General features: G+C 37.7%; 7 protein-coding genes and 2 pseudogenes across 13 annotated transcripts in view; 4 read left to right on the top strand and 5 right to left on the bottom strand.

Annotated features, from left to right (window-relative positions):
* Positions 1-86,992, bottom strand: part of LOC127428120 (ras-specific guanine nucleotide-releasing factor 2-like) — a 119,011-nt gene extending 32,019 nt beyond the window's left edge. Inside the window, exons 1-19 of one of the 3 annotated variants that reach the window (XM_051676220.1) lie at positions 86,412-86,992; positions 45,258-45,364; positions 41,548-41,695; positions 39,103-39,192; positions 38,217-38,470; positions 36,411-36,490; positions 35,874-36,067; positions 34,367-34,476; positions 32,056-32,174; positions 26,569-26,729; positions 21,122-21,188; positions 19,753-19,889; positions 19,017-19,099; positions 16,401-16,649; positions 15,092-15,184; positions 9,963-10,369; positions 4,752-4,895; positions 2,208-2,297; positions 1,330-1,436 (exon numbers count right to left, since the gene is read on the bottom strand). In XM_051676220.1, coding sequence (XP_051532180.1) covers positions 1,330-1,436; positions 2,208-2,297; positions 4,752-4,895; positions 9,963-10,369; positions 15,092-15,184; positions 16,401-16,649; positions 19,017-19,099; positions 19,753-19,889; positions 21,122-21,188; positions 26,569-26,729; positions 32,056-32,174; positions 34,367-34,476; positions 35,874-36,067; positions 36,411-36,490; positions 38,217-38,470; positions 39,103-39,192; positions 41,548-41,695; positions 45,258-45,364; positions 86,412-86,687 — 2,916 coding nt within the window. In that variant the 5' untranslated portion in view covers positions 86,688-86,992. The remainder of the gene's footprint in view (positions 1-1,329; positions 1,437-2,207; positions 2,298-4,751; positions 4,896-9,962; positions 10,370-15,091; positions 15,185-16,400; positions 16,650-19,016; positions 19,100-19,752; positions 19,890-21,121; positions 21,189-26,568; positions 26,730-32,055; positions 32,175-34,366; positions 34,477-35,873; positions 36,068-36,410; positions 36,491-38,216; positions 38,471-39,102; positions 39,193-41,547; positions 41,696-45,257; positions 45,365-86,411) is intronic. The other 2 variants (XM_051676229.1, XM_051676235.1) reach the window with 2 other exon arrangements.
* Positions 86,993-100,238: 13,246 nt separating this feature from the next.
* On the bottom strand, positions 100,239-175,945 carry LOC127420702 (DNA mismatch repair protein Msh3-like; annotated as a pseudogene).
* Positions 175,946-177,624: 1,679 nt separating this feature from the next.
* Positions 177,625-194,761, bottom strand: LOC127425792 (ubiquitin-associated domain-containing protein 1). Its single transcript, XM_051672044.1, has 10 exons — positions 194,265-194,761; positions 192,432-192,552; positions 191,809-191,882; positions 191,595-191,702; positions 191,384-191,486; positions 190,716-190,824; positions 187,918-188,191; positions 185,402-185,488; positions 184,581-184,719; positions 177,625-180,843 (listed from the first exon to the last, which is right to left on the bottom strand). Exons 1-10 carry the CDS (start codon positions 194,400-194,402, stop codon positions 180,728-180,730), a joined length of 1,269 nt encoding a protein of 422 aa, XP_051528004.1. The 5' UTR covers positions 194,403-194,761; the 3' UTR covers positions 177,625-180,727.
* Positions 194,762-199,195: 4,434 nt separating this feature from the next.
* On the top strand, positions 199,196-205,750 carry entr1 (endosome associated trafficking regulator 1). Of its 2 annotated transcripts, none has more exons than XM_051677504.1 (8): positions 199,196-199,508; positions 199,638-199,732; positions 200,826-201,218; positions 203,402-203,475; positions 203,676-203,787; positions 203,966-204,028; positions 204,731-204,885; positions 205,043-205,750. In XM_051677504.1, exons 1-8 carry the CDS (start codon positions 199,469-199,471, stop codon positions 205,125-205,127), a joined length of 1,017 nt encoding a protein of 338 aa, XP_051533464.1. In that variant the 5' UTR covers positions 199,196-199,468; the 3' UTR covers positions 205,128-205,750. The 2 variants fall into 2 exon arrangements, with proteins under 2 accessions (XP_051533464.1, XP_051533473.1); XM_051677513.1 differs by having other exon boundaries at positions 199,201-199,508; positions 204,746-204,885; positions 205,043-205,737.
* A 1,588-nt stretch (positions 205,751-207,338) lies between these two features.
* Positions 207,339-224,570, top strand: LOC127420695 (snRNA-activating protein complex subunit 4-like; annotated as a pseudogene).
* A 1,103-nt stretch (positions 224,571-225,673) lies between these two features.
* Positions 225,674-232,208, top strand: card9 (caspase recruitment domain family, member 9). Of its 3 annotated transcripts, none has more exons than XM_051662340.1 (12): positions 225,675-226,001; positions 226,151-226,288; positions 226,398-226,723; positions 228,299-228,478; positions 229,346-229,477; positions 229,645-229,770; positions 229,978-230,166; positions 230,381-230,416; positions 230,538-230,586; positions 230,722-230,765; positions 231,541-231,626; positions 231,747-232,208. In XM_051662340.1, the coding sequence occupies exons 1-12, from the start codon at positions 225,800-225,802 to the stop codon at positions 231,769-231,771; spliced, it is 1,533 nt and encodes a 510-aa protein (XP_051518300.1). In that variant the 5' UTR covers positions 225,675-225,799; the 3' UTR covers positions 231,772-232,208. The 3 variants fall into 3 exon arrangements, with proteins under 3 accessions (XP_051518308.1, XP_051518300.1, XP_051518294.1); XM_051662334.1 differs by having other exon boundaries at positions 225,676-226,001; positions 231,775-232,208; XM_051662348.1 differs by lacking the exon at positions 228,299-228,478 and having other exon boundaries at positions 225,674-226,001; positions 231,775-232,208.
* Positions 232,209-233,809: 1,601 nt separating this feature from the next.
* ccdc180 (coiled-coil domain containing 180) lies at positions 233,810-254,483 on the top strand. The gene is made up of 37 exons (XM_051666170.1): positions 233,810-233,869; positions 234,063-234,193; positions 234,288-234,376; positions 235,848-235,957; positions 236,120-236,248; positions 236,352-236,462; positions 236,550-236,645; positions 236,729-236,892; positions 236,979-237,098; positions 237,199-237,278; positions 237,393-237,481; positions 237,578-237,697; positions 237,890-238,063; positions 238,821-238,936; positions 239,087-239,213; positions 239,308-239,362; positions 240,104-240,228; positions 240,303-240,490; positions 243,044-243,219; positions 243,332-243,512; positions 243,799-243,945; positions 244,048-244,192; positions 244,331-244,447; positions 244,553-244,651; positions 245,776-245,862; positions 246,000-246,187; positions 247,612-247,679; positions 247,854-247,953; positions 248,259-248,339; positions 248,427-248,496; positions 248,582-248,726; positions 249,625-249,785; positions 251,141-251,278; positions 251,358-251,469; positions 251,553-251,658; positions 253,502-253,643; positions 253,955-254,483. Exons 1-37 carry the CDS (start codon positions 233,810-233,812, stop codon positions 254,087-254,089), a joined length of 4,482 nt encoding a protein of 1,493 aa, XP_051522130.1. The 3' UTR covers positions 254,090-254,483.
* Positions 254,484-255,007: 524 nt separating this feature from the next.
* On the bottom strand, positions 255,008-261,479 carry LOC127422556 (protein O-mannosyl-transferase 1-like). The gene is made up of 17 exons (XM_051666183.1): positions 261,299-261,479; positions 261,173-261,223; positions 260,947-261,093; positions 260,719-260,824; positions 260,528-260,587; positions 260,240-260,246; positions 259,565-259,651; positions 259,325-259,480; positions 258,996-259,127; positions 258,866-258,960; positions 258,570-258,662; positions 257,744-257,837; positions 257,556-257,648; positions 257,291-257,411; positions 257,123-257,220; positions 256,903-257,011; positions 255,008-255,780 (listed from the first exon to the last, which is right to left on the bottom strand). The coding sequence occupies exons 1-17, from the start codon at positions 261,420-261,422 to the stop codon at positions 255,539-255,541; spliced, it is 1,815 nt and encodes a 604-aa protein (XP_051522143.1). The 5' UTR covers positions 261,423-261,479; the 3' UTR covers positions 255,008-255,538.
* A 3,909-nt stretch (positions 261,480-265,388) lies between these two features.
* On the bottom strand, positions 265,389-281,220 carry LOC127422538 (trichohyalin-like). Of its 2 annotated transcripts, none has more exons than XM_051666148.1 (12): positions 281,078-281,220; positions 275,631-275,766; positions 275,293-275,389; positions 275,070-275,155; positions 274,757-274,928; positions 274,477-274,656; positions 274,241-274,363; positions 274,051-274,163; positions 273,930-273,957; positions 273,742-273,844; positions 273,552-273,663; positions 265,389-273,402 (listed from the first exon to the last, which is right to left on the bottom strand). In XM_051666148.1, the coding sequence occupies exons 2-12, from the start codon at positions 275,763-275,765 to the stop codon at positions 267,058-267,060; spliced, it is 7,494 nt and encodes a 2,497-aa protein (XP_051522108.1). In that variant the 5' UTR covers position 275,766; positions 281,078-281,220; the 3' UTR covers positions 265,389-267,057. The 2 variants fall into 2 exon arrangements, with proteins under 2 accessions (XP_051522108.1, XP_051522115.1); XM_051666155.1 differs by lacking the exon at positions 281,078-281,220 and adding an exon at positions 276,714-276,731.
* Between the last annotated feature and the right edge of the window lie 7,138 nt (positions 281,221-288,358).

The raw sequence follows: 288,358 nt of genomic DNA, 5'->3' as shown, positions 1-288,358 counted from the left end.
GGCAGCTTACATTTAGCAGCAGGTAAGTAAGATTCGTTCACTCTTGGATAATACTGTGCAGGATTAGCGTTTCTTACGAAGCAGATACCGAATATTCAGTTGACTGAAGCTTTACATGTCATGGACCATGCATCATGCTGCTGGTTTTATGGGCTTTATCAGGAGCTTAAGCTTCAATCATCACATCTTTCAAATCAACATATTTCAACCCCATCCAAGGCTGGGCATGGCGCCTTCCTCTCCAAAGCACACATCAAGATGCTTCCAAAAGCCATGCCTATTCACCCCACTGTTCATTTCGGCATCATTGGCAAATTTTACTTCACTGTCCGCTCACAAATGAGTGTAGAAGTAGTCTGCACATTTAATTCTTCGGAAGGCTTATGCCAGATCATTCCAATATTTTAAGCTCCCGTCCATATGCACTCACTCCGATTCTCTGCTCCTCTATTCCCGTGCCACTCTCAGCTCCACTCTGAATGTTTAAACAAATTCTCACAAACTGGACATTTCCTCTCCAGTGAAAAAACCATAGCCCCTCTACGTCTCTCAATTTCCGGTATCGTGCTCTATTTCCCCCAGATGCAAGCTTCCCCACCTCTCTATAAATTAGACAGATCATTAGTTCGCATTCCCCTCCTCCCGCCAGTTTCAGTTTCCATCTGCAATCTCCTGTCCCTTTGGGTCACCTTATTTTGCCATGTGCATCATTCATCAAGTCCGCTCCATCTCTCGCCTCCTCACACTAGCCCCTTCCGTCAATAACAATGTATCTATTTATGACTGCTGCCGATCAGACCTCAAATTTTGGTCCCCATTGCTAAATCACTGGAACTGAATTTCCCTTTTCCATAACAGAAACCTTGAAACCTCAGACGGTATGTCCTTTTTCACGGACGTGTGCCCTCCGAAGGTCTTGAGGCTACTGTATAGGAACATGGTTCGCAGGGAAATGGCCAGACTAACAGGTCCTCCTCCAGGCTCCTTAGCCCCTACTGAGACATTTGACATTGCAGAGCATCAACTGAACTCTCAGCCGAGCACATTCCCGGGTTTGTCAGTTCAATCGCTACTCTCTATCTCATTTCAGGAGTTCCATCTACTATGTCCCTCCGCCAGTATACTTCCCGTCCACTGCCCAAACCTGTGTTTGCTGTGTTTAAATGAAGTTTACATGAGTTTGAGTGCACATGAGTCAACAAAATCACACTTTTAAAAGGTGTTTTCATACAGGTATTTAAAAAAATATTAACACACAATGTGTCATGCTGTGGGACAGTCATATAAGATCATGAGAAGCTACAGAAGAACTTATGCTGATGGACAAACCTGTGAATGTTTGGAGACCCAGTGGCGCAAGACGTTCAGAACTCTGTTGGTAGCCGCCCGGCGTATAATGAACTCTTTGTCACACGTCCGCTCAGAATTGTTAAAAACTGGAAAGGAAAATACTCTCTGTAATGGTAATAAAAATTTAACTGTAATTTCCTTGCTGTCATTTATGTAATATCCAGACCTGTAGCAGCCCACCTGTCAAACTGTTTAATCATAACACATATGGATTACATGTGATCAACAGCTTATTTACATTTCATTCCATTGTTACATTTATGTGTCTGGCATATGATTCCCTATCAAAGTGACTTTGTTGATATATTGTGATTGTGTTGCTTATTTAAGCAGGTAGCTGAGGATAAAAGCCATGTACTGAGATTAAATCTCAAATGCCATTAATAACAATTTATTAATACTATTACAAACACAGCCCCAATATAGTTGCAGTGCTGGATTCGCATACCAAGATAGGTTGTATGTTAAGATTAAACCACCAAGTGGCAAAATAGAAAACAGTATAAATACAACTCTGATGATATTTAGAAGGAGTAGAGAAGGTTAGTTAATGCAAGTAAAAGGATTAGGATTTTTTTTTACTGTTTATTCTATGTAAATCTTGTCAAATTAAGACTAATTCAATGTGCCACTGATAATCCTGTTATTCTGATTATGATCAAAGATTTTCTACTTTGTTCCATCAATGAGGGGTGAGAATGGAGAAGTTTATAGACCTGGATTACCAGGACAGAGATGCCTTAATTCAGCTGCAGCAATTTGTGGACACTAGAAGGAGCTGGGCCACACTAATCTGAAGTAAAGGGCAGATCATAACATGTTGCTTCTCTAGGGTTCTGCTCAGAGGTGCAGTTTACCTGGAGGGCTGTTGTGCCCAGCTGCTGCCGTGGCTATAGCAAATGCAGAAGCTGGAGAAACGGAACAACGTGAGTTCTCAGCTGACTGGACTAGAAAAGAAAACACAGAGAAGAGATTTTATAAAAAAAAAAGGGGTAATTTTATATTAAATGACTGGCTTAGTTGAACAGTATGCAGGGTCCAAAATAACATTTTACTGCACATGCTAATTGCAAGTGAATTAAGAAAATTTGCCAGCCATAAACATCTTTTACTGGCATTGAAACAAAAAATATTTTGCATTATTTAAAAAACATAAACATACATTGGTCCTTAACACTTTGCTTAGCTTTGCGTATTTAGCAGTTTTTCCTTGCATATTTGAGACAAACAGTGTGACTCGTGGCATCATATAGTACAAGATAGCCTCCTCTTGATAAAACCAACCTAGTCTCATAGAATCGACATTACTATAAATACATTTTTGGAAACACTTTTTCATGCCGAATTCTACAATTCGTCGCAGTTTCCTGGTGAAATAAAACTGCACTAGGCAAAAAATGTGTAGACACATCATGATTTTGTTCATGACCTGTAGACACATCATGACCTGTAAACTTATGATTATGAACTTATTTTCCACTAATGTAAAAATGGTTAGTAAATGCACAAGTCATGACAGATGTTTTTTTTTTTTTTTTTTTTTTTTTTGTAAATGTTTGTATGTCTTTGACTTGAATTGTGCATGTAGCTTACATCAGCGAGGGTCAGATTATTATTCTTCTAGTTCAAATTTAACCATGTAGCCTGTTATGTTGCAGCTGGTTATTAAGTTAGCGGCCAATGGAGAGTAACTATTTTATTTACTCGCCAAAGCCAATTTTTACTTGCAATATAATTATCGCAAAACCAGACCTTTTTTGAGACCATACTGTATGGAAACTGCTTTTTGTGGAAATTTCAACTGAGAGAGTATGTAAGTTTATACACTGTATATTTATGACAAAATCACTATAACTGAACTGTTTACATTGAACCAAAGACACCTAATACAAACAGTTTGGTTGGAACAACTTCTGTGCCAATCAGAGCCAATTATGTGCCAGAGGATCCCCTGTTTCAACTCTCCCCTATATATGGCTTTCATTTAATATCATCAAAGCACAATATTTGACTGTTTTAGTTCCAAGATAAATTGGATAGAATGACTGTGACTGTGGCCATTTAGTAATAGAACTGAACTTTATTGAGGACTGCCCTGGGCAGGTTTTGCTTGAGCAGGTTGCGTGTGGAAGAGGCATGCAGGAATGCAGTGTTGGATGCTGACCTGAGAAGAGCTCTCTCCTCTAATATACTCTGAAAGAAACATGAAAACTGATCTAAGACCAGAATAGAGCTCAAATACTGTAGCTATCTATGCTCCAACTATATACTAAATTATGGTCTATTACTGTGGAGCACCTAGACTGATGATGAAAATATGCATGCCCTGAGATAAACCAACCATTTTGATATTTACATTAACAATAAGGTTGTATTTATCCTCCTGGAACCCATTAATTAAGTTTTGGACATTAAGTTGCTACATTATGAAAGACATTACAGAATGATTTATTTATATAACATTTACTTCCTGAATAATTTATTTAAACACAGGCAAACATGGTTGTTCCCAACCTTATACAGTACATAGTGTCTATTTTTTATTTTTTATTTACATTAACATGCTTTGGGAAAATAAGTTATACAAAAATAAAAATAAAAATTTGAAATAATGAGTAGAGATACAAATATATGTAATTTTTTGCCTATACCGATTTTACCAAAAAAAACCTATAGGCCAGTACCGATGCCGATATTTTGCCACTTATTTTGTAATCAGATCACTGTTGTACTTACAAATTATGCTATAAAAATGTACAAAGAGGTACAAAACCTGTTTTACTGTTCTATATATATATAATATTTTATTTTTTTACTCTGTAGTGTGAAAACAAAAACACATGTCTCTTCTAGAAGTGTATGTATGAAATCAATGTCTTTTTTTTGTAAAAGAAAATCATACTCCGTTTTAAAAACTCCCTAAAGTATTCCTGAGATTCTTTTTTACAAGAAACCTTAAGAAAACTGATGATGAAACTTGTGATGTCAGACATTTTTAAAAATGGACAAACCACTAAACATTTGGTATTTCTGAGAAGCCCAGGATTCCTCTTTAAATGTAAGTACCAGTGGTACCAGGAGATTAAAACTCCTAAAAAGTATATATACTTTTCAGAGGCTTAGGAAAGTCAGACCAGGCCACATGACTATACAGTTGTTCTCAAAAGAGGCCTGTACCGCCAAGGGAGCCAAACTGTAAAAAATCTTTAACATAAAAATAGTCAACCAAACAAATATTCTTCATGTGGTAACATCTTAATTAACTAGTTTAATTCAAGTCAAAAACATTATAAAATATCGTGACTAAATCAACTTGTATACATTAGATCAATGAGAAAAAGATCCTTAAAGTAACAATTGCACCTTAACACTTTTTACAGTGAACATGCACACACACTTACCTCCAGTCTGTCTGTAGCGGAGGTGGCGTGGAGTGGAGGGGGAGCGACAGGGAGAGATATCTCCTGGTTCACTGCCCTGAGGCGACTCTGGGATAGACTTGTCCAAAGACACAGACTCCAACACAGCTGAGGGGAGAGTCAGACCTGTCATTGAAATGGATCATAGCACTTCTCATTTATATTCATTCAACTAGGAGCTTCCTCAAAAATGAATAGTTTAATAGGTTTACAAGCAAACAATGCTGTTGTTGTTTAGAGGAATAAAAAACAAAGACATTTTGACATTTTCTGAAGAAAATGTTAGTGGTGCTTTCCTGTGCAAAACTTGACACAACGATGCCAGAGTGTTGTATGCGATTCCTCAGATGTTCTGAGTTGTTGTTAGTGTGGTACTATGTGGTTGCTGAGGTGTTCTTAATGATTTGACCTGACCCATGTCAAACGCACTCAGCTACCAGTCTTTTTGAAAAAAGTAATTCAAAAGTCCAAATGGGAAGTCCAATCTTTTAGAAAAAGTAACCGTAAACCTCTCCTCAACAAGTCAGACAATTTGAGATATCAGAAACAGTGAGGGACAAATTTTCAGTTTAATACTAGTAAAACTAATATTGCATTTGCCTTAACAAGGACAATCAATATTTACAAATTCAGTAAATTTGCCAAGTTTTTATATTTATTTTATTTTTTTATCCCCTTTTCTCCAAATTTGGAATGCCCAATTCCCACTAATTAGTAGGTCCTTGTGGTGGCGCGGTTACTCACCTCAATCTGGGTGGCAGAGGACAAGTCTCAGTTGCCTCCGCTTCTGAGAGTGTCAATTCACGCATCTTATCACGTGGCTCATTGTGCATGACACCACAGAGACTCACAGCATGTGGAGGCTCATGCTACTCTATGCGATCCGCGCACAACTTACCATGCGCCCTATTGAGAGCGAGAACCACTAATCGTGACCATGAGGAGGTTCCCCCGTGTGAATCTACCCTCCCTAGCAACCGGACCAATTTGGTTGCTTAGGAGACCTGGCTGGAGTCACTCAGCACACCCTGACTCCAGGGTTGGTAGTCAGCGTCAGTACTCACTGAGCTATAAATAATGTACATTTGTTTGCTTTTGGTCTCATACTATTTGGCTATCAAAGTACCATTTGTTTCCTGTGGGTATGGAAGTAATCTCTTTCTTGCGATCAGAATAATTCTTCGGTTATTAAAAAAAATAAAAGAGACACATTTTGTGAGCTGTGATATGGAGGCAGACCAGCAGAGAGCCTCTCTGATGGTGTAATGTAGCTCCTCTGATGCTATGTAAAAGCTCATTATTAGTGCTAATGGTTTACAATAAGACCAACTTCAGAATGTGGCTGATTTTATAGGGGAGAAAGAAAAACAATACAAGCCCATTATTGTAATGTTGAGCACAAATTAAATCAAAGAAGCATCTGTAACTGCTGTGATAGGCTTTGTGTTTTGAGAGACATAAGTAGAGTGAACCTCTCTCTCCAAGCTAAAACAAACATAAGGAGCAAACAGCATCAGTAGTTTGCTCAGAACACATTTTAGAGGAAAAATTTAACTGAGTTTGAATCTGCAAATGCACTAATGTGATTTGAAAGCTACAATAAATAGCATGATTTAAAATAACTTTATACAGTAGATTTAGATTTTCAAAAAAAGTTCTGTTTGTGAACTAACAACGAACAATCTTTTTTATTGCATTTATTAATCTTTAATGTTAATGATCATTTATAAACTTACAGGTTTTTATTGCTAGCTCATATTTTTTAATAATGCATTACATAGTGTAAATATATAACACTTTTAATGTTAAAAATGTATTAGTATATATGCTGAAATGAACACAACCAAGATTAATAACTGCTGTAAAAGTATAGTTCATTGTAGTTCATTCTTATGTTAACAAATAGAGCCTTATTGTCTGTTCCTTCCTCACATAAAGAAACTGTATGCATTTTTGGAATATAATGCATAAGTTGTATGGACTATTTTTATTGTACTTATATGGTGATGTTTTGTTATTGTTGGAGCTTGACGGCCCATTGTTACAATACACTTGCTTTGTATGGAAAAGAGCTGTGTAGAGATTCTTCAAAATATCTAATTTAGTGTTTTTCGTAAAGAAAGTCATATGGGCGAACAAAATATGGGTGATAATTTTCATTATTTGGTTGTCCCCCTTTAACTAAAATCAGTCATCTACATTAAAGAGACCCTTTCAGAAAGCACAAATCGATTCTTTAAATGTTTTTTATATAAATAATGAAAGCGCTCTGTCATTTGGTTCAGTTTCAAACATGCTTGCTTCTCATTCCGAGCTAGGAGCTGCCTCACTGCCAGTATAGTAGAGGGACATAATGGAGAGCAAGATGGGTGTTTTGCCAATTAGCTTAACAAGTCCTCTATTATGCATTAAGGAGACACACAGAGTGAGCATGTTTGCACTTTATTTGTGGGTTTTATATGGAGTCATGCTGGTCGGACATATAGCCTTAGAAAGAAAATAAAACATTTGTTTTGGCCATTAAAGAAGTTAATCTCGACAGCATCTGTGAGCAGTTGTCCACAGTAAAAACAAGAAAAAACAAATGCTTTAATGCTTACAATGAACTTTTGTTCCCTATCTGTCACTCACTCGACGTTGTGTCAATGTAGTGACACTAGGGGTCACTCTTGGGAGCCCTAAACACCTCTGCTTTTTGAAAAAAGGCCAATGGGAATTGGCGAGTGGAATTGGTGAGCAGGCCTGTAGGTTTACGTCGTCTCTGACGGCTAAGGCCTGTGGTGCCGCTGGACAAGCCGCCTCCGCCCTGCACGCCATGGATCTCCTGCAGGTACACCAAGCCAAGGCGCTAAAAGAGCTGCACGAGGGTAGTTCTGACCTGGGATTGACGCAGGAACTGCGCTCGGCAACTGACCTCGCTCTCCAGGCGACGAAGGTCATGGCGCAGTCTCTCAGGCAGGCGATGTCCACCCTGGTGGTCCAGGAGCACCACCTTTGGCTCAACCTGGTCGAGATGAGAGAGGCTGACAAGGCACCCTTCCTTGATGCCCCCATTTCCCAGGCTGGCCTGTTCGGCGACACCGTCGAGGACTTTGCCCAGCAGTTCTCGGCGGTGAGGCAGCAGACGGAGGCTATCCAACACATCCTGCCCTGGCGCAGCTCAAGACCCCGCACCCCATCTGCTCATCACCAAGGGCGTCCTCCTGCAACAACAGCACCAGCTCTGCCGCAGCCCGCCCCCATGGCCCAGCCCCGGCATGGATCCCACCGCAGGAAGCAGACGCCACCCGTCTCACGGCCAGCCACCAAGAACCCAAGGAAGGCTTCGACGCGCCCCTGAGATGGGCGACCCAGGGACGAGGAGACCCACCTCTATGGAGCTGGTAGTCAGACCACTCCATCCCCTGGTGGAGGGCCGGGAGGACAATCTTTTGTTTCATTTTTTGCTGCACGCCCAAGAGGCTGCGGTACCCAAAACTTCAACTATAGAGTGGTTTTCTTGTTCCCTGGGTCACATGTCAGGTGTGCACGGCTGTCGTCACAACCGCCGTCCACCATCCCATTCCAGCAGGATCGGCTCTCCAGCGGCGGACCCCCCACTCCTGCGTGCCCAGCTGTGGCACAAACATGCCCACACCGGGTTGGTTCCAGTGGACTACGGGGACGATATTCCTCCTCCCCCCTCCTCGACCAATCTTATGGTGGGCATCAGGAGCCAGGAAAGTGCTTCGATGTCTCTGGACTCAGCACGGCCACGGGGTTCGAGCCCCCTCAACATGGCGCCTCGGGCTCTGCCCCACCGTGAGGCCCCACCCGCTGGTACATCCGACGTGATTGTCCTCTTGGTCCCCCTCGCCCGGAGTTTGGACGCATGGCTCGTGCTTTCCAACTCATCACGATGGCTGACCCGGACCGTCCGACTCGGCTACATGATTCAGTTCGCCAGGCGCCCGCCCAGGTTCAGCAGCTTCCGCTTCACCTCGGTGAAGGGCGAGAATGACGCTACCTTGCGTGCGGAGATCGCTACCCTTCTACAGAACCCGTTCTTCGGGCCCTTGGATGCATTAATGAGTCAGCTCACATCGCCGCCGATGGGCTAGATGCCGGGCCGAATTCCCCTCATGCCTGCCATGGGCCTGGAAAGATAGTCCACCAAGGACGCCGCTGCCCCTCGCGCCGTGAACCCTGGAGGGGAGCGTGAGCGGCTGACGGACCCAGCTCATGCCTGGGCCATTCTATGGACACTACCGCGCCCTTCACGGAACCCCGTCTCTCCGCGAGGATGCCAGATTCCCCCTTTATTATGAACACTATTCCCCCTTGGACACTTTATTACCCCCCCTTTATGGACTTGTTATTTTTATTATTATTTCCAATAAATGCCTCTCCTAGGCTTGACGCCACACCCACTATGTCTGTGTCTTGCTCACCCTGCCACACAACCTACACTGTGAATGTTTGAATGATGTATTCAATATGTACAAGAACAATACAATAATTTGTGTGTTATTAGTTAAAACAGATTGCGTTTGTTCATTATTGTAACTTAGATGAAGATCAAACCAGATTTTAAGATAAATTTATATATAAATGCAGGTAATTCCAAAGGGTTCACATACTTTTTCTTGCCACTGTATATGTTAGTTTTTCACGTTTCAGTTCAACACACAAAAATATTGTATGGCTTCAGAAGACTTGGAACAAAGTGCACAAGTCATCTTGATTATTTTTAAGCTGCTTTTATGGAATCTTTATGAACTTTTAGGAACTTGACAGTCCCTGGTCACTGTATGCTTACTGTACGGGAAAAAAGAAATTGGACATTCATTAAAATTTCTCCTTTTGTGTTTAATGGAAAAAAAAGAGACTCATCTGGATTTGCAACAACATAAGGATAAATAAATGATGAAAGAATTTTCATTTTTGGCTGAACTCTCCCTTTATTATGTTATTATGATGAAGTGGTTTTCAACGTAATTTGTGAGCACCTACAAAAATCCTATAATTACTTTACCAGCCACATCTGGCACCTGATGAAATTATGCTTTAAAAATGCAAGCTAGCTAATGAAGAACACCATCATAAACATCCATGTTGGCTAAGTTGATGGTTAAGTTTAGACCTACTTCTAACATCACACCATATGTTTCTCCCACTTTTTAGGGAGAGGAAATCTATGTTTTTTCTGCTCACCTCTTCTGATGCTGCGCCGTAGTTTTCCACAGAGGGCATCGATTCGGGGCACCTCGGCATTCTCATCCTGAGCTCCAGGGCTCTGCTCGGGGGATGATGGACTCTGTCCACGGCTGAGATCCAATGGGGGCTTGTTGTTATTGGAGGGTGGGGGTGAAATGGTGGGGTTGTTGGAGGTTGGACTGCTGGCTGCAGATGACGAGGTAGTGGACAGATCCAGGATGCCCACTCTAGAGCCGACAGGAGAGTTGAGGGATAGTTTCCTTGTGCGAACTGGAGAAGAGGTACGAGAGGGGATGGAGAGAGGTGGTGGAGATGAGAACTTGCGGCACAGTCTGGGAGATTTGTCGTTCACGTGATCCCCGCTGCGGTTGTTCTGGTTGGTGGCGAAGAAGAGCTCCAGGGACCTGAGATATGGTAACCAGAGACAGGCATAAAAAAGAGCAACACTGGCATATATCTTACATTCTGTCCTCCATACTTGCATACTCCAAGTAAACTCAACATTTTAGGGTGTTGGATGCATTCTATGCATGGAAACAATAGAGAATTTGATTGTTGTGACATGGAGTGGCATGCCTCATCTGCAGGTTTCAGAGCTTCAGCAAAACAGTAACATTTCTGCAATATCACATTAGCAAGAGTCCTGCTGTATTGAACACCAGCACGATTGCAATTGAGATATTTATTTTATACAACAGTTCTATAAACCTATAGTTAATATTGAGTAACTTGTGTTTCACACATAATATAGCCAGGTAGTTTGTTTATTTTTTCTCCGCCAATTAAAATAGTTCCAGAAAGCCAAAGCAGGGTCACAGCCAAGTTGCAAGAAACCCTTTAAGATGACAACTCTCACAATAAATTTAAGGTGTTATGATGGAAATGAAAAGTTGATAGGTTTAGTCTTGGCGGACTAGATCTGATTATGCTGCTGCTGCAGAGCAAGTACAAAGACTTGCGACTGCTAAAACATACACAGGCATGCTCTGTTAAGCATGTAGGACATGCTGCTGCACAATTAGATATACCAGGGGTTTTCAACAGGGGTGGTACCGCCTCCCAGGGGGTGTTCAAAGGATGCCAGGGGGCGCTGAGAGCAAATTAGTATATAGGAGGGCATTAGGTTACAAATGGGGGGCGTTTATCAGTCATCATCAAGGGTGTAGATTTGGCTTGAATATTGGGGGGTTGCAGCATGAAGCATCTACATGTTTCCATTGATCATGGTATAAATATTGGGGGGGGGGGGGTTACCTCCCCCATCCCCCTGGAAACAATGCCCCTGGTCATAATAATCAAATCTATTGTCAAGTTCCTCTTTGCATAAAAATGTTTATCAAGAATTGGAGTATATCAGTTGGTTCTCAATTATACAGGTTGGTATGCATTTGTACCGTAGTTCATCTGATTTTTTATTTTAGTGACACATCTGAAGTATCTGGTTTAGCAGCATCAAATACACAGGCGGAGGCACAACTTTGGCTAATGCACCTGTATGGTTCTGTAGATGGATACGGCTCGATGGACAGAGCAGTGCGAGCGCAAAACTCTTAAAGCTCGAGCTCTTAAACTAGCAGCTTTGCGAGAATCAGTAAGAAGTGGAAACCATTTGAATTCAGCACAGAATTTTACATAACCACCCTTGAATTTACTATAGTAACACTAATTGTACTTTAGGCAGAAATAGATTGACAATAAATATTACTTTAGCTCTATTAAATTTGTCATTGTCACGAACTGCCTCATGTTTTTCCCCTTCACCTTCAGTTCACTTCAGAGTCTGTTCTCCCATGCCCATGGACTACACTTTCCAGCATGCACCTGTTGATAACTCTCACCTGCCCTCCACCTTCATTAGCTGTTCCCCGTTCCCTCTTCAGTCATCTGTTTGTATATATACCCTCTAGTTTCAGTCACATATTGTCAGTTCTTACGTTCCTATGATCGTTGTTACATGTGTTTATGGTACCACAGATGACTGTTATGTTTTGTAACCTTCATTTTATTCTATGTATTCTCGGCTTCTTTGGTTGTGGATTAAAGGATTGCTGCATTTAGATCCATTGCTCTCTCTCGCCTCATCACAACAAAACATGACAGAAGAACTGACCCAACAAATGAATCTAGCAGCTGTCCAAATACTCCTCCTCACCCAAGGGGACCGTCCATTGGAGGATCATGTCCGTGAGTTCCTTGAGCTGGCTAATCTGGTGCACTATGATGACCGCACTCTGATGTCGTTCTTCAGAGTCGGTCTGAATGAAGCATTAAGGGCACGGATGCCCCAGCCTGATACTCACTGGACACTATGTGAGTATATGGAATTGGCTCTTAAATTTTGTGGCTCACTTTTCACTGTAGGGGAAGAGAAAGAGGGGATTAATTCTCCCCCAACAGAGAATGCCCCCCGGGGGGCCGTCACCTCCATGGCTCCTTGCTCCTGGCCCTCCACGGCTCCTTGCTCCTGGCCTCTCATGACTAATAAGCCAACGCCCACGCCTGCCATGGCCAAACAAGCCTCGTCCGCCCCAGAGCCAGCTCTAGCCCTAGAGGAATTTTCAGGGGGGGCCCACTAGGGTTCCAGTGGTCTCCGAGCCCCCATCAACAGAGACCACTCTCTCCCCAGCCTTGGTGGTCCTGGAGCCTTCCCTCATTGAGCCTCCCATGGCTCCACCCTTCGAGCCTCCCACAGCTATGCTCACGACCATCTGGAAGTGGAAGAGGAGAAGGACTCCTACTCCCCTGTCACTGCCCATGCTCACGACCACGGAGGTCGTTCCCCTGTCACTGCCCATGCTCACGGCCACGCAGGTCGCACCCCAGTCACTGCCAGTGCTCTCAGCCACGGAGGCCAGTTCCCAGTCATTGCCAGCTCTCTTCAAGCCTTCCATGGCTCTGCTCCTCGAGCCTCCTTTGGCTTTGCCTGCCTTTGTCGAGCCTCCCACGGCTCCGCCTTCCATGGCCCCACCCTCGTCGAGCCTCTCACGGCTCCACCTTCCATGGCCCCGCCCTCGTCAAGCCTCCCACGGCTCCGCCTTCCATGGCCCCGCCCTCGTCGAGCCTCCCTCAGCCCCGCCCGCCCTCGTTAAGCGAAATCACCTTAGCCTCCTGTCCCTGCCCTGAGGCCACCTCCAAGGCCTCCTGACCCTGTCCCTGCCCTGTGGCTGCCTCCTGACCTTGTCCCGGCCCTTTGGCCACCTCCCAGGCCTCCTGATATTCCGCAAACTTCCCCTTGGTACCTTGAGCATCCTCCGGATCCTTCCTTTTCAGTTTGTCCCTACTTGCCTTCCCATCCATATTTGGGCACCAGGAGTCACCCCTTTGGGGGGGGGGGCGGTGGGGGTTCTGTCAGGAACTGCCTCATGTTTTTCCCCTTCACCTTCAGTTCACTTCAGTGTCTGTTTAGGTTTCCCCTGTGCTCACAGGCTACACTTCCCAGCATGCACCTGTTGATAACCCTCACCTGCCCTCCATCTTCCTCAGCTGTTCCCCGTTCCCTCATCTGTTTGTGTGTGTATATTCCAATCTAGTTTCAGTTTATTGTCAGTTCTTATGTTGCTATGATCATTGTTACATGTGTATGTTATCACAGATGACTTATGTTTGGTAACCTTCATCGTATTCTATGTATTCTCGTCATGTTTGGTTGTGGATTAAAAGATTGCTGCATTTAGATCCATTGCTCTCTCACCTTATCACTACAAAACGTGATAGTCATAGGCTAAATTAGGGGAGTGAGGGAATATAATACATTTTTGTTACAACTTCTAAATATTTATATTTTGTATTTATTGTTTTACATGTGTTTAGAGTTGGTCTACTGTTTATAATGACAAATGCCATAGTTTGTTTTATAGAAATCATGTTACGTCTAACCACGGTAGTGAAGATCCATGCTTCCATGTGTTTACTATGGTCTAGTTACAAATACCACTGTTAAAACTATAAAAATAATTAATGAATAAATTAACATTTTCAAAAAGGCAAATGTAAAAATATTAACAATATCATTTTTATTATTAGTTTCTGTCTTCACATTTTCATTTTATAGGCCCCAGATATAGCCCTCCATCTGCTTGAATTCAAGAAATGCAAGGTTTGGTCTCACATTCGTGATGCGTAAATCTGCTGAATTTATTAACAAAACTTTAAAATTATGCAATGCATCGAAGTTGCATTGAGCAAATTAAGCAAATAACACAAATATTGAGTTCTATTTATTTTTTGGTTCAACAAAGTCTCCGCTTTCAAATTGTGTCACATAATTAAATGTTAAACAAAGAAAGAGTGTGCAAGTTGATGTGCCAACACATTACATGTCGAAGGACCAATCGACTGGCATGCGAGCTGACTGGCTTAACATACTGAATTTTAAAGGACCTATTAGCTTAGGCCATAAGGCGGTTGCACACCGGACAACAAGCGTTATGCCGCGTCATGGCTAGGACACGGCACAGGTATCTAACATAGGGCACATCGACTTCAAGAATGAAGAAGGCTAGAGTAAATAATATATGTCCTTTGATAATGATTTGTGTTGAATTTAATGGAAAATATGCAAGTTGATCTCTTTGGCACAGCCAAAGACGTTTGGCAGTCAGACGTGTGCAATCCCCTATAGAGTATGCAAGCTGACTGAGTAACAGATTAAATGCTCAAAGGACCTATCAGCTTGCGCCATATAGTGTTTAATAACTGGACTTAGAATAATTTATTATTGTAAGGCTATTGTCACTTAACTTAAGGGGTTTCTTTCAACCAGCCGCAGTCCTATAGTGTCGCCAAGCAACACACATGCACAGGCTGTTCCATATACGGATTTTGTTATACTGTAAGAAATATTAGCACTCTTGGAACTCCACTTGTTTAATCAAATTAGTGGACTGGAACTAGCTGTTGTAAAAAAATAAACATTGCAAAATGTGGACTCTTGCAGTGATGATGGCAAAGGAAAACTGTATGCAAAGGCAGAAATTTTGAGAATCTGTGACTTGATAAAATCACATATTTGTAACTCCCAAAATAGAAAGTAAAGCAACAAACAGAGTGGAAAATTAGAAGATCAGAAGCAGAGAAATGGACAGAGAGGGAAGTGAATGAGTAACAGAGAGAGATGTGTGTGTTACTTTGACTGATCCAGTGCCATCTTCCTGATCTTCAGGCTGTAGTCAGGACAGATGGATGTAATGGACAAGCGGTCGAATGAGTGATACTTGACCCTGTGTGACAGCAAAGCACAGCGTGGGGAGATGAGGGATACCACAACACATTAAACGTCACATCACTCACGATGACATCATCTGGTCGTAAACATTCTCACACATGGTGCACAAGCCGTATTGTGTTCGTCTGTTCTTATTGTGGTTGCATGAGGATATAAAAAATGTTATGACTTTTAGGAGAAATGGCTGCACATTTTAAAGCTTTCAGTGCTGAGCAATTTGAAGCTTTCTGAGCTTCCTTTTCAGCCCCGGTTACAAAGATTACACCAATTCACTGGCAAAACAACTGCTTTTGGAAAAGAAAATGTTTCCAGTTAAAGGTCATTAAATCTATGAGCACAAAGACATGTAGAGGTTCAATGCCCCTACTCCCTTACGCTGACTCTCAAAAATGTTTTTTTTTTTTTGTGTTGTGGTGTCTTACACAAATGTAATATTCAAACACAGTGAATATAGACCAATGTAACAATTGAATGCAAACATAATCTTTCAAATCGTATTAATTACAATCACAAATATAAATATATTTAATATAGAAAATTATTTAAATATATTCATGTTCCATAAATACAACCAGGCATGGAGGCATCATGATGCAAAAGTTTTGAATTATCAATTATCCAATAATAGGATGTAGGGCTGGGTATTGTCAACCACCTCACAATACAACATGTTATGTGATACATGTTACAATTCCTTATATCGCGATGCATTACAATATCATAATTGGGTCGCAGTTAAAACGGTGCCAAAGGCATGAGAGACTCAGGATGTTTCCTTGAGAAAATACATACAGTAAATAGGCAGATTTAGTTTCAATCTCTCTCACACCTCAAAAAAGTGTTTCTGACCACACTGAGTAACACAATCTCAGAGTTTGCGCTTATTTAGACGACCTGGTTCTTCATGATTTAACTGTTGTACATGATATGACGCAAATAGAAGAAAAGAAGTATTGATACAGGGATCTAAGTTCTCAATTCAATATTGTGAGAACAAGTAATATATCGATATATGATATAAAACTTACTTATGGTGGAAAAAGTTACATAATGCATCTGTAAGATTTGCATGTCATGTACCTGTAGCAATAATGATAAACAGTTTCTTAGTGAAGAAAACCCTCCACATTTGCAGCACATTGTAAATGTGATTTCTGTGTATTTCTTTTACTAGGCAGGTTGACTTTTAACACATTTGAAAGCTTTATTACCTGACTGGAATGGAAGTAAAAGGCTTCTTGTAGATGTCAGCCAGTTTCTCCATGACCACGGAGGCGGTAGTGAAGATCCTGTAGGTGTGCAAGAAGGTGTTGAGGAAGTCTATGGAGAGGAAGCGCAGGTCGGTCAGCCTCTCCAGCAGTCTCTCCACGCTGGCATAGCGGATCTGAGGAACCTTGCAGGAGTTGAGCGTCTTGCTGAAGCAAATGTCAACATCATCTTTATGGAGACGCACATCAGATCTAATGAGAAGCACAACCAAAGCAGCTTTACGGCCTGTAGCCTATGCTGTAAATGTATGCAAATGGTAAATGGAGATATTATGACGCACTAGTGGAGGTGCACTGATATAATTTTTCTGCAGCTGATACTGATAGTGATGATGATGATGATGTAAAGGCCTATAACAAGCACTTTCACTCATAAGTACCACTATAAAAAAAATGGTGTAATGGTCACAACTATATAATTACTTTTTGAAAAACATTATTTTAGTCACTTATCTTTCCTAATGGAGCTTGTATTTCTTGTATTACCAATTTGAATTGGTATTATAGCTCAGCAACAACAAGGCTTGGTTTATTGCAAAGATCTTAAAAGAAATACTCTGGGTTAAGTACCAGTTAAGCTCAATCGACCACATTTGTGGTATAATATTGATTACCACAAACATTTATTTTGACTTGCCCCTCCTTTTCATTTAAAAAAAGCAAAAAGTGAGGCACTTACAATGGAAGTGAATGAGAGCCAATCAGTAAACATTCAAATACTCATTGTTTCAAAAGTATAGCCACAAGACATAAACAATATGCATGTTAACAGGATTTAGTGTGATAAAATCACTTAATAACCTTTTCTATGTAAAGTCATAGCCAATTTTACAACTTCGTTGCCATGAGGATATAATGTCAACAAACCCTAAAACCCTAAAACAACTGTAAAAATGAAGATTTAAACAACTTAACAGCTCAAATAATACATGAGTTTTAACAGAAGAATGAATGAAAGTGCATTTATAAAATGTTAAGCATCACATTTCTGTTTTAAACCCTCCAAAAATGGGCCCCATTCACTTCCATTGTAAGTGCTTCACTGTAACCTCAATTTTTGCTTTTTTCAAAGAAAAGGAGGGATGAGTCGAAATATTTTTGGGGGTAACCAACATTCCGCCACAAATGCTGTCGATTGAGCTTAACTTGTATTGAACCCGGAATAGCCCCATAATTTCTACTCTATTGCCAGCGATCTCAGTTTCCTGTCCTCAATCACATAGAAACTTGCACACGTTATCTGTGCTGGTACATGGTGCAAGCATATTTTCCAACAGGGAGGGAAATTAGTCCCGGTTGCTTGCTCATACTGTTGTGCTCTCTCTGTCACTGTGATATTTAGCACGGACACATGTATCTGCACATGTGCACATTGCTAGATCCAGTGCTGAGGGCTTGAGCACATGTTGACTGCTCTTCAAAAACATGCCGCTATTAAGATGCTGTTCTGGGCTAGCTAAAACTTGCTTTGAATCATTTAGCAATTTCTGAAACAAAAGGACAAAGCTAATCATTTAAAATATATATATATATATATATATATATATATATATATATATATATGTGTGTGTGTGTGTGTGTGTGTGTGTGTGTGTGTGTGTGTGTGTGTGTGTGTGTGTGTGTGTGTGATTATAATAAAATCCATCAAACCTTTGGTCAGTTGAAACTTTTGGTCGTTTTTAGTTATTTGTATTTTTATAAGTAGAACTGTATATGCCCAAAATGAGTTTTAGCACCTAGTTAAAGTGCATATGTAATTACAAAGATACTTGACAATGGTATGTGAAAGGTGACAATGAAGGTATTACTGACACACATACAGTAACATGCATTACTCATTCGTCTGTTAACTTTACTACAACAAATAAATAAGGATGTGTCTAATTTCCACTCCTTAGTTCCTTGTGTCATGAATCAGTAAATAGTGAACACAAATTTGGGCACCGGCAAGGGCCTTGATCCACAAAACATTGGGACACTTGAAGGCTCAATTACCTACATCATGATTATGAGGTTGCACAGAATGGAACTGTTTTTTAAGCAACAATATTGCTATATAACAGACCATAACTGATATTAAGGTCCAGACAGATTCTGAAGGCATTTTCTGCACAAATGTTGGGAAAAGATATGCAGAATTCCACAGAACGCATCTGGTTATGCTAAAATGTGTTAACTGAACCGTGAGTACTAACATTTAACAGGTACTTGAAAGCATAATCAAATTAGCCAAAATATTTAAAAAATAAACATCTGTCCAAATTTGACAATTACAGACTTTCCAATTCTGTGGAAATTTTTGGTGATTTCTGTTGAATTCTGTGGCCACAGAACCAAGGCCCTAAAAATGACTTCCTAGGTAGTGCACTTACTACTGAACTAGGGAGCAGATTGAGACACAATCTATTATGGTATTCTAGGGACAAGTGCTAAACATGATTCACAGCCATGTATATAAAAATTTATATATATAAATCACATCTCAAATAAACACTATGCCAAACACGTCACAAACCAAACAGCCTCCCATCACTCAGAGTAATCACAGTCCTAACTTACTTGATCATGTGCGGCACTGTGACTTTGGAGTTCTCCTCGAAAACGCTGGTCATCAGGCCGTTACAACGGATGTTATCAATGCACTACATGCCAAAAATCAGAAAATCGAGAGAACGGAGGGATCAAAACAAGAAACAGATAACAGGAAACAACATATTGTAATTAGCCCTGGTCAATAAACCAGGAATGTAATTTCTCTATCTATATAAGGAGATTCGAGGACAAAGAGAAGTCTCTAGTTCATTAAAATGATCCCCTCCAGAGATAAGTCTTAACCTTGTGGCTCTTGGATATGTTCTGAACTTTCTGTGAGGTGGTTAGTTATTATGTTTTTGTGCTTCTGGAGGACATTTTCATTTGTATTGTTTTTGAAGGCTTTTAGGGGATTTGCACAGCTGAGAGCAAGCAGGTAAATCAACAGCAATTCCAGAATGCATGTGGTTTGTGAAAAAGTTCATACTAGCACTCATCAGCTGGCAGTAAGTTTAAATATTCATTACACATATTCAATTGCACAAACAATAGAAGACCTAAATATTCAATTTTCATTTAGAAGCTTTTTTTATGCCTATAATCAATGAGAAAGGGTAGAGAGACAAGATGGTCTGCTTCCACATGAACACTGCAGCTCCAGTCAGCGTGGACACACAATGTGTTGCATTTTGCCTAGTTAGGACACAGGTGTGAGTGCAGAGAAAGAGCTGATTAAAGTGGTGAAATGTTACTTCTATCTCACCTGGCTGATGTCGCTGGTCCAGGCTGCTTTCTCCTGACGTGACGGTGCCAATAAAACTACAGTGAAGGCAGGAGCGTCTGAGGGCTCCACCACAATCTTGAAGTCCAGGTGACCAAACACCTGCCCTGAATTCTTACCTAAAAAACAGAAAGGCTCAGGTAACAAAAGAGCATCTCTCTGCTTCTACTCTGCCCAGTTTAATGCCAATTAAATACCATTAACAGGTAACTCATGTTACAGATAAAAAAATTTAAAAACTTTTTTCTGGACATTTTTTCTGATTGGGAGGGAATTTGCACAATTATGCAGAATAGATCTAAATATAGTAGGGTAAAAGTTTTAAACAGATCTGAAAGTACACAACATATTGGTAGCTGAAAGCATTTTAAAATTAGCCAAACTTTTAATAAACAAACACACAAGGGGCAAGAAAAGTGTAGAACTTTGTGAATGACGGGTGTTCAAATTGTGTGGAAATCAGAATATGATCCAGCTGAATATGGAAATATGATACAGCTGAAACAAATTTAGAATGGTTCGAAATTAAAAACAATCTATTAGTTTGAATATTGTTTTTTCGCATGTTGATATAAAAATTGGTGACACTTTACAATAAGGTTCCATTTGTTAACATTTGTTAACTATGTTAGTTAACATGAACTAACAATGAACAATTATTTATTATTTAACAATTAATTATATTTATTAATCTTATTTAATGTTAATTTAGACATATAGTAATACAGTTTTAAAATCAAAAGTTGTACATGTTAACATTAGTTAATGCACTACGAACTAACATGAACTAACAATGAACAATTGCATTTGTATTAACTAACATAAATGAATATATTCTGTAAAAAATATATTTTGTTCATTGATAGTTCATGATAGCTAATGCCTTTACTAATGTTAACGAATGAAACCTTATTGTAAAGTGTTACCAAATCATTAGTAGAGTGAAATCCTAATTGCATTGACAATCCCTTGGGATCTCTTCAGATAACCTAAATGGCAATAAACCAAAATGAACTAAAGAGATCTTTTTTTAGAAGCATAATAATGGTGATGTTTACTAAATGAGCTCTTGGGGACCATATTCAGAGAGGGATATTATGATGCAGCTTTGAATTAGCACATGGGTCACTTTCTGTACCATCAAGTGGGTAATCGATCCATGACAATGATCATCTTTGCCCATTTGACATTTAAACAGCAAGCAGATTGGACTCTTTTTTCAGACATGTTTATAACAGTTAATTAACCTGCACAAAATGAGTGATGGCTAATACATAACTAATGATTAATGCCCTCACACTTCTGTGTTCATTAGCTGTAAGTACTGGAAAATGTGTGTGAAAAATCTCACCATCTTCATCTCTGGCATCGGGTTCCTCAATGAGAGTGCACTCAATCAGGGACAGCACACCACCTTGCTGCCAGAGTCAAATCATTAGGATCAGATGTTAACCACAAAGACTTGGTTTCCTCATATTGATGGTTTGTTAAAATGGTGGGCTTGTGATAAATCTTAAAGGGGTCATATCATGAGGAATCAAATTCTTACATTTTTTATTTTTTTGAAATGAAAATGTTTTAACTGAAACATTCTAATACTCATTTTCTTATAGGTAAGGCAAGGCAAGTTTATTGATATAGCACATTTCATACACAGTGGCAATTCAAAGTGCTTTACATATACATTTTAACAGGTATTAAGAGCACGACTTCAGAGAATTTAAAAAGCAGAGAACATGAAATGATCCAAATCATTATTGAATTTCTTTTCTTTTCATTTTAGACTCAAAGGCAGATCTCAGTGTACCCTTGATCAACCAATGCCTACACTGTGTATATAAAACAAGAAAATAAAATAAAAATAAATATCTAATCTGAACTAGAAGAATCTGCTATCTATCTTTTTCTAAACATGGGGCACCCCTGTCTGAGTGGAGACACCAAGAGAGACAAGGTTTTCCCATTCAAAGCCTGCAGACTATTATTTGCTCCATCCTTCTGCGGATGTCTCCAATGTCACTCAAAACTTACCCAAATCTAAAAAGAATATTAATTGAAACTGAGCTGCAAAAACATATCTGTGAAATCCATGGATTTCAGACATTAATGCTTAACGTCCACATTTATACAATATATCAATAATACCTATAAGAAGAATAACTTGGTCTGCCCAGTTACCGTTAAGTAAGAAGAAGGGCTGTTATTTTAAATTGTTAATTTTAATCGTTTTAAAAAATATATTGCATAATGTGCTGACTGATTAATCGAATTAATCGCAATTAAACAAATATATCAATAATCACTGAAAAAGGCCCCCCAAATAGAGAATAATTCTATACATAATATAAATATAATAATTCAGATAATTTAAATACATAATAATACATAATAATTAGGGTTGTCAATTTAACGCATTACTTCAGTGAGATTCATTACAGAAAAAATAACACATTAAAAACATTGATGCAATTACTCATATTCCTACCAACAGAGCAACTTAAGCTTGAAGTACCACCTGTTTTCTCCAACTGTATAGGCAACACACAGCTTATACAGAGAACAACCCGCACTCATCGACAGCAGACAAGACAAGATAAGAACATGTTCTTGCACTCAAACGCAGCTTAATGGAGTGCAAATCCGAATGCAGGGATCTCAAGTCGTGTTATTCTAAGTTTAGGTAACAACGTTTAACTTGACACAGCCACCTAAAAATGGTATGTTTATGACGCAACCCAACCAAAGTGAGACGCTCCAAAAGCGTTTGTCTGACGCAGGTGTACATTGATGCATCCTTGGAAAAGCCCTTATAATAAGTCTACCTCAGACAGATTGACGAATTCAATTCCAAGATGGATTGCTGTGAACTGTAGGCCAATAATAGGCTTATGTTCAATAATATGGAAATATATTGGAATCTAAAGCCAATTTTTGTTTTGTCTTATCAATGCTTTACTCATCTGCCACAATGACATTATTGTTAATTGAGGGGCTTTCTCAGGAAATATTAACATATGTGATTAATTCGATTAATTAACTGACATAGCATGTAATTAATTTGATTAAAATTTTTAACAATTGACAGCCCTAATAATAATACATAAGCCTACTCTAGACAGAAATCCATTTTGCAATTGAGTTTGTCAGTCTCTCACAGGACGCAGTCTGTCTCTCACGGATAATTTTGGTGCGTCTCACTTTGGTTGCATCGTGTCTTACTGGTTTTCAGCATCTTGCTACCTAAAGGCCGTGTTTTTAGGATGCTGAGTTCACTTAAAGTTTCAAACTTTGAAAAAAAAGATCCCTACATTCTGTTAGGCATGGTCCAGCTGTATTTGAGTGCAATAGCGCGTCATCTGTTAAAGGCTGAACTGCACTAAATTAACGTGTTAAATTGACAGCCCTAGTAATAAACAGACATTAGAATAGATACTATTATTCCTACAGACCAGGGCCTCGTTTCCCAAAAGCATCGTAAGCCTAAGTTGATCGTAGAATCCAACTTATGATTCATCTTTGTTTTGCATCCCGTTTCCAAAAAGTATTGTAACTTCAGTAGTACTTGAAAATGCTTGTAGATTTATGAGTGCTCTGGAGTATCTAAGGACATAGACTTATGCAGACACCTGCAGGACATTCACAAAATTACACTTCATATAATTTAAATACCACTTTAGGCTGAGACTTTAATGTTTGTGTTTTATTTATTTGTATTTAAACAGACAAGTCTAATAATAATAATGAAATGCATAAAATAGACAGTCTAAATGGATGAATAGATTAATTAGTAAACAAATAAAGTTATTTGTGTGGACCAGTTGGACAAGTTGATAACAAAGTGGTGTCATGATGTTATACAGAAACTGTATAAATTAATATTAGAGAGAGAAGAAAAAATTCATTAATTTGCTGCTGTGCATGAAAATCGTCTGTATACGTACACTGGCGGCCAAAAGTTTGGAATAATGTACAGATTTTTCTCTTATGGAAAGAAATTGTTACTTTTATTCACCAAAGTGGCATTCAGCTGATCATAATATATAGTCAGGGCATCAATAACGTGAAAAATTACTATTACAATTTGAAAAAAAACTTAAACTACTTCAAAGAGTTCTCATCAAAAAATCCTCCACGTGCAGCAATGACAGCTCACAATGACACACTCTTTTCCAATTATCTGTTGTCCAATGTCTGTGTTTCTTTGTCTACTCTAACCTTTTCTTTTTGTTTTTCTATTTCAAAAGTTGCTTTTTCTTTGCAATTCTTCCCATAAGGCCTGCACCACTGAGTCTTCTCTTTACTGTTGTACATGAAACTGGTGTTGAGCGGGTAGAATTCAATGAAGCTGTCAGCTGAGGACATGTGAGGCATCTATTTTCAAACTAGAGACTCTGATGTGCTTATCCTCTTGTTTAGTTGTACATCTGGCCTTCCACATCTCTTTCTGTCCTTGTTAGAGTCAGTTGTCCTTTGTCTTTGAAGACTGTAGTGTACACCTTTGTATGAAATCTTCAGTTTTTTGGCAATTTCAAGCATTGTATAGCCTTCATTCCTCAAAACAATGATTGACTGTCGAGTTTCTAGAGAAAGCTGTTTCTTTTTTTGTTGTTGCCATTTTTGATCTAATATTGACCTTAAAACATGCCAGTCTATTGCATACTGTGGCAACTCAAAATCAAACACAAAGATGATGTTAAGCTTCATTTAATGAACCAAATAGCTTTCAACTGTGTTTGATATAATGGCAAGTGATTTTCTAGTACCAAATTAGCAATTTATCATGATTACTCAAGGATAAGGTGTTGGAGTGATGGCTGCTGGAAATGGCGCCTGTCTAGATTTGATCAAAAATTACTTTTTTCAAATAGTGATGGTGCTGTTTTTTACATCAGTAATGTCCTGACTATACTTTGTGATCAGTTGAATGCCACTTTGCTGAATTAAAGTACCAATTTCCTTCCGAAACAGCAAAATCTGTACATTATTCCGAATCTTTGGCCGCCAGTGTATATTTGCTCATCATCCCACATTTACATTTATTCATTTGGCAGGTGCTTTAATCCTCGTCTCCTCTTCCTCTCTGACACCTGAAGGCTCTCTCGCCAGCTCTACAAGTTGTGTAGAACCACACCTGCAGCACTGCTGTCAACGTTATCCCTTTTGGGGGTAAAGAGCAGACCTCCATAAAGCACATCTTCCAAATGTCTTCTTATTTTGTGCGCCGTGATAACAGGGAATATTCAATGAATGCTTGTAATTAGCAGGATCATACATATACATCTTCACTAATCCTGGAAGCTTTTATATCGAGAGGAATGTGAAAATGAAATATTACAAGTGCACACCTGATTATGGAAGCAGATTGTGTAAAAGAAAAGATTGTTCTGCACAAAATTATTGGAAACAATATGTAAATATGCAGTTAATTATGTTGAATATTAAAAAAATTTTAGCAAGATAAATTACAAATGATTTTAAAGTTACGCACAAATAGAATGAAGTTACAATGACGAACAGCACTTTACGGTCACATTTGAGCACTGTCACACAGACAGCGACTCTCTTAAGTATAGGGTGGCCAGACATCCCATATTCCTGGGACAGTCCCGTATTCAAGCCGACTTATTCTGAAAAAATTGTGTTTTGAACTGTTAGTGAACTGATTGAAGAGTCAGTTTGAAAGAGCACACAGATGAAATTGTGGCTGGAAAAATGTCAAGGAAGCGTGCATGTACATTTAATGAAGATCTTCAAAAAGATTTACATTTCTAAAAAAGGAGTCACAGACAGAGCCTAGTAAAGTGAGGTGTGAGATTTGTGGAGCTCGCTTTTCCATCACCCATGGCCGCACCGACATCGTGCAGCATGTTCATACAAAAAAGCATGTGAATGCTGCTAAAAGTAAGTGTGCCACACCAAGTGTTACTGATTTTTTTGTGAAGCAAAGTTCTGAATCTGACAAGGTGCATGCAAGTGAAGAACTTTTTGCTTATCATTCTGTTGTGCACGGCCATAGTAGCACTTAAAGCACGTACTCGCACTTTCATGTTACATGCAGAAACGCACATAAAAAATAAAGAACATTCGTAAAATTGCTCGTAGAAAACGCTCTAAACTGCCAAGATCAGTCTTTATTGGGAATGCAGCCCAGAACAACAAACAATAAGAGTAACAAGTGGAAAATATTAAACACAAATATGATTTTTTTTTTTTTTTTGCCAATTTTTTGGCACAAAAAAACACTTTTACTTACTTTATAATTTTTAATTAAACCATAACCTTATATTTTTAATTAAATAATAAAAGGTATGATTTGACCCCTTTAGCAACATAAAAAGAAATTTCAAAAGTGTTTCACAAAAGCCTCTTGTGCTTAATTATGTTTCTCCTTGGGCTTGGTAATCACTGCACATTCTGTTAATATGGTGCTAATATGTAATCTTGATTAACTTTTTGGTTTTTACCATTAACAGAAAATAATCTAATTCAAAATTCAATGCAAAGTGTATTTTAAATCATATACAGTATGTGTCTTTATGAAGTTGTTCAGCTCAAGAATTTAGTGCCTGAGATTCCATTACCACAAATGGACCTCATACAGTGTGATATGCAAAAGGCTGCACAAGGGCTGTGGGGACTGAAAGACATTTGTGCCGAAGTTCTTTAGGAGTCACTGGTGTGTAGTAAATGTCATTTTGTCTTTGGTTGATTTGTTGTCGTACACTGTGTGTGTGTGTGTGTGTGTGTGTGTGTGTGTGTGTGTGTGTGTGTGTGAGTGTGTGTGAGTGTGTCACTTACTTTGAGCAGGTGAAGTTTGCCTCCCGAGCTGCGAGTGCAAATAAGGAAGTGCTTGGTGAAGAGGAAGCACTGCCTCTCTCCTTCCTTTTTGAGAGAGAGAGAGCCGAGCCGAACCTTACTGAGCTTCCCTCTTTCCACTGAGGGCAACTGGATCAAAGAGCCTGAGAGGAAAAGAGAGAGAAGGAGAGAGTTAATGAGAAAGACAAGGTATTCTCTGTTGAGAGACAATGGAGGCACAGAACACCAACACAAATGATAAACGAAGATCAAAGACACTGCTTTATCACTGAACAAAACCCTACAAGAAGAAAGGTAGATTTACAATTGGGAGATACAAAGATGGAGAATTTATAAGCCATAGTACAGCAAAAGGAAATCCTCTGGTAACTTAAAGACAACATTGAATTTAATCATACATTTCTCCACCTATGAAATTAATCTTCTTTTCTGATATTTTTAACAAATCAATGCAGGAGGGTATAAATAATTGTAACCAATAATATCATTGCCTAACATGTGGATGTGGTTTAATGTTGCAATCAAATACAAATAATGTATTCTCTCCCTTCATAATTTTTTGCTGAATATTCTGTTTCAACAGTGTTGGCGAATCTACTTCTGTAGCTTCCCAAGCTGCAAGCTACTCATAACATAAAGTAAAAAAGTATTTAGCTACACTATAAGTTACTTACAGAAAGTATCTAACTACACTGAAGCTATTTAAAGAATTTTTTTTTTTAAATATTTTGCAGTTCTGATTGCAGAATTAAATAATATAACTTAATAGTTATACAGGTACATTTAATTAGGGTGACATTAACAAATTAGGCAAATTAGGGTGACGATATTAAATCTAAAACAAATTAAACAAATTAGGGTGACAATATTAAATTAACAAGCTAATTTAGACTTAAAGATGCTGTAAGCGATTTTAGCCGTTCTAACTTCCATGAGACTGAGCTGTTGATTTAGCCATGCCCCCTCTTTCCAAAACACAGCACCAATACTGTTGAAACCAGAGGTGGAAAGTAACAAATTACAACTGCTCTCGTTACAGTACTTGAGTACATTTTTCACATTTTTCTACTTTTTTTAAGTATAAATAAATAATAGTGCTTTTACTTTTACTTGAGTTGATTAAAAATGAAGTATTCATCACAATTACAAATTACAAAAAAAACAAAAACATAATATTTCAGAATTCTTGGGAAGAAGAAAGTTATAAGCACTAAATCTAAATATAAACTAAAACACGTCGTGTGTGGCACAACGGAAGCCCGCAGGGCACAGCATCATGAGCACAGCAGCTTGCATAAACTGCCGCCGGTGTCCTCTCTTCTCTAGCTTCTCCAAGACTTTCTGCCCTGTCACTATACAAGAACTGTAATACTGTGATTTTCTGCATAGTTCATTTTATTCTGGAAAGGAGTCGTTCATTCAGATAAGAGGGAACAGTCTGAACAGGTTTAACCACTGATCAAACTTCACTTGTTTTTTTTTAAGGCAGGCAATGTTTTAACTGTGTCAAACATTAACACAATGTAGTTTGACATATATGTGGGGATATCTTGTTTACTTGCTACTATATGTCTAAAACAAACTTTTAAATACCTTAGAAAGATACAATGGCAATAGTGTCAGAAACAGACAGGCTCTCGCTTCTATCAATCCGCATCAGTTCGGTATTGTACTCCAGCATTAAATTCCGTAAACGTTCGCTCCTCTTGTTCAAAATAAACTGTCTTAGCAGGTAACACTCTCACTCACGGTGCTGTACTGTACTTCTCTGCCCTGTCTCACCTGCTAGAGGCCAAAAGTGCGCAAGGGATTGATGTTATATAAAGAAGGTATGAGAAATCATAAAACATATTGAACAAAATGCTACCATTTACTTAATAATAATATCTCAATATGTTAAATAACCATAATGTTAATTAATACTTAACTGTAATACCATAATACATATACAGAACAACCACTTTTAGTGTTTGAATCAATCATATCTCACACTAAACACTGTGTGAAATGTTTATTTTTGCCTTATTTATTCAGTTGGCATGTAGGAGCTGATAACAGTTTGCTTAATTATCTAATTTCATATCTGGATAATTGCTGCAGTATCATAGAGGATAAATTTCCTCTTTTATGATATTGCATTATATTAGTTTTGTACAGTATGTTAACTTATTAGCCAAAATACTTGGGCATACATGAATAGGAATAAACCTGAAATAGGAGTGTGTCTCAGTCACAATGCACATGATGTTGTTTAGAGATGATTTAGAGACATTTAGAATGTTACAAATGGATATTTCTATTTAAATAAATGTTGTATTCTTAAAACATTCTGTTTGTCCAAGAATCCTCTGGCAGCAATGCAGGTCTTTGGCATTTAGAAGCTGCTAGTTTAGGACCAGTGAGGAGTCTGTTTCTCAAACTAGAGACTGTGATTTACTTGTCTTTTTGTTGTGCATCTTGCAGTCCACTTCCCTCTCTATCCTGGTTAGAGATTCTTTTTTCAAACATTAATGCATGTAATAGCCTTCATCTCTCTAAAACAACAGACTGTAGGAGTAAATAGAATTTCAGGAGAAATGTGTTTCTTTTTGCCTACTTTTAAAACAAAATTTTGACTTGTAAGTATAAAGCAACTAGTAAGAACTCAATATCTCAGCAAATGAGGAAAAAACCCACTGTATTGTGATTTCCACATGGTAGCGCAACCATTTTCATTTGTTCTAATAATAAGAACATTTTCTTAAGTACCAAATTAACACTTTAGAATGCTTTTTTAAGGAATAGGTGACACAGTATATGTTTGCCATTATGGGCAAAGAAATTTAATAAATACCATTTAAAACAATTATTTCAAACCGTAATAATAATTAGCAATTAATGCTTTTGACAGTATTTTTGATCAATTTAATGCATCCTTGGTGAAAGGAAGCATCAATTTCTTTCAAGAACAAAAATGTCTTTGTGTTCTAAAAATGGAAGCGTGTATACAATATATAATATAATTTTCATAAAGTAACTTGTAACGTAATTCCTTGAGTAGTTTTTCGGCAAACTACTTATTTACTCTTACTTGAGTCATGATATTTCTCAGTAATCCTACTTGTACTCAAGTAAATTATTTCTTCAGTAGCAGTACTTTTACTTAAGTAAAAAAAAATCAGTACTCTTTCCACCACTGGTTGAAACAGACAAAGCATGGTCCCACGGTTGTCAAAACACAACAGTAACAAATAGCGCCCTCAACTGACAAATTATAAATCAGAATATGGCATTAAGCCTCAATAATTTTCTGCAATGACAACACTAATGTGCAAAATTATTGACAGGCAGAAAGCGTCAGAGATAATAGCCCGCGGACACGTTTTTATTTGCTGTTTACAAAGTCTAGAGCTATCTCAGAGATCAGTGAGATATCTCAGGACACTTATTTAAGTGATATCTTTCAGGGAGTAAGAAAATTTATACAAGGCACGGCAGACTCTCAGTACATTATAGTAGAAGGAAAAAAACAATGCCGTTTATCAAGCGCTGAAACTTTGCTTGGTGCAGTGCAATCTGGAATAATGCTAAACATTGTAACAGTCACATCTTTGCAACCTGAACTTGTTCAGAATGTTAAATATTTGTGACACAGTGGGGGCCTGGGTTGCTCAGAGAGTATTGACGCTGACTATCACCCCTGGAGTCATGAGTTCGAATCCAGGGAGTGCTGAGTGACTCCAGCCAGGTCTCCTAAGCAACCAGATTGGCCCATTTGCTAGGGAGGATAGAATCACATGGGGTAACCTCCTCGTGGTCACAATTAGTGGTTCTCGCCCTCATTGGGGTATGTGGCAAGTTGCATGGATCGCGGAGAGTAGCATGAGTCTACTGTGCTGTGAGTCTCTGTGGTGTCATGCACAGCGAGCCACGTGATAAGATGTGTGGACTGACTGTCTCAGAAGCGGAGGCAACTGAGACTTGTCCTCCGCCACCCAGATTGAGGTGAGTAACCGTGCCACCACGAGGACCTACTAAGTAGTGGGAATTGGGGAGAATAACAGGATAAAAAAATATATATATACATTTGTGACACCTGTGCTAAAAACAATCTAGACACAGCGCAACGAATGAAACAGAACGCAGGTGTTTCGACATGCATATTTGAAACATTGAAGAAATAGTAATACACAGTGCAGTAGTCAAGGATGTTCATCCAGTGCGTTTACATAGAAAAACAATAGAAAATAGAGCAGACACACGCAAAAACACTTTCAGTGTGAACAGCTCTTAACTCATCTTTTTGCGCTTATCTGTGTGAGTGAAAGCACTTGAGCGAAGCAAGTTCCGAAGACCTGTATATTTTTTCATAAATTACAAACCCAAAGTCTTACTGACCCAAACCCAGCGGCTTTGTGAACCACTCTGAGACAGCAGACAACGACGTATCGGCGCATGTACTCAGAACAACATGTCACACCTCAAGCGTTTTATTGTGGAGCTTTCCTACCCGGTGTGGGGGGGCCCCTGACATCCGTGGCCCCACGCAATTGCATGACACATATTAAACCACTGGAGACATATGGAATACTTTTATGCTGCTATTATGTGATTTTTGGAACTTGAAAGGTCTGGCTACCATTCACTAGCATTGTGTGGACCTACAGAGCTGAGATATTCTTCTAAAAATCTTTTTTCTTTTCTGCAGAAGAAAGAAAGTCATACACATCTGGGATGGCATAAGGGTAAGTAAATGAGAGAATTTTAATTTTTGGGTGAACTATCCCTTTAAGCAGTAACGTATAAAAAGTGGTGCCATAGGGTGTTGTTAGTCAGCGGAGTACCTGCAACTCCTTCAGCCATGACTATATTCACAATATAAACAATCCCTTGAGTGCTTTATTGCTGTAATAAAATGGTTACTATATAATAAAAATATTAAGAAACATTTTTTATTAAAATGGTATTTTATCATGCATGAATTGCCATCCTTATTCTAGAAGAGAATGTGCCTGACATAACAGAATATTGCTATGCAACAAAAATAATGATTTGCTATGGGAGCTGCGTAGTGATATGGTTAGAACACTGTACTGACCAATCAGCATTAGGATTGGAACTACCCATTTAATAATTGGAAATGTGTCATATTACAGAAGTTAAATACATTGTTAATGCCTTTTTATGTTGTCTTTAAGCATAATGACTATAATAATGATTTATTCTCATTCAATGCACATCTGCTCATTATACCATGTTTTCCTCCTCTCTGTTACATGGCTATATTCTAATACATTACAAATCACCCAAACTTAAACCTTTAAATGCTGTTTTGAGCCTGGAGGCAATGCCATCTGATTCTAAAGCAATATATTATTCAGAACCCGAGAGAATCAATACAAAGCTGTATAGTAGCTGTCACTCACACTCTTGCTCTGCTAAAAACAGCGTGTCAGGCAGGTGACAGCTCGGGGCGCTAACAGGACTCACCTTGTCTCACAAACGTCTGGCTGGTGTCAAGGAGGATGTCACAGCCCTCCACAATCATGCGCTCAATCGCCAGGTTCTTACGGATGTTTTCTGTGTCACTCACTTCATCGTGCATCACCCTGGAACAGCGCAAACATGACACTTATGTCTAAATAAAAATGTGAGAAAATGTACCTCCATAATTCTTGCCACTTTGATTAACACTTTGCCAAAACTGTAAATTAACTTGGTATAAAAACCACAATAAAGTGTACATTTAAAGAATACATTTTTCCCTTGATGATGGCAAGCGGTCCAGGCCCTGAAGCAGCAAAGCAGTCCTAAATCATGATGCTCCCTCCACAGTACTTCACCGACGAGATGATGTTTTCATGTTGGTCTGTGGTGCCCTTTTATGCAATATGTAGTGCTGCAAGTTTTTCCAAACAATTCAACCTTACTTTCATCAGTCCACAAAACATTTTCCCAGTAGCATTGTGGAGTGTCAAGGTGGTCTTTGGCAAACTTCAGGGGCGCAGCAATGTTTTTGTTGGAAAGCAGCGGCTTCCTTCGTAGTGTCCTGCCATTGACACCATGCCTGTTTAATGTTTTCTGTATAGTAGACTCATGAACAGAGATGTTAACCAGTTCCAGTGATTCCTTCAAGTGTTTAGCTGTCAATCTAGGTTTATTTTTATACTTCATTGAGCATTCTGCGGGGTGCCCATTGAGTCATCTTGGCTTGACGGCCACTTCTAGGGAGAGTATACACAGTACTAAATCGTTTCCATTTATAGACAATTTGTCTAACTGTGGACAGATGAATATCTAAGCATTTCAAGAGATCTTAGCCTTCTGATATTTTTTTTTTTTTTTTTTTTTTGCGAGGCATGATCCACATCAGCAGATGCTTCTTGTGAATAGCAAACTCAAAAAGTTGAGTACTTTTTTAAAAGTCAAAGTAGCTCTAACCCACACCTCCAATCTCGTTTCATTAATTGGATGCCAGGTTTGCCAACTCCTGCCTCTAATTAGCTTTTGTTGACGTCATTAGCCTAGGGGTTCACATATTTTTTCCAACCTACACTGTGAATGTTTGACTGATGTATTCAATATGTACAAGAACAATACAATAATTTGTGTGTTATTAATTCAAACAGATTGTGTTTGTTCATTATTGTAACTTATTCAGATTTGAAGACAAATTTATACATAAAAGCAGTTAATTCCAGGGGGCCTGGGTAGCTCAGTGGTAAAAAAAAAAAACGTTGGCTATCACCCCTGGAGTTCGCTAGTTAGAATCCCAGGGCATGCTGAGTGACTCCAGCCAGGTCTCCTAAGCAACCAAATTGGCCCGGTTGCTAAGGAGGGTAGAGTCACATGGGGTAACCTCCTCGTGTTCGCTATAATGTGGTTTGTTCTCGGTGGGGCGCATGGTGAGTTGAGCGTGGTTGTCGCGGTGGATGGCGTGAAGCCTCCACACACACTATGTCTCCGTAGCAACGCGCTCAACAAGCCACATGATAAGATGTGCGGGTTGACGGTCTCAGATGTGGAGGCAACTGGTATTCGTCCTCCGCCACCCGGAATGAGGCGAATCACTACGTGACCACGAGGACTTAAAAAGCACATTGGGAATTGGGCATTCCAAATTGGAAGAAAAAGCAGTTCATCCAAAGGGTTCACAAATTTTTTCTTGCCACAGTATTACAAAATTGTATTCATTTTACCTGAAAAGTACGGCACTAACTAAACTTTTAGCAGGTGGAAAAACTTTTTCCATGGGCAGACAGACAGAAGTGAGAAGGGGTGGCATAGGGAGCTGCTTGGAAATAAGTTACCCACTAGGACTCTGAATGACCCTCTAAATGAATGGAGAACAGCCACACCTGAGAATCCTTACATCTAAACAGAAACTGTGTATTAACCTGTTTAAACTTTTAAAGCTGCAGTGTGTCATTTCTGCACCACTACTGGCACAAAATGGAATTGGAAAATATTGACTGTTTAAAAAAAGGTTTCTTCCCGCCTGACATTATCCAGTCAAACAGGTAGTCCCAAACTTACGTCATTGGTCTAGTCAGTGTTGCAATTTTGAAAGCATGGCAGAGCCATAGTGTTTACACTTTTTGGGGTAATCAACAAACTAATGGCTTGCTTATAGTTGTCTCTGCACAGTAACAGGAGAAATAAGAGGATAGGGAATAGGGATATTTTAACATAGAAATAGCACACAGCAGCTTTACTTCTGTTGCATTTAAAACTACTACTGCCAAAAAATCAAGCCACCTTTTCACTTAAGAATCAGTGTGGTGTCCTCAGTGTGACTCACCTGGAGAGTTCCTCAAGTTTGGACTTGGCAAATTCTAGACTTTTCCTTTCCACATGCTCATGAGGTGTATGAGCCAGTAGTTCATGGAGGGTGATAATATAGCGAGGAATCTGTCAATCAATCCAATAAAGAGAGGAACAGGGTTAAAAATGAAACTGTAAAAAGAGAGTGAGGGTTATCAACACGCCCAAATGGAATCTGCGCCCACAGAACTCAGCAGAAAGTGCTGCAGATTAATTTACAAAGTTCTACTAGAGACAGTATAGGATGAGATGGGTAGTGAACACTCATGTGTATACTCATGAATGTGAGGAATCGTAACACTGAATAAGGCAGCTGTAAGAATGGAAGTCCCGCCTTACAGTTAAAAGAGACTATCGCCTTTTTTATAGAGACATCGCATCGTCACTTTACTCGATATCATGCAAGTGCATTAGCTGAACCAACCTGAAAAATACCAGATTTTTTGCATAATCTGAGCTAAAGAAGCACAATTTCTGATACCATTGTTGTCCAGTGTTATTTGATCATAATCTTGACCAACCTTTTTGGAGGTTTCAGTCTTTTCCCATTCAAGGAGATTGTAGCAGTACGTGTATCCATAGAAAATAGCTGCCCAGTGGCGTTATGAACATGACTGCTGAATGACCTGACTTGCCTTAAAGGGACTTATCTACACATCTCCCACTCCTTGCATGCTTGTTTATTAAATATTTTGCGATTCATTTTTTTATTGTTTTATTTTGCGATTTGTTTATTAAATATCTTTGGGGCATTTGTTAATGCTTTCAGCTACAAATAAGAGTGTACTATATATATATATATATATATATATATATATATATATATATATATATATATATATATATATATAATTTTTTTTTTTTTTTTTTTTTTTTTTTTAAAGAACGCCTAAGATGGTTTTCTGGTTTTAGCTGGATTAAGTTGGTCTACTGCAGGTGGTCTCCTAGCCTGGCCAAGCTGGCCCTTAACTGGTCAAATTGGTCTCCCTGTCTGGCCCCAACAAACAGACCAGACTGTGAGACCAGCTAATAGTAGAAACCATCTTAGGCTGGTTTAAGCAGTTTTTTTTTTTTTCAGCAGAATAGTTTTCTCTGCCCTGTTTAACAAATTTTACGATGTCTAAATACATTCAGCAGAATTCTACAAATGTTATCCCTATAATCAGTACAGAATACATTTAAAAATCTGCAGATTTTGTCTAGCCCTGGATTTTAGGAAACTCAAATAAGAGAGAGCCTTGAATATTTGAGAAATTGAGATACATCAGGTTCCTACAAGTGATGAATTAGGCTCTTCATGAGTACTGATTAATGAAACAGTTCACTCAAATGGTTTATGGAAAAAAATTACCTTACTTGTTTGAGCATTCTAATAACTGTGCTTGTTGCAGAATCACAAGCCATCAATTCCCAAAAGGCTATTCAAATTAATTAATTCACTTCAATGATGAGGCTGGAATTAAAATAATTAATAAGAGACACACCTGAAACATGGGGTATGTGAGGAAGGTTTCCAGCATCCTCCCCTCACAGGCAGCATTGGATTCATACTGCTTCAGGAGTTTGTCAAAGTCCCGGTTCTGTTTGCAGTTGGCCAGAACCTGAAGACTGTACTGATGGTTCCTCACAAACTCCTGATAGATGTTCAGCATTGGCAGCAAGATATCAAAGAGATCAGCTAAAAAGGAGAAAAAACAAAGTAATTGTCATTAACAATGTCTTTTATTCACAGTGTTGCTTAAGAACGCTTATCTGGGGTTTAAGGTTCAGATGTTGGCAGGGTTTTTTGTCTGCACCCCATTGTTGCAGAAGTGTGCTTGTCTGTTTACAGGGTGATAGGACAAAGACAGACATCACTGACAGTGTTTGATTGAGACGCTGTGCGTCAGCGGAAATGGCTTGTCCTTGATGTTAGTGTCACCCTGCAATGAGCTGTCTTTGTTGGTAGGGAGTTCTGAATAGCTTTTTCCTGAGTGCACTAATAGCTTTTTGAGAGAAAAAACTTAATGGCGATAACATACCTAGAACCAGTGTGGGCCAGTTCGCTATCCTCGCCTTCAGGCCTTGATGGAATATTTCATGTAGAAACATGATTGTTTCACTGAGGACAAAAAAGAAAATATCAATACAACGGTGCATTCTAAGGAGCCATTCACACAGGATGCATTCTTGACATGCCGTCTTGAAAGCAAAGACATTTACAGTGTGTGACGTAAAACAGTGAGATGCAATGGGCAAAAACATCCATCAAACGCATGTGTACTTAGACCAACAATCAAAAACGTGCTAGGTAAAGTCTAGGTAAAAACAAATTTGATGTCGGCTTGACAAAGCCGTGTCTACAATAGTTTTAAATGGTTGAAGTTAAATGATTATAAAGGCCTTACTTACGGTAAGACAGACAAAAAGTCAGAGAGACAGACAAACAGATCTGTTCTGGCTGGTTGCTAGGGTGTTTTGGTTGATTGATAGGCATTGCTAGGGTGTTCTATCTAGTTGTTAGAGTGTTGCTTGATGTAAGTCTTTTTTATTATTATTGTCTGTTACACTGTAAATCGTAATGCTCAAAATAATTAATCATTTTGAATAAGGAAAAATTCAATCATAAAAATTAGTTCAAATAAATTAACCTTGATGAGTATTAAGACCTTTCTTTTGAGTTCACAAAACTGACACCTTTTAAGTAACCTGAATTGTTTTATTGGATTGAGTTTAATGAACTTGTCTATTTAAATTTACATGAACTTAAATTTTTACTGAAACTGGGCAGGGGATTTCTATTTCCCAGCATGCTTTGCTTGACACTCGACAGAGAGCGTAAATGTTAAAATTAAGTGTTATATAATGTGTCTTTGTGCAAGATGAATGTAAAGGGGAGACTTCTTAGTGTTCAGTGTTTTGTTGTGTTATTCAGTAGAGTTTCTGTTATGTTAATGTTTTGGGGTTTTACCATTATGGTGAATATTGGAGCTTGAGCTTAGGTTGAGGACAGGTCCAATTTAAAATTGTTCTACAGTAAATTGTTTTACTTGTTGAGTAATTGCTATACTAATCAAAACATAGCATTTCCAATTAACATGCATTCAGCATACTAATATTTAAATTGAGATTACATGGTAATTATAAGTTCAGCTAAAGAGTTAAATTTAATATTAAGTGCCATTCAAATGTGATAGCTTACTCAATATTTCAAGTTAAGAGTGATTAACATGCATGTGTAGCTCAAAATCAGAAATTTCTATTAACTTAAACTTGGGAGTTTATTAACTTAAAAAACTGGATGTAACTGATTGCATCAAATTTCTGCAAACTTATTAGTTCTTCAAACTTCTTAGGGTTTACAGTGTACAGGAAAACCATAAGTCCAGTCAGTTAGAAAAGACATAGCAACCCGAGTCAGACCTGTCTGAAGATCTGTGCTAAGTTTGGTGGATGAAGCTGGAAATTAAGCTCTATGAGGAGTTACAATTAAAAATTGTGGCCTTGGCTTAGGGATTTTGAAAAACCTTTAAATCAAGCCTGTAGAATAAAAGTATGTTGGATTGACAAAGAAATACAGTATGTGGAACACAAGAACTCATTCTGTGTGAACAGCACCTAAAAGATGTGTTAAAATATCACACAAATAATCGAAATAATTGTGTTGGAGAAGCAGGCAAACAGAACAGTCTAAACAGACTCCCGACTGCACACAAACTGTCAAAACACTGCAGTAATTATGCAACAACACTGACCCTGGTTGAGCCAGGTTAGATGTTCATTTTAATTTATTTTTTGAGAGCATTCAGTGCATACAACAAAACAAACTTACAGGTCATCAAACACACCTGTTAAGGAAGATGCTGCTGACATCATCATGGTTTATGGGTGGTTTCTTTGAGCTGGCGGCCATTCTAAGGGGCCTCAGGAAGCAGTTGACCAGGATGGAAAGCTGATGGACGTACTCTGTCTCAGCCTCCACCATGTTGAAGACAATCTGGTTCCTCTTCCTCATGCTCTCAGCGTGAGGAGAACAGATGTAGTCCTGCACAATAATCTTCCACTTTCTTCTACACAGCCAGCCTCGCATGAAACTCTGGACCTAGAAAGAGAAAGTATATGTTGTACACTTTTGAAAAATGTTTTATCAGGTAACCTAAAATATGTGCTTCATGTGGTAACATCTACATTAACTGGTTTTGTTAAACAATGCTACTAAATCAGACTAAATCAACCTGACAAATTAGGTTACACCAGTGATAGTCATTTATATGGGTTACATCAAGTAGGAATAGATCCTTGAGGTAACAAATGTCCTTAGTTAATGTGATGAACTAAACCTGTGTTTACTCTGCTTAGGCACCGGTGTGAACTTGAGAGGCATTGACTGCATACATCTACTAAAATTTCCATGAAAACCAGTTGGGTGAAAGTAATTGCAAACAATGGCTGATAAAAGTTAGATTAGTTCTGATCATTTGTTTGCAAATGTCAATTTATTTGAGATTTTGTTATTTAATTCAAAATACTTTTAGGGGCCACTGTAACCTATGTAAATACAAGCATTGGTCCAGAGTATCTTAAATTACTGTTTGATGACAGAATGATAAAAAGATGCAGAAAGGTGGAAACAAAATGATGACAAACCCCTCAATCTGAACCTCAGATCTTCATTTCTTTCATTTCTCATATGACAAAATATCTTGGTCCTGGTAGTGAGGTTCCATTATTTACCTTTTTGATTTTCTTGATATCAGGGTCCTCTTCCTCCTGGTACACATGGTAGGGACGCATTCTTTCCTTAGTTTTGTTCAAGGCTATAATCTTAAAGGGAGAGCAAGATACAACACCAAAAGTCATTACTGAGCACTACCACCTGCAAAGCACTTGCAAAGGGAAATTGGTGGAGGTGACTGTCCAAATTATTGGACTGCAAATGCTTCCAGTGATTGTATGTGATAAATCAGATAATGCTGGAGTATTTAGTGTTCATCTCCCACAGTGTATAATCAGTGTGTCATAAATGTGGGTCATTGAGATGCTGTGTGGGTGCTGGCACATCAGATAACCATCTTAGCTTCCTCTCCACGGACAATTTCCTTCCTTCATTCAAAAGCCTTCATCAAAAAACTTTGTCACCAAGTCTTTTATCAGCCATTTACTTTGGATGCAAATAAGAGGGTAAATGCCCCATAGCGTATCTAGCAGTGCGGTCTGCAGGCACAAGCCAAACACTTCAGATAGCTAACATGGTATTGTATGCTCTAGACGATATGCTATGTTGATTTTTGTCCTTTTTTCTTTCTGTGTGAAGTGTAAGAATTAACATAAAACATTTAAAGGAATATTCCTGGTTCAATACAAGTTAAGCTCAATCAACAGCATTTGTAGCATAATACTGATTACCACAAAATAAACTTAAAAAAAAAACAAAAAAAAACAAAAAGATGATCTGACTGTAAAAATTATGATTTAAACAACTTTACAGCTCAAATGATACACAAGTTTAACAGCAGAATTAATGCAAGTGCTTTTATAAAATGATAACCTTCACATTTCTTTGTGTAAACCCTCTAAAAATTGGCCACATTCACTTTCATTTGCCCCATTCACTTACATTGTAAGTGCCTCACTGAAACCCAGATTTTTGCTTTTTTTTTTAAAGAAAAAGGAGGGACAAGTCGAAAATAATTTTTGTGGTAATCAACATTATGCCACAAATGCTGTTGATTGAGCTTAACTTGTAATGAGCCCAAAACATTCCATTAATCCAATCAAAGTGGCTTCATCACTACTTATGATGCCTCATTTTGGATCAAGTACTGTAGATGGTGGTGATGTTGACTATTTTTGGTCCTCCTGCCCTTCTCAAATTGTATAACATACATACTTAATTAGCATGGTTTTAAATATTCTATTAAGTATATAACATCAAATAAAACTAATACTTATGTTTTGTTTTCATAATAAAATGAAATACAACTAAAAACACTGTGTACACATGCTGCATTTACACAGAATTCACAGTATTTGTGAATATATTGGCTTTATGAATATACTATAATGCCAGGGAGTGAGCTAGTGGTTGTTGATGAAATTTGTGATTTTCCATCCCATAAAATATTCACAATGCACAAGAAGCTTGAAATGAGATGTTTTGCTTTAAAATAACAAAGCTTTACAATTATCACTTACAAAGTTTATCATTTATTCATAAAAGAGTACTACTAATATAATTGTGACACTCCATGAGGGCATATTAAGATATTATTTTTCTTACTCACCAAACCTATATCTATGAAAATAAATAATAATGCAAGGAAAAGCACACAATGAGTGTCTTTAAAAATTGGCTCTGAATTTGTATTAGGTTGAGACTGACAGACAAATAGACAGACAGAGATAGATGCTGTAAGGTTGGTTGATGGCTGTCCATCCGTGTGTCTATCTGTCCATCCATCCATCTATCTATCTATCTATCTATCTATCTATCTATCTGTCTGTCTGTCTGTCTGTCTGTCTGTCTGTCTAGATAGATAGATAGATAGATAGATAGATGGATGGATGGACAGATAGACACACGGATGGACAGATGGACAGAGAGACAGACAGATGATGAATGTATGGATGGACACACGGACGGACGGACGGACGGATGGACAGACAGACAGGCAGACGGACGGACAGATGGATGGATGGTTGGATAGATGGATGGATAGATAGATAGCAGGGCATTGATTTACACTATGAATCATGTGATCACATGCCGCTGACCCTGCAATGTCAATAATGGGGCATAATTCTTGTCCCCATGGCGACTGGGCCAATGGCGAGAATAATTTCCTGGTAAAACAACAAAGGAACAGATAGGTACAAAGCCTGGGAGATGTTCTAGGACACACAGGCAGCGAATATGTTGCTGGTAACCTTAATTACAAATAGAAATACTACAATCTACCACAAAGCAATACAGTTAAACTCCATATTAGGATTGTTTATCTCTGTGCAAGTTACAAATGCTTTTAGTACACAGGATCATTCAGTAAAGGCAAACACCTGCATTTGTGATTACAGTTAATGGAATCTAGAATGATTCACTGATTCATAAAACTGGGCTGCCATGTATATATACTGATGTTGGAAAAAAAACACATTCAATTTTACAGCTCGAACATGTACCTCAGATTTAAGCCTCTCAATCTCTGTGTCTTGGTCTTCCAGTTGTGTGCGGAGCTGATTGGCTGCAACCTTCTCTGTCTCCACAATCTGCACCAGGTGGATATACTTCTGCATGAGAACCTCACGCTCGATTATGATGTCAGAATAGCTGGATGAAAACAATAGAGTTAGGGGCCTTTCAGACAGAACACATTCTTGCACTAAAAAAGCTAGATGCAGTGCAAAGAATATAACAGAAGTCAGGTGTCTCTCATTTTTTAAAGGTTGACTTTTTCAAGTTAACGTCAAGTTAACCAAATTGCAATTTATCACTGGATGCTTTTTTTAAATAATTTTTTTTTCATTTTACCAAAATTTTTAAAGGTGCTCTAAGCAGTTTTTTTAATGGAATGCAACAGAAAATGTCTCTTTTACTTCTCACCTGTGTCTGTGACAGTGCTAGTCTAAATATAAAAAGTAAAAAATAGCCATAGGCTAGACAAATTCAAAATCAGAGGATGCTGAGGTGCTTTTGACACTCAGTCATTTTGCACATCATTGTACCAAGCTGGGAGCGTGGTAGTTGAAGCAGATCATTCAAGTTAAATGGTGAAATCAGCTTCATAAGCAGTTGTCAGTTGTTATTTTATCATGTAACACTATTTTGCTACTTCTACTTTTGACAAAATAATGTGCTGTGGTTCTCCTGCTCCATCTTGGTCTCAACAGTAAAACAGTATCTTTATAGGGTACAGTTTGAAAACAGGGAATGTGTCTAATTCAAGTATATCTGTCTGCCTCCTGCAAGACAACAAAAAACATCTACTATAGGACACGCCCACTCCAAGTAATGCCCCCTTGGATCATAAAGCGATTCTAAAAGAACTAATAAAATCCTATGCAATCACTGTATGATTCATGTTGTCTTAACTATGTAAATATAACAAAGAATAACTTTAAAATATGTCATATACTGTATATTATTAAACAGAAGATATAAATGGTGAGATTAAACATTTCTCTTCTCAGTTTTCTCCAGTAAGCTCATAAGCTAACCGGTTAGCCCATTAGCTTAGCATACCGCTAGTTTCTTCTCCTCTTCATTTCAATTACATTTCTTCTCACTGTCGCCACCTAGTGATACAGCAGTGTGATGGTATTCAATAGAACTTTTAAGTTGCTGTATATATAATCATTTTACAAACTTTAAATGTTTTGATCTTTGTGGTTAGGGTTAGAGGTTTGTATAGATGAAGCTGTAGGGTTGCTGTGGTACTCCAAAAAACACAACAAATGCAGTGTATGAATGTGACATCTAGGGCTGTCAATTTAAAATTTGAATATTCGTTGAATTTAAGAAAAAAAAAGCTTACAGTAGGTGGAGGTCTTTGGCCATTGCATCTTGCTCTCTTATAAGCATTTCTCAGATTAAGCAATGAGCTTTCAAACACTTTGTCTGGAGATCCTCGTGTTCGGTTCCATTCTATTGTGTTCCATCTGTTTGAACAAGCCCTGGCCTGGGCTCAAAGTCTGAGCCACTTCACCACCGAGTTCAGCCGAATACCACTGCTATCTGGGAATATTGCTACCCTACATACAACTGTAATGAATAAAAAATGATGTGGTATTTCGCTGTTATTATGAGGCTTGAGTCTGGGGTAGTATACTGTGGCATCAGTGCAAGTGTAACACCATGTAAACTGTAAAATGCTCTATTTTAGCAGCCAGGAATGTTCTTTGCAATAACATAACACAGTGCTGTATGGTTTATGTAGTCAGTGCGCCCTCTTGTGGACTACGGAAACAACGTCAATTTAAAAATCAGCTGACTTTAAAATTTAATTACAATTTTGAAAATATTTAAGGTCAAAATTTAGTTTCTCTGCCCAACTGACAGCCCTAGTGACATCCAACTGTTGCAAAACGTAAGCATTTAGCTGGATATTTGAAGGGGGGCGTAACTTGTAGTGGCTGTGTAGTGAGCGTGTCTTGTAGTAGCCTTGCAGGATGCAGGTGGACCCTTTTCAATTCAGTAGCTAAGTCTAGCGGACGTCCCAGAATGATAACATTGTTTACAGCACTTTTATGGTAACAATTCCACTTAAGTTTTACATTTTATTGGGTTTAAATTTTCTACAGTGCAATCTTGACTCTAAGCAGGAGTGAATGTACTTATCTCACATAACAATACCTATTCATGCTGAACACTGTGTCGAACATTGTCTCTTCATATTGTCCATGTTCTATTTCCAATTACATGTAAGTGAACAATGTCGGCCTGTTTGACTGTAGCCCTGTGTGGCCTGTCCAGATGTTCACACGCACATCTGCTCACGAGTAACAAAATAATCCTGTAGATCTCCCTAGTGACGCAATATGAATCTACACTGAAGCCTGAGTATAAATCTGTATAACCAGTATAAATCTCTGAAGTGCCTTAAATCCCAAATGGTTTGGGTGTGCAGAGAATGTGCATGTGTGTATGTCTCTGTGTGTAAGTTGTTAACAACAACAAACCATTGTCATAACATCATAAAATCATCTTTCACTTTTTGACTTATTTTTCTAACCAAAGTATCAAAACCAAAATGTCATTATTTTTGTGAAAGTTAAGCTGATCAGATATAAAATGGCATTTGCTTTATTGTAAACAGTGGCTAAATGCTGGAATATTGATGGGCTGCCCTTATAAAACTACTGGTGGTACTATGGTACAGTACGTTGATAGTATCATATGGTTATATCATGATACTTTGATGTAGATCATGGTACTGAATGATTGCCATATACTGTATACTGTATATAGGTTACCATGGTATTTACAGTGCATTTTACTACAAGCTACTTCAAAGAATACTTTAGCACCATGGTTCTTTTTTGTAAGTGTGTTTTCAAAATAGTCTTTCAGTTGGGAAGCAACCAAGTTGAGAAATTAACACCAGCCATTAATAACAACAATGCACTGCTGTTGAAGTACACATTTGATTACATCTTATGGAACAGATGAAAGAAAATCTGGCATTTTAAGCTCAGTTAAGATCAGCTAAGCTAAACTAAGTTAAGGTAGGTTAAGTTATTTGTAAGAGGACTCAGATGTGAAAACACTGAATGAAACAAAGATGTGAAAATACTTTGTACATTTTTTTTTATTTCACATATAAAGTGAGTTATTTAATATACAGTATATGAAATTAAAAACTATAAATGGCTGGTAGAAAATCTGAATGAATGGTAAAATTCAACTTTCACCGGCCTCTGTGACTGGTTGTCAAAAAAAAAAAAAAAAAAGTTAATTCCCCACCCTGGAAGCAATAGTGTTTCCACTGTCTAAAATCTCAGCTTAATATTCAGGCTTGTTTAAGGCAGATCTGTCAGACAACAAATAAAACAGTGTATACTTTCTTTGGATAATTGTCTCTTGGAGACGTATAAAACATGACTGCTAAGTTTTATCTTAGGCTGGATGTTTAAGCACCGGGGTGAGAGGAGAAACTGTGCTGTCAACCTCAGTGCAGTTTATCTGTTGCTGTGCTGCTTTGCAGTGACAGGGATAAATGCACAATGCGCTTGACTTAACACGCTCTGATGTGTCTCTCTCTTATTATGATGATTTTATTCGTTCAACCTGAGAGTAAATCTTCTTTAGCACTGCTAAATTTTAACTTTCTGACTGAACAGGACAAAAAAAGTAAAAAAAATACAAACACTGCCACACACACACACAAGAATACCTGGCCTGTTGGATAGCCTCCACCCATTCATCACATTCCGTCTCCTCCTCCGTCCGCAGTTCCAGAGGCTTTTGTCCATCATGGCCGAAGACGATGAGAAAATATTGCTGCAGATGCAGATACAACATGAGAAGTTACCAGACCTGTAAACCTGTCCATGTGTTAATAGTAAAAATATTTTAATAATTATGTTAAAACAACATCTTTGTTTCCATCCATTTAACTGCTGAATAAAACAGCTTAAACCAGCATATAATGGTTTGCTGGTTTTAGAAGGGTTATGGGCAATTGTCAACTGGTTTTTCTGGAAGATACCAGCTGAACACCAGCTAGACGATCTGAAGATCAGCTTGGCCAGGCTGGGAGACCCACTAGACCAGCTTATAGTAAACTAACTCCTGTAAGACCAGCATCTTACCAACATTTCATCTCAATTTTATGCATTTTCAAAGTTCTTCCTTTTTTACCAATTATTATCAGTAATTAAATTATATGGTGTTGAAAAAGTGCCATCTTGTAACTTATTACTGCAGGTTGTAACTTTGGCATCACTTTGATTTTAATTATACCTTTAAGGCAGTAATTAAACTTAAGTTTGCAATAGCAGTGGGTTAATTATTGTGATTTTTATTTACTTTTTGCAGGGTATAGAACTTCAAAATGTAGTCTTAAATATGAAAAAAGTTGCTGCTGAATATGATGAGTACACAGCCTGAAGCACAACAACACAAGTAACACGAGGCCTGCTTTTACATTTTCATAGAAACATCAAACTTACTGGCAGCACACAGACACTGACAATTTCTGTGAAATAAAACAGGGAAAGGGTTATGAGAGGCTGAGCACTATGTGGTTTGAGGCCATCTGCAAGGCAAATAAACAAAGGCATCTGCTTAACAGCAGGTGTGAGAGGAGTTGAATCAGCTATTGTCATAATGACCTGAGGGAACAGGGATGGTGTGAAGTTGTTCCCTTTTAGTTGGTTCACTTGGTACAACACATTGACTAGGATATTGCACCAAAAGTTGGTGTGGTTGAACATCAAGTCAACAGTTTAGCACACCAGTTTGACAAAAACAGTTTGAGATGAGCAGCCCAACACCAAGCACTAAAATGCCAAAATCTCGCCCCTGTCATATGGCATGTGGGTTTGTAATCTACAAAAGGGATACTTATGCCCAGTGTGTCTCGGCATAGTCAATGTGCACATTGTCGACTGCTTCGTCGATCCACTCTCGGTGTGTGATTTTTGTTGATAAAACACTCTGTGAAGTCATAAATAGGCATGACCCCCTCCTTTCTCCCTAAGTGGCGCACATGCACAGTATCACAGTGGGTGTTACAGACAGTGCAGACGGGCTACCGTTTTCAGTTTGCCGGCAGACCCCAGAGCTTTGGGGGGTTTTGATGTCGACTGGTGTAAAAGACACTGCCCATGTTCTAAAAGAGGAAATTTCTTCTCCTCTCATCAAGCATGCAATTCACCTGTCCCAAAGAATGACATAGGATTGCGTCCTATTATTGATATATCGGAGCATGTGTGGCAGTGTGCCAGTCTCCTTTTTCACTATGAACTGCTACATTTATGATCGTGCACCTGCTCTTTATGAATTAATAAATTTTGTGCTAAATGCAGTGTATATTCCTAAAGTCATGCCTGCTTCCTACAGATCCCTGCCTTTTGAGTTTACAACCTTTTCACCCCCAACGGTGATCGCATGCTTTGTGTCCTGTGCGTACTTTACACACTTATATGTCAGGACTGAGCCGTTTCATTTGTGTGATCAACTGCGTTGTCTAAACAACGCCTTTCTCACTGGATTGTAGAAGCTATTTCTTTGGCATACAGAAGCAGATGTGTGGAGTTGCCCGAGGGAGTGCACGTACACTCAACTCGTGGCATGGCTACCTCATGGGCACTATTTAAAAGGTTTTTGGAAGAAGACATTTGTGTGGCGGCCAGTTGGGCTTCACCGCACACTTTTGTGTGCCATTATTGTTTGGACATCTCGGTGGCTCATTCTGTCCTTTCAGGTGGGAACTAAGTGCTAATATGCTTTTTGTTTCAGCCTTTATGAGGCTCAAAAATAGGTCCCATATTCAATGTATTGTACTGAGTGAACTGACTGAATGGGAACATAAATGTATGCATTTAACTATTGTTCCCAGAAGGAGGGAAGCAAGGTACAGCACATCACAGCCCCCACTCACCATTGCTACGATGAAGAGCCTATTTAAATGATGGGAATCATGTAGGCAATAGTATTTATATACCTGCTGGGTGGGCAAGACTACCCAGCGTCAACTGCATTTTAGGCGTGAATAGAGGTTTCTTTGGTGTGTATATGAGAGCACAATATCCCATAGTCAATGTGTTGTACCTCGTTTCCATCCTTCTCAGAACAGCAGTTGTAAAATGCATAACTTTATGTTAGCATGTGTGCTCTCAAAGCCTTAATGACCTTCATTTGAGGGTGTAGAGTGTAGGGTGTTCAAGGTGTAGAACATCATATACAACAATTAGCATTTTATTTCAGAGTCATTGTATTTACATAATTTCCATTCCAAACAACTTATTCAATTTACTCTTGCGTAGTCAGACCTTTGACTAACAACATAAGGTCTGGTCCAGATTGCGGTTTATTTTGGCCAAGAACCTCCCATTTAGACAGTAAGAAACCATCTGACTGACATGTAAAGCACTCTGAAATATGTTCACAGCTAAATATTAACTTTTAACTTCACACGGTGCCCTAGGTGAGATCAGACATGAGTGTCCCCCACCCCACTCAAATCAGAATGCACAACACGTCGAACCTTGAGGCGGATGGGCTACAACAGCAGAAGACCACGTCTGCCACTTTATTAGGACCATAGATTTCCTAATAAAGTGTTAAGTGTATATTATTAAATTCTACTATAAATTAAATGACTTCTATACATGGGCTCAAATGAATCATTGAACCAATTATTTGAATTGATTCACTCAAATAAACTTTCCAATGCTACATACAGTGGCTGCGCCCAGAAGCTGGAAAATGCTGCCTTCAGAGACTGTATATGGAAGTACGTAGGATGAAAATAAGGTGCCTTTCAAACTTAAGCCATTAACTGATTAGGCAGCAAGGCAGCTGCCTTTGCTTTCAGATGGAGCCATTATGTGGATTGGTGAACTGAATGTTTTAAACAGTTCACTAACATGAACCGCCTGAATGAACCGATTCACCTAACTGTTTTTGGGTTTCATTTCCCATGAGAGAAACAGGGACAGGAAGGTTCAGGTGAGCGTGCTTGATTACTGCCTCGCTTTGGTTGGCAGTGGCTCCAGCGTGCACAATACAAAAAAGCAATGTAGTGTTTTATCATGTTACACCATTATTCAAAAGTAGCTTGTTACTGGAAAAGCTACACTATTGTGAAAGTAGTTTAACTACTCTCACACCTCTGTAATTAAGTTAGTAGCTCGGCTCCTTGGGACGCCCTAGAGAATGCTGCCGACCTAGGCAACTGCCCATATTGCCTATGCCAAGATCTGCCAGTGAATGATGATGAAACTTGCTGTGTAAAACACAGTAAGTTATCTTCTCTGTTGATTGCTGCATGCTGAACAAACCAATGCTAGCACTTCCATACTGTTTATACATCATCCTAGCCTTAGACAACAGAACACTATGTGGTCTGAAGCCGGAGATATCAAGTAAGAACATCCTACATCTAACTCTGAATACAATGCAGCATGTAGACTTTTGGTGCAGACTTGAACTTCGATTTCTTTAATTAGTTGAGAGAAAAGCTCCATTGGTCTTATATCTTAAACTGGTATTTGTGTTATGCCTGGACTTGTGCGATATTTAAAGAAGACTTTGAATTATCTTTTTAACTCATGATAGGGTTAAGAGCCAACTCAGATCAGCTCAGAATGAAACTAAAGACATCAGCTCTGTGGGACAGCTCCAATATTTTTTGTCATAGGCAATTATAAATAATAACATCCTAGTAAAAAGTTACTAGCTACTTGTCTATGTAGGTGAATTAACTATTATTGCAACCATTGAGGACTGGTTAAAGACTTAAAGACTATTACATAACATAAAGACTGGTGCTGCTTCAAAGCCATAATTAATTAAATATCAGCTTCATCAAGCTTGCAGGGAGCCAAACTTTTCTTTGTGCATTATTAACCACAGCTTGGCATTTATTTTATTTTTTTAAACAAGATCATCTCATACCATGAGTTTGGGGCTTTTTCAAGCAGTCAGAAGGATCTGAGGGTGGGCCTGCAATTACAAAAAAGCACTGCAGTGATGGTATCAGATGGTAATACTATGGCACTTTGATATATGCCATGGCATTGAATGATTACCATATACTGAATGGTACTTAATTATTCATATACTATGGTATTTACATGGTACTCCAAGGTACTTAAAAAAAATACCATACTTTCACGGTACATCCAAAAAACACATGGTTTTGCCATGTCCATGTCCAAAACACCATGATATTGCCATGTCCAAAAAACTAAAGTAGTACACTGGTATCTTTGTTTCTTTTTTGTTAGTTGAGCAGACCATTAGCTCTGGTCCTGACTAACAGTAGGAAATAATGAATTGGATTTTTAATAGCATTTTTCAAGCATTATTCAACTGATACAATCACAGCAACACAGCACAGACTGTCTAAATGCATGAAAGCTGATAATTTCCTAGAGTTTTTCCATCCTTTGGTTCCTGGATTAGCATACACTTAGTATACTGTGGGGAATAGATTCAAGCTATAATTAAGCATTGAGTTTATCTAATTTCGTGAGGCATCGTTATGCACATCAGTGCAGTCTACTAATTCAAAGGTTGAAGTGTCAGAAAACAGAACATATTGCATGTCTTTGTGCATTTGATGTTTACATAGTATCTGCAGCCAACACTAACAAAATTAGCTACTTCAGCTGGTCATGCAACAGTAAACACAACTAGCTCCGGTCATTGCTCTTTGAGTCATGCCTGAATTTACAAGGAGACAAAATACAGCACAAATATATTAGTCAGTTCACCGCAGCCATGTATATGCCTCAAACATAAATAACTGCTTTGTGTTCCAGCTTGTTTACAGGAGTGCATATGTGTATATGCACACATTTACAGTCAGATACTGCAACTGCAGTTGATGTCAAGTTCAAGGGATTAAGCGTTCAGCGTTTTCTAGAATTGACAGGCATGAGAGGCCTTATGTAACCCTCCCTAGATCTATTTACAGTCTCCCAGGCTGGCTGCCTCTCTGGACCCCTCCCTGGGCTTTAATGTAGCATGTAAACAGAGTAAAAAATCAGCATCAGGAATTCTGATGAACTCAGAATACAAACACAAAACCATCTCCTTGTCTTTCTGTGCTTTGTAGGCTACCAAAATAACTTGTAGAATTTACAGTACTTACAAGAATAAAAGAAAAGAAGCAACTCACTGGGTTGCTTGAAAATAATTAGGCCTATTACAGTATGTGTTTGAGGAAATTGTTGTTGTTTCTGAACATTAAGGCATAGTTCGCCCCAAAATGAAAACTCTGCCATCATTTACTCACCAAACCCATATGACTTTTTTCTTATGTGGAACACATAAGGATATGTAAGCCTGAGAATGTTAATCACCATTTAATTTTATTGCCTTTTCTTTTCATACAGTGGGAGTGAATGTTGACTAAGGCTAATATTTACATTCTGACTAAAATCACCTACCTTACATGAACTTAAAATGTATCCTATTTAACTTGCTCTTCCTCTCAAACGACATTCTGATCCAGCTGACATCACTAAAGCTGCGCAGATAATGTTAACAAATAGCCAAATAGCCCATTAGGCATTATTTTAGCAAATTTGCATTCAGGTCTGGCTCCATTCTGGTAATAAGATACCCACTTTTCACACTCCAATCAATTCCTACCCCATATTTTTTTCTTTTTTCTTTTTTCTCATTGAATATCTTGTTTCACTCTGTAAATCTGTTGTGAACAGAGTTTCACGAATATCCAAATACACCTACTGTATATCGAAGGTAAGTCTCTAGACACAGCATCTTGGAAATCTACAACCAGTCATTGGTGCATCAGTTTAAAATGCAAAATGTGTTAATTGCTGTCTAAAGGAAAAATGAAGCCTCTTAGCAATGCACCAATGAGGCTTTGTGCTGGATTAGTGACAACAGATACACTTAAATTCCAGGATAGGGGATAGAAAAGACAAAACAGGTACACAGACATTTGAGATAATACAAAGCACAACATTACAAGTTAGAAAAATGTCCTGCAACAATCTTTTACACCTTCCATTGCAATGCTCCTGTGCATACAAATGATAAGAAGTGAGTGATTTGCTAATACTTCTATATTTACTAGATTTTGTTGCTCTGAGCAGGCTCTGTAGACTGTATCACCTCCAAATACTGTGTAAAAGTGCAATACTGCATAAAAGCCTTATTAAAATGTCAGCTGTGATCCACATCAGCCCCTAATATCAAAGTCACCTCTGATGTCAAGATCTTTGACAATTACAGATATATATAATATATAATTAATTATATATAATACAAATGATATATTTTATCATTCATAATTTCTTATGTTTATTAATCATTCGACCGCAACCCTGCACTGTAAAAAAAATCTTGTTGTTTCAAATTAAATTTAAGTCAACTTAAGAGGGAAAATTGTTTAAACAGAACATAAAGTTGACTTAAATCAATATAACTTGTAAAATGAGCTTAACGTCTTTTTAAGTAAACTTGACTTAGTTTATTGTAATTCAATTAAAATTGAATATAGAGGTTCAGTTACTAATATTGTCATTTAATGTTACTGATAAAAACTCAAAGTAGTAAGGGCTATCCCATTGTCAGAGGTAAAATAAACTGCCATTTGATTATTGATGGCCAATTGATTTCCAGAGACCAATGTCTGATCCCTAAATTATATTCAGATTGAAGTTTGTCAAGAAGACATGCATGGGCCTCAACACTTTACATGCAAATCACAATGATGGTGACAATCATCAAACACATCGAGTAAAAAGATGAGCTTTGAATTACTGGATAATACTGGATGGATAATCATTTCATGTTTTTATATTTACAATTTAATGTTCAAAACATTAATTCCATTCCATTATTTCAGCAGTTCTGAGACTTGTGGCAACATTTTTACAAATTGATATTAAGTGGTTCATTACACAGTGTAACAATTATGGAAAGGAGGAAGCTGGGGCCGGCTTGACAGAACACGTAGACATTTATTGTTGCACTTTTCAGTCGCACACAATAACACACTTCACACTACGCTATGCTTTTCAGCTTCACTACACATAAACACTGTTGGCTTTTCAGCTCAACACTCTACACATAAACAGCTTCAACAGCCGTTATCTCTTCTCCTTAAGTACTCCCGCTGCCCCTCGCTGGAACGCGAGACTGGTGTGGCAAGCAGGTGAAAGTCACTCGCCACTTATCTTCCTGGCCTCGCTCTGCCCAGACAACGCTCAGCTCCGCCCTGCTCACCACACACATATTGTGGCACTTCCTAGGTGAAATGTGCACTGTGTGGCACTTAAAGAGAGTTACATTGTCTCCCAAACAGAGGAGGTTTTTAAGGTTAATGCTCTGTTGAGTTTTTAATCAACAAAACCTACCTACCTACCTCCTTACCCTAAATCTTAAACCTAAATCAAACTGATAGTGTTATAAAAGCTAATGTGACAGGAATAACGCACTTGCTGAAGCAACCATGTCATTTTGTGGTGCTTTTATTACATTTTTGGCTCATGTGTCGACTTGCATGCTCTCCAGAACTTGTACCCTAGACAAGTTTTTAAATGTACTGTAGTTGATTACACAATGCAAGCATTAAAATGTATCGTTCTAGTCATGTGCTTAAGTAAAAGTGCTTTGATGTCATAGATAGCATTGTGTGAGAAACAGGGTGAAAAGTAAGTGTTTATGAATGGATAATCTGCCATTTTAATGGTGATTTGTGTAAAAGTGTATGGAAGTCATTGTTGTTATAGTGCCTCTTGTTATAATTTAACCAGGAAACTGCCACGATACTTACAATGAGCCATGTAAAAAATAATGGAACAAAAATGTTTGTGTTATTCTATAAGATTAGGTTGTGTGGTTTATTGCCACTTAAGATACAGTTTCTCTGCCAACTTATAGATAAGTCAGATAGCATTCTGCAGAATTCTAATGCCAAAACCTTGCAAAAGAGGGGAAAAAAAAGCTAAGTACTGTAAATATAACCAAATGAAAAAATAAAGATGAGAAATAGCACACACTGATGCTGACCTAGTAAACTAAATTATCAATGGTCTGCCCCTTTAAATGCATGAACTCATTTCATCCCGGCTGAAAATGGACCCTGCCTTACACTGTGACCCTTCACTCACAACGAGTTATGTCTGTCTTTTCCCCTGTAATGATCTGACTGAAATACTTCCTAACCCATTTCTTCACACAAATCATACATTTGAGCAATGTATTCACACGGCCATGCCCCAAAGCTCTGAATTATAAGAAGAGCGTCTATTCTGGGCTGAGCAGTTATATGAAAGTGAAAGCGGTACACGGACTCACACACACAGATACACACACACACACACACACACACACGCACACTCACAACTCTTATTTTACTCAGTAACAGGCCTCACAGCAGGGCACTGAACTATGCAACCGCATCATCCACACTGCCCAAGGTCATCACAAACCATTGCAAAGGGGCTAGGAGGGAAGGTTCAGCCTATCATATCTCATCGGTCTGTCAGTTTTCTTCCTCGGAAGTAGAAAAAAATCAGATGGCTTTCCATAAAAAAAAAAAAAAAAAACTTTAGTCTGTTAGCGAATAAACATTTGAATAGGTCCACTGGAAACCATTGCTTCTATTCAAAATCTTCACAATCACTGTTGCTCTCCATCTAGCTGTTTTTGAACACAAGAACGCATCCTGTGTGAACGGACCCTAACACCTCTAAATCTAGTCACTGAACCTTCCCCCAATAAATGAATTCATCACTGCATGTATCCACAATAGTAATTTGCTCTGAAAATCTGCCAAGCCTACAGAAGGGGAAGCAGAGAGGGTGGGTGAGTGAGAGAGAAAGAACCTCTTGCATAACATTTCTTAACAAGTGCCAAGCATATTTTTATACTGTCACTTCACCTAACAAATCCCGTTTCCATGACAACCCAGAGCTCTGTGTAGTGCATTGCTCAATAATGCTTTTTTGCACTGCATTTATTATTACCACTTTATTGGTTTACCTCCTCACCGATCTTCATTTAACTCTGTCCTCTGTCCATTTCGTAGACAGGAGGTCAGTTATAAAAAATAAAAATGCAACACTTGCCCTTCCGCAATTATATTTGCTGTGATCTCAGCACGGTAAATGTCAATACATATTTGTTTAGAAACCCTCTATCCGTGGCACGTGTCCGTTTTTCTCATGTGTTTTCTTATTGGGGGAAGGGAGAAGGGAAGGTGTTGGTAGCTTTGCTGTTGGACGTTTAGGAAAAGCGTTGATGTTCGCTGCCTGGGAGAAATTGATCATGCTTTCTTTTCTCACTCCTGCTGGATGCTTACTGATACTGTTTACAATCATGCAATTTAGCTGTGTGGCATGGCTACTGCTATCTTTACTTCTACAGCCAGATACAGAACAAAGCAATATTTGTTGTTGTCACAATGCACCTTAATGGTTTGTGTATTAAGGAAGGATGCCTGTAGCAACTCATAACGTAGAATAATTGCACATAATGTAATGAGTTAAATGTAATAAATGTTAATAATGGAATAATTTTTTCTAAAAAGTAATAAGATTGTGAGCACATAATGTAATAATGTTTTTATGCTAAATGTAATAGGTTATTACATAATGAGAAATGTATTACATAATGAAATTACCAAAAACAAAACATTTAAAAATGTTTTACTAATTTTGCCATTTTTTAATAATTTTCAAAACAAAATAATTATATTATTTTTAAGGTATAAAAAACCTTTGGTATTCCTTCACAGCAGTCCTTAAATCTAGTCTTAAACTACTTGCAAATTACACGGAATTGAAATATTCATGCATTTATTATTATTATTATTATTATTATTATCATACATTACTACTGATATATATATATATATATATATACTAAACACATACTACTAATAATTGTACAACCCCAATTCTAAAAAAGTTGTGACAGTATGAAAAATGCTAATAAAAACAAAAAGGAGTGATTTATAAATTATATTCACCCTTTGCTATATTGAAAGCACTACAACTACACATTATATGATGTTTTATCTTGTGAATTTCATTGTTTTTTTTTGTTTGTTTTTTTTTATGTACAGTAATTTCAAATCAGATGATTGCAACACACACCAAAAAGGTTGAGGCAGGGTCAATTTAAGACTAATAACAATTTGATATAGGGCGGTGTGAAACAAGAGATGTTAAACAGGTTAGTCAATCATGTCATAGTATATAGAGAGCCTCCAAAAACAGCCTAGTCCTTCAAGAGCAAGGTTCATTCAAGACTTGTGAATTTGCCAACAGATGCTTCAGCAAATAATCCAGCACTTTGAGAACAATGTTCCCCAAAGACAAATTGGAAGGATTTGGGGCATTTCGCCCTCTACAGTGCACAATATAGTTAAAAGATTCAAGGAATCTGGTCAAATCTCAACGCGTAAAGGGTAAGACGAAAACCATTTCTGAATGCGTGTGATCTCTGATCCCTCAGACGTCACTGTCTTAAAAAACATAATTCATCTGTAATGGATATTGTGAACATGGGCTTGGGATTACTTGAGTAAACCTTTGTTAGTCAACACCACTCACCGCTGCATCCAAAGATGCAAGTTAAGACTTTACTATGCAAAGCATACATCAACACGGTCCAGAAGCGCTGCCGACTTCTCTGGTCTCAGTCTCTCATCTTTGACGGATAGTAAAACAATGTAACTGTGTTTTTTGGTCCGAAGAGTCCACATTTCAAAAAGTTTTTGAAAAACACAGCTGTCGTGTTATCCGGGCCAAAGAGGAAAAGGACCATCCAAGCTGTTTTAGCGTCAGGTCCAAAAGCCAGTGTCTGTATGGGCCAGGGGTGTGTCAGTGCCCATGGCATGGGTAACTCGCACATCTGTGAGAACACCATGAATGCAGACAGATATGTAAAAATTTTGGAGCAACATATACTGTCATCCAGCACTGTCTTTTCCAGGGACGTCCCTGCATTTTCCAGCAGGACAACTTCAAACCACATACTGCCCGGATTACAGGTGCATGGCTGTGTCAGCAGAAAGTGCGGGTGCTAGATTGGCCTGCCTGCAGTCCTGATCATCTCCAATTGAGAATGTGTGGCGCATTATGAAGCACACCATATGGCAATGAAGACCCCATACAACTGTGCAGCTTAAGACCTGCATAATGGATGAATGGGGGAAAAGTCCACTTTCAAACTTAAACTTGTGTCTTTAGTGCCCAAATGCTTAATAAGTGTTATTAGAAGAAATGGTGTTGTTTCACAGTAGAAAACACTCGACTATCCCAACTTTTTTGGAGTGTGTTGCAATCATCTGATTTGAAATTACTGTACATAAATAAACAAACAATGAAATTCACAAGGTAAAACATCATATCATGTGTAGTTGTAGTGCTTTCAATATAGCAAATGGTGATTTGTACTATATTTGAAGGAAATGTAAGTGGTGCTAGCCTTGATGCTAGAGTATTGTAGGTGGTTGCCAGGGTATGATATGTGGTTACTAATGGTTTTCTGAGTGGATTTTAGTGGGTTATATACTATGACATGATTGCCTCACCTGTTTAATATCTCCTGTTTCACATCGCCTTGTTATTTCAACTCGTCAAATTGTTATTAGTCTTAAATTGCCAACTTTTTTGGAGCATGTTGCAATCAACTGATTTGAAATTACTGTACATAAAAAAAAATAAAAATAGAAAAAATGAAATTCACAAGATAAAACATCATATAATGTGTAGTTGTAGTGCTTTTATTTATAAATCACTCCTTTTTGTTTTTATTAGCATTTTTCATACTGTCACAACTTTTTTAGAATTGGGGTTGTACAATTATTAGTAGTATGTGTTTAGTATATATATATATATATATATATATATATATATATATATATATATCAGTAGTAATGTATGATAATAATAATAATAATAAATGCATGAATATTTCAATTCCGTTCCAAATCACATATCATAATCTAGCATTTTTCATACTGTCCCAACTTTTTCGGAATTGGGGTTGTAATAATAATCCTAAATATATTCATGTTTGTATTGCCAAAGACACTTGTAATCCTCAGTTTGAAGAAGATATTTTTCAATTTGATTACTAAAGGTATAAATACTGATAAATGACAAATAGTGTGAGGTACCTATACTGTGTACAAAGCATAGCAGGGGCATGTAATTAAAGTTCTCTACATTTCCTCCAAAGCAAATGTCTGGACAATCATATCTCACACGGTTTCAGTAGCCAATATGGCGTGTACAGTATGGCTATGAAATGATAAGCTTTCAGCATTTTTTTAATGGTTGTTTTAAATGAGCCAGTTAGCAGAAAGAGTACTTTGCAAAAAAAAAAAAAAAAAAGAAAAAAGAAAGAAAGAAAACTTTTTTTAAATCCTAACTAGTCAAAGCAACTAGAAGAGCAACTAGTCTCTTCAAAAGAAGTAAAGAGAAGAAAATTAATATTTTCACAAAGGGCTCTTCCACAAGGCTGTTAGCGAAGGGTACATTCATGACTGCAGTTCAGGCATGAAACTAGACTGGCGCAAGCTAATAGGTTCTTTTAACTTGTTTTTTGTTAGCCAGTTGGCTCGCTCATATATGATATGTTAACCTAATTGGCTTGGCATGCAATCGGGTAGCCAATTAACTTGTGTACTCTCACTTTGTCTACACTTAAATTGCTACGTTTTTCAGATAAGCCAGTTTGACTGCAGCATGCCTCAAGTGTTTTTTTATTTTTTTTTATTTTTTTTCCGAAAATGCTATTTGCTCAGGTCTTTTCTTCTATTAGCTCACACAATAAGGTTAGCTTTCGGCCATGGCACGCAGAAGCACATTTATAACAAGGCAAGCCTTACCCACAACTGGCACTGACACACATTGCTATCTTAAGTCATTAGTTTAAATAAATCCAGACATACAGCTATCCTGGTCAAGATACACATTATGAGTCCAGTCATTAGTTGTTTAAGCCATTCGACCAAGCTGACCCAGCCACACATTGAGATTGAGTTCATTAGCGCTACACCATTTGGCCAAGCTGACCCAGAAACACTTAGCTAGCATACACTCGGTGCACATGGCTCTTCAGTGAAGCATCAGTACACAAGTCTTGGCGGTAGATCTGCTTGGTTGGGAGGTTGTGTTTTGTGTTATGCGTTTGTACAGTTTCCCTGATTTGTTAGGGGATTGTATGTAGTGGTTGACCAATATGGGATTTTTAATGGTCGATGCTGATATCCAGAGAGCAGGGTGGCTGATAGGCCGATACAATGCAGATTAGACTTGCCATGGTATCGTAATTTTCACACGTTCAAACCGACTAACACCGGTATTACTACTGGTTGGACGCTAAGTGGTACTATGGGGTAATTTTCGTTAATCAATAGCCTACACAATAACACAAGGCAGCTTGTTTTCAAACTTTTAACTGTATTTTTTATTTATTTGAACTAAAAATTCAAATGAAACTGAGCAATTAAAATGTGTGTTGTTTGATGGCTTTTCAACAGTTGAAGGGCAACATCTCTTTGGCAATGAACCTACTTCATCCATGCATTCTCTCCATCATGGGCTACTAGTCTGGTATTTCGTTGTCCGAGCAAATACATTTTATTACCTTTCATCCCAGGACCCAGTTTAGCTGCTTTGGAAGGGTAATGACTTTGTGTGTGAATAAATTCATTTTGTTCCCTCCTAGGGCTAGGTGATATGCAAGAAATATGTTTTAATATGTTAGTGATTTTGCATTGAAAATTAAATTCATTTATTTAAAAAATGAAAAACTTCAACCAAAGACATTTCTAAATTCAAATTGCACTTCAAACGAAATGAAAAAAAAAATCATATATAACAACCTTTCCATTTACTGTCACGCAACTATCCGTCTATGACAACAGGTGGAAAATTACTAATACAAACTAAGATCTAAAAACAATTATAAATGTAAACATAATAATTATAATGATAACAATAATCACTGAAATATAAGTCATGGTTCGAGGTGAACGTGTTTTGTATTAATTTATGATTTAATCACAGATGTATAGGCTATATATAAAGTGACCCTGCAGAGATGTGCTCACAATGAACTGCTCTGTGGAAATAAAGCGAACTGAGCTCAGAGCACCTCCTGAGCTGAGATGGCCTGAGGTGATTTGCAGCATTCTCACAGACGATACTATTCTTGCTTAAAAATTCAGAAGATAGAAACAAAGAAACAGTGAGAACCTTTTACATTCGTGTGTTCCACGAGACTGCACGCCTCCGAACAAACAGCACGTCAGACATGTGCATACTGTAGATGGCTTTTCTGTTCTTAAAAATATAATAAAGTGTGTTTCTTCAAGCGCGTGTCTGTGTGTCTAACAGCATTTCTTGTGTCTTTCCGAATCCAAGAAGTCTTACAGTTACCCACCATGCACATTATATTCACTATCTGCAATTAAACGTCTTCTGTCAGTGCGCATACTTTGCTGCCTGTGTAATTTGATACGTTGGTAAAGAACACCTGGCTTTCATTGCATTATTTAGGTTAATTTATCATGTGTCTTAAACTCTTCATTAGACAACTATTCTTTATTTAAGGCTATTCTATTCGTTAGGCTATTGTATTGATATTGGAAGTTCCATTTATAATGTTTCCACCAGTATAAATTTCACACCGGTGTTGTCCCCAAGTAAAACCGGTAACAACGTACACCGTGGCAACCCTAATGCCGATATATCATACATTTATGTAATATATAATAAATGTATTTATTATTTTTTTATTTATTTCCTAGACCACTGAACTACTACACATTTCAGAAGCCTAACAGCACTAAAACAATTTACAAAAGAATTATAAAATGACTGCATCTTAATGATCATCAACCTGACTCGGAGTCTTTTGTAGTCCGTCAGCATCTGTAAATCCACTCTGTTTGTTCATCTGTATTCGCAATCACACAAGCCATTCAATATATCTGCTTTCCAGACCTGTATTGTTTGCCGCTGTTTTTACTTTGGATTAAAATCAAGTAACATGCCAAATTTGTGACAGTAAATTGGCATACAGTAATGTGACAGGACAAGTTAACATGGCGCATATGAAGTTTTTTCCCCGTCTAAATTTACCTTAATTAATCAGCATGTTACGAGCTTTTCATAATAAACAAACTGATTTTTGTTCTAATTTTGTGAAAATGAATCAAAGATGTCATCATCTATGGCATGGATGGCAAATAAAGACAACCTGAAATTACTAGTTATCCTAGTAAAGTTCTCTGCTGTTGAGAACGTTTCCATTATTTCATAGTCAGCCTATTTATACCTACAGCATATATATCTATATATAGCAAACAGTATTTTATGCTGCACTGTTATGTAAAGTGTTTGTTTGTGTTAGTAGATTGGCACTTTAAGTAATATATAAAAATGGTACATTCAGACATAAATGTTATACATTTTCTTTCAGAGGACACCCCTGAACCCCCATAGTGTAGTGTTTAATCTATCAAAAGGCCTCCTATGTCCCATACATACTAGGTATGTATTCTGAATGTAAAAAATATATTCAAGCACAAAAACTGGACTGCTGCTTAAAAACGAACTGTTGATCTTACTTTTCAATATTCATATCCATTTGCCCTCGACTGATGAACTCTATGAAATATTTTAATCTTTATAATGATACCTCAGACCCCAACACTTTGGCTGCTCTGGGCATTCCCCCCACACAGTTTTGAACAGACTATTGTGAATGTTTAGGATTTTTTTTTTTTTTTTTACAAAGTGCTATTGCTGCCAACGTGAACTTATAATAAGTATTTAAAATAAATATATATAGTTCAGTTCGGCATGTGAGTCAATCGTGTTCAACAAGGAGAGATGGGTGAAATGCACTTAAAGAGGCCCTATTGTGCTTTTTGGAATTTTAACTTTCCTTTAGTGTGTAACATAGCTCTTTGTGCATGTAAAAGGTCTGCTAAGTTACAAAGCACAAAGTCCATGCAAAAGGGAGTTATTCTCTCCCACAGACAAACACTGCTCAAGAACTACACAAAATGGCTGGTTTGTAGTCCATCCATTTCTTCCGTAAAGTATCTATGTCACTATGTAACACATCTGCATAATGCTCGCCTAAGGGCTACTTTGGCCTGCCCTTAAACAAACTTAGTTATAGCCGAGGCCAGGATGAGTTGGGTTAGTGCTGTCGCCATGTTGAGAAGATGCTGTTTTCTTCACTGCGAAAGCAAAACCTCTTTGTTTGGACTTCCAAAGGCAGACGAACTGAAGTATCAGTGGTTAAAATGTATTTTTACCACTATTCCTCAGCAGTACAACCACAGCCAATGCGGATTCAAAGTCAGTTACTCCTGATAGATGGTGCAGTTCCCACTTTGTTGGGACAATCAAATCAAATCAAATCACATTTATTGTCACACAGCCATATACACAAGTGCAATGGTGTGTGAAATTCTTGGGTGCAGTTCCGATCAATACAGCAGTCGTGACAGTGATGAGACATATACCAATTTACAATAACATCAAATTAACACAACACAATTTAAAGTCTAATATACACATAATTACACACAACAATATACAAATAATAACATACACTGTACAGTATACAATACGCACAATATAGATACACATTATTCAATAAAAATAAAAAAGTATATATAGTAGTATATATAGAATGTACAGTAGGTTGTATTGTACTGTATTGACATTCAGGCTGTCGGTTGATAGTAAGTTGTTAAGAGAGAACATAATATAATAATAATAATATAATTTATGACAGTCCGGTGTGAGATATAGAGTAAGAGTAATAAAGTGCAGTGCTGATGTATTTTGATCGTGGGAGATCAAGAGTTCAAAAGTCTGATTGCTTGGGGGAAGAAGCTATCATGGAGTCGGCTGGTGCGGGTCCTGATGCTGCGATATCGCCTGCCGGATGGTAGCAGTGAGAACAGCCCATGGCTCGGGTGGCTGGAGACTCTGATGATCCTCCGAGTTTTTTTCACACACTGCCTGGTATATATTTCCTGGAGGGAGTGAAGCTCACCTCCGATGATGTGACTGGCAGTTCGCACCACACTTTGCAGTGCTTTGCAGTTGTGGGCGGTGCTATTGCCGTACCAGGCGGAGATGCAGCCAGTCAGGATGCTCTCCACAGTGCAGGTGTAGAACCGTGTGAGGATGTGGCGGTTCATTCCAAACTTCCTCAGCCGTCTCAGGAAGAAGAGGTGCTGATGAGCCTTCTTCACAACGACTTCAGTGTGGATGGACCATGTGAGTTCCTCAGTGATGTGGACACTGAGGAACTTGAAGCTGCTGACCCTCTCCACCGGTGCTCCATTGATGGTGATGGGACTGTGTTCCCTGTCTTTTCTTCTGAAGTCCACCACAAGCTCCTTTGTCTTACTGACATTGAGGAAGAGGTTGTGCTCCGACACCAGTGTGTCAGAGTGTGCACCTCCTCTCTGTAGGCTGTTTCATCATTGTCAGTGATCAGACCTACCACCGTCGTGTCATCAGCAGACTTAATGATGGCATTGGAGCTATGTGTTGCCACACAGTCATGTGTGTACAGGGAATACAGGAGTGGGCTGAGAACACAGCCCTGTGGGGCTCCAGTGTTGAGGGTTAGTGATGAGGAGATGTTGCTGCCTATTCTAACCACCTGCCGTCTGCTTGACAGGAAGCCCAGGATCCAGCTGCACAGCGAGCTGTTTAAGCCCAGAGCCCGGAGTTTCTCATCAAGCTTGGAGGGCACTATGGTGTTGAATGCTGAGCTGTAGTCTACAAACAGCATTCTCATATAAGTGTTCCTTTTTTCCAGGTGGGAGAGAGCAGTGTGTAGTGTAGATGCAATGGCATCATCAGTGGAGCGGTTGTTGCGGTAAGCAAACTGCAATGGGTCAAGAGGGAGAGGCAGCACAGAGCAGATGTAATCTCTGATTAGTCTCTCAAAGCATTTGCTGATGATGGGGGTCAGAGCAACAGGACGCCAGTCATTTAAGCAAGTTATTTTTGATTGCTTTGGAACAGGCACAATGGTGGCTGTTTTAAAGCATGTGGAGACTACAGACAAAGAGAGGGAAAAGTTGAAAATGTCTGTAAAAACATCAGCCAGCTGGTTCGCGCAAGCTCTGATGACGCAGCCCGGAATGCCGTCTGGGCCTGCGGCTTTGCAGATATTCACCCGTCGGTGAACTAACCACTGTAGCTTCGGCCGCGAGAGCTCTCTCCGCGAGGGTGGTGTTATTTCCCTCAAAATGAGCATAAAAAGTATTTAGCTCATCCGGGAGAGAGGCAGCGGTGTTCATGGCGGAGTATTTATTCCCTTTAAAGTCCGTGATGATGTTAATTCCCTGCCACATGCTTCTAGAGTTGGTGGTGTTAAACTGTCCTTCAATCTTGTAATTGTGAACAAATGCAGCTGGTGGTTCAGGATCACATTGGATTATTTGTGGATTTATTTGCTACCGAGAGTTACAATGCGGAGTTTTGTGTTGTAGCTACGCTGTAAACCCAGTGCACAGCTGTTGGCCTCTGCTAACCTGCTAACTAATGTTATTGTGTTGAAATAGTTTTGCTAATCAGCTGCGGGCCCACTTTTACCTTCAATTGTGTAGAATTATGCAGATTGTTTGTCATTATTATTATCATGACAAGTGATCAAGTGTGGAGATGGATTTATTTTTACAAACGGTAATTTTACGTCTGCAATCCACGGTAGTGCTCGGATAACTTGCTATGTAATGTTATTGTTTTGGTAAGGGTTTACTATTCAGCTATGGGCCGGCTTTCACCTAAAACTGCATAACAAAATGGTCGATCACAAGAGTCTTATATAATTATATAATTAAAAGCTGTAATGTTACGGTCGCTATCTATGGTAGTCCGTGGCTAACTTGCTCACTAACTCTCTAATACACCTGATAATGTCCAACCGGGAGTAAGCCTCTGTTCTTCTTTCAAATCTCGGCTGAAAAAAGTTTGGCTACACCCATTCCAGCAAAAGATGACTAACTTTGATGCACTACATGTCATTTACTTGAAGCTTTGTTAGGTTCACAATAATCAACAGTGTACTAATAAGAAAGCTACAAAATTAAAACTAACCACTGTGAAACGTCCTGCTCAAGTCGTGCTTGTGAAGGTAGTTTGGGTCGATCAGCTTGTTCTTCCAAACTTTCATTATTTCATTCATTATCGGACTCAGGCTAGAGCTGGTATGGCAAAAACCAACACCACTGTTACCATAGTTACAGTAGTGTTTACAGCTGCTCAGGAAGACTCGGGATCTGAAACTCGGTTATGGTAAGGGGCGTTATATTTCCGACACACGTTCTACGGGTTGACCAATCACAACAGACTAAGCCAGCTGACCAATCAGAGCAGACTGGGCTTTTCAGAAAGGGGGGCTTTAAAGACACAGGAGGTCAATCAGAGCATTTCAGCCAGAGTATGAAGAGAGGGGAAAGCAATGTACAGTATGAGAAACATAATGTGTTTTTTGAACATTAAATCATGTGTCTATTCTAGTAGACCCCCACAATAAAATTATGAACCTGTAAATTAGCATAATATGGGCTCTTTAAGACAAGTTAATAGGTATTCTCAAAACATTATCTCCAATTTATGAATGTGTAAAAATGACTGAAGACGAACAGTAAAAATGACATGAATTGTGGATGGAAATGTTGTGCTTTGATGCACAGTGTAAGATATTAAGGCTTTTCTTAAACTTTTTCTTTATTAAGTCCAGTTATTGAAACCCATTATTTTTAGGCTAGTATTGTTGTCCTTTTTTGTTTTGCTTGATAAAAAGTCATGCTCAGCAGATGTGCTTTGTTGTCATTTGTGGGGAAAAGCTTATGATGCCTTAACACTCTGCAGTGCTGAAGTCTCTTAGTACAATTTTATAAAGGATAATTAGACTTGTTGACTGCTTTCGGTTCAATGCAATTAATTAAAAGACGTTCATTTGGCGCTATCTGCAGGCGCAAAGGCATAACTTGAAGAAACTGTCAGTGAACGAATCAATGAACAAATCTGAACAAATCTTTATGGTGAACAGAATCAAGAGAATAGAGTCACCGAAATGAATTAAATCACCACCACTGAGATCAGACGCGTCTATTGCGGCTCTGAAATGTGATCAGTTTAAATAAGTCTGTGTTGCACACCGGTCTATTATTGTAGTAACACGATGGCACGTAACAGAAAAACAAACTGCAATTGGTCGTTTGCATGTCTCAGATGCTTTACTAGCAAGCAGGTGATTCTCGGTACCCTCGCGACCTTAAGAAACAAATTGGCCAAATGAAAAATTTTATCAGCTGATGCAGATAATTAAAAATGTCCAAATATCGGCCAATTTATCGGCTTTGGTGATATATCAGTTGACCACTAACTGTATGTATGACTAATTGTGCAGCAACATGTCCTACATGCAGCATATTTTGGCTAATTGTGCAGCAGCAACAGCATGCCCACCTCAGTATGCCAAGGTGCATGGATAGAACAAAGTTCAAATGAAGAGGATAAATCCAGCAACTCTTACAGAAGGGAGAACATTTATTTAAATAAAACAGACGCGTTTCGGCACACAGGCCTTCATCGGGGTTAACAAGGTGTATGTTCTTTTAGCAGTAGCAAGTCTTCGTAGCATAGCATATCTAGTATTTTTCAGCCTTTTGACAATATTCAATATAAATCTTGATATTCTGTATTTGCTCTGAAATGGCTAAAAAGGGATGTTTTTTTTTAATCAGAGAAACCATCATTTCAACCAAACAGCCATTGTAGACAAGTAGGAGAGACTGGGGCAGTTAAACAGGAGTCAGCTGTAACACTGCTATTTAATCCAATCAAGAACAAACTACAGTAATGCCACTGCATATGCACATCCAAAAAAAGTCCCCTTTTTCATGCTGGAGATCAGCAACCTCTTCACAACAATGCACATTTTATACCCAAAAGTGTGTTTTTGGGGTACAAAAGAAAATGTAAAAATCTACAGAACATTTTTGGATTGTGTTATCAGTTTTCATGCATATGAAAGATAAATAGTCTTGTTTTGATCACTGCCTATGTGGCTATCAGTTAGCATGATTGACACATGTGAAGTGTGTGGCTAGCATATCTAATTTTATCATGGCAGACAAACTGTGTTACAACTGACCCATTCATGTGTTAAAGTCTGCCATAACAAAATTGATTAAAGAGATTTTATAAATACAGTAGTTCATTTTAGTTATAGTGAGTGTATATAATTGCTATATATATATATATATATCTTTATTTTCACAGTTTGCCATTTTATTGAATCTCTAAACTGAAATAATCCTTCCATTTTATGTTGTTTTCATATGTTGGCCAATGCAGTTCACTCCTATTATCAGCTGTTATTTAATCTCATTTGCCAGCCCAAGCATATAAAATGAAACAAATTAAAGTATAGTTTTTCATGAAAATCATGCACAAAAAATCATACACAAAATGAAGATATGTCTGGGTCAAGATAGGCTATGTCTGTTTGATAGACATCACTTTAAAATCAGCTGTTGATGTCTGTGTAATGCAATTATTTAAACAGCACTTAAAATGCTGTTCGAAAGAGAACATTGGTTCTTCTTGTAAAAAAAAATATTGTTCAATATAAGAGTCCTCTACAGTCTGCTAAAGGTTTAATGAAACTAGATTAGAACTGACTCCATATTATGTAACAACTGACCCTGCGGTCAGGTCAATTGTAGCATTTCCCTAGCTTCCTTTTATTTACAATATCTTCAGGTATTTATATGGTGAAAATATTTGATTGGTATGAGTACTTAAAAGGCAAATGTACCTCTTTTGTGCCAAAATGCATACATGCAGTACTTTTAATAAAGCAGTTTAATAAATGAAAAAATTTAAAAGGGGACATAAGTAAATATTTTATTTTATTTTTTTATTTATTTATTTTTTTTGCGATGATGCAAGCAATCATTAAATCTAAGTTATAAATCGATTCATTAAAATTCAACCGTATCACGGAAATGAATCAAACTTACAAACTCTAACTCTTACTTATCAACCCTAATTTGTGCTAGTGAAGTTAAAATCAGAAATGCTTTAAAAACTTCAGTTTTAACACTCATACTTGCAAGTTGAGAGACGAGAAAAGATCACACACTCCTTAAGTAATCATCCTCTTAATATTTATGATGCAGTTTTATTGTAAACAAATTGATTGCAAATATATTGTGAATATTTAATATAACCTTCAGTCCTACACTCAACTGCTCATTTAACCAGGCAATCATTTCACCAAAAATATAAAATACACCACCAATGATCCAACTGCTGTCTCACTGAAACATCCATTACTGTAGTCTGACATTGCCATGATACTGGTGAGGTAGAGATGTGTCTCTGTCTCATTCCTTTACCAAAATGTTGTTTATTATTGCTATTGCACTTCAATTATCAATTGTTCTGTACTGTGTATTGTATTTTGTTACTTCTGTTCATTTGTGTACTTTGTTTTGCACAACCAAAACACTTGCATGCACCATAGCTGCAAGTGTTTTGGCAATACAAATGGACAGCTATTGCCATGCCAATAAAGCACATTAAACTTAAACTGAAAGAGAGTGAAAAAACAAAATGTGTGTACAGTATTTCTATAAAAAGCGAATTTGTTAGATACCTAAACTATGTAATGTACAAGACACATCAATTTGTTTAAAACAAGGTTAACATTAAGAAAGAAGTAGCAGTTCTCATTCATTGTTGAAGAAATTTCAAACTAAACGTTTTACGTAAAAACTATAAAGTATTACCAGTACACACCTGAGATCCCAAACTAACCATGTCCTATTTTCTGTTTTTTTTTAACTGTGGTGGCCCAGGGGTGCATAACAAAACAAAATTAGCAAAGCAAATAAAATCTAAAAACTAAGGCTGTGAGAAATAACGCATTAACGCATGCAATTAATTAAAAAAGTTTAACGCGTTACTTTTTCTTAATCGCAATTAACGCATTTACCATTAATACAGCATAAACACTAGTGTGAAGGGTGGAACCTTTGTAATGTGTCCGCCCGGAGTCATTACACTGACGCACACACCACAAACACACCCCCAACAGCGCCAAAGCCCCTATACCAAGTTAAGCCTACAAGCTTAGCATAAAATAACGTGGCGGTCCCATATCATTCTATGGTGGTACTGTCATAACACGCTTGTTGACCGTTACACTCTCTCTCCTATGATAGTAATAGAAATCAAGTATTTTCTCAGTCTATGTAAGGCACATTTTAATTACCACAGAAGCACGTCAAGTCTTAACTATCACTAAAATGCAGAAGGTTTTTGTTTGCAAGCGCTTTTCATGGTGAGTTCAAAGCGGCGTTGATGTTGACACCCTGTCGCGAATCATAAACGCGGCTTTATGACTGCTGTAGGAAAGAAGATAGTCACAGTCTGTCGGCAAATTAATATTGTGGAGGATGAGAGTTTAATAGATTTAATGCCCATTGCAATGAAAATGCAACCTATGTGGAGACTAGTTCTTTCAATTAGTCAAACTTCCACTCAGACTTTGGGAAACATTTAATATTCCTTGAATTGGTGATATTTTAGTGCATTTCTATCTTTATACTGTGAAAGGCTTTGTTTGGAAAATGTTAATAAAGCATTATATTGCTACATATTGTTTTGTTTTCTTTCCTAAGATGGAAATAAATGCATTTTGACAAGAAAATAAGTATATATAGTCTCAAATTTCAGCACTTTCAAAATCTGTGATTAATCACGATAAACGACAAAAAATTATGCGATTAATCGCTTACAGCATTACTAAAAACACAACGAAATAAAGACACAACACAACAAAATTAAGCCACAAAACAATGAAATTAAGCCACAACACTTAATTTTGTTGTGCTGTGGCTAGGGTTGCACGGTTTACCGGTACTAACGAAGTACCGCGATACCCAAAATATTAAAACGGTACGATATCATCTTGTTTCTAATTTCAGTACCATAGTACAGTATGCTGTCATTAGCAAAATGATATGAGAAGTGACAAATTTGAGATGAAATCAATGACAATTTGAAAAAAAAATAAAAAATCTCTGGCCAAGTGTGATCATTAAACAGCAAAAGGTTGTGATTTAATTAAATAATATGCAGACATATGCGCTGCACGCTACAGAATGAACAAGAGGTGCCGCTCTGCTCTGTCATATGATTCCCACACACATACGCACGCGCACGCATGCGCACACACTCACACAAACGCAACACACACTGCTGGTGCTAAATTTTCATGCAGTGTGTTTAGAGAATAAACGGTTAACATTTAAATGAACTCTTCGGGTTTCAGCTTGAGAGCATTAATGGACTTGATATAACTAACCCGTAAAAACAGGAAGAACTCAAAGTTCTGTCAAAATAAAAGTCCCGCTAACATGAACGCTCTATTAAAATGTATGCGTGAAATTGAAGACAGAAATATATAACTACTGTATAAAAATGTAATATTCAAAAAGTAGCAATAATACTCATAATAACAATTATGTAATATTAAATGGTTGTATTAATATTATTATTATTATTATTATTATTATTATTATTATTATCTGTAAGCAATTTCACGAACGCAAGCAGTCTTGTGGAACAGGTAATCAGATTTTTTTTCATTAATGTTTTCATTAATGCTGTGAAGCTCTGTTGTGCAGCATTCTATTAGACCAAAAATAAAATTGCCATTTTTTGTAAAAAAAAAATTTTTTTTAAAAATAAATAAATAAATATGATATTTGTTTTGATTAAGACTGTATGTATCAATTTGATGAAACACCGTTTGATCATAACATTTAATTAAAACAATTAACATGGAAAACACATGATTTGTATCTGTGAGACTTCCTGCAGTTCTTTTAATCGAGTCATTTTCTGTGTAATTTCATAAAAAATCTGGGGCTTTTTATTTATTGATTATAGTATTATTTATTGATTTCATTGTGCTGCGGCTTTTCTATTATTGTGTGGCTTCATTTTGTTGTGTTGTAGCTTTTGTTTTTTTGTTTGTGCACCCCTGGGCCACCGTATTCAGCAGACAAAGGACAGTACCTAAGTGCCAAGAAATCATCATATATTAAAGTATAAGCTCACAGTGTTCTTAATTGAAATAAATGCACATTTCTAAAGTAGACATACAACAGAAAAAAGCTACGATTAATTTTTGTGTACTATAGTAGAGAAGCAATATTTGGTAGCACTATGCATGTTGGCAGAAACTGGTTACCTTCGAACCATGTGAGATGGATGGTACATGTGAGATTGGCCTACATGTTTGTGTGTTTTTTGAGAAATGCTGTTCTGTACTAGGTTCTCCTAAAAACTCACATTAGATCAGATTAACATAGCGAAATCTACCCACAAATACAGAGCACATTTTCAGGCATGTAGCAGCAATCTAATCACTAAACACTCATGTTCAAAGCTTCTTCAGAAAAATTCTCAGAAGTAATTCACTTCACTCATCCACTATGATTTATTTTTCATTTGACTGATTTTTTGTTTTGTTCTCAATAGTGATTTTTAAAAATATTGCAGGTGAAATAATTTCCCTAGAGGTGAGTTCCAAAGTAGAATTGCAAAAATAATAAAGCAAAGCGTTAGATTCATAGTTTCACCCCAAACTCCAAATGTTGCTGGTTGGGATGCTTAAACAAACAGGGCAATGTTTTGATAGTGCCACAGAGCCAGTGTTTTCACTTTTCAGGGAAATCAGCCTATGAATGGCATACTTATAGTTGTATCTGCATATTTTGCTGGGAAATAAGAAAATATTTTAACATTAAAAAAATTACACACGTCAACTATATGGTAATTATTAATGTTGAAAAAATATTGCATTTAATACCAAATGAAAAGTAGTAATGTAATGTGAGATTGATAAATATTACACACAGCACTTTGTAATGATGCCCACATAAAACATGAGCAGTGGCAGCCTTACATTTCTCCAAAGATTGTTGTTAGAGAGAGAGAAAAAACTGAATTACAAACGAAACACAATAACACAAAACAACATTCTTCACATACTGGCACAACATTTCTTGCGGGACCCTGTCATTTCAACTGCTCCCAATCTGGAGATTACAGCTGACAGCATTTATGAAAGCTGAACTGCTGGTGAAAACATTTCCCCTATCTCTCCTTTTTATCTGCTTGAAAAAAAAAACATCTTGGGTTGGAAGGATTCCATATAGAATTTTTGGTAATGAGGAGCTCTGTGCTGAAATAACTTTCACTGAGAAACTGCTGTAGTTTAATGATGAACCAATCAGCGTAATTGGAAAAGATGCACATTTTGTCTGATCTTCTTCTTCTGGTGGTAGTGGTATTGATAATCCTCTAGGCACCATGGTGGTGGAATTGTCGCAGGGCATGATGAATTTAATACATTAAAAGTGTATGAATCTGAGATCATCTGCTTTTTTGTGAAGATGAAAGAGCTTACACAAGAAGCCAAGGAAGAAAAGGGACTGACATGGCCCTGGAAATAGTCTCTTAATATCAATAATTAACAGCAGGGATTCAATAATAGCAGCTGCCACACTACAGATATAATTAAATGTGGGTGCAAATTAAAATAAACACTGTTCTGTTTATTGTCACCTGTCTCATGCAGGAGGAATTACATGTAGTTTGTTTTCTTACTCTTACTTTGGAGAGCAACAACAATTAGGCTCCTCCCTCCCTGAAACTTTCTTGACTTCAGATGACCACCTTAGTATCTAAAGTAAACATATCCTTTTGTGCAATAAACATGAGGGTGAGTAAATGGTGATAGAATTGTACTTTTCAGTCTGATTTTTGCAAAGTCGGCCTAACAGATCTAGATAATGTTAATCTGACCACAAATGGCCTCAGCATTGTGCTCAGCTCTGAAAAAAAGTGCTCCACTACACAAAAGAGTGCTGTAGCTCAATTATAACTGTGCATATTAATGGACTGACAGTTTGCTCAGTTAGAATTCCATAACATCTAATACAAGGATACTTGGTATAATCCACCTGTCCATGTGCTGTGTAACAGAACCTGCATTGTATACTGTATTTAGCAGGGGCATCATGGCTATCATGTTGCATCAAAATGAAAGCTTCAGCACAAGTTGTGCGATTTCCAGTGGCCGGTGGCAATGGCATGGTGACATAACTCCCACTCGAGGTGAGTGAGACGGAATAAGACGGCCAGCAGCAAAACTTTGTTTTTAATAACTCAATCAGGGGAACAATTGGGTATTCTAATATCATCATGATATTATTTTCATGGCTCAGCATATACAGTATTAGTAGGTCAATATTAGGTGGGTGTTTTGCCATTTAGTTAGTTTCGTTAATCTGTGTTGTGAAGCATTGTATTAATGGTTTAAGTAGAATACCGCTTGGCCAAAAAGGAGATATTGTGCTGCCACATTTAACTCAGTTACTTGTCAGAAATAATATTAAGATTCTTATACTGTCAACTGTTGTAACTATGATGTAGTAATTACATTGTAATAACAAGAGTCTGGACAAAATATGTTGTAGACCACCCTTAAAGAAATATTGCAGGTGAAATACAACTTAGGAGTCATAAAATGCATAAGAGGCATGCTGTGTGGTAATTTCAACTTGTCAACAAAAACAGTACAATGGAAATCTCTGGGGTGAACGCACCACAGAGTTTAATAAAAAATTGCATGAATTAAAGATAAATAAATAAATAATACATTATTTTTGTCTGTAAAGTTTCCTAAATCATCCTTTTGATGTAGAACTATTTTTCTAGATATGCTCTTACTGTTACAAGCATAATCTGATGAAGTTTGCTCTATTTATTGGTGCTTTAGGGATAGTGTTGTCATACCCCCTCTTGGTATCCTTGCATGGACAACATTCACCTGTTAAAAGTTACCAGGTTTAACAGCTTTATGTACATTTTTATGGCATATAGTTTGCATACAAAGGTTTGATTGTATTTGAAACGTTTATTGGCTGTGCCGTACAATTGCACCTTTAACTTCCAAATGTAAGAGCATAATTGTATTCACATTTTTCCTTTCTTTTTACAAATGTTGGGCAAGTTAACATCATTTTCTGGAATAAATGACAGCATCTCACAGAAGTTGTCAATAGAGCCTGAGTTTAAAAAACAAATCCTTTAATGTATATAGTGTAAATGGCTGAGGAGACAGGTATCATATGGCACATGCTGTGTCCTTCCTTGCAAATTATGAAGCACCAAATCAAAGTATTAACCCTCTTAATAACCCTAATAGAAACACCCACTTGTTTTTATTTCAACATTTTCCATAGAAATTATGATCTCTGCCCTATTATCTCAGTTGTGCTTATTTTATCAGTTCATGCTGTAAAAATATTATTGTGCACTATCTGGGCCCGAAAAGAGACAATAAAAGGTTATGACATAAAGTGTAATGCAGTAGAAAAAGCCAGATGATGTTTTTAACTTTTTTCCACATCCATTCACCTGATGAGGGGCTGAGTTTTATGTGGGATTTCCCTAACTGGAAAAACAAACTTATGTCAGGCCTCTATTAATGAACATGCAACAAACTTTGATTTAGCATGTTTAGGGTGTGTACTCCATTCTTCTTAACAATAATTACAATTAATGCATATTTGTGAATTACTGCATGAACTTTATTGTATTAAATCACACAGGCTTTTCTACACAGGACATCAAAACTAGGTATTAGCAGTGTACAATAATCTACAAGCACATGACAGCAAGTACGTTCAATCATTTAGACTGGTATCAGTTTAAGAACTTTTCCTTTTACCTTTTCCTTTAACTTCATCTTGCCAGAGACATTATAAGGAAAGGAGATGGACCAATATCCTAAGATGAATGGGAGGATTAGTAATACTAAATATGGCAACTGAAGTCTCGTTGAGTAAATCGTCTTTTTGACAGAGGCATTGCAATGTTCAGTATGGCGGCTTTAGAAATGGAAGTCCCATCCAGAGACTATTAGCAGAGACGGGCCACTTCTATTAAAATTAATGGGAGAAATTGGAACGCCCAACAGTCAATGGATGTAGAAAAGAAGTCCTGCCTTACAGGTTAAAGAACCAATCACCTTTTAGATACAGACATCGCCTGTCAATCAACTAGAGAACATGCATGCACATAGCTATATTTAGCTTTTTTTTTAAGCATAATCTAAGGTAAAGAAGCACGATTTATGATTCAAGAGTTGTCAGATTTTACTGGTGATTTGAAATATGTTCTTTGAACGTAATCTCGACCAGCCGTTTTGGAGATTTCGGTCTTTCCCCATAAAGTAAATAGGAGCTGCACTTGTATGCCGCTTGTTAAAGCGTTCCAAAAATGGCCGCCATTGGACTGACTTGCTAGAAAGACTTTGGTCCCATGACTCCCATCTTACAGTTAATAGAGCAAAATGCATGTTTAAATGATTAGTTCACCCAAAAATGAAAATTCAGTCATTGTTTACTCACCCCTGTGTTCTTATAACCCTATATGACTTTCTTTCTTTTTCTTAACACAAAGGAAAATGTTGTGCTCAGTGATGTCATACAATGGCAGTTTATAGTGACTACCTCATCAAGCTTCAAAAGAATGCAAAAGTATAATTCAGATTCAGAAGTCTAATAAATTATTCCACAAGACTCATGATTGTTATGAAAACATATGATAAGGTTTGGTGACAAACAAACCAAAATCGAAAGTATTATTTAGTGAAAATATTCACTGACCGTTGATCTCTTGTGATCGTTCATGATATGGCACGAGGGCAACAGTTCAAGCAGCCCCCTCGCAACACTGGGGCGTTCAAGCAAAAACTTGTTTTTTTCATCTAAAAACAGGTCCTCCACAGCAATAGCAACAACAGAACACAATACAGCTGCACACAAAACAGAGAACAGGACTTACTAATCATGTCTAAAGAGTTTGTAGTAAAAGAATTGATGCATTTCTATACCCATCCTTATTTTTTTAACGGAGCACTCGGAAATCAAACAGAATCATAGAGGAGGCTACAGGCAGCCACAGTCACCAGCAAACGACATGCAATAAAAGTTATATTTTCTATGTTTTTTGTCCTAAAGAGCAGTGACAAGTGAAGGTGTGTTCTATTGATCGCTTGTTTTATTAACCCTACACCAGAACACAAACCCCAACCCTAAACCATCATTGTTCATCATTATTTATGTGAACATTCTTGGTTTCCATGGGACCAGAACCTTTGAATATGAGATTGCTCGCACAATGTGCTATCAGTAGCACCACAGAAAAGGTAAACACATTTGACATTGCAAAAATGTCTGATGGAGGATGGTGCTTGTTAGTAATTAAGTAGAATGGGGCTGATTTCAAGGTACATCAACATTCAGAAGCAACATGTTGATTTACTGTGTGATCATTTTGAAAAATACTGTTTTGTGTTATTTGAGCTAAAGAAGCACAAGTTTATCATACCATTGTCGTCAGATTTCATTCTGGATAAAATATGTTATTTGAACATAATCTTGACCAAAATTTTTGGAGATTTCAGTCTCTCTTGGACCTGACTTACCTAAAAGGGTATTGCTACTCTACCTGAACTGGAAAGGCAAGAAAACCTGCACATCCTTTTAATTTCCCCATGTAAGGATTATCTATAGATTGCAGTCTCTAAGTCCTTATGCCAGTCCTGTGCACAGTAAACATAACACTCTAGTCTCAGTTAAGTAAATATAATCACAGACATTGCCGTAACTCGTAGGTACGAGGAATACAATGCCAAAAAATTAGTGCCGTCAGTCGATTAATCGCATATTTTTTGTAGTTAATCGCGATTAATCGCAGATTTTAAAAGTGCTGAAATTTGACACTATATATACTTCTTTTCTTGTCAAAATTTTTTTATTTCCATCTTAGGAAAGAAAACAAAACAATATGTAGCAATATAATGCTTTATTAACATTTTCCAAACAAAGCCTTCCACAATATAAAGACAATGCACTTAAATATCAAGTAACAGTAAACATTTTCCAAAGTCTAATTGGGAGGTTGACTAATTGAAAGAACCGTCCCCACATAGGTTGTATATTCATTGCAATGGGCATTAAATCCCTTAAACTGTCATCCTCCACAATATTAATTTGCCGGTAGACTGTGGCTATCCGCTTTGTTACAGCAATTGTGAAGCTGCGTTTATGATTCGGGTCAGAGGGTCAATGCCAGCGTCATACGCTGCTTTGAACTCACCATGAAAAGCACTTGCAAACAAAAACGTCTCATTCTGCATTTTGGTGATAGTTAAGATTTGGTGTGCTTCTGTGGTAATTAAGACGTGCCTTACATAGGCTGAAAATATATGATTTCTATCACAAGTCCTATCTGAGCTTGTTTTGTACATCCAATAGTGTTAAGAGCTCCTTTCTCCATCATATTATCACTGACAGGGAAGCGCTGTCAGAGATTCTTTTATTTATTGAGATAACCACGGCTCTATCATAGGAGAGAGCATAACGGTCAAATTTAGCGTGTTAAGACAGTTCTGCCCATAGAATGTCTATGGGACCACCGTGTTTTGCTATTTTATGCTAAGCTTGTAGGCGCTGTTGTGTGTGTGTGTGTGTGTTTGTGGTGTGTGCGTCAGTGTAATGACTCCGGGCGGACACATTACAATGGTTCTGCCCTTCACACCAGTGTTTATGTTGTATTTTTTATATATTTTTTTATCCCCTTTTCTCCCAATTTGGAATGCCCAATTCTCACTACTTAGTAGGTCCTCGTTGTGGCGCGGTTACTCACCTCAATCCGGGTGGCGGAGGACAAGTCTTAGTTGCCTCCGCTTCTGAGACCGTCAATCCACGCATCTTATCACGTGACTCGTTGTGCATGACACCGCAGAGACTCACAGCATGTGGAGGCTCATGCTACTCTCCGCGATCCACGCACAACTTACCACTCGCCCCACTGAAAGCGAGAATCACTAATTGTGACCACAAGGAGGTAACCCCATGTGACTCTACCCTCCCTAGCAACCGGGCCAATTTGGTTGCTTAGGACACCTGGCTGGAGTCACTCAGCACACCCTGGATTCGAACTCGCGACTCCAGGGGTGGTAGTCAGCGTCTTTACTAGTGTTAATGTTGTATTAACGGTAAATGTGTTAATCGCGATTAAGAAAAATGAACATTAATCGCATGCGTTAACGCATTAATTCTGACAGCTCTAAAAAAAATTTTAAAAAAAAACGTATTGTCAAGTAGGTTTTCTAGACCCTTGTTCCATTAAGTCAATATACTGTAGTATCGTTTTACTAAGCACTTTATATACAAACACTTCCAACATAACACAATGTGTCTAACTGTACGGTGTACATTAATAACAGAAATTGGCCACACTCACAGTGTACACCAATCAATAATGAATGAGATGTCACTGCTGTTAGAGATTCAAGCTTAGTGGCATCTACCTTTCTCAGCATCATTCTTAATAGGACTAGCAGTACAATAATATCGATAACCTGTAGGAAAACAGCAATTGTGAAAATCAATAGGTGTCCTAAATCCTTAAGGATGGCTTCAAGATATTAAGGGAGGAATTCGCTGAGAATGACCAATGGAAATTACAATATAATTACAATATAATTATGGACATGGCTGGACAATTATTTCTATAACAAAGAACATATGTAGTTAACAGTACCATTGCTGACAACTGATCACTTTAATTCTTGGCTAAAAGTACTATGACAATTCAAGCATGAATTTGCAACAAAGCAAAAATCCTTAACTATTCTGAAACTTGCAGTATTACTTTGTCATGCTTTCTTCAGTCTCTATCTTGAAGTTATTACCAGAGTCTCTTCTGGAGATTACACACTCCCCCCACAGATAGAGCATCTTTCCCCCTCATTCATCAAATTGACAGCTCATCAGATATGTTGGATATGAATTAACTAACCATCTCCATAAAGAATGACTTTACTAAGAGACCACTTCCCAACATTGATACGTCAGTGGACAATGTCATATACAGTATATACTGTACAACAGGATATATGTCGGGAAATACTGTGTAATTATGGTGCCACCACCACATGATCAAAGATCACTTCAAAGACCTCATTATACTATAATCCTTGTTAAGTGTAAGAAGTTGGTCCTTTGACTTTATCTACTGTTGTCCAATTTTCACCCCTTTTTATATGTTTGAAGAAATGTGAGAGGTGAATTTACAAAACAGGTGCAGCATTTTTGCATGTGGTATTTCAGTGCAAAAACCTGCATTTTAATCACAAACCATCCGCTAACCATCCAGTTAAAACAGGCACAAAAAGTGCTGGAATAGCACTGTACTGTATTTAAATTAAGTCAGTCTTTTCAGTGCAAACATGCCTCCTTTCTATATAAATTAGGCTTATTATGGAATGTGCCGTATTCACAAAAATCAGAGCTATATGCCAGATTTCGGGTTTGTGTGTGGCCAAACTCTCGCACAGGTGTCCTGCCTTGTTTTTCACACCTGTTGCGTGCATTGCGTGGCGTTTGCCTCATGATGTACGCTGAGGTTTTGTTTAGTGTGAGAATGCATGGCATCGATTTGTTTGGTGTTGCTACGCATTCTCTCGTCTTGTTAGTCAGTTGGCATGGGTGTATATTGCCTCATTGTCTTGGCGATGTGCGCTCATGCCATTCGGGTGTTTTGTTGTCTTGTGAAAGCATGTGGCTTTGTTTTGTTTCTGTACCGTCGCATGTCTCTCTGTCTCACGTCATACCCCGCCTCCTTGTTTGCCCATTATTCCTTTATTAGTCACACCTGCCCTGTCTTGTTAACCTGTTGATTTATCTCCCTATTTTAGTCTCCTCGTGTTTTCTGTCCAGTGCCAGTTCGTCTTCTTTCCAGTTTCGTGTGTTTCCAGGCGGTCTGTTTGTTGGTCGGTTCACGTTGGTCCTGTTTATGATTCTCTCCACTCGGTCCGGTTGATCCTGTTTCCCTCATCCCTACCTCTGGCCCATCCTGGATTACGGGGTAGTTTATGTTTGTTTTTCCCCCTTGTGGGAGTTTGTGTTGGTTTTTGCCTTTGTTTTTTTGTATTAATAAATTACTTCATTTTTAAACTCTGCACTTGGGTCCTGAGCCTCATCATTCTCTGCATCCTTGACAAACATGTATTAGCCTACATGAAAACACATAAAAAGTACCATGGCATTACCATGTTTTTTTGGACATGTACCATAAACTGGACACACTATGCTAATACAATGGCAGGCTATATGAATATAATAATCATATGGCGAAGTACCATGGTATTTTTTATTAATTACCTTGAAGCACCATGTAAATACAACAGTATATGAATATGGTAATCATATAACATTTTACCATGGTAGCAACATGGTATTCTTTGAAGGGCTTTGAAGCACCATGCAAATACAGAATGGTACATAAATATGGTAATTGATTGCATATCAAAGTACCATGGTATTACCATCTGATACCATCAGAAATCACATTGCCCAGATGTGCTCTCTCTCTCTCTCTCTCTCTCACACACACACACACACACACACACACACACACACACACATACAAGAAATTTGGCCTCTGATGATATATCCTGTAATTCTGTGTCTGGCTGCTGTATTTCTGTGTTGTGTAGATGAATATATAGATGAATAGTATACTGTATGTACGCAGAGTTTTTATACAGAAATGTGCAAATGAAATTATGTTTAAATGGGTATTGGTTTGGAGAGGTAGTTGTCTAAATCTGAAAAATGAAATGTGAAAATTCAGATTTTTCATATTGAACACATGTTTGTAGTGGTAGTAGTATAAGTATAAAAGAAATAAAATGTAAAAAATAGTGACTTTAAATATAAAAAACATGAGTTTGTATAAGTAGCATGTCTAAATATGAATTTACATGTTTTTATTTATTTATTTATTTTACGTACACATACTGTATTGCACTAAACTGTAATATACTGTACCAAGGCTTTGATAAACATCATGTGAATAAGTCTTTTAGGTCTTTGTCTATGACAGTATGTTCCGTGCATCTGTGGTTGAAAAGAATATGAAGTAGCTTAAATGTAGCAAGCTACTTTTGGCATGTAGCTTGTAGCGTAACTTGCTACTTTCTCTGAAGTGTAGCTTTTTGCTTTGCTTAACTAATTTTTCTGTTGAGTAGTTTGTAGCTTAGCTTGCCCAACACTGCATTTCCGGTGGCTGCAGATTAGACCTGCACAACATTCAGAAGGAGTTTTGGACCATTCTTCACAGAACTGCTTTAGCTCAGCCATATTCTTAGGATGTTTGGTGTGAACGGCTCTATTGAGGTCATTCCTATTGGCATATCTATTGGGTTATGGTCTTGGCTCTGTGCCAATCCAAAAGGTGGATTTTCTTTTTTGTAGCCATTCTGTAGTGGATTTACTTCTGTGTTTAGGGTCATTGTCCTGCTGCATCACTCAACTTCTACTGAGCTTCAGCTGGCGCACAACCACCCTGACATTATCCTGTAGGATATCTTGATAAACTTGGGAATTCATTTTTCCTTCAATGATGGCAAGCGGTCCAGGCCCTGAAGCAGCAAAGCAGCCCCAAATCATGATGCTCCCTCCACCGTACTTCACTGTTGGGATGATATTTTATGTTGGTATGCGATGCCCTTTTTACGCCATACGTTGTCTTGAGTATTCTTCCCAAACAATTCAACCTTAGTTTCATCAGTCCACAAAACATTTTTCCAGTAGCGTTGTGTCCTGCCATGGACGCCATGCCCGTTTAATGTTTTCTGTATAGTAGATTCATGTACAGAGATTTTAACCATTTCCAATGATTCCTTCAAATCTACAGCTGCCACTCTTAGGTTTTTACCTCATTGAGCATTCTGCAGTGTGCCCTTTGAGTCATCTTTACTGTACTAAATCATCTCTATTTATAGAAAATTTGTCTAACTGTGGACAGATGAATGTCTTAACTTTTCGAGATAATTTTGTAACGCTTTCCAGCTTTATGCAAAGCAACAATACTTGATCGTAGTTCTTTTGAGATCCCTTTCTTGCGAGGCATGGTCCATGTCAGCAGATGCTTCTTGTGAATAGCAAACTCAAAATGTTTGAGTGCTTTTTATAAATCAAAGTAGCTCTAACCCACACCTCCAATCTCGTTTCATTAATCGGATGCCAGGTTTGCTAACTCCTGACTCTAATTAGCTTTTGTTTACGTCATCAGACTAGGGGTTCACAGAATATTTCCAACCTACACTGTGAATGTTTGAATGATGTATTCAATATGTACAAGAACAACACAATAATTTGTGTGTTATTTGTTAAAACAGATTGTGTTTGTTCATTTTTGTAACTTTGATGAAGTTCAAACCAGATTTTAAGACAAGTGTATACATAAATGCAGGTAATTCCAAAGGGTTCACATATTTTTCTTGCTACTGTATGGGCACGTGTGAGCAGTTTCTGAGTGAAATGCCCCCAGAGGGGTGGCAAAAGCGAGTTGTGAGAGAGTTGTTTTGGCTTTAAATTATATAATACAGTGAAAAGTACATATTTTATTTACTCTACACACTAACCCAAATCCCAACCCTAAACCTAACCATCAGTGGAGTAAAAATGTAATGTTAGCGGGAAAATGGAATCTCAGTATCGCGGTTGTCACTGATTTTGAAAAAGCAATTACGTCTCCGCGTCTGAGACCGTCAACACGTGCATCTTATCACGTGGCTTGTTGAGCGCATTGCCATGGAGACATAGCGCGTGGAGGCTTCACGCCATCCACCGCGGCATCCACGCTCAACTCACCATGCGCCCCACCGAGAACGAACCACATTATAGCGACCACGAGGAGGTTACCCCATGTGACTCACCCTCCCTAGCAACCGGGCCAATTTGGTTGCTTAGGAGACCTGGCTGGAGTCACTCAGTATGCTTCGAATTAGCGAACTAGTGAACTCCAGGGGTGATACCCAGGCCCCCACTTTCTGGTTTTAACGTGGAAAGAGAACCAACACTACAACACGCTACGGGTCATGCTACAAGAGAAGGTAAACACTGTTGAACCAATGCAAAAATGTCTGATGAAAGATGCCGCTTGTCAGTAATTCGGCATAATGGGGATGATGTCAGGGCACTGGAACATTTGGACGCAACATGCCAACTTCCCGCAATTAATTCTTAGTGACTTCATGCAGTATTCATCCAAAACTTTTAACAAAACAAAAATCTACTTTTCTCATAAGATACATATGCAGCAATAGTTTTGTTGTTATTGTGAGACCATTAGTTATTTTTATAGAAATAAAAAGATGATGACAATAGTTTTGAATAAAAGTCAAACAGAACATGGCCATATAGTAATACCCACTTTGTGAGGTTCAAAGAGTGCTTTACTACTCCATACGCGTTCAGTGTTGATGTCATTAACTTTGATAAAGGCAGTTAACATAAAAGGTCTTGGAACAACAAAAGATGAAAACATGATGTTGTCTGATTGTTCCACAATCTTTATAAGTTTAATGGCTGCCATTCACCGTATTTTTAGAAACTGCTATATTCTCAGAAATCTGCCATTATAAAACTTGCGTTATACTTCGTAAACAACACACAAATGAAATCAGTCAGGCACAGGAAGGTTTTTCTTAACAGTAATGTGGAGCCATTAGTGTTGGCTTTACAGTTGGCTGTGTTTCAAATAAGCAGCTGGAAATCTCCACCAAACACATTTCTGTAAAATGTTATATTTTGTCCAGCAAAAAAAAAGTCATTTCTGTTTATTAATATTGGGAAAAATCTTTTATGATAATTGTACACTATCAGTTATGGTATCACATTTTTATTTGTAAACGTCTGTGGCTGAGTTACATTTTCCATTCCTCTGGGTTTTTTCCACTAAGGAGTTTCAGTATCCCTATTGACTGATTCCACACCTGTCTGTGCTCTTTATACACTAGCCCACATTTATTCCTTTGTGTCTTTAGTTGTCTGAGGGAGAGAGTGTGCATACACATATGCAGCTGTGTGGGAGTCTGTGGGTGTGTGATTGAGAGTGGGTTTCTTGCTGCTGTGCAACTGTGTTCTCAAACTGGAGAGAGTCGATACAGGCCACAAATACTGTATGTACTGAATAAACTATATCCACTTTCTGATGAGCACTACATATACAGTATATGCAGCTTAAAAGCCATGCATTTCGGTTTGAGCGGACATGCACACACAGAGCTGTGCCCAACTGCAAATTCTTCAGAATTCTTTTTGTGTCATATATTAATATAAAACAGGGATTTTCAGTACAGCTGGTTTGTCGCAAATAAATCTTAAAGGAATAGTTCACCCAAAAATGAAAATTTGCTTATAATTTACTCACCCTCAGGCCATCCAAGATGTGTCTGAGTTTCTTTCTTCATCAAAACAGAATTTAAGATTTTTAGGATTTCATTTCAGGCCTCCTCCTCTAAACAATGCAAGTGAATGTCCTCCATTTTTTGACGGTCCAAAATGCATATTTCGGGTGCATTAAAATAATCCACACGACTCCAGTCAACAAATAAAGTTCTTCTGAACCCAAACGATTGATTATTTTTAAGAAACAAAACAATACTTATATACTTTTTAACTACAAATGTTTGTTTCCATACCATCTCTGTGATGCGCGCTTATGAGAAGGATGACGTAGGCTTGTTGGTAAGGTCACGTGTCACATGGAGGAGGAGGTAAATAACCATCCTTTATTTCGTGAGCAATGCCGTTGCATTATCTACTTGTGCTTTTTCTTTAGCAGAAATGTATAGGCTATATGACTGTCAGGAATTCAAGCCACAAAAGTTGTAGTTAATGAAACCAAGTGCGAGAGCGTTTACTGAGATTCACAGGATTTACATAGTGAGATCAATGGTACAGGTGATTTCACACAGAAGAGAAGCTTCACAAACTGAAGCGAGTGAATTGAGTGCAGGTGCGGTGAATTAGAAATCAAGTGATGAGGAGCGGAGCACTGAGGGAGGTACAGAGCCCGAGGGAGGCGTGACAATGTCTAAATTTTCACACATACCTGAGTTCGCTGGAAAAACAGCACGGGCACAGCCGATGAATTCAGATATCAACGTTTCTTTCAATGGTCTGAAATCCTCAGGGGTAAAATGTTCACTGCACACCCTTCAATATTTGAGAGAATGTAGGTGTGTACTGATATCCAGGTTCAGCACGATAAGCCAGAGCTTCAATCGCTCATGATCATGTATAGGCAATCGATGAAAAGTTAATATTTTTCCCGCCGTGAATTTTCTTTGGGGTTTCTGAAGGTTGAAGCATCCAGGATGCACATGGCAAATGACCATTTTGAACAATACACTTATACAAATACAAATCTACAGCAAAGACAATTAAACTTTTGTACAGCGCTGCTCCTCTTGTAAACAATGACGCGCTTCCTGCCTCCTCCTCCACGTGACCTTAACAACGAGCTTACGTCATCCCTCTCATGAGCGCACAGAGATGGTATGGAAGCGAACATTTGTAGTTAAAAAGTATATAAGTATTGTTTTGTTTCTAAAAATAATCAATCGTTTGGGTTCAGAAGAACTTTATTTGTCGACTGGAGTCGTGTGGATTATTTTGATGCACCCTAAATATGCATTTTGGACCGTCACAAAATGGAGGACATTCACTTGCATTGTTTAGAGGAGGAGACCAGAAATGAAATCCTAAAAATCGTAAATTCTGTTTTGATGAAGAAAGAAACTCAGATACATCTTGGATGGCCTGAGGGTGAGTAAATTATCAGCAAATTTTCATTTTTGGGTGAACTCTTCCTTTAATGAGATTTTAAGAAGACATTGGGTATTCTAGGATGAATCCAAGTGCACAACACAACAGGCACAAACAAATGTTTTCCAAAGAGTATTATAATAATATTGAATATATGAAATGTATATTAATTTTATATAAGATATACATTTAAAAAAATGGGTGGATTATACAATTTTGGTAATTTACATTTTAGGAATGGCTTGTGATGCTTCTCAAGTTAAAAACAGTATTTTTGTCAATATATGTAATTACCTTCTAGCCAGAGGTTAAAACAACAACAACAACAACAAAACAATAAGGCAAAAGACTGCACCTGTTGAATGGAGAGCCTTTAAAGATGTCTCTATCTGACATCAATGGCTACGCACAACATCTTTTTCATATGACATCACCAGACAACTTACAGTATAGGGAGGATACATGTGACACTTTCTGCATTGTATAAAAGAGCTTTCATCAAAATGTCTTTTTTGAACAAACTCCATTCAGAATACAAATATTAGCCACTTCACATACTAATGAGAGCATAAGACAGTACAGATATTATACATGTAGGTGTCCTCTGGATGTGCTAGTCTATTTGTCAAGTTCTATTCAAAGGCGGACTTGGGGTATCCAAAGCAACAGGTATTAATATACATCCAAAGTTCAAATCTGAACGCGGAAATGTGTGGTTTGGTTTGTAATTGGTGATTACATATTTTCTATATGTGTGTGTATTGTCGATGGCACCTGAAATAGACAATTTTATAATCTATTCTCTATTTGAAATTTTGCGCTGGAGGTGATATTTGCATCCAAATCTATTTTACGCATGCTGTGGCATCAATATGCAAAAACACAGTAAGCAGGAAGCTTATTCACTTTCACTATATATATATATATATATATATATATATATATATATATATATATATATATATATATATATATATATATATATATATATATAACCTTTTTTTTTTAATGATGTAAACACATAAGAAATGTAATATGTGAACTCACTAGCTTGTCAAGCGTCTCTTTGCCAACGGTGGACACCTTGAGGGCAGGGATTCTTTCACACGTGCATCCTTCCAGAAGATAAATCCCTGATGGTCGAGCACTCTGGTCGGTGTCGAAGTAGAACAAAAGATTCTGATAAAGTGCAAAAAACTTCTCATGCCATTTACTGTTTTCTGTGGTCTTCTTGCACAAATACCCTCGCTTGGTGCCCTCTTTACGCGCGATAACGGAGAGAAACAGAGCGTGTCCCTCATTGTACCGAACACTCTTCTGCATTTTCCGTCTAGGTTTAATGTGAATTCACTTGTTTGTCACCATATCCCATGTGATTTAAACTTTCCACGTTGGATGTTCGGAGAAATAAGGAGCGCCAGAGGAGGATGCGCGCGGGAAAGTTGCCGAGCACAAGCGCGCTGCTTACACGCGACTCATCCAAACGAGTTCGGAGCCCAATCCATACTGGCCAGAACAAAAGTTTTCAGCCCTTACGAATAACACTGCCTGTAAACGCGTTCAGTTCACACAGCACAGCAAAATAAGCAATAGTAGTGTGGACAGACGGGAAGAGAGATGTAATCGGCTTTGGCAACCTCTTAAAGAGACAGCTCCCCTCTCTCTCACCCCATTGGGTGGTAGCTATCCAAGCTCAGACAGAGCAACACGCAGATATTAATAATGGGGCGGTGCGACGCGCACTACAGTATCAATCAGTCATCCTTGGAAGTTGAAGTAATCGCTAAGCCTCGTTTTTCACTGACCAAGTATTACTATAAGGGTTCCTGGCAACTTATTACATGTTATTACATATTAATTAATATAGTAATAACAATACAAGTAATGCTACAAAATAATCACACATTAAGCACGTGGGGCTCATTAGTGTTAGCCTACCCTGCTTATGTAATTAAAAAGTAATAGAACAAGACTTTAAAGAGTGACCAAGTTCCTTTTGAATTAAAATGCTTTTAGTGTCATCATGAAACCCCCCAAGTTCAGCACCAGTCATTCACAACTCGCATTTAAAAGGATAGTTCACACAAAAATAAAATTTATTTTATCATTTACTCACCCTCATGCCATCCCAGATGTGTGTGACTTTCTTTCTTCTGCAGAACACAAACGAAGATTTTTAGAAGAATATTTCAGCTCTGTAGGTCCTGACAATGCAAGTGAATGGTGACCAGAAATCTGATGGTCCAAAAAGCACACAAATGCAGCATAAAAGTAACCCATAAGACTTCGGTGGTTAAATCCATGTCTTCAGAAGCGATATGATAGGTCTGGGTGAGAAACAGATCAATATTTAAGTCCTTTTTTACTATAAATCTCCACTTTCACTTTCAGGCACCCCATGTTACTTTCGAATGTGAGAGTGAAAGTGGAGATTTATAGTAAAAAAGGACTTAAATATTGATCTGTTTCTCACCCACACCTATCATATCACTTTTGAAGACATGGATGTAACCACTGGAGTCTTATGTATTACATTTATGCAGCTTTTTGGACCTTCAAAGTTCTTGCCACTATTACCTTTCATTGAAAGGACCAACAGAGCTGAAATATTCTTCTAAAAATCTTTGTTTGTGTTTAGCAGAAATCAAACACATCTAGGTTGGCATGAGAATGAGTAAATGATGAGAGAATTTTCATCTTTGGGTAAAATATCTCTTTAAAAAATGGCATGACTTTGGCATAAAAAGGTGGACGGGTAGTGGGTGGGAAGAGGAAGAGGACGGGAGGGGATCAAGCACAACAATATACTCATGATAGAGATGCCTGAACATCAAAATGTGAAAGGAAACAAAAGAGTTTTGGGGCACTTTGCTGCTATATCAGTCATGGGACAAAAGTGTGAATGTGTGAAGAGTGAAGATGATAAAACAGTTTGCAAATTAATGATTCAAATTTTTGTTCAAATTTTGAGAATGAAATGAAAGCAGGCATTGCAACCTAAAACAGGACTGCTTAGAGACCTAATATATATTCATAGATATAATTTATTTTTTCAAGCAATATTTCTGGTTTAATACAAGTTAAACTCTATTGGACAGTGTTTGTGGCATAATGTTGATTTCCACAAAAAATGACATAGACTCATCCCTCTTTTCTAAAGAATAAAAAAATAGCATTCAGTAAGGGACATAAATGAGTAAATGGGGTCCAATCCACAAAACTTTAACTACACACTGTTTAAAAAGTACAGCCGCAAAAGCATAATGTGTTAACATGACTCTAATGTGATAAAATCACTTGCTAATCTTGTCTGTGTAAAGTTATCCAGTATTTCAACTTTGTTGTCTGACGACAGAACGCTGGTAAACCCTTTAGGCCTAAATCCCGGTAACTTTCACACCAAAAAGAGAGTTGACATGACTTTGAGATTAGGTTGTCATCATTGTCTTCTGTTTTTGAACAAACCGTTGTGTTGTTCTTTTCATGATCATATGTACGGTGAAGATGTGATGGAATATGTGTATTTCTAAACTCGTTCATGTTTGGAGTGTGAGTATTCACCTTATTTTTCAGCGAAACTAGGATGCCACCATTATCAGCCTTGAATGTGGACCCCTTCCGGTATAAGCCACTTCCAGCTATCTTAGCGATGCAAAAATACTACATTATGCTGCTTTATATTACAGACTGGCAATAAATGTTGACATATTATTATCATTAATTATGATTTTCATAAACTCATTGGTTTTGAGCGCATATAGTTTTACCGTTTATCGCATTTTGCCATCGTTTAATCACACACTGTTGCACTGGCAGAATGAAAGAAATCAGGCATTGACAGGACAGGACAGTCATTTGTGCCATCTGACATGCTTCCACAAACTTTACACAACCAGCAGAGAGAAGAAAGATGCCAGGAAAATGCTGCTTCAACTTTCTTTGCACCAAAACTGCATCTTGTTTCATTTTGGCAAAATAATAAATGCATTTTACTCTCCGTTCTTGTCAGAGAGCATTCTCTCTTTCTTAGCAGTGTATAGTAAACAGACACGCAGATCACACATTCAGCATGGCTTTTGAAACATCACCTTTGGAAATAAATAAATAAAGGCATCATTGGAGGTTATGCAGGTACATATAAATGGAGGTTTACATGGAGACAAGAAACACTGCATCATCACTATCTCGGTAAAGAAAGAAGCAGATTTTATTGCCGTCTCTTCAATACAACAATACAGCAACAAGTGAATGATTTACTTACTCTTTTACTTTTTACTTGTTAACTATATTAAAATGAATTTAAGTGGTCAAGATGGCTACGACAACTGCTTTGATGGTATTTATTAAGTAGAAAATATTTTATAATATTTTAGCAGTAATATAATCATTTTGAATATTCAGTTTGAACAAGTTTACTTCAAATTGAAATTTAACTTTTGAGATACAATGTTTAGCATATCTAAAATTCACAACTTTAAATGACATTTAAAAGTAATGCATTATAATTTCAACCCAAAACAATGCAGGATAACTTCAAACCAATGCAAATGTGAATAAGGAAGAAAGACACAAGAGGGTTTCATGTTCTCGGTTTAATGAAGACTGATGATCGATCACCTCAGGCTTCACATTTGGCGGACAATGAGACAACAGAGGAAACTTGAATCAGAACTGACAACAAAGAATAAAGAGAATGAGACAACAATTTAGAAAACTATTCTAGATTTCCACATTTAATCACTACATTACAACACTAACAATCTCAGAAATACCCAGCATTTTGTTCTTTTGGACAAATCGTATATTCTGGTCAAAGCACTCGTAAAGCACCTTCATATGAGTGTCTAAATAAAGACAACATATTTAAACGTGTGGCACTACTGTCTGAAGTTCAAGTTAAAACACCTAAGGAAATTCATGATATTCAAAGCATCAGTTCCTGTTTGTGTGAGGTTTATTTGCAGCTTCTGCTTTTTCTGGGGACTACACTTTCTCCAATTCAGTATGTTTCCTTGTTGGTGATATTCCAGGCATCAGATAACAGTCTCACCATTTCCTATGGTTTTAAAAAGAGACAGGAAACAATGTATCATGTAGTTACTTGCTTTAAAAAAAAAAGTCTTCACATGCTAACCCAGCATTTTTAGTAAGCTTATACCTATTATGATTTTTTTATATTTTCTAAAAATGTGGCCAGATCTATCAAGGCACTTGCAGTTTCAGTGGCAAGATTATAATTGAAAAAAGAAAGTGCTTTAGTAAACCAAGATCATAGTGTAAACTGCATATAGCACAATTAGACCCTTCATAACATTCATGCGTGTTAAACTGTTGGGGGGAAGTTCATGCAACAGGACAAGCAGGCTTCTACATGAAAATGATCCATGCAAAGCAGTTGACACTTGACACTCTACATGTTTTTTACAGTTCTGAAATTAATTATTGCTTCTCAGCAATGATCTTTGTTGATTTTGCAGCAATTTAATGGTGACAACAGGTGCTACATCCATATCAAGATGGATCAAAACAGACATATACTCAATATGCCTCATACCAGTATGGACTATGTATGACTAACATGGTGAAAATTAATTAAAATTTCAAGTTAATTAATTATATTTCTTAGAGCTTTCAAACTGAGAATGTTTTTTACACTGACTTCTACTTTTATCATCAAAAAGAACATCTAAAACCTCTACAAAATATATATTAAACTGTACCTCTAACCCAATAACACTGTTCAAAATCAGATTTCAGACACATCTTTCATTAAAAAGCTAAAAATTTGTTGTAAAGGAAGCTCCTCCACAATCCATAATAACTACAGAGTTTTTTATCATTGTGTAACCGATCAGCCCACGTACCTCTGGCTGTTCACGAGAGCCTTCAACTCTTTGGATTTGAGAGCAGCGGTCCTGAGGATGGACTCTCAGATTTCAGCCAGACGCACTACATTTAGCCTTTAACTCCTAGCTGTTGTGTCTGATGTCAGAATAGTCAGAAATGTGATGAACTCCAGGTGCACCTCCTCCTCTGGAAGAGACAGCAACAACATTAAGAAAACCCTCTGTGCAAAATCACATTGATCATCGGAGTACTGATTATGACATAAGAAAGGACATTTAAAAAGTGAACCTGTGAACACAAGTATTTGATAATCTTGTTAATGATGGTAACAACTAAGTACCCTGATTGTCCTATACATTTCTGTAGTCAACAGCATAAAATAAATCAAAGACTTTGTGTTTTTTAACTTGCATTTAATATAAACATGTGGGAGTTTAACATGACACGCTTTTGCATGTGTCCATAGTTTCATACATTAAAGGAAAGCTTACATACATCTTTATATATATATACACTGTATATATATATTGCTTGCGTTTTCATCTAGTTCAGCAGAAAATGCATCGATTCATTTTTCAAATTTCTGTGTACTCCATTAGATGTTTTTTATTTAGATCAGCAAAAAAGTGCTCACATTGTGTGAACACTGTGAATTTTTTTTCTTTTCTCCCCAATTTGGAATGCCCAGTTCCCAATGCGCTCTAAGTCCTCGTGGTGACATAATGACTCGCCTCCATCCGGGTGGCGGAAGACGAATCTCAGTTGCCTCCGCGTCTGACACCGTCAATCCGCACATCTTATCACGTGGCTTGTTGAGCGCGTTACCGCGGAGACGTAGCGCTTGTGGAGGCTCATGCTATTCTCATGCCACTCACCCCACCGAGAGCGAGAACCACACATTATAGTGACCACGAGGAGGTTGCCCCATGTGACTCTACCCTCCCTAGCAACTGGGCCAATTTGGTTGCTTAGGAGACCTGGCTGGAGTCACTCAGCACACCCTGGATTCGAATGAAAATTAAGTTAAAATTAGTGCTGTCGATTAAAATATTTCCTAACGATTAATCACATATTTGTTTATGGTTACAGATTTTGATAGTGCTTAATTTGGCTATTTATAATTATTTTCCGGTCAACATGCATTTAGTTCTTTCTTAGAAAAGAAAACAATATGTAACAATAATGTTTTATTAACATTTTCCAACCAAATTATTCCACAGTATAAAGATAGAAATGCTCTAAAATAGCACCAATTCAAGTTACAAGAAAAGTTTTCAAAGTCTATGTGGGAGTTTGACTAATTGAAAGAACTAGTCTCCTCATTGAGTATTCATTGCAGTGGGCATTAAATCTCTTAAACCCTCATTCTCCACAATATTTATCATGACTATTTACTTTGCTGCAGCAAAAGTGAAGTCACATTCACATGATTTGTGCCGTTTTGAACCCCACATGATAAACGCTGCAGAAAATGTCTCGTTTTGCTCTGAGCACTGGCACTGTGCATATAAATGATACTTCATACCAATTGCCCGATAAGACGGAAGCGTAAGACGGTGCAGGGGAAATGCTGATGCTTCACTCCAGCAGGTCATGTGAATGCAGCTTTTCACAGGTCCCATTTGGGTTTTTTTTGTACAAAAAATACAACTTAAGTTCCTTTCTCCATCACTTAATCATTGTGTTTCTGGTATGTACATCAGTGTAATGACCCCAGACACACTGCAAAAGTTCTGGCATTTTCCAACCAATGTTCAGAAATTACACTTAGCTAAAAAAATTGTCAGAATCTAACGTGAAAATTGGTAAATTTGTTAACTGCATTAAAGAAAAATTAACACAAACATTTTTAATTAATCGCATGCGTTAATGTGTTAATTTTGACAGTTCTAGCCTTTGGCTTGCTCCTTTGCAGCTTTTGGCTTGCTCATGTGTGCCTAAAGTCAAAAAATTTTAAGGCATGCTTTTCAATTGCTTTATTCATTTAAACCACAAAATGAGGACTTTAAGACACTTCAGCATTTTCTGTTACAGTATAATTTTCTGTAAAGCTGCTTTGAAATTATGTGTGTTGTGAAATGCGCTATACAAATAAAAATGACTTGACTTGACTAGTGAAAATGTATCCTAATATCTGTGTTTAACAAAAGAACTTAATACAAGTTCCTGAGTTAACATGCAAGCCACTGAATACGAGCTTCTCATAGCGCTCATGCAAACACAACGGACATCAAGATTTTAACTGGAAAAATGACTTACATTTTGTGTTTTTTCACACCAAAACCTATCGCATGTCATCATAAGTCTTGGAATATGATGCACAGACTACTTTAAAGATACATTTAGGTGTTTTATTAAAGCCTTAAAGTGAGTCACTATCCACTGCCATTGTATTGAAAAGACGGACTACGACATTCATTAAAACATCTCATTTTGTGCTCCGCATAAGTAAGTATTGCGGCTCTGGAAAGACATGAGGGTTAGTAAATTATGATAGGACTTTAATTTTTTTGGTGAACTATCCCTTTAAACATGGATATTACGATCATATAAATGAAATGACAGCAAGGTCCATTCATTTATATCGAATCAGAGATTTGTGTGTCATGGAGTGACAGTACCCACATCATTACTAAGCTGTTTTTAAACACTATAATGCAGTAACCATATAATATGAAATGCACAAACAGTCCAATATCTCAGCAATTCTGTCACAATCTAAATTCAATCTCCTTTATCAGTATGAGGACAAGAATGTACAGGGTGAGAATTAACAGTCCTCAATGAAACAAGGAGAAAATAAATTGATCAAAACCAAGCACTGGAATCTGAATTTGGATTTGATTTAAGGATAAAACGAAAAGCAGGTTGGGAAAACCACATAGCAAAGTACAATGATAAACGAGACCACTCATCATGCAACAGGATTACTACCAGGCACCCTAGGCAGTTAAGTAACCACAACTACCAGGCTGAGTTCTTTACAGTCAGTGTTACAAGGGTTTAAAGTTTGAAAACCTTCCAGTAACCTTCTTCTTGCTTGGAATACTTTAAATCTTTCTCAAAAATGTTCACTTAGGGTTCACCCATTTTTGTAATCATATTTGCTACTTAACACAACAAGAGTAAACATGATCTGTTTACTGAAGATATATAAATATTACGCAATGTACTACAATTGATTACCATAAAGATCAATTTCACACATAAAAGCATCTCTCATATTGCATGTTGACCGAATAAACAATTTGTAATCTTTTGCTTTTTTAAACCAATATCTGTAAGAAAAGCTTTTAAACAAATATCACAGTATATTGACCAACTCTTGCACTTTAAGTGAAAGTTTGTTATTTTATGACCTGAATCAATATAAAGCTGTACAGAAAAACACCATGAAGCACATCAGAAACACAAATAAAGAACATTTGTGCAAACAGTCACTAAAAGGAGAATGAGCTGTAAATAATTCTCAAAACTTTGAAAGATAAAGCAGCTAGTAGATGAAATCTGTTGTCTATCACATCAAATATTGGACCTACAGAACAAACAGCTTTTTGATGCAAAAGTTGTTGCAATATTACATTTATATTGCAATTTCAAAAATTTGAACAGGCTCTTAGTATAGTTAACATTTTGCCATTGACATGTTTTCATTCATTTTGGGAAATTGGGAGGGTTCAGAAAACTGTTCAGACTGTCAAAACCCTTAAAGCAAGCAAGCATGGTTAGACAGTTCTGAGGTTTCATAAGTTTGGTTCTGAGATTCAATTCAAATTTCAAGCCTTTTTTGCAAATATTTAAATTAGGGCTGTCGATGGATTATAATACACAAATGACAGTGTGTTTCACTGGCTGAGCTTCGATGACAACTACAATCCGAATAACCAAATTACATCCCATTTAGATTAGATTCATACATACAGTATATTTAAGTTAATAATGTCTTTCTTCATTATTTACTGATTAAGATGGTACTGAATTAATTTCACAACTGAATTAACACATTCACTTTAACGGCCATAATTTAAATGTGATTCTTATTGAAATGTAAAAGTCTGATTTCATTAAGATATTTATGAATAATAATATCCTCCTGAGACCCCACGTCCACATGTGTTGACATTATGTTTTGGCTTCGCTATAGGCTATGCATAATTTAATTTCATTTAAATCGACTGATCTCAGTTCAGGAGAATCTAGGCTGTCATTAAAGGATTAAACTTTCGACGCACCGAGCCATGTGACAAAACAACATGGCACCGATCTCAGCTGAATTTTTCTTTGGGAGTAATGGCAACAAAACTACATCTGGTAAGAAACATCATTAAGATTTTATATTGAAACCTGTTTGATTTAAAAGATTAAAGTCTGTAGTTTCATCTGAAACCATTTTTAAAATGTAATCGATTTATCACAAAATGGCATGCTGTTAAACACAATGACCACCTACATGGTCTATAGGCTCATTTTCCTTAAAATATCCTATATTAAATGTGCATTATCACATTGAGAATCAAATCAATGGATGCATCCAAATGTTGGAAAATGTTGATTTCAAAGGCTTTATACGGAGTTAGGATGAAAATAAGGTGCATTTCAAACTGTTCTGAGACCAGAGCAGACAGACAGCACAATGGAGGTTGTCATTCACTAATTAGAGAGCAAGTGAGCATCCTATAGCTTTCCAGTGCAGCCAAGTGCATTTACACCTAACATCCAACCAAAAGTTCAGTTTCAGGCTGCAGATGATGTTTGGACCCCTCAACATATTTGGCAGGCATGGGACAATGGTAATCAGTACATAGATTCAGAATATTTCATGCAAGATTTGATTTTAACTTGGTTGGTTAAATTGGTGATTGGATGATACTGGGCATTCCTTTGAATCAGAATTATTTATGCTAATTTCTAATATAATGTCTGTTACTTCTCAAAAACTTTTCAAATGAATAACCAACACTCCTGGAAACATAATAAACAATTTGATTTAAAAAATCTGACTTTATATAGCTTGGTATTATTAGTCCCACTGTCCACATATGTGGACATCAACTTATTTTTTTTATGTTTCTTAGGGGCTACTAGTTACAAATTAAAAGGGGGAATGGAAAATGCACACAGCAGTCTTGTTCAGGTCTCAGGAGGATAATCATATGTTGGAAATGGTGTGGATTGACTACCAGAAGCCCCATGATGGTGTGCCATACTCCTTGACCACTCAAGCAGTATAAGGTCAACCAAATGAAACATGAATGAATAAGTGATGCATGAAATCCCGGATGACTCAGATGAAACACAATAGTAAGAAACTGAGCTTAGAGGCAATCAAACTGGCATATTCCAAGGTGATGTTTTCCTCACTCCTCACTGTTGTTCTGTGTGGCACTGATGAAATCGACTCCCTGATCCACACAGTAATGACTTCTAGTAATGACTCACATGACATCAAGTTAATAAATGTGCACAGGTTATTATCAAACATGGCAAGACCAGTAATACTGATGGATTGAACAGAGAGGAGCGATACATCAAGGATGCAGGTGTCACAAAGTAGTAAAAGTAACAGTAGGACAATTAGAATTTGATGGCCCCTGATACATGAAAAAATCATTATGCCACTCCCTTGTATGACCATGGTCATCATCCCCACATTTATATCACTACAGCTGTTGTTGTATCATTATATTTTGTTATGTTATATCCCATTATCCTCATATACCTGAATGAGCAAGGAAATTCAAAACATTTATGCTATCAAAGTCCATTTCAGTGCTCCTAAAACAAAAGATCCAATGTGAAAAGCTGCCTGTTTTCTATTATTTGCAAATACTTTTCTTTCCTTTTCTGTGTGTTTCTTTTATGTTTCAGTTCACTGAACATGTTTCTGATGACCTACGAGTAGCCTACTAGATTGCTGCAAAAAAAAAAAATTGTATCAATATATACTGAAAAAAAAACAAAAAAAAAAACATACAATTTTAAAGAGTTTATGGGGCTACCACCCCTGGAGTCGTGAGTTCAAATCCAGGGTGTGCTGAGTGACTCCAGCCAGGTCTCCTAAGCCAGTGGTTCCCAAACCTGTTCCTGGAGGCCCCCCAACACTACACATTTTGGATATCTCCCTAATCAAACACACCTGATTAAACTCATCAGCTCGTTAGTGGAGACTCCAAAACCTGAACTGGGTGTGTCAGAAAAGGGAGATATACAAAATGTGCCATGTTGGGGGCCCTCCAGGAACAGGGTTGGGAACCACTGTCCTAAGCAACCAAATTGGCCCGGATGCTAGGGAGGGTAGAGTCACATGGGGTTCTCGCTCTCAAAGGGGCGCGTGGCAAGTTGTGCGTGGATCACGGAGAATAGCATAAGCCTCCACATGCTGCGAGTCTCCACAGTGTCATGCACAATGAGCCACGTGATAAGATGTGCGGAGTGACGGTCTCAGAAGCGGAGGCAACTGAGACTTGTCCTCCGCCACCCGGACTGAGGTGAGTAACCACGCCACCACTAGGACCTACTAAGTAATGGGAATTTGGCATGCCAAATTGGGGAGAAAAGGGGGTTAACATTTTTTAAAAAAGTTTATGGGGGACAACATAATTTAGCTATAAATATATACAGGTGCATCTCAATAAATTAGAATGTCGTGGAAAAGTTCATTTATTTCAGTAATTCAACTCAAATTGTGAAACTCGTGTATTAAATAAATTCAATGCACACAGACTGAAGTAGTTTAAGTCTTTGGTTCTATTAATTGTGATGATTTTGGCTCACAATTAACAAAAACCCACCAATTCACTATCTCAAAAAATTAGAATATGGTGACATGCCAATCAGCTAATCAACTCAAAACACCTGCAAAGGTTTCCTGAGCCTTCAAAATGGTCTCTCAGTTTGGTTCACTAGGCTACACAATCATGGGGAAGACTGCTGATCTGACAGTTGTCCAGAAGACAATCACTGACACCCTTCACAAGGAGGGTAAGCCACAAACATTCATTGCCAAAGAAGCTGGCTGTTCACAGAGTGCTGTATCCAAGCATGTTAACAGAAAGTTGAGTGGAAGGAAAAAGTGTGGAAGAAAAAGATGCACAACGAACCGAGAGAACTGCAGCCTTATGAGGATTGTCAAGCAAAATCGATTCAAGAATTTGGGTGAACTTCACAAGGAATGGACTGAGGCTGGGGTCAAGGCATCAAGAGCCACCACACACAGACGTGTCAAGGAATTTGGCTACAGTTGTCGTATTCCTCTTGTTAAGCCACTCCTGAACCACAGACAACGTCAGAGGCGTCTTACCTGGGCTAAGGAGTAGAAGAACTGGACTGTTGCCCAGTGGTCCAAAATCCTCTTTTCAGATGAGAGCAAGTTTTGTATTTCATTTGGAAACCAAGGTCCTAGAGTCTGGAGGAAGGGTGGAGAAGCTCATAGCCCAGGTTGCTTGAAGTCCAGTGTTAAGTTTCCACAGTCTGTGACGATTTGGGGTGCAATGTCATCTGCTGGTGTTGGTCCATTGTGTTTTTTGAAAACCAAAGTCACTGCACTCGTTTACCAAGAAATTTTGGAGCACTTCATGCTTCCTTCTGCTGAAAGATGCTGATTTCATTTTCCAGCAGGATTTGGCACCTGCCCACACTGCCAAAAGCACCAAAAGTTGGTTAAATGACCATGGTGTTGGTGTGCTTGACTGGCCAGCAAACTCACCAGACCTGAACCCCATAGAGAATCTATGGGGTATTGTCAAGAGGAAAATGAGAAACAAGAGACCAAAAAATGCAGATGAGCTAAAGGCCACTGTCAAAAAAACCTGGGCTTCCATACCACCTCAGCAGTGCCACAAACTGATCACCTCCATGCCACGCCGAATTGAGGCAGTAATTAAAGCAATAGGAGCCCCTACCAAGTATTGAGTACATATACAGTAAATGAACATACTTTCCAGAAGGCCAACAATTCACTAAAAATATTTTTTTTTATTGGTCTTATGATGTATTCTAATTTTTTGAGATAGTGAATTGGTGGGTTTTTGTTAAACGTGAGCCAAAATCATCACAATTAAAAGAACCAAAGACTTAAACTACTTCAGTCTGTGTGCATTGAATTTATTTAATACATGAGTTTCACAATTTGAGTTGAATTACTGAAATAAATGAACTTTTCCACGACATTCTAATTTATTGAGATGCACCTGTATATATATATATATATGTTTACAGCTTTGTGAAATCAATTTTAAAAAATGATCACTGGATGGGATATCTTATGAATAGGTGGCACATAAAGAACTGTCCCATTACGAAGTACGATGTCAAGATTATGGTACCAAACCTTGTGCAACATGACATCATTAAGACAAGCGTATAGTGCCTTCAAAACTAGTCAGACCCTTAAGCAGTTCTTTCATTTTACAGAAATCTGAATCCTACTTTGAAGTTAACTCTCTGTAGAACAAACAGAGTTCTGTGTTGAAATTGATTGGTCTATTGAATGTCATGTGATATCCTTCAATGTTAGAATGAATCCCTAAAAATAAAACATGCAGCATGAAAGTGTTAAATCCATTTGCTCCAGAAGATCTTGGTTGACACAGAAGAAAAAAAATTGCCTTAACGAAGACAGAGTTACTTTAAAATCTGCCCTTACTCATGAATAATTTAAATAACTTCCATACTGTCTAGTATGGTGCTGCTAGTATCATGCTGTGGGGCAGCTTTTACAAAGCAGGGACCGGGCATTTGGTTACAAAACAGTGCAAAATAAAAGGAAATACTGCCAAACAACCTACTGATGACTGCTAAAACTCTGAAACCTTATGTGACCTGACACCCAATGAAGAAGATTATGACATCTGTGATTGTAAGGAAATCACATTGTGATAACCATCACAGCTGAAGAAGCCCTTTTACTTGGAAATGTTCTTGAAATATCCTTTGTCCCAAAAAGTGAGACTACACTTAAAAATTCATAGATGTCTTTGTATTAGATAAAATATCAAACTAAGTGGCATTTACATTGAATAAAGATAGTACAAGTGCATTTTTTTGTAAGCAAAGCAATTCATCAAAAGTTTGTTACAGTAAGTTTCAAATGATAAATGACTAGATATATTTTTCAAAATGAAGACAAAATGTATGGCTGTCAAACTTGTCCATAGTCCATGTGCTGAACTACACATGTGGTTAGTCTGCCAGGACACTTTTGTGAACTTGAGGGAAACTGAATTCATACATCCACTCAAAATCACCTTGACACTAGTTTGTTGAAAGTCATTTAAAAAAAAAAAAAAAAAAACGGTTCAGCAAAGTAAAATTGGTTCCGAGAAAAGGTCTCCTCATTTGTTTGTAGATGCCACTTGGTATTATATATATTGTTATACAGTATAATGCAATTACAGATATACATATGTGTGACTTTGTGTGTGAATTGTCAAATCAAAAGGCGATGCAGGTAGCTGATGCACAGTGGGTTGGTGGAGATACTCTCTGGCTCACTGAGCAGGAAAGCCATGTGATAGTTCACCACATGCTGCGGGTACAGCTGCTCCAGCTCACATAAGGGAGGGTAGTGGGTCACAAATACTGTCAGACACTTCACCTGCAGAAACACACTGAGAAGAGTAAGTAAGCAGACAAGAAAAGCATTCAATCTAGCTTCACTTATCTGAATCAAACCTAAAAGTGAAGGGTTTCATTTCTGCGCCTCTAGTGTCACCAAATGGAGTTGCAAAAAAGAAAAGAAAAAAAAAGACCATTTTCAAATGGATTTCCCAAAAACTCTCCCCGTCTTTCCCCAAAACTCACACCACTGGTTGAGCCAATGTAACCATGTCAGGCAGTCAGGACACTCAAACAAACAGCAATGTTTTGATAGAACCACAGAGGCACTACATAACACAATCCACAAATGGCTTGATTGTTTCTGCTAATAAAGCTGGAATACAAGAAAGTATTTTAACATTGCAATCTGTTTTGAGGGATAACGGTGTATAGATCTGGTTAGTCAGCATCCAGTCTCCATATTACTGCGTGACAAGAGTGAGACAGCCTTGAGCCAGGTGCACAAACCACGCAAACAGCAGACGCCCCCTCACTCACCATTTAATACATTTATTAACATTATCAGTGGCCCGGCAGACTGTGTGTGCATAGTGGTATTGCAGATTTCATTCAAGAGGGGGATGTGTTCGTTTCTTCATGTGTTCGTTTCTTCATTTATTGATGTGTTTGTGTTTTCAGCGGGCTCTGGGGAGGCATTGAGCTGGAGTGTGAATATGAAGCGTAAGGAGGGGATTGAAACAAGAGCGATGAAGCAGAACAAGAGACATGAAGCTGCTCGTGACATTACATTTTTAGTTTTGATGACAAAAGTCTCATTTTGGCAGGTCAGAAGATTACACTCAGGTCACCAGATAAAAAACATTTAGGTGCCATTCACACCAAACATGCACTTGAGTTAAAAAAGAAAAAAAGCTAAACTTGACATGCGTTTAAAAAATGTGGCCCTGAAAAAACAAAAATTATAAATAACAACAGCGAGATGCAGTGCAGCAGTCAAAAACGTTTTGTTGTCTGACATGTCTGACCCATGTCTGACACTGTGTCCTAACCAGGCACAGTGCTCTAAGTTTCCTAAGTCATTTTCCTGTCTATACTGAAAGTGAAAATGCTGCGCGACATGAGATTTGAGATTTCACTGTGGATGGGTCTACCCAGCATGATGAAAACATCACTTGTAAACTAATTAGGACAAAAATTCACATTTACAAGCAGGGTTTCAAATGAACTTTTTGGCTCACGGCCACTGTGGCTAGTAGTTTTCAAGGTCACTAGCCTAGAAGTGATAAAGGTAACTGGAGACTGTAATGGCATGCATTTGTTTAGACATTTTATTTGAACACGAATGATATGAGTATAGCAGGACAGAAGTGTCATGATTTAAGTCACCTCTAGAATATCTGAAGGCAAACATGGCCAGCAAGAACAGGAGTAGGATAGAACAGGAGGAACATTTGTCAATAATGGAAGTTTTAACCTCTTCATTCTAAATTGCACTTGCCTATATATAAGTTTACCATTGTTTTACCATTGTTTAATAGTGGTTTTGTAATGATAAGGCCATTACCACAGGTAAGACCATGGATGGCTCCACATTACTGTGGTTAGGTAAATGTTAATAGTTTTTTCAATATAGTATTTGTTACGAAAAAACGAATAGCCTAAACACATTTAGAAACCATTAACTACAACTTTCACAGTTTTTTTTTATTTTTTTTATAAAATTCAAAAAACAAGAACTGAAAATGTTGTACTTAAGGCACTTTACACTTAAATCAGGCAATGCAGTCACTGACTGGTTGTTCATATTTTTATTTTAAAAAAAGTACATTTTTGATGTTTAGAACTTTTTATTTAAATATATAGTTACAGTAGAAGCAATTACTGTATTGCATTTATGCCTTCTGTGTAAACACCTTTTGCAAGAATCATATAAAATGTATCTCTGATTTGTTATATCTAATCTGGAGATCAAATGATCTCATTAAGATTTGTAAATGGAACCGTTAAAGAGTCAGAATCGGAACCGGAATCATTAAATTCTTTTAGATTCTCATCCCTAGACACGTGTGAAGCTGGGACTAGGTAACTTTTTTTTTTTTTTACACAACCTTTTACACTGAGAAAGAGGGAGAGAGTTCTTCAAGGCCAGGTGTTGTACAACACCAAAAGGAAATAGCCTTTGCCTGACATTTTACAACTTAAGCCCACCTCCTCACTTCATCGATTCTCAAGATATGTCAACTTACATCCTCTCTAAATATTGAGGAACAATTCTGTCTACTTCTCACATAAGCTCGGAGAGCTTTGCTATGGCAACCAGTGCTGCTCCACTTCCTCTTGCCCACAGAAGAAAGTTCTGCATCAAGGCTGTTCACAATGCAGCATTCAAGGGTGTTACACAACAAATGTGTTTACATTCTTAAATACAGAGCAGGTGAGCGAATGCGCAGGATGAGCCTTGTTGCCATGGCAATGTGCAGACACTCTGCAAGATGCTGCCAGGACATATGTATGTACTGTAAAGGCAAACGGGCATGGGCAAAAAGCTGTTCTAGTGTGAAGGGGGAAATTTCAATGTGAAGCGCATGCTTGAACAAATATTGAAGCATTTTATTTTTGAACCTCCGCAGTGCCACAACTCCAGCTGTACAGCAAGAGTGTAAAATCTTCATGGTATTCTCAGTGGATTCCAGTTTACATACAACCCCAATTCCGAAAAAGTTGGGACAGTATGAAAAAAGCTAATAAAAATTATACTTGTAAATTATATTCACCCTTTGCTATATTGAAAGCACTACAACTACACATTATATGATGTTTTACCTTGTGAATATCATTGTTTAAAAAAATAAAAATAAATATAATTATGTACAGCAATTTCAAATCAGTTGATTGCAACACGCTCCAAAAAAGTTGAGAGAGCAGCAATTTAAGACTAATAACAATTTGATGAGTTGAAATAGGGCGGTGTGAAACAGGAGATGTTAAACAGGTGAGGCAATCGTGTCATAGTATATAGGGAGCCTCCAAAAACAGCCTAGTCCTTCAAGAGCAAGGATCGTTCAAGACTTGTGAATTTGCCAACAGATGCTTCAGCAAATAATCTAGCACTTTGAGAACAATGTTCCCCAAAGACAAATTGGAAGGATTTTGGGCATTTCGCCCTCTACAGTGCACAATATAGTTAAAAGATTCAAGGAATCTGGTCAAATCTCAACGCATAATGGGCAAGACGAAAACCATTTCTGAATGTGCCTCAGACGTCACTGTCTTAAAAAACATCAATTATCTGTAATGGATATCATGAACATGGGCTTGGGATAACTTTAATAAACTTTGTTAGTCAACACCACTCGCAGCTGCATCCACAGATGCAAGTTAAGACTTTACTATGCAAAGCAGAAGCCCTACATCAACACTGCCGACTTCTCTGGTCTCAGTCTCATCTTAGATGGAAAGTAGAACAGTGTAACTGTGTTTTTTGGTCCGAAGAGTACACATTTCAAAAAGTTTTTGAAAAACACAGTCGTCGCGTTATCCGGGCCAGTCGACCACGTTACCTTTCTGACGAGAGCGAATACAAACGCATTTGACGCATTTGCCCTACAACTTACTTGTGATACTCTTTTAGTACAGTCAATAGCAGGTGCATGAGTCAGTGACGCACACAGCCGAGGACTATGTGTGCGGGTCAACAAAAACTAGGCGGCGGCAGTCAAGCCGCGTGGCTGTGCTGATGACGCAATTTGCGTCACACATACTGTGTGTGGAGCGATCCGCAACACGGACCCCCAAAGTATACTTTGGCCTTTAGGGTGATCAGTGTCCCATTTGGTTAAGCTAGACCCTGTTGACTAATTCTCTTTGTGCATGTACAGTTACAGTGCAGGTATACATGCATTTCTTTGTATTAAGTTTGTTTAATGACTGACCTAAAATCAGTTATGATCTTTCTTTGAGCTGTGCTATTGTTTGATCTAAAATTTAATCAATTCAATTAAAATGATTAACAACAGTCGAAACAACAATATTTAAATAGCAAATCTGAGTTAAGTCTACTTGCATCTAGTTAACTTAAAATAAATAGTTAAGTTCAGTCTATATGAACACCAAGTTAATTCAACTTAATTATATACGTTTTGGAGATCCCATTACTCAAATCAACTGAGGGAACGAGTTTACTCAATCGAATGAGTAGAGACAACTTGTGGTTTTCAATGTTGTGGCAGCGGGGGCATGGTCAAGCATCTCTCCGGAGAGAGAGAAAGCGGTAAGGGCGCTCACACCAGAGTTAAATTATGTCTAACACCTGTCTCTAATTTCAGTGAGCACGGCATAAATAGAGCCACACAGCACTTAGTCGAGAGAGAGACTGGACACGACAGAGCTGAGCCAGAGCAAAGATTTTTAGTAATGAAAGTTTATTTGTGAAGCAGTATGTGATAGTTGTTTAACTTAGTGCTTAAAGGAAAACTGTAAAAAAAAGTTGTGTTGCGAAGAGGGAAAAATAAATCCTCACCTTAACAAGGAAAGCTGCTTCTCGCCTCCTCTTTTACAAATGTATTATACATCAACAGTTTTGAAACAAACAATTAATTGACAAACATGTTGTTTATTTCTAACAAAGTACACGTTTAATGTCAAAATTTGTACTATTTCTGCTTGCAATTAATTAAATGCATAAATATTATATATGCCTGTTGGCACATTCCCTATACAGGCTGATAATTAGCTGATGATTAGTGCTTCTTGTCAAAGTGCTTCTTATTTGACAGATTAAGTAAGCAGACCCTGCTATAAGGACAAGTTCCCAATGATAAAAACGTCAATTGAAAATTGCTGGGGAGAAGAAGAGCAGAGGAGAGAGAGGTCAATATGAGGAGAAGAATAAAGCAGGACTCAACAATAATGATTTTTCTGCTGGTTCAGTCAGGCCAGTAGTTACATTTTAACTTACCCTGCCTTTTTCTGATTAACAGTTTTTATTGATTCATACAATTGACAAATCGAATCAGATTCTGACACAGAATCAACATTTAACCCCCATTATTCCCTTTCCCCCTCCCAATCCCCACCCTGACCCTCAACAAATATCCCTGTGGTCACACTTCAATATACACACACACACACACACACACACAAAGAAAAATAGATTAAAAAACACAAATAAATAAATAAAAATAATCACACACATTTAAAACAACACTTCTCTCTCCACTGCCCCTCCCCGAGAGCCCTCCAAGGAGGCCAAGTAGCTGCCCCATTTTTTATTAAATGAATCCAACTTGCCCAGCCCTCTACATGACATTTCCTCAAATGCCACCACCCTCCCCATCTCTGTGCACCACTCCTGAAATGAGGGCGCTCCAGCCGACTTCCATCCCCTAAGAACAATCTGTCTGCCAATCATAACACTGGCTAGGACCCAATGTTTTGTATATTTATCCCCTATATTAATGACCGCCTCATCGCCTAAAATACAGAGTCTGGGACAAAATGAAATTTGAGCGCCACTTACCCTGCCTTTGAATAATACGAAATTTCATTTTTTAACAACAGATTTTTCTATTTGTCATTTGTGTCTTTTAAAAAAGAATTACAATAAAATGTATGTTTCAAATTAGCAATAAATGCAGGAAACCTTACTGTTATAATGTGACTCAGTAACAGCTATAAACTTCATCAACACTTTTCCTAGAAAATGACTGTATGCCATCACCTTAATGATTTGTTTTAGGGATGCACTGATACCACTTTTTTTCTCCTGATACCATTTCTGATACCCAAACTCTAGGAATGGGCCAACCAATACCGATCCGATACCACAGTTCTTTTTTCTTGATAAGATTGAAATATTGATACATCACTGTGTGAAACTGATTGGGAGTACTCTTTTAAATGTAAAAAAAAAAAAAAAAAAAAAAGCCTTAAACTACAAATTTCATTATAAAATAATTAAAATAAAATAAAAAGAAATTACACAGAAAATGTGTAGATTATGATGAAAAACTCTATTGTTAACTAGTCTACTACATAATGCAGCAGCAAAATTAACAGTAATTCCAGTGCAAAGTTTCAATGGAAAAGAAGCAAATCAATAATTATAAAAATAATAATAAAAAGGTATTATTATTTTGGTTACAACACTGAATAATAGAAGTTTATTTTACAATAGTCTGGCTTTTATTTTAGGAAAACTCAAGGAAAACCTTTGAGTTTCTGTGTAAAGTTGACAGTAATTTTATAAAGCTTTTATTGTTATTTTATGTTATTTTTGGAGCTTGACAATAACAACCATGACTAAAACGCAGCATCGGATTTGGATTGGTCTTGTCTGTCCGATACCCAATCTGTTTAAAAAGGTCAGTATAAGAGCCGATTCTGATCCAGGTATCAGATCGGTGCATGCATCCCAATTTTGTTACTAATTATGAACCCAATCTAACTTATGCTTCCAAGACTATACAAGTCACTCGCACAGTTTCAACAAAACTATATCAGCCAACTAAATAACATTACCTTGGTGACAAATTTAAATCATCGGAACATGCAGCAACAACATTCAATACATCATGGAAAACCAAATGTTTAGGTTTGCAAGATATAAGAACACATGATCAACAAAAGAACACATGATCAACAAAAGAACATTCATTGGAACACAATTCATTGGACTTCCATCAACTCGCCCGAAACTCTCACACTATCCTTATTGTTGAGCCCTGGTGAAGTACAAAGAAATTATTTGAATATTCTTTATCACAGCTGTGGCAAACAACCCACATGTGCCAGTAAATACAGTAAATAACAGAAGTCCGTATCAGTTATACATAAGACATGTGGTGGGAGAAAGACTGTAAAAAGAAAGACAGTAATAGATCTTGCACCTGAGCTTATATCATAGAGACTTGCAACACTGTGCAATACCCAATAAAGTCAAACCTCTGGAAACCCAAACACCAGTGCAGCATCTAAAGTGAAGTTTACCTCCAATATGAACATCTACAGCCAATAACTAACTAATTAGCACTTTTAAGCTGTAAATTATATTATTGCCAATTCACTGGCTTCTCATTAAACTTGGCAGCAAAATGTGGTGTGTTGATGATGGTGGTGTGAAGTGGCATGCATTGCATTAAAGAAAAAAATAATCTGTTGTAATTTGCTAAATTAAGTTAATTATGTGGTTAAAAAAAAGATCATACCAAATGTAATATAAACAGTAAATAAACATATTTGATATGACATTCTAATTTGAAGCTTTCCCGAACACTCACCCAGTTTACCACCGTTCAGACAAACAAGGTCCTGAACAAAACTCACGCGTTGGCTCATTTCTTAAAGAAATACAGTAGTTCACACAAAAAGGAAAATTTGCTCATCATTTACTCACTCTCAGGCCATCCCAGATGTGTATGAGTTTTCTTTTTTGAAAGAATATCTCAGCCCTGTAGGTCCATACAATGCAAGTGAATGGGTATCAACACCTTTAAAGCTCCATCAGACTCCAGTGGTTTAATCCATGTCTTCTGAAGTGATCCAATCGATTTTGGGTGAGAAAAGACCAAAATGTAACTACTTTTTCACTTTACATCTTGACATTGCAGTCTCGAAGCACAATCATGATTTCAAGCTGGATTACACTTCAGAGCTGAGATATTCTTCTAAAAACCTTCATTTGTGTTCTGCAGAAAAAAGAAAGTCATACACATCTGGGATGGCATGAGGGTGAATAAATGATGAGAGAATTTTCATTTCTGGGTGAACTATTCATTTAAGCCAATGTTGCCATGTTGGGATGCTCAAACAGCAGACAAAAAGCAGTCAGTGTTTACACTTCTCAGGGAAATCAACCGACGAATATTACACATTAAGCTGGGATAGGAGAAAGTATTTAATATCAAACAAATTACACAGCAGCTTTAAACAAGTGTCTCACAGGAGACATACAGTACTCTAGATGTGCTGCATCTCCTTGGATGTACTGCTATAAGATATTTTTTTCTGTATGTCTCGGAGGGGACTATGCTCCCTGGAGTCCCTTGATCCTTTGCTTTGGAATACAAACCATTAATGCTCCCCAGTAACTTTCTATGACTCTGTCGAAGTTCTCTGTCAGAATGGGACCTACTAGGCCAATAAAATATTGAATGCAGTATTTTCAAAAGCTGCCAGGTGTAGCCAACTGACAGAGAACTGTATTTAAAACTGTGGATGCTCACACATTCAAATAAGGCATTGTAACCGGTAATTTCTACTGCTGATTCCGGTCTAAAGCCTTATTCAGATAGGATTACCTTCCCGGACACGACCTTAAACATGAGCATATACAATCTGGAATTATTAGAAGAAACTGATGAGAATATCTGGTAAAATATAATAGAACTGGTGACACTATTGAGCCTGTAATCATATATTACACTCTTCAATCAAAAATATGGAAAATCCTCACATTATGTAATTTTATTTGTCCCTCTGGAAAATATATTGTGAAAAGCGGGGATGCAGTGTCCAAACAACATACAAGCCCCAACACAATTTTCCCCATTCACTCTGCTCAAATCACAAAATTACTTACTTGTGTACCTTCTCATTTTTTCTAACAAATAACTGCTAGTTTCTTTCTCTTTTACATAGGTAAATAAACATTCAACAGCTTAAAATGCTTGAGAAATACACAACAGACAAGGTTATAAAAAGATGTCTTACATTTTCTGGTGTCTACTAATTACTTTCCACTTCAGACACTTGGAGAACTTAAAGACCAAAGATAGTAAAGGGCTCACAGGCTGGACAGTGCAGATTTGTTGGCTTTTTTTCAGCATGTCAATTCGCACGGGATTAGTATAACAAGAGGTAATTTTTACCAAGCGTTTTATAGTAGGTAAAAGACGCTGTAATCTTTACCGGTGCGGGATCACGCAGTCCGTAAAAAGTCCGGCAAAATTACTGACATGACCGATTCTCACAGGATAAATATCACAGAGAAGCTCTAGTAATTATTACATTAGCCCTTGATCCAATATAAAACTAATCCCATCCGTAAAGAGCTTAAGACACTTTCTCCTTCAGCTGTCCCCACAGACTGTAATTCTAACACAATGTCACTGACGTGATTGTAATCCTGCGAGTCAAAGATGTCTTTACCCTGTCAAACTTGCAAGTTAGCATTACACACAGAAGCTGCAAAGTAAATCTTGAATACCAAAGAACTACAATTGAAAAACTTCCATTTACTGTCTTGTTAACTCTCTCACAATTCATGACCTTCCATTGTAACAGCAGATTTGAGTGAAAAGAGAAATCAGAGGCATTTGCCAGATGCCAAAAAATTCAGACAAAAACATAAATGTTTTTTTACACTGTACAAGATTTTAGAGCAATTGCTTGCAGTTATGGCATTTTGTACCTTTTAAAGGAATATTCCAGTTCAATACAAGTTAAAACAAATTGACAGCATTTGTAGAAATATACTGATTACCACAAAAAAATATTTTTAAATTAAAAAAGCAAAAATCAAGGTTACAGTGAGGCACTTACAATGGAAGTGAATGGGGCCAATTATTGCAGGGTTTAAACATAGAAATGTGAAGCTTATAATTTTATAAAAGCACTTACATTAATTCTTCTGTTAAAACTCATGTATGTATTATTTGAGCTGTAAAGTTGTTTGAATATTCCTTTTTACGGTCGTTTTAGGGTTTACGGCATAACGTCATCGTGGCAACGAAGTTGAAAAATGTGATACTTTACATAGAAATGTTAGTAAGTGATTTTATCACACTAAAATTATGTTAACACATAGATTGTTTACGTCTTGTGGCTATACTATTGAAACAGTGAGTATTTTAATGTTTACGGATTAGCCCCATTTACTTCCATTGTAAGTGCCTCACTGTAACCCAGATTTCTGCCTTTTAAAGAAAAGGAGGGATAAGTCAAAATTAATTTTTGTGATAATCAACTTTATGCCACAAATGCTGTCGATGGAGCTCAACTTGTATTGAACCTGGAATATTCCTTAAATGATCACTTTCCATAATCTTAAACAGAAAAAAAAAAAAAAAATGGACATTTTTACAACATAATAATTGTATTAATATAAATAAAACTGAATAAATGAAAAATATATCAGTGGTTGCCTGCACGTTTAAGTAAGCTCTATAAATAGGGTTGCTTGGCTTGCCCCACTGCATCAATCCCAGGTGACGGTGATCTGGGATCCGGAGCGGGGTCCACTAATTAGTGACCTTGACTAAAAAGAAGTCATAATATGACATGAAAACATGTGACAATCATTAGGTATATTTGCCCCAAGCAAAGACTCTCAATCTTTCCATCTTACTTACATCTCTGATGAAGGACTCCAGGGTAGCATAGGCGATGGCGATGCCATCATATGTGCTGGTGCTTCGACCGAGTTCATCTAGGATAACCAGTGAACAGGAGGTGGTATGTGCCAAAATATCTGATGCTTCCACAAGCTCTTCCATAAAGGTGCTCCTGCCCCTTGAGATGTTGTCAGATGCATCCTGCCAGAACCAGAACCTGTTACATAAGTTAATGTAAGCCTGAGATTGAAGTACATTTTCCAGGTTCAATACCAGTTAAGCTCTATTGGCAGCATTAGTTGCATAATGTTGATTACCACAGAAAATTATTTTGACTTGAACTTTTGTACTTTTTTGATTTTGTTACAGTAATTCCCATACTAATGGAGTTTATGGGGCCAGGCAAAACATACTTTATATAGACACTGTTTAAAAAATTATATCCTCATGTTAACATGTAACTAGTGTGATAAGATCACCTAACCTTGTCTGTGCAAAGTTTTATCCAATATTCCAACTCCTGTCATCAGGTAAAGCTGGTTAATCTTCAAAGGTGCGGAAAGTGGGGTGCTGAGGGTGCTGAAGCACCCCCTAGTGACCAAGACTTGAAAATAGTATCAACGAGATTTCATATATTTCATTGTATTTATGCAGTATATAGCACAATTTTCACTTTCAGTATATCTGTCATTTATGTTAAAAATCACGTACTGTTTCAGAGAGATTTGTCATGCTTGTGGGCAGGGCTCTGCCGGAATAAAGAGAGCCGTTGTGATGGATACTAGTAAACTTTTTATTTTCCATTTTTTCCGTTTATTTGCACAAAAGCAAAAAAAAAAAAAAAAGGAAGAAGTCGTCGTCATTAACAATGAAACAGTAATTTGACAATAAATTACGACTAAATTGTGTTATTGTAGTGCAATATTTATAGTTTATATGAATAAAAACAAATGCATCCTCAATCTTAAGCTTTTTTCTTCAGAAAAGTATTGTGCTTTACTCGTGTACTCATCCTTTGAAATTATAATTTAAAAAAAGTACAGGTTGGAACTTTATCGTGTTTCATCGCCATGTGGATGATGCTAAAACCTCAGCTGAGCAACGGGCTGTCTTCCCTAACTTCATCTTCTGGTGTTTGTTTATGTTTAACGTGAATCGCTTGTGTTGTTGTATTCCTCAATTATTATTCCCTGTACAATCGCTGTATGCAAATGTAACTGAAACACTTTGCACACAATGGGTCAGCGGTGCTCGGCGATTCTGCAAGCTTCATATCGTATGTATTTAAACTTATTGGAGCTCGTTTTTACTTGGTTACGAAGTAAAATGATCCAGCAAAGACTCGCACATGTTGGATTAATGCACATACACAATCCCACCTCGGATATTGGAAATTTCATGAAGACCTTTATTAGCAACACCTGAGCGTCAAGTAACAGGTAGGACATTTCTTAATAGCATAATATTTTAGCATATGGGTTCATTTTAATAGCTATTTTGTCTGAATAATTATATTGTGTTTTATAGTTATTTCTCATTCACACTGACACGACAACAGTTTTGAACATGGTAGAATAACTAATGCTGGTGAAAACGTTCCATATACATTTTGTGTGTGTGTGTGTGTGAGTGTGGTGATAGACATGATCCCCATGGAGACACGTGGTTCTCTGATGCCCTCGTTGCGCGTGCATGTGTATATCTTCTGCCTAAACTGCAGCACCCTTTGCCAAAAACGTGTTCCCGCGCCTATGTTAAACGTAGTAACTTATGCATGATATATACAGTACAAGGATACCAGAATAACACATAATCAGAAGCTCATCCACCTCGAAAAGTAGTCCCACCTCAAAGAGGACAATTTGGACAACATCACAGTTGAGATAATATACTTTTTTTAAACTAAATATATCTTTATAAGGGTTTTAACAAAATTAAAAGCTTGACATTTCTACTTTCAAACCCCCCAGAATGTTGGCCCCATATACTTCCATTATATGTGCATTATTGTAAACACTATTGCTTTAAAAAAAAAATAAAAAAATAAGTCAAAATTATTTTCTGTTTTAATTGACATTATACCACAAAGGGTTTCAATACAGCTTCAGTTGAATTGACCCCAGAACATTACTTTAAACCACATCAAAACATATGTTGTGTCAATTGCAAAGTTGGATTGGCTGTCTTCACTGCCACCAGTTAAGCCACTCATTACACAGACTACAGCCCAATTCAAATGAATTATGACCACACTTCAGTTGCAGATGATTATGAATGAGATCTATAACTACTTTTATAATACATTTCCTGAGCATGTGGAGACCGCCCAGTATTTAAGTACCAAAATATGGTGGGTGGCTGATCACATTTGTTAAAGCTTTAAGAACTTTAAGATAAAATATGAAGTGCCACACAAAATTCTCATGTCTTGGGCAAATTTAGAGCCTCATTATTTTATAAGATGCTGACAGTTCAGGAAAACCCAAATGCTGTTGAAAAATCACCATATAGAGATAAATCTCTAGGGTATGTTTTTGCTGCAGAACTCTTGCTCTTATACCAGTGCAGTTTAAACTGTGCTGTTTGGATTTATTTATTTTTTCTTTTCCTAGGATTGCACAAAGAAAATTATCTCTAATGGGTTCCTGTCTTGCTGTATGCCATTGTAATTGACCTGAATTAATGTGTCAGCCTTTAGGTCATGTACAAAGATCTACCAATCACTGAATTATCTTTTGTTAATAGCAATGTGATAGGGACCAAGGCAGTCACAAGGACAATCACACGATGAAACAGCACTCACCTCTAACAATAACAGAGGCCGGAGTTTTCTTACGCTGCAGCAGCAGCACCACCATCCTTGTTCCTTGTTCTCCAAACACAACAAAATCTGTCTACTAGTCTAGTGCCTCTAGTGGCGGAAGGCCTTTATAGATTGTATCTACATATAAATATACTGTATATATACACTGATGAGCCAAAACATTATGACCACCTGCCTAATATGGTGTTGGTCCTCCTTGTGCCGCCAAAACAACGCCGACCCTTGAAGGTGTTCTTTGGTATCTGGCACCAAGACATTAGCAGCAGATCCTTCAAATCCTGTAAATTGCGAGGTGGAGCCACCATGGATCGGACTTGTTGGTCCAGCACATCCCACAGATGCTCAATTGGATTGAGATCTGGGGAATTTGGAGGCCAGGGCAACATCTTGAACTCTTCATTATGTTCCTCAAACCATTCCCAAACAATGTGTGCAGGGTGGCAGGGCGCATTATCCTGCTGAAAGAGGCCACTGTCATCAGGGAATACCATTGCCATGAAGGGGTATACCTGGTCTGCAACAATGTTTAGATAAGTGGCACGTGTCAAATTGACGTCCACATGAATGGCTGGACCCAGGGTTTCCCAGCAGAACATTGCGCAGAGCATCACACTCCCTCCACCGGCTTGTCATCTTCCCACATTGCATCCTGGTGCCTTCACTTCCCCAGGTAAATGGCGCAGATGTACACGGCCATCCACGTGATGTAAAAGAAAACGGGACTCATCGGACCAGACGACCCTCTTCCACTGCTCCAAGGTCAAGTTCCAACGCTCGTGTGCTCATTGTAGGCACTTTTGACAGGGGTCATCATGGGCACTCTGACTGGTCTGTGGCTATGCAGCCCCATAGCAGCAGGATGCGATGCACTGTGTGTTGTGACACATTCCTCCCGTAACCCTCATTACAATTTTCTCTGACTTGTGCCACAGTAGACCTTCTGTCGGTTCGGACCAGACGGGATAGCCTTCGTTGGCCTCATGTATTGATGGGCCTTGGGCACCCAACACCCTGTCGACTGTTTGTGGTTTGTCCCTCCTTGGACCACTGTCAGTAGGTTATTGCCACTGCTGACCTCAAGCACCCCACAAGCCTTGCCATTTCAGAGATGCTCTGAACAAGTCTTCTGGCCATAACAATTTGTCCCTTGTCAAAGTCGCTCAGGTCTTTACTCTTGCCCATTTCTCCTGCATTCAACATGTTGACTACAAGAACTGATTGTTCGCTTACCATCTAATCTACCCAGACCTTGACATGTGGCCTTGTTAGGAGATGATCAAAGTTATTCACTTCACCTGTGAGTGGAAATAATGTTTTGGCTCATCAGCGTATTTACTGCAATACCACTTACCACTTCTGGAAATTGGAACATACTATTTTGTGTTTTGAATAAAATTAAACCACACCACACCGTTCTTATACAAAGTCCCTTTAAATAAATAAATAAGAATGAGAGATAAAATGAGAGTTAAAAAAATACTAATGAATACAATAAACAGGACGGATAAACATTTGTACAATTAAACAGTAAATATTCCTAACATAGCAAAATTTAGTTTTTAAGGTATGTGCTTCCTTAATGGTTTTGCCCACTTGCTAAAAACAGAAAAACTAAAATAGCAAACCCCAAATAAATAATTAGAAATGGTGAATCAAATAAAAAAGTCCTTTGGAAGACAGTTACAATTACATGATGGAGACCGACTTATAGGCTCTCCATCACAAACTAATCTTTCATTTTTATAAAAATCACTACCACTAACCTGATAAGAGCTTTCGTCATATTTTTTAAATGTATGCAGAACACCACTGACACGAGCTGGACTAAAATTGCAGTCCATGGCCATACTTGAGAGAGTAACCACAGATGGTACTGTATCTGTAGTCAGCTTTGATGAGCGTCTCAGCAATGAAATGCCACTTTCATTCCCTTATTTGTTGCTTTCCCATCTCTAAATGTTTTCTTACAAACATTTTGACACAACTACATCAGTTTCTGTTCATTTTTTCTTCATCGTTTTTGTCAAACGTTAGATTTGTTAGATTTCACCTGGGTAATAGAGCCTAGGCTGTGCAACCACATTTCCATTTTTAGGGTTTCTGAGTCAAGTGTAATTAGAATTTTTATCAGACACTTTCATGGCTGTTGCAATCATGGTGTTTTCTATGGCAACCAGAATATTAAAACAAACTGACATCTTTATGCTTCTATACTATAATTATGTTCCAGTGACTGTTATGCTTCACCCATTCAAGATTCAAGTCTTTCTTGAAGAATAATTCACGACTGATCACCTAACAATACGATGTTTGCATTTTAATCATTCTGGTGGCCTAATGCTAGGCTAATACTAAACTTAAGTTATAAACACAATAAAGGTCAGAAAGCACTATGACACTCCATCATGATCACATGGGAATTTGCCATGTTGCTTCCAGTACCCTGACATCAACCCCATCATGCAGTTACTGACAAGCTCCATCTCCCATCAGACATTTTTGCATCAGTTCACGTTTACCATCTTCAGTGGCGCGACCGGAAGCTCGTCGTGTCAGCAGCATGGGAAACCCGAGTTCTCGTCCTGCCTTGAAACCAGCAAGCAACTGTTCAAATAATAAGTTATGACCACGATTCAGAGGTTGCCTTTTCCCTCCAAGATTACAATTTTACTCCACTGACGGTAAGGTTTAGGGTTGGGTGCAGAATTAATAAAAATGTTACCATGGTTTGTTCAAATACTCGATTCTAATTGGTTTTAATCACCTTTCGATATTAATGCACTGTTTGTAACACTAGCAACATAACATTACAGAGCAAGCAGAGTGAGCTATAGCAACTGAAAACATTTCCTAACCACTTTCATCAGCACAGCTAATATAATGGAATTCAGCTTGTTTTGCACGGAGGGTGAGAGAAGGAAATCAGGACCTATTAAATGTGTCTTTCGCTGTCCGGCAAGGCGATGCAAGATGATTTAAAATGTAATGTTTGCCAGATGGTTTGAGTATTTCTGTAACCGCTGATCTCCTGGGATTTTCACACACAACAGTCTAGAATTTACTCCAAATGGTGGCAAAAACTAAAAACATCCAGTGAGCGGCAGTTCTGCAGACGGAAATGCCTTGTTGATGAGAGAGGTCAACAGAGAATGGCCAGACTGGTTCGAACTGACAAAGTTTAGGGTAACCATTTTTTTTTTTTTTGCCATTTTTTCTTGTATCCCATCTTATAGTAATAACTCAATCAACAATAAGTACACCATTTCTATATTGATTTCACATAAAACTGTATCCAAACATTCCTCTATTTGTTTAAGTGTCCCATCCAGCCCAACACGGCAACATTTGCTAGACCAATAGTGTGAGGGGTGTGACTATCTGTTTGTATAACCAATGAAGGACGGGGGAAGTTTCCAGGAATCTGTTTTAAAACAGTGATTTTTTTGCAATTAGGTTAGGTGATAGGTGGTAGTGGTGCAAAAATTACACACTTCAGCTTTAAGAAATAGCATTTTATTTCCATCCCTATGGCTTTAGAGTATCTAATAAATATTCATTACATGAAAAGCAGAAACTGCATTAAGGTTTTATTCAATATCAGCTTTGTTGTGCTGAATTTAAATCTAAACTTTGCAGAGCACTTATGGGCTCAGAATGATATTACCAGCAGATGAACTTTTAAAAAGGGGCTTTTGTGAAACTCCGCTGAGGATGTGAACTCTTCTCCAACATTCTAGATTACAATTACGCACCTGCAATAACCAATCAATATTTCCGCTTGAGCAGAGTGCAGTTTATAGGCCACTAGGGTTGCTCCGATACCAACATTTTGGCTTCGGTACGATACCAGCCCTGGTACCTCGGTATCGATACTAACTCGGCAACAAATATATATATATATATTTTAAACTCAGATTTTTGATGAAATTACATAGAAAATTACTTGATTAAAAGAACTGCAAAATATCTTTATAGATACAAATTATTCTTTTTCTTTTTTCTTTTTCTGGATTCCATGTTAAATGTTTTAATTAAATGTTATGATCAAATTGTGTTTAATCAAATACATACTGTACAGCTTTAATCAAATGAAAATATAATCATTTTCAACAATATAGAGCCAATAATAATATTTCAATAATAATAATAATAATAATAATAATAATAATATATACATATATATATAATTTCTGGTCAAAACAAAAAGATGCACAACAGAGCTTTACAGTATTAATAAAAACATTAAATGAAAACAATCTGATTACCTGAGGCAAAAGGCTGCCATGGCTGAATCACAACATGCTGATATTCAGCACACTTGCTTTTGTGATATTGCTTACAGATAATAATATTAATAATATAACCATTTCATATTATATTATTATTATTATGAGTATTATTGCAACTACTTTCAATATTACACTTTTATACAGTAGTAATATTTTTCTGTCGTAATATGTATTCAATTTTATGCATCCGGTTGAATAGAGCTCTTATTTCAGCGGGACTTTTATTTTGAAAGACCTTCAAAGTTCTTCCTGTTTGTGAAGGGTTCGTTATATATCAAACTTCCCACGACTCGTGAGCTGAAATCTCCGAGCTGCAATGGTGAAAAGGGTAATTTGAGAGTTCACTGCCGATTATACACTAAACACACTGCTCTGCGGCTCTATAGATGGATACTATTGGACACGCTGCATGAAAAATCAAGCATTAGTAGTGTGTGCTGCGTTTGTGTGTGTGTGAAGGAGATGACCAAGCAGGACGGCACCTCTCATTTGTTCTGTATATTATTTAATTAAATGACATTCTTCTGCTGTTTAATGATCACACTTGGCCATATTGAGACTTTTATTATTATTTTCAAATGGTCTTTGATTTCATCTCAAAACTCTCACATTACATTTTGCTAATGGCAGCATACTTTAATATGGTACCGAAATTAACAACAAGATGATATCGTACCGTTTAAAAAATTTTAGTATTGCGATATTTCATTAATACCGGTATACCAAGCAAACCCTATAGGCCACTGAACCTTTCAGGCTTAATTGGGTTCTGTCTGAACCTGATCTTGACCTGTTAATTGGAACAAACCAACACAACTCTGGGGAGTGAAGGCAATTATCTTCTGATGTGAACAGTGCCAGTAATATGTTTATTAACAAGGCAGCACTTCATTGTTAGCTGTATGTTCAGACTTAGACTGACAGACAGTGTCAAAATATATACAACACTAACACTACATCATATCCCCTCCTGCTGGTTTTTCTCACAGCTATGTTTAATTAACTTTAGGTGTAGACTGAAACATTTTCACAGCAAAACAGTAATTATCTCAGTTAACATACTCAAATATTTAATACAGACTACTGTGCATACATCAAAAAACCCGTCCACTTCTATAAGTTGCTGTTGACTGTTAAGAATGTTTACAAAATACCACCAATACCAATTACTAAAAATACCAAAACACCAATTAATTAATTGCAGGGTTCCCACACTTTTGCAACAATTTCTGACTTTTCCATGATCTTTCCAGTCATTTGTGACTAATGGATAAGGATTTGTAAAAAGAATTTTTCAATTACACTGACTACATCACTACTTACATGGAAAGCGGCTTATTGCGAGAAAGCGGCGTATTGCTGAAAGCAGCTTACATGCACTATATAAGAGGCATACTTTTTACTCTCGTATTCATGCTGCTCAGTCAGAAGGCAGCTTTCTCCACAACAACATAAGTTCCCCGCAACGCTTGTGTAAATAACAAACATGGGATCCGTGGAAGACTTTGCTATTATATTGCCACAAGGTTCATTAAATGAGTCACAAATTGGTGTAAACCAAACGGTGTGAAGAAGGCCGTTTTTTTACGGGACACTGGCGTTAAGGGGATCTGCCAATATCCCTTTGTCAAATCCAGTGTTGAATAAAAGCGAGCTGCGCTCAATCGATCAAGCAGTTTGTCAATACAAGGCATTGGATAAGCATCAAATTTCAACACACATTTACTTTCCTATAATCCACACAGAACCGGACCGAGCCATCACTCTTAGATACCAGAACCATCGGGCTGGCCCAATCACGGTGGGATTCTTCTATTACCCCCATATCTAGCATGGCCTTTAATTCTTCCCGTACTACCTGTTTCTTGTGTTCGGGTAAGCGGTAGGGATGACTACGTACCACTGCCCTGAGGGTTGTCTCGATGTGGTGATTTATGAGATCAGTGTAGCCAGGGAGAGGTGAGAACACATCAGAGAAATTATTTTCCAACCTGGCAACCTCCGTACGTTGCGACGGCAAGTGGTGGTCTCCACAAGTGACCGGGGTGAAGTGATTGGCTTTTAGATTCACCTCCGGTCCAAATCCTACCGTCACCAACAACACGGGTACTGCCTCTCTCCATGGTTTTAGGAGGTTGAGGTGGTAAATCTGACGTGCCCCACCCCTATCCGTACACACCACTTCATAGTCGACTTCCCCAACTCGCCGTGTGACCTCAAAGGGTCCTTGCCACTTCGCAAGTAATTTCAAGCTCGATGTGGGCAGCAATACAAGGACCTTATCTCCCGGTGCAAATTCCCATAGCCGAGCTCCCGTTATACAGCCGGGACTGACATTCTTGTGTCTGCAGCAAATTCTCCTGTGACAGACGCCACAAGGTGTGGAGTTTTGCTCTCAGGTCAAGAACGTATTGAATTTCGTTTTTACTCTGTGAAGGTCCCTCCTCCCAATTTTCTTTCATGACATCTAACACGCTACTGGGCTTACGCCCATACAACAATTCAAATGGGGAAAATCCTGTGGAGGCTTGCAGGACCTCTCGTACTGCAAATAACAGGGGTTCGAGCCACTTATGCCAATTCCGCGCATCTTTGTGCACAAACTTACGAGTCATATTTTTTAAGGTCTGATTAAATCATTTGACCAAGCCGTCTGTTTGTGGGTGGTACGCACTTGTCCAAATCGATTTAATACCCAATAATTCATACAGCTCATGTAGTGAATGTGACATAAAAGTAGTGCCCTGATCAGTGAGGATTTCTATCAAAATCCCCACTCTGGAGATAATTTTTAAGAGTACCTCCGCATCACTACGTGCTGAGATGTTGTGCAGTGACACTGCTTCCGGACATCGCGTTGCATAATCCACCAGGACTGATGCCCGCATGCTGTCCATTCTAATGGCCCGACGAGGTCCACACTAATTTGTTCAAAAGGAACCCCAATCAACGGGAGTGGCCAGTGGATTCACCAGCTGATATTCACGCCATGCCGCACACCACCAGCGACATCCCCGTGAATGCCTGGCCAATAGAAACGGGCCATGAGATGGCTTCGTTTTTTTCCCCTGTCCCAAATGACCTGCCATCGGATTATGATGAGCCGCCTGGAATAACATTTCCCAACGGCTCTTTGGTATCAACAACTGGGTTGTATTTTCATTTGTCTGAGTGTCCTGTGTCACTCTATACAACCAAACTTTTATATGTGAGCACAATTCCCGGCTCAAGACGTTGACCATCAATCACTATCACTTGGTCAAATGCGTGCCTCAGGGTTTCATCTCGTGACTGCTCTAGAGGGAAATCCCCTACCAGGAATTCCCTAAGGGTGGGGGGAGGATGACATCTCCCCTTCCCCAGCGTCATCCTGACGTGGAGCAGCCACAGACGGCCCAGACCACGCATCTCCATCCAGCGCTTCGTACATCCCACATGATTCACTTTCTCACAGGACCCATCCACACACAACCCCTTCAGTAATGATCGAAAAGCCCGCCAATTAGTTCCCAAAATTAGTATATGGGTGAGGCGAGGACTAACTATCACCTCAATATTATGCTTTTGTCCCCAGAACATTACTGTGACCGTCACTACAGGATAATCATGAATATCCCCGTGCACACACCTCACCCTCACCTGATTATTTGCCTCCAATGCCCCGGTTTGAACCAAGCATTGATGAATAGAGGTTTGATTACAACCTGAATCCACCAAGGCTTGGTATGTACCACCCCTTAATACTCACAGGTATTTGGTACATCCCTGCTTGGTCGGAGGCGGTCTGTGGTGTGTCGGGAATCCGTGGTGTGTCAAGGCCCCCACCTCCATTACCGATCACTGCTCTCGGACATGACCCAGCTCCCCGCAACTCCAACAGACCGGTCCAAACCTCCCGCCCACACTTGTGGCAGCAGACTCCTTCACCTGGGATGAAGAGAGGGGAGAGACGGGTTTTGTTGGAGCAGAGAACCCCCATGTCTGGGGAGCCAATCTTGGGGGAATGTTCCCCCGTTTTTGGGGAAACGGAACAGGACGTAAGGAAGGAGGGGTGGGGGAGAGAACAGGGGAGGAGACATTAGTGGGAGAAAGGGCGTGGGACACGCCGGCCCCCGGATACGCTGCCAGATGGTCTTCTGCCAACTGGACTACTTCGTCCAAGGATGCCAGTCGGTGGCAGTGTATGTGGTTTTCCCACTGTACTCCCAGAAATGTTGAATTCTTTCCATTGTGTTGACTTGTTGTTGGGTTCCATCATATGACACAAGTTACTGGTCTGTTCACGCACATGCACACTCTTCAAACACCCAACAGAATGCTGCTTGTGTGTTTACATGACCACATATGCCGCGTTTCTCTGAGAGAAGCCCAGGTGTGTTAATCTGCTTTCTCTTAATCCCTTAAGCGGCGTAAGGAAATCAGCGTTCTCGTTTACATGACGTTTCAGAATACCACTTTCTGCAAAAACCATGGAATAATTTTAAGTGCATGTAAATGTGTCACTGATTCACTAATGAATCATGCAGACTGATTCAATGAGGTGAACTGCCTCAAAAGAACAATTCACTCACAGACTGATTCAGTGAGGTGAACTGACTCAAAAGAACGATTCATTTACAAACTTATTTAATCAGGTGAACTGATGCAAAAGAACGATTCACTCACAGGCTTATTTAATGAAGTGAACTGACTCAACAATTCACTCACAAGTTCAACATTATATGGCTTAGGTGCAAGTTATACTCTAAACAAGCTCTTCACAAGAACAGTATCTAGCCAATAAAATTTTATAGCAGAAAACTAGAACAATTTATATTCAGTATAGACATTTCAATTACTTTTTCAAGCATGGAAAACACAATAAAAAAAATTCATGACTGGCCTTATGTGAAATAGACCTGCAGAAAACTGGATAGATCACAGGCAGTTTCCTTGCCCGGTAAAAAGTGCAAAGGAAGGCACAAGTCACATCTGATTCTAATTAGTGAACTGCTGTGGATGTGTAGTTGTTGATAGTCTAATGACTAGCACCATCAGCAGAAATCAGCTAACCCCTAACAACAGTAAACAAAGTTAATATATCTAAATGAAAGACAAGTTCACTGAGATTTCTAAGAAATAATGCAAGACATGTTTTGTGAACATACAAAAAAAAAAAAAATATATATATATATATATATATATATATATATATATATATATATATATATATATATATATATATATATATATATATAGAATGTGTGAGGTACAAATAGTGGCAATAAAACATGGTATAAATGTATGAAACAGTGAACCTGTAGAAGACCAAAGGTAACAGGCAGGCCATTTTTACATCCAAAGGACACATTACGGGAATACAGTAGATTTCAGCTGCCATTCACCAGAAATACCAAGGATTTGTCTTACAAATATAAGCTTGGGGGGGAGGGGTTTGGGGGGTCCGCTAAATCAAGTATTTTACAAAAGAGGAAATGTTTTACTATAAGAAAAGTAAAGCTAAAGAAACAAATTAAAATATTAAGTAAAAAATAAAATAATTCAGAGAATTTTTACAAAATATAAACATTCATTTTTTGCACCCAATATACTGTATATTAGGTGTATTTAACTACTATGTGCTTAAGCATTTTATTCAATGTACTTATTATGTACATGTGTTGTTGCACTGTACTTACATTTAAGGTACCTGCATTTAATTACGTCTGTAATTACACTGTTAACCTTAACCCCTAATCCTAAATTTAACCCTACCCCAACCCTTACCCCTAACCTAAACTCTAACCTTACTTCTAAACCAAACTGTACCTCAACCTCAGCAGCAGCAAATGTGAATCTTGTGAGAATTTTACAGAACAGCATGCAGTTACACAATAAGCACATTGTATTGTATGTATTTTAATGTTAGTACATAGTATTTAAAGAAACTTAATATATAGTGGGACCCATTTTTTAAAAATATATTGTTTAAATAAATCCATTACAGCAAGTGTCAGCAATTTAAAAAATAACATTAAAATTAGCTTCCTAATTACAGTGCTTCTTAGTCAGCACTGTTTTCATATTCTTGGCTTTGAAGAAAATTTAAGTGTTGTGTGCTATGTATTTTTGTTTTCTCTAAATTTTAATCTCAAATCTTCCATTGACTTGCACTGTTAGGATGTTTGCCATTCAAAATATGAACCAACCGTATTGGCATCATTGTAATATTTGGTACAGTGGTCTTCTTTCTCACATTTATTTGCATTCTGGATTGTGATAGTCATTTCTTTCTTGCATTTATCAATTTCTATCTACCTTTACAATGCAAATACAGAGTCACGTAATGCATTTATTCCCCATACACAGCTGACAGAAAACTAGTGCTGAGTGTCATGACAATGGCAAAGCAGTTCTGATGGTGTATTTCATTTACACAGAACCAAAGCCTAAAACCTAAGCTTACCTAAAATTTTAACGTAATTATTTTGCTGCCTTTTAATTACTGGTATTTCCTTCTAGAAATTCAAAAGCAGTATAACATTGTTTCTCAAAAATCTACCACATGTGGCATACAATCTGAATAGGTTTGAGTCACTCTCCTACCACTTTAATCGCTCATTACCGAGGCTCTGTGAAAAAACTGGTGGGCATGGTTTCACCCTGTTGAATTCAGGACCATTCGAACACCTGAAGTCTGCTTAGCTCCTGAGGTGTTGTCATGGTCACTAAAGTCCTGCTTTCAACTATCATGCATAACTTACCTCTCTAATGGCCAGAAAACAAAGGAACAATAGATCAGTAATTTTTCCATAGGTTGGCAAAACAAGCTTAATTTGCCCTTTCCGCCTCCAACTTAATGGTCATTACATTGGGAGAAAAAGCTTTGAGGCATTCAGCTCTAGCCTGTTGAAATTATATGGTTATAGTGCCCCTTAGTGGTTTAGAGCTGCTTATGACCCATTCGCATGATTATCATGGCGGTACACAGCCTATTCTGAATAGAGACCCACTATAGCTACTTTCTGTTAGTAGCTTGTAACTTATAACTTTTACAAAAGCGTAGCTTGACTGTAGCCTAGCACCGAGAAGCAAAAAAATCTGAATTGCATTTGGCAGGTGGAAGTTACCTCACATATATACCATCTACAATGCCCACTGATGCCTCTCTGGCAGGAACAAAGATCCCAGCTGTGCCATGATGGTCACCAGGCCGAATGAAAGAGCTCTTGCCACCCATGTTAGGCCCAGTGATGATCATGGCTCGCTTTCCATCCCCCTGAAGTCAGGAGAGATAATAAGATGAATATTTCTGTGACATTGTGAGAAGATTCTCAGGGAGGTGAAGGATATATAGCCACTAGTGTTCTAGCTGATTGCTTGAGTGTCACTGCTAAAGAGGGATGGAGCAAAAAGATCACACCTGTCTCAATCATCTAGACAGAAAACATTGAGAGTTCTGAAAGAAACACAACTGAGTCTGTACAAAAAGGTAGAAGTGGCAACAATTAAATTATTATTAAATATAAAAAAGGTTGGAGAGTCACATGGCGCCATGCAAGGTTCAGATGTGTGAACGGCGAGCTCTGCGCACTTTGCTAATTGTAATACTTTTTGTGTCATAAACCAGTGAGATTTGATACACACTTGTTCTTAACTATTCTAGGAAGAAAATATGTCAAATAATTCAAAATCATTAAAAGACACTTACGTGCTCAAGCTGAAGCCCCTGAGCAGCAAGGAAATTCGGTGTCAATTGTTGAACCTGTCGGCAATGCTGACGAAGGTCATTGCTGACTTGGAGGATCTTGCTGTAATACGTCGATCGATCACTGCCATGGAGACGAAATTCACCGAGATGGTAACAAGAGTGCTGGTTGTCGAGAAACGGATCGATTATCTGGAGTCATCGGAGAAGGAATTAGCTGCTAACCCGTTAGCGACCAAGGCAGACTTGGAGCGCGTCTGGGAAAAGTTGGATGACTTGGAGAATCGTAACCAGCGAAACATCCAAATTGTTGGAATTCCCGAGGACGAAGAAGGCCGAGATATGGTGAAATTCCTAGACGGGCTCTTCCCAAGTCTGCTCGACATAACAGGCCATAAGCTGGAATTCGAGCGAGCTCACAGAGTTCTGGCTCGGAGATCCATGGAGGGAGACAAGCCCCGATCAATTCTGACTAAATTTCTGAGATCATCCGATAAAGATCTCGTGTTACACGAGGCGAGGAGTAAAGGAAGGCTTTCTTGGAAGAACCACAGCATTTTCTTGTTCCCAGACTTTGCAAATTCGACAAGAGAGAAATGTGATCGATTCAAGGAATGCAAGAAACTCTTACATCAACGGAAGGTTGCTTTTGCACTGATGTTCCCGACCAAATTGAGAATAGACACTGATGATGGCCGCAAAATATTTACATGCCCACAGCAAGCCATGTCCTTCATAAAGTCAATGGAATAAGTCATTGTGTGATATTCTTGATGTAGCCAAGTGAGCCTGACTCACTGAACATTCACTTGACCGTCTGAGGAAGCTGAGCACCTTTTTTTGTTTCTTTTTGTGCTGATTCCGCCTAACGGCTGGAGTTTGTTTTGTGGAATAACACTCCTTCGGGACAGTTTGTGGATGAATTTGCACCGTATTTGTGCTTATGCCTCTGTAGAGGGGTTCTAGTTGGAAGGACACGGGAGCCGGTTTCACAGTCCACGTGAGCCAACTTTTAATGCAGTTGACTTCAGCTTCACAACAAAGTATTGGCTTTTCAGCTTCATAACAAAGTATTGGCTTTCAGTTTCACAACAAAGTATTGGCTTTTCAGATTCAGAACATAGTATTTAGAACACACACAGCGTCTCTGGTCTCTCTCCCAGTATGTCGCTCAGGTGGCCTTTTAAAGCTCGTCTCCATCATCCCTGAAACGAGACACAGGTGTTTAATATCAGTTTTGTGGCCCTTACCACTTCCTCTCACCCCAGTGACAGACACACGACCATGTCCTGCTCCACAGCCTCCTATTGGCTGGAGTTTGTTTTGTGGAATATTTCTTGCAAGACATTGGAGTGATTAGGTTATTTGTTGCACTCATGTAACAGCCAAATGGGCCGGCTCACTGAACATTCGTTTGACTGCCCGAGGATACTGAACAGCATTTTTTTTTTTGTGCCGGTTCTGCCTAGCGGCTGGAGCTTGTTTTGTGGAGGAACACACCTTCGGGACAGTAATGTTGATGAATCTACATGTTCTTTGTGTTTATTCTGCCTACTGGCTGGAGTTTGTTTTATAGATTATTTTCTGTTGCGTAATTCTGTCTCACAAAATTTGTATAGAAGCACCGGACTTGAGCAATCTGATGGAAAAGTTGTTGCGGGGGCTCTTTTTTCTAATATGTCAAAATGTCAAATGTTAATATGAGCGGATTGTCTCTCTCCACGTGGAATGTGAATGGATTGGGGCACCCCATAAAAAGAAGGAAGGTTATTTCTTTTCTTAAACGTAAATATGATATAGTGTTTCTGCAAGAAACGCATCTTTCCCCGCAGGAAGCTGAAAAATGTGGAAAGATATGGGGTGGGCATGTTTTCTTTAGTGCTGGCTCAAGTAAGAGCAGGGGAGTCATTACATTGATAAGTAAGCATCTACAGTTCAAATGTCTCAAACAGATTAAAGATAAATTAGGAAGAGTCACCATTGTTTTAGCAGAAATTCAGGGGCAAAGTTTGATTTTGGCTAAAATTTACGCACCTAACGTTGATGATTAGGACTTTTTTATAGATCTTGAAGTGATGTTGCAAGCCGCTGGCACCCCTCATGATATAATATTGGGAGGAGACTTTAATCTATTGATGGACTCAGTCCTTGATCATAGTGTAGCAAAAGTGTTCAAGCCCCCTAGAGCAACAGTGACGCCTCACAGGATGTGTAAAAATCTTAGTCTTACAGATATTTGGAGACTTTTGAACCCATCTGGAAGGGACTATACATTTTTTTTCATTAGTCCATAAGATTTATTCTAGAATAGAAAGTCCCTCATTTCATCTGTTGTTGAGTGCTCAACTGGAAACATCTTAGTCTCAGATCATGCCATAGTAAGTTTAGAGGTGTTGCCACATACAGAGAAAAATCATATAGTTGGCGCTTTAATGTATCCCTTTTGCAAAATCCTGAATTTCAACAAATGTTAAAGGCCGAAATCAGTGTTTATATGGAGACCAACTGGTCCTCAGTATCCTCTGTGGGCGTGGCTTGGGAGGCAATTAAGGTGGTTCATAGGGGTTGGATCATACAGTATGCCTCATTCATCAAAAAATTCAAAGCACAAGAACTCGTGGAGTTGGAAGGGAATATTAAAAGTGCAGAGGCAGAGCTGAAGCGCCGAATGTCATCGGATGGCCTCAGAGAATTGACCCAATTGAAATACAGATATAACACTATTTTGTCGCAGAAGGTGGAGTTTTGGCTATTCAGGGCAAGACAGTCATACCTTGAGTCGGGGAACAAAGCAGGAAAACTTCTGGCTAGATATATAAACCAGAAAGAGTATTTTTCTACCATTCCCTCAGTGAAATCTGCTGGTGGTGATATTTTTACCTCGGTCATTGATATTAATAATGCTTTTAAAGAATTCTATCTTGATCTCTATAGTTCCACGTATTCGTCTATTGATAAATATATTAGCAAACTTTGTGGAACCATTAGAACTCTCTAAACTGACGACTGAGCAAAAAAATGATCTTGATTCTGAGATAACCTTGGAGGAGCTTAGCGAGGTAATTAAGGCCCTGCCTACAGGCAAGGCTCCGGGGCCAGACGGCTTTGCCGCTGAATTTTTTAGATTTTATGCTACAGAACTGGCTTCATTTTTGCTAGAAGTTTATATGGAATTATTAAAGAATGGAAACTTTCCGCCAACCATGGCATAATCCCGGATCATTCTGATTCTTAAAAAGGACAAAGATCCAAGTGAGTGTAAGAGTTACCATCCAATTTCCCTGATCCAGCTAGACGTAAAAATATTGTAAAAAATGTTGGCTAACCGAATAAGTTATGACATCTCTTATACATATAGATCAGGTGGGGTTCATTCGGGGCCACAGCTCTTCTGATAACATCAAGCGTCTCATCAATATCATGTGGTCAGTGGCGAATGATCAGACTCCGGTGCCATCTCACTTGAAAAAGGCATTTGATATGGTAGAATGGGATTATCTTTTTAAGATTTTGGAAAAATACGGGTTCGGGAATACTTTTATTGGTTGGATAAAGTTACTTTATAGACACCCGGTAGCGGCAGTACTAACAAATGGATTAATTTGAGATTATTTTACTCTAGATGGGGGCACCCGGCAAGGTTGCCCTCTTTCCCCATTATTGTTCTGTCTTGCCCTGGAACCATTAGCAGCCGTGATGAGAAAGGAGGATTATTTTCCAGGGGTGGGGGCGGGAGGTATGGCGCATAAGCTTTTGCTTTACACAGATGATATTTTATTATTTGTCTCCGACATCACTAGATCTATGCCTTGCCTCGACAGAATTATTAATTCCTTTTCTAAGTTCTCAGGATACAGAGTTAATTGGTTTAAACCCGAAGCTTTGGCTCTGACAGCATACTGCCCTGTAATGACTTTTCAGCCAGGCGCCTTTCAGTGGCCCAAACAGGGCATTAAGTATTTGGGTATTTTATTCCCAGCAAATTTGTGTGATTTAGTTAGAGTAAATTTTGACGCTTTAATAAAAAGGTTTTCGAGCAATGTGGGCAGGTGGGCTTCATTACATTTATTCAACACATTTTCTTCTCATTGTCCTGCTGCATCACTCAACTTCTACTGAGCTTCTTGGGAAATAATTTTTGCCTTGATGATGGCAAGCTGTCCAGGCCCTGAAGCAGCCCCAAATCATGATGCTCCCGCCACCGTACTTCACCGTTGGGATGATGTTTTTATGTTGGTATGCGGTGCCCTTTTTATGCCATACGTAGTGCTGCATGTTCTTCCCAAACAATTCAACCTTAGTTTTATCAGTCAACAAAACATTTTCCCAGTAGTGTTGTGGAGTGTCAAGGTGGTCTTTGGCAAACTTCAGGCACACTTCTAAGTTTTTGTTGGAAAGCAGCAGCTTCCTTCGTGGTGTCCTGCCATTGACACCATGTCTGTTTAATGTTTTCCTTATAGCAGACTCATGAACAGAGATGTTAACCAGTTCCAATGATTCCTTCAAGTCTTTAGCTATCACTCTAGGGTTCTTTTTTACCTCAATGAGCATTCTGCGGTGTGCCCTTTGAGTCATCTTGGCTTGACGGACACTTCTAGGGAGAGTAGCCACAGTACTAATTCATCTTCATTTATAGACAGTTTGTCTAATTGTGGACAGATGAATATCTAAGCTCTTCAAGATAACTTTGTAACCCTTTCCAGAAACAATTCTTGATCGTAGTTCTTATGAGATCTCTTTTTTTGCGAGGAACTACACTGTGAATGTTTGAATGATGTATTCAATGTGTACAAGAACAACACAATAATTTGTGTGTTACTAGTTAAAACAGATTGTGTTAGTTCATTATTGTAACTAATGAACAAATTGTGTTTGTTCATTATTGCACTATTGTTACTGATGAAGATCAATCCAGATTTTAAGACAAATTTACACATAAATGCAGGTAATTCCAAAGGGTTCACATACTTTTTCTTGCCACTGTAGTTGCAAGCAGAAATTAGAAGAAACCAGTAGCTATAAGAAGATGAAATGGACTTAGTGACTTCTGTGATCATAACTAAAAAAATAAATCCAAAGTGCCAGGTTTTGCTTTGCTTTCTCTATATACTCTTTACCTGAAAAATCTCAAGAATTTTGTGTGGTTTACTTTGGTCTATAATATTGCAGCTCAACATTGACACCAGTTCAATGTTCATTGTCCATTGATTCAAGAGAAATTGCTGGATTTGCTATGATAAATACCATCTTCATTACATCTTTAAGAGTCAAAAACCGCGAACAGTTATCGCTTTCTCGCAGTCTTCGTCCAGACATGGAGAAGACATCTGATTGGACAATGCAATAATTGTTTTCTTTGTAAAAAGGATCTCACATTAAAGAATTTTCAGGATTCAATTCAAATTAAGCTCAATCGACAGAATTTGTGGCATAATGTTGATTACCACAAAAAATTTGACTCTCTCCTTTTCTTTAAAAAAAAGCATAAATCAAGGTTATAGTGAGGCACTTACAATGGAAGTGAATGGGGCCAATTATTGCAGGGTTTAAAAGACAGAAATAATAGCTTATAATGTTATAAAAGCACTTAGATTAATTCTTCTGTTAAAACTCATGTATTATTTCAGCTGTATAGATGTTTAAATCGTAGTTTTTACAGTCTTTTTAAGGTTTGTTGACATAACATCATCATGTTGTAAAATTAGCTAAAACTCTACACAGAAAAGTTTAGTAAGTGATTTGATCACAATAAAATCATGTTAACACACATATTGTTTGTCTTTTGGCTAAACTTTTAAAACAGTGAGTATTTTAATGTTTACAGAGTGGCCCCATTCACTTCCATTGTAAGTGCCCCACCTTAACCCAGATTTTAGCTGTATTTAAAAAATATTATGCCACAAATGCTGTCTATTGGGCTTAACTTGTATTGAACCCAGAATATTCCTTTAAACCCAGTTTATGAAGTTGCATTGACAGTCTTACATTTTAATTTCTATTGCCACAAAAACTCAACATCAATTTATTGTGCAAATATATAAAAGCCGAAAAAATTTGTTGTGAAAAATCTCAGATCCACTGGATGAGTGGTTAATGAGAATTTGATTTTAAAGGTTTTACCTAAAAAAAAAATGTTTTTATTTAAAAATATTTAAAGTTTATTTTAGGATTATTTAAGCTGGGCTGACGCTTTGAATATAGACCAGAGGGAAAGCAATATTAGTCCAGCTCATAATTACTTCAAATTTCAGGAATTTTTTTTGTTTATATGGCTTTTGTAGATCTCTTTGTGATCAATCAAAAATATATTTTCATATATGACAGAAACAAAATGGCAGTACAATGTCTGCTTAAAAGTTTTAGATTAATGTCTCAAGTGAAACAACAAATGTAAAAAAATAATTGGGGGAAAAGAGTAAAGAAAAAAGACCAGCAAGACAGCTTCATTATTATAGACTGACTCACACTTTTGAATGGAAGCCCAATGATTGGGTGGGTGAGAAGAGAGCGAGGTGACAAATGTATTAAAAAACATATGTTAATCGGGAAGACGGAGTGGGTGGCCGGTACAAAAGGTTTGTCTGCTAGTTCAATAGCATTTTCTAATAGGTGAAATAGACGGAAAAAGTTTAATCTGCAGGAAACAAAAACAGCACTGCCTTTGGCATGATCACAGATTCCCACAGCATTCTTTTCACTGCCGAAAATGAAACTCAGAATGACGATCGAGTTTTACATAATCTCTAATATCTAAAGCCCCCAATGGTATAATATGAAAAGGAGTTGTTAATAAGACATGTTAAAAGTGCAGATATTAAAATAGCTCATGGGCCACACAGAATCTGCATGTGTAGAACTCCGCAGAAAGTTCTGCAAAATAGGAATACCTGTCAATCACAAAGTTCTACACTTCCCCCATCTCATGTGTGTTTATTTAGTCAATATTTTGTCTAAATTGATAATGTCTTCGGCAACCAATAAGAGTTTAGTACTTTCAGCTCCATAACAGATTTTGCCATGTTTTAATAAATTCTGTAGATTTCCCCCAAGAATTCTCATGGGTTCTCATTGCGTCTCGTGACCAAATTTGCGTCATAACATTTGATCATGAAATGTGATAAAAACCAATGCGATATGACGATGAGGTATGATGACATAAAAAAAAATTTGGTTCATTGTGTTCCATGGAAAAAAGAAAGTCATGCAGGTTTGAAGAGACATTAGCGTGAGTAAACAATGACAGCTTTTTCATTTTTGCATGAACTGTTGCTTTAAGGCTGCTCTCACATGTAAGTGAGTGTCATTGGGCACATACTGATCCTGATTTCCCATCAACAAGGTGATGACCAGATGCTTGCCTCCCATAATAAATATCTGACTCTTGAACCTCAGGTCTATGATCAGGACATGCAAAAAGATGTATTAAACACCAAAAGAGTGCAGTATACAAACAGGGTAGCCATGTTTAAAACGATGAATTTCCAAGACATTTACAGACATTTGTTCCTGTTCAAAACCATTTTATAGAGTGGTGGATTTTTTATTGCAAATAACATTCCTTGGAATTAATAGATTTAAATAATTATACTTATTACTGTATAAATGTCTCCAAAAAGGCAAAAACATATTATGAAATTTGAATATGGATCAACAGAGGAAGTATCCATATATTTTAGTGGTAACACTTTAAAAAAAAACAATTATATGTTAACATAAGCAAATGCTTTTTTTATAATAATTTATTAAAGGAATATTTCAGGTTCAATACAAGTTAAGCTCAATCGACATCATTTGTGTAATGTTGATTGCCACAGAATATTATTTTGACTTGCCACTCTTTTTCTTTAATTCAAGCAAAAATGGAGGTTACAGGGAGGCACTTAAAATTAAATTGAATGTGGCAAATTTTTGGAGGGTTTAAAAGGCAGAAATGTGAAGCTTATAATTTTATAAAAGCACTTACATTAATACTTCTTTTAAAACTAATTTATTATTTGAGCTGTAAAGTTGTTTAAAGGGATAGTTCACCCAAGAATGAAAATTCAGTCACTGTTAAAACCCTATATGACATTCTTTCTTTTTCTTAACACAAAGGGAGAAATTGTGAAACATGTTGTTCTTAGTGATGTCATACATTGGCAGTTTTTAGTGACCATCTCTTCAAGCTTCAAAAGTATATATCAAAAGTTTAATAAATTATTCCATGAGACTCGTGATTGTTATGAAAACATACGATAAGGTTTGGTGAGAAACAAACCAAAATCGAATGTATTAGTGAAAATATTCACTGACCGTTGATCTCCTGTGCACATTCATGATAGGGCTCGATAGCAACAGTTCATGCAGCCCCCTTGCGACATTGGGGTATTCACACGAAAACTCTTTTTGTTCATCTAAAAACAGGTCTGCCACAGTGATAGCGACAACAAAACACAAAAGAGCTGCACACAAAACAGAACTTACTAAACATGTCTGAAGAGTTTGTAGTTGAAGAATTTATGCATTTCTAAGCCCAGCCATATTTTTTGAAAGTTTTTGGACGGGTGTCAGTTCACAGTGTATAGAGTTGCCCATGTGACGCCTAAAATTGAAAACAAGCAATCGATGTAATGTACCGTGGCTCGTCACTGCTGGTTAGGACAAAAACTCTGATTAATATAGAAAAGATACCTTTATTGTGTGTCAGTTGCCGTCAAGTTAGGACATGGTGTGACAATGTTTCTGTTTGATTTCTGAGTGCTCCGTTCCCAAAAATAAGGATGAGTATAGAAATGCATCAATTCTTCGACTACAAACTCTTCAGATATGTTTAGTAAGTTCTGTTTTGTGTGCAGCTGTATTGTGTTCTGTTGCTGCTATCACTGTGGCAGACCTGTTTTTAGATAAACAAAATGAGTTTTCGCTTGAACGCCCCAATGTCGCGAGGGGGCTGCATGAACTGTTACTATCGAGCCCTATCATGAATGCACACAGGAGATCAATGGTCAGTGAATATTTTCACTAAATAATACTTTAGATTTCGGTTTGTTTCTCACCAAACCTTATCGTATGCTTTCATAACAATCATGAGTCTCATTTAATAATTTATTAGACTTTTGTGTTCATTTGCTTGAAGAGATGGTCAATATAAACTGCCATTGTATGACATTACTGAGAACAACATGTTTCACAATTACTCCCTTTGTGTTAAGAAAAAGAAAGAAAGTCATATAGGGTTTTAACAACATAGTGGTGAGTAAACAATGACTACATTTTGGTCATGGCAATGAAGCTGTAAATTTGGCTATAACTTTATGCAGAAAAGGTTAGTAAGTGAGACAGTCAATGTCTTGTGACTATAATTTTGAAATAGTGAAAATTTTAATGTTTAAAATGGGGATATTAAAAGTGCAGAGGCAGAGCTGAAAGTGTAGTTTTGGTTATTCAGGGCAAGACAGTCATACTTTGAGTTGGGGGACAAAGCAGGGAAGCTTTTGGCTAGATATATAAAGCAGAGAGAGTCTTTTTGTACCATTCCCTCAGTGAAATCTGCTGGTGGTGAAATATTTACCTCAGATATTAATAATGCCTTTAAAGAGTTCTATATTGATCTTTATAGTTCCACGTCTTCGTCTACTGATGAAGATATTAGGAACTTTGTGGAACCATTAGATCTTCCTAAACTGATGACTGAGCAAAAAAACTCACTTGATTCTGAGATAACCTTGGAGGAGCTTGACAAGGTAATTAAATCCCTACCTACTGGCAAGGCTACGGGGCCAGATGGTTTTGCCTCAGAAGTTTTTAGATCCTATGCTACAGAAATGGCTCCACTTTGGTTAGAAGTTTATACTGAATCATTAAAGAATGGAAAGATTCCTCCAACCATGACACAAGCCCGGATCAGTCTGATTCTTAAAAAGGACAAAGATCCAAGCGAGTGTTAAAGTTACCGTCCAATCTCCCTGATCCAACTAGATGAAAAAATGTTGTCAAAAATGTTAGCTAACCGATTAAGTAAAGTTATGACATCTCTTATACATATAGATCAGGTGGGGTTTATTCGAGGCCGTAGCTCTTCTGATAACATTAGGCGTCTCCTCAATATTATGTGGTCAGTAGTGAATGATCAGTCTCTGGTCACTGCCATCTCACTTGACGCTGAAAAGGCGTTTGATATGGTAGAATGGGATTATCTTTTTAAGATTTTGGAAATGTATGGGTTAGGGAGTACATTTATTAGTTGGATTAAGTTACTTTATAGACACCCTCTAGCAGCGGTACAAACAAATGAATTAATTTCAGATTATTTTACTCTGGATAGGGGCACTCGGCAGGGTTGCCCTCTTTCCCCATTATTGTTCTGTCTTGCCCTGGAACCATTAGCAGCCGCAATAAGAAAGGAGGATGATTTTCCAGGGGTGATTGCGGGAGGTGTGGCGCATAAGCTTCTGCTTTATGCAGATGATATTTTATTATTCGTCTCTGACCCTGCTAGATCTATGCCTTGTCTCCACAGAATTATTAATTCCTTTTCCAAGTTCTCAGGATACAAAGTCAATTGGTCTAAATCCGAAGCTTTGGCTTTGACAGCATACCGTACAGTAACGGCCTTCCAGTCAGGTGCCTTCCAGTAGCCCAAACAGGGCATTAAATATTTGGGAATTTTATTCCCAACAAATTTGTCTGATTTAGTTAGAGTTAATTTTTATCCCTTAATAAAAAGGTTTTCGAATGATGTGGACAGGTGGGCTTCATTACATTTATCTATGACTGGGAAGGTTAATGTTATTAAAATGAATTGTATTCCAAAATTCAACTACCTGCTACAATCTCTCCCTATAGATGTCCCCCTCTCTTATTTCAAGCAATTTGATAGCATAGCAAAGTCCTTCATTTGGAATGGTAAGCATGCCAGGTTAAATTTCAATAAGTTACATAGGCCGATTGACAAAGGTGGGCTAGGCATACCCAAGATTTTCTTTTATTATTATGCATTCAGTCTCAGACATTTGGCTCATTGGTCGCTTCCACCTGAGAGAGCCCCTCCCTGGTTTCTTATTGAACAAGAAGTTCTTGCCCCTATTTTGCCATTGCAAAGCCTTTCATTCAAATTAACCGGAGAAGTTAAGTCACACCCCGTTATTTCGCATTTGCACGTGGTTTGGACTACAGTGTCCAGAGTGTTTAATTCGGACATTTATTTAAATGTTGCCTCAAGCATATGGCTGAACCCTAAATTACATATTAATAATTCCCCTTTCTGTTGGTCAGAGTGGATTGGGAGGGGGGTTGCTACACTTGGTGACCTATATGAGAGTGGAGTATTGAGACCTTTTGATAATTTGGTTCAACATTTTAAGATTCCTAGATCCCAGTTCTTTAGGTTTTTACAGCTGCGCCACCTGCTCTGTACTGTTTTTGGGAGTGGTGTACACCCGCTAAAGCGGCAGATACTTTGGAAATGGTGATTACTGCTTATGGGAAAGGTCATGAAGCTTCTGTGTATTACTCCCTGTTAATTCAGAGTCTGGGGAATGGAGCTTCGTCTTCCCTCAAGAGGTTATGGAAGAAAGATTTAAACTTGGTATTGGAGGAGGGAGAGTGGGCTAGGATCCTAAAAAGCATCAGGTCTGCATCTAGAGATGCAAGGATCCATCTGATGCAATTTAAGATTTTGCATCGGTTCTACTGGACCCCCTCTAGATTGTATAGGCTTGGTCTTAAAGACTCACCCACCTGCTGGCGATGCCAGTCAGAAGACAGGGACACAACCCATGTTTTTTAGGGTTGTATTAAGATTCAGGAATTTTGGTTGAGGATCCAGCATTTTGTGTGTGACGTACTGGACACTCAGTTTTCATTTTGCCCCAGACTTTGTATTTTGGGTGATGGAGTGGTCCTGAATATAGGAGATAAATATATGAAAAGCTTGGTCCTAACCAGCGTGATGATTGGCAGACAGCACATCCTTAGGGGTTGGAAGTCAACTGATGCACCCTCATTTCGTGAGTGGTGCACCGAGTTGGGTAAAGTGGCAGCTTTCGAGGAGAAGACTTTAAGATGGCTGGGGAACCTGTCGAGTTATGGCAGAAAATGGGGCAGTTATTTGTCTCAGTTGGAGAGGTCCTAGTGTGGGGCAGTGGAGGGAGACAATTTTTATTTTATGTTTTTTAATTTCATTTATTTCCCTATATGTTGAACTTTGTCTTTTTTTTTTTATGTACTTATGTATTTCTATTTGTGTGTCTGTTTATATGTGGGTATTTATTTATTTTATATTTGTGTGTGTGTGTGGGGGGGGGGGTTATAAAGGGTTATAAGTTGATTCCTAATGTATAATTTTGTGGTTAAATTTATTTTTGTCTGTCTTGGAATCAATAAACAATATTAATAACAAAAAAACTAAAAAATTTAAATGGGGGTTGGCCCCATTCACTTCCATTGTAAGTGCCATACTGTTACAGAGATTATTCTTTTTTTAAGTCAAAATAAATTTTTGGGGTAATCAATATTATGCCACAAATGCTGTCGATTGAGCTTAATTTGTAGTGAACATTTCAGAATGTTCCTTTTATCTTGGTTCATGTTAATTTATGAAAATATTGTTCTTTGTGTTCATGCAAGTTCATAATTCATTTACTAATGTTAACGTATGCAATTTTTAATTTTAAAATTTTTGAAATTAACATTAACCAAGATTAATAAGTGCTGCAAAGGTATTGCTCATTGTTAGTTTATGTTAAGTAATGTAATTAACAAATGTCAACGAAATACAACCCTTTTATTACATTTCCATCACTTTCCCAGGCCTGGAAGTCACATTATTTTAACATTCCGAAGGTTTTTACATGACCGTGGGAACCTTGTATTCACATCAACAAGCTATCACAAAAATAAAACAAATAATTCAACACAAGAAAGTGTTGCAAACAGCGCTTTGAAATAACACCTTACATAAAAAGAGTTGGTATCAGCTCAACACACTTTTAAAAAGTCCAGAGGGAGAGGAGAAGCTCTGGTACTCTGCAGAACAGGCGGGAGGGGGAGGCGGTAAGGAGCAGAGGGGGAGTAGTTGGCGGAAACCTCTGCTTTCAAAGTCAAATCCACTCCTCCACACAGACTGTCAGAGGGATATGGAGTGGGCTTTGTACTGCATGGGGGTGGGATTCATCCTACTGTTGGACTTAATTCGGGCCAGGAAGAGACAGAGATGTGGGGGCTCCAGGGTCCCCTTACTCTCGGTTCTTCTATTAAAGCTTATGAAAGACGCTTTATGTGCATCTCACAAAACACACAAGAGAAATCGAGCCTCTTTGTAGATGACTGGTAATGATTAATTTAACTGCATTTTAACATGTCAAACTAGATTTTTTATAACAGGGAAAAGTCCCCACAATCGCTCACAGAACTACATATATCTAGTGGCCGATCAATATATCGCAGAGGCCGATAAATCGACCGATATTCTGACATTTTTTAATTATTGCATCGGCCGATAAATGTTCCCGTTTGGCCGATTTTTTTCTTGAGGGTGCCGAAAATCGCCTGCTTGCATGTGAAGCGACTGAGACATGTAAACGACCAGTCAAAGTTCATTTTGTTGTTACGTGCCATCGTGTTACTACAATAATAGACCGGTGTGCAACACAGTCTTATTTAAATAGTCCGCATATCAGAGCCGCGGCAGATGCGTTTGAGCTCATAATGTTAAAGTGCTCGCCTGTTTCATTCTCCCTCTCTCTCCTCAACAGTTCCCTGTAACTTTAAATGTCTTGTCTAATGATAAAAAGGCAAATATCAATAAAACTAATATCATATACCATCTGCAAATATGCGCATATCTCTTTTAAACAGATGTAATAAACCAACCTCACACAACTTCAGCAGATCCAGCATCCTGTGGAGCGCTCATAAATCTTCTTCTGAAGCACATATTCTAACAGTCTCTCCTCAACAGTTCCCTGTAACTTTTCTAATGATAAAAGGCAAATATCAATAAAACTTGTATTATATACCATTTGCAAATATGTGGATGTCTTGTTTAAACTCATTCACGTACCTCACGAAAATCCAGCATTTTCTTCCTGTCGAGCGCTCATCTAATATCTTCCTCTGAAGCGCATACTCTATCAGCCAGAATCAAAACTTCAGGATCAGAATCAAAAGTTCCTCTCATTCACAAATCATGACGGTCACTCCGTGACATTCCAAGCAGGCGATCCGGGTGGTTTAAAACTGTCAGGAGATTGAGGCTCGTGCTGGATCCGCAACTGCAACTTCAAGGCTGTGTCCGAAACCAGGAAAATGCTGCCTCCGGTGGCTGTATACAGAGGTAGGATGAAAATAAGGTGCTTTTCAAACTGTTCGGAGACCAGTTTCCTTAAGAGTTCTATTCATTCAAAACAGATGTCAGTTAAGACATTAACTGATTAGGCAGCAAGGTAGCAAGATAGCTGGCTATGTTCTCGGATGCAGCCCAAGGTAAAAGCGCTTCACATGTGCTATAAGTAAATGTCTTCTTCACTATGCACTGTATGTACAACTGGTTTGATTCAATATTTTTTTGAGTAAACGCGATTGCTAACATGCCATCCATGGTTGCTGGACTACTGTGTGTACTGTTATTTCCTTCTTCCTATTATATTAACAATTTCTTCATGTACAAATAAATTACTGAAATTTGATGACTAAACAGAAATCAGAAGAAACTGCTATCTACCATTTAAAATATAATATATTTTTTTTGTTTTGTGTAAAACTTATAAGAGTTTTTTTATTATTATTTTTTAGCAATTTTATGATTATTATTTACTATATTAAATTGTGTGATATATCGGCATTGTATCAGCCTATCGGCCACCCTGCTCTCTGGATATCGGCATCGGCCATTAAAAAACCCATATCGGTCGACCACTACATACATCTATTTCTAAAGGTCCAAAAAAAAATAGAAGTATGCCTTGTTTCTGTGGCCTGCTTAACTTGCTTAATGTGAACTGGGTAATTTATGAGAGAATACACATGCTCGTGCATATGATTATCTTTGAAATATGAGAGATGACAGGAATTCAGTGTAGAATATGGTAATAAAAAGCCAACTTCATTACCATACCTGCAGTAATTATTTTCATTAGCAACCTTGGCCAATGAGAAGAGGCAGTCCATGGTTGCTAGGTGACACACTGCTTTGTTCAGGATGTAGTAATGGTCCCCAAATAGCCTACATGGCAAAAAAAGAAAAGAAGACAAGAATGCTATTGAGGAAGAGAGAAAAAGAGTGCTTTCAAGTCAGAAAGTGACAAAACACATGTTTTTATATGATTAAATAAAGCACTTGCTGTCAAATCAGAACCAAAGCTTCCTGATTTCAAAGTCTCTTGATATAAAAACACAAAGCATTTTCCAGCCAATCAAAAAAGGGTGCTACAAAAGGACATTTGTAGGTTTATGTATCAGCTACATACTGAAGGAAGTTGATCCACTCATGACTGCAGCCAATATCCAGCTGCTCTCTTAACTGCAGCAGGCGCCGATGTTTCTCCACAATGAATGGAGTGTTATAGCGTCACACAACCTTAGTGCTGGAGATGAAAAGTAAATCTTTAAAAGGTTAATGCACAAATTGCACAAAATTGGATTTAGATGACAAGGAACCATGAGAGGGAAATGTGTGGGGGGAGGGCCACTAGGTAAAAGCTCTTTTACAGGTGTGCTCAGTAATTTTATTCTCATCAAAAAGGTTTCACCCCTAAAGAAATGCACAGTACTTTGGAAAACCTTTAAAATCGTTACTTAACGTATAAAAAAATTTCACTTAAAATCAGTCAATCACTCAAGATGAAGAATGCATTTATAAAAATACCTAAATAAATGCAGTTTTTGATAGAGCTGAGCTGTCTCATGTTAAGAAAACGTAACCACTCAAATACTTCTTCATCTTGGCAACTCCCCCTATTTGAACACTAATAGAATAAATTAATCATGCTTGACTGAGAACAGTGCATTTCTACAATGGCATCAGTAACCAAAAACTATTGTGTTGAATGCTGCTTCAAGGTCTGAGTCCAAGACGACTGGCATTTCGGTCAAAAAAATGACTGAATCCACCCTTAAAGGGATAGTTCACCCAAAAATTTAAATTCTCTCATAATTTACTCACCCTCATGCCATCCCAGATTTGTATGACTTTCTTTCTTCTGCAGAACACAAATGAAGATTCTTAGAAGAATATTTCAGCTCTGTAGGTCTTTACAATCAAAGTGAATGGGGTCCAAAACTTTGAAGCTCAAAAAAGCACATAAAGGCAGCATAAAAGTAATCCATATGACTCCAGTGGTTCAATCTATGTCTTAAGAAGCGATATGATAGATGTGGGTTAAGTCCTTTTTTACTATAAATCTCCACTTTAATTTCAGAATGTGAAAGTGAAAGTGGAGATTTACAGTAAAAAAAGGATTGAAATATTGATCTGTTTCTCACCCAAAGTGACTGAAAAACTTCAGAAGACAAAGGCATGCCCAATTATTAGGCAAATTATATTCCTCAGGATTAATTTAATTGTTGAACAAACACAATGCTCTCAGTCAATCCAAAATGTTATTGAAAAGCCCGTTTTGACTTTCTCAGGGGAATATATAAGTGCACAATTATTAGGCAACTATTAGTGTGCACAATTATTAGATAACTAAATTACAAAAATAATTTCTCCCAACTCAATTGTTTATTCCTAATTTTTAGAGTAGGTGCAACAAATAAGTAACACAAAATGACAATTAAATAACATTTTTGGCCTTTCAAAAATATTCAATGACCAATACAGCCACCCTTCTTTTCAATAACTGCCATGGACCTTCCATCCATGGAGTCTGTCAGTTTCTTGATCTGTTCACGATCAACTTTCGCTGAAGCAGCAACCACAGCCTCCCAAATGCTGTTCAAAGAGGTGTATTGTCTTCCCTCACTGTAAATCTCACGTTTGAGAAGGGCCCACAAGTTCTCAGTAGGATTTAAGTCAGGTGAGGAAGGGGGCCAAGTCATTATTTGGGCATCTTTGAGGCCCTTGCTGGCTAGCCAAGCAGTGGAGTACTTGGATACATGTGATGGAGCATTGTCCTTCATAAAGATCATGGCCTTCTTGAATGCTGAGGACTTCTTCCTGTACCACTGCTTGAAGAAAGTACTTTCCAGAAACTGGCAGTAGGTTTGAGAGTTAAGTTTCAGTCCATCTTCAACTCGAAAAGGTCAAACTACCTCTTCCTTAATGATAGCAACCCATACCAGAAATCTAGGGGTAACCATTGATAACAAACTACATTTCACAGACCACATCTCAAAGACCGCAAAATGATGTAGATTTACACTCTACAATATCAGGAAGATAAGAACATGCCACATAACTTCTTGTTCAGTCACTTGTCATAACTAGACTGAACTACTGTAACGCTCTCATTGCAGGCCTCCCTGCATGTGCAATTAGACCCCTGCAAATGATCCAGAATGCAGCAGCACGTCTGGTCTTTAATGAACCAAAAAGAGCGCATGTTACACCACTCTTGTCTCTCTTCACTGGCTGCCGGTTGATGCATGTATCAAATTCAAGGCTCTGATGCTGGCATACAGAACAGTCACTGGGTCTGCTCCAGCATACCTAAAATCATTTCTGCAGAGCTACGCGCCCACTAGTAGCCTGCGGTCGGCTAAGGAACGTCGCCTTGTTGTACCAACACAAAGAGGCACCAAAACACATTCCCGAACTTTCGGCTTCATTATACCACGTTGGTGGAATGACCTTCCCAACTCCATCCGTGAAGCTGACTCACTTTCTGTCTTCCAAAAATGGCTAAAAACACATCTTTTCCATGAGCACTTAACAGTCAAAAAAAAATAAAAAAAAATTGAATGCTATTCTGATGCTAGTGAAACTTTGTAATATGGCACTTTTCGTACCACTGTCTCCTTAAGATGATTCACTTTTGTTTTCCTCTTTTGTAAGTCGCTTTGGATAAAAGCGTCTGCCACATGAATAAATGTAAATACCAGTACCCCTCCTCCACCTTGCTTGCGCCTGACTCAAAGTGGTCCCCTGTGTCCATTAGTGATCCAGCCACGGGCCCATCCATCTGGTCCATCAAGAGTCACTCTCATGTCATCTGTCCATAAAACCTTTGCCCAATCTTGACGCTTCAACTTGTGAATATATTCAGTGGTGGTCGTGTTTCAGCCTTCTTGGCCATGTCTCTGAGCACCTGGCACCTTGTACTTCTGGACACTCCAGGTAGGTTGCAGTTCTGGAATATGATAGCATTGGAGGATAATGGGTTCCTGGTAGCTTCACATTTAATTCTTCTCAAGTCTTTTGCAGTTAATTTGCACCTTTTCTTCTCCATGCGTTTTTTTGCGCCCCAGTTGACTATTCGCAACAAAACATTTGATTGTCCAGTGGTCACACCTAAATAGTTTAGCTATTTCAAGAGTGTTGCTCTCTGAAATATTTTACAATATTTGACTTTTCAGTGTCAGTTAAATCTGTTTTTTGGCCCATTTTACCTAAGGTAATGAAGCTGCCTAATAATTATGCACACTTTGATATAAGGTGTTAGTCATTTTCACCACACCCTCCCTCATTACACAAATACATACCACCTGAAAATGATTGAATCCAATAAGCATTCAAGTTTATATGGTTTGGAGTTGGAAAATGTGCATGGAAATAATGATAAGAATACTCACTTGCCTAATAATTGTGCACGCAGTGTATATTTAACCCATGGAGTCATCGCAGTTTCTAGGCACGGTCATGATTTAAAGCTCGATTACACTTCTTAGTCGATTATTTTATTCTGCCTTTATGTGCTTTTAAGAGCTTCAAAGTTCTGGTCACCATTCACTTGCATTGTATGAGACCTACAGAGCTGAAATATTCTTCTAAAAATCTTCATTTTTGTTCAGCAGAAGAAAGAATGTCACACATCTGGGATGACACGAGGGTGAATAAATGAGAGAATTTTCATTTTTTGGGTGAACAATAGTGCCCACCTGTTGACTTTGACCCTGTCTGCTGGGAAAACGGATGACATACTGTTTTTAACTTCAATAAGAAACTACGCAGGAAAAAAAAGAGACATATTTCAAATGTCTTTACTGTAAATTGTGTGAAAACTCTTGTTTTATTTTAATTACTTTTACTGTCAATGTTTGAAAAGGGATGAGAAACACTGACTCATAATATAAATGTGGCCTTATTCACAGAGGTAAAGGCTGAAAATGATTTAAAAACTAAATTAAAGCTCACATTTCCAGTAACAATACATGAGCCAGAGAAATTAACAGGAAAACATTTTCTACAGTCACACTTTACATTACTATCCATGTTTCAGTGTGGCTACATAAGTAATTACTGAGTAACACTAATGACAAACCTATTGCTAATGTGTAATTATTTCGGGTAAAAGTTTGTAAGTGCACCAGATTAATGTTATTTTATTTAATCATTTTAATATTTATGTAACATGGACATTGTAATGTAAATTATCTTTTGAAAAACCACATTATTTCTGTTACAAAGTGCAATCTTCTCAAAAGCTTTATTTGGGCAAAATTAAAGTCTTACAAATCGGTATTGTCTCATTTGATAATCTTGCTGCTGATGGCTGTATTCAAAGCAGTTTTGCAGAACATTTATGAGAAGCGGGAAGGCAAAATGATATTGGTCAGCACTCAGAATTTATTCCACTGTCTATTGTTGTGGTATCAACTATTTCAGATAAACCGGCCACTAAAAGGAATATAAAAAAGAAACAAACTGTGATAGGTCACTTCGCATGTCAGTCAGACAGACTCTTTCTGTCTAAGTGGGCAGTTCTTGGTCAGAATAAACTGCTAAGTGGACCAGACTTTATGCTGAAAGTCAAAAGTCTGGCTATGCAAGACTCGGCTGGGAATAGTGGGAGAAACACTGAGGAACGGCCAGTGTATATATTCTGAGATGAAAAAAATTGGGTATACACGAGTGCCCTGGAACAGAGAGCAGATGGAGAAACAGGTGTTGAGTTGCATACGAAATGTGACATTTCAGACGCTGTCCTTGTAGTTGTCATATTGTAGTAAGGCAAGATTCAACAGTATACAGTGGCTAGGACAAAATTAGTAATTGTCTGCTTTTGCCAGGTTGAATGTTGTAGTTTTAATTTGTGGGACACTGGTAATAATTAGATTGTCAGGAAGACAAAATGTTACATGATTGTGGACAACTGAAACATTGCGTCCTCTAATAAATTCCATTTTTCATAAATCATATCTGTTAAAATGGCTTTGATACTCAGTTCCAGAAACAAGACAGGTGTTGATAGGATGATAGAGAGGTGGGGGAAGGAGTCATCTCTATTATTCTTGATGACACTATTACCTGTTGGCCAGACACAGATGTGTAGTCCAACGATGGGATTTTTAAGACCAGGCGAACATCTCGTCGATGCTCCATTATGTCCAAGAGAACACTCTGGATTTCATATTTTCTCCTCTGGATCACTGGGAATTCAGTCAGATCCACAAACTTACTACCGGTCCTAAAAGGATGCATTTCAAAGAAACGCACATTACAATACTACACCAAATATCTTACAATGCATAGTATTTCACATAGGGATCTGAAATAAAGACAAATTATTTAAGGTGAATATTTATAAAGTTGTCAAAGTGTCAAAATGTGCAAGATTAAACTCACTTTGCAGCTTTCTCATCAAGTACTTTCAGGAAGTTGTGGCAGGGCTTAGTAGCCGGGGTGTATCCAGTAGGATGTTCTTTAGAAGGGCAGAGCTGAGCTGTGATTGGATGGCAGGCACAAGGACTTGAAGCTCAGCACTCAGGCGAGAGAGTGTGCTGGCGATAAGGTAGAATTCCTGAGAAGAACACTGACAGAGACATTCAGAGGAAAAAATATAAGTATTTTAAAGTGTTTTTTTTTATTTTTATCATTTTATTATTTTTCCCTGAGGTCCACTTATATTGTTTGTAAACGTTTCTTAAACCAAAACAGCCATAATTAGTTTTTCATGACCTCTTCGGATTTAAAAAAACAGCGCAGTGCTGAACTACACATGGGTGGCAGGTTTGCTCTTGAGTCCAATATAGCTTACAGTGCCCCGTCCTTTAATAATTACCTCTTAATAAAGCCTGTATTACATTGTGACATGTTCACAAAACAATCAACATGAAATGTGCCGGACAAACTGTTAAGGTTGGACTACTTTCTCCTTACTACCTCACCGTGACTGAAAGGTCAGGTTTCTGAATATGGAATAGGATTTATTGACTTAAACATTTTGGCATGCCTATGTTTATGTATCTGTCTGACTTCAGAACCTTTCAAATTTCAGAACAAGACATTTTTGAGGCTAACTTCCAAAAGATGTTCTTTCTGGACTAGGGAGTAAGTTTTAACTTCTAAAAGTTAAAGCATGTTTTCACAGTACATCAAACTCCTGTTTCAAAAGATCATGGAAAACTCCATATTTCATGATGGACTCCTTTTAAGGCTAAAGTAAAAAGTGCTCTATATAGTACATAATAATTCATGTAATTATTTATGTACAGTACTGTGCAAAAGTTTTAGGTACTTAAGATGTTTCACAAAAGCATTTGTGTTAAGATTGTTATTTATATCTTCAGCTTTAGTGTGTCAATAGGAAATATAAATGTTAGACTCCCAAACATTTAGTTTGCAAATAGAAAAGATTAGAATACCAGAACAGAGCGCTCTGCAAGAGATGGCACTGCCCCGACACAAAGCCCCCAACTGAACATCGAGTCAGTCTGGGATTACATGAAGAGACAGAAGCAATTGAGACAGCCTAAATAGATAGAAGAACTGTGGTGAATTCTCCAATAAGCTTGGAACATCCTATCTGCCAACAATCAAGAAAAACTGTGTCCAGGTGTAACTAGGAGAGTTGGGGCTGTTTTAAAGGCAAAGGTGGTCACACAAATATTGTTTAGCTTTTTTATGTTTACTGGACTTTGCATGACATTAACTGATCAATGAAAACTATTTATGTCATTATTTTTGAAGACATCTTCACTATGCAACATTTTTCACAAGTGCCTAAAACTTTTGCACAGTACTGTATAAATTGCTGTTCATTGTGTATTAAACATTTAATCGAAAAAGTATTGATTACCAGACAGAAAAAACAATGTTGTAACTTGTGCTGGGACAGCACTGATCAATATATGACAAGCACAAATGCACATAAGTATGCAATCTGTAATATCCATATTTTGATGATAGTAAACACCAAGGAGCCAATTAAATCTCTGCTTGAACTCAGTGTCTGTTTATAAACATCAAGCCTATTTCCCAAAGGATCAACGTTAGTCATCCCAACTAAACATTATGCACTATAATGAGGCAATACATATCCACTCTATGCATTCATTAAAACACTGTGAAAGTCCCCTGTAGGCCCATGAAAAAATACTCTGACTATGTTAACATATATTTAATTTGTGATGGGATGTGCTGCTTTGACACCACAGGCAGGTTTGGAACAACTGAGACACTTAAAGGGATAGTTCACCCAAAAATGAAAATTCTCTCATCATTTACTCACCCTCATGTCATCCCAGATGTGTATGACTTACTTTTTTCTGCTGAACACAAACAAAGATTTTTAAAATAATTTCTCAGCTGTTTGTCTATACAATGCAAGTGAATGGTGGTTTTGAAGCTCCCAAAAGTACATAAAGGCAGCATAAAAGTAATCCATAAGACTCCAGTTGTTTTATCCATGTCTTCTGAAGCGATCCAATCTGTTTTGGGTGAGAACAGACCAAAATGTAAAAAATGTTTTACTGTGCATCCTGCCATCGCAGTTTCTAGGCACGGTCATGATTTTAAACTCGATTACACTTCCTAGTCGATTATTTTATGCTGATTTTATGTGCTTTTCAGAACTTCAAAGTTTTTGTCAGCATTAACTTGTGTTGTATAATAATAATTATAATTATAATTTTCTTTATTTATCACACATTATACATTTGCACATATACAGTGAAATTCTTCTTTTTCACATATCCCAGCTAGGCTGGGGTCAGAGTGCAGGGTCAGCCATGATACGGCGCCCCTGGAGCAGATAGGGTCAAGAGCCTTGCTCAAGGGCCCAACAGTGGCATCTTGGCGGTGCTGGGGCTTGAACCCCCGACCTTCTGATCAGTAACCCAGAGCCTTAACCGCTGAGCCACCACTGCCCCTAAAGCAGCCAACTAAGAGAATTGCCGAAACCCGGGATGGACCTACAGAGCTGAGATGTTCTTCTATAAATCTTTGCTTTGATCTGCAGAAGAAAGAAAGTCATACACATCTCATAAGGCATGAGGGTGAGTAAATGATGAGAGCATTTTCATTTTTGGGTTAACTATCATTTTAATAAGAACATAGAAACTAAAGGGAAACTGCAAAGATTTACTTAAATACCAAGGAAAAATATCTGGACATTCAATGATTTTAATGAGTTTTAGTCCAGAACTACACTACCAGTGTGAAGTTTGGACATGCATACTCATTCTTTATTAATAATATTTTCCACATTTTAGAATATGGAATGATGGGAATTATGGAGTGACCAAAAATTGTTCTACAAAATAAACTGTATTTTATATTAGCTTCTTCAAAGAATAGATAACAGCTCTACACATTCTGGGCATTATCTCAACCAACTTCATGAGGTACCCACCTGGGATGGAGTTTCCATGTAACCTTCCACTTGCTGACTGTTTTTAAATTAAATGTTAGCTTAGTAAGCTTAGTAAAGAAATTCGTACCAAATTATATTTGTGCAGGCATTTAAGCATAAGCTTTTAGTTCAAAAGGTTTTTAAGATCATGAGAAACAAACTTTTGACTGGAAGCATACATTTAGGCCTACAACACCAAGCTTTGGACATTTCTTTCCATAAATTCTCAATTTGTCTTTGATGGATGCATTTCTAAAAATGGCAGACAATGCATTGGCAGACACAGGCAGGTGAATGAGGGTTAATGAGGACATTCCGACTCTCTTTAACAGTCTTGCAACATCCACATGCTACAAACAATAATCATTCACATTCCAGCTCCTGCTTTTTTCATTATGCTAACAGCCATTCAACAGAAACAAACCATTAAGCACCATCCCTTCAACCTCCTGCATGATTCCACAGACGAATTAAATTATATTTGAAGAGAGCAAGGAAGAATATAGAAGATTCCATTAGATAAAAGCAATGTATTCGAGCCTTGAGAGGTTTATATTTTCAGACAAAACCTGACAGTTTTTTCTGTCACCACAGCCATAAATATTTAGTTCTCTCTGATTCAAACTAACTTTAAATTGCAGATAAAAAGGGTCTTCCTGGTGGACCTTTGAACCAAGAATTGTCAGTCATTAGACCTGAAAAGGATCTTGAGAAACTGATTGTTTAGGTTCTATAGGCTTTACTTTTTTATGGTAGATACTGCAGAGTCCGCTCTCGAGATCTGGCAGGCGAGTTAACAAAAATTGGAGTGATGGAAGAACGCTGAACGCAGCCACTGCCTCCTGATGAGCCCCAATCTCACTGAGGGTGAGAGAAAAAGAGAGAACAAGGGAGAAATCAAACAGAAGCAAACTAGGCAGTAGGGACTGTAGGATCTAGTTAACAGATGCTATGTACACAAACCAGGGTCCAAAACTAATACTCATCAAGTGCCAATGATCGTACAAATTGACTTTGGTGGGGAAAAAAAAGTTTGTTTTCTCCAGAACTCCATGTGGCAACTCATATGTAGAATATTACTCACTTTAAGGCACCAAAAAGATAATTTGCAAAAGAAAACCACATTTTTGTGTAGAGAGAAACGAAGAATGGCTCGTCGTGTATATGAAAAAAAAGAAAACGGCAAAATAATTACATATATTTTAAAATAGTAACAAAAAAAAAAAAAAAAAAAAAAAAAAAAAAAGTTTTTGGCCAAAAGATTCAGATCAACAGATCAATATTTAATTCCTTTTTTCTGTAAGTCTCCACTTTCACTTTCACATTTTGAAAGTGAAAATTGAGATTTATAGTAAAAAAAAAAAAAAAAAAAAAAAAAAAAAGGATTTAAATATTGATCCGTTTCTCACCCAAATCCGACTGGATCGCTTCGGAAGACAGTAAACCAGTGGAGTCGTATGGACTGCTTTTGTGCTGCCTTTATGAAGCTTCAAAGTTCTAGTCACCATTCACTTGCATTTAAAGGATACAGAGGTAAAATATTTTTCTAAAACTCTGTTTGTGTTCTGCAGAAGAAAGAAAGTCATACAAATCTGGGATGGTATGTAGGTGAGTAAATGATGAGAGAATTTTCATTTTTGGATGAACAAATCCTTATAATGGCATGATATTCTGTGCCTCTATTCAAAAATGCTTCCCAACATGTCTGTTTAGAGGTTTGGCAGGAAAATATGTGGATTTAAGATGAAATTATAGTTATATGGAATCAAACATCTTTATTCTTTATAAACATAAATGGATCTGTGCAAGCATGCATTACGTCAAAGGCACAGTTGAACAATCCTCAAGCTTTAAAGGCATTTAAAAATGGCATCACATGGATTGTTTCTTGGAAATGTAATTCTTATCAAATAAAACAAATGTGGACAGTTAAAAAAAAGAAGAAAAAATTGTAAGTAAAAACATGCATTTTTTGGAAGTTCCAAATGCAGTCTGAGTGAGGTCATGAACACAGGGCAGACTGCCCTTCACTGAACCTGTGGTTAGACAGCAAAAAGAAGTCTTCACAAAATCAGAACATACTAGAAAATGGACAAATCACTTGGTAAAAGTCATTTATCCATTGATGCAATACACACTATATGAGACAACTGCCTGTCATCTCATAGTTAACAAACGTTTGTATGCAAGTTTTTCAGTTTTCTGCTTTTAAAAAAATCCCCTTTTGTTCCTCACTTAACGTAGGACAAAATCCATGGAATTTAGGATCAAATCTGATTATTCCAAAATTCATGTTTTCTTCAGTTTGTATAAAAGACTCACCTGGTTACACAGGATCTCCAGGTTCTTCATGATAGTAGCATTAAGCACCATATGGTCTGCATCACTCGACAGTCTTCTGAATAAGCTGCAAACATCACAACATATCCAAAGTGTACTTCCCACAAAATTATTTAATTACATCTGTACACATTTTATAACCTACAATACGAACAAGACAAACTACAATACACAATCATGACAAACTATTAGGCAGCGAGGCTCTGTTTCCACCCATGATACTGTTAATTATGGCCCTTTTAAGAAGTATGTGTGGTCAAGGCCTGTTATTTTTCTTTAAAGAATGTGCCTAATATGCTCATAATTGCAGGACGTTTCAGAACACTCACACATCAGGGGTGACACTCAGTGTAACCATCGTGATTCACATTCAGCTCTGCTTCCCCTGGCTTCACTATACTTGGATAAATGAGTGCTCTTTTTAATACCTATATGTATGTGCCTAAGAAAGGTAGGTGTGAGATGTGTCTACTTTAGGTGTGGAGTATGTCAGAGCACTAATAGTTTTACACTATGCCACTGGATTCTTGAAAGTGTTTGAAGCAAAACCAATGAGCAAGGAAAATGTAGCTGCAGCATATTAGAAACCAGACACTGACTCATTCAGAGTAGAAATACAGAGTGAACACATTAAGGTTAACACGCTGTGTGAGTTTGCTATATTATTTTCCAAATATTCATTTTGTTATCCTTAAGCTTGTTTCACACATACTGCATCTGTTGACACAAAGAGCCTATTTTTGTTGCATGTCAAGCACTGAACTCAGCAGAAAACACATTGAACATGCATTGGAAACCTATTTATCAACACAATCTTCTGCAATACAGGCTTTTATGAGGCAACATAAAAGTAATGGAGTGAATTACTCACCAATTGTTGGAAAAAATACATCTGTAGGACTTGATGCAAGATACACATGCAGTTACAGGCGCACAGACAGTGTTTTATATTCAGTAAATCTGACTGAATCCAGATGATTCAAAGGGATAGGTCATAATTTGCTCACCGTTATGTCGACACAAACTAAGGATGCACCGATATGAAAAAAAAAAAACTATTGGTCTATACTGATACCAGTATTTCGCCACTCACTTATTTTGTCATTAGAGCAATATTTTGATCAGAAATTATGTTTTAAAAATTTACAAAAGGTACAAAAGCTTTTTATTGTTCTAAAAATAAATAATTTCCATTGAACATGGATTGGATCAGTAAAACACATGACAGGCCAAAATTTTAAAGACAGCCACAATGAAAGATAGAGTATAAAAATAAAATAAAAATATTGAAAAATTACTAAATATCAAAGCATGATGATTGATGTGAAAAAAGATCTTGCAGTTCAAAACAATACAACTCTCATTTGACAATTTATGTACTGTATATAATAGAACATCACAAATTCATATTATGCATATGTTGGGCAATTCCACGGAAATGTGATAGAAGTTACTAACTAAACAAAGCCCCCCTTTTTAAGTTTTATTGTGATATATTGGATTATGGCATAAAACCGCTAAAGGGCGCCGATTGCATACACAATGCTGACTGAAGCGCTGACTGAATCGATAAATGCAGTCTATTTTTAAGCTTTTAAGGTTCAGTAATCACGCAAGACCATATTGCAATTTCAATCTTCACTCAATCGTGGAGCCTTAATGGATACCATACCAATGTCTAAGTCAAAGTTTGCTGGTTTCAAAGCGTTTTGGATGGTTTTGCCTCATCATGTATAGTTAAGTGTAACTTTCCCAACTGTCAAGTCTGTAACAAAGGTTTTTCCTAATTAATGTGAGAAAGAGAATTATTATAAATTAAATATTACATGTTCTTAAAAGTGCCAACACTTCTACAATCTGTGGCTATCATTATTTCAGGATTGCGCATTTGAATTCACAGAGATTTTACAAAGTGTTATGCTAATTATTTATTCACCGATCAGCCACAACATTAAACCCATCTGCCTAATATTGTGTAGGTCCCCCTCATGCAGCCAAAACAGTGCCAACGCTATTCTTCTCACCACAGTTGTACAGAGTGGTTATCTGAGTTACCATAGACTTAGTCAGTTCGAACCAGTCTGGCGATTCTCTGGTTTATCATCTACTCTTGGAGTGGTTATCTGAGTTACCATAGACTTAGTCAGTTTGAACCAGTCTGGCGATTCTCTGGTTTATCATCTACTCTTGGAGTGGTTATCTGAGTTACCATAGACTTAGTCAGTTCGAACCAGTCTGGCGATTCTCTGGTTTATCATCTACTCTTGGAGTGGTTATCTGAGTTACCATAGACTTAGTCAGTTCGAACCAGTCTGGCAATTCTCTGGTTTATCATCTACTCTTGGAGTGGTTATCTGAGTTACCATAGACTTAGTCAGTTTGAACCAGTCTGGCGATTCTCTGGTTTATCATCTACTCTTGGTTTGAGCAAAAGCAATGGTGTTACCTGCCTTAGCAATCACCATTAATAACATACATAGACAGAAGCTATGAGGTTCCTGTAGCTTAACTGGTAGAGCATGGCGTTAGCAATGCCAAGATCATGGTTTCGATTCCCAGGAAACACAATAACTAATCAAATGTATTTCATGAATGCATTGTAAGTCGCTTTGGATAAAAGCATCTGCAAAATACATAAATGTACAGGCCAGTAACAGACATATGGACTGAGTCTCAACTCACATAGCAACCCTCTATGGACACATTGAAGAAAGAATCACCATTGGCTAGTACACTTTTATTTTTACATCTAACATTTAAGTGCTATGTAAAAAAAAAAAAAAAAATATTAGTTTAAGGAGCAGGGATTTGCACAACATTTACCAAACCCCTACATAGATGCTGCAATAGAATATTTGTTAAAGTCTTCAATATTTACAGTGTTTGTTGAAGTAAAAAATAAAAGCATTTGCCCCTTTAAATATTTAGATAGTTACACATGTATTACACTTACTACATTACTGCATTTATGGCAGATCCTCAAAGCGAGGGACTACTTGCACAACTGCTTTCACGTTCTATGTACAGTTACAGCGTTCAGCACACCTACATGCAGAGGACAGGCAGATTATTTCTGTTAGTTGGGCTGTTAGTTGATTAAAACAGTAAATCATGTTTTTTGCGTTAACGTGACTGATCTTAAATGTATAATTTCTTGAAATTTGTCTCTAAATAATTTTTCCTTTCCAAATGTAGCTACACTCAGCTCCTGAATAATAATTCAAACATATATAACCTGCAGCAGTCTGACCGTCTCATTAACGCATGCTTCATTCATTGAGGATATTTCATACCTGTTGAGCCTGAACAATAAATTCCACCATACAATGACTGCAAATGACATTACTTTGGTTAAATGTTCCAGATGGATTGATCTATAAATACATTAGGCATTCTCTTACTCTAACCAGGCTTTAAAAATTACTCGGAACAGAACAAAGAAGTTTTAGTGTCAAATTGAATAAATACACGAACTGCGCTAAAATATATTTAACGACATTACACATATTTCATCAATTTCAAATGTTATAACTCATTATCTTTGGCAGTTCTTCTACTTATGCATTTACATTTCTACATATATAGATATACTTATCAATGACACAAAACAGAGATTAAAACATACATTTAATAAAAAAAGTGTGATACATGCATTCGTCAGGTCTCTCTTTCCTCCCTCACACATGGAGCATTGCAGTGTTTGATGTTTCAAAGAGTGCTGGTGCCGACACCCTCTACTAGTCTCTTTCAAACTTCTGTCATTTGCGGTTTAAGCTGATCTGTGGTTAAATATCTGCAACAGACCTCTGTGTGAGGAGAAACGGTGAAATGCACTTGGAGTGTTTACCAGCCACTGTTTCTTAGATCAGCTTGGGCTAAATTAAAGCTCTGAAAACTGTTCTTCCACTGAATTTTGAAGATGCTGCACACAGTAATGTTCAGAATTTTTATTCTCCTTTCTCTGCAAATGTCTGTAATTTAAAATCTTCTTCTGAACCCAAATTTTAAGTGGAGTTTCAGGAACTAGGCAACTAGTTTTTTTTTAATTTGGTCGCATTTGCGAATGATTTACTCGCAATGTAGAGGGCTGCAAAGTCTTGCATTTCTCTGCCTTTGCATGATACAGTTTACCTCTTTGACAAACCTCCGGTTTCAGTATCGTTTTTTTGCCTTATGATCAGTTTCCGGTATATGTCTGCATATATCACTCACTCACAATTTTAAAGATTTTAAGTCTTTCTAAAAGTGTGCTCAAATACATCAATGTGCAACGACCAGGCTGACTAGTGTTCTATAAAATTCAAGAGGATAGAAGATGTACCTAAAATTAAGAATCTAATGTTTATGCTAAAAATGGGTATTGGAGACTATGATTTGGCAGAAGACAATGCTATATTAACCAGTTGTTTGTAGTGATCGACCAATATGGTTTTCTTAATAATTCTGATACTAACATCGAGAGAACAGGCGGATGGCCAATTTTAAGCAAAAGAATCATGCTTGTTCTCATAATGCGAAGTGAACGAATAGTTCTTGTGCACTTCCATCGTTTTGGTAATGAACAACTAGTGCTTTTTTTTTTTTTTAATCAGTTGAATCAATTACTCACTCTTAGCCGGTAAAATACACTTATTTGTCTCCACCTATTAGTGTAAAGATGTAATCGGCAGAAATGTTCACTGATCAAATCGGTGAACTTAATCGAAATCCCCACCACTACTTGTAAAGCCACATACACTGACAAGCTTAGTAACACAAATTGTAAAGCATCCCAGTGCTGTTATACTAAATATCAGCACTCTTAGAATGCCGCTTGGCCAATCAGATTCAAGGACCAGTACTGTTTATGACTTCAGTGTGCTAAAATCACTTACTAACCTTTCCTATGTAAAGTTATATCCAATCTTCGTTGCCATAACGACGTAATACCATAAACCCTAATACAACTGTAAAAACGATGATTTAAACAACTTTACAGCTCAAATAATACACATGTTTGACCAGAAGAATCCATGTAAGTACTTTTATTAAATTCAGCCTTTAAACGCCCCAAAATTTGCCCCATTTACTTCCATTGTAAGTGCCTCACTGTCTCCTTTTTTTTTGCTTTTCTTTAAAGAAAAGGAAGGACGAGTCAAAATTATTTTGTGGTTATCGACTTAATGCAACAAATGCAGTCGATTGAGCTTTACTTGTTTTGAACCTGGAATATTCCTTTAAATGGCCAAGCTGACACAGCTATCAATAATCAAAACAAAAAAAAAGACCAAATACTGAACAATTAATTGCCTGACTGATATTTTCGCTCTATCACTACTTGCTTGTCAATGTGTTCTAATAAAAGTGACAGCAAGCAGTGATAAACCAAGCAAGCAGCATGAGAGAAATCATGGGCGAAGGAGAGGGAGGCTGTTATGTGGATCCTGAACAACAACACAGAGAGGTGATTATAGTCTCAGTCTTGACAGCAAAAGCCAGCACCCCTCATCATACACGTGTCCAGCCTAAAGGACAGCAGACATTGATTTGTCACCCTTCCGCCAACAAGGAAAGATTTTTCAATTACACACACTGACCTTACATCAGTTTGAGCAACTAAATCTATCCAAAAGAACAGCCGACAATTCGTGAGGACTGGAGGGCAGACATCAAACAGACAGCTGACATACACAAACAGACAGAGCGATATAGACAGGAGACGAAGATAAAATGATTTATTTTCATGGTTTCCCAGAACTGATTGAGAAGTGTCTTTGTAGAAGTCTTTGATAATTCTCATTGCAGTCTGGTATTCAAAAACGTCACTTTCACGATTCTCAATACGAATTCGGTCATCTGCTTGGACACTAAGAGAAGAGACAAAGAGAAAGTACACATGGGACTGAAGGAAATAGTACAAATGAAGCTAGAGGTGCCGTAAGTGATTTTTTGAATACCCCGAATAAAATTTCACTAACACCTGACAGAATCACTGAAAAAAGGTGACCTAAGAAATCACACCTGTCTCTGTGACAAGCCCTAAGCTCTGTAAACAGAAAAAAGGTACAGGGGCTGGCCCACACATTTTTAAGAGATGCTCTCTGCCTGTGAATCAGGATTGGAAACATTGGGTTTGACATTTGTCTTTGGAAGGCAAAATGGTGAAATTTAGCAAAAATGTATTAAATCACTTACAGCAGTTTAAAAAGGTCTTCTGGGTGAGCTAATGTATGTAAGAAGGCAACACTCAAAAAAATATTCCTGCATTTGCTGTAGGTTTAGTGCACCAAATAAAATAAAAATTCCTGTAACCAAAAAAAAATAACACTGTAAAGAGATGATATGGACACAAAAATGCCATGGCAAAAGTGACACACACAAGAAGAAAAAAGTTAAAAGGTGAAAGTACTATTTCTGTTAATGACTACCCCGGGTTCAATACAAGTTTAGCTCAATCAACAGCATTTGTGGCATAATATTGATTACCACAAAAAATAGTATTGAATAAACTACCTCCGTTTCTTTAAAAGAAGCAAAAATCAATGTTACAATGAGGCACTTACAATGGAAGTTAAAAGGGCCAATTTTTAGTGAGCATTTGAACGTTTAAAGATTGGCCCCATTCACTCCTATTGTAAGCGTCTCACTGTAATACATAGTTTTGCTTTTTTAAAAGAAAAGAAGGGGCAAGTCAAAATAATTTTTGTTGTAATCTTTATTATGCCACAAATGCTGTAGATTGAGTTTAACTTGTATTGAAACCAGAATATTCCTTAAATTACTATTCCTTTACAAAGGGTGTGTGGTCCAAAAACTTCTAACTTTTAATTCCACCCCAAAATAAAAAAGAAATAAGAAATTATTGTGACATTATGACAATATTATCATGACAATTAGAAACAATTAAACATATGCACATACCTGGACATGATATGCCCACAATCTCTACTAAATAAGTTTCTCAACATTCTTGTTAAAAAAGATAAATAATTCTTAGAAACTGTGAATTCTATTGTTTTTGTGTGTGTGTCATCCTGAAGCCTTCAAAATCACTTGTTTTTTTCAGTGGGTTTATGCTGCATATCAGTCAGACATACACACATATTCTCTAAGCTTCACCATCATTCCATTCACTTTTACCTCCCCACCATTTAGCACCGCAGAGATCTCAAGGACGCAGGTTCGCTTTGTATCTCCATGCTGTTGCTGGGGCAACAAATGAACATATATGGCCTGTGCAAGCGCACAACCAGCTTCATTTTTCCCAACAGTGCAATAAATAAATAAATAATAATAATTCATTAAAATCAGTTTTGATCCTGTGGGAGCCTGCTTCTACAAACCACAACCATGCAAACACGTTCTCTAAAAGACAGGCACAAAGAAACTCTTTACGAGGGCAATACAGCATAAGAGAGCAAAATACACACACAGACATACTACCTTTCAATATGAAGCAACATTTTTAAAATCAGAACCTAAAATCTGTCATTCCTATTTCCATGCCTCAGTAACACTTTCCGTTTCATGTAATGTCATATATGACATGATATGGGTAACTGCAATGCAAAAATAACTTTGTTACTAATTATTTGTGTCTTATTTTCTGGTAAAAAATAAATAAATATCTAAACATCATTAAAACAAGAAAAAAAACTACTTGAGAAGCAGAATGACGTAAGATATTAAGTCTTGTTTTCAAAGAAATCTAAAAAAATTTAGTGGGGTTATATGCTAAAACAAAAAAAACAAGAACTTAAATACACTTCTTTTCCCTTTGAATTTTATTTATTTTTTATTATTGGCAAATAGCTTTATATATATATATATACATATATATATATATATACACACATACACACACACACACACACACACACATATACATACATGTATATATATATATATACACACACACACACACACACACACATACATACATACATGTATATATATATATATATATATATATATATATATATATATATATATATATATATATATATACACACACACACACACATACATGTATATATATATATATACACACACACACACACACACACACATACATGTATATATATATATATATATATATATATATATATATATACACACACACACACACACACACACACACACATACATGTATATATATATATATATATATATACACACACACACACACACACACACGTATGTATATATATATATATATATATATATATATATATATACACACACACACACACACACACACACACACACACACACACACACACATATATATATATATGTGTATATATATATATATATATATATATATATATATATATATATACACACACACACACACACACACACACATACATGTATATACACATACATATAAGTAAAAAACATTTTTAGATTTTGCTCTAAAAAAAAACAAATATATTATATCATACTGCTTCTCAAGTAAATGTATCTTGTTTTCATAATGTTGAGATATTTTACTAGAAAACAAGACAAAAAAACTTGGTGAGAAAATTATTTTTGAAGTGTGACAATGTGTCCACTTATTTTCTATAAACATAAGATTTAATTTCTATTTATGTATAAGAGAAAGTATCTTAGGTAATGTAACTGGTCACCATTTCTTTTACATTTTTCACCATTTTTTTTATTCACAATTTTTACTTCAAATTACAACATTTCCATGTAGTTTTAGATGAAGTACAGCATGTTACACCACAGGAAGGCAGCATTCCAAAAGTATTTAATGTAAATGAACTACAGTACATAATGTTTTATAAGCCCTATTTGAAAGCTCACTGGTAAGCTTTAAATTATTTATTTTTTTAATATTATAATTATATGTTATTTTCTGTGGTAATTGAAGGCATACCACAGATGTGTCAACAGAGCTTGACAACTGAATCTAAAACATTCCTTTAACTATTTTATGGTACACTTCTGACCCTCACTATAGTAGCCTCATTAGCCTCATTGATTTAATATGAAGCCAAATAATGTCATGGAGGAGGAGTTCATTGAAGACGCAAATAATAGGCAAACATTCTGTGAAGTGTGACTGTGTTATGTTTACGAAGAAATTGAAGAGTTGTATGATATTTGATAGGTACTGCAGAGAATCAGAATCCATTTCAAGTAACTAACACACACTGGGATAAACTGTTGGCAGTGGCACCTTCAACACAGCACCTGCAATCCCCCTGAGGGGTTTCATAAACCCATAGTATTGCAACCACTCGGCAGCGGTTGCTATGGGCCCACCCGTGCTACAGTATAACACCCCTGAGAACTGAAGTGCACAGCACATGTTTAACAGTTGAACTCGGTATACCAGTCATACTACTGCAGTCTGTACTGCCATTTATAATATCCAAAGCAACACTGAAATAATATTTGGAGGAAATAACTATGAAATGAGAATAATGATGATGATAAATTGGTCTGCAATTTATCTGTCCCTTCTATGCTTATAGTAATACTGAAATGGGAAAATTACAAGATTACTCAGACTCATGTAGACAGAATTTTCATTTTTTGTTGAATTATCCCTGATTGCAGATTTGGACACTATCTCAACACATCCATAGCAATAGAGTACAACAGTGCCCATCCACCTTTTCAGCCATCTGAGTTCTGGAAGTATTTTTCCCATTCATTTTTTTTCCACAGACTTTTTATAAAATCCTTCATAAAAGAGTTCTAAGCCATGAACCAAACCAACCAACTCCAAAGTGAATCACAACTTTACAATATTTGATTTCAAGTAAAATATTATTTAGAAAAATCAGACAAAAAGATAAAGGTAAAAGACTGTGTACTTAATGTCTGAAACTACTGACTTCAGGTTGTTGATTATGTGTAGAAACAATGTATTTTAAGTTTGCTGCAAAATATCCCAATATATACTAATATAAATGTAGTTTGAGGGTGTAGGGAGACCGACTTGATTGCGTCATTAACAGTGCGTCATGGAAATGGGCAGTCTCTGCTGGACTTCGTGGGCTTTGTTAGCCGTGGTTCCCTGATTGGTGGATCTTTCTCTGCTGGTTCATGGGTAGTGTAGTTGCTCACCAGGAATTCCGTTAAAAAAGGCATACAGTGGCAAGAAAAGGTATGTTAACCCTTTGGAATTAGCTGGTTTTCTGCATTAATTGGTCATAAAATTTGATCTAATCTTCATCAAAGTCACAAGTACAGACAAACACAATGTGCTTAAGCTAACAACACACAAACAATTAAAATCGTTCGTGTCTTTATTGAACACATCCCCTTAAATATTCACAGTACTGTGGAAAAAGTAATTGAACCCTTGGATTAAATAACTTGTCAATCCTCCTTTGGCAGCAATAACCTCAACCAAACATTACCAGTAGCTGCGTATTAGATCTGCACAATGTTCAGAAGGAATTTTGGACCATTCCTTTTTACAGAACTGCTTCAGCTCAGCCATATTCTTATGATGTCTGGTGTGAACGGCTCTATTGAGGTCATTCCACAGCATCTCTATTGGGTTAAGGTCTGGAATTTGAGTGTGCCACTCACAAAAGGTGGATTTTCTTTTTGGATTTTCTTTTTCCCCTCAATGATGGCAAACAGTCCAGGCCCCGAAGCAGCAAAACATCCCCAAATCATGATGCTCCCTCCACAGTACTTCACCGTTGGGATGATGTTTTTATGTTGGTATGCGATGCCCTGTTTACGCCATACGTAATGCTGCATGTTCTTTCCAAACAATTCAACCTTAGTTTCATCGGTCCACAAAAACTTTTCCCAGTAGAGTTGTGGAGTGCCAAGGTGGTGTTTGGCAAACTTCAGGCATGCAGCAAAGTTTTTGTTAGAGGGCAGCGGCTTCCTTCGTGGTGTCCTGCCATAGATACCATGCCTGTTTAATGTTTTCCGTATAGTAGACTCATGAACAGAGATGTTAACCAGTTCCAATGATTCCTTCAAGTGTTTAGCTGTCACTCTAGGGGTCTTTTTCCCCTCACTGAGCATTCTGCGGTGTGCCCTTTGAGTCTTCTTGGGTGGATGGACACTTCTTGGGACAGTAGCCATAGTAATAAATCATACCCATTTATAGACCATTTGTCTAACTGTGGACAAATGAATATCGAAGCTCTTCGAGATAACTTTGTAACCCTTTCCAGCTTTATTCAAAGCAACAATACTTGATCATAGTTCTTTTGAGATCCCTTTCTTGCGAGGCATGGTCCATGTCAGCAGATGTGTCTTGTCAATAGCAAACTCAAAATGTTTGAGTGCTTTTTATAAATCAAAGTAGCTCTAACCCACACCTCCAATCTCTAATTGGATGCCAGGTTTGCCAGCTCCTGACTCTAATTAGCTATTGTTGACGTCATTAGCATTGGGGTTCACATACTTTTTTTACAACCTACACTGTGAATGTTTGAATTATGTATTCAGTATGTACAAGAACAACACAATAATTTGTGTGTTATTAGTTAAAACAGTTTGTTTGTTTATTATTGTAAAATCAAACCAGATTTTAAGACAAATTTATACAAAAATGCAGGTAATTCCAAAGGGTTCACATACTTTTTCTTGCCACTGAACAACCTCAGAGCTCACAGAAGGTCTTAAAGGTTTATAAGTTATCTATGGAAGAAATTAATGGAATTTTACTTCTGGAACCAGACTGTTCTGCTCTATTAAAAACAAACATACACTTGATAGAATGGAGCATTACCAACATCATTTATTGCAAACCTGCATAGTTCAGACACTTTAACAAGTCTTGAGTGTAAGCCGTTTAACAAGAGTGCCCTTTCCAGCTTGTAAGCAGACGTAAATGCCTACACAGTGATTTGACAGTTGTTCAGGTGAATAGGTTAGGAACTTTAGCCTATGAACACTTTGACATATAATTCTGCTGTACACTTCTTTCTTTTCCCCAGATTTTCTACTCACAGCAATACGATATCTGTTGTTATGGTAATGGTAAAACAGCCATAGGGCAATGGAGGAGAAGGACACTTAGGGACAATGAAGCCTGACATGTCTGCTTATAAAACACTGGGTGGCAAAATCAGACAAACAGATGTGGCCAGAGACAAGACAAAAACGGAGAGAGCATGATACTCGAACAGGGAAAGGGAGAGCTGAGACAGACAAAACAATAAAGACATTTAAAGCAAGACAGCAGATAAAAGCAAAAACAGAAAGACAAATGTAAAAAGGTAGAGGAACAGCAGTGTTTCCCCTATATGCATTCAGGAGCGGCGCTGCACCGCTGCTGAATTATGAGCGCCGCTATTATCTATTGACATTTCACATGGTTCATTAATATCCATGACGCAATGTAACACTTGCCAGCACCAGTCAGTTGCGCGTTATACTGCGTGCAGACAAATGGGACACCTGTATGAAGCGAAAGGGACCCCACCATACACTTGCACGTATTCACAGTGACATCATCGTATAGCAGCCCATCAAAGGCTGTTCGCGAGTGCGTTCACACATACACAACAGAGAAGCAAGAGACCTGACATGATATCTCTTCTAGCGGAAAGTCTTTTACTCTGATAACTTCTTTGGCAAGGGTAGTAGAAATATAGGGCTCCAGACTGCAACTAAATGGTCACATCTTGCCATCATTTTTCCCGCCGGTGAGACTTAAGGTTTGTTTGTTTTTTAAGAGGTCACACCGGTGCGACTACAGAGTTTGCCAACTCTCGATTATTATGCGTGACGCATTTGTTTGTTTCGTATGAGAAAAAACGGAATGTACCAGCACTAGCCACTACCTGGATCAATTATCAGCCAGCTCAATGAACAGAACAGCGCGAGCGCAGAGCAGTCTCACCTATGCAGCGCAAATCATTATAAACAGCACTGAGAGAAACATGGTGCGAGACGTGAAACTCATTCGAATTTGGCTGTGGAAAAACCCTATGAAAACCCTTAAGTGTCTCTTGCCTTGGTGTTTAAACGACCATGTGTAACGGCACCATTATAAACAACACTGACCATAACATAAATTATAAGGCTTTACAGTCCACACATCACCCCCTAACAAAATTGTACCTTGGATTTACTATAGTAACACAACTGGCTTTGTTTGCCTTCAGAAATTCAAAGAGATGACTGTACTTAATCGGTAGCACCGCACGCAGAATATTTCAATTTAGCCCTATATAAATTCGGTAGGCCTTTATATTAATAAACTTTTTTACAGATGTTACTGTTGCATCAAGTCAAAATCAATGCTATATTGTCTAATGTGCATTTCAGTGCAAAATAATATAAAATATATATAATAATGTCACTATTTTTATTAGTTTCTATCATTAGTTATTCTATTTTTTTTTTTTTTTTTTTTTTTTTCCAGTTACTAACAAATCAGGTGCAGGTGCCATCATCTGTAGAACTTGGTGGCACATACACCGCACACAACATTAAAACCACCTGCCTAATATTGTGTAGGTCCCCCTCGTGCCGCCAAAACAGCGCCAACCACTTTTCACCACAATTGTACAGAGCGGTTATCCGAGTTACCGTAGACTTTGTCATTTCGAACCAGTCTGGCCACTCTCTGTTGAACTCTCTCATCAACAAGACATTTCCATCCACAGAACTGCCCCTCACAGGAGGTTTTTTGTATTTGGCACCATTCGGAGTAAATTCTAGAGACTGATGTGTGTTCAAATCCCAGGAGATCAGCAGTTACAGAAATACTCAAACCAGCACATCTGGCACCAACAATCATGCCACAGTTCAAATCACTGAGATAAAATTTTTTCCACATTCTTATAGTTGATGTGAACATTAACTGAAGCTCCTGACCCGTATCTGTATGATTTTATGCACTGCAGCCACATGATTGACTGATTAGATAATCGCATGGATGAAAATCCTAGTGGGAACACTGACAGATATAAAGAGGAATCATGAGAGAGAGTGAATCTGCTCAGAATAAATTGATGTTTTGAGCATTCTTCTACCTTTGTCTTTTCATCCGGTTTTCAAATACTTTTTTGCTTCAAATGAAAGTTTGAAATGTTGTGATTCACCTTGGAGCCGCTTGGTTTGGTTCATAGCTTAAAACTCTTTTATGAAGGATTTTATGAAAAGCCTATGAAAGAAATGAATGGGAAAAATACCTCCGGAACCTAGACGGCTGAATAAGTGGGCGGGCACTGTTGTGCTTTATTATTGTATCCCTCTCGTGCTTTCACAGAAAATGGTGGGAAATGTAGTTTTGTCTCATGGGCCAAAGTTTTGTCTCTTCCTAAATCAACAAAATTAGTGTTTTCAGGTAAGATTTATCATCGTTCTTTATCAACAGTACTGAAAATCCATAAGTAGTAAATCGTACCATCAACATTCATTATTGAGATGTCTATTTTGTGGTGGTGTTCGCGTGCATTCATCTCTTAAATACAATCATTTTGACATGACTTGAATGCACCATAAGACCATGATGGGGCGACGTCATTTCTGTTTGGTATATCTGCCCTTTACTAATTTAATCTAATCCCTTCCTCATCACTCATCTCTTGCTCTTCTGAGATGATAATAAGCAGACCTTCTCCGTACCAAATGTCGGACAGCAATTTGGACACGGCTAATTAGGTTCCTGTAGACAGCTTCCGTTTGCAAGCATAGAGTGTGCCATTTAAACAGGGAAAGATCACCCGGAAAGCAAGAAACTGATGATTATGACCAGTTTATTACCACAGAGTTCTAGTTCTAAGTGCACTAAGCTATGATTAAGTTTATCATAAAGGGCCAAGCTGAGCCTATGATCCGAAAACACAGTCCTTTAATTATAGGTGCTACTGAATTTCCCTAAAGATGAGGCTTGGAGCTTGTAAAGCCAGTATTAACTGGCCTGAGCAATCTAATCTAACTAACCTTTCAAACTTTCCCCATATCACCTTGGAAAACAAGCGACCTGCTGGGAATTCAAAAGACAATTCCTGGAAGTGATGTAATATTTATTTTCTAAAATTTTACATGCATGGCTAAACACACTCAAGATGCTGTCAATAGAGCACAACAGTGCACGGCCACTTTTTCAGCCACCAGAAGTAATTTTCCCATTCATTTTATCAAAAAAAATTAAAAATACAATTATCATTAAAGACATGACTGAAATCAGCCAGCTCCGAGGTAAATCACAAAATTACAAACTTTGATTTGAAGCAAAAATGTATTTGAAAATTGGGCAAAAAGACAAAGGTACAAGACTTCCATGAGGGAATGAACTACAAGCATTGCAAATTAAATAATCAAATTAAAAACAATGGAAAATAAATATAAATTATTGATTTGAAGTTGCTGGTTATAAGTACAGGAAATATTGTTTCTGTACATATATCCAAATATACAAGTAGTTTGAGAGTTTAGTTATCAACTCGATGGGTGAGCCCTCTATGAACCTGTAACAGTCACCTTTGGAAGTGACTGCAATGGACAATGCCTCTTAAGAGATAGAACAAGAGATGTGTTCTTGTTAACTGAGCAATGTCTCTTGCAGGACTGAAATGCCCATTTCCCTCTTCCCTCCGATTACTGACCAGACTGGGCCACCTGTTGTACCCCACCACCCACCTGGACTCACTGGCTGTACAGAATTCAAGCAATATCTTCACAACTGCTCACTCGCTTGAGGCTGTCCATTGTTACCAAAGATACTGAGGCAACCATTTATCTGCGAACCTAATCACACTCACTTGTCCTTCCACAATGAGGACATGTAAGTGCGGAGCCAGGTGAAAGCTGTGGTTGGGCTGACAAAGTTGGTGTCTGCGAAGACGGAATACAGTTCAGTGCTATACGCACTGCTTTACCAATTTCTCAAACACCCTTTCCACATGAGACACTACGTGCCAGCAGATTGGCAGCCATTGGCAGCCATTTTCCCAGGGACCATTGTTGACTTGTATACTAAAGACGTTAAGTGTTTGAGGATCTCTGTGTGGTGGAGTCAAGTGCTCAATCTCTTTATGTCCCTGTGATGAGGAGGTGGGTGTGGCCAGGCCGTGATGGAGCACGGCCGGCACTGAATCAGCTAATCAGCGGGAGAGCGAGATAAAGGGCAGCTAGAGACGCCGGTTCGGGAGAGAGAGAGAGACACACGTGGCCGCGTTGTGGGTGTGTATCTGTGTTTGTTTATGTTTAAGCTGAGTTTTGCATTAAAACTTTACATTGACTGTTTAGCCAGTTCCCGCCTCCTCCTTGCCGGACCTTATACTGTTACAGTGGTGCCGAAACCCGGGAAGGAGGAGGGATGCGCTGTCGCGGAGTCTTCGCAGCTGCAACCGGCAGGGGAGCAGCCGCGGCCGTCTGCCTAGGGACAGAGGGGTCGCTGCCGGCCGCCGAGAGCCAGAGGAACCGCGGCCGTCTGCTTTGTAATGTTTTGTCGTGTTTGTAATGAATATGATTTTTGATAAATCTAGAAACTTCTGAATTTAACCGTTTTTGTACTTCAAGGTACTGTGGAAAATCAAACTAACCTAACACCTTATTTCTATAGGGCTAGTCATAATATTCATGAGTAAACCACTTTGATTTGGGACTGTGCTTCTATAGTGAAAATGTTTGTTTCCTACTCCATAACATGTACTGCTTTCCTTTTACCAGACTCTTAATGATTAAGGAATCATTTTGATTCTAGGAAAATTTGAAGCCAAACTAGGCCAGTTTGTTTCCTCATCTCAAACATCATTAGAACAGGAAATCTATTAAAATGTTACACATGACTTTGTTCATAAGTTATAAAGGTCCAGAGTTTTATTCTATACTGTACTTGCCCTTGTTTTTACCATAGTTAAGACCAAGGATGGCTCATAAGTTAAGTAGTTAGTTTTTTATTTTTATTAAATTGTAGTTGTTATAAAAAAAATAATAGCCTTAACACATTTAAACACGTAAATTTCTTTAATACAACTGACACAGTTGTAATGAAAAATTGTGTTACAGTTTACTGTGATAAATGTTAGTAAGGGTGTTGATGGGTAGATGTGAAAAGTCTTGTAATTGATGTTGGTGCAGGGCAGGTGTTTTCCCTTTCCCTCGTCAGTGCTGTTTAAAATGTCGGAGTTGTCTAGCTATTTTAAATGGTCAAATTACTCCACAGCACTTTAAAATAGTAACTTCTCGTGTAAAATTCAAATGGGTCGCATAAGTTTTGCATAAATTTGGTTGCAAATGCGAGCAATTTCCTATCATTGTAGAGGGTTGCTGCAGAGTAAAAGAACGATCTTGGGATTTAAGAATCGATATAGAGATTGTTCAAATGAACATCAGAAAATCGATACAGTATTTTTACCCACCCCTAGTTTCGACATTCAGTGGAAATGATGTTCAATTGTTTCAAATGCACACACAGATTAGGTCCACTCAGGTTTTTCTTCTTTACGCCTACATGCAAAATTCATAAGTAAAGGGTATTGAGTAATGGGGGGGAGAATTCACTCTCCTAGATACTATACCATCCGAAATAATTGTTTCCCCTCACCCATCCCCAAGCATTTTTCCACCACGAGACCACAAAAAGCATGACCCTATATCAGTGAAAAGCTGTGCCCAGCACACTAATGCAGACACTTTGAGTGATGAAGCACCAGCGCCAGCTCAGCCCTAATGAATACCATCCATTCTACTTTGCTTTGTTGAGCAACCTTTTTTCCATATGGCCACAGGCACTGAAACAAAGTCAGACTGGGTCTTTAAAAGGAAGCTTGAGTCAAACTATAAGGGAAATATTGCCAGCCTTGCAGCACACCCACTCAGAATTCTTCTCACTTTAAAGAATCCTACAGTGAATAAAGAGAACAATTCATGTGCAATCACTTATGTAAGGTAGAATATGCACAGAATCTACATTCACTGGTGTAAAAATGTACAGTATATGAAGACGGAATGGTGCTCATGTGGGAAATGGGAGTTTGAATCTGGCTCACATCATTTCCTAATCCCACCCCTCCCTCCTCCACATAGTGTCCTGTCCTCTCTCTTCAATCTACTGTATATTAAATAGCAAATAAATAAATACATGATTAAACATGCTTCAAAACATAACTAAACTGTATTATTTCATGTTGTCCCAGGTAACAGATACAGCTGTTTCTCAAATCACTCCGCATTTTCTCTCATATCAATATTACATGTCCTGTACATCATCCCTTCCACACACTATGTATATAACAAAATCAATAGATTTAGATTTTCCTATATTCATATCATGTCAAAAGCAAAGATGTGAATATGAATTCAATAGTATTGTAGAGAACTTTCCAAGCAAACAAATGCTTTTGAATCTCCCCACTGATACTGAACGATGATGTCAGTCATAAAGTGATAGTTATTTACTGACATCTGGTGGCGACAGTCAGCAGTCGCCACCCCATAATACATGTTTCTCAATGTTGCACTTGATGCTTCTAGCATTACATTAATTCGGCCACATCCAAATTAATGTGTTTTTAGTTGAAATCGCATTGATTTTGCTACGTTTACAACCTTCATCAACACTGGCACAGCAAATTTCCTCCACCGAAAAAACACTCTCTATAACCACATACTTTGGAAAACATTGACGCAAGGAAACTGAAAATGGATACAAAAAATAAGACTCATCCCTCCTTTTCTTTAAAAAAAAATAAAAAAGCTTACAGTGAGGCACTTACAATGGAAGTGAATGGAGCCAATTTATAGAGGGTTTAAACATAGAAATGAAAAGTAGAGGCAAGTCTAAATAAATTTAGTGGTAATCAGTATTATGTCACAAAAGATGTCGATTGGGCTTAACTTGTATTGAACCCGAAATATTCTTTTAACTGTACGACCTGACTGAAAATTACATGACTAATATTTTCTATCATCAACCTTTATATAAATCTGTCGACTAATTAAAGTTGCACTCTAAATCATCTGCAATATACTATCAAACAAACATTTGACCACATTATAATCTTTGGATGACATAACTACTCTCCACTCACAGACATTTTACCTGGACAGAGCGATATTGCGTAATAAACTTGCAGTCGGAGTTTACTGGACCACATGAAATCAAAAGAGAAAACAGAGTTTTAGTATAGGGCATCATTCAATTATTCTTTTCTAATGTAAATGATATATTTTTTATACATGCCTGCACATACTCAGAAAACTTCTGATACCATGAGGGCTGACATTTTGATAATTCATATCTAACAAATGAGCTAAATTGGCTTTATTACACTTCCATTTAAAAGTCTGCAATCACTCAGACATTTTTGCTCTTGAAAGACATTGATGCTTCTGTTTACCAAGGTAGTATTTTATTGATCAAATAAACTGCCAAAAGCTTATTAATGTTGCAAACTATTATTACTGACTGAAATAACAAAAATTCTATTTTCACTCTATGACTGTAAAGCCCCATTTACAACAGCCATTACACTCATCTTTAAGAAAACTACGTGTTAACGCTAATTTGGTACTCAAGAAACCTTTTTTATTAGCACAGTTAAAAATGTTTGTGATCTCATCGCTGTGTCAAAGCTCTCACTCACACACATTAGATAGTTGTTATCGCCACTGTCCTGCACCACATCTTCATCCTGCTCCAGATCTCCCAACTTCAGTAGAGGATTCACGTCTGAGAAATTAAAGGAGTTCAACCGACTCCTGATCAACCAGATGAACACAATGGTATTAATCTTTAACACACTGGGACAAAACTACAAAACTGAGTCAAAAACAAACAATACAGAAACAATACCTTCTCCTACAAGCATGGATTTGGTGTAAAGTGCACATAGTTGCCATGTGAGAAGAGAACTCTTGTTAGTGCCGCTGGCCTTGAGGGCTGAAGTCTCGGTCTGCTTCACAACGCCTACCAAGGAAATTAGGAAAAACATGCAGTGTTTACAGTAGGGATCCACCGACCCGATACCTGGATCGGTATTGGCTCTAATACTGATGTTTTTAATTGGATCGGGTATTCGTCTGATGAGCCCAATCCAAATCCGATACTGCGTGTTAGCTATGGTTGCTACTGTAAAGCTCCAAAATGACATAAAAGAACCATAAAAGCACCATTAGTCCATTTGATTTGAGCATTTATTTAAAGTCTCTTGAAGACATTTGATAGCTTTGGGAATCACAAAAGGCTTTGTTCAACCCTTTAAGTTCAGAACAAAACAAAATTATCAAAATATTAACTGCAGTCTTGACCAACACAAAATATGTATCATTTTAAAGCTTATAAGCTGTAATTTACCATGCATATAGACATTGACAAAAACTGAACAAGTGTTTTGAAATTTTCAGACAAATCAGAAGTGTTCTGTTTTGATAATTTATTAATAATTTACACTGTACATATTATTGTAATTGGTAAAAACATTAAACTGATCAAATAGCCATGTGTCAAATGCTGTAGGAAAGCTCTCAATGAGTAGAATACAACCAGCCTACTGGTTTTAAAAATGTAGCGAGTAAAAGGTAAGTAAATGTCTCTGACATACATGTGCTATCAGCCTAAAAACATGTTAATTTTCCTGGATCAGATGACTTCATCAGAAATTATGTAATATGTTGTCCAGCGTCATGGAACACTAAACCAATCATATTAGGATTCAGATCACTGCAATCAGAGGAGGAAGTCATCCAAATATGGGCAGAGAGGATCTTTCACTCTAATTGCATATGGCCACCAGGAGATGGTACCAAGTACATGACACAGACTCAATGATGATTCAAATGAAACAGAATGAGATCTCGTTACTCATGCCTGCATGCTTTGGAGAGAGAGCATACCTTTAGTCATTGTTGTGTAATTAGTTCTTATGTACAATTATTATGTTTTATTTGTTTGGAGAGGCTTTTGGACACTTGGAGATGTTTTTGGACACAAGGATGAATGATTTTTGTAATGCTATAACTTTTGATTGCTTTGTCGTATCAACACAAAATTTTACTCAGTTACAGGTCACATCATTGGGAACAAAATACATTTATTGGAGCTACCTTATTTACACCATGAATGTAAAATCAGGAATTTTTCATGTTTATTAGGCTGAGTCTTATAATTTATCATAATCTATATCATTAAAAATAAGAAACATTTTCTTTAAAATTATACCAAACAATTTACCTTTTTTTTTGGGGGGGGGGGGGTATGCCACTGAAACACAAAATCTTTAAAAACACCTTATGATTATTAATAATATTAATATTATCATTATTAATGGCTTCTTTCATACTGAAGTCTTTCACTGGAACTACTGTTATTTTTGTTGCTGCATCAGCCAGTAGACTAGTTAACTGAAAAATAATTTATTAATAGGCTACACATTTCTAATGTAATTGTTAATCGTTTTTATGCAAAAAAAAAAATTGTTTTCTCTATTTTATAATAAAATATTGTGTAGTTAGAGGTTGTTTCTTTACATATAAAAAGTAACCTCCTACCAGTTCCACACAGTGAGGTACAGCTAGTCTAAACTGTTTAAGAAAAAAAACAACAACACTGGTATCAGATCGGGATCGGTATTGGCCGATACTGAGATTTCTGAAATCGGGAGAGAAACAAATGGTTTCCGTGCATCCCTGATTTACTGTGACTGAAATCACTGAAACATTAATATTACAAGCAGTAAACAGCACTGTTGATAGATTTACTTATTTGATTGGAATAGATTTATAAGATATTGCAAATAAAAGAATATCAGTGACCTTATATCCCTGAGAAAACAGTCGCCGAACATCTACAAACAAGCGATGAGTGGGAATGCTGGCATTCATGAAGTTATGGTCCAGATGGCAAGTGATATTTAGTTCCTTTGCCGCAATCTATATCAATCAGAACATAATTTCATAAGACATTATGATCTGTGGTAATCGCAGTGAAAGTGACAATACTGTTTTAACAAAAGAATTCTCTCCAAACAACATAAATGGTAACGTCAATGTCATTACATCAGGGGTTCTCAACGGGGGTGGTACCACCCCCCACGAGGCATTCAAAGGATGCCAGGGGGCGCTGAGAGCAAATTAGTAGAGAGGGGGGCGTTAGGTTACAAATGGGGGGTGTTTATCAGTCAAAATAATAAAATCTATCATCAAGTTCCTCTTTGCATTATAACGTTTATCTAGACTTGGTGTACATCAGTTGGTTCTCAGTTATACGGGTCGGTATGCACTTGTACCGCGGTTCATCAAAAAAAAAGTTGAGAACCACTGCATTACATTAACAAGGTAATGAATCATCCAATGTCGGATTGTTGCGATGGACTGTTCTAGTTCTTACCTCCACATCCTCACCAAAGAACCTGTACTTGTAGCCACACTCAACGCAGAGCATTGTGTCCATATGTTGCTTTTTGTTCTCCATGTACTGTTCCTCTAGGGGAGTGTATATGGTCTTGGTTTTCCTCCTGGGGAATTCTTTGTATTCACAGTATTCTTAGCGAACTGACTTAAGGAAAAATCCTGAGAACAGAAATGATAAAAACATCTGCAACTGTGTTGATCATTATGCCAAAGCTTTGTGTATCCATCACCGATGCAGTGCGATTGATGAGCCTTGTTTTTGGTTACAGAGTCAAATCAGGACGTTTATTACTTTATTGCGGTATCTTTAATGCTGAAGTGTTTAATTTTTCCGTATTAAAATGCCTGCTTATTCCTGCATAATCTGCAGAGACAACAATAAGCCATATGTACTGTAGGTCGATTTACACGAAAAACTTAAACCTTGTGGCTCTGGGACTCTATCAAAACATTGCTCTGTTTGTTTGAGCATCACGACCAGCCCAACACAGCAACATTGGCTCAACCAATGGCATGAGGTTTGGGCAGGACCAATGGTAGATAAGGTAAATGTTTGGGGAAACCTGCTTGAAAAGTTATATTTTTCCACTAGTTGAACAGAAAATACACACTTTATCTTTAAGATGCAGAATACAATTTCAGAGGGCAACTCTAAAATATACACTGAACTTTTTAAATAATCATAACTGTTTAATCTGAAAAGTGTTTTCTTTGACCTCCTTCACCAACTCAGACATGGTGTTCTTCGTGATTACATTGTGATGTTGTATGGCAGAACTTTCAGTTTTCCAAAGCCTGATGGATCCACCTCCATCTTTATACCCCCATCTGAAACGCTGCTCTCCGACCCCGCTTGGCAGCTGAAATCTTTATGCCTCAACAGGGTGGCATGGCAGACACTGGCTCTTGTAGACACCATCTTATCTACTGTTAACAAAAGAGAGATAAAAAATAATTAAAATTGGCACAAATATTGAATGACACTGATGTTTGTATGCGTTCAAAATTATTTAAAAAAATCATTTTACAGAGATTGCTTTCGCACAAAGCAATATTATAGCTGTGCATAGCAACAAAAAAATGTATATAAATTATAGAATTATCCATGCCTTTTTGAGATTTTATAATATTTTCAGGCCTGGAACACAATTTTAAAACAAAACCCTTACATTGTCAGGTTGTCCATGACTGTGGGAAGCCTTAAATTTGCTCTGCATTTACTCACACCAGTTGAAAACAATAAAGACTCGAATAAACAATCGTTAGATATACTTTAATCCTTACAGTTGTTGGAAATCACCGTGCATTCCCCATTTTACTCCTCCACATCGTGTGACAGTTTGGGTCGCTTTTCAGAGGGCACTCCATCAGATAACCTCTTCTGAAATGCAAAGGCACATCTGTGAAAAACCTTTAAACAGCAAAAGCTGCATGCATGTGACATGTCTGTCTTTGGGGACACATGACTGTATAAGTCATGCAGAATGTACTAAGTGCAATGCACATTCTTACAGAGTAATGCATTTGTATCAGTCCTGCAAATAAAACTCTTACCTTTCCTCTGTCCTCGTGACGTTGGTCCTGGCAGTTAATTCTGGGTTGATCAGTTGGTTGGGATTTATCGCGTGCACTTGAGAACCTGCTGATGGTTGACTGACTGCTGGACTTCTTGAAGGATTAGGATACGGATACATTTCTGACATTTGTGTGCATTTTTGCAGCATTACCAAAGGGAAATTTACACATGGCCTTCAACATGTATAGGTTGTTTGAAACCATACCAGAAACTCTAATGTCTCTAGATGAGACTACAACTGTTCATGTTGGCGCGTGAGTGACGTATCCATTTCTGCTGCGCGTCTTGCAGAGGGTAAAAGCGGCGTAGTATTTGCGCAGTACCATACAGAAAATAAAGCCGGTGTTGTGCCGAAATCTGACTCCCCACCAGATTCTTATTCCCGCTATCTATCCCTAAAGCCCACCCCTAACCATAACCACCCAAACGTAACTTATGCGCATACTTTACCAATCCTTATAAATGAATTGGGTTATGTGCAAAATCCATAGAAACCAGCTATATATATATATATATATATATATATATATATAGCCCACAAATTAAACGCATTCATCGGGTCATGGTGACCCAGGACCTTATTCCACCCTCTGTACCTGTGTATAGTACCCTGTATAGTGTACCCTAACTCCCTAAGTGTATAGGGTCATTAGAGATCCTATAGGAGTGTCGTTTCCTCTTCCATACATGATATGTTTATGATTATTTCATATCTATATAAGTTTACTATTTCAGGATATCTATTTATTATTATTATTACAAGAAAAACGAGTACTATATTCATACATATAAATACTATATAATGTTCTGTATCCTATATTCATGTACACATAGATATTACAAGCTATGTTACTCAAGGTGATGCTGTTGTTTCAGTGATTGACTTGATTTACATTTGACATTGATATTTGATAAAATAAAAAAAAAAAACAACAACATGGAAGTAAACTATAACAAGTACAACACATGAACAGTAGGATATGATTTGTCATTTATGTGTACTACTGAAATTATGTAAGTTGTGCATCTGTTTAGACTCAGTAAGTGCCTGAGAAAATACATGTGTATCTTATGTGTATCTTATGTGTTATGTGTAGCTCAATATGTGTTTGACAGCCAGTTGTGTCTCGTGAAGTTTCAACGTGAAAGTAATGAACCCTGTTCAAGATTTGTTGTATTATCTCTTTGATATGAAATATATGAAGAAAAAAAAAACATAAATATATTTTATTATATTATTTTCTAATTGTCTTGAAAATGTTTTGAAAATTGGACACTATCTAAGCATTTTGTAGATCCATTTGTGATAGATATGCATGCCGGGTCTCTAAAGACCCGAATATGGAATGGTGAAATTCTCATGCATTTAAGGGTTCATTGAATATCAGCAGAGTAAGTTATAATTGTCACTGTTGTATGATTTTAATTACTGAATACAGCGAAAAAGATCAAGACAATATTGAGAATAATAATATTTAGAAGCAGGGTGAGGAAAAAGTCACACAGCTACAGTTAATTAAAAAACTTTTTTTTATTATTATTTTTAATGAAACCAGGCTTTCAGCATTGGATTCAGAAAAGTTACATTTCAACTCTTGAGAGAGTGTGTGTGTGTGTGTGTGTTTGGGGTGGGGGGCTATATGAAATTGCTTTTACACTGAGCAAGGACTTAAAATTAAAATGGTAACATAAGAGCACCAGACTTTCAAGTTATTTTTTTTAATGAGGGAGAAAATAAAAATAAAAATAAAAATCTGAAACTTAGCAAATGATTATTTCAAGGTCTTTCAGTATACTGACATTAACACAATGAAAGTTTAGGTTCCAAAAACGTATAATGTTCAATCAAGAAAATGAATGAACATCAATCTTAAAAACAACATTTTAAATACTGTAATCATAAAGCTCCATCTACTCTTCTGAGCTTTCCCTTAATGCAACCCAAATTTTATTCAAATAAAAGAAAGGATACAGTATGAAAGTGTACATCAATTACTACATATTCAATTAATTGTGATACTGAAACCTGATTTTTCTTATGAAGCAACAGAAAAAAATATTGCATTGCATAGAAGCTTGTGTTGACTAGTCCTCCAAAACAATATAAACTACATATCTTAACCTTAAATTAAGACTAAAAATGTTAATTTGCTAACATATTTAACTTGGTCTGATTTTAAATGCTCAGTGTGTTACACATCATCCTTTAAGTACATTAAAAGCCATTCAGACAGCGAAGTGAAAATAGTCTATTAATTCAGTGGATGAGGTCTTCTAAGAACTGTATATAATGATGGACTATAATGACAATCTTTCTTATAACGGTTTCATGATTGATTATATTTGGCCTCAAAATAAATAGCACACAAGGATAGTATGTTTTCATTTAAAGAGTATTCCAGATATATTCATAGTGTTATCAGATAATGCAATCACTAAACTACTGTTATTTTTATTGATAAAGAAGGCATTACTATAGCAGATATTTGCCTGGTATGGCTAAGAAACCCCTGAGCACACACTTCACACCAACACAATTCAAATAATGAATGGAAACACTCCGACGCTCGGCCAAACAAAGAAAAGAAAAAAAGCACAGTTCATATAATTCACACAATTGTCTATTATTCTAAACATGGTGTTTGGTATGACAGCATTTCCGTGATATATTTATCACGACTGAGATGCTCAAAATGTACAAAAAAAAAAATTCTAATTAATAACAGAAACATTGAAATAATGTTTTTAATCTTGAGTCTGACTGAATTGTTAAATTACTTATTTCTTCTTTCAAAATCCAAGCACAAGTATATCAAAGAGAGCACAAATTAAAGATTTCCACCCACAGCAAACGATGCCTCTGCATTTCACTGCAGACAGGGAATTTCAATATAAACATCTACTGCAACTAAAAATAATGGAGTACTGGAGTGAAGCTTTACATAAGAATGTTGTGTACTTTGATTGCAGTCTGAATTTCCTGTGCCAAGACTAGTGAGTGACATGTGACATTTAGAGCACACTGTATATCATTCATACTGTAATAAAACACAACAGACTTGAACAGACTGCAAAAATGCAAAGGGACTGATTAAGTAAAATCAGTTTATGAAAGATAATTTTTTTTATTTTCACAAATAAAATTAAAAAAGATCCGTCCACCCTCCTGTAATCATGTAAAGTTAGATTCACATTAAACAAGTGCAGATCATGATAGTGAATATAAAGGTAACACTTCACTTGAAAATCCCTGATGCAGCAAACTAAGGTAACTGTCCAGTACTCATACCATAAGCATACCATCTTTGTACTCTCTGTACAGCTCCTAAAGACTAAACTGATAGAATCAAAACAGACGCCAGTCCAATCTGACAGATTCAACCTGGATCATCCGTATATAGATCAGAAGAATAAAGAAGGTAAGAGAAACAAAGGGATCAGGTTATATTTCAATATCTATTACATGTCCGTAAGGGGCTGCAAATTGGTTTTGCATCATCCACCACAACGTCACAGAAAGGTTTGTAGTGTTAATGAAACCACAAAGCTCTGATGGTCTTCAAATGATGAGTTGCCAAAATTCGTGCTTGCTCGTGCTTGCTTTTCCCCCAAAAGTACGTTCATGCTTTTCGGAAGCAACGAATAATCCTATACATTAAGTGTTTTGTCTCTGAACCAATAGTAAAACAGAATCAACATGATTTATCTCCCTATAGAAAAATTAAAGGGATAGTTTACCAAATAATGAAAATTCTCTCATCATTTACTCACTCTTATGCCATTCCAGATGTTTATGACTTTCTTTCTTCTGCTGAACACAAATTAAGATTTTTAGAAGAAAATCTCAGCTCTGTAGGTCCATACAAATTGAAAGGTGGCTAGAAATTTGAAGGTCCTATAAAGCATAGGCATATAAAGGCAGCATAATAGTAATCCATAAGACTTCAGTGGTTAAATCCATATCTTCATAAGCAATATGATAGGTGTGGGTTGGAAACAGATCAATATTTAATTTATTAATATTTACGTTATTATTATAAATTCTCCTCCCTGCCCAGTAGGTGGCGATATGCATGAAGAATACAAATAACTAAAAACAAAAGAAGAAAGTGGAAGTGAAAGTGGAGATTTAAAAAAAGACTTAAATATTGATCTGTTTCTCACCCACACCTATCATACTGCTTCTGAATATGTATGAATATGTTGATACAGATTAAAGAACTAGAGTCATTTGGATTCCATTTAGGCTGCCTTTATGTGCTTTTTGGAGCTTCAAAGTTCTGGCCACCATTCACTTGCATTGTGAGGACCTACAGAGCTGAGATATTCTTCTTAAAATCTTTGTTTGTGTTCAGTAGTAGAAAAAGTCAAATACATCTGATATGGCATGAGGGTGAGTAAATTATAAGAGAATTTTCATTTTTGGGTGAACTGTCCCTTTAAACTATGACAATGGTACCATTTAAAAGTGTTAAATAAATTGGTTGTAACTCGATCTTTCAACATAAGAATCATACAAAAGTGTTTTTGAAATTTTCTTTTCTCCTTTTAGATGGCCAAACAAACTATGTGCTTAATATAATTAAAAACAGATCTTATTAAAACATAAACTAAATAATGAAGTTAGCAATTTATCCTTAAGTTACTGCTTACATTATATTTTTTTTACAAGTGTTGTGTAGAGTTATAAATAGATATATTCCTCTGTATAATATGATGTGAAAATGTCATCAATGTTTTTTTTTTTTTTACATTCATCTTCTGTGATGTTTCCACTTAAAACAAGTTCATACCACACACACACACACACACACACACACACACACACACACACACACAAACAAACAAACATAAACACTTCTCTTACAAATAATTAACTTTTTCCCCTAGTTCGGATCGCTCCAGTTATTAGGTGTGCTTTACGTGCGGTTGAGTGTCTGGAAGATCCGGGATATCTGGAGCATGACAGGACCTGTCTCAGGGTCATTCATCCACTGCGTGCTGTTCAGCGGGTTTTCCAGCATGTCCTCAAATGCTGCAAAGTCAAGGAAACACATCTCAGCTGCATCAAACCAACAACTGACACAGATTGAGCAGCACCGAAATTGAAAACACAGTTTAAAGGTGCACTATGCATCTTATGTTTTGCTGACTGATACAAAAGTGGTCTTAGACTTTACACTGACATCTATCGCGTGGATGCAGCATCATGCAAAAGCAAAACGGTGTTCGGTTACAGGCACATTAGACAGTTTAGTGAGATAAAACAAGTAGTATTAAGCTGGTAATTTTATCTCAACATAGCATCCACCAGGAGGGGGACCACCCTTACAGAATGTAAAATAAAAAAGCTTTTTTAGGCCACTCATATGACATGGAATCTCATGTGATTGTACATAATTTTGAACATATTTGTCACCACTGATTGTTTCTCATTCTGCTTTTCCACTTCTGTAATATAAACATCTTCATCTACACACTCACCGAGCACTTTATTAGGAACACCTGTACATCTACTTATTCATGTGATTATCTAATCAGTCAATCATGTGGCATCAGTGCAGTGCATAAAATCATTCAGATACGGGTCAGGAGCTTCAGTTAATTTTCACATCAACCATCAGAATGGGGAAAAAAATGTGATCTCAGTTATTGAGCGTGGCATGATTGTTGGTGCCAGATGGGCTGGTTTGGATATTTCTGTAACTGCTGATCTTCTGGGACTTTCATGCAGAAAAGTTTCTAGAGTTTACTCAGAATGTGAGTAATCAGTTCTGCTGATAGAAAGGTCTTGTTGATGAGAGAGGTCAACAGAGAATGGTCAGACTGGTTCGAGCTGACAGAAAGGCTGCGGTAACTCAAATAACCACTCTGTACAATTGTAGTGAGCAGAATAGCATCTCAGAATGCACAACATGTCGAACCTTGAGGCGGATGGACTACAACAGCAGAAGACCACATTGGGTTCCACTTCTGTCAGCCAAGAACAGAAAGCTGAGACTGCAGTGGGCCTACCATTTGTGTACCTCAGCAGAAATCCAGATTCATCAGACCAGGTGATGTTTTTCCAGTCTTTAACTGTCCAGTTTTGGTGAGCCTGTGCCCACCACAGCCTCAGCTTTCTGTTTTTGTGCAAGTGTGGTGAATTCTAGTTCTAGGGTGAAAGTTCTACCTGTCAATCAACCGCTGCACTAAAGCTATTTTTTAAACTTTGCCGGTTATGTTCAGCTTTAAAAGTAAATAACCATCCGATTGGAAAATTTGAAAAAATGCATACAAGCACAAGTTCACAGAACAATTTTCAGTGTGCCTGATATCAACAAAGTGTCACATCTTTGTAGCTGAATTAATATGTAACTCTCTACAGTAAACGTAACTGGCAATTGGTATTAGTAATAGTATAATTGGCAAAAACTATGCACTGCTTTTTTCACACATTCTTATTGTTATAGCTATTTTTTGCGCTTTATTATCATGTAGTAACACACTGACATAATGATTGATGCATGCAGTGATGAAATCATACACCCTTTCCTCGAAATCCCAACACAAGTGGTAAAAAGAGAAACATATTACCAGGTGTAAATGGATATGGCTTAATGCTAGGCAAAAAACACACACAGAGGGTGTGTGTGTGTGAGAGGGAGTGAGAGCGAGAGAGAGAGAGAGAGAGAGAGTCAAAATTCAAAACTGATGCACTAGGTTAAAACGATTTTCTAGTTTCACTTTATCTGACAAAATGATGGACAGCATTTGGAATTATATATCAACTGTTTAAAATAAAAAAATTATAATCGGTAAATGACGGAGAATTTTCAGTTAACGCAGCCCCTGGCTGAGAACCTATTACAAAGTGGTAAAAAAACAAGTAAACGGTTAACAGATAAAATGTGAATGCAATATGAAACTTTTTTTCCTCTATGTTTTACTGTACTTTTAATTTATTCCATTTGGTTCTTTTTAAGAAGACTTATGTGTGAACACCCTTTCTTGAACAGTATTTCTATTAGCAGTAAAGCATGTTTGTCCATGACTTCATTTTGGTCAAAAATAATCACTTGCTATTTTTTTAAACATTAATCATATCAATGTTTCAAATCGCAATTACAATATTTTTCAAAATAATCACAATTAAATTTTTTGTCCAATTCAGCCCTAGTATCAATGTTATGCAATCTGTGATAGGACTAGAAAATGCTGTTCACAAACACTTTGGCATTGTTAGTGCAAGCATGGAAGAAACTTTGTAAAAGAAAAATCTGAAAGGAACAAGATTTAAATATATAGTAAAGCCTACACGACTCAAGCTCGTCTCCTTTGATGTTTTGAGTCCATGACAAGTCTGTGACGAGAAGTCTCAGATCTCAGAAGTTACAGCTTCTGGGACTTGTCGTCAGGTTTGTGCACCATCTCGATGAGTGAAAGACCGAAAATAAGCCACAGCCAATTAAATATAGAGAGAGCGCAAGAGGGGGGCAAGGTATTAGGGAGCAGAAGACAATAAATAATTAGAAAATAAAATAAAACACCCACATTTCCCTAACCACTGTCTTTATAATTTTCAGCTGATTTTCTTAAATGTTTCCTTCTGCAAATAGCAAAATGGGCGCGAGCCACTCTTTTATGTTTGTTGAAGGAGGAGAGCAATGTATTGGGTAGCAGGAGACAAAAATAATAAGAAAATAAAACCTCAACCACATCCCCCTACTCGCTGTTTTTATTATTTTATTATTTATAATTTTTTCCCTTTGTAAATGGTGCCAATAAGCACGAAAATGGAAGAGCCGTTCTTTCATGTTTGTTGTCATGTTATCAAGAATATACTGTGCGAGTTTGTGAATGAATTTCGTTATCTTAATTTTAAGATGCATTTTGGGCGATCCGTTTGACACGGGCGATGCTAAAGGCATCTGCAATGGCCGTTTTTTCACCGGTTACGTATGGATTTCAAGGGAAATAACCATACAATCTGAACATTTAAAAAAGCTAATCCATTAACGAGCACAGTAACATCATGAAATCCAGAAGCACACACATTAGAAGCTCAGTTACAGGTACTGCACTAAAATAACTCAGAATTCTGCTCTAAATGTCATGTTTGCGAATAACTAAGAGAAATTGTGCACCGTTTTTTTACTTTTTTGTGCTTTACTATCATTTAGTAATACACAGATGTAATAACTCATGTATGTCCTCATGAAATCAGAGGCTCTCCACTCAAAATTCAAACACAAGTGGTCAAAAGAGACAACCAGGTGTAACAGTGATGTGTCTCACTTGAAAATTTGTGATCGGATCACCCAAAACGCATCTTTAGTGTACAAATGGTGTCAGTCAGGGACGAATGGTCGTGTAGTTGATACACTACAGTCCTGAAGTGTTCACACCAGCATGACGAAAAACAAGACTGTGAGTCGCAGGGCGCCGACTGCAAGTCGTAGAGTGTACGCTTGGCTTAAAGGAATAGTTCACCCAAAAATGAAAATTTGCTGATCATTTACTCACCCTCAGGCCATCCAAGATGTATCTGAGTTTCTTTCTTCATCAAAACAGAATTTAAGATTTTTAGGATTTAATTTCAAGCCTCCTCCTTTAAACAATGCAAGTGAATGTACTCCATTTTTTGACGGTCCAAAATGCATATTTAGGGTTCATCAAAATAATCCAAACGACTCCAGTCGACAAATACATTTCTTCTGAACGTAAACGATTGATTATTTTGAGAAACAAAACACAAAACACAGGGTGAACTATTCCTTTAAGTGGACTCACCTAAGAGAGTCTTGGGATTCGTGAGACCAAGCTGTACCACAGGGTTTTCCAGAATGGCCTGAAACAGGGGACTGTTGGTATCAATGCCTTTGTCCAGATCCTCAGGGGTGGGCTTTCTGTCACCTAGCAGCCATTCACACTGTATGGGAACAGGGGTTTAATTAAAAAATAAGAAAAGTACTCAAACAAGGATATGGACTGAATGGACTAAAAATGGAGTATCCCCACATTTAGCATTGTCATAAAAAACCTAGGATTCAAAATCTAATTTAAACCTGAAATTAATCAAAGTTTTAGGCTTTTGAAAATGTTTAAGTATAAGAAATGTTATGACATAAAATACATTTAAAATATGTATTATATTAAATAAATATAGGTCACTAATCAAATAAGCTAATTTGTGACATTAACAATGTTGACTTATTTGTAAAGGAGTCCTTGCTTCCATTGAAGTGCACAAGATGGTTTTTGGAACATTCCCAAATCATGCTGGGATAACATGGATCATCAGGTTTTACACAAACCGACTATGCCAGCTTGAATGCATGCTGTCATTAAAGCGAAAGGGGAAACAACAAATCCTAGGAAATTCTGAAATTTATGTTAATTGTGCAATTCAACTTTCACTCGGATTGTTATGCTGACAGTATAAATTTGTAAAGAAAACTGTATTAAAAGAAATACAAAATATAATTATTTTCACTAGTGGTCTCATATTTTTGAGTCCCACTGTATTTCATGGAAGTAGGTGATTTTAATCTGATTAGCTGGTAAAACATAACACTCTATACATGATATGGTCATTGTGATCATTTACATACAGCAGCATCCTGTTGATTATTATTGACGCGGAGTGCATCAATAACCTCCTTCTCGTCAAAACCCATCTCCATCAGCGCAATAACTGCCTGCACATAAAAAAAAAATAGACAAGACAATGCTCATGCATACAGTTGAAGTCAGAAGTTTACATACACAGCCAAATACATTTAAACTCAGTTTTTCACAATTCCTGACATTTAATCGTAGAAAACATTCCCTGCTTCGGTCAGTTAGGATCACTACTTTATTTTAAGAATGTGAAATGTCACAATAATAGTAGAGAGAATTATTTATTTCAGCTTTTATTTCTTTCATCACATTCACAGTGGGTCAGAAATTTACATACACTTTGTTAGTTTTTGGTCGCATTGCCTTTAGAATGTTTAACTTGGGTCAAACATTTTGGGTAACCTTCCACACGCTTCTCACAATAAGTTGCTGGAATTTTGTACCATTCCTCCAGACAGAACTGGTGTAACGGAGTCATGTTTGTAGACCTCCTTGCTCGCACATGCTTTTTCAGTTCTGCCCACAAGTTTTGTATTGGATTGAGGTCAGGGCTTTGTGATGGCCATTCCAGTACCTTGACTTTGTTGTCCTTAAGCTATTTTGTCACAACTTTGGAGGTATGCTTGGGGTCAGTGTCCATTTGGAAGACCCAATTGCGACCGAGCTTTAACTTCCTGGCTGATGTCTTGAGATGTTGCTTCAATATATCCATATAATTTTCCTTCCTCATGATGCCATCTATTTTGTGAAGTGCACCAGTCCCTCCTGCAGCAAAACACCCCCACAACATGATGCTGCCAACCCCATGCTTCACGGTTGGGATGGTGTTCTTCGGCTTGCAAGCCTCACCCTTTTTCCTCCAAACATAACAATGGTCATTTTGGCCAAACAGTTTAATTTTTGTTTCATCAGACCAGAGGAAATTTCTACAAAAAGTAAGATCTTTGTCCCCATGTGCACTTGCAAACTGTAGTCTGGCTATTTTATGGTGGTTTTAGAGCAGTGACTTCTTCCTTGCTGAGCAGCCTTTCAGGTTATGTCAATATAGGATTCGTTTTACTGTGGATATAGATACTTGTCTACCTGTGTCCTCCAGCATCTTCACAAGGTCCTTTGCTGTTGTTCTGGGATTGATTTGCACTTTTCGCACCAAACTATGTTCATCTCTAGGAGACAGAATGCGTCTCCTTCCTGAGTGGTATGATGGCTGCGTGGTCCCATGGTGTTTATACTTGCTTACTATTGTTTGTACAAATGAACGTGGTACCTTCAGGCATTTGGAAATTGCTCCCAAGGATGAACCAGACTTGTGGACGTCCACAATTCTTTTTCTGAGGTCTTGGCTGATTTCTTTTGATTTTCCCATGATGTCAAGCAAAGAGGCACTGAGTTTGAAGGTAGGCCTTAAAATACATCTACAGGTACACCTCCAATTCAGTACTACACCTATCAGAAGCTAATTGTCTAAAGGCTTGACATCATTTTCTGGAATTTTCCAAGCTGCTTAAAGGCACAGTTAACTTAGTGAATGTAAACTTCTGACCCACTGGAATTGTGATATAGTCAATTAAAAGTGAAACAATCTGTCTGTAAACAATTGTTGGAAAAATTACTTGTGTCATGCACAAAGTAGATGTCCTAAACGACTTGCCAAAACTATAGTTTGCTAATATCAAATCTGTGGAGTGGTTAAAAAATGAGTTTTAATGACCTAAGTGTATGTAAACTTCTGGCTTCAATATATATATATATATATATATATATATATATATATATATATATATATATATATATATATATCACACACACACACACACACAGATACCACAGCAACACCTAAGTTTTACATACAACTCTTCAAAGAACAAAAATTTCCGTAATAAGAATTTTACATTTTGTAAAGAATATGTGAGTGGTGCTTGCCCATGTAGAATTCGCCACTAAGATGTTATGACTAGTGGCCAGAGCTTTACTGTTTGGTTTCAGAATGTTGCTAGGTTGTTATTGGTGGTTTCTAGAGTGTTACTAGGTGGTTGTTTACTGGGCCAAGTCAAAAAGAGTTATTCTGTTTCTAGATATAGCCTAGGTCCCTCCTTCAATGTAAGTCTGGGATTTTTTTTGCACATTTCATCATGCGTCATTCGGAAATCTTAAGTCAGATAACTTCAAAAAGTAACAGCACACCTCTCCTCAATAAGCTGTACAATTTGAGGTAGCACAAATAGTGTGGGACGAGTTACCTACTGAATATTAATAGTTATGGTTAGGGATTTTGAAAAATCCATACCTCCAAATATGAGCAATAGTAATAGAGATGCTTGTCATGGCACTACTAGTAATAATTTGGTTTATTGCTCTAGAAAAGCAGATATTGTATCTGACACTTTAATTTCTATCCTCTGGGCAAATAAGTTGTTAAAACTGATTGTGTGTCAAAGGAAACTATTCACAATGCTTGGTTTTAAAAATGAACTATTCTTCTCCTGTAAACCCACATGACACTAACCCGTGAGTCTGGCCTGAACTCTCTTTTCCTTCTGATCCTTTTGAAGATTTCTATCAGCTCATCCTGTTTGGCCTCCTCTGTGCTGGACTGGGTGTTGAGACGGCCTTGGACTCCTGAAGCTGTGTTGGAGGGACCTGGGGTTGGGGCTGGGGCTGGGGCTGGGGCTGCAGCTGCGGCTGCCACCCCTGGGGTGTCCTGTCCAGGTAGAGGCGTGTCAACCATGGGATCATCTACATGCTCAATCAGCCATTCCATAGCCTGGGTCACAGACATGCTGCAGAGAGAGTGATTAGTTATTAGTGATACTGATTTTATCCAGTAATAGCTGGAATTCATTGATTTTTCAAATTCATTTTTTACATGCAGCACCACCAAAATCCAAAACATCTAACCTAAAGCCCCATTCACAATGCTTTAAATCACTTAAAGGTGAAGTACGTAACTTTTTTATGTCAAAATACATTCTACTATCCCAGTTTATTGTTCATTGACAACTATAAGTAAGGCATTCATTGGTTTAACTCCCCCAAAAGTATAAACACTGAACCTCCCAGCCACTATCACAACACTGATATTTATTTTTTGAGCAATCCGCTCAGCTCCACCCAACCCTTTCTAGCTCAACTATAGCATGAGTTTGGGGCGTGGCTACTTATTGAGCCAGGGTGTCACATTTTCGTGTGTTTTTGTTCATGTCTTTTATTTTGAAAACTAAGTTCCTTTTTCCTGTCATGTGATTTCCTGTTCCTGCCATGTTTTCATGTGTTTAGTTCTTATTGTTTCCTTGTCATGTTACTGTCATATGACCCTCTTGTTCCACTATGTTTATTAGTCCTGTCTCCTCATTGGTTTTTGTTCATGAGTCTTGTTATCAGTTCTGTTATGTTACTGGTTCATGTTTCATTGTCTTGTTAACTTGTTTACCTAGTCTGGGTATTTATTGCCCTCATGTTCTCTAGTCCTTTGTTGAGTACTGTTTTGGTGTAATGTTATTCTAGTCAAGTCAAGTCTCTTGTTTTGTATCCTATGTTTTGTTGGCACTGAATAATAAACTGCACTTGGGTTCTCAAATTCATCTTGTCATCGTCTTCGACCTGCTCATGCTTGCTCTGCCCTGCCTGAACGTTACAGAATACTCGACCACCAACATGAACCCAGCAGATTGCCTCTTGCAGTTACGCAAGGGAAACCGTTCCGTGGAGGAATATGTGGAAGACTTCAGCGCTCTGGCTAGCAAGGTGGATTTCAATGAGATTGCCCTCAAGTACGTTTTCCGTTTTGGGCTAAATGAGCCCAAGCCTCGTCCGTCCCAGAGCCAGCGTTGCAAACCTCGTCCGTCCCAGGGCCAGCGCCTGAAGCCTCGGCCGTCCCAGGGCCAGCGCCTGAAGTCTCGGCCGTCCCAGGGCCAGCGCCTGAAGCCTCGGCCGCCACATCTGCCTCATCATGCCATGTTGCCACCTCTGCAAAGTCATGCCTTGTTGCCACGCCTGCCACATCATGCCATGTTGCCACATCTGCCAGATCATGCCTTGTTGCCACCCCTGCCACATCATGCCATATTACCACGCCTGTCATGCCCAGTCAAGAGGCCCTGACTTGCCGTGTTGCCACGTCGGCACGCCTATCCAGTCATGCATCCCGTCAAGTAGACATGACCTGAGCCTGCCACGGCTCTGTTGTGCATACTGCACTGGCGAAGACGATGCGTGGGAAGATCGAGGGGCTCGTGGGGCTTGTGCCGGCATGAGGTCCTCCTCGGTTTCTTCCAGCTCTACCTCGCGGCCCATGCATCCTCATGTGGTCCCTCAAGACTTAACACAGAGGAAGCGGTCGGGAGACCACGTGAGGAGGAATTGTCCCTCAGAACGAGGGCGAACCTAGAGCGGAGCGTCTTGAGACTAATGTCCTTACAGTGAGGGCAGTTTGTCCCCATGACAGCTGCTTCGGCGTGGGTGGCCCAGACAGCGAACGCAGCTCTCATGTTGGTCTGACAGAGCGATGTGTCACTCACAGGAACACTTGCGATACAACATCTTTAAAAAGAGGCGTACACACAAGCGGCTCTTTTATATGTTTTTTACGTCACTTGGACGGAATATTACAATATATATATATATATATATATATGAAAGGATCTCCTGCCTGGTTGCGGCAGGAAGCGGGTAGATGTCTCGCTGAGCAAAGAACCCGATCCGGCTGCGAGGCGGAGAAACTTCTTTGCCGGAACACTAGAGGGGGCAGCTGATCCTGAGTCAGGCGAAGAACTTCCTGATGTGTCTGCAGGGAATCCCGTCCGCTGATGGGTGTCCGTTGACGGCAAAGAGAGGGCTGATCCAGGTGCGTAGTCAAGATGAGATGATGTCAGTCTTGAAGGAATAAAATTATGAAGAAATGGTGTGTGAGCGCCCGCTTATATAGGGCAAATGCGCGCCTAAAGGGGCGGGGCTCAAACACCATTGCCAATCATAAGATTGGCGTTATGATACAAAGGCTTCAATTAGGTCGTGGAAAAGGAATTCCCCAAAGTGTTCAGCAATGTCTCATGAACTAAATCGATAGGGAAAAAAGAAAATTCTTACTTACAATTATTGTGCACAGTTCCTTCACTAATACACCGATAACAGGTGTGTTTCATATAGACATTTACTTTTGATTATCAAAGCAAATAATAATATGAAAGATAAAATCTTTCAAGCAAGTTCCCATTTGTACTTACAACATAACAAATCAAGAAGTATGCAAATTGGCTAACTTTGACTAATTCAGGATTAGACTATTCAACAATTGTAAATACTCACTGATTTAAGCGCAGAGCCTTCACAGCACGACTCTCAGGGAAACCCATCTCAGTCAGCTGTTGCAGGGCTGTTTCATCCACCCGGTCCTCCTCATCCTCATCCAGCATGGCTGTCATAGAGGAGACAGAATATTCACTCACCATCATTTGCCAAAAAGAGCAAATTTACATCTTAAAGGGTCTATGTAGTTATGAGACCTAAAAAAATTAACTAGACTAAGAACAACCCCTTACCATGGTATGGTGTTGACATCAAACAGTAATAAAATAGTACTCAGATATATACCATTTTTACCACTTTGATATATACTGAATTATTGAATACATTTTCATACACTAAGGCAGAGGTCTTCAACTCTGTTCCTGGGGACCCACAACACTGCACATTTTGTAAGTCTCCCTTAGCTGACAAACCCAGTTTAGGTCATGGAGCCTCTGCTAATGAGCTGATGATTTCAATCAGGTGTGTTAAATAAGGGCGACATCCAAAATATGCAGTGCTGTGGGTCCCCAGGACAGAGTCGAAGACCTCTGCACTGAGGTATAAGTCTTAAAAAAACACAAAAAAACATGGTATTAACATAGTACTTTTTTGGTAATTTTTTGCCAGCCTTCAATTTGTTTAATCCATTCAGGTGTCTTTCCATCCATCATTCATCCATTGCCTACCATTGGCCTTTTTGAAGAGCTCAACAGCATCTGGATTCAAAGCCAGCAGTTTCTGAGCCACCTCAATAAGTGAGACCAGAATCTTCCTCAGTTCTGTCTGAAACTGATAAACAACAGATCGAAAAATTGAATTCAATGTATTCTGAGGCAAAATAATCCATTTGCAATTTAGAACAGGAACACTCGAACTGAAAAGACTGCAAGTACCCACATCTCTAATGTTGTGCTGAGTTACTGTACGGTCAATGTTGCGAGTGGACAGATTTGCTGTGGCTTTGAGGATGGCGTCCTTATCCGGAGCCTTGTTCTCTTGTTTCTTCTGTCAGCAAGCACAAACAATTTTGCAGAATCAAACAGCTTAGATGTGTAATGCATTGGAAAACACACTGAGCAACTTTTAAAGAGAGGCTATCATCGTCATGTACCTTCTCTTCAGCAGATACATCAGCCATTTTTGGTGGAGCCGGTGGTGGCCTTTTCTTAATCAATAACAAGCAATCTAGAAGACACAAAAACAAACCAGGTTGTGTGATTGCCAAAATCTGGTTTTAAATACAACATTGTGCAAAACACAATGGTACACTCTTTTTTTTTTGTTGATTTTTCCCCTTTTTCACCCAATTTGGAATGCCCAATTCCCAGTGCGCTTTTAAGTCCTCGTGGTGGCGTAGTGATTCGCCTCAATCCGGGTGGCGGAGGATGAATCCCAGTTGCCTCCGTGTCTGAGACCATCAACCCACGCATCTTATCACGTGGCTTGTTGAGCGCGTTGCCATGGAGACATAGCGCGTGTGGAGGCTTCACGCCATCCACCGCGGCATCCGCGCTCAACTCACCGTGCGCCCCACCGAGAACGAACCACATTATGGCGACCCCATATGACTCTACCCACCCTAGCAACTGGGCCAATTTGGTTGCTTAGGAGACCTGGCTGGAGTCACTCAGCACACCCTGGGATTCGAACTAGCGAACTCCAGGGGTGGTAGCCAGTGTCTTTTACCACTGAGCTACACAATGGTACACTCTTGAAACACCACAGCTCCAATACCTTTATCTTTAAGATTTTCCTCTGCAACCGTTTTGGATTCGGTGAGAATTCTCTCAGTGGCAGCATGGATGAGTTTGTGATGTGTAAGCGTTTTCGGATCTTCTAAACTTCCATGGACACACTGTTAGTGAAGAGAAACAAAGCATTATGCTTTAAGTTGGGCATTTCTACACATTTCCAAAGAATAAAAAGAGCTGTTTGAATCTGAAGCAAATTGGGAGCACATTAGCGCAAAGGCTTATTAGTGTAAAGGTTATTTAGGTTTTGTGAACATAAATATATTTGATACAGTTATTTCTTAAATGATTTGATTCTCATGAACCCATCTAGAAAATGTCTAGGAAACAAATAAGAAATTATATTTTCCATATAGAAAATGAAGCCTATTTTTAGACACACCACCATTCTCATTTAATATAATTGATAAGGAAAATTTGCTTTCTTTTCTGGTCACAAAGTGCATCATGATTGAAAAAATAAATGTCATTTTATTGAATATTGATGGAGCAACATAATTTCTGTGAAAATAAATAATAACAGAAGGTTGTTTTGACTGAAATTCTTATATATATATATATATACACACACACACACATTTGGTGAGGGAGCTATTTACCCCAAACTTGGGTTAAAAGGCCATCAGGGGGGTTATAGCCATATCATGTAAATATAGGGACAATAGTTATAGGTAAAATTTGTCAACTTAAGCAAATACATTTGAGACACTAAGATGCTTTGAGTGACAAATTCAGATAATAATTATTCAAAATACCCACTTCACAAAAAGGTTAACCATTTGTTGTTCATTTCGATCACATTTGGCATTACATTAAATATCAAGTATTCTATAAACAAATTAATCTCCATTGTGATTGGATCAGTCAATGTGACCTCACTTTGAACATTTTTCATAAAAATATCTATTCCTCCCACTTAAGAAAGACAATGTTTTTTATAGAGCCTTTAGCCCCTGCAACAAGGTTTTGTTTTTTTTACCCCAAATACTATGCTTTCACTTATTGGACAATTATAAAAAATAAATAAAAAGAATGTTTGATTTAATGACCTTAAAACTGAAAACTACAAATAAGTATTTTGTCTAAATATAAATGTGATAATTTCAGGGATTCACATAAGCTACATAAATAATTTAATATTTTAAAAAATTATACAATTTTAGTTCAAATGACCTCACAATTGAACTTCATCAGGAATCAGGAATATTTTGCAGTGTAAAGTGGCAAACAGGTTGCAAGGAAAGTACTGTGGTAGTATTTGTTTAAAAAAAGTGCCTTTTGCCCCAGGGGGGCTTTTAGCCCCGTTGTACCTTATAATTCTCAAAATATAATTTCACAAATGTTTTGTATTGATTTGGGATTAAATATGACCAGGACAGTGTCTTGATAGGTTTTGTGAAAATCATCCTTAAAGCCTGTGGAGCCACCTGCTAAAGTGATTATGAACACATCCATCCAGCACTTTCAGGTCATAAAATTGGGAGTATCAAATCCTTAGTACTCAACATCTGAATGTCTCAACTTGTTTTGGTGAGCACACGTGTGTAAAGATGACACATATACAGTGAGAATGTCAACAAGTCCTTGTCAGTTACCAGCAAGTCAAGCAGTAAAGACAGTGCTAGTTACAGAACAGCAACAGCGCCCGAGGTGACGGGACAGTTTGCTAAATTATAAATAGCACTTGTCTGCTAGTAACTAAAAATACTTGGCAATGACTCCGACAATCCAGCCGGGCCTGTCCTGCCCGAGTCGGCTAACAGTGCCAGCTAACCGATGACAGCAGGCAAAAGTGGCAGATTTTTCTGATACTTACATGCTTCAGGCATTTCTCCTTGAGTTTCTCTATAGTGGTGTCTTCCGTGACTTCCTCCAGCCACTCTGTGCCTTCCATGGTGCAGACGTGGACCTTCAGGACTTTGCCTGCGAAGATCTTCTCCTCTTGTACGAACATTTTAGCTGCAGAACAGCAGCGCTCCCCGCTGAAGACGCTCCGCAAGCCCGGACAACTGCTGCTAGCTGCTCCACAAGCCCGGACAACTGCGGCTAGCTGCCCCGCTCTTCCCCGCGTAAAGCTGCCCTGGCAACAGAGACGAGCTTAAGGTCTCATTCGATCATTTTTAGGCCGTCCGATCTGTACTGTTGCCCGCTCTGATGGACTGGTATTTTCAATGGGATAGGTAGGTTCCCCTCTCGCAGCTGCAGCAGGATCGCTGATTCGGTTGACACCTGCGATGCGAGAGCAACAGCAGCAGTCTACTGCGAAGGAGTGCGCATGCGTGAGCTTGTTTAATATGATTGGTGGATATACGCATAAATGAAGACGCGACTATCTGCAGGCTCACATATCAGCCTGAGATGTGAGCACACACGCCCTTTCACTGGAGGGCAGCCACGTTGAAGACAGCAGTGTTTTCATCTTCAAGGCAAGGCAAAGCAAGGCAAATGTATTTATTTAACACGTTTCATACACAATGGCAATTGAAAGTGCTTTACATAAAAATGATTTAAAAAAAATACAAGATACATATAAAATAATTTCAAAAGCTATTAAGACCAAGAAATAAGAAAAAAGTAATAAAATAAATAATAATAATAACAAAAATATATATTATTAAAATGAATAAAAAAGGAAAAGAATACAGAAATAAAATTATGCATTGCAATCAGTAAATGCAAGTACTCAGTCTATAAACGCATAGCTAACCATGGATTTGTATGTTGCTACTGTTGGAGCACATCTGACCTCTTCTGGAAGATGGTTCCAACTGTGGGAGGCATAATAGCTAAACACTGTCTCACCTTGTTTTGAGTGAACGCTTGGTATTTCGAACTGTCTTTATCCTAATAATCTGAGCTCTGTTAGCTCTGTTGTTAAACTGGAAGCCAGTTTAAAGACCTGAGGACTGGAGTAGTATGCTCTGATTTTTTTGGTTCAGGTCAGAATCCCGGCAATAGCATTCAGTATGAGCTGCAGGTGTCTAATGGTCTTTTTGGGAAGGCCGGTGAGGAGTCCTTTGCAATAATCTACCCTACTGGTGATGAATGCATGAACAAGTTTCTCTGAGTCTTGACTGGATACAAAACATCAAATTTTCACTATGTTTTTGAGATGATAGTAGGCTGATTTAGTTATTGCTTTGGTGTGACTATTGAAACTAAGGTCTGACTCCAAAATGACACCAAGATTTCTGACTTAATTTTGTTTTCTTTAGACCCTTGGAGTCAAGGTATGTGTTCACCTTGGGAATTTCACTTTTGTTGCCAAACACAATGACCTCTGTCTTGTTGTTGTTTAACTGAAGGAAGTTTCGGCACATCAAACTATTAATTGCATTAATGCAAAGGCACAGAAAGTCTAGGGGGGTGTAGTCATTTGGTGATAGAGCTAGGTAGATCTGGGTGTCGTCTGCATAGCTATAGTATGCAATTTTTTTATTTTTCATAATTGGACCTAATGGGAGCATATACAGGTTGAACAGGAGCGTGCAATAATTGAGTCTTGTGGGACTCCACACGTCATGGATGTCCACTCAGATTCATAGTTGCCTATGTTCACATAGTAACCCCTCCCTTCTAGATATGAATTTGTTATTTTATTTTTATTTTTTTTCTCCCAATTTGTAATGCCCAATTCCCAATGCGCTCTAAGTCCTCATGGTGGCGTAGTGGCTCGCATCAATCCGGGAGGCGGAGGACGAATCTCAGTTGCCTTCTCGTCTGAGACCATCAATCCGCGCATCTTATCACGTGTCTTGTTGAGCGCATTACCATGGAGACATCGCGCGTGTGGATTTCCCCACACGCTATTTCCCATGGCGTCCACGCACAACTCACCACGCGCCCCACCGAGAGCGAGAACCACATTATAGCGACCACGAGGAGGTTACCCCATGTGACTCTACCCTCCCTAGCAACCGGGCCAATTTGGTTGCTTAGGATACCTGGCTGGAGTCACTCAGCACAGCCTGGATTTGAACTTGCGACTCCAGGGGTGGTAGTCAGCGTCTTTACTCGCTGAGCTACCCAGTCCCCCTAGATATGATTTTAACCAACTAAGGACCATCCCAGAGAGCCCTACCCAGTTTACCAGTCTGTCCAGGAGTATGTTGTGGTCAACAGTGTAAAAGGCAGCACTGATATTTTGCTTGAATCAGTATTTAGCTGAATATCATTATGTATCTTTATGAGCACCATCTCTGTGCTGAGAAATGGTCAGAAACCAGACTGGAAATTGTCCATGGAGCCATTTGAGTTTATCAAGCTGATTGATAACAACCTTTTCAATGATCTTGCCTATGAATGGAAGGTTTGAAATTGGTCTGTAGTTAAATATTAAGTTATCCAAATTGCTCTTATTTTAGGAGGGGCTTAATAACAAAATATGTAATTCACAAAACATGTTGCAAATTAAAGGTGCACTCAGTAATTTTTATTTATTTATTTATTTTTATGTCACATTGTACTTATATTAGCACCTACTGTCATGGATGCAGCATCATTCAAATGCATTAAATTACAGATGTTATTGTAGAAATACACTATTCAAAGTCAGCCATGTTTAATTTACTCCATGAGTGAAAGTTTTCAATAACAGGATGGTTACTGAGATTAAGCGAGTAGTATTTGGCTGGTCATGTGATTTTAACATGGCAGCCCCATGAGGGAACCCTCTCCATGTAGAATAAAACAGCTTTTATAAGGTTACTGATATGACTGGAGTCTTCATTTTAATGTGAGTGCTCATGATTTTATATGTGTTTCAAAATTACTATTCATTTCTTTAGGATTAAAACTTTTTTAATGAGTAAAAAAATCACTGATACCTTTACTTTTTCTGTCGTACAGCCACTTCCAGATATTGCTAGTCTACCTGTCTACAACACACTCACAAACAGTGATATATAATCCAGTAATCACACCATGTAAAGTTCAAATGTATTACAGAACACTTTATAAACTAGCCTACTGTACAAAAGTAGACCACAGGGTTGTACGCTACAATCTCAACCTTACAGGTTCCCATAGTCATGAAAAACCTTCATATCAGGGAAAACTCATGGAAATTATTAACATCTCAAAAGTCATGGAAATTTCTATAGTAAATATATATTTCAACTTCTTCTCTAAACTAAAGTATTTCATTGGCTAGACATTGTTCTTGTGTAAAGTAAAACTTGCTCACAAGCCATAGTGATGTCTGATTTGTCAGTGTACTGTTCGTTATGAGTCAGTTAGTTAAAACAGTTCACAAACCGGTCTAAATGATTAATTCGCAAATTGGCCTGATTCAAAACTTTGGATATTATTTGGTCGGAAATTGTGAAAACCCTGACTTTAACAAAATTGCAACAAATACTGAAAATTAAATAAATAACAGTCTACATAAAAGGGATAGTTCACCCAAAAATTAAAATTCTCTCATTATTTACTCACTCTCATGCCGTCCCAGATGTGTATAACTTTCTTCTGAATGGTGGCCAGAACATTGAAGGTCCAAGAAGCATATAAAGACAAAAAAGCATAAAAGTAATCCATAAGAATCCAGTGGTTTAATATATGTCTTCTGAAGCAATGCAATCACTTTGGGTGAGAAACAGGTCAATATTTAAGTCTTTTTTTAACTATAAATCTCCACTTTCAGTTTCAGAATGTGAAAGTGGAGATTTATAGTAAAAAAGGACTTAAATATTGATCTGTTACTCATCCACACCTATCATATCGCTTCTGAAGACATGGATTTAACCACTGGAGTCATATGGATTACTTTTATGTTGCCTTTATGTGATGTTTGGAGCTTCAAAAGTCTGGTCACCATTCACTTGCATTGTGTGGACCAACAAAGCTGAAATTTTTTCAAAAAATCTTCGTTTGTGTTCAGCAGAATAAAGAAAGTCATATACATCTGGGATGCGTGGTGAGTTGTGCGTGGACGCCGTGGAGAATAGGGTGAAGCCTCCACACACGTTAGGTCTCCGTGGTAATGCGCTCAACAAGCCACGTGATAAGATGCGCAGATTGACGTCTCAGACACAGAGGCAACTGAGATTCATCCTCTGCCACCTGGATTGAGGCGAGTCACTACGCCAACACAAGGACCTAGAGTGCATTGGGAATTGGGCATGCCAAATTGGAGAGAAAAGGGGAGGAAATCCCAAAAAAAAAAAAAAATACATCTATAGAAGAATTGAACAGGGAAAGTACTTCCAGAACCCAGACGGCTGAAAAAGTAGGCAGGCACTGTTGCGCCCTGCAACCCCTTCAGCCTGTGACTATATTCACAATAATACCTCGAGTGCCTTATTGCTTTTATAAAATGGTCATCACATAATAAAAATATTAAGGACACAAATGTTCATTAAAATGTTATATTTTGTAAGTAAAATCATTAAATGCCATCCTTCTGCTAGAAGAAATAGTCTCTGGCACTAAACAGTAAACAGTACGTTGCTAGGCAACAAGAATAAGGGCTTTGTTGAAGAGGTCAACGCTGTGCTTTATTATGAATAAAGCACGGCTGCTGACCAATCGGTATCCAGGACCGGAACTATCCATTTTATAATGAACATTACTCCACTCCACACACACAAAAAAATATAATGCATGTATTTTTCTGTTTGATATACAGCAATCAACATTTTTCCTAACTAAATACTAGCTTGTAAATTTCCCATCTCAGAGGCTTTTAACTGGAACTGTCTTCCACATCAATAGGAGGCGATCTTGTACATCTTCCATGTAGAAGAAAACTGCTCTCTCTGACTGAAGAAGTGGAGAATGAGACTTTGCAGGAGATTGTACTGTTTCTAAGCAAATACAGTAAAGTATTTAGAGTTTTTGGACAGAAAAATCAACACTGACCAGAGTTAAACGAAACAGTTTACTAGGAATATATTTAGTTTTGTGCAGTACTCGTTTGTTTTGCAGTCTTTCAAGCCGTGTGATGTTGAGCTCAGGTATTTAGAAGTTACAGCTTTCAGAATAGTCTGTTTGCAGGTCAAGTTAACTTTGTAAGTTAACATGGCCAAACACAAAACGAAAAAGCTCATTATTGAAGAAGGTAAGTGTCAGAATTCTGGTCATTCTCTCATCTGTTTTGTATATAGATGTTTAGAAACTGGCCTAACATACTCAAAATATTATTATTAATATTAACATGTATTTTATGTACATGTAAATGTACTTTTAGATGAGCCAAAGCAAGATGTAGATGAGCTGAATCCTTTTTCTTTCAAGGAGTTCATCAGAAACAAGAACCAGTCCTGCACTACAGATGAGGATGAGGTTAGCAACAGCATGACAAGAGAGTTCTTGTTGAACCTGTTTATGAGAATAATGCACATAACACGTACCTAAAGTATGGAAATAACGTTCTTGGGTAGTTGACAAATAACGTAGACATGAACTAGGTTAAAGGGGTCATGAAGTGCTATTTATAATTTTATGATATTCCCTGAGGTCCAATGATAATTTTATAAAAGATTTTTTTAATTTATTTATTATTTTTATTATTTTTTTTTAACCAAAACAGTCACAATTTAGTAATATATGATCATTTTCCACCCTGTTTTTGGCCCTCTGTCTGAAACGCTCGGTTTTGGACTAAGTGCCTCCTTAAAACTTAAATGTTAACACCCACTGTTATGATCGGCTAACATCATGCAGCCCCTCAAATTCAGCAAACTCAATCGGAAGACCTTCAACTTTATAAAATTACATTTCAGGGTTTACGCATGTCGCACATCCAACACATTACATCCAAATATATTAAACTGTTCATCTCAAGCACAACCATTAACGCTCAACACCATAAACTATCAAACAGTCATGACATTTGAAATATTCATGAGTTAAATGATTTACTTGAGTTTTTGATAGAGTCCAAGTGTTTTTAACTGCCCCACCCTTCAATAACAGTTGAATCGTAGCTTGAATTCAATAAAAAAAAAAAAAGCTAAATAGTCCAGATGTGTCCCCTTTGGTGTCATGTTAGGAATAGTTAGCCACACAAGACCTGCTCTCTTGACTTGAATTGCGTGCCAGTGGACGGGGCCAAGGGTGCGATGACACATGTTGTGGTATGTGTAAATACAAATGAGCAATGTTTTGTGACATCAAGAACAGACAGATTTCAAAATTGTTTCAGCAGGGTGGCAACTATAAATGCTCTTTTTAGACTGGGGAGGAAGTGTACAGTATGTTTTTATAGTACAGTTACCTCTTATATGTCTAAATATCAAGGAAAATTTGATTCTCCATTTCATGACCCCTTTAAAATGGGTATCCACTTGCACTGCTTGACATGTCATGCCAACAACTTTCATTGCAGTTAAATTGTCTTTTTTTTAGATAATGTTTCTCCTCTGATTTTCTGAAGGCATATGGTGGCACATACCAAGATGAGAAGGACTATAACTCCTCTACAGGCTTTGCTCCCAAGGGGCAATTCTTCACAGACCCCTCTGTCCTCTCACAGCCTTCTGAGAGTGAACCTGAGGAGAGATGGACTGGGACTGAAGAGGCTCAAGACTTCGAACTATGTGGGACTTTAGACAGCAGTGCATACTCCGAGCAATCATCCCTGTGCAGTGAGGAGAGGGAAGGGAATATAACCGAATGGGAAGTGGCCACGTTTGACTTCCTGCCAAAGAACCATTTAGTCAGAAGAAGCACTGGAAGCTATGAGGGTGATGAAGAGACTTCAGTGATTGATATTTCCTTCCATCCTAAGAGAAGCAATGCTGAATATGGGACAAGGAATCCCCATCAGGTATTTAGTGTGCGACGTGTGTGATATGAATTTTTGCATATACAGGTGCATCTCAATAAATTAGAATGTCGTGTAAAAGTTCATTTATTTCAGTAATTCAACTCAAATTGTGAAACTCGTGTATTAAATAAATTCAGTGCACACAGACTGAAGTAGTTTAAGTCTTTGGTTCTTTTAATTGTGATGATTTTGGCTCACATTTAACAAAAACCCACCAATTCACTATCTCAAAAAATTAGAATACATCATAAGACCAATAAAAAAACAAACATTTTAAGTGAATTGTTGGCCTTCTGGAAAGTATGTTCATTTACTGTATATGTACTCAATACTTGGTAGGGGCTCCTTTTGCTTTAATTACTGCCTCAATTCGGCGTGGCATGGAGGTGATCAGTTTGTGGCACTGCTGAGGTGGTATGGAAGCCCAGGTTTCTTTGACAGTGGCCTTCAGCTCATCTGCATTTTTTGGTCTCTTGTTTCTCATTTTCCTCTTGACAATACCCCATAGATTCTCTATGGGGTTCAGGTCTGGTGAGTTTGCTGGCCAGTCAAGCACACCAACACCATGGTCATTTAACCAACTTTTGGTGCTTTTGGCAGTGTGGGCAGGTGCCAAATCCTGCTGGAAAATGAAATCAGCATCTTTAAAAATCTGGTCAGCAGAAGGAAGCATGAAGTGCTCCAAAATTTCTTGGTAAACGGGTGCAGTGACTTTGGTTTTCAAAAAACACAATGTACCAACACCAGCAGATGACATTGCACCCCAAATCATCACAGACTGTGGAAACTTAACACTGGACTTCAAGCAACTTGGGCTATGAGCTTCTCCACCCTTCCTCCAGACTCTAGGACCTTGGTTTCCAAATGAAATACAAAACTTGCTCTCATCTGAAAAGAGGACTTTGGACCACTGGGCAACAGTCCAGTTCTTCTCCTTAGCCCAGGTAAGATGCCTCTGACGTTGTCTGTGGTTCAGGAGTGGCTTAACAAGAGGAATGTGACAACTGTAGCCAAATTCCTTGACACGTCTGTGTGTGGTGGCTCTTGATGCCTTGACCCCAGCCTCAGTCCATTCCTTGTGAAGTTCACCCAAATTCTTGAATCGATTTTGCTTGACAATCCTCATAAGGCTGCGGTTCTCTCGGTTAGTTGTGCATCTTTTTCTTCCACACTTTTTCCTTCCACTCAACTTTCTGTTAACATGCTTGGATACAGCACTCTGTGAACAGCCAGCTTCTTTGGCAATGAATGTTTGTGGCTTACCCTCCTTGTGAAGGGTGTCAATGATTGTCTTCTGGACAACTGTCAGATCAGCAGTCTTCCCCATGATTGTGTAGCCTAGTGAACCAAACTGAGAGACCATTTTGAAGGCTCAGGAAACCTTTGCAGGTGTTTTGAGTTGATTAGCTGATTGGCATGTCACCATATTCTAATTTTCTGAGATAGTGAATTGGTGGGTTTTTGTTAAATGTGAGCCAAAATCATCACAATTAAAAGAACCAAAGACTTAAACTACTTCAGTCTGTGTGCACTGAATTTATTTAATACACGAGTTTCACAATTTGAGTTGAATTACTGAAATAAATGAACTTTTCCACGACATTCTAATTTATTGAGATGCACCTGTACAAGTGTGTGAAACTGTCAAAATGCTTTGAAAGTTTATGCCTCATGTTGTTCCTAACCCATATGCTGTTTTTTTTTTTTTAATTGAACACAAAAAGAGCAGTTCTGAAGAATCTTCATGCAACTCATTTTCATACAACGGCTTTTATAGCTGCAAGTTCCAAAAAAGGACAAAAAAACTCCATAAAAGTAACATGAATGTAGTTCATACAACTTGTGCGCTGTGTTCCAAGTTTTCTGAAGCCATGTGATAGCTTTGGAACAGACCAAAATTAATTGAAAATAAGTTGTGTACCTTTATGTTATTTTTATGGTGCTTTATTGATATATTTGGAGCTTGACAGTCCCTCTTCATTGTATGCTTTTATTGTATAGAGAAGAGCAGTTTGAAAATTCTTCAAAATTCCTCCTTTAGTGTTTGAAGAAGAAGAAAAAAGTCACAGGATTAGAACAACATGAGGGTAAGCAAATAATGTTGTGTGTTTTTTTTGTTTGTTTGTTTGGTTTTTTTGCTGAACTGACTCCAAGGCATGTTATAAATCTTTAATGTGTCTTAGCTGAAAGAAGAGAATTCTCTACTTAGAAAGCAAGTCAAAGAACTCCTTAGAAGATCAGAAACTGACTCTGAAAGGTAAGCTATTTATACAGACTGTGATGTTTACACATTACTGAATATGAGTTAATTAAAGCTATTGGACTGAAGGAAAGAATTCTGGTATTTGGAAATGCAGCTGTTTCTAAAGATTAATATTCAGAATTCAATATAAATATTTGATCTATTAATTATTTTCTAGATGTGATTTCTATTGATTGTGTTTTTGGTTGTAATAGGATCAAACATCTCACAGGGGAGCTGCACAACAAGAAGTTGCAGGATGAGAGAGAGGCTAAGGCTCTGGAGACAATGGTGCAGTCAGTAGAACAAAATCTTCAGTTAATGACGGTAATAAGCTTTGTGATATAATTCATATGACAGAGTAACTTTATTAAATTAAGTAAAGGTTAAATAAATTGAGATAATGTTATTTATTTTTTTTACCTCTTTATAATATAAATCTTTAAAAAATACATTTTAAAGGGTTTTTCAAGAAATTAAAATTCACCCTCTTTTTCCAAAACAGAAGCGAGCAGTCAAGGCTGAAAACAGTGTTTCAAAATTGAAACAAGAGATACAACAACTCCAGGTTTGACTTCTTTTTATGCCTGCAAGTACATTGAATGAGTATATATATATATATATATATATATAAAAACATACATATGTGTTTATACAATTTTATATATTACTAGTTTATTTACTATTATACAATTATATTTACTACTTATTATTCAAATTAAATCTCATCCACCATTAAAGCCTCAATTATTCCAGGATATTAAAGGGATAGTTCACCCAAAAATGAAAATTCTCTCATCATTTACTCACCCTCATACCATCCCAGATGTGTATGACTTTGTGTCTTCTGCTGAACACAAACAAAGATTTTTAGAAGAATATCTCAGATCTGTAGGTCCATACAATGCAAGTGAATAGTGACCAGAACTTTGAAGCTCCAAAAAGCACACAAAGGCAGCATAAAAGTAATCCATAAGACTACAGTGGATAGGTGTGGGTGAGAAACAGATCAATATTTAAATAATTTTCCACTTTCACTTCCACATTCTTCTTTTTTGTCAATTCACATTCTTTGTGCATATCGCCACCTACTGGGCAGGGAGGAGTATGTATAGTACAAAAGGACTTAAATATTGTTATTGAATATTGAAAAAGTCATACACATCTGGGATGGCATGAAGGTGAGTAAAATGATGACCCATTTTTGGATGAACTATCCCTTTTAATGGAATTAATTCATTCTTGGGATTATTTTTGATATGGATAACAGCATTTATTTTTTCAGAACCAGCTTGAAGGATATAAAAGTGAAAATGAGAGACTTAGATGTGGAGAAACCACTGCCTTAACCACAATGAGACACAATGCACAAGTGGCCTCTGAATACCTTAACAAAGCAGCTCAAGATGCAGAAACCTCTATCAAGTATGTTTAACAGTTACTGATAAATTATAGAGTGCTCTTCTGCTGTCACTATCAGAGATTAAATTCCTTCAACAATCATCAGGCATGTAAATTAATCCAACTGATATACAGTGTCATTTTACTGGATGTGTTTTAATTACTCATTTTCTGTTTACAGGCAGTTGCTGACAGGGAGAGATACACTGTGTCTTGTATCCCAGTTATTGACATCAATTGACAAGATCACAGAGATTCATAACTAAATAAGATTTTTAATCGCTTCTTTTGCATCCAAACATCACGTCCTATACACTATAAACTCACTGTAATCAGACTTTAGTACTTTGTATTCCGTTTTATTTATCCCATTCATCAGTTTCATGGTTTTATTGAAACTCAAAATTAGGTGAGCTAGGCACTTTTATAGTCAATGAACCATGTGTCTGCCTCTCATGCCGGACCACTCAGTATGATTGAAAAGTGCATGTCTTTCTAATATAGCAACTGAATTCAACTTTAACAGGAGCATTTATTATGGACATTACCAATGAAATCTAAGATCTGTTGTGCAATGTATGTGAGTATTCTTTACAGAGACTGTGCACTTTTATTTAAATAATGACTCCTAAATAATGAAGTCCTATCTTAAAATACTATTATGTGACAGATTATCAGTTTCTTAATTGTATTTTTTCTTTACACACACTTTAGTTATTTGTGTTTAAAAAAAATACTTTACTAATCAGAGTTGAATAAAGTGCCTTATTTTCATATAATGCTTTTTATTTACTAAATTAAAATATATATATATATACACACACACAATTTGGTATGCTTTTTTTATTTTATTTTTATTTTTTATATTTGATGGTTTAGAATAGATGTCTTCAAGGGATAGTTCACCCAAAAATGAAAATTCTCACATCCTTTACTCACCCTCATGCCATCCCAGATGTGTGACTGTCTTTCTTCTGCAGAACACAAAGATTTTTAGAATAATATTTCAACTCTGTAGGTCCTGACAATGCAAGTGAATGGTGGACTGAATTTTGAAGCTCCAAAAAGCACACAAAGGCAGCATAAAAGTAATTCATACGACTTGAGTGGTTAAATCTATGTCTTCAGAAGAGATATGATAAGTGTGGGTGAGAAACAGATCAATATTTAAGCCTTTTTGTTGTTGTTTTTTTTTTATGTGAAAGTGGAGATTTATAGTAAAAGATGACTTAAATATTGATCTGTTTCTCACCCACACCTATCATATCACTTCAGGAGACATAAATTAAATGGAGTCATATGGATTACTTTTATGCTGCCTTTATGATATTTGGAGTTTCAAAGTTTTGGCTACCATTCACTTGGATTTTATGGACCTACAGATCTGAAATATTCTTCTTAATATCTTTGTGTTCAACAGAATAAAGAAAGTCATACATATCTGCCATGAGGGTGAGTAAATGGTGAGAATTTGAATTTTTGTGTGAACTATCCCTTTCATTCATATGAAAGGGCTTGTCAAACTAAATGGGACCCTTTTTTTTTTTTTTTTTTTATCCCCTTATCTCACAATTTGGAATGCCCAATTCCCACTACTTAGTAGGTCCTCGTGGTGGCGCTGTTACTCACCTCAGTCCGGGTGTCAGAGGACATTGCCTCCGCTTCTCAACTTACCACGAGCCCCATTGAGAGCGGGAACCACTAATCGTTACCGCAAGGAGGTTACCCCATGTGACTCTACCCTCCCAAGCAACCGGGCCAATTTGGTTGCTTAGGAGACCTGGCTGGAGTCACTCAGCTCACCCTGGATTCAAACTTGCGACTCCGTGGGTGGTATTCAGCATCTTTACTCGCTGAGCTACCCAGGCCCCCCCTCTCTAAATGGGACTTTTATTTTGAAGGGTCCTTGTACATGACGTACTTCCTACGCGTGCTTCATAGTTGTGTTGTTTTGCTTGCATGACTTATCTATGAGCGTACATCAAAGCCAGAATTATTCTTAACAGTTTAAATAGCTACATTAAAATCGCAGTGATAATTGCAATCAGCCATTAAATACACATCTTGTAAAACGATTTACAAAGACCTAAACTGCCCTGTGGGTAACATGCTAAACATGATGTTGTTCAGGGATATTTGAGTGAGATGTGCAGCATGTGCAGTGATGCTTAAGGAAACTGCATGAAAGAAGAGCTGCAGTACTAAACCTTACAGCAGGACAATGCATTAAAGAAAAACTCATGTAAGTGCCCACATTGCACAGATAGAGGACTAGATATTGACTGCATTTTATTAATTACATGTAGCAACCTAATTTAATTTGTTTCATGGATTAGAAGGTAGTTTTATAGATTTATTGGTATCAATGCAGTAAAGTAGAAATAAGTATGATTATGCCGGCAGTGTGTGCAAAATGTAAGATGTTTTAATCTAGTATCCTTTAGAAATGTGTGTTTTCAGGTTTTGCTTTATTTAACATGGCATCAAATGACTTGCTTGCGGAGAGGGATAAAATCCAGAGGCAGATTTTGGCTCTTGAGAATTCTCTGGGAGCAGACAGTAGCATCATAGAACTACTGTCATTTGACAGCAACAGTGGTGAGAGAGTAGATGTGACAGTGTGGCTGTGTTTTAAAACCTAGTGAGCTGCCTGCCTTGACACTTTGGGCATCATATTTGTGTTCCAAACATGCATAAAATGCTGTCCAGGCAGGCAGCTCGCTAGGTTTTAATAATTATATTTATTTATCACACATTATACATTTTGCACATATACAGTAAAATTCTTTTTTTTTCCACATATCCCAGCTAAGCTGGGGTCAGAGTGCAGGATCAGCCATGATACGGCACCCCTGGAGCAGATAGGGTCAAGGGCCCAACAGTGGCAACTTGGCAGTGTTGGGGCTTGAACCCCTGACCTTCTGATCAATAACCCAGAGCCTTAGCCGCTGAGCCACCACAATGTCATGATTGATCCTGAAAGATCAATCTTTACAAAGCAGAATTAAATAGTAATATGATACAAAGATTAATCCATTCGTATCTTACGGAGTGGACGCAGTTTGTTCGATCTAGTGCTGTCAGCTGATTAATTTTAATTGTGATTAATCGCATAATTTTTCATAGTTAATCACGATTAATTGCAAACTTTTTAAGTGCTGAAATTTGACTATATATACTCCTGTCAAAATGCATTTATTTCCTCCTTAGGAATGAAAGCAAAACAATATGTATCAATATAATGCTTTATTAACATTTTCTAAACTAAGACTTCCACAGTATAAAGATAGAAATGCACTAAAATAGCACCAATTCAAGTAACATAAAATGTTTCCCAAAGTTTAAGTGGGTGGTTGACTGATTGAAAGAAATATGGTTGCATATTCAGTGCAAAGAGTCTTAAACTCTCATCTGCCACAATATTAATCTGCCGGTAGACAGTCACATTTCTGTCACAAGTCCCATCTGAGCTTGTTTTGTACAATAAATAGCATTAAGAGTTCCTTTCCCCATCATTTGATCACTGATACAGCTGTGATCAAATGATGGGGAAATTGTGTGTGTTTGTGGTGAGTGTAATGACTCAACCAGGGTATATGCTGGTGTATGCTTTATTAATGGTAAATGCATTAATCGCAACTAAGGAAAAATGAATTATAGCTGTCAAAGTTAACACTTTAAATTAGGGCTGCACGATAATGGGTAAAATGATAGTCGATTATTTTGCTTAATTTTAATCACGATTATTCTGCCCTTTTGAAGTTTTATTTATTGTATTTTTTTATTGCAGAGCTGCACGAATTGGAAGACAGAATACTGTTGCCACAGCTTTGATATTTTTTTCTGAAATAAACAATAAGATTACATTAAACAGCAGCTTTCATGTTGAACAAGGTGCTAAAACTACAAACAAATAAATTATTCTTTTTGACCAAAATTAAGTCATGTTTTGCCCACGCTTTACTTCCAATTTAAGGGTTTTTACTGTTAAGTTCTCTTAAAAAAATTATTTACTTTTATTATTATTATTATTATTATTATTGCAATAAACAGTAGTAATATATTTCTGTAATAATTTAGCAGGCAGCAATGCTAAACTGTCTCAAGCCTTTACTTTGATGTAAAAAAAAAAAAAAAAAAAAAGGAAGTGTGTGTGTTAATTCTGTTGACAACAGATGCTCCATCCAAACATGCTGAAATGCTCTCGACCCACAAAACCCTGTTGTCATGGGTTAACTTTAGATTCTGTAGAAACTTGTAATGGCCAAACATATCTGAAATTACGCAAATGTGCAATGATGTAAATCTGGAGCGCTTTTTAGCACGTTCAAAACACGTTAGCGACGCGCACGAACCGAACCAAACTCCAAGCACAGCTGCCGGTGTATAATATATAATGAGAGCACTAGATACAAGCATGTGCTGGAAAAGTGATTGGTCAGTGGCGAAATTCTGAAGAGAGCTTGATTGGTCAGGTGAGGTGAAAATAGACTCAAAAGCGCTTGTGATTTGACCTGTCATCTGTACACTTAAAAATGAGCAACAATTTGCAACTTTACCTGGCTGATCATTTCTGTTTGTTAGCTCACTATTATCACAGACAATTATGCTTAATAATAATAATAATAATAATAATAATGCATGTGTTAATGAGTTAATTTTGACAGCTCTCATTCAATCAGATGATCTATCAATCAATAAGGGGGTACCACAAGAATCAGTGTTGGGCCCCATAGTATTCTTTATATTAATAATTTGGGATACAATGTTTAAGATGCAAATTTTCCCTTTTATGCCGATGACACTAGTTTATTGTTGTGCTTCTAAACTGAAAATTCCCTTGGAGAATTTACAAGTAGCTTTTGGGAGATTAGAAACTTCAACTTCATACTTCAACTTTTAAAACTAGTATTTAATCCAGAGAAATAAAAAAATAATGATTTTCATTGGTACACCTTTATTTATAAAGCACTAATAGGTTTTTTGCTCACATATCTTGCACACATAATATTTGTTCAAATTCTTACCATGGCCTACGTTCAGATGATAAATTATGTGTTTTTGTCCCTTAGGCGAAGACTTAATTTGGAAAGAAAGCTTTTTTTATTTGCTGCTCCTCCTCCTTGGAATGTTCCTCAGGAAATCTTGAAATTGCAAACACTAGTGCCTTCAGATGTGTTTAGGAGACTTTTTAAACAGCAACTTTGGCCAGTGTCATTGTTTTAATGTATGGTTAGCATAATTTTATAAAAAAAATTTGGTTCTTTAAAATTTTCGACAGACCCCTTATAGCAGTGTATTGTTTTATTTTCACTGTACGGTAACCTTATAAGGCAGTAACGTGGTCAAAGAGTCTGCTAGTTCACCTTTTGATATCAATTGTTTGTACTTTTGTTTTAATTGTCTTTATTATATCTATTTTTTTATGAAACAGAGTGAACATGGCTCTAATTCTGTGAGTTAACCCTTAATTTCATCTTTATGGATTTGTGCTATTTTTTTGGGGGGGTTTTTTTGTATCTTTTCATCTTTTTTTTTTTTTTTTAATTGCCTATAATATTGTTCTGCCCTCATCAGAGTGACGAGGACAGTGATGATGACGAGTTGGATCTTCCTCAAAATGTGGATGCCTGCCTGCAGATGAATTTGGTCTATCAGGAGGTGCTGAAATAAAAACTAGCTGAGCTGGAGCAACTTCTAAATGATAATCAGCAGGAGCAGGTAAGAAAACACATCTGGGAGTGCACTTCATTGAAATTTACACTGATTTACTGTAATGCCACTGGTTTGCATTTTGCATGTTTTGAATGCAATAAAGAAATGTTAAAGCCAACTCTATCTCCACAGAAACAGATTGAGGCCCAGCTCTTCTAACTCCACCAACCCTGGACTACCACCTCAGAAATAATTTCTGGGATACTTCATGAAGCCTTATTTCAAAGATAAACTCACTGGTCTGGTATGCAATGAAAATAACACTGCAAATCATACAATTCCTAATTAATACCTTGGGACATGGGACCAGTCCCACTGATGAGCTGAAAATAAGATGCATGTTTTAAGAACTTTTACTTGCTTGCCATTACTTCTATCAATTTGACCTTTTTCTGATGCAAAAATGTTATTCAGGGGAAGGTTGGCAGAAGGCTTTGCTGACCAACGCAGTGGTCAGAGACACTATGAAACGCATGCTTCAGCCCAAACTATCCAAGTGAGTTCTGTAAAAAAGGAAAACAATATCTTTATTATTGTTATCTTTTGGTGCACAGTGAAATGATAAAATATTTATTTTATTTAATTACATTTTGAGAGCTTGCAATGGTCTCTGTTTTGATAGGCTGGACTACCTGAGTGCCAAGATGTCTAAAGCCATGTTTAAGGAAATGGAAAAGCTGAAAAAATGAATAGATTTAATTGAGAAGGAAATTACAGAGATCAGGCAAGGACATTTAGCCACCTTGTTTGCGAGAACATGTGCTGTAAGAGGAACGACTTACTTAATGTGCAATGCAATGTGTAATTTAACAAATCCACAATTTCACCTTAGCGCAATGGAAGAAGAACAGCTGTTGGGTGGACGGCATGATGATCACGACTGGGAGAAAATATTGATCATTGACGTAAGGTTATTGTTTTGATATGCAGCCAAGAAGACAATACTATATTATTTTCTAATATCATTTCAGAAGTGCAAACGTGCTTGTTTTTGTTTGCTAGTTTGAAGGTTTGCAACAGGCAGAAGATTTGAAAAGGTTCTGGCAAAACTATCTGCACCCCTCCATTAACAAGTCAGTGTGGAAACAGGATGAGATTGATAAATTGAGAGAAATTGCACAAGAGTACAAATGCTGCCATTGGTACCAGATCGCAGAGGCTCTTGGGGTAAGGGCAGAAATATCTGTGTACTTTACAGTTTGACCAATGTTAATATGCTCAACTTAAATCTGAGGTGTGTTATTTTGTCAATATTAAAATTCTTTCTTCTATCCCAGCTTAAAGAGATAGATCACCCAAAAAGGAAAATATGGTCATCATTTACTCACCCTCATGTTGTTACAATCCTCTATGACTGACTTTCTTCCATGGAACACAAAGGGATCTTGCATCTTTTTCCATACAATGAAAGTGAATGGTGACTGAGGCTAAGATTCTGCCTAAAATTTCCTATCTGCCATTGTTATGTAAATAAAGAGGGAAAACTGTTTGGAAACAGTCAACATTTAGTGCCACTAATTGCACAGAAATTACACACAGCAGCTTTAAATATGTTGGAAATCTAACTCCGATGATAACACTGACTTATTTTTTATTTGTATTTATTTATTTCCTTTTTCTCCCCAATTTGGAATTCCCAGTGCGCTCTAAGTCCTCATGGTGGCGTATTGACTCGCCTCAGTCCGGGTGGTGAAGGACGAATCTCAGTTGCCTCCACGTCTGAGACCGTCAGTCCGCGCATCTTATCAAGTGGCTTGTTGAGCGCGTTACCGCGGAGACATAGCACGTGTGGAGGCTTCACGCTATTTTCCGCAGCATCCACGCACAACTCACCACACACCCCACAGAGAGCGAGAATCACATTATAGCGACCACGAAGAGGTTACCCCATGTGACTCTCCCCACCCTAGCAACCGGGCCAATTTGGTTGCTTAGGAGACCTCGCTGAGTCACTCAGCACGCCCTGGATTCGAACTTGCGACTCCAGGGGTGATAGTCAGCATCTTTACTCGCCTGACCCAGGCCCCCAGCACTGACTTATTAATGTCTCCTTGTTTCTTTGTTTCCCAGACAAACAGAACAGCCTTCAAGTGTTTCCAGACTTACCAGCGCTACATTTCATAGACTTTCAAAAGGAAAGAGTGGACTAAAGAGGAAGACGAGATCCTCAGAGATCTCACTGGAAAAAAATGAGAATCAGCAACTTTATTCCTTATATGCAGAGTGAGACATGATGTGATATTTTTTTTAATGAATTGGATAGTTCCAAAATCTGATAGAACCTGATGTAAAATAGCTGATATACACACACCTGTGACTGCACATTAGTGCTTTATTCTGTACAGATTCTGTATTCAGAATTCTGTATTAAAGCACCAAGTCTGCATATCTACAATATACACCTAAAGTAAAGCTAATGAAATACAGTTCTTGTTTATCGTGGTTATTATTAGTAATACATTAAATTTATAATATATATATATATATATATATATGTATGTTTCGTGTTGTGCCCAGCAACAACCCATAACTATGGTAAAATCACCGTATAGTCATACAGCTTTTTGTGGCTCTAGGGAGGAGAAAACCAGGCTACTATAACATGTTGACATTTAATTTACTTAAAGGAATATTCTGGATTCAATACAAGTGAAGCATTTTTGGCATAATATTGATTACCACAAAAATTAATTTTGACTCGTCCCACCTTTTCTTGGGTACAGTGAGGCACTTGCAATGTTTTATGAGTGAATGGGGGCCAATCCATAAAATACTATGTTAAAATACTCAGTGTTTCAAAAGTATAACCACAGGACATAAACAATATGTGTGATAAAATAACTAACCTTTTCTGTGTAAAGTTATAGTCAATTTTATAGTGATGATGACATTTCGCCGTAAACCCTAAAACGATCATAAAAACGACAATTTAAACATCTTTACAGCTCACTTTAAAGTTTACACACATTTTAACAGAAGAATTCATGTAAGTGCTTTTATAAAATTATAAGCTTCACAATTTTGCCTTTAAACCTCCAAAAATTGGCCTCATTCACTTCCATTGTAAGTGCTTCACTGTAACCCAGATTTTTGCTGCTGCTTTTTTTTTTTTTTAACAAAAGGGATGTCAATTTTTTTTTTAGGTAATCATCATTATGCCACAAATGCTGTTGATTGAACTTAACTTGTATTGATCCCGGAATATTTCTTTAAATTGTATTTTGAAAGCAACTATGCATCATATTGTGGCTAATTAATTATTAATTAAAAATTATAAAATTATAATTATAATTAATTATACTGTATATGTATTATTTTGATCTCTGTAGTGTCATATTTTATGTTGGACCGGGATGCATTACAGCTGGCCTGCCACTGGATGTCTGTTCTCGATCCTTCCATAAAGAAAGGCCCTTGGTTCAAAGAAGAGGATGAGGTATGGAGAACATTATTTTGGATAATTCTACTTTCATTTAAAACTGCTAAAATAAATGAGAAAGGAAATTAGTGCATAGCTTTTGCTCCAGATAACCCATTTCCATCATGGAAGACATGCGTTTCTGTTTTAAAGTCTGTCAGAATCACACAACCATGTTTTAAAGTTTTTCCAAAACATTTTGCTCTCGTCTAAGTTGTTGCGAAAATCAAAATGGAGGTGCCAGGCAGGACAGATGGCGCATGTTGTGACAGGAATGACCCATTTCAGACTAAATTAATTCAGTTAACGAAATCGAAGAACGAAAATGTGTGATGTCATTTAGAACAAAATCTGGCCAAAAAGAAGGTGTTTCAATGGTTCGTAACAGCTCACTGGGGCGATCTTTTAGGAAAGCTTCTTTCCGGCTGCTAAACACCTTCTTACTGCCATTAGTCCACGTAATCGGCAGCTGTGACCTAGAGCTCCACTTTTCTTGAGGGTGACAGCTAATTCTGTTTACATTATTCAGTCAGTTAAGGACCTATTTACACTTGGCCACTTCATGCGTTTTTACTGATCAGATTGCTATCCAATTGAAAAAGCTCATTCTATTTACACTTGGCCACATCAATGTGTCTCTGCCAAATGGAAATAAATCCGATCTTCAATTCCAGCGCTATATACATTTCGGGCAGTGAATTTAAAAGATTGAAGTGAATTCCAAGTGTGTGTCTATGTATGGTTGCGCTGACTGTATGTTTTTCCCCTCAGGGCTTCTCGTAGATAAGACGCGTCATGCATGTTAGCAGTGCTCATGTCAGTGTTTAGTTTCCGTTTCATCAGTGATCTGCATCAAATAAATGAGGAAAAAAGTCTCACCTACAACATGCATTCATCTCTTTCTTTATTTTTAATTACTGGGTGACATAAGCCCAATGCAAATATTCGGTGACAGCTGTTATATTTCGCGTTCTTCCTATGCTGATGTATCGCTGTTTGGGCAGGGTAAAGTTTACATATGTGACTTGAACAGCCAGATGCATTTAGACTTGACCAGTTTTGTGCTGGAATGCGTCTCAAACCACCTCCTGAAGTGGTCTGAGCGATCGGATTGCAATCCGTCTCGAATGTGTTTCGGAGGGCATTTATACCTAGTCTTTTCATGATCGGATAGCTATCCGATTAGTAAAAATGTATGAAGTGGCCAAGTGTAAACGGGCCCTAAGATCAGTCAACAAGAACACACCGCCCTACATTTATTAGCGAGCTGGTGCAAATTAGGGCTGAAACGTTTAGATGATGTTATCGACAATGTCGACAATAAAAAATTGTTTGACAAAAATTTTCATTGTCAAATTATTATACGTTAATAATTGAACGTACCATGAGATCACATTAAATTCTAATGATGACGGGGGGCATGGGTAGCTCAGCGAGTATTGATGCTGACTACCACCCCTGGAGTCACGAGTTCAAATCTAGGGTGTGCTGAGTGACTCCAACCAGATCTCCTAAGCAACCAATTTGGCCCGGTAGAGCCAAGGAGAGGGTAGAGTCACATGGGGTAACCTCCTCGTGGTCGCGATTAGTGGTTCTCGCTCTCATTGGGGCACGTGGTAAGTGTGCGTGGATTGTGGAGAATAGCATGAGCCTCCACATGCTGTGAGTCTCCGCGATGTCATGCACGGCAAGCCACATGATAAGATGTGTGGACTGACTATCTCAGAAGTGGAGGCCACTGAGACTTGTCCTCCGCTACCCAGATTGAGGTGAGTAACCGCGCCACCACAAGGACATAGTAAGCAGTGGGAATTGGGCATGTCAAACTGGGGAGAAAAGGGGATAAAAAAAATAAGTAAATAAAAAAACCTCTAATGATTCGCACATGACTGAGGAGAGGAAGAATTACACAGCTCACAGTCCACAAACCTTCCAAACAGCTTCAGGTGATGTAGATCGCAAAGTATGAGGGAAATATAATGCAAAAATACAAAATAAGTAAATACAGAAGCACTCTTGTTGTGGAATAAGTGGAGCTGGAGCTGCCGCTCTGCTGATGCAAAACTTGCATGTCGAGCATCTTTAAAGGACACACCTCGGCGTTACATCTTTAATGCAGATATATTTAATGCGTTATAGCTTTAATAAAGTTCAAATAATACGGAAGCAGGTCATGTAAATAACTACAAACTCCGAAACTGGCATTTCTCTGTGCGGTCAGTACCTCTTCTATGGGTAGTGCGAATGTCCCGATCTAAGAGGGAGAGATTGAAACTGCACCCGGCTGATGCACACTCTGTCACGGGGACGCTCGACCCTCAAGAGCGCACACTTAATGCAGCTAGATTATAACATGATGGCTCGCGTCTTATTGAATCGTAATATGTGTCACTGTGCATTTCTTATCCTGAAGAAAATTGGCAATATGCAGCTTTATTAATAAGAGAGAGTTTATTTTTTTGTGAGTTAAAGATGGATTGAAGTGAACAGAAAGGTGAGAGAGGGTAGTCTTCGCTCCATTATACACTGCAACCAAATACGTTTTTGTTTTGGCTTGTTTTCCAATATAAATATCTAAAACTCCTTTACTTTAGGAGCTATATTGCAGAAGAAATTTTTTTTATCTGAGAATGTTGAATATGATATCATATTAAAAATACAAATATTTAAGGGGGCCTGGGTAGCTCAGTGGTAAAGACACTGGCTACCACCCCTGGAGTTCGCTAGTTCAAATCCCAGGGCATGCAGTGTGACTCCAGCCGGGTCTCCTAAGCAACCAAATTGGCCTGGTTGCTAGGGAGGGTAGAGTCACATGGGGTAACCTCCTCGTGATCACTATAATGTGGTTCGCTCTCAGTGGGGCACGTGGTGAGTTGTGCATGGATGCCGCGGTGGATGGCATGAAGCCTCCACACACACTATATCTCCGCGTGATAAGATGCACAGGTTGATGGTCTCAGATGCGGAGGCAGCTGAGATTCGTCCTCCACCACCCGGATTCAGCCACCACAAGAACTTAGAGCACATTGGGAATTGGGCAAAAAATACAAATATTTTAAAATATCTAAAAATCCTTTAAAAAAAAAAAATGCATTCACCTGAGAAGCAGCATATACAATATTTAGATTTGCTTTTAGAGAATAGATCTTGAATATAAGTATATTTAGTCTTTACTGCACTGCAGAAGCATAACCAAGTGAAAAAATACACTTATATACAAAATACACTTACTGTATATTTAAGATACATTCTCTTAAAGCAAGTCTAAATATCTAATATGTTGCTTTTCAAGTAAATGAATCTTGTTTTAAGGATTTTTAGACAATTTTAAATGGAAAACAAGACAAAAACACTTGATAACAATAGGATTTTTTGCAGTGAATTTCTTTACTGAAATAAACATAATAAAAAGTAATTCAGTGAATGTCATTTAGTGGTAGTTTTAAAAGATGATTTTGTCCTCTTTATTGTTAGTAAGCACATTTAATACAACTTTTTAAGTCAGGGCACAAGCTGAATAATTGGTTATGAGCTAATGATTAATCGTTGCAATAATAACCAAATAGTTGAATAATCATTCTAATAATCGTTAGAATAATCGATTATCAAAATAATGTTTAGTTACAGCCCTAGTGCAGATTTACCTACATCTGTACAATCGTTCACTTAGAGACATTTTCCAAGATTTTTCATGCTATTTTTTGTTTTTGTTTGTTTGTTTAATTAGTCTACAAAAGGAATCAAATACTCTAATATTGTCATAAATTACAATAACAGAGTGTAATCGGCGCATTTTATGGCTGCGTATAGTGTGTTAGTGCATTAGTTTCATGAATTCAGAATGTAAATAAGACAAATTGTGCATTTTCTACTGCACATGTATTACTTTAAATTATCATCGAGTGGTTAAAAACAGCTTCTTTTACTGACCTCATTTGAATTCTTCTCATAGAATGAGGCATAAAGTCATTGATAACACATTTTAATGTCACATAAGTTTAGGTTTTACATGTAGTCTTAAGCGTCTTCATATTTAAATGTACTTTTTAATGCCTCCCACAGTGGTGTGGTGGGTTCGCAAACAGTATACCATTGCTTGGCTGTTTCTTACTTTTTACCCCTGAACAAAGAACTTCTTCAGGAGGTATATCGGGGCCTTAAAGCTCATGTTCTGTTATCCATTTTAAGTTGCCTAATCTTATGAGAACTGACTGTAACAAAATACTGGATAATATGCTGCAAATGTTCTCCATGAAAATGTTACAGTACTTCTTTTTGGTGTGTCAGTGACCCTACATATTAAACCTATATTTGCAATAAATGCAATTAAATTTCACATGCTAATAAGACTTTTGCCAGTTTTTGGATTTCTTTTATTGTGTTTTTCTATAATGTGGTTTTGCTGTGGTCAAGTTGAACCCTAACCAAAAATGTTTTACTAAAATTGATTAGTTACATTTCTGAAAAGTGTTTGCCTTTGTGACACAGCAGAGGGTAAAAGCTTCACTGGGTTTTGATTACTCTAGTTTAGATGCACATATTAAAAGAATTTGAAAGGACAATAAAAGGTTAATTTCTTAAATATGATCATTTTTAACAGTATAAGCTTCTGGGATCCCAAATCTAAAGACACTAAAGTCAGTCTCTAAAGCACATGCAAAATAATCATCCACACTGTGTTGTTCTTTATGCAGAAAAAAGGTAGAAAGAGAGTAATAAAGCAAGCGCCAGTGCAACGTAGAGCAAAGAGATGAAAAGTGATGAAAAAGAAAATTAAAAGAGGAGATAGAAATTAGCTCAGAGGATGAAGAACACATGGAGATACAGTGCTGTGAAAAAAGTATTTGCCCCCATCCTGATTTCTTCTGGTCTTTTGTATATCTCATACTAAATTGTTTCAAAAATTCAAATAAAATCTAACATAAAACAAAGGCAATCTTGGCAAACACAAAATACAGTTTTTAAATGATAATGTTATTTATTGAAGCAGAAAAGTTATCCAATACCCACTGGGCCTGTGTGAGAAATTATTTGCCCCCTTAGTTAACTGCTAAAGCTAAATCCCCAAATCTATGAAACTGCATTCATAATGAGGTTCAGCTGGACTAGACACACCCAGGCCTGATTACTGCCAGCCCTGTTCAATCAAATCAACACCTAAATAGAAATTTTTCAGCAGCATGAAGTTGGCTAAAAGGTCTCACCCAGTAGCACACTATGCCAAGGTCGAAAGAAATGATGAGGAAAATGATGATTGAAATACATCAGTCTGGGAAGGGTTACAAAGCTATTTCAAAGGCTCTGGGACTCCAAAGAACCAAAGTGAGAGTCATTATCTCCAAATGGAGAAAACTTGGCACAGTAGTGAACCTTTCCAGAAGTGGCCGACCTTCCGAAATTCCTCCAAGAGCACAACGACGACTCATCCAGGAAGTCACAAAAATGCCAAGGACAACATCCAAGGAACTGCAGGCCTATCTCACATCAATAAAGGTCACTGTTCATGACTCAACTATCAGAAAGACACTGGCCAAAAATGCCATCCATGGAAGAGTGACGAGGCGAAAACCACTGCTAACCCAGAAGGCTCGTCTGAATTTTGCCAAAATACACCTTGAGGATCCTCAAACCTTTTGGGAGAATGTTCTGTGGACTGATGAGTCGAAAGTGGAACTGTTTGGAAGACTGGGGTCCCGTTACATCTGGCATTAATCAAACACAGAATTCCACAAAAAGAACATCATACCTACGGTCAAGCATGGTGGTGGTAGTGTGATTGTGTGGGGATGCTTTCCTGCTTCAGGGTCAGGGCGACTTGCAATAATTGAGGAAAACATGAATTCTGCTCTCTACTAGAAAATTCTTAAGGAGAACGTCCAGTTATCAGTCTGTGATTTGAAGCTCAAGCGCAACTGGATTATGCAGCAAGACATTGATCCAAAGCATAGGGGTAAGTCCAACTCTAAATGGATCAAAACAAGCAAATTTAAAGTTTTGGAGTGGCCTAGTCAAAGTCCTGACTTGAACCTGATTGAGATGCTGTGCAGGAACTTCAACATGCAGTTCATGCTCGAAGACCCTCCAATGAGGTTGAACTAAAGCAGTTCTGCAAAGAAGAGTGGGCCAAAATTCCACCACAGCGTTGTGAAAGACTGATCTCCAGTTATCGGAAGAATTTGGTTGCAGTTGTTGCTGCTAAAGGTGGCACAACCAGCTGTTAGGTTTAAGGGGGCAGTTAGTTTTTCACATGGGTTATATAGGTGTTGGATAACTTTTTTGCTTAAATAAATAAATATATATATATATATATATATATATATATATATATATATATATATATATATATATATATTTAAAAACTTTATTTTGTGTTTACTGAGGTTGCCTTTGTTTTATGTTATATTTGGTTTGAAGATCTAAAACAATTTAGTATGATAAATACACAAAAATAGGAAAGGGGCAAATACTTTTTCACATCACTGTAGAGTACATGGACAGTGATGCTGAACCATCCTTAAGAGATGAACCAGATATTCCCCCAAACAAAGATTTAATACCACAAAAGGACAACGTACAGCCAGACATAAAGGATTGGATTCCTGTAAATACAAGGTCAGATCAGTGCCAGTTTGATGTTTTCTGTATTCTAATACTAAAACTAATTTCTTATTTGTAGGCTAACAATGAGAATGCCATGATCAGGGTGCTTATTAGTGATGTTAAACACTGATTACAGTGGAAGGAAACATCTGCAATGAAAAAGGTATGCTTATCACTGAGGATACTTGCTGTTAAAGTTACAGCAAATAACATTAGGACATTAATATCGAATATCATAGAAGAGACTTGGGCTTTTTTTATTTGGGCCAGTAAACATGCATTTCCCTTACAGTTACGTAACTCAATGTTCAACCACCGTAGTACGATGCAACATTGGAGAAATTAACTAGCTAGTCATGACTGTTTCCCGAAACCATAGTAACATTGTCGCACTTGCGTCGTTTGAACCACACTGGTTCAACAATATAAAGCTGTTGTTAAAGACATTACGCAGGGGTTGTAGTTATAACTTCTAAAGAGATCGAATGTATATCAAAGTATAATACCTCATTTTCATGGACACCAGAAAGTTGTGTTACCTCGGCACACTTGAGCACATGCACACTCTTCAAATACCTAAACAAACGCTGCTTATGCGTTTACATACTGTATGTTAAACATATAAGCCGTGTTTTCTGGCAGAAACATTGGTGTGGTCTTTATCTTAATCCCTTAAAGGAATATTCTGGGTTTAATACAAGTTAAGCTCAATCGACAGCATTTGTGGCATAATGTTGATTATCACAAAAAAATATTTCAACTTGTCTGTCATTTTCTTTAAAAAAGCAAAAATCAAGGTTACAGTGAGGCAAAGTAAGTTTTGCGAAGGAACAAAGCTGTTGTTTCATTTGACACAACTCACAAACCTGTAGATATATTTGGCTTAGTATTAAGCAAGCTTGCACATAATTTATGTCTGCATAATTCCACAGACATCAGATTTAAACAGAATTATGTTCCATAGATTTTTCTGTTTATTAAATATTTTTAGTTCTCTCAGTTCTGTTTAACACACATTGTCATGTCATGTCCCAATTAACACCTACAAAGTGTAGATTCTGTGTGGTTCTTATAATAAGAAAATATTTTAGTTCATCTTTTTCTTCTGTCAACACTTATATTAATATTGCTTTACAGCTAATATTGTTGGAGGAAGAGCAGCTAACATCACTTTCACAAAGACAGCTGTGTTTTCATTTTTTGTCAAAGTAAGATTTAAAGTTTTAAGATTTAATTGCCTTTTTGTTGTCTTTTGTTTGTTTTATTTCAAAGTAACTGTTAAAGTAGACAGTGTTAAAACCATGTTAAACATGCTTGTTATCTTAAAACAGACTCTCCACATAGATACAGAAGGTTGCAAAAATGTCATTAAAGTTCGCCATAAGAGAGGACCCAAGGTATTTGTCAATCCACCGCCTTATTTTTAATAGTGTCGTTGTAACATTTCAGTTATGCAGATGAATATGTAGTTTCTTCAAAAATAAAAGAATATTTCTTTTTAAGATTAGTCTTCACTCAATCCTGTCCATTGTTTTTCTCTTTTCTTTTCTTTACACAGAAGCAAAATGCTGAACCTACACCCAACACAAGTATTTTAGTTTATATTTGTCTTTTTTTATATTATCCTCAAAGTCTTGAAATGAAATAACACAAAGTACATGAAGGATAACCAATGATAGAAGCTATCCTCATTCTTTCTTTAAGAAAATAGTCACAACCCAGTGTCAATGTTTCCTTCAGTTTTGTAATCAAACGTCTTATGGTTGTTTAGTTCCTTCTAACACAGTCTCAGTGATGCTTCAGGAGAGAAAACTCTTGAAAACTGAACACAAGGAACTGGCAGGACCACCTCAACATCCACTGCCTTTGCAGCCGTTTCATGTTTTCAACAATGCCCAGTAACCTGTCAGGCAGATGACACCCACTGTGAATCAACCCAACACTCTTGACATTATGCTGCCAAAAAAGGCAGTGTAGACTCTATTGCTCAATGTACTAACACGATCACAACCACGGACAGTACCACAAATTCCTCTGCCACTCATACAGTTGAGAGCACTAGAACAACCAACCAAAACCTCCAGCCCAACATCCAAATCACCATCTATGGATAGCTCAAAAATAGTCAGGAAGACAAAACGCACCTGTAAACCAACTGAGAAAGTTCAAGCCCTAATGGAAGAGGCTAAATCTAAAGCTTGCAAAAAAAAAGGTTAGCTAAACAAAACCAGGGCAAACAGTGTGTTGTTTTTCCAACCATTACAAGACAGCCACAGGTGATAAGATGGTTACTTACCCCCAGTGGGTTTGTACCTGTGACTGGAATGTGTCTGCTAATATCTCAGGCAACCAGTCCCTGATCATGCCAGACACCTGCCCGCTTAATAACACTACTCTTCCTTGCATCTCAACCAATCCAAACCCATCATCTTCTGCCCTGCTTCCCCTTGTATTTCTGTCTAAAATGCCTCCAGAGATCACCCAATGCCTCCTTTTATAAACATTACCTCTACAGGCAATAGTTTAGCCATCCAAACACCTCTAATACCCTAGTACAGAACCAAAGTATACCAAACACTACCACTCAGATGTCATCCCAAACACCCATCATAGTGGATCAGATAGACTCCTTTGCACACACTGAAGCTAGTCAACCAACAGTTTCTGCAGAGAACTTCTCAGACTCTGTTTTAGAATTGTCTTTTTCATCCTCTAAAGAAACCTCTGCAAGGCAACATCTATCTTTTTGTCCATCAACAGGTCCCAGTGTGTCTCCAGCTGCCACAAATGTTCTCAGTGTCCGTCCTTTTCCATTGAGTGTACCAACTTTGATTAGCGGACCAGTCGTATTCAAGCCAGTCGATAAAGTCGCAGTGGCAAAGCCTCCAGGTGTTGCTAAAATGCTTGTGTTCCTATAACAGCTTTTCAACAGCCATCCGTCATCCAAAAGCAAGGTTTGCCAATCACAATAGTACAACCCATTTCTCTGCGTTCTGCTTCTAATAGATCTCTCCTCCACACTCTGGCCTTGTCATCTCCAATTGTAGTTCCATCAATTGTACCTCAAATCACAAAACCAAGTAAACAGTCAATCCCTAATCCTGATCTTCCCGCTGAGAGTTTGAATTTGAATCCTAATTTAGTATTCCCTGACCATTCACTTGAAGTAGATGACTGGATGAATGGGAAAGGTGGAATTTCACTGCCTCATCTAGACATCACTTTGCCGTACCTCCCACCCTCTGTGGCCAGCATCAAAACACTGACCTCTTTGCTCAAGGCAAAAAAAACTTTGATTGCAGCCAAGGTCTTGCCACAAGAATATCAATCTGGGAAAGAGGAGGCTCAAATAGCTGCCATCCACAAACTGGTGGCTGAAAGGTTTGCCACAAATCCATCATACCAGCTTTGTAAGGCTTGTTTTTTGTCATGCTTTACCATACCTGCCCTGTTGGCAACCATATACCCAAGTGAGGAATGTGAACTGCCTGATGAAGATGAAGTTGTGGACATGCATTTACAAAAGACTCGAGACAATGATCAGCCACCAGCTGCAGTAAGTTCCTAACATTGTAATGACACAAATGAAAACGAGGCATCAGCAGCACAGTTCTCAGGAATCAGTACAAAAATGCAAAGAAGATGACTACGTCCAGTTACATAAGAATTATCACTTGTTCATTCTGCATGCCAGAAAATGGAGTACCAATAGCCTCAGATTCTGTTGAATCTGTGAAGATTATTGTAGGACTGTTTCAACTTTATCGCAGAATTTTGAGGGACAACTCATTGCACCGATATATGAAAGTTATTTTATACTATCCATATATTTTGTCAAGGATATTCCAAAATATGTTCTGTCCAATAAGATTAGAAATTTTACACTTGACTGTTGTTAAATTATTCTTAAATTATTGTGTATATGACAGTTTTGTTGAATAAAATTCCCTGTAGAAGTGTTCCTTGTATTTGTATGACATTTTGTAATGTTTTAATATTACACTCCCTGATCACTTTATTAGGAACACTATGGTCCTAATAAAGTGCCTGACGTGGTTTTCCGCAGTTATAGCCCATCCGCTTCAAGGTTCGATGTGTTGTGCGTTCTGAGATGATATTCTTCTCACTACAATTGTACAGAGCGGTTATCTGAGTTACTGTAGCCTTTCTGTCAGCTCGAACCAGTCTGACCATTCTCTGCTGACCTCTCTCATCAACAAAGCGTTTCTGTCCGCAGAACTGCCGCTCACTGGAAGTTTTTTTTTTGGCATCATTCTGAGTAAACTCTAGAGACTATTGTGCGTGAAAATCCCAGGAGATCAGCAGTTACAGAAATTCTCAAACCAGCCCGTCTCAGGCAGTTATTGACTCCAAACAGATGCTAAACTTCAGTAGTAATTTCAGTAGTTTACCCTAATGTCAATACCCAAATCATATTGTTCATGTGTTGTACTTGCTATAGTTTACTTCCACGTTGTTTCTTTATCAAATAGCAAATATAAATCACTGAAACAACAGTGCTCCCTTGAGGAAGAACTAGCATGTATAATATGTATGTGATTGTTGCACAGAAATTCAAAATGATAAAATACTAATTTCTCTTGTAATAAAGAAATAGATATCATGTGATAGATATTGATATGAAATAATCATAAAAATATGATTTATGGAAGTGCAAAAGAAAAACAGACACTATTATATACCTAGGGTCTGACCCTAATGACACTTTTGGTACTTAAGCCATTATTTAAAAAAATAATAATAATTATAATTGTGTGTATGTGTGTGTGTTACACTATTTATAAGAGAAAGACTGAGGAATATAAAATAGGTTCGGGCACAGCTCCATAAAATGGATGAGGTACAGGCAGTGAAATGGAGTCCCGGGTCATTAAAGGCTTGAGGTATGCATTTAAGGGTTAAAATCATAAGACCAAATATTGTATCCAGTTGACTGGATCTTCAGTTTCATTTTGATGTACTCATTCACGCAAGCAAACACACAAAGAGTATTGCATTGCAGTGTACAATTTATTATGTAATAGAGGGAAATTGTAAGAACTGAACTGGAAAAGGGAACTTCTGCCACAGTGCTCGATGAACTTCATTTCCTGAAGCTGTTTATCTGAGTTAGACGTGTAGTATAGTTTAGCTTTACAAGGAGCTAACAAACAACACATATCAAGCCAAGAGACAGTTCTTGTCATGTCTGATGGCCCAGGCGGTTTTGAGTTGGAGGAAGATGATGAGTGCTGGGCACGGCTGGAGGATTACAGAATGCTTCTCATCAAGACCATTGAGCCCTCCAGGATAACACCTTATCTGAGACAGTGTAAGGTGCTGAGCAGTGAAGATGAGGAACAGATCTACAACGACCCCAGTCTGGTTATCAGACGGCGAAAAGTTGGTAAGAGTTGACAGACCACCTGTTCAATTCAACTGTTACATGATTTCAAACCATGTGCTGAAGTATAATCTGAAGTGTCATGTTCAGAAAGCAACATTGATTTATCTGCATAGACTACTTGACGAATGTCTAAATTTATTCACTCTTAGGGGTGCTGCTGGACATTTTACAAAGAACTGGACTAAAAGGATACGAGGCATTTCTAGAAAGTCTTGAGCTTGACTATCCAGACGTGTACCGCAAAATCACCGGCAAAGAGCCTGCTCGGGTCTTCTCTATACTTATTGGTGAGTAGGGGGTGGGGGGGTGGAAATGGGGACGGTGTATGACCCCTAATGGTTTTATGAAAAACATGTTGGAGTAGCTCTGATAGTAGCTCTGTGTCTGTCCCCTCAGACACAGCCGGGGAATGCGGACTCACTCAGTTCCTCATGAGCGAGGTGTCTCGCCTGCAGAAGCTCGCGCAGGACGAGCGGAGGGCGAGGCGCGAGATGTCTGCGCAGGCGGAGGAGCAGCTGAACACCATCCGCCAGCTGCAGCTGTGCGAGACTGAGCTGCACAAGCAGCAGGAGCGCGTGCAGCGTATGCGAGAAGAGCGCGAACGTGTTTGCGAAGAGGCGCGTAAACTGAGAGACGAGAATTACCGACTGATGCACGATCTGACCCGACTGAGCGAAGAGAAGAACTGCGCGCTCATGAGTAACCGAGACCTCCAGCTGGAGGTGATCAAAGTTGGCATAGTCCAGCTATGTATATCTCAACACATGTTTTCATTACATTTGCATAATGGGTCTCCCACAGTCCATAGCATGACTGCATGGAATACTTGTAGACTGCTTTTAAAAATTCACGTGTTGGGGATAAAATGATCTGTAATCTAATTACTTTTAGTACAAAAAAAAAGTAGAAAATACATTACATTTTAAATTCTTGTAATCAGATTACAGGTACTGACCTTTAATTTAGTCAATTACTTTTATGTGCATTACTTGGGTGACACATTTTTCTAAAATGTTATTATTTATGTAGATTACATTTAAACCATTAATGATTATACTGTAGGATATACATCTGTTTGTGTTTCTGTGACAGCTGACAGCCTAACAAGTCATTTTAAGTGAGAAGCTTATGGTCATGAGTGTATGATTTGTGTGCGACAATGAAGAAATATAGATATTATTTTGAATTCGTTGAGCGTAAAAACAAACTTAAGTGAAGTGCTTTAAAAAAGTAAAGGTAATTAGCAATGTAATTACTTTTTAATAGAAGTAGGCTAATTACAATTTTAGATAAGTAATTAGTAATTTGTAGTTGATTGCTGTTTTGAGTAGCATTCATAACTCTGTCACACTGCAAGGACCCTTGAAATGAACTGCAACAAAGCCGAAGAATTATTATATCATTATTACATAGAAAATGTAAAGTAATTGGTGACCAGCTACAGCACCTAAATTATAAAGAAATAATTTACAGAGAAAAATTTGAAACGAAAAATATTATTTAACCTAAAATTTAATAGGGTACAATGGGGCTAAAGGCACAAAAATTGTATGATTAAATGAGATTAGGAACCGGATTAAATCAAGATAGACTTTTATTGAATATTGATGGAGCAACATGATTTGTGTGAAAAGAAATAATAACAGAAGGTTGTTTTGATTAAACTTTTTTTTTTTTTTTTATGGTGGCGAGGGAGCCTTTTACCCCACACTTGGGCATTTTATAACATCTCAAGTATTCTAAACAAATTAATCTCCATTGTGATTGGATAAGTCAATGTGAGCTCACTTTGAACATTTTTCATATCAAATCTATTCACCTCACTTATGAAAAAAAAAAAAAAAACTTGTTTTATGGGGGCCTGCAAATGGGGGGCTTTTTACACTAAAAACTATTCTTTCACTTATTGGACAGTTTATAAAGTGCAGTTAAATATGCCACTGCTACTGAGATGTATTTACTGACAAACAGATGACATTGTAATTGATTTATTTACAAATTTGTCAGTTGAGCAAGGATCGAACTTGTGACTTCTCGCACTTAAAGTACAAAATATTCGACTAAATCACAACATCTTAAATTCAGATAAGGGGGTAAGACTAAAATTGTATAATCACACCTATGGGGTTAACCAAGGTGTTGATATCTGTGAGTGCCATTGTAGGTCAGGTATTGGGAAGAGCATGTTAACTGGGAAAGGGCAAAGTCTAAGAGAAAGTATTAAATAAATAATCTAATTCTTCAAAATTAATGTAATTTTATTTCGTCTTTTTTCTTTCTCATTGCCTTTTCATTAGATTGAGAGACTAAAGCACAGCTTAATGAATGCAGAGAGTGATTCAAAGATTCAACGTAAAAAGACAATAACCTTGAAAAATGCAATGGAGCAGAGGCCGAGTCAAGAGATGATTTGGCAGATGCAGAGGGAAAATGATCTCCTCACTGCCCGTATACAAGAGCTTGAAAGTGCTTCTAAGGTAAATACGTTTTAGTAGTTCACTGTAGCCATGGCTCTCATAGATCAATGGTTTTCAACCAGGGGGTCAGAGCCTCAGCAAACCTCCAAAGGGGCCACGAAATCAATCAAACCCATGTAAAATAAGTTATATTAAAGGAATAGTTCACCCAAAATGTTAATTCTCTCATCATTTACTGACCCACATGCCATCCTAGATGTATATGATCATGATTTCAAGCTTGATTACACTTCCTAATGCCATCTAGCGCTCTGCGGATGCATCAAGCACTAGGAAGTGTACTCGATCTTGAAATCATGATCATGCCTAGAGACTGCAATGTCAAGACTCACAGTGATAAATTAGTTACATTTTGGTCTGTTTTCACCCAAAACCAATTGGATTGCTTCGGAAGACATTGATTAAAATACTGGAGTCTTATGGATTTTATGCGGCGTTTATGTTCTTTTTGGAGCTTCAAAGTTTTGATCACCATTCAGTTGCATTTTATGGACCTACAGAGCTGAGATATTCTTCTAAAAAATCTTTGTTTGTGTTCTGCAGAAGAAATAAAGTCACACTTCATTTTTGGGTGAATTGTCTCTTTAAAAATAATATATCTAAATGAAAATGTTAAAAACACACACACAAAAAAAAACAAAAAAACAAAAACAAGATGAATGACCATATCTGAAACATCTGGAATCATGAAATTAATCATGATTATTTATTTTAATCTATTGACACTCTTTTGAGGAGGGAGGGGATCTAATATTGTATTGGACAATAGGGGACCTTGGAATCAATAAAGTTGAGAACCACTGTCTTAGACTTTCAGGATAGCTGAATAGAATGTCAATTAAACACAATAATTTTATTTCCCTAAAGGAGCATGAAAATCTTGATCCACAGTCCTTAGAGGATTTTAAGCAACAGAGTCAGGCTCAATACCAAGAGCTGGTGAATGACGTCTACAATATTCGCAGAGATCTCCATGATGCAGAGAAGCTACGTGATAAGGTACCACTCTTTTTATACATGCAGACTGTTAAATAGTTTCGTAGCTAAGACCTGGATTCACAGTAAATTTCATTTGAATTATTAATATGAAATAGTAGGAAATTATTTTCAGATAGTCAGTATCTATATTTTTTATATTTTGTGTCATTGTGTTTTTTGGATTTTAGTATCGAGAGGAGAAAGATGAGTTGGAACTGAAGTGCACAATGTTAAAGAAGGACTCCACAATGTATCGTGACCGAATGGAAGACATCCTGAAGCAGCTGGAAGAAGTCATCAAAGAAAGAGACAAGGTAATGTTATTGTGAGGGGGGACCACCGTAAACATTGTCCTGGGCACTCTGATGAAGGGGAGGGCCCACTAAGTTCCTCTATGTTTTAGTGGCACAGTAGCCCCCCCACCCATACAACTTTTGTTATAATTTGACTGGTCTTACAGTATGTTTAACATTGAATCTACATGAAACCATTAGAATTGTTTGACACATCCCTTTTGATAGGCTATTTCTACGAGAGAGGAGTACCATTTGGAGAACTCAAAAAACCTTCAAGACAAGGACCAGTATCGCAAACAGATCCGGGAGATGGGAGAACGATATGATGAACTTCAAGTCCAGTTGTTCCGAACTCAAGGAGAAGTTCTTGCTCTTCAAGCAAAACTCCGTAAACAGAAAACCCCAATTCAAGTGGTACGCATGCTTAAAAACCACGCTTTTGCAACACAGAGTGAGCATTCTATGTATTAATGGCACAGATGAAACATTAGTTTGCCTGAAGAGTTAGGCTTCCTGTTCCTCTGTCGGTCTGATGTAGGAATATTATTTATAGGCAGAAAATGTACAGCCATTGTGTAATGGTTTATACAATGATTTGTATGTTGTTAATGACTTTTTTATCACTCAGAACTCAGAAGACAGTTCCTTGCTGAGTTCGTTTGAGGTAATTTTAAAGAACTTTCTTTTAAACAGATGTAAATGCAAACAAAACACCCTTCAGAATTCACTGCAATGTTATGTATTCTTTTTATTCATTAAACGGTTTGCTTACATTTTATTCACAGCTGAAAAGTCAGACTAGTGAGGAGGAGTGCAGGGAGAGGTGTGAAAAGGGTAATTCTGACTATTTTCCCTCCCATAACATGCTAAAATGAATTGGTTATCTAATTGTGACAGATACATGTGGCTGCATGAGCAATGTCAACAATGTTTTCTTTATTGAACATTGTTCCTTTTATCCTCACACAGACATGAGTGAAGAGTCACAGAGCCAAACATCTGGGGAGTACAATGTAGGCATCTTTTTTGATGGACAGTTCACCTAAAAATTAAAATTCTCTCATCATATATTCACCCTCATGCCATCCCAGATGTGTATGACTTTCTTCTGTAGAACACAAACGAAGACTTTTAGAAGAATATCTCTGTAGGTTAATTCAATGCAAGTGAATGGTGGCCAGTCCTTTGAAGCTCCAAAAAGCACTTAAAGGCAGCATAAAAGTAATCCATACGACTCCAGTGTTTTAATCCATGTCTTCTGAAGCGATCCAGTTGGTTTTGGGTGAGAACAGACCAAAATATAACTCCTTTTTCACTATACAGCCTGACAGCAGTCTCCTTAGCGATCATGATTTCAAGCTCTGTTACACTTCCTATAGCGCAATCTAGCACTAGGAAGTGTAATCGAGCTTAAAATCATGATCTTGCCTAGAGACTGCAATGGCAAGAAATACAGTGAAAAATGAGTTACATTTTGGTCTGTTTTCATCCAAAACCAACAGAATGACTTCAGAAGCTTCAACGTTTTGGTCACCATTCACTTGCATTGTTAGGAACTACAGAGCTGAAATATTCTTTTAAAAACCTTTGTTTGTGTTCTGCAGAAGAAAGAAAGTCATACACATCTGGGATGGCATGAGGGTGAGTAAATGATGAGAGAATTAAAATTTTGGGGTGTACTATCCCTTTAATAATAGCCCCATTCTTTTTGCTTTGCTCTGATATATCAATAGAAAAGTAGATGTTTATACATCAATAAAAGTGGCATGTGTTTTTCCATTCCTGCAGTCTTATTTGTTTCCGGAAAGGTTTTCTGAGGAAGACGTCTTAACTAACTGCAAAGTTAGAGGACGATGCAACTTCTATTACAGGAGGTTGGACTTTAACTCTTTTATATAATCACTTTTAATCGAACCATCACATCGTAGCCCAATGAGTTGTAATAATCACTTTTGTGAACAGTATTTTTCTGTATCTATGTCTTGGTTCTAAAGAAATGCTCCAAATGTGGTCTTATAACAGGAAACGTGCACTAAGAACCAAAAGGTTCACAGTTAAAGAGAATGTGCAGTCCATCCTGGACAACACTACTGGGAGTGATACAGATGGGATGTGACACCCTGCTTTGGACAAGAAATGTGGCTTGCTCTGAAGACATCACATATTTGACTAATCACGTATTTTCAGTCAGTAACTGATATTGTCATGAGTCTAATCTGAGACTAAGTTTCTCTTATTTATTTGTACTGTACAGTATGTAGTATATGAAACATGATCTGTTTGTGCAATGTACATGATACATCATAGTGCATGTGGATTTCCTAATTTGTTTCATGAAATTTCTTTGAACTTTAAAATGACATCCAAAATTCATGTCCAAATATTTGTTGCTTTTTTAATTAATTTATGCATTTTACAGTAGTACTCAAATGATAATAAACATATGACTAGTTTTATGATATGGTATGATGTGACTTTTTAACAGTTGTTGTTGTACCTGTTTTTGTGTTGTCAATGAAAGCTGTTTCAACTGAGCATAAGAAAGATTAAACAGGAAATATGGCTCATGTTTGACGACTTAAAGGAATAGTTCACCCAAAAATGAAAGTTCTCCCATAATTTACACACCCTCATGCCATCCCAAACACTAATGTAATTTTTAGAAGAATATCTCTGCTCTGTAAGTGCATACAATACAAGTGAATGGTGACCAAAATTTTTACGCTCCAAAAAGCACAGAAATTATGTATAAAAGTAACTAATATGACTCAAGTGGTCTTCTGAAGTAATCCAATGGGTTTTGGGTGAGAACAGACCAAAATAAAACGAATTTTCCACTATAAATCTTGACATCTGCAGTTTAGTTGGTGATCATGATTTCAAGCTCGATTACACTTCCTGTAGCGCCATCTAGTGCTCTGCACATGCGCCGAGCACTAGGAAGTGTAATCGAGCTTAAAATCAAGATGGTGAATAGCGACTGCAATGGCAAGATGCACAGTGAAAAATTAGTTATATTTTTGTCTGTTCTCACCCAAAACCGATTGGATCGCTTCAGAAGACATTCACTGCATCCAAATATCCATACTTCCCTACTATATAGTATGCCAAAAACAGTATGCCAATGGAGTAGTATGTCCGAATCCACAGTATTCATGAAGCAGGTTGCGAGAAATACCCAGATGACCTATTATTTCCATCAAGATTTTGAAGTGCGGATCAACTGGACACTTAGCGATCCCATAATCCCTCGGGAGCTGAGGCGATGTCACTTTCAAAACACTGGATTTAAAGGTGTAATAAAATAAAACCAAAGTTTGTCCCCCGCACTTTTTAACAGGGCAAATGTGTTTACGCTGTGTCTTTCGTACAGCACTTTTGAAATGATTGCCATGCCCCTGGCTTAAATAGTGCTTGTTGAGCAAAACCAGTGTAGATATTTTTCATGGTTGTTGTTCTTACGTCATATATTCGGGTCACGAGATGATGCCCACGTCCCCGGATGATGTATGTCCGAAATCTATTCATATTACTCGCATGCATAACTAAAAACCAACTGTTTTACCGGTCGAGAAGTGTGTCCTTCATCAAATACAGTATATACTGTGACAGTATGTGGTTTCTGAGCTGTATGGATTACTTTAATGCTGCCTTTATGTGCTTTTTGGACCTTTAAAGTGTTGGACCCAATTCGCTTAGAAGAAGAAAGTCATACACATCTGGGATGGCATGAGTGTGAGTAAATGATGAGATACTATTCCTTTAATTTGAAACTTAACTAAAGTAAATTACATGTATGTAATCAAAACACCCTGTCAAATGTTTTCAGAGTGGACGGAGCACCACTTGTTATCACCTTTCATTGGACATTTTTGGCCTGCTTGCGTCGCCTGCGTGGTTGTCATAGCAACGAGACGCTTTCACGAGGCACTAAGAAGACATCAGCTTAATGCAGAGATAGATCTGTTTGTTGGAAGCTGTTATAATGGAATAACTGATTTTGCCGTAGTATTATATACATTTTGATGTCGATATAGGTTATTATTCTAAAGCTGCAATGGCCGATACGCGTGTGGTTCCCAGTGGAAAAGTTTACAGGCAAATGTTTGACGCCCAGGTAATAGGCTAACGTTAACTTTAATCATGTTGTCATCCGAATGACGAATGTCTTTTGCACGTTTATGAAATCAGTAAGTTTTACTTGTAATGTTACGCATGATCGTCAGGGTTCAAAGACGATTACTGTATTGCTCAGTGTGCTGAGTCACATATTATAGCTTGTTGATTCGTGCAGTATTGTTTGTGGTCAGGTTCAGTTGTCTCTGGCTCTTTATGACTCTCGGAGGAAGCGTGTGTCAGATGAGAGTGTGTATTTGCTCCGTGGAGAAGCTGCAGACTCTGCATCACAGCAGCTGAACGGAGCCATCAACATCTCCACACGGTATAAAAGTGAATTACTATCGAAATATATTTTATATAGTTTCAGATTTGATTAAAAAGTTTTTACCCTCAATAAAAGTTACTCTGTTTGATAGGAACCAGCTATTTTCGAGCACTAGACGTGCAAAGAGAAATGAGGACCAGGATGATTATGAGGAGATTTGGGGTCTACCAGACAGTGTTGGTGAGCCATCATCTCAGGGATGCATGCCAAGTCTTTTCTTTTCCTTCCCCTTCTTTTCTTTTCTTTTATATAAATTATAAATGATAAAATTATATTTTATATTTTTATACAAATAAAAAAGGATATGTTTGTTTCATCAATTAACATATTTTATAATTTTATAAAGCTCTACACTCACGCAAAATAAAAAATTTCTAATGACTAAAAAAAAACAAAAAAAAAACACCAAACATTCATTCAAAGATTAGTTATCTTCTTTGCGTTTAATTGCCTGAACTCACCAAGCTTGTACAAAGTTCAGCATCTTTTGTAAATTCATGGAAAAACAAATCCGGACGATTTCTATTTAGAATTTGTACAAATAGGAACACTGTAGTGGCACTAGTTATTACAGTTCTTCCTGATCGCCGCCATAGTTTACCTAACTATGACGACTTCCGCTTCTCGAACGCGGAAGTGTGAAAAGGGTCCATTAAACTGAATGGGAGAAATTGGAACACCCAACGGTCAACGGATATAGAATGGAAGTCCTGCTTTACAGGTAAAAAAGCCAATCACCTTTTAGATACAGACATCGCCTGTCAATCAACTTGAGAACGCACATGCACATTAGCTATACAAGCCAAGAAAACTGCGTTTTTGTGCATAATCTGAGGTAAAGAAGCAAACTTTATGATGTCAGTGTTGTCAGATTTTACTGCTGATCTGAAATATGTTCTTTGATTGAGATTTTTCTCCCCAGTTTGGAATGCCCAGTTCCCAATGTGCTCTAAATCCTCGTGGTGGCATAGTGACTCGCCTCAATCCGGGTGGCGGAGGACTAATCTCAGTTGCCTCCATGTCTGAGACTGTCAACCCGTGCATCTTTTCATGTGGCTTGTTGAGCGCGTTACCGCGGAGACGTAGCACGTGTGGAGGCTTCATGCTATTCTCCATGGCATCAACCCACCACGCGCCCCACTGAGAGCGAGAACCACACATTATACTGACCACGAGGAGGTTACCCCATGTGACTCTTCCCTCCCTAGCAACTGGGCCAATTTGGTTGCATAGGAGACTTGGCTGGAGTCACTCAGCACGCCCTGGATTCAAACTCGTGACTCCAGGGGTGGTAGTCAGCTTCAATACTCGCTGAGCTACCCAGGCCCCGCTTTTAATTGTAATTTTGACCAACCATTTTGGACATTTCAGTCTTTCCCCATTCAAGTAGATAGAAGCTGCACTTTCATTACTGAAAATTGCCTCCCGGGAGTGTTCCAAAAATGTCTGCCAGTGGACTGACATGCTAGAAAGACTTTGGCTTGATGGACATAATGGCTTTATGAAATCTTTAAAAAACAAGCTAAATTTAAAGCTAATGTTATAAATTAAAGGGAAGTCATGTCTAAAAACAAGACTGCATTGACATGTATTCCCAAAAGTCAACCTATTGTGATTTATGATGTCAGTATGTGCCATGTTTTGTCCATAGTTCCAGAGAAAAACAACTCGGACATCATTAATCGCCTTACGGAGAAAAGGGGAAGGGATCATAATGAAGCTGTTTCTCTGTTGCAAAGAGACCTCTCCAGCCTCAGTGTGGTAAACACACATGCCAAATACTACATGAAGTGCCTACAATATGCATATAAATATTTATGTAAACCCCAATTCAGTTATATGTACAAATCAGTGTGTTACTGATACTGATAAGCTCTCTTAAAGGTGTCTGATATTGTCGCTTACACTTGTTTTCTGCATTAGGATTTTGAACCGTTGTTTAGACAGACAGGAGAGGATATCCTGCTCAGATTGTCAGAGAATGATGACAGTATTGATAGACTTATGCAGAGAATTGAATATGTCTCAGATTTGACCACACACAGCTATCAGGTGAGGACCAGTTAATCATTTAAAGAGCTCTGAAATACATTGTTGCAAGTAAACAAGCTTAAGATCACTGAGGTGTGATTTACATGTTTATATGCCTTAATAGGACATGCATGAGATCTGGGATCAAGTCTACCATGAATCCACCTTGAAGAGAAAATGGATAAAAGAGCTAGATGAGATATATGCCAAATATGAATCTGAGAGAAAAGCAATGGTATGTGGTCAGTATCATGATTATGTAAAGCACATGCTCCCACAGTCAATATATTAGTGTGATGTTTATTTGTTCCACTCTTTCTAGATTTCAGCATTACTGAGAAAGTACACCACAAAACTAGAGAAAATCAGTCATTTGATGCCATGTGATGTCCACAGACTGATTGATAATGAAGCCATGGTAGTATATATTTTTTTTATAACATAGACATATTACATTTAAATTAATAAATTCATCAAAAGCTGAGTTCACGTTCTCCACAGATGATAAACCAAGCTCTGTTGGCAAATCGGCGTGCTTTGGCCAAACTGTGTTTGAATTTGATGGAGAAACATTTGCAGACGGAAGTTTCCCAAAGGTTGAGATGGGAGGATAAGCTTCAGGACTGGAAAAGAATAAAACTTCTTGATGCAGTCAACCGTTTTAAGTATGTCTGATTATAGAAAGTAAAAAATAGCATGCTAAAAATAAGTAAAAAATGGGAAATTGATTACATATATATTCTACCTGCAGAGACTTTATGAACAGCCCATGTATCCAAAACCCTAAAAACGTTCAAGATACTCTGAACACACTGAAATCAGATCAGAAAACACTTAGTGAGCAACGCATCCAACTACTAGAGACTCTTAGGTGAGAAACCAAACACCAGTTATTCTAGTCTTGAACTCTTTTCTCAGTGAATGTTAGTTCTTAATACTCCTTTTACTCACATTTGCTCCCCCATATCAAGAGACTTGACACCTCCAAGAATCTCAAAGTCATCTGTTGCAGAGTGGTATTCATCTCTTTCTGTCATCAATGAGCAAATAGGTGAGCAAATGCTGTGCAAAGCTGACAGTAGCATTCATTTCAGTAATACAATACATTTATGCATGCTCAGTTATTGCATTTTTATGAATTCATTGCTGTATTCCTTTTCTTTAGATAGTATTTATGTCAATACAATGCCAAAACTGCACAAAAACTATGAAGATAACTGGCAGGACTGTTTAGCAGAGGTTGAGCACTTCAAGGTGAAATATATATCGTGCTTTATCATACTATGTCAGACTCTGGATTGACAAATCACAACAGAAATACTAGAATATTCTCCACTCTCTTACACACAGACAGAAATTTCCACATACGGATTCACCTCAGACGAGATAAAGAATATTGTCAACATGGAGATATTACCTCTCATTGGCCAGTGCCAGTTACGTACAGAGGACTATTTGGCAAAAGTTGATGTAAGTTTTGTTTGTCGGTTATGTTTTTTCAGTTAAAATCTCTGGAATGAAATGAATATGTCTCTCTACATCTTCTCTCAAGGAAAATAACCCCGTAACTTCAAAATTTAGGATGAACTGCATCTTCAGATGATTTTTATCGATTTATGTCAGAACTCTTTTGTCATATTGTGTATTTTAACCTTTTTACAGAAAGCTTTTGAGAGTTTGGCCAAAACTGCAACTCATGAGAGCAAATGCTTATTCAAGTTTTTCCACGGGGCAGCTCAAGTATGGGAGAACCACTGTGCAGGTCTGCTGAACCGAGAACAGCAGCTACAGCGTTTACTAGAGGCCATTAGCGAAGTCCACGACCAAGAGAACCAGGCAAGATTGTCTTAAATGTATAGTTCACCCAAAAATGGAAATTCTCTCATCATTTGCTCACCCTCATGCCATCCCAGATGTGTATGACTTTCTTTCTTCTGCAGAAAACAAACAAAGATTTTTAGAAAAATATTTCAGCTCTGTAGGTCCTTTTAATGCAAGTGAGTGGTGGCCAGAACTTTGAAGTTCCAAAAATGACAAAGGCAGCATAAAAGTAATCCATATGACTCCAGAGGTTTAATATACATCTTCTTTCACTTTCAGAATGTAAAAGAATGTGAAAGTGAAAGTAGAGATTTATAGTAATAAAGGTCTTAAATAATGATCTGTTTCTCACACACACCTATTATATCACTTCTGAAGACATGGATTTAACCACTGGAGTCATATGGTTTACTTGCAAGCTGCCTTTGTGATTTTTGGAGCTTGAAATGTCTGGTCAGCATTCACTTGCATTTTATTGACCTACAGAACTGAGATATTCTTCTAAAAATCTTCGTTCTGCAGAAGAAAGAAATGTATACACATCTGGGATGGCATGAGGGTGAGTAAATGATGAGAGAATTTTCATTTTTGGGTGAAGTATCCCTTTATTTGTTTTATGCAGTACTTACAAAGTTTCAAGAACTTTCTAGATGTGTTAATGTTATAGCCATAGTCTCAATCATATTATTTGTAGAACTAATATTTTTTACCATTTCAATCCTTGAAATATTTGTTGAATATGAAAATGAGCTGTCTTTGTCTCACATGGCAGAGCAAAGAGGCCCAGCTGGATATGATGATGGACAAACTCAGACAGGAAAGCTCAGAGGAAGCTCTGAAAGCCTCTTTAGAGAAGATACTAACCTATTTGGAAGAGTTTGAGAATGGGTAACAACACACATTATTTTTTATATTTCTTTAGATTTTATAACCCTTTACTGCATCATGTTGTCCATTTCTCCACAAAATAATTAAGAAATATTAGTAATTTTTGCATAAATGTTTTTGCTGCATTATGCCCTGTTTGTGATCTTTAAGGTATTTGAACATCTATAAGGAGGAAGTTGAAACTGTGGAGAGTTACCCTTCTACACTCCTGCAGGAATTACAAGCTTACAGCCTTTCTGTTAGCCAATTTTTTAATGTCAAAGAGGTTTATGGACAGGTACTGTACATATTCAACATCTCGATTTGTGGAAGAATTCGCCGTCAGTATAAGACAAGCACTGTTAAAGTTAATCTCTAATATTTTGCCACAGCACTCTGGGGAATTTTGCACTCTTTATCCTTCCCTCAAACTTGGTGAGATCAGAGGTAAACTTTTTCCACTATTTGGATTGTTCTGTTGCCTTATTGCTTAAAGGTATAGTTCACCCAAAAACAAAAATTCTCTCATGGCCAGACCTTTGATGCTCCAAAAAGCACATAAAGGCAGCTAGGGCCATTTCTGACCATTTTGGCACCCTAGGCGAGATCACTAATTGGCACCCGGGGGTAGCGATCTCATCCTGTCGGTTCGTGGTCTGGTCAGTGATGCCTAATTTGCCAGTGCCTAGAAACGGCCCTGAAGGCAGCATAAAAGTAATCCATAAGACACCTGTGGTTTAATATATCTTCTGAAGCAATGCAATTCCTTTGGGTGAGAAACAGATCAATATTTAAATATGTTTTTACTATAAATCTCCTTGTACTTTACTTGTTTCAGATTCTGAAAGTGAAAGTAAAAGTGGATATTTATAGTAAAAAAAGGACTTAAATATTGATCTTTGTCTCACCCACACCTATCATATTACTTCTGAAGACCACTGGAGTCTTATGGATTACTTTTATGCTGCCTTAATGTGCTTTTTGGACCTTCAAAGTTCTGGTCACCATTCACTTGCATTGTATGGACCTGCAGAGCTGAAATATTCTTCTAAAAATCTTTGTGTTCTGCAGAAGAAAGAAAGTCAAACACACCTGGGATGGCATGAAAGTGACTAAAAGATTAGAGAATTTTCATTTTTGGGTGAACTATCCCTTCAACTAATTCTATTTATTTTGGCATTCACTCAGGTCAAAGCATGACAGCCATTAAGTACGAAAGATTGAGGAAAGAAATTGAGATGAAACATAGAGATGTTCAAAAGGCACATTTCAACAATCTAGAAAGCTCAACATTCGCCTCATCCTGTACAATGGTAATGATGACACATACTTGCCCTCTGGTTGATTTGGTGTCTGACTAAATACTATAATTTCCTTTTTTTTCTAGGGAGACCAAGATTGCAAACCTCAAGTGTTTTCAGACAGTCAAACCAAAGAGACTCTCACTACTGCAAAAGGAAATGTGTACAACTGCAATGGCTTTCATACTACATGTGATGAGGATCAGGAGATGAGTCTTGTGGAAATGGAACTGGTATTGTACCCAAAGGCTCTCGTTGTTGAATTGCTAAAGGAGTAAGTGAATACAGAAATACTAGAAACAGTATGAGTAAATGAATATATCAGAATCAGACAACATTCAGGTACAGCCTATTTTAAGATTACGGAAGCTCTGCATCATCTTTTGCATTTTGGTAATGATGTATTGTGTTTGAAAAATGGATGGCTAGGCCTGATAAATAAATTAGGTTTACATGTATTCTCAAATGTCAGTATTCTAAGATGATGATAAGTTCGAGTGATGAAAATTTGCGATCTGAAATGAAAATGAAAAATTCCATGTTCTGTTACTTCTGCTTGCAGTTTTCCTTTCTTTGTTATTTAATTTTATTTAGTTTAATCTGCAGTGTTTTTTTTCCTATTTGCACTGGATTACTTATTAAAGAAAAAAATAATTGTATATATATATATATATATATATATATATATATATATATATATATATATATATATATATATATATATATATATATATATATATATATATACACCGATGAGCCAAAAAATTATGACCACCTGCCTAATATGCTGTTGGTCCTCAGCGTGCCACCAAAACACGGACTCTACAAGACCCCTGAAGGTGTCATGTGGTATCTGGCACCAAGATATTAGCAGTAGATCCTTCAAGTCCTGTAATTTGAGAGGTGGAGTCACCGTGGATTGGACTTGTTGGTCCAGCACATCCCACAGATGCTCAATAGGATTGAGATCTGGGGAATTTGGCCTGGGCAACATCTTGAACTCTTCATTATGTTCCTCAAACCCTTCCTGAACAATGTGTGCAGTGTGGCAGGGCGCATTATCCTGCTGAAAGAGGCCACTGCCATCAGGAAATACCACTGCCATGAAGGGGTGTACCTGGTCTGCAACGATGTTTAGGTAGGTGGCAAGTGAAAAACTGACATCCACATGAATGGCCAGACCCTGGGATTCCCAGCAGAACATTGCCCAGAGCATCACACTCCCTCCACCAGTTTGTCGTCTTCCCACAGTGCATCCTGGTGCCTTCACTTCCCCAGGTAAATGCTGCACATGTACATGGCCATCCACGTGATGTAAAAGAAAATGGGACTCATCGGACCAGACGACCTTCTTCCACTGCTCCAAGGTCCAGTTCTGATGTTTGCATGCCCATTGTTGGCACTTTCGACAGTGGACAGGGGTCATCATGGGCACATTGATCTGTCTGTGGCTACGCAGCCCCATACGCAGCAGGGTGCGATGCACTGTGTTGTGACATATTCCTCCTGTAACTTCATTAAAATCTTCTGTGACTTGTGCCACAGTAGAACTTCTGTTGGTTTGGACCAGACAGGATAGCCTTCATTGCCCTCGGGCATCAATGAGCCTTGGGCGCCCAACACCCTGTTGTCGGTTTGTGGTTTGTCCCTCCTCTGACCACTGTCGGTAGGTACTCACCACTGCTGACCGGGAGCACACCACAAGCCTTGCCGTTTCAAAGATGCTCTGACCCAGTCATCTCGCCATAACAATTTGGCCATTCTCAAAGTCGCACTGGTCTGTACTCCTGCCCATTTCTCCTGCATTCAACATGTTGACTACGAGAACTGATTGTTTACTTACTTCTTATCTATTACTTATCTAATCTACCCAGACCTTGATATGTGGCCTTGTTAGATGATCAACATTATTTGCTTCACCTGTGAGTGGTCATAATGTTTTCATAATGATGAGCCAAAACATTATGACCACTCACAGGTGAAGCAAATAATGTATAGATTTTACAGAGCGGTCATCTGAGTTACCGTAGACTTTGTCAGTTCGAACCAGTCTGGCCATTCTCTGTTGACCTCTCTCATCAATAAGGAATTTCCGTCCACAGAACTGCCCCTCACCGGATATTTTTTGTTTTTGGCACCATTCTGAGTAAACTCTAAAGACTTTTGTGCATGAAAATCCCAGGATATCAGCAGTTCCAGAAATACTCAAACCAGCCCATCTGGCACCAACAAACATGCCACAGTCCAAACCACTGAGATCACATTTTTTCAACATTCTGATGGTTGATGTGAACATTAACTGAAGCTCCTGACCTGTATCTGCATGATTTTATGCACTGCAGTGCTGCCACACGATTGGCTGATTAGATAATCGCATGGATGATTGTTGGTGCCAGACAGGCTGGTTTGAGTATTTCTGTAACTGCTGATCTCCTGGGAATTTCACGCACAATGATCTCTAGAATTGACTTCGAATGGTGCCAAAAACAAAAAACATCCAGTGAGCTGCAGTTCTGTGGACAGAAACGCCTTGTTGATGAGAGAGGTCAACAGAGAATGGCCAGACTGGTTCAAACTGTCAAAGTCTTCAGTAACTCAGATTACTGCTCTGTACAATTGTGGTGAGAAGAATAACATCTCAGAATGCTATTTTGAGATGTGGGTTGTCGCTGTTTTGGCAGCATGAGGGGGACCTACACAGTATTAGGCAGGTGGTTTTAATGTTGTGGCTGATCAGTGTGTGAGTGTGTGTGTGTGTATATATATATATATATATATATATATATATATATATATATATTTGCCATGTTGTGTTGCCCCATCACAGTGTGAGACAAAGATTTTTCAACCATCTGGAAGAGAGATTTCATGTAATTCTAACCAACACTATGACAGTTACGGAGGCAGAGAAGGAAAGACTAAAAGCTGAGCTGGATCTTCGTATCCAGCTTCACCAGTCTCGTGCCAAAAGAATTGAAATGGATGTTCACAATGTCAGAGCAGGTTTGTCTCCACTAAACATCCTTATTCATTTATTAATTTACATGTCGAAGAGTAAAATCTAAGGCAGTTTGTTTCAATCTGACATTGAGGAACTCTCTTCTTACTTGGGCAGCTGAACTGGAGCTTCATCGGGATCGTGTGGATCTACACTGCAAGGGTATACAGGATGTCCTGGGAGATTGCCGGACAGACTTTCAAGAGTTGCAGATCCAACAAAATAAGCTGATTGAAGACTTTCAAAAGCAAATCTACAGTACAGAAGATACTTTAACCCTTGCCACTAAATCTGAAACGTAAATGACTTTTTAGTTCCAAAATGATAGACAGCGTAATACAAGCAATAAATATAGTCTTTACAGCTTTAATTATCATTCAACCATGTGTGTACATGGGGGAATGAAATTGCGTTTCTCTACAGATCTTGGTGCTAACTTTTTATGCTAATTTAACTTTTCTTATGTGCAAGACTACATCATTTTACACAATATTATAAGACTATACAAATATGTGTAGTGATAGTGTTTCTCTATGTTGATGCTCTATACAGAATCTACTTATTCTGGCCATTTTTATTCACAGGATAGTTAAACTGTGTGCCTCACTGCAAGCCAACCTGGACAAGCACACCAGTGTCATCCAGGCATTACAGAGAGACTTAAGACAAAAGATGGAGTTCAAAATGGAGAGCCTGAGGGAAGCAAATGCTCAGACAATGAGATCTTTCAAGTAAGTATTGGATATTCTCTGTGTAAGTCATGATCCATGTTTACTTTGAATAAAAAAATCTAAAAGAACAATCTCATTCACACTTACTCTCTGCTCCACAAGATTGTTTTCTGAGGGGGGGAATTTTACACCCCAAGAAATTGAGGTCTTTCAGTCACATCTGGAAAAAATGGACAAGCGCATTGATTCTGCAGAGGGGGCCTTAATACAGGACATGGAAGGAAGAGAATCAAAGTGTCTGGAGCAGGTTTAGATTTTCAGCACCTGAATGATTCACTATGATCATACATAAAAAAATTAAAAAAAGATTGTTTTGACAGGAAGTTGTCACAGTAATAATGATTGCTAAACATGCTGGACTGATGGGGGTTCCATTTTTCCTCAGACTAAGGATACACTCAGGAAGTTTGAGGAAAAATGTCATTTTCTCACCACTGACCTGAAATTTATTGAAAAAATGCAACAAATCTTTTCCAACACACGAGTTCAGATCAAAGCAGAGGTATTATCAATGTTTCATTTACTCCTATTTCATTTTCTTCCCACTTTACTCATTCATACTCGGTTGTATCTGTGTTTATATCTGAATTTGCATCTCTGTTTACAGGCTTTGAAGAGTAACATGCAGAAAAAGAAGATTGATAGCATGTTGAGTAATTTAGAGGAAGTGATTGCTGAGTATGGCAAACCCAGTTTTGACAAGAAGGTAAATGCCCTAATATATTATTTGATTTACATACAATGGCATCAAAAGTATTTGGACACTTGACCCTTTTAGGCCACACTTAAAGATATAGTTGACCAAAAATGAAAATGTTTTCTCACTTTCATGCCATTCCAAAATATCTCAGCTCTGTTGGTCCATACAATGCATGTGAATGGTGACCAGACCTTTCAAGCTCAAAAAAATCACATAAAGGCAGCATAAAAGTAACCCGTATGACTCTAGTTGTTTAATATATGTCTTCTGAAGTGAAACAATCACTTTGGGTGAGAAACAGATCAATATTTAAAGACTTTTTACTATAAATCTCCACTTTCACTTTCAGAATGTGAATGTGAAAGTGGAGATTTATAGTAAAAAAGGACTTAAATATTGATCTGTTTCTCACCCAAAGTGATTGTTTCACTTCAGAAGACATATATTAAACAACTAGAGTCATACGGGTTACTTTTATGCTGCCTTTATGTGATTTTTTGAGCTTGAAAGGTCTGGTCACCAATCACATGCGTTGTATGGACCTACAGAGGTAAAATATTATTTTAAAAGTCTTTGTTTGTGTTCAGCAGAAGAAATTAAGTCATACAAATCTGGGATGGCATGAGGGTGAATAAATGATGAATTTTCATTTTTTTGGATAAACTATCCCTATAAAGATGCATACATTTCATTGCATTAGATCACAAAATATCAAAGCAATCAACAAACAAATTATGCCTTTTCTGGGCCATTTTTGCAATTACTTATAACTAACTTGTCCCAAGGTCATTTTTAGTTGGTGTATGAAGTCAGGTCCCTTTAAGTTCACACAGGTGCCCTAGCAGAGTGTACTTCATCACATTACCTATGGACATGTTCCACTAACATTTCACAACCAGAAAGTGTCTGAATATTTTTACCTTAATTTTGAGCAGTATATCATTTCAGACCTAACAAACTTCTTTTGTTTTGCTTGAAAAGAATGCTATATATTATTTTATCTAATGTAATAGCATTTTATACATTAAGTGTGCCTAAATGTGTCCAAATACTTTTTGGGGCTACTGTATGTATAATCTGCGCATATCATTATAACTGTAATGGTGTGCATTCTGCAATTTGTATTGTAGATTGTAACCATAGATGAGATAACCAGTTTAACAACTTCTCTGATGGAGGAACTAAAGAAGAGGTGTCAGTATCTTGACTGCTTTCTGGTAAGCCTTTCCACATTATAATACTACAGGAATATTTAAATTAAATTGGTATAAGCTGAGATATCATTGCTTTGATGATGATGATGATGATGATGATGATGATAATAATGGTGTTCTTATTTATTACATTTTTCAAGGACACCTCTATGGCTCACCCCTCGCCACAAGTTCCACTTCAGGGGGCTTTTGCGGTTGCAGCTCGCCCCAGATCCCGTAAACAGCATAAAACAGGCAGTCCAGATAGAGATGGCCTGCTCCAGCCTAGCCGCATTGGGGTGTCCTTCCTGGATGATGCGGCAGTAGGGGTTATCAAAGGTTTACTCAAGTTAGTGTCCCTTTCCTGTATTTAAAACTTTCACTGAGCAAAGAAAATATACAGTAATGACACCAGAGATCATCTCTAGGAACATTGATTTCCTTGCTGCTGCTGAGAAAGGAAAATACAAAAAGCAGATAATTAACCAATATTCTTAAACACAGATTTCTTACCTCCAAATAAGTGTCCTCATAAGTGTCTATGACCATGTTAATCTATTGTTTATGGCCAGTGTCAAGGGTTTATTCAGTAATAAAATACTATTTGTTGCTCAAATGGCAAGCATACGTACTACTACATTCTAGTTACAGTAACTTAAGGGGAAAGTTCACCAAAATCATTTACTCACCCTCATGGCCTCCCAGATGTGGATGACTTTCTTTCTTCTGCTGAACACAAACAAAGATTCTTAGAAAAATATCTCAGTTCTGTTGGTCCATACAATGCAAGTGAATGGTGACCAGAACTATGAAGGTCAAAAAAGCACATAAAGGCATCATAAAAGTAATCCATACGACTCCAGTGGTTAAATCCATCTCTTTCGAAGCGATATGATACTTTAAATATTTTAAATCTCCACTTTAACTTTCACATTCACATTCTTCTCCTTTTGTTTTTGGTGATTCACATTCTTTGTGCAGATCACTACCTACTGGCAGGGAGGAGAATTTATAGTAAAAAAAAGGACTTAAATATTGATGTTTCTCATCCACACCTATCCTATCACTTGCATTATATGGACCTACAGAGCTGAGATATTCTTCTTAAAATCTTTGTAGAAGAAAGAAAGTCATCCACATCTGGTATGGCATGAGGGTGAGTAAATGATGAGAGAATTTTCATTTTTGAAACTGAAAATTTTGTTGAAACTGAAAATTTTGAAAATGTACTCACCCTCATGCTGTTCCAAACCCATTTGACTTTCTTTCTCATGCACTCATGAATGCACAGGGACGTCAAATTTTCACTGAAAAAGGACATACACTTCTGAAGGCATACGATAGGTTATTGTAAGAAATAACCAGAAGACTTGGAATATGATGCAGTAGCCACACGGACTGTTTTTATGATACGTTTAAATCCTTTTTTAAGCTGTAAAGTGAGGCACTATCCACTAACATTGTATATACCAGTAAATTCATTAAAACATCTCCCTTTGTATTTCACATATAAAATAAAGTCATATGGGTTTGGAACGGGTTTAACCCTTTAAAAATGTTACAAAATGCTAATATTTTGGGGAAGCAGATAATCTCATTGAAAAAGTTGCTCACATTCTTCCGTATCATTAGTTATTCTTTTGTAGGCAGCTATTTGCACATAATGGCAATGCCCACTAACAGGAACATAGGACTTCTAGGTAAAATAAACTGGAGAAATTAGGAAATAATCTACTTCTCATGGCATACACAATGTCTGTTTCCTCTGAACAGGATAGGCAAACCTCAAGACTTTGGGGAAATACACTTTGACTTAAGAGAGAGACATTCTGCTGCAACAGGTTGGATTGTTTACTATATACCCATAATGACACTGAGATTTGAGATTTTGTCTAGATTAGTAGTCTCAATTTTGGGACATGTGCTCCAGACATGTCAAGTGTTTGTTTAAAGATCTATAAAGCTCAATAAAATGTTATAATTGCACTATAATTGTCTACCTGTTGTGCCTTCAGCAAAGTTCAACTCTCCTGCTGGATCAGCTCAGAGGTCAGGAAAGAGCCCCAGTCAGTCTGGAATGGAAATTCTGCACAGAAAGTCAGTGGAGTCAATAAGGTTTGACATTTCAAATATGACAGCAAACGAGAAGGAAATGTTTGCATTTAGGACTGTTAGAGAAGTGGCTTTGTCTTTCATTTGGTAGTGTGATTATAATATATTCAATATGCTGAACTGAATAGTGCGCATTCTATTTTTATGAATGCATAAAATATGAGCTGTTAATACATTTGCATATTTTTCAGTAGGAAACATTCAGTGATCATGAGGAATGGATATCTATGACACAAAATGGTCTAGTTTAGGAAACATAAAATGTACATTTTTGTGAGATATCTTGTATGTGATTGATATGTCAACAGTGTAAGGAGGTTAACCAAACCAAACCGTTTCGATAAGAGGTTCCAGGCTTTTGGCTCGAAACCCGAAGAGCAGCATGACAAGTCAGTGCAAACATCCACTCTAGCTGTTATTTTTCTGCAATATTTTACTGGCATGCTAATTCCATTCAATTTGAAAACATTCCTCAGTGTTCCCTTCAAAGCCTCAATCACCAGTGTTCTGTGGAAAGCCAATGATATTCTCCTCTTTGTGGCTGAGGTACTATGAAAAAATATTTACACAATCAGCCTTGTTCTCAAATGAGTTGATTCTAGATTGCGTTACTGATCTATGTTACCACCAGGAGTTCTATAAGAGGAAAGAGCGCCGCCCTATCGTTCGTCCTCAGCAACTGCAGGAAACATTTGAACAGTGTGCAGAGGAGATAAACAAAAGGCTTCTCATCTATCAAAGCCAGTCACATGATTACCACAACAACTGCCTGCAAGGTTGACAGTTAAAATATTTCAAATGACACAAGAATGTTTATAATAAAGGTGAAGTGTGTAATTTCTGCGTCACCGAACGAAACTGCAAAGTTAATGACTGTTTTCAAACAGGTTTCCCGAACACTCTTCCCATCGTTCATTGGTCGTACGAACGGAGAGTCCAACCCCAAACTCGTGCCATTGGTTGAGTCGAAGTTGCTATGTTGGGCTGTTTTGGGATGCTCAAATAAACAGAGCACTGTTTTGATGGCACTACAGAGTCACAGTGTTTACACCCTTTGAAGGAATGAGCCCAAAAATGGCTAACTTGTAGTTGTCTCTGCATATTAAGCTGGAATAGGATAAAGTATTTTAACAATTGAAAAAAATTACACACGTCACCTTCCGTTATGTTTCAGAATGAGTTGAGAGCTCTTGATTTTATAGCAGACATTAATAACAATGAGCATGTTTACATGCACTTTCTTACACTGATGATGCTTAATAAGCCGACAATGTAAACATATTAAATGGATTTCCTTTATCTGTGTAAGGTCATAAATGGCTTAAGAATAACCCGATCGATACGGGTAGATTTTTGCCCAGTACCCCGCTTTCAAGTTGCATAAACACCGTTCTTCCCGGCTTATCTGATGTACGAACATGTTGTACGCATGCCTCTTCATGGTGTGACGTCAAAAGCAGAGAATAACTTGATTATTTCAGATGTCATGTAACGTGGTTGTCTTGCTTTGTCAGATTTTTTAAATAAGTTGATTTTTGGGAGTTATCAGTGTATTGGTGTACATGTAAACAGGCTCAATAACAGAGGTCAGATTATAAAACCTGTGTTGCTTCAACATAACATGGTTTTAGACAACATAAGATACTGTATCATGACACTGTCCTCTCTGCTTAGAATTCCAGCTGCAATTGAAGGCCATTGAGGAGTTTCTATCCACCATTGGGGAGATACTTCTCTCTAAACTAAGGGATCAATATCTCGAGGACCTGACGCAAAGCAAGATGCAAATTCAACACCGGTTTGAACTAGTTCAGCAACAGTGTGAACAACAGAGGGTATGTGAACAAATGCAGAACAATGATTAGGGCAGAGGAAATGATCCTATCATCACCCAGCTAACTTCCTCCCATGTATGCAGACTGGGGGAAAAACCCATTTAACTGGAATGATGCAATGTTGCATCAACCTCAAAAAATGTATGCATAATATTGCACTCATACAGTGGTCCTCAGAAATATTTGGATAATTCAACCACATAAAAAACCTAAAACTAAATGAAAATGAAAAATCTTGCCTTGACAACTAACTAAAATAAAACCAAAAACACGCAAAAACTATATTTAGTTTTCGTTTCATTTTTCCGTGCAAAATTATTTGAATGTCAAGGAGCAATATGAACTCATCTGCAGTTTTGAACCGTCAGATCTAGCACCACAACAATAGGTGGAGGTGTTCGGTGCCACGCCTACTCTGTGTCTTCAAAAAGTGCAAGCTGTGTTTAACCAAGTATACTGTTGTAAGAAAGCAAATGAATGCTGTGTGTGAGTACTTTGAATATGACACAGTGACTCCAAAAAGCAAATGCATGTGTCACACAATACTATCTGTGGCACTGAAATAAATTCTAATTAAAATAATAATAAAAAAACACATTCTCAAAAGTACAAGCAGAGATTGGGGACCATCATTGGTCTTTTTTGTTTTGATTTTCTCCCAGTTTTTTTTAAATTGCCATGTTATTTTATGTTATTTTTGTTCCTTATTTGGCAGTAATTGGAAATACATTTATCCCAGTAGGAAGTGAGCATGTTGCACTGCTTCTGTATACAATAGATAATATTCTGATTAAACCTGTATATTGCATAATTATTACACTATCTCTGTTAAAGAAATAAACCATTTTAGTAAGTTTAACAAATAGTTAAGTGTGCCATAAATTAAGTTTTATTCCATTTTCACTGTCAGCTGAAGTACTTCATACATCAGTCAATCCCTAAAACTAAAATTACTCAAACTGAAATAAATAAATAAATAATCATAATAACTAAATAGAAATATTTTTTATTTAATAAAAAAAAAAAAAAAAAAAAAAAAAAATACTAAAACTGAAATTCAAACAAAAATTTAAAATAATAAAAAAAAAAAAAATAAAAAAATAAAAATACTACAATAACACTGTTTTAAGTGGAACTGACTGCATACATCCACTAAAAATGACCTTGGGACCAGTTAGATAAAAGTAAGTGAAAAAATGACCAAGAATAGGGAGGTTAATTTTTGCAAATGTCACATGGTTTGATATTTTGTGTCTAATACAATGCCTTTTTTATTTATTTTAAAGTATCCAGTCCTAGCAATTTCATAAATAATATTCTACTGATGTTTGCTGTTTTCTGCCTTGTTTTCAAAGAAAGAGCACAGTAATCAGTTGAAAGTGCGTCTGAGCCACCCAGCCTGTGAGAGAGAACTTGAGCAGCTGATGTTGGCTGAGGATGAGAGACAGAAAAAGCAAAGACAATCTATCCACAATACCAGACAGGAAGTTCAGGTATCTGCTGCTCTACTTTGGTTATTTTTGCTGTAAAAGAAACACAGTGAATTACACTTGGTCCTCTTGTTTTGGACAGGTCTCTGTCCACAAAAACGCAGAAGAATTTGTCACTGCTCTTGCCAGGTTGGCTGAGGCCTTGCTCTTCCAGTTAGACAACCTTATCACTATCCATGAGGTTCAAGCGGGGCGTAAGTGGAACTAGTGTTATGGAGATGATGCCAAAGTATAAGTTTGAAATGAAAATTGACTTGAATGTCTTTTGGAAAAGCAGAAGCTGAACAAAAGAGGGAGAATATTACTACACTCATCCGCCAGAAACAAGCAGACTTTTTGCAGGAAGAAGAGAAGCGCAATACTCTAATACAGAGAAATGGCAGGTGTGGAAAATACTGTATATACAGTGGCAAGAAAACGTACGTGAACCCTTTGGAATTAGCTGGTTTTCTGCGTTAATTGGTCTAAAATGTGATCTCATCTTCATCAAAGTCACAAGTATAGATAAACACAATGGTGCTTAAGCAACAAACAACCAATTATAATCTTTCAAGTCTTTATGGAACACATACCATGGATAAAGTAAGTGAACCCTTGGATTTAAAACTGGTCGATCCTCCTTAGGCAGCAATAATCTCATCCAAGCATTTCTAATAGCTGCGGATTAAACCTGCACAATGTTCAGAAGGAATTTTGGACCATTCTTCCTTACAGAGCTGCTTCAGCTCAGACATATTCTTATGATGTCTGGAGTGAACGGCTCTATTGAGGTCATTCCACAGCATCTCTATTGGGTTAAGGTCTGGGCTCTGACTGAGCCACTCCAAAAGGTGGATTTTCTGTTACTGAAGCCATTCTTTAGTGGATTAACTTTGATGTTTTGGGTCATTGTCCTGCTGCATCACTCAACTTCTACTGAGCTTTAGCTGGCGCACAGCCACCCTGACATTATCCTGTAGGATATCTTGATAAACTTGGGAATTCATTTTTCCCTCGATGATGGCAAGCAGTCCATGCCCCGAAGCAGCAAAGCATCCCCAAATCATGATGCTCCCTCCACATTACTTCACCGTTGGGATGATGTTTTCATGTTGGTATGTGGTGTCCTTTTTACACCATATGTAGTGCTGCATGTTCTTCCCAAACAACTCAGTCTTAGTTTCATCAGTCCACAAAACATTTTGCCAGTTGTGTTATGGAGTGTTAAGATGGTCTTTGGCAAACTTTAGGCATGCTGCATTGTTTTTGTTGGAAAGCAGGATCTTCCTTTGTGGTGTTTGACACCATGTCTGTTTAATGTTTTCTGTATAGTAGAATCATGAACAGAGATGTTAACAAGTTCCAATGATTCCTTCAATTGTTTAGCTGTCACTCTAGGGGTCTTTTTACCTCATTGAGCATTCTGTGGTGTGCCCTTTGAGTCATCTTGGCTGGACGGCCACTTCTAGGGACAGTAGCCAAAATACTAGATCGTCTCCATTTATAGACAATTTGTCTAACTGTGGACAGATGAATATCTAACCTCTTCAAGATAACTTTGTAACTCTTTCCAGCTTCATGCAAAGCAACAATTCTTGATCGTAGGTCTTCTGAGATCTCTTTTTTGCGAGGCATGGTCAACGTCAGCAGATGCTTTTTGTGAATAGCAAACTCAAAATGTTTTAATGTTTTTTTATGTCAAAGTAGCTCTAACCCACACCTCCAATCTCGTTTCATTAATTGGATTCCAGGTTTGCTAACTTCTTACTCTAATTAGCTTTTGTTGTTAGTTAAAACGTATTGTGTTAGTTTATTATTGTAAGATAGATGAAGATCAAACCAGATTTTAAGGTAAATGTATACATAATGCAGGTAATTACAAAGGGTTCACATACTCAGGAATATTCAAGGAAATATCTTTCAAGCACCACTGGTGCTTTTTCCTTGAACATTAAAGGGATAGTTCAAACGAAAATGAAAATTCTGACATCATTTACTAACCCTCATTTTGTTCCAAACCCGCATGACTTTCTTTGTTCCACTAAACAAATACAAGTTAGGCAAAATGTTAGTCTCAGTCACCATTTACTTTCAATACAAGGACAGCAAATAGTGACTGAGGCGGTAACATAATTTTCATCTTTGGGTGAACTATCCCTTTAATAGTGGAAAATGATTGTGAATGTTGAATGATGTAGTGTTGATATTTGTATATGTTAAATGCTGAACTGCAATGGTTTTTTGTAGAACATGGTCAGGCATTTGTTACTTTGGATCCACTGATGAACGGTCTTTTAATAAACAATCACGAGAAACGGCCATCATCACAACTGCTAAAACCACACTAGGACACATTAGGACAATTGAGGTGCGAGATGCAGTGCATGAGGTAAGATACTTCATTTAAAATGAGTTAATGAACTTCTAAACAATTTGTTCCAGAGTAAATTGGTTTAGACATGCCTGATCAGCGCAACAGTATAAAAATACAACCCCCATAAATATAAGCCTTATTTACTAGTGTTACCAACAATAGCTTAAACAAGAAGCTTTTTAGAGCTACAAAAAGCTTAAATTAGTTTGCAGCAGGTGGCTAGCTTATCCATTCAAAAGTCTGTAAGCTTAATGTTAGAGCATAGAACTGGTAAAACAACATAAGATGCATGTCATGCTAGTGTCATTGTGTTTATGTGCCCCCAGCACTATGGCCAGAGGGTCCAGGAGGAGCTGGAGAGAGCAGACCGAGAGTGTAAAGCTCAGGAGAAACAACTGCAGCAGTGGCACGATCACTGGCAGAACCAGCTGAAAACTCTTGCTTCACTCAGCTCTGAGTGACACTTACAAACAGTGACATTCTGGACAGCAACTTGAGGCATCAAACATCCTTAAGGGAAAAGGGACACTATGAGGTGTCAATGGATCATATGTGAACAGCTGAATCACTGAACAGGTTTCCCTGTGGTCATCGCAGTCAAAAAGACCAATTGGAACAATTACATACTTAACTTGAATAACAAAGTGTATTCTATACTCTTCAGGTTTCATTGATTAGTGTTGTGCATGGATTAATACTAAAAAAAAAAATTGCAAATTCATTCAACGTAAGTTATTAGTGTAACAAGTCCCTAAAACAATAATACAATAAAACTGTCATAGAAACAGCATAACATGTAAACATAAGAGCATGATAAATTGAGCACTAAAATAGTGATTAACAGTCCCTTTGGGTTTACGAGTCTTAAGCAGCATGTGTTCTCATTGTAGAGAATTTTTAAAATGTTATCACGTTTGGGTACAAGATGCTAGGAATTTTGCTTCACGGTTCTCTGGAACTCCCCACCACCGAAGGCCATGACTTTAGCTTTCATTTCATCATACAAGGACGGAAGGTCCCGTTCTTCCAGAAACCATAGGGACATTTTGGTGTCAGCGTCTTCATAGGAGAATATCCCAGCTGTCTCTCCAGCACAGTGCAGCTAGCTCATCTGGCGTTAACACTGGCTGACCATAAGTGAGAGGACACAAGTTACAGGAGGACACATATATTGAACAAAGGACTGCCAAAATAACACCACCAAAGGCTTTCTGTTGAGCAGGGGATCTGAGAAACCACATCATATAAAGACATAGCCAGGAGAGATTTTTATTCTACTGACAAACACTGGTTTCAATTGATGTACTGAATCCATATACACTCTATGGCCAAAAGTTTGTGGACACCATATGTGCTTGATAAACATTTGATTTCAAAACCTTAGGCATCAATTTCCCCCTTTACTGTAATAACAGCTTCCATTCTTTTGGGAAGGCTTTCCACTATACTGTATGTAGTAACATGGCTGCAGGGATTTGCTCTCATTCAGACACAAGGCTATCAGTGAGGACAGGAACTGATGTTGGTCAATGGGGCCTGACTTACAGTTGCTGTTCCAGTTCACCCCAAAAGTGATAAGTGGGGTTCAGGTCTGGGCTTTGTGCAGGCCAGTCAATTTCTTCCACGCCAGACACAGTAAACCATTTCTTTATGGACATTTGTTCACAGGGACATTGTCATGCTGGAACAGAAAAGGGCTATCCCCAAACAGTTGCCACAAATTTGGAAGCACACAAAGCCCAAGCCATTACATAAAGAAACATTAAGATTTTTCTTTACTGGATTTAATGGAGTAACCAAATTCATTAATTAGAAGGGGGTGTCCACAAACATTTGGCCATATAGTATATTTTATGATGAAGTGGAAGATATTTCAAAAGATACATTTAGATTATTTAAGATATGGGATTTTATTCAATTACTTCACTGACATAGTTACAAACTGATGGACAGAATATATCATGTTTCTCTTTCCTTAATACATGGGTGTACAGGTGCTCTACAACTACAGGTATCTGCAAGATCTTGAAGGTGAGTGCTGTAAGATAGTGGTACAGAAACAGAGTCTTCTCCATTAAGATGAATGGCAGGTAATTAAATGTCCAGCCTCCAAAGCAAACTACGCGAGCCCAAATCAGCTTTTCCCAAGAGTCTAAATTAGAGAAGACAAAGTGGGCAAAAAAACAGTTCATTAGTGGTGCTTTCTAAGGTAAGCATTACTATTACTACTGCTCAGACAAACTTCTTAGTATTAAAGGGGCCATGACATGCCATTTCTTATTGTTTTAATATGTTCCTTGAGGTTCACTTATAATTTTAGTCGTTTTTTTTTTTTTTTTTTTGCACATAAAACAGTCATATATTTGTAAAACATGACCCTTTTCCACCCTCATTCTGACCCTCTGTCAGAAATGCTCGGTTTTGGTGCTGCTTCTCCTTTAAGACTTGACAGGAAACACCCACTTTTATGATTGGCTCTCTGTTCTTGACTGACCTGGTCGGAAGTGATAAGGTAAAGTATGCTTGATGTGTGTTTGTGGAGAACGAGTTATTTTGGCAGCTTAGTTTCAACAAATGCTCTTTGCAGTGAGGAGAAAGTTTTGAGTTCTGAACTTACAGTATGTTTTTTATAGTACAATGACCGTTTCTATGAAAAAAGATCAAGGAAAATGTGATTCCTCATGACATGACCCCTTTAAACTTTGCCACCTAAGGTAACTGACATGAATGATACCTCAAATTATGCAGCTTATTAAGTAGTGTTTTTATGATTTTCTAAGATACGTATTACTTTTGTCTGGCTGACAATAAAACGGGTTAAAAAAATCCAGACATACATTGAAGGAGGGACCCACACCATACATAGGAACCAGAATTTCATAGAGAACACCACTCACATTTTTCACTCACAGAAAATGTAAAGCCAATAGTTCTCTGAATGTCAGCTTATTTCTTTATCAACTGAAAATGAAAACTTTCATAAGGTCAACATTTGTGTTGTTCTGACTTCAAGGTAAGAATCAGTTGCTCCAAGCATTTGCCTTCAGGAATGTCCTCAATTTTCCTTCGTCATCTTAGTAGGTAGGTTAAAAAAAGTAGCCGGTATACAACCAGTGCAAGGTTTGAGATGGTCCAAGTTACAATATTCTCTATCAATTGAATTTGTGTCTATATTAAAGTAAAAATGGTAGATTACTCTTACAATCTTTTTGCATCAATCACAGTAAAAACGAAAAAAAGGAAAAACCTAAAGTATTATACTAACATACATTACTTGAAGGATGAAGCCAGTATGCATTGTTGGTGTCCATGGTGAACCATTCAAGAGGTGATGAACTATATTTGTGCTCAGACTCCTCGTTCTTTACTGTCAGCATCTTCCACTGTTGCTCAAACACATATCATTGTATACATGTATTCATTTTCAAGAGGATCTGAACAGCTTTTCAAGCATTAGTGATCAACATGAGACACTGTTTAATATATAAATTCACCTGCAGCTCGAGAAATTTGGCCATGAAAGTGAGATTTCTGGTGATGTCACTATGAGTAGGTGACTTCAGCTCCAACTCCCTTTCTCTCTGTTCCTGACCTGCGGATATGTTCTGTTTAATAAAAAAGCAGACATAAGCAATATTGAAACTATACAGAAGTTCTCATACTTCTGCCATAGCGGTGCTCCTCCACATTCCATATGCCACTCTGCTGGTAGCCTTCATACATCTTATCTCCAACCACCTCCATCTGTCTGAAACCCCACTCTGGCAGAGAAGCTCCACTGAGCTGTAAAGCATTACAGAGCAGTAAATAAAACAACTGCCTTTAAAGCAAGAAATGATTCACGAAACAATTACTACTAATATATATGATATACCAATATAGACATATCCCTGTATTCTTTTTTACACATTGTAATTATGTACAAACCTTGAGAACAGCTGATGTGTTTACATGGACTAGTCGCACTTCTGATAAAATTGTCTTCCAGATTTCTCTATCAGACTCCCTGTTCACTACGTCCTACAGTGCAATGAACAGGATGTATTGTATAGGCAGCTTTAGTCAAGTACAAATGTTAACATGTTTTATAGACCTGTGGGTCAGAAGTCTTATACTCTCCAAAGTTTCTGTGCTGGCATAGACACGTTAAAGTCAATGTAACCAGACACTTCCTGCGAGTGAGGTCTCATTGGGGCTGCAACATCATGCCTTGAAAACAAAGCACAGTAAAGTTATTGCTTATACAGCTTTAAAGGAATATTCTGGGTTCTTTACAAGTAAAAATAAATCAACAGTATTTGTGGCATAATGTTGATAACCACAAAAACTAATTTCGACTCATCCCTCCTTTTCTTTAAGTGGGGCATTTACAATGGAAGAGAATGTGGCCAATTTTTGGAGGGTTTTGAAGGCAGAATTGTGAAGCTTATAATTTTATAAAAGCTCTTACATTAATTCTTCTGTTAAAACTTGTGTATTATTTGAGCTGTACATTTTTTAAATCATAATTTCTAGTCATTTTAGGGTTTGTTGACATAACATCATCATGGCAACGAAGTTGTAAAATTGACTATAACTTTACACAGAAAAGGTTAGTAAATGTTTTTATCATACTAAAATCATTTTAATACATATTGTTTATATCTTGTGGCTATACTTTTGAAACAGTGAGTATTTTAACGTTTACTAATTGGCTCCCATTGACTTCCATTGTAAGTGCCTCACTGGAACCCACAATTTTGCCCTTTTTTTTAAAGAAAAGGAGAGGCAAGTAATCAATATTATGCCACAAATGCTGTCAATTGAGCTTAACTTGTATTGAACCCAGAATATTCCTTTAATTACTCTGAGCAGCTAACGAATATAAATCTCTTAGCAATATAAATTGCCAAAACTTGTAATAAATTAAATAAATATGTAAATAAATTGGAATTGTATTACGTGTTTAGGTAGCGTGATGTCATTCCATGTAGCAGATGAATAATATCTCCATGTCTGACAGGTTTGGGAGGGCTGTTCACCACTAGACTGTGCCTGAAGTTCAAAATATAAAACATAATACAAATTATCGGCAGCATGTATGTTGGTCAAGTTTGGGTCGGGACAATACGACCAATGGCAGAAGGGGGGAGTATTAGGGAAACCTATTTAAAACTATTATTATTTTTGCAATTCAGTCTGGTGATGTTAATGGTGCAGAAATTACACACTTTAGATATCATTTGAGATATCCATACCTCCCAGGATGTTTAATAATCCACCAGTTGTTGATGTCTTTGAAAGGATAGCAAGTCACCTGCTGCTGATGGGAGCTACTGCACCCATTTTCGTAAACCCACAGCTTTGTGATAGACTGCTGAAGACTCACCTAATTGGATAGTTAACCTTGAGGGAGTGGAGCCAACATGGAACAGGTTTGCTGGACACAGTGCGTAGAGTAACCTGGGAGCCAAATGCAACCTCCAAAGGCTGTCCCTGTGTGACACTGGCAAGACCACCCTTAATAAGAGAAATAGAATCATAAAGCAGGCACATCATACAAACAAACATAAATATTCCCTCTCCCCAGTTACTATTAGGTAGGGGACTATTACACTATTAAATCTACTTGAATAATGTTCTTCTGGCACAAAGCAAGCAGGAATACAGAAACTGTAGTGCTATATATTTATATGTGATAGAAGAAATCGATGTACCTCTAGGCTTGCTTGAAAAGCACTGCTCATCATTTGGTCATGTGGTCCGCTGCAGTACAGCAGGGTAAGATGGACGTAGAAAAATCCAAGGTACAGAATGACAGGTATCACCACAAGCGCCAGGAAGCGAACCAAAACTTGAACCGCTACTTTGCCCTTCACACAGAGACAGAGTAAACAGTTACAGTCATAAAAACCTGAAAGTGTCGTACAATGCTTTGGAACTACTGTATTACTCACATTGCTTACTGTTCGATCTCCAATAAGTTGCCAGGTGTGTACAGCTGCCACGCCCAGCGGTAAACAGTATGTAAACTTACCCATGTACTTACATAAAATAAAATAAACCATAAGGACTCATTGGGCCTCAAAAAATCTCTTTATTTAGTCATTGAAAATACTGCACTACTTGGATTTAATTGGTAGATTAAGTTAAAAGTGCTCTCATATGGGAATAGTACACCCAAAAATTATAATTCTCTCTCATCATTTAATCACCCTCATGCCATCCCAGATGTGTATGACTTTCTTTCTTCTGCTGAATACAAACAAAGATTTTAAGAAGAATATTTCAGCTCTGTAGGTACATACAATGAAAGTGAATGGTAACCAATAATTTTACTCCAAATATCACATAAAGGCAGCATAAAAGTAATCCATATGTCTCCCGTGGTTAAACTGATATATTCAGACACGATATTATAGGTGTGGGTGAGAAAATATTTAAGCCATTTTTTATTATACATTTTCCTCCCTGCCTAGTAGGTGGCGATATGCACAAAGAATGTGAGTCACCAAAAACAAAAGAAGAAGAATGTGAAATTGGAGATTTATAGTAAAAAATCTGTTTCTCACCCACACTTATCATATCACTTCTGAAGACATGGATTTAACCACTGGAGTCGTATGGATTACTTTTATGCTGCCTATATGTGCTTTTGGAGCTTAACAACTTTGGTCACCATTCACTTGCATTGTATGGACCTACAGAGCTGAAATATTCTTCTAAAAATCTTTGTGTTCAGCTGAAGAAAGGAAGTCATACACATCTGGGATGGTATGAGGGTGAGTAAATGATGACAGAATTTTCATTTTTGGATAAACTATCCCTTTAACAATTTTTGGTTTATGTTGTGCTGGCATAACATAAAGTGATGTGTTGGGACCAAAATAATGTTTAAATTTTTTTTTTACTGTACATACCCAATCCCAAATGCACAACTGACCCCAGAGATCACGAGCCAAAACCATCTAAATGATGAACTAGAAGAAGAGAAAGTACATGACACACTTGTGACATTAAAATTATGGCAAAGATCATCATTATAGTCACAGGAGCATGACAAGACAAACCAGATCAGAGACTGACAAAGCAGATAGCGTATAACTCTCACTTGCGTGTTTTGTGAAAGTGCAGGTAGGAAAGTACAGCTAGCAGCAAGAAAAAGATTAATAAAGACTCCAGCAGCATGAAGCGTGATTGCACAATCAAGGAATTTTCTGTAAAAACAAAATGAAAGCATTCAGCAAGAACATCCCAATTCATACACTTTCACATATTGTGTAATTCAGAGGCAGGAAAAACTGTTTTCAGAGAATGAAATGGTAAAATATATAATTACCCATGAGGAGGAGCACGGATGCCCCTAACGCTGTGAAGTGTGAATATCCGAGTTCTACCACCAGAAGATAACAAAGTGGCAAACAAAATGAGCCAGCAATGGCCGGTATTGCCCGAAGGCTCCAAACAGGAACATTACTGGTGTATTCTACAATGGACGAAAAAATAATTAGTAGGATAAAAGCAATTAATAAAGGATGTTACAACTTTGTGTTTAAATTGATCACCTGCTCCAATTCTATTCCAAACAAAGTTGCCACTGAATCCTCCTAAATAGGCTACACAGACAAAAAATAATGTAGTTTATGCGGCTTGCTTTGAAAATATATACCTTTATTTATACATTTTCACACCTCCTAAAGCTAGAATCATGTGGCCAAAAGGTGGACCGCTCTCATCAATGAAAAACACTTGTTTCACGTATAGAGATAGAAACTGCCCAAAATAGACCTCATCGAACCTGTCACACAAAAGCATTAATATTTTTTCATTCACCAATTTTTTTTTTACAATTATTATATTAGCTAAATAAACACTTACACAACAGTTTAGGAAACTGAATGCCATACAGTCTGGTCACAAGTGTGAGAGCTGTCACAGCCACCAGCAGCAGGTTGATCTCCACTTTAACAGTGATGGGCAGTTTGACACACTGCATGCTGCTCTCATACTACCTTTATTTATGAATGTTAAAACATATGTTATTGTTACTGTATACAGTGGGGCCCAAAAGTGTGAGACTGAGACCACATTGAAAATGTGAAAAAAATCCTAATTAAAAAAACCTGAACATACACAAAGCTTTAGGGTTTTTTATTTGTTATGATGTAAAATAAATAAGAAATATTTTACATTCTCCATTATTTATAAGTCACAAATCAAATGTATCACATTTGAGACATTGGCTATGTTAACTCTGGGATTACATGGCCAAAGATTAAAGTCTTTTCAATTCAACTTTGAACTAAAATTTGTATGCTTATATTATAATTTTGAATATAAATAATGTGCTGGAAAAATAAAAAAAAGACATTTTCAGCAGTGGTCTCAGTCTTCTGGACCACACTGAACATATTTATTCTGCTTTTACAACAGCGCAGAATCCAGCATGGAAAATATATTCAGCATGTCATACAAAATACATGCATTTTACCTTGACTCAGATTTTGTGGTAACTCTCTCGTGAGTTTCACAATCTTAGGTCAGCACTTCTGATTTCGTGACTGCATGACCTGATTTCTGTATCAAATAATTATATAATCCTTCGCCAAAATTTGCATTGGTTCAAACGAACACCGTCATGTCTGGCATAAGCGACTACTCTGGTCTTTTCTTAAATAAATATACTAAAACTTATAAACGACGCAAATAAACTGTGGCTGTGTCTCGTTTGGAAGGCTACATGTTAGGTAGGACGCGTGAATGCTGCAGTATAACGAGTGTCCTCGTTTAAACGAGACGGCCTTCGAAGGACAAACGGAAATGGAACGTAACATGGTTGCTATGACAGCACGCCACTCTTTAACAAGCTCGAGCGCTTTGAGTGAGAAGGGAACAAAGTCCCTTTGGAAGGGAATGTATGAGGTACATTTTAGGAGAGTTATAATGATGTAAAGAGAAAATAAAATAGATTTTACAGGTGTACTTTTAGTCTAATACTTTATTTTAATTATATATTAATATAATTATACATATTATATACTCTGCACCCATCTACTGAGGTACTTCAACTTGGGAATTAACATTACTTGCTTTTGAACATCATATTTACGGGCAAATTGGCGTTATTATTTTTTAGACATTTCCGTTGAAGCAAAGAATTGTGGGTTGTGAGAGTCCACGAAGGATACACCTCATGCATCCTCCGAATTCCCGTCATTGGGAGAGGCGTAAGACAGGGATGTCCGATTTCTCCTTTTTTTATTTTTACTGGTTGCTGAGCTTCTTGACCTTTACATAGTACACTGCTGCAATGTTAATGGCATCCAAATAGCAGATAACTCTATTTTAATTAGTCAGCTTGCAGATGATACCTGTTTGTTTTTCAAAGATAAATGGCAGGTCCCAATTATATTAGATAGTTTAAAATTGTTCTCTGATGCATCTGGTCTCTTCATTAATCAGAACAAAAGTGAGATTATAACAGTTAGTAATTTGGATGTTGATAATATATGTGAAATTAAGGCGAAACAAACAGTTAGATATCTTGGCATTTTAATTAGTACATCTCCAAATGACAGAATTGAATCTAATTTCACTATGAAATTTCAGAAAGCAAAAATGATCTTTAGTTGTTGGTCACAGAGGAATCTGACCCTCCATGGACGTGTGCTGCTGTCAAAGGCAGAGGGCATTTCGAGACTAGTGTATCCTGCACTTTCTCTTTACCTCAGTCCTGGGATGTGTTCAGCAGTTGACAGAGTTTTATCTGGAAGAACAAAACAGAGTATGTAAAATAAAAACAATAATTAGGAGTTATTCTGAGGGTGGGTTTAATGTTCTTGATTTTAGTACTATTAATAACATATTTAAAATTAATTGGATAAAGCATTGTTTGGCTCAGAGTAATTCCTTATGGTTTTATATCCCCAATTTGGTTTTTGAAAAATGTGGTGGACTAAAATTTCTGCTTTCTTGTGATTTTAATTGTAATAAGCTCACTATTAAGCTAGCCAGTTTTCATAAGCAAGCATTGGATGCTTGGAAAATAGCCTTCAAACACAATTTCTCCCCATACATTTGCATACTGTGGAACAATCAGCACATACTGTCCAGGAACAAATCTATTTTTAAGAAAGATTGAGAAGGGTGTCATCTTTGTCTCAGATTTGCTGTCTGGTAATGGTGAACTTTATTCTTATGCGCAATTTATTTCTGTTTCGGGGCTCCCCTGTTCAGTTAAAGATTTCAAATCTATCGTGAAAGCCATTTCTACTAAATTGCTTAATCTTGTAAAAACTCATTTAATGTACAATCCCTTAGTTGGACAGATTCTAAATTTGTGTATTGGTGGCATGAACATGAAGGACAGTAGGTGTAATAATCTTTACATTAGAAAATGTCTCATGAGGGATGTTAGCTGTTCTCCGAAAGCGCTTGTAAAATGGAAACAACATTTTCCCATGATTTCATTTGATAAGATTTGGTCTGAAGTTAATACATTTTTATTACCAAATAAAGTTAAGGAAATACATTTTAAAGTTTTGCATAGATACTACCCTTGCAATGTTTTTCTTAATAAATTTAAGGAAGATATTTCACCACTATGTTCTTTTTGTAAAATTGAGCCTGAAACTCTTATACACTTATTTTGTGCATGTAAATATTCTAAGGTCTTTGAACACAGATTTCTGTATTAATATTTGATGTACTTCATAAAGTAATTGTGATAGAAGATTACCTGATTTTGTTCTTGGACTGTAACACTGGTTCTTCCATAGTTGACCATACCATAAAACTATTAACTCTACTTGGGAAATTTCATTTACATAAAGCAAAAGTAACAGAGATAAGACCATGCTTCAAATTATTCTCTATAGACCTTAAAGTGTTATATGAGTCTATGACTACTTTAATAAACAAGAAAGCTATAAAAACATCTCTTCTAATGAAAAATATAATTAATATAATTTAAGCTAATTTGTATAAAAAAGAAGGAAAATATATATAATTGTTTTGTTTTTTTGGTAAGAATATGTATAGTTGCATGTATTGTACTATAACCCCTGTGTATGTCTGGTTATAACTATTGTTTTGTTTTGTCTATTATGTCACTGTTGCTCATTAAGCAATACAGATTTGTTTTTTTAAATCCTCCGAATTCACGTGAAAAAAGGTCAGATACTTTCTGGTTGTCAAACGTTACTGGAACATGTCCACATATGATGAACTACATCTGTGTGAACTTGATTGAGGGGAATTGACTTTGTATATCCACTAAAAACCACTAAAAGTTGAGCTCAATTGACAGCATTTGTGGCATAATATTGATTATCACAAAAATAAATGTCAACTCATCTCTCCTTTTATTTAAAAAAAAGAAAAGGGTTACAGTGAGGCACTTACAATGGAAGTGAATGGGGCCAAACCGTTGCACATAACGCATCTTAATACCAGGTAGAAACGGGGTCTGTAACCCAGATTTTTGCTTTATTTAAATAAAAGGAAAAAACGAGTAAAAATACATTTTTATGGGAATCAACATTATGCCACAAATGCTGTCAACTGAGCTTAAGTTGTATTGAATCCAGAATATTCATTTGTCTTAAATTTTGTTTGCATTTGTAAATGGCAATGCCACCTAATATTTTGTTATCTAATGCAATGAAGTTTCTAAGTGTCTGAATGCTTTTTGGAGTCACTGTAGCCTTTAAGATGTCTTATATGTAGTTATCCCACAAACACATGTGTGAAGAAACATACACTCAAATAAGTTCAGATGACTTCAGGTAATTTGTGACTTTATTTAAACATTTAAGAAATACAATGGACAAATCACAGTTCAGAAAAATATTTTCACAAGAAAGAAATCACAGTGGTAAAAGAAAAATAAATTCTTTCTGCATTTAATATGAACATAAGTGGAACATGAAGCTACATTACCTTCACAGCTAACAGAATGTAGTGTAAAAATAAACAAACTTCACCAAACTCACAACACCCCCCCGCCCCCTATAATCACAAGAAGCAAGTACAACCCCCCCCCCCCAATATTAATACCATGATCAATGGAAACATGTAAATGTTCAAGCCAAATCTATGCCCCTGTCTACATGTGAATTCATTTACTTGAATTTGCTATATAAAACACAATGTTCCAATAAATCCTCATTTTGACAAACAAGTATTTTTTATAAAAATCAGAAATACTTAATACAAAATATAGTTGGTCAAAATCATTTGTGTTATTTTGCATATGAAAATGTAATAATAGAAAACTACACATATGTTTTTTAATTTCAGAATTTTGGTCCCTTAAGCAATGCATAGGACCCAGTGGTTCCCAACCCTGTTCTTGGAGGCCCCCCAACATTGCACATTTTGTATATCTCCTTTTCTGACACAACCAATTCAGGGGCCGGTTGCACCAGCTATACGTACGTTATAACTTAGACTAGTTGTGGTGTAAATGGGCACTAAGTCACAATTTATGCACTACTAAATATTTGAGCATTGCACCATTAAACTTAGGTAGAATGTAACTCTACGTATAAACTAAATATTTACGGAAGCCTCCGACCAGGAGTAATGGATGGAATAAAAAAATCAGACTAATATTTTATGACATCAATGAGCTCATGTTCTGCGTGACAGGCATCAATCATTTCGATATATATGATGATGTTGACATTTACACTCGTTTACATTTACGAGAGAGAAAAAAAAACGTACTTTTAAGTGGCTCTTCAGCATGAAACCGATCTAACGGTGCAGTTTTCAAGATGCGTCGCTCGGTGTCAAGTTTCAACATATACGAAATATATATAGGATATTAAAATGAATAAATGTCTATTTTTCCAGCCTGTTGTATTAGTATTTATTTATCACCACTTATTTATTTTAGATACAGTTCCTATATATTGTTATTTACACAGGGCAAATATACTATTTATCAAATCTACTTTTATTACGTATCGTATTTTAATGGGGATATAATTTATTACAGCTGACAGTTACGGGTTACAAGGTTTGAACATCAACCGTAACAAGATCAAATTAAAGTTCACAGCTGTTTAACACTTCTGTGTATAAATTTGTAGGCTGCTTATTGGATCAATACAGGTAAACGTCATATTATGCGACTATGCATTACTTTACGGAGAGCCTTAAGAATAGGTGGTACAACCGAATTTAGCACTGACTTAGTTACAAAATAACTAGTAGTTACTAAGCCCTTAGTGTGAACATTACATCCTAACTTACGTGAGAACTTACGCAAAGCTGGTGCAACCCTACCCAGGTCTTGGAGTCTCCACTAACGAGCTGATGAGTTGAACCAGGTACGTTTGATAAGGGAGATATCCAAAATGTGTAGTGTTGGGGGGCCTCCAGGAACAGGTTTGGGAATCACTGGCATAGGAGGTTGTGTACTAATAAAAGATTGAATAATGCGCTAAGCAATATTTCCCCTTTCATGACGTTTTGATCTGTGTGCAGGAGTTGCATCAGCTATGGCTTTTCTTTTTCTCTGAGGTCTCTGTTCAGTTGCTTGTTGTACTTCATCTTCCTTATTATTCTTTTTATTTTCATGGAATTGAAGTCTCACTGATCTTCGGGTGGTTAAAGCTGTGGCCGATGAGGTTCTCTGAGGAACATGCTTTTCCATGACAAGACCATTCTCATCGTCATCGGAGATATGTTCTTCACTTTTCTCAGATTTTTCCTCAGATGTGGATATTTCTTTTGGAACCTCAGTGACAACTTGGCTCTGTTTATCTGCTATGTTTCCTTCTTGATCAGATTTTTCCTCTTCCTCCAACTCTAAAGTGAAGCCCACATTTAAACTAGACTCAAGATTTTGCTCTTCTTTCTCCTCATGTTCTATCACTTCCTTCTCATTTGTTTTATCTGTCTCCTCTACTTTCTTGTTATTTTGCTCCTTGACCTCAGTTTCATCTTTCTGACCCTCCACAGATTCTCCTACACCTGTCTCTGTGGAGCCATCTTCATGATTATTATGGTTTCCATCTGATTTTGTCCCATCTTTCGACATCTGTTGTGGTGTTTCTTCACCCAAATTACTCTCCTCCACTTTTTCCTCAAAAACCATTGCAGTTTGTACATCTGACTTCAACTCAACGTCTTTTGAAACAATCCATTCTGAGTCTGCGTATTCAATCTGTCTATTAGCTGGCTCCTCTACATGCTCACTACCTTCATCTTGCTCTTGTTTGCAAAGATATTTCGATTTTCTTGGAGCAGTTGCTGCAACTGTTGTTCTTCTTTTTCTAAGGATTCTCTTTTCCACCACAGTTTCCTCCAATTCAGAAGAAATTCCTTGCATGCCTTCTGTGACTGATGAAGACCCTTGGAAATGTATTTCTTCCTCCTGAACACTGGACACGTCCTCCTGTTCCTTGGGCTTCTGCAAATCTTCTCTGTCAAGACTTTCCTCTTGAGCATTGTTCAGTTCTGTGTCTTTCTGTGTATTCCCTAAATCTTCATGGGGCTCTCCTTGTGCCTCCTCCTGAATGACACAGTTATGTTTCATGCGCTCAACCAGGATTTCATTACCTTCCTCCTCAACTTTATTGTGTGTCCCTGCCTTTTCATCTGTATTTACCTGAATTGCGTCTTCTCCCATTTTTGCCTCCATATTTTCAAATTCAGCATTCAATGGCTCATTCTCCTTCTCTGTATTAACATTTAAATTGTCGGCTGCTTCCTCCATTGCAGAGTTTTTTTCATTTCCACATCTGTCATTCATTGCTTCTTTCTCAGGCTCCAACTCTTGTCTGTAGTGCCGTTTAGATTTTCTTCTTGGTGTAGATTCAACTGTTACTGTTCTACATCTGAGACTTTTTCTTGTAATGAGAGGTGCTTCTTCATCTGAGCTTTCTAAAGCAGCTTTCTCCAGGGCAGCTGGTGTTTCATTCTGATTGGTTTCCTCTAGGTTTTCCTCCTGTGACACAGCTTTTTGGTTAGTGGAATCCTTTTCCATTGAGCTTGTTCTTATTTGGTCTTCTTCTTTATCCTGAATATTATCCTTTTGTTCTGTGTTAAGGTTTGTGTTTTCCTGAACTTTATCTTTATCTTGAACTCCTTCCTCTGCAACCAATTCCACTAGATTTTCATTTTCAATTATATTAGTTTTTGTCTCAGAAGTTTTAGAAGGTTTGTTTTCCTGTTGCTCTAAATTAGCTTCTTCTCTTCTCATTTCAGGAGCCGCATCCTCCTCATCTGTTTCTTTTGTCTCAGTTAAATGTATTTTCTTGTTGTCCATCTTATCCTTTTCTTGATCCTTTTCTTCAACTCCCTTTTCTGGTATTGGGACGGTATCAGTTTTATCTGTGCTCCCCACTGTGTGGCTTTCCTGTGTTTCAACATCTTCCTTAGACTCCTGTTTTTGTACTCGTTTAGATCTTCTTGGTGGTGATTGAACTCTTACTGTTCTTCGTCTGAGACTTCTCTCTGTGTGGACTGGTGACTCCTTTTCCTGGACATCTTTGTCTTGAGCAAGACTGCTCCTCTCTTCATCCTCATTCCGAATGTTTACATTTTTAGTGCTTTCCACCACAATATCCTCAGCTGGCATTATGGCCTTTTTGTCTTCTATCATCTCTCCTGCTATGTTACTGTCATTTTGTTTTTCTTTCAAAACATTATCTTGATTGTTGTCTATCTCCTGAATTATATTTGGTCTGTCTTCCATTGCATCTGGATCCTCATCTAAGACTGCTTTATATTCATCTACAATCTCATTTACATCATTTTGACCTTCTTCTAAATTTTCAGTTGTCTTTGTTTCAAGGACAACTCCTTCCTCTGGCATCTTTTCAGTGTCTTGTTCCATTTCTAATACTTCTTGTTGTTTGTCCACTTCTGATTCCATGTTGCTCTGCTCATGTTCACTATTAGCTGAATTATCCAGTTCCAGTTCTTCCTCTCTCTGAGAAAGCACTAGTTCCTCTGGAGTCTTACTATTCCCCTCTGTTTTTTGGAAAAGTTTGTTCACATCCACAAGCTTTACTGTGATATTTTGCATTTTGATTACTGGAGTGGTGTCATCCTCTTTCTCTACATCCTTATCAGGTGCAGTGTCTACAAGTGGGATCTCCTTCTCAGTAACCTCTACAATTCGTGGTACTTTCTCTTCATCATACATTTTCACACCTTTCAGCAGTTCAGAACTCTCAGGATCAAAAGCTGTTGTTTCCTCAACATTTGTGTTTGCAATTTCATCAAGAATTTTCAAATTGGTCTCTATTGTAATAATGGGCATACTGATATTCACAGTCTCTTCTGTTGTTGCTGAGATTTTATCATGTTCTTTTCCACTCATGTCTGCTTCTTCTACTGGCTCCAACTTTTGTGTGTGGAGACATTGAGATGTTCTTCTTGGTGAAGATATAACTGGTTTTGCACTGAGCCTAAGGCTTCTCCTTATGAACCTTTCCTTGCCAACCATTGTAGCTTCATCCATCTCAGTGGGTCTGTCTGTCTCTGAAGTTTCATTCTCAACAAATGGCTCATATTCCCTTTGCACTAAATTGGCTTCTTCCCATCCCATTTTAGGGGCCTCCTCCTTCTCCTCAACTGTTCTCATTGTTTCAGTTAAATCTGCTTCCTGATTTTCCATCAATTTATCAATTTCTTCATCTCCTTTTTCTGTTTCAGTATCATCTTTGCTCCTCACTGTGTGGCTTTCCTGAATTTCAACATCTGCCCCAGAATCCTGTTTTTGTAAACGTTTAGATTTCCTTCTCGGTGGAGATTGAACTGTTACTGTTCTTTGTCTGAGAATTCTCTCTGTGTAGACTGGTGCCTCCTCTTCCATCTCTTCATCTTCATTCTGAATGTTTTCATTTTTATTTCTTTCCTCTGCTGACATCGTGGCCATGTTTTTCTCTATCTTCTCTCCTGCTTTGTCACTGTCTATTTGTTTTTCTTTTAAAGCATTATCTTGATAATTTTCAGTCTCCTGAACTTTATTTGATAAATCTTCCATTGTGTCTGGATGCTCTCCAGATGTTATGGCTTCCTCCACAGCCTCATATATGACTGCTTTATATTCATCTATAATCTCTGTCTCCTTTATATCATTTTGACCTTCTTCCAAATCTTCAGTCATCTTTTTTTCAAGGACCCCTTCTTCCGCTGGCTTTTGTTCTTTAAATGTCATGTCTTGTTTATCTGGTTCATTCTGCTCATTAACTGTGTTTTCTTCCTCCATTTTCTCTTCCTCTGGCGTCTTTTCAGTTGCTTCCTTTGTGTCTACTTCTTTTAGTTGTTTGTCCTGTTCTGATTCCATGCTGTACTGCTCAGGTTCAATATTAGCAGACTTATCTACTGGCAGTTCCACAGCCAATGCAGTCTCACTATTTACTTTTAATTTCTGGGAAAGTTTGTTTACATCCACAAGCATTACTGTGGCATTTTGCTGTTTTATTACTGGGGTGCTGTCCTCTTCTTTCTCTACATCCTCATCATGTTCTGTTTCTAAAAGTTGTGCCTCCTCTGTAGAATCTACAATTTGTTGTGCTTTATCTATATCATCAATTTCTGCTCCTTTCATCAGTTCACAACTCACAGGATCAACAGCTGTTGTTTCCTCAACATTTGTGTTTGTCTTTTCAGGTTCCTCTGGACCTGCATCTTCTGCATCACTCACAGTGTTTTCATAATTCCCGAGTTCTGCCTCTTCCCTCTTTTCCACTTGTAACTTAAAAGTTTCTACTTGCTGAATCACTGCTTTACTTTGTGTAGATCTCCTAAGAGGGCTGGTCTCTGCTGCTTTTATTGTGCTCCTAAAACTTCTGACTGTCACCCCAGGGTCAATAGGTTGATCTCTAAGTCTTCTGGATCTCCTTGGGGTGTTGGCTGGTCTTCTTTGTTGAGCTGCCTCATCTGAATCCTTTCCTGAGTCCTGCTCATCCTCTTGTTCAGTGTCTGTTTTCTCTTCTTGTTTCTCAGCTTGGCTTGGATGAAAGACCTCTGTAGTTTCTGGTTTTGGCTCACCCCCTTGCATTTTGTCTGCATTTGATTGTCCTGGAATTCTGTTGGCATTATCTGCTAACTCATATCCTTCTTTTATAGTAGTTCTGGCTGTTTCTTCCATAGGTTTGTCCAAAGTACCTTCTTGTTCCTCCAATCTCACAATTTCTTCAGCTGCTTGATGCTCAGATGTTTTAAGCTGAGACACTGTCTGCTTCTTTCCATCTTCTTCAGTAATACCCAACGCTCCTTTGTCTGATTCTTTCTCCTCCTGAGTATGTAATGTCTCCTTAATAGTATGACTCTCACCTGCCTCTTTAGGAGATGGCATATTCAAATCTAAAAGCACAACTTTGGCTTTACGCAATGTCGACATCATGGTGCCATTCCCCTCTTTCTTCAAATCCTCTTCAGGTGCCATTTTTTCTTCCTGTACCTCAGCAGGCTCTAAAGTTGACTGTTGTGGTGCTTCCCTTTGACTCTCTATTTCTGCCCCTTTCACTACTTCAGACACCTCAGGATCTGCATTTGCGGTTTCCTTAACATCAGTGATGTCCGCTTCCACTGTAGATACTTTAAGTTTGTCATTTCCTTTGCATTCCTCAACCTCAACTTGAGGTCCTTGTGTCTCTTCTTTAACCTCAGAATCATTATCCACAGGTTCATCCATTGTTTCTTTGGTATGCTCTTCTTGCATCATTGCTTTGCTGTATTGTGTAGTCTTAAAATACTTTGCCGTACTTTTGAGATCTCTTTCTGTGTGAGCAGGCTGATGTCTAAGTCTTTTGGATCTCCTTGAGGGAGTTATCACTGATATTCTCTTCTGAGCTGATTTTATATTAGAGAAGACCTGTTCTGTCTCACTATGTTTTGGCTTGTCACATGGGACCTCTTCAGTAAAATGGGTCTTTTTCACAGATTCTTCTTCTGCCACCAGTTCTTTCTGGTGTTTGTCTTCCAAAGACTGTTGAAGAACTTTGTCTATATCCTTTGCTTCACATGCCTCTGAGCCCATATTGTCATCTTGGTTTTCTTCTGTTTCCTCACTGAGGTCCTTAACACTTTCTTCCAAAACCTCATCCTCTTCTGTTTTTTCTATCTCCTCCCTCTTTTCCACATCCCTGTGAGTTTGTTCTTTTTCTGTTGGTTTAGCAGCCTCTGTCTGCTCAAGAATGATATTTTCTGCTGTTAACTCTTCAGGAATAATGTCTGCTTTATCAATATTTTTATTTTCCGTTTCTTCTGTGTGCATTTCCTCCTCTTCCACAATCTTCTCAATATCTGAAACAATATCCACAATCTCCTGTATCTTCTCACTCTCTTTGCTATTTGCATTTTCCTTTGTTTTTTCAGGTTCATCCAGCATTTGTTTTATTTCCTCCTCTACCTCACACACAGGTTCATCTTCCTCACCCTCTTTGATGTTTTCTAATTTCTCTTTTTGCTCCTCTTCAATTCCTGTACTAATTTTGATAATTTCTAGATCCACCACAGATTGAGGATGGCATTGGTCAAAAGACCCAATAGTGGCTCCTTGTATTTCCATAGTGTGCTCCTTATTAATCATTTCATGTACCTCTTCACTGCCTCCTCGACTCTTTATTTCCCCAACTGTGGTTAAGTGGGTAACTGGGGTCTCCTCTTTATTTTCAAGACCTTTCTCTGATATACCTTTAACTAAGTCTATTGCAGGCCTAACAAAAATATCCTCAACTGTTTCTATTTCCTGTTCCTCTTCTTCTTTTTGTGAATCTCTAAGCTCTGAAATTTTTGTCACAGCTGCAGTTACTGAGACTGTTGTACTCTGCCAAAATAGAGATGTTAATTAACACCTGGAAATGTGAAAAACTAGAAAATAAAACAAAATATGTAACCATCCTGTTCTAGCTGTTTGGTTATGAAACAAACATGAACAATGGATGTATTTGTTTGATGCAAAGTTTGACTACATACCTTGAGTACAGCTTCTGATTCTGATTCTTTTACATTAAAAGTGCTGTTACCAAGTTTTTCTTCAGTCACCACCTCAATCGGACTTTCAGCTCCAGCCTCAATGTCTTCCACCCTTTGTGAGACATGTCTACATTAATCATGTATTGAAATAAAATACTAGGTTATGTTTTGTGTCAAAATAATGTGTTACCTGATTATGTTCTTTGATAGCCTCTCCTCTGAATTTTCTCTGATTCCTCTGCGTTTCAGGTTGCTGCTTCTCCCACGTCTTGTGACAGGTATGTCATCTACCACTGTAATAAGAGGAAAGGACATTGAGATTTAGTTGGAACAACTTTTTTTGAGCAATTTATTGATAAACCAAAACTGCATACTTGCCTTTGGTGACTTTTGTGATGGTGTCCTCCTATAATTTGAAGTTAATGTAAGAGTTTACTTAATAAACAAACAAACAAACAGCAATTACTAAAAAAGGTAACAGAATTAAAAATTCACACACCACAATCTCCATTGTGTATTCAGTGGTTTCTTGAATCTTTGTAACCTCTATTTCCACAGGAGCACTGATGTTATCTTCCTCAAAATTCAATTTACTCACAACATCGTCCTTCTCTGTTAAGAAAACATGATTGAAATTAAATTAAATAGACATGACAATCCGTTAAAGCTAACGCATATATTTTCCTTACCTTTTAGCTTCAACTTCTGTAGCTTGCTGGCTATTAAAGTTCTCTGGAAAGGGCCTCCTATGCCCTCTACTTCCCAAAGAAGCTTCTTGTCTCCTGGATACATACTGAAGTACTTTGCACACACTGTAAAAAAAAAAAAAAAAAAAAAAAAGAGGTTTGAGATGTTGTGTTTAAGCTACAAAACGTGTGAAATGTGAGGAAACGTCACTACACAAAATGTAGGTCTGTTGCTTTACCTTTATACATAGCCTTTGAAAGAGGGAATTTTAACCCCAGGTACTCCTTTCTGAAACTACCAACAAAGTCTTCCAGGATTTGTAGGCCATGACCATTGCCACGGTGACACTTCCTGACAAATATTGTGTCCATGACAGGAAGCTGATAGCGCTGTGTCAAGAAGTTACTGCACAAGCTCCCTGTTAGATAGATAATGAAGTAATAAGATTTTTTATTTTAAGAATGTTAAAACCAACAAGTCAGGAATTGTTTATGAATTTTTGAATAAAGTGTCATTACCTTTAGGTTTGACTGAGTAAAAACCAATGGCCTCACCATCCTTCCATAGTATTTTTGCAGTTTCATGCTCACAATGACAGAGAAAGGGAATATCTTCACTGCTTTTCTCCTTGGCTCTGTACACAAATCTGTTGAGAACATACAGGACTACCCTCTCCCCAAGGGTGCTGACCTAGGATAAACATGATACTAGTATTATAGCATCTATAAACAATTATGCAACTGATAAATTATCACAAAAGAAGCTAAATTACTAATGACAGTTTACATCATAAACACAACTGAGACGAGTCAAAAGAAAGCAAAAACTTACCTTGATCAGACCTGTTCTTGAGAGGTCAGCTGTTTTAAGGATATCTTCAACTGTCCACCACCTACCCAGCAAATAAAGCCCTGCAACTGCAACAATAACATAGTTTAATTGTAAAAATAAATAAATAAATAGTCTTGAAATGAATAAACAATCCATTTACTAATACTAAAACAAAATGTTTAAATGGTTCAGGTTTACATACAGTATATTGGGACCACATTACCTAACCCTTTATCAGGTGAGAACAAACCAAGGACCTTTTCTTTAGTATCTACTCCATAGAGAGGGACAAAACTTACATTGCAGAGTCCAATCTGTATCTGTCACCAAAGGAAAAATGAAAAAAAAAATAATAATAATAATCATAATATTTGTTGAAAAATAAGATTCCTTTGAATAACAGATAAAAGAACAGATGCATGTTTCTGCATGGATGCATCCATTATTCAAAGCAACTCTTACAAAAACCTCATTTGCCATTTAAATTCCTTATTTGAATAGAGAAACACATTCTTATTTAAAAATAAATAATATTTAAAGAAAGATTTTTTTTTATCTTACTTGTTTGGAATCAGGTAGGCTGAGGTACTCAGTTGTGTCAGGATTTCTGTAGAGGAGCTGAGACATGTAGTTCTTTGCTGCCACTTCTAAGGACTCATGGTCCACAGTTGTCAGTATATCTACAGGGAATGCCATCCTATAGAAGAAGTGATAATCAGTGTCAGAATTGAAAATACTTGTACATGTTGACTCACAATATAACTAATAATTTGTCTTAATTTAACCTGGAGGTCCTAGATGACAACACGTTTATCCCTTCTTTATCACAAATATGTTACAGCTTTTGTGCCCCTAAGGAGATGGGCCCCATTTCTAAAGAGTGTGTTTTGGGGCCAACATTAGTTGGGTTACTTTCCATCTACATATTTTTATGTGCATTTGGGATATCGCATAAAAACTGCTGGATGGAAACACCAAGATGTGAATCAAATCTCCAAATGTGCATAAAAATGTATACCCTAGCTTTAGGTGGATACATTTTTTATTCAATAAGAAGAAATGTGCATAAACTATAATGGAAACACATTTACTGAATAAACTACTATTTAATTTATTAGGAATACAAGATGCGCATAAAAACAATAGTCACAAATAAGTTGAAGAAAAGGTTTATTGACATTTTTGAAAAAATATATAAAAATCTGCATGGCAAAGACATAAGGAAGGAAGAACACACACACATAGTGCTCCCAGAACTGTGTGATGCGCTGTCGCTCCAAGACATGAGACGAAGTTCTTTACAGTGTTTTGTACTGCAAGTACTTTATTATTAAAAGAGGAACAGTGGCTACAATTTCTCCAGAAGTGACAATTTTGTTCTTTTGAACACAAGGGATTTTTGCGATATTACGTTTTTTTGCATAAATTAAATTCGCAACTTGTATGGAAACATAACTATTATCATGCAGGTGCAGCATATAGAAAAGAGATAAAGATATAGCTGCAACATATGGAACACAGGTGCTCTGCTTAATCTACAGCAAAAACGGCCAACATTTCATACAAATTCAGGTAGTTTTTCACAAAGAGAGACAAGGCAACACAAAACGCGGTATGGTAGTGGTAGATATAGCCTAGTTTTACCATTCTTGATAAGCAATGTTCACTAAACATCCCTTCCTTCTCAACCCTGAAAAGAAAGCAGAATATCACAGATTATCTGGATTTACTGTGGAGTCACAAACCAGATTCTTGTCAAAGCTCTTCAGAATGCAGTTAGATTCTGTTAACACAAATTAAATGGCACAATCGCCTCTAGTTTAACTCCTGCCTTTATCAGTAGAAAAGCCAGGTACCTCAGCGCTTCAGACCATTTTTTTTTTTTTTTTTAAACTCCTTACCTGTGGCTTGTTAGGAATGTGGTACATGCTGTTTAAGATAAAAGGCAGAAAATGGCCCTTGACTGAAGGCAACTCCTGTTGACAATGAAGATAAGTGCAACAAAGATGGAAAAACACATTATGTATAGCTTTGAGAGGTATTTTGGTGTGGCACACCTCCAACTTAACACAACCACATAGATATTTGCAGTTCTCGTGCAATTCGAGGCAAGTAGCTCAGCTGAAATGTGAAGAAAGTACTTTCTCTTGCTTTGAATAATCATTTTAAAATAACTGACTTGATCTGATCTTATGCATTCACACTAATAAAAACACTCTTTCATTTTAAGTTCCCTCAGTGGTTTAAAGCCATTCCTTCTCATGCACAGACGAAACGACCAAGGTAAGGGCCTATGATTTCTGCGATGCAGAAAACTAGGACGGAATCACGGAATCCAGTCTGCATGTGCTGCACATGAAAAGTGAATGTATAAAGCCCGCCGCTCATGCACTTATAACACAATATTTCTTATTATGCGAACAGTCCACATCTGTGTATGTGCCTGCCATTGATTGTCCTGAAAAGTATCACAAAACAGTCATAGTGCACATGCATCGAATGTGTCCGTACAGGGTCGCAGTCAAAACAAAACACTTAGAAAGTCTGCGCGCACAACTATGCGTGAAGTGGAGTGGCACATGAAAAAAAAAACATACCCTAACCTTCACCCTTTCAAAGTATTTTTTTTTTTTTTTTTAACCATAAGCCTTTACGGACGGGACACATCTAGCATAGCGGCGCTTGGACAACCACAGTATACTCTGGCCTTAAAGAAGACTCTGGATGAGATATGGGTGTTACTGTTATGATTCCTAGAACACACCACTTAAGACACAAGCACAGAATCAAAACCTTTTCAGAACTTTTTAAATCTGAGCACCAAATGGTTTGTGCTACATTGAATATATGAGACACAAGAAGGGTTAACACTGGTCTTGGTGCAGAGCTGAATAATATAGAAATGGGAGGAGCTACGTATGTAACATACATACAAAAACAAAGTCTCCAACGGTGTTATGGGCCCCATTCTGGTTAGGCCATTTTTCTGGCCATTTCAATTAATGCTTGAAGTTGTCTTAGGTGCTCCATGCAGTCAAGCCTACGGTCAAGCTATATACTACCAATATATTTGTACTATCAGTTTGCATACCTAAAGTTATACAAATCTAAATTATGAAGAATAAAAAATACTTCGTTCGGAAATTCATTGCAATTCTTATGTAGACACAGTCAAGAAGTAAGGAGAATGAGCTGATAGGTAATAAATTATGGCTTTATGATGAACAGACTGAATGTCAGTCAACAAGTAAACCAGTCAACCAGTCAACAATAAAAGAGCATGTTGTTAGTGGGCCACATAACAAAGTGGGTTTGTTCGTGTGCCTCTAGAGTGGATATGTCTGATAGGAAAAACAGTTAAGGTCTGCATCATGAATTAGTCAATGGCTCTTCTCTCAGGGAATATTACCAGTGAGGCAGAAAACCCATCTATGTGTGTATTTGGGATTGCTGAGAACCAGATGAACTGCTCTCCCTTCCTCCAGTACACACCTTCAGGGCAACTGGATATGAATGTCAACTCTTTGCAGAGACATGCTCATCATAGACTACCATATGCAACTTGACTAGTCTGGTATTTCAGAGATTTCAAAACATTTACAGTGGAACAACTGCTTTACAACTTAGGTTAATCTGCTGTGCTAGATTTAACTCCAGAACTGCTAACACCAACAAATACAACTTATTTAACAGAGTGACTATTTGCACTAAATAGCACCTGCAACACAGCAAAGCTATTTGCACTCCAATAGTCTGGTGGAAACAGAAATTGAAGAAAACCACGCCCCTGGGTCTACACGGACTACAACCCCTGGAGTCACGAGTTAGAATCCAGGGTGTGCTGAGTGACACAACTGTAGTGCCACTAGGGGCATGGTTTTCTCTTTTTTTATCCCCTTTTCTCCCAATTTGGAATGCCCAATTTCCACTACTTAGTAGGTCCTCGTGGTGGCGCAGTTACTCACCTCAATCTGGGTGGCACCGCGGAGACTCATATCATGTGGAGGCTCATGCTACTCTCTGCGATCCATGCACAAATTACCATGTGTCCCATTGAGAGCGAGAACCCCTAATCATGACCATGAGGATGTTACTCCATGTGACTCTACCCTCCCTAGCAAATGGGCCAATTTGGTTGCTTAGGAGACCTGGCTGGAGTCACTCAGCACGCCCTGGATTTGAGCTCGCGACTCCAGGGGTGGTAGTCAGCGTCAATACTCGCTGAGCTACCCAGCCCCCCCCCCCCCCCAATGCATTGACTTACAGTCTGACCTTAAGTGTTGTCTTTTAAGTAAGTAGCACAGTGGACCAACTTGTGCTTTACTAAAACACAATTACACTGGCTGGAAAAACATAATCTAATAATAAAGAAGGTCCAAAGTGCCAGCTCAAGAGATAATCAAAAAACTGCCATAATAATATTATATATTAATATTATTTTCCACTTTCAATTAGTTAATTTTTTTAACCAACATCAGTCCTGATCATAACTACCAAATATTCATTCATTTTCAGGATTTTAACCCTTTAAATGCCAGTTTGTTTACTTAATGCCACTGTTGTCTTTTTACACACACACACACACACATTTCTCAATACACACATACAAAACACACTCTGACATCCATACCAACGCACCCACACAATTTTAGCTGCATCATTTATTCAATTGGCCTGCAGTGCTCTATAATACAGCAAACAGAAAAAAAGCATGTATTTGCTCCATAGGCTAAACATGAGAAAATGGTGCTGTCTGGTTGAAAATATTAAACATTTAAATTTTGAAGACAGGGCTCTGGAATGAAAACATAATATCATAGAATTCATGATTTTATGCTTTAATGGCACTGGGATCAAATATTGCAATTTCAATGGGACATTTTCTTCCTGAAGGTCCTGAGTGTAACTATTTTGTGTACACAGTATATTATAGATGTATTTTAGGAACTGAAGATGAAATATAAAAATTCCCCCAAAAATACACACCTTTGGCAAAATGTATGACGTTGGCATTAACAGCCATAATGATCGAAAATGAAAAAGACAAAATATCCCAAAGGTCGCACAAGGGTTAAGAACCACAGTTGACTGTTGTAGAAATGTATCTGTAAATTTACAGAAATAGTTTGCAGTGTAAGAAAGATTAGATTCACGCAAAGCTAAACGCTTTATCTAAAATTATGAAGCAAACTGTAGATTTTAGGACTCGGTGAAAATACTTCGAGCCCTTGACAAAGCCTTGTGAGCTTTGGTAACACAATGTACCTAAAGCGCGCTCACAAAAGCAGAGTGGGTGTGTGTCCCGCCACCACGCTGCTGGAGGAATATGGTGGATTTAAAGTCAAACGAACCGAACCTAAACAAAACATAAGCTAACACTTCTTGCACACCTTTATGCATCTCAGCTACATACATTTTAAAGTGACTTTGCTTTCTAACACATTAATACAAGATTATCTGCACATGCTCGTCGATAGACAGTCGAAACGTGCAGCGTGTGAACGAAATATATGCTTTCGTGTGACTCTGGGCCTATCAAACTATTTAAAGTTCACTGTGCTCATTTGCTGGACCGATGCAAGAATCATCATGTCAAACACTGGCAAGACATTCAGTCTCCAAAGCCTCTTTACGTAACTGCATAACACACAGTGCACATTTATTATAAATGGTGAACAGGCTGATTTAAAAATCATGTTTGTACTCTTACGTGTTCTGCAATTCTGCGAGTATACCACAGTGAATATCGTGTTAAAATATGTGTATGCTAATAATTCTTAAATGCAGAAATGCAGTAGGGGTCAAATCAAGAAATCAGACTGGACAAAAGTGAGATAAAAGATGCATGCAAAAAGGTTTATTTCCAACAAACAGTTCAACCTGATGAACTCAAACCAGGAGCGAGAAGCTAAGTAAACAAACACTAATCCAGTGCTCTAATGTGATTTGAAGAACAAAAATATGGACGGCGCATTCATCACAGAAAGCCAGCAGAAATAAAGACTTACCTGATTTTTTTATTTTTATTTTATTTTTATTTTTTTTAACTGTTCGATAGTAATGTTATTATGCCCGTAAACCTCCGTAATGGCACGATTACGTGGTGGTTGTTAGTTTTCCATGGAAGCGCGAGCTCAATCCCCCTCCTTCTCATTCCCTCCACTTTGAGGAGAGCGCACAATCGCGTTATGCAATCGCACTCATAATAGTGACTAAAACCTCCTACATACTGAGTTTGAAAGGATGGAAAAGCATATTCGAAATAAACTGGTCTGAAATACACTGAAAAAATTGTTAACCTGAAGATGTGCTTCATGTGGTAACGTCTAAATTAACTTGTTTTATTCAAGTCAAAAATAATATTTAGCATCACTGAATCAACCTGAATACATTAGGTAACACCAACAAAACTCATTTTAAGGGGTAGATCAGTTAGAAATAACTTCTTATAAGTGCTGTAGGCGAATTTTTCGTGGAAAGATATGCAAAAAAATTTCCCACTCCCAGAAAGATATTAAAGGGACAGTTCACCCAAAAATGAAAATTCTCTCATCATTTACTCACCCTCATGCCATCCCGGATGTCTATGACTTTCTTTCTTCTGCTGAACGCAAACAATGATTTTTTAGAAGAATATTTCAGCTCTGTAGGTCCACACAACGCAAGTGAATGGAGAACAGAACTTTAAAGCTCCAAAAAGCACATAAAGGCAGCCTAATAGTAATCCATACGACTTCAGTGTTTTAATCCATGTCTTCTGAAATAACATGATAGGTGTGGGTGAGAAACAGATCAATATTTAAGTCCTTTTTACTATACATTTTCCTGCCTGCCCAGTAGGTGGTGATATGCGCAACGAATGCGAATCGCCAAAAACAAAATAAGAAAGTGAAAGTGGAGGTTTATAGTAAAAAAGGACTTATATATTTATCTGTTTCTCACCCAAACCTATCATATCGATTCTGAAGATATGGATTTTAACCACAGTCATTTGCATTATTTTTATGCTGTCATCTTGTGGAAATGTCAGAGGTTAATTGGAATTCAATTTTCCCAAACCCCTGTTTACTGAGATTCAGAGCAGAATCATCCATAAACAATGGGCCTAGAGTGAAGATTAACAGACATTTCAGTCAAGATATTTTTTGAAGCTTAAAAGTATAACAAACACACACACACACACACACGCACACACACGTTGGTTTTGCTATACTTGTGAGGACCCTCCATAGACATAATTATTTTATATTGTACAAACTATAGATTCTATCCCCTAACCCTAACCCTACCCCTAAACATAACCCTCACAGAAACCTTTTTGCATTTTTACATTTTCAAAAAAAAACATAATTTAATATGCTTTTAAAGGTAAAAATACCTTAGAGCAATTATTATTGAGCAATATTGTTTTTTTCTCTGAGTAGGCAAAGCCACACTCTCTTTTCTCGCTTTTTTCTCCAACATGATTGATCACAGAAAATAATATAAAAATTCTTCAAGAATCTAGTTTTTAGGTGTGCTGTGAATTCCCAGCCTCAATTTTTGAGTTAATATTTTTGATGAATATGAATATAGATTGGTTGTTTTTAAACTGTTCATTTTAAAATATGTCAGTGTGAAAATTTAATGGAGACTCTTTAAATCTGCCATAACATACAATAACATACAATAACATACAATGTTTAAGAAAGTTTTTTTTTTTTCCACAATAATCTAAACTCGACAACAGTAGATTTCACATGGTCAACACACTGACAAGAACGCTGCGAGTACAAACCAATGAGATACCAACTGGGTCACTCAAAAAATGGTGACTTTCTGACTTACAAAATACTGACATTTTCGATTCAGTTCAGTGCAGTTTTCGCCCGTAAAAGCTGAGGGTTAAAAATGTTTTAACATCTTGACATAATTTTATTTCATAAAGGACAAATTGACTGTTGTTCTTTATTTATTAGTTAGATTTGTTTTACGAATGAAGCAAGGGTTGTTACACCAGTGATGATAACATCAGAGACAGATTTTGTTAAAAGAGGAATATTCTAAGATGGTGTCAAAAGCATAAAAAAACATACACCACTGATCAGACTAAAATCAATAAATCACACCACTAAATAAATTATATTTTATACTTTCACATGAACATTAAACAATGTAACACATATTTCATTTAAATGAACCATGTGAACACATTATAGTTAAGATGTAAATTAATAACTATGCACATTTGAACAGCCTCTTCTTCCTCTGAACTTTGACCTTTGAAGTTCTTTTCCACAACTTTTAGTAATTTTTTGAGAACGCCAATAACATGAAATCAATGGATAAACATTCTTTTTAATTAATTAATGTATTTATTTATTTTGCACACTTGTTAGGTCTTGCACTAATGCTTGACATGAGACAACAAAATGAGTAAAAAAATAAACACATAAATAACGGTAAATGTCATAGTAGTGTAGTACCAGATGAAGGTGATGAGGGTTTTTTTTTTCCTTCAGGTTTTTTTTTTTCTTCAGGCAGTTGATAAATTCAAATATATTTTGTAAAAAAATGTGTGAAACAATACAGATTCAAACCATTTCATATTATTTAATAAATGGTTAGTTTATAGAATGCTGCCTTTTAAATGGGGTTTCTTGACTATCTGAAATCTTTTTCATGACTGAAAAGTCAAGGGACTTGTTTGTCACCATATTTTGATAATGACCCACTTAAATGTAGTTATTCCCTTTTATTAACACCTGATGACGCCAAATATACAATAATACTGTGGCTGTTTCGTGGTACTCTGTTGGGATCAGGCTACCAGTAGGTTAACATGGTAGGGGAAGATGCCCCTCTTAAGAACAATGTGCATTTACTGTAAAATTCTAACATATTAGAACAATATAAAGATTAGCTTGTGAATTTTTTCTATTTTTTCTTCTATATCAAAATGTCAAATGTTAATATGAGCGGATTGTCTCTCTCCACGTGGAATGTGAATGGGTTGGGGCACCCCATAAAAAGAAGGTAGGTTATTTCTTTTCTTAAATGTAAGAAATATGATATATCTTTCCCCACAGGAAGCTGAAAAATTTGGGAAGATATGGGGTGGGCATGTTTTCTTTAATGCTGGCTCAAGTAAGAGCAGGGTATTCAGCATCTACAATTATGTCTCAAACAGAGTAAAGATAAATTGGGAAGAATCATTATTGTTTTAGCAGCAATTCAGGGGCAAATGTTGATTTTGGCTAATATTTATGCACCTAACGCTGATGATCAGGGCTTTTTTATAGATCTTGAAGGGATGTTGCAAACTGGGAGGAGACTTTAATCTTTTGATGGACTCAATAGATCATAGTGAAGCAAAAGTGTGCAAGCCCCCTAGAGCAACACTGATGCTTCACAGGATGTGTAAATATCTTGGTCTTACAGATATTTGGAGACTTTTGAACCCATCTGGTAGGACTATAAATTTATTTCATCAGTCCATAAGATTTATTCTAGAATAGATTTTTATATATATATATATATATATATATATATATATATATATATATATATATATATATAAAAACGTCCCTCATTTCATCTGTTGTTGATTGTTCAATTGGAAACATTTCAGTCTCAGATCACACCCTGGTAAGTTTAGAGGTGTTGCCACATACGGAAAAAAAGAAATCATATTGTTGGCGCTTTTGCAAAATCTTGAACTCCAACAAATGCTAAAGGCTGAAATCAATGTTTATATGGAGACCAACTGGTCCTCAGTATCCTCTGTGGGCATGGCTAGGGAGGCACTTAAGGCGGTTCTTAGAGGTCGGATCATACAATATGCCTCATTCACCAAAAAAGGGCTGTAGCTCTTCTGATAACATTAGGCATTTCATCAATATCATGTGATCAGACTCCGGTCGCTGCCATCTCACTTGATGCCAAAAAGGCATTTGATATGGTAGAATGGGATTATCTTTTTAAGATTTTGGAAATATATGGGTTCGGGAATACTTTTATTGGATGAATCAAGTTACTTTATAGACACCCGGTAGCGGCGGTACAAACAAATGGATTAATTTCAGATTATTTTGCTCTGGACAGGGGCAGGGTTGCCCTCTTTCCCCATTATTGTTCTGTCTTGCCCTGGAACCATTAACAGCCACGATAAGAAAGGAGGATGATGTTTCCAGGGGTGGTGGCGGGAGGTGTGGCACATAAGCTTCTGCTTTACGCAGATGATATTTTATTATTTGTCTCTGACCCTGCTAGATCTATACCTTGCCTCCACAGAATTATTAATTCCTTTTCTAAGTTCTCAGGATACAGAGTTAATTGCTCAAAATCCGAAGCTTTGGCTCTGACAGCGTACTGGCCGGTAACGGTTTTTCAGCCGGGTGCCTTTCAGTGGCCCAAACAGGGCATTAAGTATTTGGGTATTTGATTCCCAGCAAATTTGTGTGATTTAGTTAGAGATAATTTTGACACTTTAATAAAAAAGTTTTCGAGCAATGTGGGCAGGTGGGCTTCAATACATTTATCTATGATTGGGAAGGTTAATGTTATTAAAATGAATTGTATTCCAAAATTCAACTACCTGTTACAATCTCTCCCTGTAGATGTCCCCCTCTCTTATTTCAAGCAATTTGATAGCATAGCAAAGTCCTTCATTTGGAATGGGAAACATCCCAGATTACATTTCAGTAAGCTGCATAGGCCGACTGACAAAGGAGGGCTAGGCCTACCCAAGATTTTGTTTTATTTTTATGCGTTCGGTCTCAGACATTTGGCTCATTGGTCGCCTGAGAGAGCCCCTCCCTGGTTTTGAATTGAACAGGACGTTCTTGCCCCTATTTCGCCATTGCAAAGCCTTTCTATCAAACTAACTGGAGAAATTAAATTGCACCCCGTTATCTCGCATTAACACTCATTATGGACAAAAGTGTCCAGAGTGTTTAATTCGGACATTTATGGGGGTGTGTTAAGATCCAGGAGTTTTGGTTGAAGGTTCAGAATTTTGTATGTGATGTATTGGGCACTCGGGTTTAATTTTGCCCCAGACTCTGTATTTTGGACAATGAGGCGGTCGTCGATGTTGAGAATAGACACATAAAAGTTGGGTCCTAACCAGTGTCATGATCGCCAGATAGATTCTTTTAAGGGGCTTGAGGTCGGCTGGAGCGCCCTCATTTCAGGAGTGGTGCTTGGAGATGGGGAGGGTGGTACCCTTTGAAGAAGAGTCATTTAGAAGACGAAGGAAATTGAATTTGTTTGTGGAGAAATGGGGCGGATAACTGACATTGCTGGATGTGTGATTATTATTATTTTTTATTTTATTTTTTATTTTTTTGTGTGTGTCTATAATCATGTACGACCACTGGGATGTTGTTGGGGGCCAGGGTGGGGTTGGGGATTGGGAGGGGTGGTAGTGGGGGTTAATTGTTGATTTTGTGTATATATGTTTTGTTTTTCTGTGTTCAATATGTGAATCAATAAAAAACTGTTAATCAGAAAAGTATGGTGAAGAGCCGTGTAAGTATTTATGCTACTGTGAGGAGATAAACGTGTTTTTGGGTGGTTCTGTCGAGTCAAATGTCAATGAGCCAGTGTTATTTATATTCAGTTAACTGTCAGTCTAGTCTTTTAAACAAACACTTTTCAGTGGTCTTTCAGGGGTACAATCCCATGAGATGACAGATATGATTCTCTCGTGCAAACCGGTTCTGCAAAGTTGTGAGCTGGCCTGTTGCCGGAATGATGCCAAGAATATTTTGATAGATGGAATTTTAGAATGCTACAGACAATACAGTGTCACAAACAAAACCAGTCAGTTTGCATTGGCGTGAAATGCATTGTGTTGTCTCAATGGGCGTTTAAAGTTCGGGAGGAGCTTGTCCATCTAGTCCTGCTAATCATATCCCAAGGATATATAAGAGAGCCCCTCTGTTATGGACAGCACACCAAATCCGTTTACTTTAATGCGCACCAGGATTATATGAACCAGTGAACCCGTTAAAGGCAAATATGCCAGCGGTAAGTTGTCAGCTAGCTATTAATGCAAAATAATTATGCAACTTATTAGATAGCTACCTATCAAATAAATAAATACATTAATGGACAAGGAATATTGATTGGAGGGAAAAACAATACTGGATTTTCTTCACTGAGGCAAAAATCCAGTTGATTCTGTTGAAAATATGATAAACTGAAAAAAAACAACCTAAAAAAGTGCTTCATGTGGTAACATCTATATGAACTGGTTTTTATTCAAGTCCAAAACATGATTTATCATCACTGAATCAACCTGAATACATTAGATTACACCAACAAAACTAATTTAAAAGGTGAGTGTAACAGGGTTTAAAATGGGCAAGGAGGAGGCGGAAACAGTCGAAATAATGTTTAATGAAAACATAAACGATATAAAAATAAACACACAGGGCAGCTATATGTGGCTCTCGCTCTCTCGAACTACCACATCCGGCTCGGCTCCATCCCTCTCCTCGGCTGATTAGCCCGATTGGGGGCCGGCCGTGCGCACTCACGGCCCGGCCCCACCCTCCTCCTCGTCACACTCCTCCCTCCTTTGCCTCAGGCCAGGGAACGCCCGGCATGACGTACATCCAATTTCTGTTGGGGGGGAGGCGTTGCCCTTCCGGCCGCGCCTGCCAGCAGGCTTTCCCCACTTTTCGAGACCTGGGAGGGAGACAACGGGTAGAAAAAGGGGAGAGGGAAAGAGCGAGGTGGAGCGACAGTGAGAGAGAGAGATGAGAGAGAGAGAGAAAAAAAAATTGCTCACCATCGCCTGGTCCTCAACCACTCCTCCACCCTCTGGCGGACGACAGCCGCTCCTCCCCGGGTGGACCCACGCTCCTCCTCCGACCCCTGGCGGATGGAACGCCTCTCCACCCCAGGCAGCGGCTCCACCGCTCCAGGCGGCCGGCAGTGAGACCCTCCTCCCCTCGCGGACGGCGGCTGTTCCTCCGTGTCCAGGTGGCCAGCAGTGACTCCTCCGTCCACTGGCGGACGGCCACGGCTGCTCCTTTGGGCGGACGGCAGTGGCGAGGTCTCCATGACAGCGCATCCCTCCTCCCTCCCGGGTTTTGGCACCAATGTAACATGCTTAAAATGGGCAAGGAGGAGGCAGGAACCGGCTGAACAGTCAAAATAATGTTTAATGAAAAAGACATAAACATAAACACACATGGCAGCTGCATGCGGCTCTCTCTCGAACTGCCACATCCGGCTCAGCTCCAACCCTCTCCTCGGCTGATTAGCCCGATTGGTGGCCGGCTGTACGCACTCACGGC

The sequence above is a fragment of the Myxocyprinus asiaticus genome, chromosome 3, assembly GCF_019703515.2.
Source record: "Myxocyprinus asiaticus isolate MX2 ecotype Aquarium Trade chromosome 3, UBuf_Myxa_2, whole genome shotgun sequence".
Taxonomy (NCBI): Eukaryota; Metazoa; Chordata; class Actinopteri; order Cypriniformes; family Catostomidae; genus Myxocyprinus; species Myxocyprinus asiaticus.
The sequence above is the reverse complement of the archived record's forward strand: the minus strand, read 5'-3'. Positions and strand labels throughout refer to the sequence as shown.

Coding starts and splice junctions, on each gene's coding strand:
- card9 (XM_051662334.1), top strand. CDS start 225,800: ATGTCTGATGGCCCAGGCGGTTTTGAGTTGGAGGAAGATGATGAGTGC. Junction 230,417..230,537: donor CCTTGCTGAGTTCGTTTGAG/GTAATTTTAAAG, acceptor TTTTATTCACAG/CTGAAAAGTCAGACTAGTGA. Junction 231,627..231,774: donor TGCAACTTCTATTACAGGAG/GTTGGACTTTAA, acceptor GTCTTATAACAG/GAAACGTGCACTAAGAACCA.
- LOC127422556 (XM_051666183.1), bottom strand. CDS start 261,422: ATGCTTTTGTGTGACAGGTTCGATGAGGTCTATTTTGGGCAGTTTCTA. Junction 259,481..259,564: donor GAGATCGAACAGTAAGCAAT/GTGAGTAATACA, acceptor CTCTGTGTGAAG/GGCAAAGTAGCGGTTCAAGT. Junction 259,128..259,324: donor CTTTTCAAGCAAGCCTAGAG/GTACATCGATTT, acceptor TCTCTTATTAAG/GGTGGTCTTGCCAGTGTCAC.
- LOC127422538 (XM_051666148.1), bottom strand. CDS start 275,765: ATGGCATTCCCTGTAGATATACTGACAACTGTGGACCATGAGTCCTTA. Junction 274,657..274,756: donor TTACTCAGTCAAACCTAAAG/GTAATGACACTT, acceptor TCTATCTAACAG/GGAGCTTGTGCAGTAACTTC. Junction 274,364..274,476: donor TTCAAAGGCTATGTATAAAG/GTAAAGCAACAG, acceptor TTTTTTTTACAG/TGTGTGCAAAGTACTTCAGT.
- entr1 (XM_051677504.1), top strand. CDS start 199,469: ATGGCCAAACACAAAACGAAAAAGCTCATTATTGAAGAAG. Junction 203,788..203,965: donor AAAATCTTCAGTTAATGACG/GTAATAAGCTTT, acceptor TTTCCAAAACAG/AAGCGAGCAGTCAAGGCTGA. Junction 204,029..204,730: donor AAGAGATACAACAACTCCAG/GTTTGACTTCTT, acceptor TATGGATAACAG/CATTTATTTTTTCAGAACCA.
- LOC127425792 (XM_051672044.1), bottom strand. CDS start 194,402: ATGTTCGTACAAGAGGAGAAGATCTTCGCAGGCAAAGTCCTGAAGGTC. Junction 191,487..191,594: donor CTCAGCACAACATTAGAGAT/GTGGGTACTTGC, acceptor GTTGTTTATCAG/TTTCAGACAGAACTGAGGAA. Junction 184,720..185,401: donor ATAATCAACAGGATGCTGCT/GTATGTAAATGA, acceptor GTTCCCATACAG/TGTGAATGGCTGCTAGGTGA.
- ccdc180 (XM_051666170.1), top strand. CDS start 233,810: ATGGCCGATACGCGTGTGGTTCCCAGTGGAAAAGTTTACAGGCAAATG. Junction 244,193..244,330: donor AATCAAAGTGTCTGGAGCAG/GTTTAGATTTTC, acceptor ATTTTTCCTCAG/ACTAAGGATACACTCAGGAA. Junction 251,470..251,552: donor CCATGAGGTTCAAGCGGGGC/GTAAGTGGAACT, acceptor TTGGAAAAGCAG/AAGCTGAACAAAAGAGGGAG.